The sequence below is a fragment of the Phascolarctos cinereus genome, unplaced genomic scaffold, assembly GCF_003287225.1.
Source record: "Phascolarctos cinereus isolate Bilbo 61053 unplaced genomic scaffold, phaCin_HiC Scaffold_3;HRSCAF=262, whole genome shotgun sequence".
Lineage (NCBI taxonomy): Eukaryota > Metazoa > Chordata > Mammalia > Diprotodontia > Phascolarctidae > Phascolarctos > Phascolarctos cinereus.
In genome coordinates this window covers 140,796,135-141,039,927 of record NW_027555736.1, presented here as the reverse complement: position 1 = coordinate 141,039,927, position 243,793 = coordinate 140,796,135, and the positions used below count along the sequence as shown (strand labels likewise).

General features: G+C 35.9%; 1 protein-coding gene and 1 long non-coding RNA gene across 2 annotated transcripts; both read left to right on the top strand.

The window, feature by feature from the left end:
* The first annotated feature begins 4,642 nt into the window (after positions 1–4,642).
* On the top strand, positions 4,643–177,816 carry VPS13C (vacuolar protein sorting 13 homolog C). The gene is given in 86 exon segments (XM_078151183.1): positions 4,643–4,944; positions 17,188–17,231; positions 20,124–20,166; positions 21,846–21,941; positions 22,407–22,508; positions 29,972–30,081; positions 34,927–34,986; positions 38,965–39,024; positions 39,403–39,483; positions 40,667–40,730; positions 43,743–43,870; positions 44,755–44,861; positions 47,771–47,942; positions 50,351–50,413; positions 51,283–51,418; positions 51,955–52,049; positions 53,075–53,217; positions 54,271–54,463; positions 54,927–55,041; positions 55,532–55,668; positions 57,214–57,337; positions 60,024–60,141; positions 60,690–60,772; positions 60,775–60,824; positions 61,735–61,807; positions 62,767–62,906; positions 63,120–63,273; positions 67,690–67,769; positions 68,705–68,764; positions 70,065–70,125; positions 70,128–70,223; positions 70,717–70,833; positions 70,916–71,019; positions 72,285–72,452; positions 72,905–73,209; positions 74,443–74,590; positions 75,451–75,559; positions 78,377–78,513; positions 81,467–81,623; positions 81,997–82,076; positions 84,815–84,874; positions 85,613–85,775; positions 88,039–88,155; positions 90,163–90,266; positions 91,295–91,462; positions 92,795–93,099; positions 94,944–95,091; positions 95,483–95,639; positions 102,375–102,505; positions 104,311–104,480; positions 106,508–106,755; positions 107,497–107,726; positions 108,805–108,897; positions 111,122–111,487; positions 111,898–111,984; positions 112,816–112,971; positions 113,148–113,412; positions 114,405–114,565; positions 116,943–117,064; positions 117,445–117,739; positions 118,867–119,228; positions 119,230–119,254; positions 125,089–125,193; positions 126,176–126,340; positions 131,456–131,584; positions 131,845–131,978; positions 132,300–132,426; positions 135,077–135,312; positions 136,929–137,070; positions 140,137–140,277; positions 141,812–141,893; positions 142,000–142,069; positions 143,112–143,223; positions 143,385–143,498; positions 146,509–146,648; positions 153,972–154,053; positions 154,670–154,783; positions 155,677–155,752; positions 157,745–157,908; positions 160,504–160,549; positions 161,051–161,174; positions 162,516–162,630; positions 167,276–167,364; positions 173,257–173,380; positions 173,780–173,863; positions 175,647–177,816. Coding segments are annotated over 86 exon segments (11,151 nt in total). The 5' UTR covers positions 4,643–4,844; the 3' UTR covers positions 175,737–177,816.
* A 6,044-nt stretch (positions 177,817–183,860) lies between these two features.
* LOC110195761 (uncharacterized) lies at positions 183,861–186,327 on the top strand. Its single transcript, XR_013485099.1, has 2 exons — positions 183,861–185,076; positions 185,810–186,327. It is a non-coding gene; the product is annotated as an uncharacterized LOC110195761 (long non-coding RNA).
* Positions 186,328–243,793: the final 57,466 nt, after the last annotated feature.

The following is a 243,793-nucleotide window of genomic DNA, read 5'->3' as shown; positions in this document are numbered from 1 at the left end:
CCCAAGAGTTTTAGGTTTAATCCACTGGATCACATTGCCTTCTGCTAGCTATGTAACCCTGGAGAGGTCACTTAACTTCTCTCTATGTCTCAGGTCAGCCTCTCTAAGATGACATCTATCTGTCTACCTCTAAGAGTTAAGAGAATTCTCAATTCAGCTTGTATACCTCAAGGATCTGTGCAACCCCTCTATGACTTAAATAGAGTCTTTGGGAGTTGCAACTGGTGGAATTTCACTACTCTGTAGCCATCCTGGTGATGAACCCAGCTACACTTAGCTGAGCTGGTCCTTAGGCAAGAGACACATACTGATTGTCACTGCGTCCATATCTGATGAAGTCTTGCTAGCCAGGTAAGATCTGAATGAATGAAGCACTTATTAAGCGCTTACAACACGCAAAGTTCTTTGCTTTTGTCCTGGGAGTATGAACAAAAATGAACGACAGTCCCTGCTCTCAAGAAGCTTACATTCTAATGGGGGATATAACATACATCAAAGGTTTGGGTTATAAGTCAGATGGAAACATCCCATGGTCCTTAGAATGCATTAACAAAGCAGCTGTTAATGCTTCTTTTTAAAATGCCCATTTCCACTGATGAAATATGTTTCTCACGTCAAACCATTTGACTGTGCCAGTGATTTTAGTGGGAAGAACTTTCTTTTCTGAGTTTTTCGTAGCTATGGCTGCAGCACTTGCAGGGATACTGGCCAGGTTGCTTGCTTCCCAAGCAAGGGGACCTTGCCATAGGGCTTGCTTCCTAAGATGAGGGAGCTAAGCTGAATACACTGCTATTCCCCAGAGTCTTGGGTTCAGTGTCCTAAGTTGTCTCCATTAGGATCTGAGAGAAGATGGTGCTCAAGATGGTGGTAGTGGGTTGACTTGCCTGGCACATGCTGCCTCCTGCCTCTCCCTCACAATACCTTACCCTGCTTCATTAGCTAGGGGGGCTTGCTTGCTTCGTGTGTGACAGTTGGGTTGGCAGGTGGTAAGGCTGGCTGGCCCCTTCTCTACAGAAATTGCTTCCAGGGATGTTGGCTATGAGATCTGGCTGACACTCTCTTCTTTCTGGATTTTCAAGTCATCACTCTCTCCTGCTTCTCCTCCTACCTCTCTGACCACTCCTCTGATTCCTTTGCTGGATCCTCTTCCAGATCACACTGTAACCGGAGGTGTCCCTCAAGGTTCTGTCCTAGGCTGTCTTTTCTCTTTTCTTTCTATACTACTTCACTTAGTGATGTTATCTACTCCAATGGATTTAATTATCACTTTCTATACTGATGATTCTCAAACCTACCCATCCTGCCCCAAACTCTCTGCTGACTTCCCATCTCAAGTCTCCAACTGCCTTTTGGACATCTCAAACTGGTCATTCAATAGACATCTTAGACTCAGTATGTCTAAAACAGAACTCTTTATCTTCCCTCCTAAACGCTCTCCCTTTCCTACCAACTCTATTACCATAGGGGAAAATATCATCCTCTTAGTCCCTCAGGCACACCACCTAGCAGTCTTCCTGGACGCCTCACTATCTTACCCACCAAATCCAATCTGTCTCCAAGACCTGGTGATTCCTTTGCAACTCTCTTGAATACATCCTCCTTTTTCTTCCGACTTGGCCTCAATTCTAGTGCAGGCCCTTATCACCTCATGCCTGGATTATTGCAATAGCCTGCTGGTAGTTCTGCCAGACTGAAATCTCTCCCTATTCCAATTCATTCTCCATTTAGCAAATAAAGTATATTCCCTAAAGCACAGGTCCTATGATGTTGTTGCCTTACTCAATAAACTCCAGTAGCTTCCTGTTGCCTCCAGGATCAAATATAAAATGCTCTGTTTGACATTCAAGTCCCTTTATAACCTAGCCCCCTCCCACCTTTCCCTCCCACCTTTCCAGTCTTGTTCTATATTACTCCCCAATACATACCCTTTGATCCAGTGACAATGGCCTCCTGTGTGTTTCAGGAACAAGATACCCCATCTCTCATCAATGGGCATTTTCTGTGGCTGTCCCAGGTGCCTGGAATGCTCTCCCTCCTCTACTCCAAATGCTGACCTCCCTGGCTTCTTTTAAGTCCCAACTAAAATTCCATCTTTTATAGAAAGCCTTTCCCAACCCCTCTTGGGCAGAGACTGTCCATTGCCTTTTTATTATTACTATTATTATTATTTTTATCACCAGGACTCAGCACCAGGCCTGGAACATAGTAGATACTTAATAAATGCTTATTGGTTGATCGACTGAAGAGCTTTCAAGAACCTCCATGCCATGGAAAAGCATCAAAGGAAGAATTAAATTTTTTAATATGTGTGCAAGCAAGTCAAGACGAATTTATTATGCCCTTATTATGTGCCATGAAGTGTTGTTAGTACTTGAGATACAAAGAAAGGCAAAAACCTGTCCTTGCTCTCAAGAAGCTCACGGTCTTACAAGGGAAATAACATGCCAACAACTATATAATGATATAAACAGGATAGACTAGAGGTAATTTTTCTTTTTGGAGGTGAGGAATTGGGGTTAAGTGACTTCCTAGGGTCACACAACTAGTATCAAGTGTCTGATCTGAGGCTAGATTTGAACTCAGGTCCTTCTGACTCCAGGGCTGGTGCTCTATCCAATGTGCCACCTAGCTGCCCCTACTAGAGGTAATCAGCTTCAGGCAGAAAGTGGGATTTTAGTTTTTTGCTTTAGAATTTGTTTAGAGCCATTTTTAACAGGTATTTGGATGAGTTTGGAGGACAGCTGAAGCAAGTCACTGCTTTTACACCGCCATCTTGGCTCCGCTTCTTTAGTTTCCACCTGAAGGAAACCAGGGAAGCCAGGAGGCAGAGATAAGGAGGGCAAGAACTCCAAGCATGGGGGACAGTCAGAAAAAAATGCAGGAGTCAAGGAATGGAGTGATATGTGAGGAACAGCAAGAAGGCCAGTGTCATCGGATCACAAAACACTTGGAGACGAGTGAGGTGTAAGAAGACAGGAAAGGTAGGAAGGGGGCACTTTAGAAATATATAAATATTTAAAAATGCAAGACATTATTATAGCACGCAATACCTCTGCCCACCTTTTAGATCCAACCTATCAAGATTACTTCCTGGTGGATACTCCCATTTCTGTATTAAAATCCCTTATTTGGCAAGGAATCTCATACTGTATTGTTATATCTCTTATGTAATTTTACATCATTATATTTTTCCTTGCTTATTTAACTTTTCTGTACTTTATCTGCTTAGTTAGATCATAATGAGCTCTTTAAAGGCAGGGACTGTGTATTCCATGTAATTCTTTATGTCCTAGAGACAGCTAGCATAGTGCTCTGAATAAATATTTGTGAATTGCTGATTGTTAGTATTTGAGACACACTGCTCCACCAGATGTGCACAATCCTAACATTTTCCTTCACTATTGCTAAAGTATTAGCTAAATAATTCTCTTCAAAGAGAGTCTCTGGGAGAGGTTATTATTATTTTTTCTATTCTCTAACTAAAAAGGTACATTTCTTCATGTCTCAAGTAAGGGAATCACTTAACTTCTCATCTGTAAAAGAAGGGGCTTAAACTAGATAGCCTCTAAGGTCCCTTTAACTTCCAAATCTATTATCCAATTTCTGAATGGCTAGTAATCCCTCATCCCCTTTAGTTAGAGGCACTAGTTTAGAGGTGCCTTGAAGTTTAGGATATTGCTTGGAAAATGATATTACTCCATAACACAGGTTTAAGAAGGGAGAACAGTACACCCTAGTCTCACCTCCTCCTCTTCTATATCCCTTATTGAAACAATCAAGAAATGGACCTCATTAAGCCCAGGACTGGTCAGGAGCAGAGCCAGGAAGCAAAATAAAATAATTTTTCATCAGAATTCGTTTTCAAATCCTATTCTGCCTTCTTTTATTTTATGCCACTGCTTTTAATTCTGTTTATGCTTGATTTCCCTTTTAAAAGTTTGGAACATATCCGAAAGACTGAATTAGGTTCAAAACACAGTGAATCCTCAGGCTGACTGTAGCCTAATAAAGTGACTAAGTCACCTGACCAGCAGCTTAAATGGTAACTCGAGCAAGGACTAAAGTAAAAGTTGGTCCTTGGGTGAGTTTCCGTGCATGGAAGAGTCCGGGAGGCAGGACCTCTAGCTCTTTAGCTAAAGCAAGCTTTCTTTCTTTCTTTCTTTCTTTCTTTCTTTCTTTCTTTCTTTCTTTCTTTCTTTCTTTCTTTCTTTCTTTCTCTCTTCTTTCTTTCTTCCTTCCTTCCTTTTTTTCCTGACTATTTCCTGGTTAGTTTCTGCTCCCTCTCTATTATTGGGGAGGGATAAGGGCAGCTTCTGCAAGACCTCCTGGGGCTGGGGTCCTTTTGAAATGGAAGAGACTGGACATGAACTACCTGGTTAGGATTACATAAAAAAAAGCATCTGGACAGGAGAACTGATGCTCAGGAAAAGAAGGCGCGGTCCACAGACTCCGTCACCCTTTACCCAGTTTTAAGAAGAGCTTCCTTTCTTCGCCAGCCGAACTGCTCCGGGCGCTTCCCCGGGGCTGCAGCCCAGACGGTACAATCTGGCGTCCGCAGCAGCAAGCGCGAGCTCGAGGCGGCGGAGCAGCGCGCGTGCGCGCACGTTCCGATCACGCGCTCAGGAGCTCCGAGGGTGGGGAGAGAGGGGGGCGGGGGACGGGGGACGATTCTCAGCTCTTCGCCCGCAGACACCGCCTTTCCCTTTCATCCTCCCCTTAGCGCGGTACCGCTGCAGCGGCTTCTGAAGATCCGCGTTCGGGGTCGGGGCTCTCACCCACTCCTCTCCCCGGCCACCTTCCCTTTCCCTCCCCTCTGACTCTCCTCCCCCACCCCCAGTCAAGCCATGGTGCTGGAGTCGGTGGTCGCGGATCTCCTCAATCGCTTCCTGGGGGACTACGTGGAGAACCTGGACAAGTCCCAGCTGAAGCTGGGCATTTGGGGCGGTAAGCGAACCTCTGGGGGGCGCGGGCCTTCAACTGGGGGCGGCCCTTCCCAGCCTCCCCTCTCCCTTCCCCCATCCTTACTTTCACTGCCGGGAAACTCCGCCCCCGGAGGCGGGCGTGAATCTCCCCTCCCCGCTGCCCCTCTTCCTGGACTTGTGGTCTGGGGAGGCCTGCCCTGGCGGTCCGCTATCTCTGCCCTTGCTCCTGGGCGTGCATCCCTCTGCCAGAGGGGATCTGAACAGGGCGGAGGCCTTGACCTGAGGAGCCTGAGGGCTCCCGAGGGCTGGATGGAGGACCAGCCCTGCCTTGGAGGAGGGGATGGGTGGGCCTAATGCCCCATCTTAAAACCTTTCGCTTTTGAAAAAGTCACGATTTCTCCTGCGTGGCATGACCAAGTGTTTGTGAAAAATAGTGTCAGAGAAAAGGGAATTGCGCAGAAGACCAGCTGATTGGGGGGAGAGACAATAAAAATATAATAAATATACAATAAATATGTAATCCTCGGGCCAGCGTCTTTGTATTAAAAAAAAAAGTATTACTCCATAGCACAGGTTTAAACATTGGTATCATCGTCACTGTCCATCTTCCTTTTTTCTATATTGAGGCATTCAAGAAACTGACAGGATGGAGACATTCAGAGCAGGAAAACAAGAATTTTTTAAAAAAGTCTGTGTGTGTCCACCCCATGCACCTCTTAAAAATTGAAAACTTTAAGCTTCTGAACAATGTTTAAGTTTCTTTATTCCTTTTTCTCTTTCAGAGGGAGGAAATGATAACTGACTGGAGAAGTAGCAGCCAGTATCATTATCCATGAACATTTGGCTGGGTTATTGTGCTAAGCGTTGTGCTTCTGCTTTTAAGCTAGATGGTTTTTAAATTAAAAATCCAGTAGAAATGTGCATTTTAAAGTTTTAAAAGCTTAAAACCAAAAATGGTACCAAACTTTTTGGAAATCAGTTGCTTGTGGCAAGGCATTCAACCTGCCGGGCAGGAGCTCCCCAACTAGCAGAGAAGCTCTTTCTCTAATCTGCCATCAGGGACTCCCAGGTTCCTCCTGTAATCATCCAGGACACATTCATCTTTAGAAATCAGTTGACACTGATTCAGATGAACATGCACATGATAGAAAACATCCAGACAAGTACTCATATGAAAATTATGACGAGGACAAGTGCATTTTGGAGGGAGAAATTAGGAGGAAAAGGAAGTGTGCAACTACCAGGTTCCCAAAAACATTTTTTGTGGTGCCTTAAGTTTTGAGTTGACTGAAAGTGTTGGTATTGGCAGGTCTTATTATCTAGTTAACTATGTGAATGTATTGCTGAGGTATTCTAACATAGTTTCTTCCTTCAGAGAAATCTAGAAGGAGAGGTTAAACAAAGGGAAGTGAGATAGGGAAAGGAAGTATCCCTGGAAAAGGTACTATAGGGTCTGGAAATAAGAAAAGGATTTCAGAAGGCTAAGAAGTGGAGAGAACCTCAGAGATCTGAGTATAGAAGGAAGATGTATGGGAATGAGGTCTGTAAGGAGATAAAGGCAGATTATAGAGACCCTTGAATGTCACCAGGAGCTTCTATAGGAAAGAGGAAGTTGCTATTGATCTTAAAAAAAACACCACAAAAAAACCATTGCTTTTTAAACAAGATTGTCATAAGTAGTGCACTCCTAAACCAAGTCAGTAGTGTGAAGTAGAAATAAGTAGTGTGAAGGATGGAATGGGTTCTCCCTCAATAGAAAGAAGTCTTTAAATAAAGGCTACATAGACCACTTGTAAGCAGGTATAATGTAGAGGTGATCATTGTTTGGGTACAGTAGGGTCTAATGATCTCTGAGGTTCCTTGCCACTCTGATGCTGTCAGTGGAGAGGAGGGAGAAGTGGTGTAGTGGAAAGAGCATAGGATTTAGAGGACCTGATTCAAAGAGAGCATGACTTTGTAATGACCCTGGTCAGCATGACTTTGACTTCCTTCAGCAACTCAAGAGTAGTAGGATGGTAGAGATTATCCAGGATGGAATTAGCAGGGTGGGAGCAGAGGCAGAACAAAGTCAGGGATGAATTGGAGAAAAGAGAGCACATCATGGAAATTTTTTTAAGAATTGAAGGTTCAAGATTATGGAGGGCTGTACATGAAGCAAGGGTGTCAGTGATAGAATGGGGAGACAAGATAGATCATGGGACTGGATGAGGATGAAGAGTAGGTGCAGCAAAAGTGAGGCTTTGATAGAGGTAAAAGGACAGTATCAGTCAGAAGGGTAGGCTCTTGAGGTAAGGATCTTGGAGGTGAAGCAATTTGAGACAAATGCTTGGAATCAGAAGAGACCTGGGTTTGAACTGCAAGTTCATTCGTAGTGTGACCTTGGGCAAATCATTTAACCTCTCTGAGATTGTTTCCGTATTTGTAAAATGGGTATCATAGGATCATATATTTAGAGCTGGTGCTACCTTAGAAGCCATCTTGTATAACCCCCTCATTTTACAGTTGAGGAAATTGTGGCCTAGAGAAGTTATGTAACTTGTCAGAGGTCACACAGGTTAAATTACAGAGATAGGTTTTGAACCCAAGTCATCTGATTCCAAATTCAAAATCTGCTCTATTACCGTACTTGCAATACCTACCTCACAGAGCTTTTTGTAAGGAAAGCTCTTAGTAATTCACAAGCGTTGTAAATAAAGTTGTTGGAAATGGAGGTCTTAGGAATTGAGCAGGTAAGAAATAGCCCCTAGTAATGTTAGAAACTCATCATTGTGACTCTGGAAGTTGGTGAAGTGGATGGTAGGAAGTGGGGGTGAGGAGAAAACAGTCAAATATCAAATTTATTGAGGAAGATCCTGAAAGTGATAAGGATCACAAGAGGTTGATATAATCAGATGTTATGAACATCTACGGTTGTTGAGTTGATGGTCACAAGGCATAGTAAGTCTGCCAGTTTCATTGGGGAGCTAGGAGTTTGGGGATAGGAGAGAAGGCATGGTAAGGGATGATTGGAATATTTTAGGGGAAAGCCAGATTTGCTTATAGCTAGGAGGTAAAAGTAGTCTATGAGCAAGAACCAGAGGATGAAATGAAGTTTGTTAATAATTGAATGGTGAGGTTCCAAAGGTCACAGAAGGGGATGTTATTAGAAAGGCAGTTAGGGCTGAGTTTGGTAGGAATGATGGTGGTGGATGTTAGAGGTAGCCAGGGAAAAAAGGTGATAGTTCTGTATAACGGGGTTTAGGAGAATAAGAGATTGGGGTGATAAATTGGTGGAATTTAGTTGCCATTAGTTTGGGGGTGTATAGAGTGGACAAGTGTTTGTAGAATTAAGCAGCCTTAAAGTACCTATTAAAATACTGGTGTGGTCCAAGGTCTTTTGATTCCCCTGTCAAGTGACACCCATTGTATTTACCAACTATTATTACTACCCCCCTGTCCCTTTTGCTTGTAAGATACATTTGAAAGCTGGCTGTTCTGAAATAAAAATATTTTTCACTATGAAATTGGGAAGTATATTGATTGCCCTGTGATTTAGTCTAAGCCTGACACTGAAATGTCATAATTTTTAACTCCTTTGTGTAGGTTACATGTCACAGAGCTTACATTTTATATAGCTCTTTAAGGGTTACAAAGCCCTTTATATTTGATCCTTACGGGAACCCTGTAAGGTGCATGTGATTGACCCCATTTTGCAAGTAAAGAAAGATAATCCAAAAGGAATAATTTGTCCATGGTGTAAAAGCACGTTAAGTATCAGGAGTGGCTTTAGGTCTCTCCTAATCCAGTGTTCTTTCTACTATAGCTAATTGCCTCATAATGACTGTGAATTCGAGGAAAAGATGTTTCATGCAACTTTCTCCCCTTATGTATTATAACTCCTGTGTCACAAGATCATTTCCTCTTTGTTACTCGGAATATAGTTTTGTTACTAAGCCCTAATCTAAGTTTTTAATACGGATGAAGAAATCAAGCAGTTTGTTCCATGACATATTAGTGAAATCACATGTTAGGGATTTTTTAAGCTTTAGCTTTGGAATAATAAAGCAGTGTTATAGATTATTAGATGAAACTATTCAATAGGGATGTTAAAAAAAATCTTTTTTTGGGTGTAAGAAATTAGAGAAATAAAAAATTTTTAAAAACTGATATTATATCTTTAATTAACTATTATAACAAATTAAGAAAACAACTTTGATTCTTTGTAGAGCTTAAAAGAGAAATGTGTGTTTTTGGCCTGGGGCAGGGTGGGGGGGGGATAATGAAATATCTTACCTGTCTTAAATTAGCCATCTTAGTAAATAAAGTAAAAATGTTATTTAGAAAGAAAAATCTGACCATTTAATTTACTATATGAATATGTAATATATATTTATTTTAAAATAATTTTTTATTAACTTATATCTGAGGTATTCTGAATTTATTTCAACCCACTGCCTCTTGGACATCTTGAATTGGATGGCTTATAGGTATCTCAATCTCAGAATGTCCAGAACAGAAGTTATTATCTTTTCCCCTCCGAACGTCCCCCTTTTGACCACTTTACTGTTACTGTTGAGGGTACTATCTTTTGTGTTGCAATAGCCTGCTGCTAGGTCTTCCTGGCTTAAGTTTCTCCCTAAATCCAGTCTGTCCTCCATTCAGCTGTTAAAGTGATTTTTCTAAAGCACATATCACTCTCATACTCAAGTGTAAGTCCAGTGACTCCCTGTCACCTCTAGGATCAAAACCAAAATCCTCTGTTTGGCATTCAAAGGCCTTCATAATCTAGCCAGGGGTGGGGGAAACTGCAGTCTCAAGACCACACCACATGTGGCCCTCTAGGCCCTTGGATGTCGCCTTTTGACTGAGTCCAAGTTTTACAGAACCAATTTTTTTATTAAGGGGATTTGTTCTATGAAGGGAGGAACTTGAGGACCTAGAGGGCCACTTGTGGCCTCAAGGCCAAAGGTTCCTCACCCCTGAAGCCCCTTCTTAGTCTTTCTCATCTTCTTACACCTTACTCCCAGCCACATACTCTTTGATATAGTGATTTTGGCCCCCTAGCTGATCTATAAACTAGACACTCCATCTCTTGGCTCCAGGCATTTTCTCTGGCTGTCTCCCATGTCTGGATTGTTCTTTCTCCTTATCATTACTTACTGGCTTCCTTTAAGTCTCAACTAAAATCCTATCTTTCACAGGAAGCCTTTCTCAACATCTCTTAATTCTAGTGCCTTCGATCTTTTATTTATTTCTTATTTATTCTGTATATGGCTTGTTTGTATACATCTGTTTGCTTGTTGTCATAGTAAGCTTATGTAAATAAATAAATTCCTGACTGAAGTCAGAATGTTTTGAATAAAATTCTGTCCCTGTAAAACTTAAAGTGCTTTTTGAATTTGAGTTTTTATCTTTCCACATCCTAATTTTTTCCATTACAGATATTTTAGTTAGAGTAATCTAGCTTTGGTATTGCCACTTAACCTTATTTTTCTTTGATGTGTTCACTTATTTCACAGCTGGAAAATTTTTGTGTAAGGTTAACACTACAAAGCTAAGATAGCCTTTATAGAAATATTTTTTAAAAATACAATTACACTGTCAGATCTGATGGCTTGCTTGATATTGATTGTTTTAAAGAGTTTAGAAAAGTGGCTGGTGTTGAACAAGTTGCTGCCCACACAAGTTTGAAGGTTAATCAGGTTTTGTTCAGCTAGTGCCAGGAGAGAAATTGTTCCGCCTTTAGCAATTTGAGGTGTGTCTAGGATATAATTGTTTTCAAGAGTAATACATAGCTCAAAGGGCATTTCAGAAAACAAAGAAGTTGTAATTTGGATTCAGTTGTGTTGGCTTGGATGTGTAATTTAGGTCTTCTATTTTTTAAGACATTTTATGTTGAAACTAAGTGGTGAAAGGCTGTGAATAAGCAATTTTCTTTTTTTTAAAATTTTATTAATTTATTTTGATTTATCAACAATCACTTCCATATTCTTTTGAGTTGAAAATTTTTCTCCCCCTTCCTCCCCCCCCACCTTCCCCAAGACGGCACACAATCTGATATAGGCTTTACATTTACATTCCTATTAAACATATTTTCACATTAGTAAAATTGTAAGTAAAAATTAAAACCAATAGGAGGAACCATCAGAAAGATGAAACAAAGCTCAACAGAAGGTAAAAATAAGTGATAGCGATTCAACTTCCATACTTCTTTCTTTGGATGTGGACAGCATTTTCCATCATGAGGCCTCTGGAGATGTCTTAGATCCTTGTAATGCTGAGAAGGGTTTAGTTTATTTAACAATATTAGTTATCACATAACGTGGCTGTTATTGTGTACAAAGTCCTCTTGGTTCTGTTCATTTCACTCAGCATCAGACCATATAAGTCTTTCCATGTTTTTCTGAAGTCAGCCTGTTCATCATTTCTTATAGCACAATAGTATTCCGTTACATTCATATACCACAACCTGCTCGGCCATTCCCCAGTTGATGGGCATCTTCTCAATTTCCAGTTCTTTGCCCCCACAAAAAGAGCTGCTGTGAATATTTTTGTACATGTGGGACCTTTTCCCATTTGTATGATCTCTTTGGGATATAGCCCTAGAAGTCTGAATAAGCAATTTTCAAATGAAGATTTGCATACTGTTAAAACCATATGAAAGAACTCTCCAGATCACCAGTAGTAAGAAAAGTGGTGTTACTTAATTGCCTTTAGATAGACAGTAAAGGCAATTCCATTAACTTCTTTGCCTCTCCACAATTAACTTGAACCATCCTTCCATTTAGCTGAAATTTTCTTTTGCATTATTTATAGCAGTTATGTTAAATTGATATGATTCAAGCAATACAGTTATTTTGGAAAGCAAGTTGATGCTAATCTCCATTTGCTTGCCCTGCCAACTTTTAAAATTTCACTCAGTGCTATTGAACTAAATCATTTTTCAAACAAGGTGTATGTGGAAGATCCAAGGAACATTTTTGTTCAATTCACCAAACCGTTATTGGTGATTATTGTGTATAAAGGGCAGGTAGGTGGTACAATGGATAGAGCACTGGTCTTGGAATCAGAAAGATGCCTCTTCCAGAGTTCAAATCCTGCCTCAGAAACTTACTAGTTATGTGACCCTGAGCAAGTCACTTAACCTTGTTTGCATCAGTTCCTTATCTGTTAAATGAGCTAGAGAAGGAAATGGCAAACTACTCTAGTATTTTTGCCCAGAAAACCCAAAATGAAACAATTGAAATGAAAATTGCATATGAAGCACCATAATAGGTATAGGCTAAATTAGAGATAATCACCAAGGGAAGGAACTAGGATTAAAAGGGATTAAAAAAGATTTCCTGTAGAAGAAGGGATTTTAGCTGGGACTTAAAAGACTCCAGGAAAACCAGGAGGTATAGATGAGGAGGAAGAGCATGCAGCCATGGGAAGACACCCATTGACGATGCCTGGAGCAAAGATATGGAGTGTCTTGCTTGTGGAACCACCAGGAGGCCAGTGTCACTGGATCAAAGATTATCTGGAGAGTGGGGTAATGGTGTGGTACAACGGATAGAGTGTCAGGCCCAGAGTCAGCTTACTGGCTTCATGATTGTGGACAAGTCATGTAACCTCTGCCTCAGTTTCCTTTTCTGTAAAAAACAAAACAAAACAAACCTACCAGGGATTTTGTTAGGATCAAATGAGATAAGAATTCTGAAGCATTTAGCATAATGCCTGGTGTATAATAGATACTATAGAAATGTTAGCTATTATTATTAGCTATTAAGACTGGTTATTGTTGTTTTTGTTAATCCTTCATGCTTGAAGAGGGCCAATGACATTACAAGGGTAATGTCTTGACTTGCTTGTGAATTGGATTTAAGTGAGGCAGAGCTGTGCAAAGTGGTCAGCCTTTTAACCTTCTAGGTAATAGGGAGCCACTGGAATTTATTGAGTAGGGGAGTTAACTTAGTCTGAGTCTACACTTTGGGAAAATCACTTTGACAGTTGAGTGGAGGATGGACTTGGAGTGGACAGAAATTGTGGCAGGTTGATCAGTCAACCAGTAGGCTATTTTGATAATCCATGAGGGCCTGTATCAAGGTGGTGACAGTGTGGCAGGAGAGAAGGGAGTGTATCTGAGGGATGTAAAGGTAAAATCAGCAGGCTTTGACAACAGATTGGATATGGGGAGTGTGAGAGAATGAGGAGTTGAAGATGATATATAGGTTAGGGGATTGGGAGGTTGGTGATGCCCTTGATAGTAAGAGGGAAGTTTAGAAAGGAGGAGGGTTTTGGGGAAAAGATAACAGTTCAGTTTTGGACATGTTAAGTTCAAAATGTCTACAAGACATCCATATTGAGATGTCCGGTTGGTAATTGGAGATATGAGACTGGAGGCTAACAGAAAATTTAGGGCTACATAAGTGGATTTGACATCCTCATCATTGAGATGATAATTGAACCCATGGGAATTGTTGAGATTACTAAGTGAAATTACTAAGTGAACTAAGAAGGAGAAGAGAGGTGGGTCCAATACTGAGTCCTTTGGGATACCTACATTTAGCAAGTGTGACTTGGATGAAGATCCTATAAAGGAGAGTTGGAAGGTACAGTCAGATAGGTAGGGGAACCATGAGAGAGTAATGTCTCAAAAACCTGGAGAAAAGAATATCAAGGAAAAGAGATTGATCAATAGTGGAAAAGATCAAGGAGGTCAAGAAGATGACAGAGAGGTCAAGAAGGATGAGGAGTTTAAAGAAGGCCAATAGATTTTGCAACTAAGAGATCTTTGTAACTTTGGAGAGAACAGTTTTGGTTGAATGATAAAGTTGGAAGTCAGACTAAAAATTTAAGAAGAAAATGATTAGGAAGACACCTTCTTAGTTTCCAGTTTCTGGTCATCAGGAAGAAAGCTGATATAAGTGTTTTTGTACATATATATCCTTTTCCTCTTTCTTTGATTTCTTTAGTTTAAGGTCTAGTGCCCATACTGCCTTGTCAAAGGGTGTGAACAGTTTTGGTAACTTTCAGGTGTAGAACCAGATTGCTTTCCACAATGGCTGGACCAGTTCACTGTTCCATCAGCATCAATGTACTTGTGTTTTTCACAGCCCCTCTAAAATTTGTCATTATTCTCTTTTTTTGTCTCTGCCAATCTGATATAGGAGTGAGATGGAACTTCAAAGTTGCTTTAATTTACATTTCTCTAATTATTAGTGTTCAGTTTTTATCAAATGGTGAGTCCTTCCACCAGTAATTAAGATCTTTATGTTTTAGCAAATACTATGCTACCATGTTTATTTGCTTCCACATTTTACATACCTAATTTTTTCCACTAGTCAACCTCCTCACCCTGCCCCCCCCTTTAAATCAGTACCAATTTGTTGTAATGCTTATGACTTTGTAGAAAACTTTGAGATATGGCACTGATTAACCTTTTCCTTGCCACTTTTTATCATTATTACCTTTGATATTTTTGATCTTTTATTTCTCCATATGAATTTTGTTATTTATTTTTCTAAATCTATAAAATATTCTTTTGGGATTTAGATAGGTATAGCACTGAATAAGTAAAATAATCTAGGTAATAGTGTCATTTTTATTATATTTGTTCAACTTACCCATGAACAATTAATATTTCTCAAATTATTTATGTGTGTTTATGCAAAGAGAATTTTATAGTTGAGTCACTGAGTCCTTGGGTTAATCTTGACAGATGTACTTCCAGATATTTTATAGCTTCTTTAGTTATTTTGAATGGAATTTTTCTTGCAGGAGTTAGGAGTAGCTAACATAAAGCAAAAATGCTTGTTATCATCACTGTTATTTAAGACAGTGCTAGAAATGCTATTTATAGTAATAAGCCAAGAAAAAGAAACTGAGGAAATAAGTATAGGCAGAGTGAAAACAAAGTGATCACTTTTTGCAAATGATGCTATGGTATGATAATATGTTTACAGAATCCTAAAGAATCAAGTATAATTATTTGAAATAACTAATAACTTAATCAGCATTGCCAGATTTAAAATAAAAGTGTTCCAATATATAACAATTCAGTAGAAGAGCTAAAAAGAAAAAAATTCCATTGAAAATAAATACAGAAGCTATAAAATGCTTTTACATGCATCAGCCAATGTTTACCTAGGGACCACATGAATTTAACTATGTAATCTAATTACATAATTTTACAGATGAAAAATAATTTAACTATATAATTAACTAGGTAATCTAGTTCCATGATTTTACAGATGAGGCCCAGAGAGGTTAAATTGATTTATCTTATGTGACACAGGTAGTTAATGTCCAGAGTTAGGACTGCACATCAGATCTGACCCCTATTCTAGTGCTTTTTCCTTATATTCATAAGTATAGTTTGCAAGCTTTCTTGTGAATTGGTGTTGTTTGATTTACTGTATTTGTGTCCCAGTGGGCCTATCATGGGTGCCTGGGCCATTGTAGGTACTCAAGAAATGTTTTCTGATTGACTGAATCAGGACAAGCTACTTCTTTCTATATAATTTTAGATTAAGATCTAGGTTGTCAGGAGATAGTTGAGTTCTAGGCCAGGTATTGCCATTTAATGATCTGTACTACCTTTTATATGCACTTTTTAAAGAGTCATTTACTTGATTTAGTCTGAAATAGATAACTGAAATTGAAAACATTCTCTATATATTTTTAGGTATTTTGATTAATTTCAAAATGCCTGATTTGGTCTGGTCTCATTTTGTTATTTCATGAATTATTTGTAGTTTTACATTCTGTTATTTAGATGTCATGGAATTGTGCTGGTATTAAGACTAGAGCAAGTTAAGTTTAACTTAACTTTTATTTTAGAATGTACTTGAGTTCCAGGTGTTAATCTAATCTATGGCTGTGCCTTCCTTTTACTTGTGTGAGAACTGATGTCTTCTCCTACATTGCAAATAAAATAACATATAGAATGAATGCAACACTTACTGTTTAGTTAGATAGCATTTATATTTGTTATAGAGGAAATCAACATTTGTTTGCTAGATTATGAGTAGGTGAAAGACATTTCTTTTGTTCCTTTTGTTTTTAGGTTGGGTAAATAGTGAGAGGATTCTACATTTTGTTTAAGAAAAAAAATGTAGTTACATTGACATTATAGTTTCCTTCAATGCATTCCCACTTAGGACCTGCTACTGTTCTGTTATAGGAGTTGAGATTCATAAGAAAATGTACAATTTGGTCATTTTTGGTATAATTTAAGTGACTTGACTAAAGAGCCAAATTAAGTTGCTAATAAGAATATACATTTCAGAAGGTACTCCTGCAAGTCTGTTAAACCAAATTGAATAATCTGAAACATGGTTTTCATCATTTGTAATTCATTTAGACACTGTAATTTAGGATGACAGATTTCTGATTTCCTTTGCCATCTTAAGGTAGTGGACACAACCTTATCAGTGGGAGTTATGATTAGATTCATGGGATCTGAATGTCTCTATATTTGTCTAAGCTGATACCAGAATTTAATCTAAAGATATTTATGACTAGTCCATATGGAAACAAAAATTGGTGCCAATTGTAATTTTCCAGAGAGATTTTAAAAATAGATATAGCAACATCAGTATTTGAAATCAGAGGAAAACAATTTGGTGTGGTTTAACAGATTTTGGAGCACTAAAATTAAGATGTAGATACTCTTGAGTGTGAAAGATATAATTTTAGGGGGAAAAGAGAAGTGATAATTTATATTAACAAGTAATATTTTGTTGTATAAGCTGAAATTGTAAATGAATCCCAAAGGTATCCTTCTGAAGGCCTTGGACTAGATCAAAGGTTCTTAAACTTTTTAAAGTCACAGACTCCTTGGTAGTTTGGTGAAGCACCTGGACACCTTTTCAGAGTAATGCTTTTAAATACATGAAATAAAATATATAAGATTATGAAGGAATGTAATAATGTCATAATACAATTATCAGAATATTTAAAAAAAACATTCACAACCCCCCAGTTTAAGAATCCTGCACTATTTATTTTCTTGGGTCCGTATTAGTTTTTCTTTTCCTTTTAACATTCTTATGTTATAATTGTGCCTAAGCCATTTAGAAGTCTTGGGTTCTGGCTCTCCAGTGAAGGAGATTCCAAATTCTCCCTTAGTATCAAACAACTTAAGTAGTTTGGAATTTTTCCTGTCCTGAGTCCTGAGTTCTGTCCATTCAATACTTTGACACCAACATCACCTCTTAATAATAGTGATGTAAGTTAAAATTGGCTGGTATGCTAACTTTATGCTCTCTTCCCTCTCTCACTTTTTTAATTTGTTTTTTAGGTAATGTGGCCTTAGATAGCCTGCAAATAAAAGAAAATGCTCTGGTAAGTATTTTTGAATTAACCAACTTCTCTTAGTTAAGTTCCTAAAAATAACTCACTAGTTCTTTAAAATAACTTTGTTGCCAGATGCCCAGCTGCACAAAATGAAATTCAAGTTACATTGTTCCATGTCTTTAAAACGGTAGTGTGGTTGGTATAGTGTGGAGGTGTCAGATGCTTCTCACAACATTCCCAGTGTGACCCAAACCAGATTAAAATGTAATTGGGAAATAGTTAACAAAATAAGCAATAATAAAATAAAGCATGTTATGTTTTAAAACAAAGTCAGTATGCAGCCTACAGGGATCCTGTACAGAACAGTGGCTCCGGTTTCTAATTGAGTTTGATACTACTGGTATAGTAGGTAATATGCTCAACTTGGAGTCCGGAAGACCTGGATTCAGATGCTGCCTTCAGTTCTTAATGAGCTTTGTGACTGAGGGTGAGCCATTTAACCTCTAGTTTAACTTTCCTCATCTACAAAATGGGGATTATTGTAATTATAGTGTCTACCTCACAGGAAGATACTTTTTGTGTAAACCAGGCAGGTGAGATAATATATGTAAATCTGTTTGGAGACCTCAAAGAATTAAGTAAAGGCCAGATATTTAAATGTGTTGTAGGGAAATTTTAGGATTGTCACTGGGTTTTCCTTATATGTCAGAGAAGTAGAGAATACTTCTTTCTGTTTCAGTTTGGTTACAGTGAAAAGATAAAATAAGAAAGAAGGCTAAAGTTTAGTGCTGCTGAAACTACATTTGCTTTATTTCTTAATATTCAGTTTAAGTGGTTGTATTTCATGTTGTGTTTTCATGAGTTTGATTTTTGGAAATTAGGAATCAATCCAGATTTAGGTAAAGGACAAAAAGGAGATGATTTATTTACTAGTAAGTTATAGAATGACAAAATAACAGAATTATGGTTATATTTTACCTTTGATTAGTGAGTTTATTGTTTTATTATGATTGTCATGTAAGAAAAATTCTTTCTATGTTGTTACTAAGCTTCTTTCCTATGTCACTGAAAAAACTAAGAGCATTTGAAAGATAATTCTTACTGCATGGATGTATACATGCTTAATTTTTGTTCTAGTTTATTTGAGGATGATTATTGTGCATGGAATTTTACAGTGAATTTTATTAAGGAGAAATCTTTCATAGATAGTAACAATTCAAGTAGTAGAACTTGGCTCCTCAAAGTCAAATTTTTTTTTTGTATATTTCAGTAAGACTTCATTAATCTCACTTATACTAATTCAGAATTAATTATTATTTGGATAAGTGTTGGACTGAAATTTTGTTCCATCTATTTAAAATAATTTAATGAATAAATTAATATAAACAAGATATAGTGAAAAGAATACAGTATCTGGAATCAGAGGACCTGTGTTCAAATTGTGGCACCATGTGATCTTGTACAAGTTACTTGGACCTTTCTCCACTTCTGCTTCCTCATATTTAAAATAGGGGATAATAAATAATAGCTCCTACCTTACAGTGCTGTTATGAGAATCAAATATGCTATACAAATGTCAGCTCTTAGCTATTAGCAAATATTATACCTTGAGTTCTATAAAGAACTCAAAAAGGTATAATATTTGCTAATAGCTAAGATTGAGGGAGAAAGATTTGCTTTTTGGCCGTGTACTTTTTTGCCTTATATGTCATGAAAGTCCTTGAATTTATGTGATTTTTCCTAGATAAGGAGGTGCACACAAAATACACAATATAAATACTAATATATGTGGGGATATGTTTGTATGTATGCTTGTTAATGATAAAGATTCATAGATTCTTTTCTTCAGATAAAATGCTCTCTTCCAAGCTAGGATTTTTTTATTGCCCAAAATACTTTTCTTCCTTCCCTTAAAATGTTCTTAGAATTTTTGAGTAAATTCTTAATTACATAGAGTAATTGAGGAATGGAATGTTCTGACTGGTTGAATGTTTTAATCAACTGTTAGCATAGTAATAAAAGTGTAAGAATATAATAATGTATGCTCCACAATAAAACTATACTTGTATGATATAATTTTTTATTCAGATGGCATTTCAGTGTTTTACAGCGACTTAGGTGATGATTCTGAACGTCATTTCTCATATTAATTATGTTGAAATATCCTGGTTATTTGAATTTCCTGGTATTTTGGATACTAGATAAATTCAAAATTATGTTTGACCAGCATTAGTCACTAAGTTTATGAACAGTATTTGGAATCTTCCATTTCTTTCCAGATTTATTGCATTGCAAAGAAGCGGTGGCCATCTGTTCCATTAAAATTTAATGGATCTCCTTTTCACAATTGGTACAGTTTTCTAAGAGTAGTAAACTTGTAATAGTTTTTCATTTTAGTTAATAAATCAAATGGACAGTTACCAATACATTTTTAATGTTGTAAAGTCTTTTAGAACTTGATCCTTTTAAACAATTATTTTACTTCTTTCTAATCAGCATTTTAGTTGGATTAAAAATAAAATATGTAACATTGCTTCCAGTTCCAAAATTTTCTCTGATTCTAATACTGTGCGTGGAAGACCACATGACGTAGTTGCTACACCTCTTATGCATACTCTCAGTACTGTAGGCACCTCTCTAGGACTAAAACTTGTGGAGAATGTACCAATCTACATTGTTACAGAGAGTTTTCTTACCTGGGAATTCCCTATATCAGTGAAACCATAGGTCCAGTCTCTCTCATAATCAATTCTTAATAATTCTATCCTTATCTAATCTTTATCCTTAATAACTTCTATTTTCATTACCTATAAATATCTCTTGTAATGGATAAAACCTAAACATTTTGGTTTATCTTTTTTATTGTTCATTTAAGTGATTTTTAAACTTTTGAAATTTTGTTTTGTAAAGAAGATTGATCTTATTTTTTTCTTTCTTAAGAGCGAATTGGATGTTCCCTTTAAAGTAAAAGCTGGACAAATAGGTAAGATTTTTAAAGTTCATTTGAACTATTCTCAGACTTTAAGTAAATACTTTTTTCTAGTTCTATACTCCATTCTTTTTAAAAATTTGAACATAATTCTGAAGGGTCCTAGGCAAATTCTAATTATTATTTGAGAAAACAGCATATTTTATTCTTTTTTGGAAATATGTTAGAATAGAATAGGGAAAAATATTTTGCAAAGTGAGAGAAAGTAAACAATTTAAATTTTTTACTGTGATATGCCACAGTAACCTGCCCTCTTATAATTTAATTTTTTTATTTGATCCTATATTTTCAGGAGATATACTTTTTCACTTTTCATAATGAAAAAATAATAGAATTTGAATCTAATATGAGCTGCTGCAGCTTTAAATATAGCCTTTCTTCCTTATTTTCTACTTTTTTTTCAAAAAAGAAAATGTTTTGTTCAGCTTTTTTCACCTCTGTTTTATTGTGTAGCAGTTTTATGTAGAAGAAGAATTTTGGTAAGTTGGCATTACTTTTCCTTGTATGACTTAATTTTTGATAATTCATAAATAAGTTGAAATCTGCATTGAAGGAATCTCCCAATGGTATGTTTAGCCTAAGATTCACAGAATCTTAAAGACTTGGAAGAGACGTCAAAGGCTTTCTAGTCCATCTTGAACCTGAAAAAGATTCTCTTCAATGTCCGATGAAATGTTATTCCTTGAGGGCAGGGACTTTTTTTCCCCCTCTCTCTCTGTATATTCTCAGGACCCAAGCAGAACAAACCTGTTATAAAGATCTTCAGATACTTGAAGAACCCTTTTCATGTCCCCTCCTAAAATTTTTATTCTTCAGATTGAAAATTCTCAGATCTTCCAACTGGTCCTCATATGACATGATATTTTAGTTCACCATTATGGTTAACCTTCTTTGAATTCTCTACAGCTTGTCTTTCCTAAAATTAGGGATGTAGAATTGATGTAACCTTCCATATATGGTCTCAGCATGGTAGTACCATCACCTCCCTTGTTCTCAGCACTGTGCCTCTCAGTGTAGCCCAATATCTCATTAGTTTTCTTTCAGTGCCATTTTGCACTTTGGATTTGTGTTGCATTTCCAGTCTAGTAAAACCCCTAGATCTTTTTCATATCAGCTACTAAATAGCTGTACTCTCTTGTCTTAGAAATAAAGGTTGATTTCTTAATGTAGAATTCTTCAAAGTGTTCCCAATTGCCTTAAATTTTTATTTTCCCTAGAACAGGGATTTTGACCTTTTTTGTGTAATGGGTGCTTTTGGCATCAAGCTTTTTTATCCTTTCTCAGAATAATGTTAAAATGCATAAAATAAGCCTTTGATACAATTTCATTGTGGCGTCTATGTAAACATGCCTTTAGTAATGGTCCTATCACAGCCTTTTTCCAGGAAATTGTATTTTTGACTTTGATAGCCACTTTGCTTCTGATTAGAGATCTATTTTTCTTTTCTTTTTTTTTCCTAAGTGTATAGTGAATCCTTGTCCTTCTTGTACTCTGACACTTAGTGAGACTGATACCCTTTTTCTTGGAGTAAGTTCTATGGGTTTTGGAGATGTTCACTATATTGAGGGCAGCATTGTCAGCAAAAAGAGAGGATCTATTTTCTTTTCAGTGATTTAGAAATGTGTATCATTTCAATAGTTTAAAATTTTAAGGTTGAAATTATTTTCTTTTAGATAAACTTACTTTGAAGATTCCTTGGAAGAATTTGTATGGGGAAGCAGTTGTTGCAACATTAGAAGGATTGTACCTACTTGTTGTCCCTGGAGCTAGTAAGTTATTTTATTGTTTAACTGTTGATTTATATCAGTGAATTAGAAACATTGTTAGTTCTGTAGGATAACTAATAAATAGCAAAATAGAAGATCATACAAAGGAACTAATTACAAATATGATATATTTTTACATTTTACCAGGCAAAACTGTTTCAGTTATTTGTTATAATTATTCTTTGCTAATAAATGTTTTTATTGACTTTCTATTAAGATAAAATAAATAGATTTAACTTAATTTTGTGGAAAAAAGACTTTAAATTTGTATAAATCTCTTTTTGAGTGCTTCTATATAAATTTCTAATTAAAGGCAATAGTTTTTCTTATTTAAGTTTCCTTTCAATGTTTTAATTTTGAAATTTGTCTTTAAAAATTTTCATGTATAATAAATTTATTTCTGTCCTAGAAGTGTTATCGTTTAACTGTGCTGTAAATGTGATGTTAAAATAAATATTATATCTTTAGGTATTAAATATGATGCTGGAAAAGAAGAAAAATACCTGCAGGAAATTAAACAGAGAGATCTATCAAGAATTGAAGAAGCCTTACAAAAAGCTGCTGAGAAAGGTATTTGTGATAACCTGTCCCTTTTGATAAACTCAGGTTTCCTGGAAAAGGGCCATTTTTCTTCTCAATCTTTTGTATCAAAAAGTCATGATAGGTTTCCTTTGAGAATGACCTTAAAAAAAATGATGATATAGCAGCTTGAATTTTTTCGGTATGCTTAAATGTACTTTAAATAGCGTTTTCAAAACTTATTTATATTCTTGCAAGCCTTTTTGTTTTACACAAAAGAATAGCTATGGCTTGTTTGTGTCTAGGTCCCTGAAAATAATGAAATTCAGTTCTTTGCCATGATTCTCTAAGAGAAAATGGGTAATATTAAAACAGCGCTTTTATTTTATTGCAAACATGCTCTCTCTTTGACGTTGTCCTGGATGTTCTTAAACTGTGGGTTCCATTTTTGGCTTTTCATTGCCTTTCCATGAGGTTTTTATTTCTAATCTAGAAAAATTCTGTATGTGGTAAATATTTTCTATTGCTTTGGGGAAGAATAATAAGATTGGAGTGAGAAGAAAATTTTATTTACAGAAGGAAGGCAGCTAGGACTGGTAATAGAGTGAAAGGTTTTTTCTTTCTATGTTTCTAGTTTCAAGTCAAGCCTAAGGTGGTGCTATGTAGCAGTTACTAACATGTGGCATCATTTTTCTATATTTCTGTGTTGGAAGAAGACTTCTTAATTATAGAATGCTAATGTAGTTGCCATACAATTTGGTCTGGAGTTGGTTGTCCTGAATTGAATAAAAGTGTATTTTTTTTGTTAGTGTGATTTCTTTTTTTAGGTCAGGCATAAAGTATATAATTAATGAAATGAAGGAAATCTGCCATGAAATTGAATATGCTTGTTCATTAGGGATATGTGTTCATTATGTCTTTCTCATAGGGTTGGTATGAGGAAAATGTGTTGTAGACCTTGAAAGCACTGTAGAAATGTGACTTGTTATTCTTAGTATTAGCACTTTTGGTGCCAAGTATTTTCTTTTTATAACATGAGCTGGTGAGGCAGCTACATTGCCCAGCTGAAAGATGGCTAGATTTTTAAGTCAGGAAAACCTGAGTCTGTATCCTGCTTAACACTTGCTTAGCTGTTTGACCCTGGGACACAATTGCTTTCAGCTACAGTTTCCTCAAAAGGAAGATCAGGATAGCACCTACTTCACGTGGTTGTTGGAAAGGTCAAATGAGGTAACATGTAAAGTACTTTGTAAGATTTCTGTAGGATAACTAATAAATAGCAAAATAGAAGATCATACAAAGGAACTAATTACAGATATGTTATATTTTTACATTTACATTTTGTGAAAAAATTCATTGATTTATTTCCTTACATTTGATATAGAATATACAGATAGTCGTTGCTTTTTTATTTGCATTCATTCAAAACAGTCTGAGTAACAACTATGCTATATCTTTTTATTTAAAATTTTTGATTAAGATCTTTATTTTTACATGATCTTCATTTCCCAATATAGTCCTCACCCCTCCTGCCCCCAGAGATCCATCCCTTGTAACAAAGAATAAAAAAGAAAGCAAATACCTTTTTTTCATTTTTTTATTAATTTATTTTCATTTATCAACAATCACTTCCATAAGCTTTTGAGTTTTAAATTTTTCTCTCTTTCCTTCCTAACCTCCCTCCCCAAGATGGTGTGCAGTTTGATATAGGCTATACATATATATTCCTATTAGACATATTTTCACATTAATCATGTTGTAAGGAAGAATTAGAACCAATAGAAGGAACCACCAGAAAGAGGAAACAAAACGAAACAGAAGAAAAAAAAAAGAGCAAATGGTATGCTTCTACCTGCATTCAAACTCCATAGTTCTTTCTTTGGATGCATTTTCCATCATGAGACTTTTGGCGATATCTTAGATCCTTGCATTGCTGAGAAGGGCTAAGTCTATCAAAGTTAGTCATCGTACAATGTGGCTGTTAACTGTGTATAATGTTCTGGTTCTGCTAACTTCACTCAACATCAGACCATAGAAGTCTTTACAGGTTTTTGTCAAGTCTGCCTGCTCATCATTTCTTCTAGCACAATAGTATTCCATTGCATTCCTATACCACAACTTATTCAGCCATTTCCTAATTAATGGGCATCTCCTCAATTTCCAATTCTTTGCCACCACAAAAAGAGCTGCTATAAATATTTTTGTACAAGCGGGTCCTTTTCCCATTTGTATGATCTCTTTGGGATATAGCCCTAGAAGTACTATTTCTGGGTCAAAGGGTATGCACATTTTTATAGCCCTCTGGGCATAGTTCCAAATTGCTCTCCAGAATGGTTGGATCATTTCACAACTCCACCAACAATGCATTAGTGTTCCAATTTTCCCACATCTTCTCCCAACATTTATCTTTTTCCTGTTTTGTCATGTTGGCCAATCTGATAGGTGTGATGTGGTACCTCAGAGTTGTTTTGATTTACATTTCTCTAATCAATAGTGATTTAGAGAATTTTTTCATATGACTATAGATGGCTTTAATTTCTTTATCTGAGAACTGCCTGTTCATATTCTTTGACCATTTAATAATTCCCAAATTGATAATTGGGGAATGACTTGTATTATAAAGGGCTTTAAAAGCCAAACAGAAGATTTTGTGTTTGATCCTGGAGGTAGTAGGGAGCCATTAGAGTTGATTAGATTGAGGCTGTGTATGTGACTTGGCCATACCTGAGCTTTTGGAAGATCACTTTGATAGTTGAATGGAGGATGGATTTGAGTGAGGAGAAACTTGAGGCAGGGAGACTACCTAGAAAGTTGTTGCAAAAGCTTAGGTATAAGGTGTTGAGTGCCTGCACCTAGTATGGTGACAGTGTCAGATAAGAGAAAGAGTGATATATGAGAGGTATTATGAAGGTTGAATTGACAGGACCTCAGTAGATTGGATATGGATGGTAGGGGTGGGAAGGTGAGGATAGGGAAGGAGATGAGTGAGACAGAATGAGAGAGAGAGAGGGGGGGAGAGGGGGAGAGGGGGGGGAGAGAGAGAGAGAGAGAGAGAGAGAGAGAGAGAGAGAGAGAGAGAGAGAGAGAGAGAGAGAGAGAGAAAGAGAATAATATCTAGCTTGCAAGCGTTGGCTAAACATACCTAGTTTCTTTAACTGACCCTTATATGCCCTGGACTCAAAGTCTTTTACCATCTTGGTTGCCCTCTGAATACTCCTTACGTTATCAGTGTTCTTTAAACCCTGGCACCCAAAACTGAACACATTACTCTTGGTGAGGCATATGATGCAGTTAGAGTACAATGGAACTAATATCTCCTTATTCCTGGAAGGTATGTCTCTCTTTATTCAGCCCCATATTATGTTATTGTTTTTGGCTACTGTATCACTTAGCTGATTCCGTGGTCCAATATGTTACCTCTTCCTCCTAGTTTTCTGACATCTGCTGATTAGATTACCATACTATCTCTGCCCTTATCTAAACCATTGATAAAACTGTTAAATAGCATAGGGTCAAACATAGCTTCCTGAAATATTCCACTTGGGACCTCTTGTCATATTGATAATGAATTCTGTTCTTTGAGTCCAGCCATCTCTAACCAGTTCAGAGTTCACCTAATCGTATTATTATTTAATCCATGTCTTTTCATCTTTTCCACAATAATTTTATTAGGTACTTTATCAAAAGCTTGGCTAAAGTCTAGGCAAACTGTATTCATATTGTTTATAATTCTGTCAAAAAGTTAATCAAGTTGATCTTTTATTGATGAAGCCCTGATGGCCCTTTGTTGTCACTGTTTTTCTTTCACCAACTATCTTTTTAATGATTGTTTTGTAATGATTTTTATGGACACTGAGAAGAGAAGGGCCCCTTCTTAATCAGAAACAGAAGTGAAAGAGTAGAGAATGGGTGATGTCAGGGGTCTTTGAGATATAGAATAAAGGGGAAAAGAGTGAGTTCATGGTGAATTACATCTCTGTAAAGTATGATTTGAAGTCTTCTACTTAGAGGGATGGCTGAAAATGGTGGTGTGAAGGTTTAGAGAGAAGGGAAGCAATTCTTTTAAAAAAAATCTTATTTTTATTGATATATTTTTATATCACCTTCATTACAGAAAATATCCCCTTCCTTCGCCTTGGTGCAGAGACATGAACATTGCTTATAACAAAAGATTTTAAAAGAGAAAGGGAAAAAAAATACAGTTCAGTAAAACCAACCAACATATGAACCATGTCTGAGAGTATATGCGGTATCCTACACCCATAGTCTCCTGCCTCTAAAAAGAGGGGAAGGAATTGCATTTTCTCGTCTCTTTTCCCAGGCCAAATTTGATCAATATGATTTGTGTAATATTATTAAAAATCCTTGTAGCTTAATCGTTTTTCTTGTTTTTTAAATCTTCCATGTCACAAGTGATAGAATCCTTTTCCTTTCAAGAAATTGCTGTTCTTTTTGGATACTTAAATCTAAATTCCTGTGTAGTGGAATCAAAACTAAATCTATGCCTTGACAGTTTTAGAAAGAAACAAAGTATAAACATAGGGATGTTTGATGAAATCAGTAAAACATTAACCATAGTTGATATGCTGTTTTCTGGGTTTTGCAAATTATACATTATAAAGAATATCTTAACTCCTAAATTGATGAAATAAAATTTATTCACTTTGCATTTAAGTGAGAAAAATAGAACCAGAAGAATATTTTTTTATGAAACATTCTGAACTGAGATTATACGAACTAACCTGTTTATTTAGAAATAGATTAGTTCAGTATACTCTCTTTTCAGTTGTCTTGTTAAATGATACTTGACTGAGTGAATAATGTTTAAGTGTATGTTGTATATTGAATGAAAGGTACATTTCTTCAACAGTTTTGTTATAAATACCTTGCATTTTGGTTATTGCTATCATGGGAATGCAGGTGTACACTCAGGGGAGTTCATATATGGCTTGGAGAACTTTGTTTGCAAGGACATCAAGCCGGGTGGGTATGCATGATTAATTATATTACTTTCTCTAATTACAAAAATAAGCACTTTTTCATGCTTGTGTTTTTGGGTTAAAGCCCATTTTTTTGGAGTTGCACTTCTGAATACTGTGGTAATATAATTTATAATTTCACTGATTTGGGAGTTTGCACTGCTGCTGCAATGTTATTTAAGTTACTTTTGGAGTTTTGAAATATTGGTTTATGGCTTTTCTTATGCTTTGTAGATAGTATTATATTGCTAAGCCATTTTAAATACCGCCCATGAAAGTTTGGTTTCCCACGAAAAGCATGTTGAAGGATGATGATTTGCTTTGCTGAAGGATTCACAATAGTATTCCTTTATATTATAAACTCCCTGGGTGTACTGTAAATTACAGATGACTATATTAACATCTAATTTATGTAGAACTTTTCAGAAATAAGTATGTAAAGTGAGGTACGTCTCTAAGTTTAGTTAAATAACAAGGAAAACTTTGTCTTCATATTCAAATGATATAGCTGAAACTACTGACCTAGCTGGAAATGGTCAACATTTGGTTTCATTGTGATAGATTAAACAGTTTGCACAGCACTTGTCAGTGCATTGAAGAAAATTGCTCTGTGCCATAGGCTTGGGACTAATGTTTCTTCTATCAAATGTGTTTTTTTTTTTTTGGAGGGGGTAGGGGAGATCCAAGCATGATAGATCCTCAACAGTTGGTCTAGATTGCGTAGCTACTATTTTTAATATATTTTAATTTTAATAATAATATAATTTTAATGTTTTTAAGTAATTTGATAACATGAGATTCTACAGTGGTTCAGTATTTACCTACAAAATTTGATAAACTGTGAGCATGTCTAGCCTCCACCAGTGATAGATAATTTTGCCAGATTTTGCTAAGATATAAGCTGAGCTTTGGATCTAGTTAATTCCATGATAACATTTTAATACCTACTAATACTAATAAATAGCATTTGGTAAGTGTTGTTAATACACTGTGACCTGAATAGGCTAATGCAAAGCAAAATCTCATTAATTGAGATTCCACTTATTTTTTTGGGCTCTTTAAAAATAAGCCTTCTTATGTTGAAAATTTTAGGCTGGAGTTACTATTATTGATTGTGAAATGATAGGATAATTTTGCTGAAGGTGACACACTTGAATATTTGGTTAGGTTTAAGAAATAATTCATATTGCATGCTAATTTTATGGCACCATCAAAGGAGTAGATGAATTATAAATTTGCCAATGATTTTAGATTTACATATATTCATATATCCCCTTCATATATGCTGCCTATTCTTTTTCTTATTCAGTAGGTGCAAGAATATGAAGGAGGCAGGCAGAAACCACTGCTGTGGGCAAAAAAGTCCATCTGTATTACTGAACATTTAAAATGTTTTATTCACTAATTTAGTTTTAATGATTGGTGTCTTGGTTTTAAAATATAAGAAAAACTATGCAACACATAACGAGGCAAAACTAAGGTAATAATTTTAAACCTAAAGTAATATTACCTGAGTTCTTCCTTTACATTGTAAAATGTACATCTAAACTATATTAAAGAAATTTGGGGCCAGTATATTATTATAAAAAAAATTTAGTTTACAGTTTCTTTAAGGACTTAATTTTATGTTGTTTTTGTGCTCCATAGATGCTTCCTTCTCATCTGAAGTTAGTAAGGAGTTAATGCTGGTGAACAGTGTAATCAATAATAAATAATGCTGTTAACATTATATTCTTAGGAAATGATGAGAAATTTAATTTTCTTATTGTGCCCCCGTGGCCTCTGCAGCAAACATATATCAGCACCTTTTCCCAAAGGTTCTTCATTGAATCACTAATATGTTAGGTTTTCGAAATATTGCTAACACATTCAAGTTAAAAATGAAGTTGTAAAAAACTGGGAGAATTTTTTGAAGGGCAGTATATGTTTGAATATGTTGCCCAGTTTCGGGTAAATGTGCCTGCTAATTTTGTTTCTAGGTTCAAAGAGATTAGAAGGTTTATAGTGCTTGGTTTCAGAACTTTTATTTGTACATGGAATAGTAGTAGAAGCCTGTTTTGAAAGAGGTAAAATGAGGATAGAGAAGTTTGCCATCAGGAAGAAATCTGTCTTTTCCTCTTGTTTTTCTTTTCTGTCCAATAGTCTAACTTGAATTCTATCCTTTTCTCACAAAAATGCTTCCATTGAGAAGGACGTAAACGTAAAAAGCACAAAAAGTATTTTAAGAAACCTTTTAAAAGTCTTGATCGCTCAAAAGGTAGGTACATGTAGCTTTTTATATTGTTTCAGATATATTATGTGGTTTATTTCTTTGGAGGCATTCACTAAAATGTTATATCATTTAAAAAATAATGTTGAATTTAGGATTGATAATGCCTCTTAAACATGTAACAACAAACAGAAGATAAAAACTGCTAGTGGTGTAAAAATTTTCTCATCAAAATCTATTGACTTTCATGATCATTGTGTATCTGGTATATCAAATCCAAATATCAACTATTTAACTTAATTTAATGTTTCTCTGTTTTCTCATAGATAGGCCAAAGAAGGAAAAAAAGGATACATTTTTGGAAAAGCTGGCAACTCAGGTCATAAAAAATGTACAAGTGAAAATCACAGATATTCATATTAAGTATGAAGATGATGTAAGTCCAGCTTACTGTGCTTTTGATAATAGTTTTAAAATCAACAAATTCATTGGCCCTACAAGTTAATATATATTTTTTACAAGTAGGATTACCAGGATGTGAACATTAAAAAAAACTGTTAGTTTTCTTTATGTAGTCAGCTCTTAATTTATCTATATATGTGTTACATATGGCAAATTTTTATTGGACTGTATTTGACCAAATTTTAATCCCAGACTGGCTTTCTTCTGATACCTTGTACACTTATATTGTCTTCTATCCCCTTGTCATTTGATGAGCACTTAGAGAATGCATCTTGTATCATTAATTTGACTAAGCAAAAGTATGATTATGTGGGTAAATTTGGTATAAAATATTAAATGCTGCACTAAATGCAGGCAGTTATTCTTTTTTTCTGCTCTTGTTGATTTTGTTACTGCTATGTTTCATTTACATAAAAGATCAAAAGCTAGACTTACATAATTTATTACGTGAAAGAAACTGTAAGAGATCCCTTCATCTATTCTTATAATTTTATAAGTGGCACAGAGAAGTTGCACAGCCAATTATTTGTAGAGACATGAATAGAACCTAGGTCTTGTGTCACCTTACAAATATATACCTATGTTTATATACCATGGTTAGTTCAAACAGCCACACTAAAGTACCTTCGGAAATTAAACTGCATAAATGGACTGACTGGTGTGACACCAGTAAGTTTAGATATTTTATTGGTTTATTTTAGTGAATTCAGTAGTTGTGCATTTTGTGCATTTTTTCCCTAGTTCTGATATGCCTCATCATTGAATTTTTCTTAACTTCATACAAAGTTCATGAAATGTGGATGAATGTCTTATTGAAAACAATGAAAACTTTCCTGAAAATTTAATGTAATATTTTTAAACCCACCATGCATTTATACTATTTGTCCAAATTACCTTTGAAGTGAATTTTAGAAAACTTATTTATTTATTTGTTTTGCAGGTATACTTTCCCATTCCCTTTAAGTAGTCCTTACATGGCATATATAGGATTATTTCAAGACCCTTTACCATCCTGGTTGCTCTCCTCTGGGTGTTTTCTACCTCATTGTCTTTCCTAATACCTGGTGCCCAGATTAAACACAGTATTTCTGATGTGGCATGACCAAGGGAGAATACAGCAGAACCGTCACCTCCCTTGTTCTGAATACTGTGCTTTTCTTAATAGCTTAAGTTCACATCATCCGTATGATACTAGACCATATTGATCTTGCAGTCCACTAAAACTACCCAATATTTTTCTAATGAGTTATGTAGCTAAATATCTCTTCTTTGTACTTGTGAAATTGATTTTTGAACCCATCTAGAAACCTTTACTAATCCATATTGAATTTCGTCTTATTAAATTCATTTTAGTTTTTTAGATTTGGTAGGTCTTGCTTCTGTTATCCAATGTAAATATATCCCTTTTAGCATCTGTCATTTGCAAATTTGATATTCATACAAGGTCATTGATTTTTGAAAAAATGTTAAATAGCACAAGCACAATGACTCATTAAATATGAAGCATTCTACTAGTGTTGTCCTTCTGAGATTATATTGAACCCTTAATGATTGATTACCTTTTGTGTTTATTTCTATCCAGTTGTACTATTGCCTAAACTATTTCTTGTCAAGGAGAATAGTATGAGGTATTTTGTCAAATATTTCTCTTAAATGTTAGGTAGATTACATCTATAACAGTCCCCTGTTCTGCTAGACTAGTAACCCTGTCAAAGTAAGCGAGGTTAGTCTATAATGACCTGTTATTGTTGAAACCACACTGACGCTTTGTAATCACTGCTACTTTTTCTGGTTGTTTCAATTTAATTTCCTCTTTGAAAGTATGTTCTAGAATTTTGCCGGGAACTGAAGTCAAACTCATTGTCTTGTATTTGCAGATTCCCATCTCTTTTCTGTAATGCTGTAATAATTTTTTAAAAATCAAGACAGTTTTTCTTTGTAGCTCTAAAGTATGTCTCTCATTCTCCATTCTTATTTAGGAATTGTATCATGAATAAGTAGTTTAGCAGTCACATCTGCCTTTTTTTCCTCTACCTTGTCTAGCAGTCTTATTTCTTTTTTGGTCCACTTTCTCATTAGTATAGCTCCTGCTCCGCTGCCTATTTTTTATTGTCCTTCACTTTAACTTTTAGCACAATTTGAGCTTTAGCACTGTTGATACTTTATTACAGGACAGTGCTATGCTTTTTTGTTAATCTTCCATCACCTACCTGCCTTTGTTTTTGTCTTCTGTACATGTCTTTTAAAAATCTAAGTTGGTTGATGAATTCACTTTGTATCCACATTGATCTCAGTTTCTCCTTTTCTTACTCATCAGTATTATTTCCCTTTGTGTCTTCAGAATTTCATTCTTGGGAAGCTTTCAATCCCATCTAAGATGACTTCTATAGGATTTTAGCCCAGAATCCTACATATCTTTTAACCCTTTGAAATCTCTCCTCTAAAATCTAGGATACATGTCTTACCACTCCTAGATTGCTTCTCTTTGTCACAAACTTTAAGATGGATTGGTTGCTGTTCCCCAGTGTATCCGTTTGCCCACTAACCATTTCCTCCTTGTTGAGGAGAGTCAGATCTAGAAAGCAGTTTTTCTTTGTTCCTTTGCTTTTTGAAGGATGAAATTATCTTTAAGACAAGTCAAGAAATTGTTAGCAGCTCTGCTTTTGGCTGAGAAAATGCTCTGAACAATTAAAAGACCTTTGTCACTTCTTTATTGTGTTTCTGTACCAGGTTTGTTATGTGTTTCTTGAACATTCTTCTGTTTTCTCTTTATGTTCAGATGGTCTATAGTAAACTTAGATGACAGTTTTAACTCTTCCTTCTGTCTCCATTGTTCCTTACCTAAATGTGTTCCCCTTTGATTCTTGTATTTTCTTACGTGAGTATGTCAGTGCTACTCTGCCTAACTTTTAACTATCCTCTTCTTTTTTTGAATAAGGTATAACTTTGATTATAAGTCCCATCAAAACAAATTTCAGTAATACCCAGGATGTCAAATTTTACCCCTTAGGATGTATGTTCCCCTTGCTTATTAGCCATAGTTCATTTATATGTAGTCATCTTTAGCCACTAAGCTTTGTTTCTGGCTCTTGGATTTTTGTATCCTAAGAAATTCTCTCCTTTTTTGTAGTTTTTCTCTTTAGGATTCACTTTGTGAATACATACATGTAGTCATTTTACTTCCTTACTCCTTCCTTTTTAGTTTAAAGCTCTTTTTTATTATATTTACAGTGCTGCAGGGAAATACATTTTTATTCCGATGATATTATCATTTAAAAAAAAATCAAGATATTTGTCTTTGTAGCCCTGAAGCATGTCTCACATTCTCCATGCTTATTTAGGGATCATATCCTAAATAAGTGGTTTAGCAGTCCTATTTGGCATTTTTTCCCCTTGTTTCCTTTGTACCTTGTTAGGTACTTCATCCCCATAATTTCTGTGTTTTAAACCTTCATCCAGAAATTAATTTCTATTCTCAGACACAGTCTTCAAAACCAGTTGTTGACTTCACAAATCATGTATTTTTCTTTCTTTGGCTTCACTTGACAGCAATGGTAGAAACAATAGCTATGCTCCTAAGAGCTTTTATTTCTTGCCAAAGACTTCATATTTAGTAATGTTTTCTGGGTTTAGTTTTGTAGTATAATTTATGTCAGTATGAATTACTGGGAATGGATAGTAATCAACAGAATTAATAAATGTTGGATGGCTTTCTTTCCATTCCTGGTTAAATGCTCTCCTCCCCCACAAAAAAGGCATATCTTTTTATTATTAATGTCAGATTGACAACTGTCTGCCTCATCAGGGAGTCACTAGTCATAAGTATTAGCCTCTTCATCCTTTTATCCTATGTATCCACAACAGGAAGAATCTGCTGGGAAGAAACTTATTTATTACTTAGCTTCAGGTGTTCAGTAGTCTTCCTTCCCTTCCTTCTTTTTGTCACACTCTTCCTCCAACCTCCTAAGAAAACACAAGAATTCCTTTTGCCTCTTCAGATACTTTTTTCTTTTCTTTTCAACCTTAAATACTACCTTTAATTCTCTTTTTTGTTTTAAAGGATTAGATACTTCATTCTCCCTAATAATCTGGAAAGTGGAGAGGAGTTCCTAAAGCCCCTTCACCTTATTTTCTAGAAGAGAAAATAGCTTTCATTTGAGCATAGGTTGCATTAAATGCAGATACAAAAATCTTGTATTAACTGTAATTGTTATCATTGGATTTTTAAATAAAGAAAATTCATAATTTTGTCCTTAGTCCTGTATAAGAAAAAAATTCAGTTTTTCCTGAAATTTACATTTGGAATAAATTAGCATCCTTTATTATTTAGGTCATTATACAATTGGATAACATGTTTCATAATATAGGAAAAAATTTGAAGTACTCAAGCTGTAGAAAGTGTGAAGAAAACTGAGATTTTAGTTGCTTACATAAGTAAACATTCAGAGAGATGTTACCGAGACAAAAATGTAGACAATAAATACCCTTCACCCACCTTAACTGGACCCAGTACTGGACTCACAAACCTGGAGAATTGTGTTTTTTCTTCAGTGCTATTTATAATATCCTACTCTGCACTTTAAAGGATTAAAGTATGGATTCCTCCTGTCTCCTTACCACCTCTAAATTTGTAAAAGGTTGCCCTTTTAGTGATGTCTTTACAGATTTAAGCTTTGACTAGCAGGCTAGTCAGTGTGTGTGTGTGTGTGTGTGTGTGTGTGTGTGTGTGTGTGTGTGTGAAACACACACGCATACACACATTTGTTCTGTTTTGGAGTGTTGTATATTTCATTGCACATTTCATTTTTTTCCCTGATAGGTCACTGATCCAAAGCGACCGCTTTCATTGGGAGTGACATTGGGAGAACTTAGTCTTTTGGTAATGTTGATTTTATGTCAGTAGTTTTTATGGAATGTGTAAAGTATTATTATAAAGACAGAGGATGAATTATTTATAGCACCTGCAGATTACTATGACTATATTTATGTTTGTGACCATTGCCCTTTTACAGTCTGGAGTACTAAATGAAAAGTTTTATCATGTTAATTCTATATTTTTCTGAAGAATTGAGTTGGCTTTTATAAATAGTGCATTTAATAAAAATAAAATTAATAAAATTATCTGTTATCAGTCTAAATTAATAACCAAGCATTTACTGTGTACCTACTATGTATTAGCCACTGTCTTAGGCTCTGGGGATACAAAACCAAATGAAATAGTCCCTCAGGTTCCTTACATTCTATAATCAAAAGCTAATTCTTAAAGTAAAAACTCTTTGTAGCAATGAAGTTTATAACTTTGTGAGTGATTTGGAATCATAGCATAATGCTACATTAAGAATTTCCCTGTTCAGTTTTTGTAGCCTGACTTATTGAGACAATCAAATTATATGCCTTGAGCTGTAGATTATAAAGTATAAGCAAAACCCCCTCAACAACTGCCACCAGTTGAATTGTTTTATAGAAGGTTTATATTGAACTGGTTGACCTGTTAAGGAAAACAAATTTTACCTGATTGGTTCTCAGTTTTAATTAACGTATACAAAAAGTCTCAAACTGTTACCTTTTCTATTTAATAAAGAAGTTGATACATTTATCTGAAAGAAAAAAACCTACTCACTACACAAATGTGGTCTACAGAACCAGTAGATTTTTTGAAGAATAGAAACAACTCCACAAATTCTACAGACATCTTTAAAATAATGGCAGTTATGTACAAATGTCTAAAAATTTGTTAAGTATATTTGTTATGAAGATTCATAAATAGGTAATTTGTGATTCAGAAAGATGTTTATTTGCAGAATAGTGGTCATATTTAATCTCAATTCATAATTCAGGAATTTTATTAAGTGAATGTATTCAATAAATATAATGCTTACTGATGTTGTCTTCCTTCTCAGTTACTTTCCTATTCACTCCCTCAAAATTTGCAGTAGTACATGTTTTCTTTGCAGTACGGTTTTTTCTAGTCTGTAATTGTGAACAGTATCAAGAGGCACGATAAGGGTTCTGAAAGGAACTTATTGTGATTAATTATGTTTATATGTCTTTAACTATTTTTATCTGGCTTCGAGATGCCACCAAGGAAAAATTATCCTCTTAAGGCTGCGGTTGCATTGATTCTAGATTTTTCTGGTTTATCTAGTCACCACAAGAAAAATTTATTTATATAATATTTTGTTTCTACTTATTTGTAAAATATCTCTTAAAAACAATTATATGAATAGATTTGGTAAGTCTTCAATCTTTTTATTTTGTGTTAGAGGTATTTTTTTGTGTAAAGGTCAAAGTTAGGCTTTAAATGTTTCTCATTCAACCTGCAAATTCATACTGTCAAACGTTAGCTAGACCCTTTCACTTGGTCAGCAACCCCTTGCTAATCTCTTCACTGAATTTCATCATACAATGGCTATTTGAAATCTTTTCCCTCCTAGTGAATCTGTCAATCCAATATTTTTGTCGTTTTCATTTTTAGCAGGTGACTTTGCTTCCTGCTTATGTTTCACAGTAGCATTTCTCAGCCCTCACTCATCCTTTCTCCCCTCTCAGAGGAATAACTGTCCATCCTTTACAATGCTAACTACACTACCCTATCTTATTGATTCCTACCTTTTCCCCTCCTTACATCATTATTGCCTTTCACATTTTTAGCCTTTTCATTTCCATGGACTCTTAAAAAGTCTTTGTGTTAAAAAAAAATCACCTTTTTGATCCTCCTACCATTAAACTACCACATTCTCTGATCTCTTTCCCTTTGTTAGCAAGCTTATTGAAAATATGGGCTGTCATACTCATTGACTCCATTTCTTCACTACTAATTCATCTGTTAAACACTTATCTGGATTTTACCCCTACCATGTTACCCAAATTGCTTTCTCCAAGATCACTAGTGACCTCTGTAGCCAAACCCAGTACCTTTTTCTTTTTCGTGTCATCATCCGTGCCTGTCAGCAGCATTTTATACTTTCATATCTTCAAAACTTTTTCACTGGCTTCCATGACTCCAACTTGTCCTGATGTTTTTCTTGTCTCATTCCTCTCTGGGTAAGTAAGGATACTTGGCTTGGCTCTTCCATTATTTCCCCATGTACCTCTCTGTTCTGCAGTTTCCTTTTTTGAAAAAAATGAGAAACTGAGTGCAGCATGAACTATGTAATTGGGAAATATTTAACAAAATAAAAATACAATAAAATATAGATAATATTGATACGTGATTTTCTAAGTTGATAGGCAGCCTGCAGGAAACCTTATGTATGGTTTAGTGGCCCTGTTTGTATTTGAGTTTGAGATACTGAACAACATAATCTCTACTACCCCTTTTTCTAGCTCTGACATTCTCTGATTGTGAAATATTCATGGGGTTTGTACAATCCTTAGTATTCATAGACTTAATCATAAATACTTTTTGGGCATAAGTATATACATATAAATTTTGATTTCGTGAATTATGATAGCAAAGGTAGAATGAGAAGAACAGAGGATCCCTACTTGTGGAGCTTAGGAGTCAGAAGCAATTTTTTTCTTGGGTCACTGATAAAAAAGATCAAATTTAATTTTATTATTTTTTTTGTTCAGAGTACCAGAGTAATTTTATTAATTTGCTTTTTAAATTGAGACAGGAAACATAACACCATTTTAGTTTTATTAATAGTTCATATTATGGCAGAAAATGGGAAGGGAAAGAAGATTTGGAGATAGAAAGAGACAGGTAGGTAGAAGGAAAGAATGAGAGAAATAGAGAAAGACATAGAAGCTTTTAGGAAGGAGAACCTGTATGTGCATAATTCATTTTGCCTAAAAGTGTGGAAACTATTTCTTTCATTGTTGAAACCCTGAGAGTTACACTTTAAAGATATTTTAAACTGTTTTTCTATTACTGAAAAAAAAATCCCAGCAGTCTTGTGACATTTGTTTTACTGAATGTGATTGAATTTATTAGGCACATTTCTGAGAGTTTGATTCTTGTTATTTCAAGATGAGCACCCTTCCAGTCCCTTACCCCAGATTGATCCTCCACTCTTTTTTTTTTCTTCCTAGTTTTTTCCTCTTACCCTTATAAGTCTGTATAGGAAAACAGTATAGCTGTGGTTCATTAGCAGATTTATTTTCTAAACTAGTCTGTATCTTTTTTGAGATATAAAACCCTTTTAATATTGTATTTGAACATATAATATTTTTAGCTATTTGTTTTTACAGATACCCAACCAAATAGTCAAATATTGTTTCCAATAATGTAGTTAGTGACCCATCCATGCCCTCCCATTCTGTGTGACTATATACTCTTTAGATTAAAAAAATTGTCATAATATCATATAAAATGTTTTAATTTCTACTAAAGTTTAGAAGGATAGACATTCTTGGAAAAGACTCATTTTCAGTGGAGAAAAAGCAATAGTTGGCTGTACTCTAAATAGTGGAGTTTCTCATTTTTGTCTTCGTGGAATAATAACTTACTACATTTTAGTTTATTAATGCTAACAACTTTTAAGGCCATATTATATATGTTTTCATATAATCAACTACTATTAAATTTCTTAGTACTGATTAAATCTCCTCTTAGTACTGGCTTTGCAGGCAAAATTAAGTGAAGAAGTAAATCTGATTAAATTTTCCTCTAACAAACATTTAAAAATATTGTGTGGATTGTGAACTGGTTAAAATAACTCAGTTAGATAGAAAATTCAACTATCTCATTTTCACTCTTGGTTTTTTTGTTAAGTGACAATAAAGTTATATTCTTAAGAAAAGAATCAGTATGTCATTTTTTTTCAAGTTCCTTCTTTTTGAGCAAAATATATTGATTTTATGCATTTTGACATTCAGAATATCTGATTTTATCTTGTTTTTCATTCTTTAGACTGCTAATGAAAATTGGACTCCATGTATACTAAATGAAGCTGCAAAGATCATATACAAGGTAATGCATTAGAGATGAATTTTCTCACTTCCTAATATAGGAAAATATATTGTGTCTCTTGACAATACCTTGGTTTAATAGAATGTGCGCTGAACTGAAAGCAGGAAATCTGGGTTCTACTCCTGGCTTTTTCACTCTCTGTATGACGAGATAATCACTTAACTTCTCAGGTAATTTCTCAGTATGTAAAATGTATTTCCTTAATAGCTTCAAAGTTCTGTGCACTTATATTTCCTTTATATGATGTTTTCCATGAAAGTTTTTTAAGTAAGTAGACTGTTTTTGATTTTCTTCCATAGCTTTTTCAAAGATAAGGCAGTTATCAAGGAAAGACAGTGTTCTAATTGGTTGGTGGCATTAATCTTTTTTCTTTTATAGCTTGTACGCCTTGATAGCCTTAGTGCCTATTGGAATGTAAACTGCAGTACGTGTTACCGGGGATCCAAGGAACAGATATTGGTAATTCACTTTATGCATTTATTGTCTAGACGCATACTTGAAAGCTTAAATGTATCAGTAGCTCTCAGATTTCATTGAAGCAGTGTGGATCTTAGAGTCTTTGTTTGGCAACCAAGCCAGCTAAACATATCATCAGGTTGGATTCAGAGTAATAAATTTCTTGGCCTTAGTGTCTCTTGTAGACTCACCGTTCAAAGGGACCATGATCTATATTGGTAGAGAGAGGACTTAGACTCTTGAGACTAAGTTTCATAAATGTCTTTGAAATATTTAGGCCAATTTTGAAAGAAATTTATAAAAAGTATTCATTTTGAAAAGTATTTAATAATAGGATAATTTTTACTTAGAAATACTAACTAAAAAGTAAAGAAACAGCATTGGGTTTTTTATATCATAATTTCTATCTCCCTGTCTGAAAACAATTATTTTAGACAAAAATTATGCTACTTTAGATCTGAGGTTAGATGTCCAACTTTGTTAATGAGGTGCTAGCATTTTTACTGCTGTTTCCATAGTTATTGAGTGAATAATTGAAAAATATAGTTTTATTGAGTACAGATTTTACTTAGAACTATTTATTTAATGGAAAAAGAATGAATAGTACTGTTCACGAATTGGTCTAAATTTTCTTTTACAGATAAGGAAATGACATAGCCTCATTTTTCATATATTAGTGCTCTAAAATTACCCTTTCAGTTCTAAATCTGTGATCCTGTATGTCCTAATTGTAATGGCTGTGAAGTATTATTTTTGAGAACTTAATATGTACTCTCCATCAATGCTTTTAAAATATAGCTCTTTAAATTCAAAGGAAATTCTATTCTATTAGTATTTTAAAATGTGCTCCTAAGTCTTAAAGATAATTTCAGAACTTCTTTATTTTTTGAAACAAAATATAAGTCTGCAGATTCTTTTTGGCATTTATCTCATTGGATTCCAAAAAGTAGATTAAAGTTCTAAATAAAAATTCTAAAATGGGGAATAAGGAGTTATTCGGTCTTCAAGTTTAGAAAAAATTCTGTTTTTATCTTTTTTTCCTTTCATAATATATATTTTACATATATATTTGGCATAGTATATAAGATATGTGTATATCTATATATATCTATACACACACACACACACACACACACACACGCATATATTTCTTTTGCTTGTATTTTTTTGTATTTTTTTTTGTTAGGATCATTTGAAAAGTGGAATCCCTTCCAGTAGTAGTAACAGTGGATCTCCAAACTATCAATATAGTAAGTAATGCTTAAATTAATCTTGTATCTTTGCCAGAGTGTGTCACTTTTTATTTTTCCTATATGTTTTCTAAACATACTTATGGACGATAGTTGAAGTAAAGTGGAGTGAAAAGCTAAGGTTTTTTTTTTTCATATCTTAGCTTTATGAGAATGGATCAGCGTTTGGACATTAAAGTTTTGATTATTTGGATTAGAACTAATTATTAAGGAATAAATCATTTTTTCTGTTAAAAGTTTTTTCTAGATACCTACCAGATAAAACACGCTGTGCTTTCCCTTTTTTTCCTTTAATAAATTTTTTTACTGATCTTTTGCAAAAGGATGTAGATATCACTTCCCAGTGATCACTTCAATTAGATTGACCCACCTAAACAAAACAAACCATTCCATTGGCCATGCATGACATTATGAATTGTAAGCCTTTCTCCGCACTGATAATTTGCCATCTTCCTGCCAACAGGAGGGAGGTATTTTTCACTATCAATTCTGTGGCATTAAGACTTAAATCCTTACTTTCTGTATTAACTGCCTGATCAATCCATTTATATAATGTTATGTTTTCTCCAGATAGTAAATGACACAGCTTCTTCAATACAGCAATTTTTTTTGGTACTTAATAAACATTTAATTGAATTAACCTGAAGAAGTACCCTAGAGACCTGTCGCTTACCAGTAGGAGAGACCTTGAGGATTCATCTGCTCCTTTCTGCCCTCACTTCCCTCATTTCCCTACCTACTCTACAGTCTTGCCCCAAATAACTTACAATGTAGGACTTGAGTATCTTTCATTTGAGTCAGATAGACTGTGATTTAGGACCACCTAGTAGTTGTGAGGCCTCCCTCTTGAAACGAGCTCTGCTTCAGTTCCAGGATTACCTAAATACTGATGCTTTTGTACCCTAAGGGTTCCCTGAATTGGAGAGTAGCAACAAGGCTATGCTAGGTAGTGAGGGCTCCACCTCCAGGCAAAGAGAGGGATTAGTCAAATGGGAACGGAATTGAGCCAGAGTTCCAAGTCTCCATTACTCAAAAGCAGAAGAGAGTTCACCACCATAGAGGAGGCTACTCCCATAATCAGTATGTCTGAGGAATGAGGGCTTCCTGTAAGTCCATCTGACTCTTTGTAAGTCTCTCCTTTTTTGCAGGTGGGTTTTGTCTAGGTTGGGAAAAAGGACAGGAGAATGTGATGAAAGGGAAGCAGATGGGGCAGAGGGCCAAGGATATCTGGAATGGATGATCTGATGATGACATTTTAAGGCTAGTAATCATATTTCAGGAAAAAAACTGGAGGAGAGGGTTATGGTAGCCAATAACTGACTACTACTATAGCCTGTCTCCCAAAAGCTGAACCCCTGCCTAATGTCATTCCCCTGTTTTTTTTCCGCCTTTCTCCATAGAGGGTGTGGAGGTGACAGGGAAAGGGGGTCTGCCTTCAGGCAAAGAAACCAATTCCTACTGCCTGATCCATTCCCAGTTTTTGGAGGGTATTTGGAGGGGGTTCAGTAATCCAATTTTTCCAGACACAGTCTTATTACAGTTGAGCAGGAGAGTAGCCAGACAATCAGGCTTAAATGCACAGGTTCAGGAACTGTAGATTCTGCTAAGAATCCTGAAGGTCTTTAGGACTCTCTTGGTCTCAGGGAGGACCAGAGGCTGGGCCTACGACTTAACACTCTTCTGTACACCCCCCTCCCCACTCCCTAAAAGACTTGAAGCAAAGACCAGATGACCACTTCATAATAGAGAAGATTCTTGTTGGGTTGGACTAGATGATTACTGGTGACATTTTGAAGGTTTTCTGTTCTTAAAAACTAAAAGAGTAGGACTAAAAGTAGACCTTGACAGACTCACTGTCTTTAGTACCATCTCTTTTTAGCTTTGAGAAATAATATCTAACAATATACTGTATTGAATAATTTATCCTTTTGCTTTTCTAAAATGAAAATGCATATGGTTTTCTCAATGTCAAGTTTATCTTTAAAGAGGAAACTGGAAGGATCAGCCTTAAAGAATTGTCAGATTATAAAACTCTGAACTTTATTTCAATTTAACTATATGGTGAATTATATTATGAGTTTTCTACTATGAGTGAAAAATAGCGAGCAAACAATTTTTTAAAAATTAAATTTTATTTTTTTAATTATTGAAATTGTCCTTTTAAAAATTCTATATTTTGATCACTAATGAATTGCTGTTCTGTAGATATGCTGATTGTCAGTTTAACTTTTTGTTTGATTTTAGCAACTTTGGCAAGATACCTGATAGAAGTAGATTGTCAGTAGGATAGGGTATTTAAAATAATGAATTGTGACATATGATTAATTTCTAGACAAGTCAGTAGTTAACATATTTTATAGCAAATCTTTCAGATTCTGTTTTCCATATCAAATTAATTTTTCAAGGATTTCTGTATAACTTAATTTTATTTATGATCCTATTTATGAGTTTTATAGAAGATTGATTTGAATTCTGCTTTATTTATTATTTCCCCTTGGATAGAACTTAACACAATGAATAGTTAAACAGTAAATGGCAAAATGGTAGGTAGCATCAAACAGAAAATTGAATGAGTTAATTATATGTACATATGTTCATATAGTTTCCATTTGGAGCCATTCATATACTCAGATGACTCTCTGATCCCTTCAGTATGTTTATTTCCTCCAGTTATGACCATTGTGGGCCATCTATGCCTACCTATCTTGTGTGACTTTTCCATGTTCTCCTGTAATTTTTTCACAAGGGGTCTACCCAGTGTGCCAGGCATTTGAAGCCACAGAACTCCACAATTATTTTTTCCTTTTCCTGTAGCTTACTACAAAATCATTCGTAGTTGCAGGGTCATATGTAAATAGAGTGGGTACATAGATACTTTTTGAGGATAGTGGTAGTCTATTTTTGTAATTTTCATCTTGGTGTCTAAGTAGCATTTAATTTACCATTTTATTCCATATTATTGTTTCCACTAGCTTATTTACAGTGGTATAAATATCTTATGTGTTATGTAAGTTTTCAGGCCGGTGTCTGCCTCTGCAAAACTCTATATAAATCCTCATGCAGAAACTGAACTCAAAACACCCAAACTTGATTGCAATATAGAAGTACAGAACATTGCTATTGAATTGACCAAGCCCCAGGTAAGAGGTAGTTGGGCATTTCTTTGCTCTTAATCAGTTGTAGAATCCTTACTTCCTATGCCTTCATCTTGAATGTAGCTTCGAATATTTTGAATAGAAATTTTATGTGTTTTCTTATATTTTTAAAAAATGAGACTCAGTAAATTATTATTTATTGTAATCTTTCCTTAAAAGGTAGATCTTGGTAGATCATTAGCAAACTGCATACTCATCTTTTCCTAGTTATTCATGAAAGTTTCTAGGAAATTTTGTTTCATGTATGTTTTGAACCTTTTAGAAGTAGGAGCACTTGTGAAATACTAAATATTGGACCTTTGATGATAGGGAGAGGCCATGCAGGTAGAATTTTTTTGAAGAAGTTCTCCTTGCTTAGAGACCAGCTATTTGTTCTGGATGGGATTATAAGGATAGGTTCTGAGAAATTGAGGAGGAAGCTCTCAGGGACCTAATGAGGAGTTGTAGTTCTGTTCCTATTCCACTAGGCTTCGATGACGCCTACACTTCAGAGGTGTGTGGTTTTACTGGTGGGGGTATTCTCTTCATGCAGATTAAAAAACTCACTGTAAGTCATCTGAAAATTAATCACTTAGCCATCCTTTTGGTGGTGAATTTTTATAAACTTAGCTTGGTGGGTCCTTAGACATCAGGTATGCAATACAATGCTGGACCTCTACCTGCAGCCTTTTTAGTTTGGTGGAACATAGCAGAGTTTGCCTTCTCCCAGCACACCTTTTGAAACCCTGTGTTTACTTGACAGAGGATAGAACCTTAGTGGAGGGTGATGTGCTTATTTGGGAAGTTGGCTTGGCATCTGCAGAATAAAATTTAGTGCTTATCTATAGGTAAATGATCATATAATTACTGTTTTCTTTTTATTTTGATAGTACCTCAGTATGATTGATCTTCTGGAATCAGTGGATTATATGGTTAGGAATGCTCCATACAGGAAATATAGACCTTATTTACCATTACATACCAATGGTCGACAGTGGTAAGTTGGAAGCTTATCCTTTAATTCATTCTAGAAAAAGAAAATTATTATGGTTATCAGGATGTTATAGACATTTAAAATGTATCTATGATCCATTTGTTGTGTACTCTTCCTCCAGTAGTAGGTGAGCATTTTTCAACTTGTAGATCTCAACCTATACACATCTTTTCGTCCTATGTGCCTTTGTCATATCAGCCATAGATCTTCCACAACGGGATCCACCGAGCTTGTTTGGGGCCTTATTCTCAATTTCTTCACGTAGCATGGATACTAATGAAGCATATAGGCAGTGCATATATATGTTATTTAATAGATATATTTAATAAGTTCAGACCAGCTTTCCAACGGTTCTTTTCCCATGAGACCAGTTTAGACTCTTTATTTCTTGTACTTTCCTAATCCTATACCTCTATTTGTGTCAGTTTCTTACTTGAAATGCTGTCTGCCCCGTCTCTTGACCTCCTACTTATCCTTCAGCACCTTCCTCAAATCTTTTGTATTACTTTCTCTTATAACCTCAGGTTAAATCTCTGCACTTCTGAAAAATTTTAGCCCTTTGTACCTCTTTTGGTACTTGTTACATATATAATTAACTGTAATGTACGATTATAAAAGTTATTTTATTTCCTTCCTCTGTAAAAATTCTTGAGGACAGGGACTACATTTTATCTTTCTATTTATAATTATCTATAGATATATTACATAGATATATATCTGTATATGTAGATATGTCTATCTGTCTACCTATCTAGAGAGATAGATAGACATATATATATAAAGTGCTTTTTATATAGTAGATACTGAGTATTTATTATAAATACAATCTAACATACTCTTCTACACAAACTCTTTCCCAGTCCATTTTTTGCACCATTATTATCTATTCGAATCATACCTTAAATAAAAAATGACTTTAGTGACTTTTAATGACTCCTCATTGCCTCCTTTTCCTGGCAATTCAAGGCCTTCCACAAACTGACATTAGTTAGTCTTTGTAGCTTTGTCTTATAGGCTTTTTTCCAGCCAAATTATTTTTCATCCCTCTTGTGTCATTTCCTCTCTTATCTCTGTGCTTTTAATTCAGCAACCATTAAGTGTCTATTATTTCTAAACACAAGATAAAACATAATTATCCCTTCCCTCAAAGGTTATAGAACATGTATAATAATAAGCAAAAGCACCAAAGGAAGTAGGAGGGGATGGGAATAGGGAGTCGGATGATATGGTTAACTGTGGCAGGAGTGGAGACAGATAAAGTCTCTTAGTTGATAAACCTTTATTAAGCACGTAGTTTGTGCCAAGTATAAAGGAAGGGACGAACAATATAGGGTAAGGGAATCAAGAGCAAAAAACAGGATAGAGTCAGATTGGCTAACTATGGGGCACTTGGCACATAATAAATATTTGTAGACTGAGTGGCTTGCCTGTGATTCCTTTTGGCCAAGCTATATTATCGGAAAATAAAAGCAAAAATGGCACCTGCTCTCAAGGAGCTTAATTTCTAATGGGAATTAGGGGAAGCAACCTGTAAATAAGTATATACAGACTAGATGGAAGGTGCTCTGAAAGGGAGAAGCTCTAGTAACTGGAGGAGCTGGGAAAGTCCCTCCTGCAAAAGATGGCATTTGAATTGAATTCTGAAGGAAACCAGGGTCATTAAGAAGGAAAGATGAGGAGAGAGATACTTCCAGTCATGTGAGAAAGCTCATGGGGGGAAACGAGGACTTGTTTGTAGGGATTAGGGAAGGAATAAGATTGGGAGAGAAGAAAGATTAAGGGGACAGGATGATGATGGGCATAATCTGATGGAGTAGATAGTATCATATGGAATCAGGAGTATATGTAGAGGGCCTTGGGAAGTAGAAGGGTAACTTTGTCAGAGACTGTCATGAAGGAGGAAGTAGTAGGGGAATGTCTGAGTGTTTTAGATGAGGAGAGTAGGAAAAGGAGTTCTTAAAAAGGGAAAGAGAAGAATATATGTGAAGATACTGATAAATTTTGAGATGTGGAAGGGAGAATTTGCATCCGGTGTTTTTTTTTTCTCTTAGATCAGGGAGACTTATGTTCTGAATTGGGGGTGGGAATGGGAATTTTTGTGTTCTTTTTTTTAAATTAATTTTTTTAGTGAGCAAACACCCATTGTCTTTCTCTTCCATCTCCCCCCCTACCCCCGCCTCCTCCCTCTCCCCTATATTGGAAAAGAAAGAAAAACAAAACCCTTGTAACAAATATGTGTAGTCAAACAAAACAAATTTCCACTTTGACTTTGTCCAAAAAATATCCCCTCACCCCCCCGCCACATGCTTGTGCACATGCTTGCATGTTTGTGTCTGAGTTTTTGCCTTGAATCCATCACCTCTCCATCAGGAGGTGGATAACATGCTTTTTAAAAAAATTTACTTAAAAAAATTTCAGTTTCAAATTTCCTCCCTCCCTCCCCCTACCTCTTCCTCCATCCTTTGAGAAGGCAAGCAATGTGATTGGGTAGCATGCTTCATCATTAGTTCTCTGGAATTAGAGGGTTATTGGATTTATCAGAGTTCTTAAGTCTCACAGCTTTTTTGTCTTTACAATGTTGTCATTGTATAAATTGTTCTGGTTCTGCTCACTTAATTCTGTATCAGTTATACAAGTCTTCCCAGGTTTTTCTGAAACCAGGAGGAGGGGATTTCAGAATAGGGACTCTGGAAGGTACACTAGAGAGGCAGTAAAAGTTGAAGGAAAGGATTTCTCATAGGAGTGAGGGGTCTACCAAAGTTACATGAAGTGTTTTTACTGTATTTTCTTTAAGCTGAGTGAAATCTAGTAGGTATTTGTAATACTGTTACTGAGGTAAGTTTCATCCAGTTTTTCATGTATTTCCTTTGTAAATCTTCAGATTTTTTTTATGAAAAAAATCTTATTTACAGGTGGAAGTATGCAATTGATGCTATTCTTGAAGTTCACATAAGACGGTATACACGGATGTGGTCTTGGAATAATATAAAAAGGCATAGGCAGTTTCTCAAGCGTTATAAAAACGCGTACAAAAATAAACTAACCCAGAGTAAAATCACAGAAGAAGTACAAAATGAAATTCAGGTATTTCCTACTTATTTGTAATTGGTTTTGTTTTAGAATGTCTTGATTAATGATTAAAGGAAAATGTGGGTTTACTTATGAATCTATTTGACTTCTAAGTCAGAAGCCCCGATTTCTTTTTGTTAATGACTTTGCTCTAAAACCAAATTTTGATGAATGTGAACTTTGTGAATTTTTCAATTATATGTCATTTTAATAGCATATTAATTTTAGCATGTACTGTTTTGTAGAAAAATAACTAATTTTCACATTCACATTTAAATTTTTTTCCATTATTGACTAATAAAAGTAGCAATATAGTAATGATTACATTTAATATTATGTATTTCTTCCAGGAAAGTCAAATGTTTTTTCAGTTTTAAAAATATAGTTCATCAGCATTTTGATATAATAGGTGATATTTTCATAGTTTAGCAGCTTGAAGATAGAAAAACTGAGACACATAATGATTTGCTCAGAGACGTGGAACGTGGACTCCAATCCTCCCAATCCAATCTCCAGTTCTGCCATTGATTCATCATGTGAACTGTGAATTGAATCCTCAGTCTTTTAGACTTTTGAAAAGGGAGAAGAGAGAATATTCACTCTCATGGTATTTTTTGATTCCCTGAATCAATTTATGTTTTTTGCTTATGTCCATGTTCTAATAAACTATCAAAGACATTAAAGTCCATAAAGTTTTGTTTATGAAGGGAATAGAATTAATGATCAATCAAACATCTGCTGTTTTCCTGGTACTGTGTTTGGTTCTTGGAATATAAATATAATGAATGAAACAGTGCTTCTCTTTTGACAGAGGAGTCAACAAGGACATGAAAATTATACATATAAAAATATAATTGGAATAAATACAAATAAAATACAAAGTAGTTTGAGAGGGATGACATCAATTGTCTTGTGGATCAGGAAAGGCTTCATATAGAAAGTGGTGCTTGAGCTGTTTCTTGAAGAAAGAGAAGAAATTGTTTATATCTTTGGAGAGAGCAAATTCAGTATCATGATGAGCTCAGTAGCCAGATGGCAAAGGCCTGAGGAATGAGTAAGAAGAGAGGAAATGGAAGCGGTGAGTGCAAACAGCTTTTTGAAGGAGGTTGGCTGAGAAGGGAGAAGAGATATAGCTAAAGGGGATGACAGCATGAAGTGAAAGTTTTATAAAGATGAGGGAGACTTGGATATGCTTGACGGCAGTAGGGAAGATATAGGGAACTCCCAGTAACTAGGCAGTTGTCAAAGATGACAACAGTGAGGAGGTAGTGGGAATCAGAGTGGAGGGTGGAGAAGAATAATTGAGGTTGCAATCTGCTGGACAAGACAGGATAGCTAAGATCAGTGGGATCAAGGACACATGTAGACCTTGGCAAGGAGAAAGGCTACCTCATTGACGGAGACTAGGGGAAAAGGAGGAGAGAGTAGAGAGTGACATTAAGGGGTTGGGGATAAATCACTGGGGAGAAGAAAGAGCTCACCTTGAATGGCCTTGGTTTGCTTAGTAAAGTAAGAGTCAAATTCCTCAACTGAGAGAGACTTGTGGAAAGAAGAGAAGGTTTGGAAAAGCTTTATGGGAAAAGATAGGCAGTTAAAGAAGAATAAAAGGATTGCATTATATCAGTGAACCTCCAGTAAAAGTTGGATAATGTGGATTTATTATCTGTCCAGTTGGTATAGTTATATACATTCCTCCAGCTCAGTTCATCATTGTGAGTAGTGTAGGAGGGGAAGAACTGGACAAAGCATTTCAGAGTAGAAGTCAGTTTTAGAGTTTAATTGTTTTGCTATAGGATCAAGATAGGAAAGGGAGGGAAATGAAGTCTGAGCCAGGGTAATGGTAAAGAACTGAGAGGTGGAGGGATTGGAGGCCCTCATGAGGATAAGAATGAGTTTGGGAAGAGTATAGTGTAGGGGAAAATGGAATTATGTGATAGGTTATAGCCAGATAGAGGAAGGTCTGAGTTTTTAATTAAGGAAGGGGAATACTTGTGGATAATGGTAGATCCAGTATATGGCTGAGATGGAGTGAAGGAGTAGATCATCAGATTTAAGAAGAACGGTATTTGAGGGACAAAGACAAACCTTACTAGCTACAAGCATGAGTAGATGATATATAAACAAGGCTTCTTTTTGAACATTTGTATTTCCAATTTTGTTCTTAAAGCTTAGTATGATGATAAGACATACAGAGAAATCTTACTTTCAAACTATTTTTAATGAAGTGGTTATCACCTTATAGAGTTTATTTTCCCTCTTTTTAAAGCATTGTTGATCCAAAAGTAGACTTTTATTTTCATGGAGTTTTTGCAGAAGGACAAGAAATTGTTTGGATGAACATAAATCATTTGATTAAAAGCATCTCTTGGGTCTTTTTTTTTTATCATTCATTTACTTAAAAGTCTGTCCTCTTGTTTTATAAGGACTTGGAGAAGACTCTTGATGTTTTCAATATTGTTTTAGCAAGACAACAAGCACAAGTTGAAGTAGGTAACTTTTTCTAGCTTGTTTTATATTTTTAAGCATTTTGTTATCATTATTTAAGCCTAACATCCAGGAATCTAATTTTAATATTTAATGAAGCAACTGAAGCAAACCTATGTCTTATTAACAGTTATACACTGATTTACTTCAGTATAAATAGTTATCAAATTAGACTGATAAAAATGACCATCAAAGTGATTGAGTTGAAAGTTAATTTAGTAAATCTTATTGAGAAATGAGATATTTTACCCCTTTTTTCCATGTCCCTGCATAGTTAGCATAAACAGTTGAGAGGTGTAAATTCTAAGTTGCACAGAGAGATATGTTAGTGTTTTCTTATATAACATTTTGGACAGTAGAAAGAGCACTGGTTATGAAACTAGAGGGTTTGGGTTTGATAAACAGATATGCCACTTTTTAGCCCTATGACCTTGGGCAAGTCATTTAATTTCTCTGGGCCTTAGTTGCCTATTGCTTAAAAAAGGGGGCAATTTGGCACAAATGTTAGTTATAGTACCTTTCAAAATTGAAATATATGAGTTTTTTTGGGTCTACATTTCAGGTTTAATTGGTATAGGAAACTCCTTTTACCAGTGCAGATCAGTAACTTTTTTACAACTTAGTCTTAGAGAGTTAAATGACACTGAAAATTTAAGTGATTTTCCCAGGCTCACGCAACAAAGACTATAAAGTGTTAGTAGGGGTTTTGAATCCAGTTCCTTCTGACTACAGCTCCCAATTCACTACACCTTGTTGCATAGTATTTACTTCCTAGATATGATATGATTTTCTTTTTAGAGTGCCCTTTTTTAAAGAAGTTTTGAATTTAATGAAATTTAAATAAATTAAGAAATCTTTTTTAACTTTTTAGGTGATTCGATCTGGGCAAAAATTGAGAAAAAAATCGACTGATACAGGGGAGAAGCGTAGTGGAGGCTGGTTTAGTGGGTTCTGGGGTAAGAAAGAAACTAAGAAAAAGGATGATGAAGAATCCTTAGTTCCTGAAAGTAAGTTTCAATTCAAATTAATGTACACCTCATTGAGAGAGAAATGTAACACATATTCATTCTTGTCTAAATAATTTAACATAGTTTCCTAAAATAATATGAAATAAAGGTATAATATGATATTTACAAGTGTGGTTTCTGAATAAGATAAAGTGAATAGATTTTTATTTTGATCCTTTATGAAGGGTGTATGTATTGGAAAATAGACAAGAATTTCATAGAAGGGATTGAAAGGGTTGTGTTAAGTAAGCGCTAATGTAACAATAATAATAATAATAACAATATACTAATAACTTACCTGCAAGCATAAAACTTTTACATGCTAAAATAATACATAGTACATAATGTAGTATTGCCTGAATTTCTAACTCTGTCTGTTCTAATACCTATTCAGAGAAATATAGATTAAACTACTTTAACACTTTGGCTGGTTCTTGTAGAGTACTTTAATCAGACTTCTTAATAGATTTTTATCTGTCATACTGAAACTATCTTTCTGTAATAGTTCCCTAAAAAATTTAGAATTTTTATTGTAGCAATTGATGACCTCATGACTCCGGAGGAAAAGGCAAAACTCTTCACTGCCATTGGATATAGTGACAGTACCCACAACTTAACTTTACCTAAGCAGGTAAATATGTTGATAAATTAATATTGTACTTCTTTATTATGTTCTAAGCTTGAAAGGGTTAAAATAGGAACCAATCTGGGAAAAGTGGTTAAAACATTAGAGTTTAAGTTTAGCTTTTATTTCAGTGATACTCAGTTGCTGGAGGCAAAGTGGTAAAAATAGTCGGAATCTTGAGCTTGGAGTAAGGAAAACTTGGGTTCTAATCCTTCCCCTGACAGCTACTAGCTATGTGGCTCTGGATAAGTCACTTATATTCTGTGTGCCAGGAGTTTGCTTATTAGTGTTCTTAACTGTTAAATGTCTGTAATTAGATTTTTGCTTATTAAAATTCTTTCTCTTGCTTAGATTTAGTTATGTTAGCAAATTTAAGAATTATCTGAAAAACGTCATTATAGAGTTGGGATTTTGTTGATACCATGTTATTGTTTCTTTCATGACCCTCCCTAAGTTTGCTTAGTTTATATTCTTATAACGTGAGAAGATATGATTTTTCATTTTGCTGTCTTATGGTGTTCTTTCTTGGCCATAGTACTTGTATTGAGCCATGAGTAGTTTTATATCACCAAGTTATTGTGGGATCAAATGAGATAATACATATAAAATGCTTTGTAAACCTCAAAGCCAGATGTTAACTATTACAATGGAAAGAGCACTGGACTTGAAGTCAGAAAGATTTGAGTTCACATACTACCTGATTATCTGTATTACCTTGCTGGGCACGCAGGTTTTGTGAGCCTTAGTTTGCCTGTTTGTAGAAAGGACTAATGATGCCTGTAGCACCTACTTTATAGTGTTGTGAGGATCACATGAGATAGTCTCTGTAAAATGCTTTGCAAAACTTACTGTTAATATTTTGGCTGTGTTAATTATTATCTAATATATTAATTATAATGTTAAGTATAATAATTATTTAAATTCAATCAATTTAATCCTTGCATATAGTGTATATAGAATAGAGGTTTATTTTGCAAGGGAATAAAAACTACTTAAACTTTATTTTAAAAATATTTTTTTCCTCTGTCTAGTATATTGCCCATGTAATGACACTGAAACTGCTAAGTACATCTATTACAATCAGAGAATACAGAAATGTTCCAGAGATACTTAAAGTACAAATTATTGGCTTAAGCACTCGAGCATCTCAGCGGCCAGGAGCACAGGCGCTTAGGTAAATTAAAAAGAAAAGAATTGAGATTTTTATTTTTTGCGTTATATTAGCTACAAAGGTATATAAATACATACATAGTGCTTGCCCTCGGGGTCCTCGTTCTTATATTAAAAAGACAAAACATGTGGATACTTTAAGATCAGAGAAGCTTAGAGTTGACTGGGACTGAAAAGGTCCAGAGAAAGCATCAAAATTATCTACAAGTTTATGGTGTGCATCAACTATGTCTTAGGCACCCAAGAGAAGTTAGTTTTCTAAGTAAGACATTCTCCAGCCCCTAGAGTTCACAGCTACATATTATATCCCATTATTGTGATTGTATCTTTAAGAGCAAGCAAGCCTCTTTTCTTGTTCCCTCTCTTTGCCCACTTCTACTCCTTTTAAAAAGAAACTGTGGAAGATAATGGGGTATCTTATCTTATGACAGTAGATGCCGAGGGCTTTGCTCACCTTCCTGACATTCCAGAACCAGGAATAAACCAAGAATAGAAAGCTGTAGTCAGTTATTCCCCAGATATGTAGCAAAATAAGGGCCAATAATGAAAGACATTTGAATAATTGAATTAGGTAGCACTGAACTCATGTAAGCACACAAAAAAGTTAATGAACAATACAAATTAAAAAACAATGCTATACAGTATGTCAGAAGGCAGTATATGATTAAGTGCTAAAGGAATGATGCAAACAATAAGTGTTAAATGGGTTAAAAGAAGGAGTGAAAAAAATTTGAAAGTTTTGTGGAAAAATGGGCCCTTCTCCATTTAACTCCTACGGACATGGACAGATCAGAGCAGGGTGAAGGAGATGAGAAAATCTAAACTGTGTTTGGGCAGTGAGTAGACCATTTTGTCCTGGAAGGAAATAATAGAAGTCAAATTTGAAAGGGTATTGTGGTATGAGATTTTGCAGGGCTTACCTGCTAATTTGGATATAGTTCTTTGGCTTTAAAATGCAGTTCTTTCTCTGAAAGAATTTATGTGATTAATTTCTTCCATTGACCACATTAAAGTAAACTTACATTTAATCTTTTTTGTTTATTTAATTGGTTTGTAGGGTAGAAGCAAAATTGGAACATTGGTATGTAACTGGTCTAATGCAGCAAAATGTTGTTCCATCTCTTGTGGCTTCCATTGGGGATACCAGCTCATCACTGCTTAAAGTTGAATTTGAGACCAATCCAGTGGATAGCACTGCTGACCAAACTCTAGTAGTTCAGTCTCAGCCTATAGAGATAATTTATGATGCAGTAAGTACAACAATGGAAAATGTCGAACATTTCCTAATTTCATTTTAGTCTGTTTTGGGCCAGCATCAGGGAGTTTTGCAGGGGTTGTGTGGCTCAGGTTGTGTGTTTGATACCTGTGATTTAGATCACCTTGTAGCTGTGAGGGCCTACAGTTCTGTTTCTGTCTTCCAAGCTGCTACTCTCTTTCCTTTCTATTTAATCCCTATGCAGCTTGCCTCTATCAAATCATCTGCCTTCTCTCAGGCAATTGCCCAGAATCCCTGGCTTTATTCTTTGGGAGGCTTATAAATAACAAATGTAACAAAGAATTAGTTCTGATTTTTGTTCCTAAAATTTAGAGAGAATGTAGTAAAGCAGTATTGCAAGACTGAGGTTATCCTGTAACTGAGCTGAGTCTTGGGATAATGTAGTATAAAAGCAATATTTGTTAAATGGAAAGATTAGTTTAAAAATTATTTTACAGAAAACAATAAATGCAGTGGTAGAATTCTTTCAAGCAAGTAAGAGTTTAGACCTTGAGCAGATAACATCAGCAACATTGATGAAACTGGAAGAAATTAAAGAGAAAACAGCTACAGGTAAATTATTTGAGCATTTTTTTATTCATAATGACAAACCTAGGATTTCTGATACTGACTTTGAAAGTGCAACTGGAAACAGAAAAAAATGCACATGCAACCTAAACTATGATTTTTCAACAGTAATACCAATATTCAGAAAAAAATCTATTTTGAAGCACTTATTGCATTGTCACTTCCTGAGCCCAGTGTAAAACCAAAAATAAGACAGGTCTCCTAGGTCATATTTGTATGTTAGTGATCATGTGACTTTTAATTCTGAAAGTCATAACAATCTCCTTCCCTGGAGTATATTTGGTTGTTCATCTGTCTGAGGTACTCAGAAATGCTTGCTTAGAATTAGTCATGGATTATTTAAAATAGTCAAAATGAGTGTTTTATCTTTGTTTTATGTTCTTTTTTCAATTTGTATTTTTAGTGTTTGTTAATAATTTGTATTTTCTAACTCACCCATTTAATAGATATTTTATTGTCAACTTGTCATCTTTAGGACTTACCCACATTATTGAAACACGGAAAGTTCTTGATTTAAGGATTAATTTGAAACCTTCCTACCTCATAGTACCAAGGACAGGATTCCATCATGAAAATTCAGATATTTTAATTTTGGATTTTGGTACCTTTCAGGTATGTGTATGTGTGTGTGTTTGTGTGTGAGATGTTTAGTTTTCCATGTCCAGTGTTTATTCTCATAAAAACTCATTTCCAGTTTTTAATTTTTTCCTTAAATCATCTTATATTGTCTTAATATGTACTTTGAAACTGTTTTAAAATGATTTTCTTCATCATCATATTATTTTTTTAATATAGCCTGAGAAAAGTTACTGATTTTTTTGTGATTTCAAAATTTTGTGGCATTCATTGTTTGAATTTTTTTAATTGAAGTTAAGGTAAGTTCATGAATATTTGTTAATTGACTAGCATTTGCTAAATAGAGAGAAGGAGCTTTTCCAGTGACTAACTGAAAGCTAAACCTGAAGACGAAGGCTGAGATTTTGAAGAATTGAGCCCTGGATCCCCAGCCCGTTGGCCGTTATGGGCTTAGGAAGAGGAAGGGCAGTAGTATTGAAAGTAAGGCCAAGGTGACCCAACTGCTTTGGTGATACTTGGGGTAAGGAAGAGTAAAACCGAGTTCTAGGCTATTGAACTGCAGCTGCTGCTCCACGTGGTTGCAGGCTCAACGTTTCAGTTCAACATGCATTTAAAACATTTTTTATTGATATTTTATGTTGCCTATCCCTACTCTTCTCTTCTCCCAGAAAGCTTTTTAAAGAAAAAGGAGAAAAAATAAGCAAAACCAATTTAAGATTTTGAAAAAAAACCTGATAATATATGCAGTGTTTCACATCTGTGGATTGTCTGCCTCTGCAAAGAAGTGAGAAGAAGTGTTTTCTCATAGTTCTTCTTTGAGGGCCATGCTTGTTCTTTGTAATTTTTTTGAAATTCATTTTCAGTTATTTGTGGCAGTGGTTCTTTTTCTTTGCATTGTTGTAACTGCAAGCATTTATTAAGCATCTGTTATAGCAAATTATAAGTTCTGGGCCTGAAGTCAGGAAGATCATAGTTCAAATCCAGCTTCAGACACTTACTAGCTGTGTGATCCTGGACACTTAATCTCAGTCTTCCTCAGTTTCCTCATCTGTAAAATGGGTGTCATAATAGCACCTCCCTCTTGGGGTTGTTGTGATGATCAAATGAGATATTAATTATAAAGCACTTAGTATAGTGCTTAGTACATAATAGGCACTTAGTAAATGCTTGTACCTTTCCTTCTTTCCTAGGCACTGGGAATACAAAGAAAAAACGAAACCATTCCTGACATCTTGGCACTTACCTTCTTGGGGGGGGAGGGGCAGGGAAGGGTGCAGCATATAGAATATAGACATGAGTCATTACAAGATATGTGCAAAAGTGATACAAAGTAATTTTGGTAGGGGCCGGAGGGATATAGTTAGGAGACTTGACCGTTGTTCTTCTCAAACCCTCCTGCCTCCCAGGAGAAAACTGAGAACAATGAAATGAATGTGTGTAAGGGCAAGGTCTTAGTGACAGACTACCAGGAATTGTCCTTGTGGTTCAGAGAGAACTATTCAGTTCTTTGCTACTTCATCTAACTCAAAAGTATTTAATGTTTGTGTGGGGGAATAAATTAAATCTTTTTCTTTACTGTAGCTAACCAGCATAGGTCAAGGTGAAAGAAAAACTACCACTTCATCCCTAGAAGAAATAATGGACAAGGCATATGACAAGTTTGATGTTGAGATTAAAAGTGTCCAGTGTCTTTTTGGAAGATCAGGTAAAAATTTCTTGCTATGACTTTGGAATCTAGGAATTCTAATGCTGGTTGCCTTGTCAAATGCATGGACACAAGAACATTATGTATAGGCCTGTTACTTGGTCCTAAGGAGTTTTAGGCAAAGGAGTGAAAATTGTTACAACTACTAGAAATGCAGTTCACACTGTATCCCTCCTTATGTTATCTGAATCTCAGCCCAAACATAATGTGGCTATTCTGATGTGGTCATAATATTTGACAGTGTACAAAGAAAATTAAAATTTTTGTCTCAATAGAACAAAATGTAGCTGAGTTACTTTAACCAAAGCACTAACAGTAACACCTTTGGTGTATTTTATTGCCTTTCACTCAATGCTCTTGCATCATTTATTGAACAAATATTTATTAAGTGTCTGTTTAAGAGTTTATCTGGCATGAACTGTGCTGGTTGCTGGGGATACAGGTCCAAAGAATGAAACAGTCTCTACTTTCATTTGTACTCTTTTCCAGAGATCTTAAAAACTTATGTATCTCATCACTATAGATACAGTCTAAAATTCTCCTAATATTAATTTTCCAATTTGGCAAAACTATAGGTGCTTTTTGTTATCAAAATTAAAATGGTTTGTATAGGCTATTATTTGTTTTCTCCTGGTTAGCGAGCTTGTTTTGAACATTCCTGAATGCACCAAATTGTTGGGAATGCAAAGTAAAAACATATTCCCTGTTCTCATTGAGTTGCATTGTAACATTCTGGCTGCTTAACCAAGGTCACATAGCTGGTAATTACCAGCGCGGAGACTCAGATCACAAAAACACCAGATTTCAGAGTTGGAAGGGACCTCAATGCCCATTTGTTCACCCCATATATGAAAAAGAATCCCCTTTGCAAACACATAGCAAGTGATCATCCAGGGAGGTGCCTCCCAAGGCAGGTGGGCCATCCTACTTTGGGGTAGCTCTAATGTTTAGAATACTGGTTCTTATATCAAGCTTCAGTCAAAGGCCCCTTTGTAATATCTACCCGTTGCTCTGAGTTCTGTCTTCTGGGGCTGAAGGGAACAAGTCTAATCCCACTTTCATGTGACACATAATCGAAAACGGTGATCATGTCTTCCCTGAGTCTTCTTTTTCTTGGCTAGATATCACCAATTCCTTCAACTGGAATTCATGTCATGAGCTTTATACCTTTTACCAGAGGGAGGTTGTCCTCCTCTGGGTGTTCTTTAGCTCATCTTTATCCTTCCTAAAATGTATTGCCTAGAACTGAATACGTATGTGGCCTGTTTTGGTCAGAGTATTCCTTGATGTGATATTGCTTTTATTGCTACCTAATGTTACATTAGCTTTCTTGGCTGCCATTTCACACTGAGAAACTTGTAGTTCTTTGTTAGACAAACTGCTGTCTTGCTGTACCTTCATCTTGGATTCGTGAAGTTGATTTTTTGAACCTATGCAAGACTTTAATTCTTTTTCACTTTTTTCATGTTATTAGATCCAGCCTTGTGTTCTGTCCTATCATTGTTGTTGACACTTAACTATTATTTCCCTCCTCAACTTTTTATTATCTGGAGATTTGGTAAGGATACGCACTAAGACTTTATCCAACTCCTGATAAAAATGTTAAATGGGATAGAGCTAAGCACAGATCCTCAGGGTACTCCACTAGAGATCTCCTTCCAGGTTGACATTGAACTAGTATTTAATGCTCTTCAGTCACATAAATCTCTTTCTTTTCTGTAAGAATACATGAAAGACTATTAAATGCTTTGATTAAATGGGGATAAACCTAACTTTACTGATTACCAAATCCAGTGTTTTTGGTTCTGTACTATGCTGTCTCTCAATTACCTTGCTTTTTTTTTCTTTTTTTAAGTTTTATTAGTGCCTTTTGTTTTTCGTGCCTGTAAATTCCTGATATACCCCTTTCTCATAGAATACTTACTTGAAATGGAAAAAAAAAGTTAACCAAAATTAACCGTAGCTGTATCTAACAGTGTATGTAACATTCTACACCCATAGTCCCCTACCTCTCTATTGATACAGTGGGGGAAGAGGGAGATGAAGATTGTCTTGTCATCTTTCAGGGCCAGGATTGTCATTGCATTTAATCTGAGGTTATCTGTTTTATTGTCATTTTCAATATATTTTTGCAGTGATGGAGTATTTTGTTCTTTTGATCCTGCTTTTTTTGTATCAATTCAGTTAAATGAATATCAATATCAAGTAAGTGAAACCTTCCCAAATTTCACGGAAATCCTCATAATTCTCTGTTTTTTCTAGCACAATATAGCATTTCATTATGTTTGTGTACCACAATTTGTGCAGCTGTTTTCCAATTGATAGGTTCTTACTTTGTTTCTAGTTTTCTGCTACCACAGAAAATACTGCTATACATATTTTGGTATATATTTTTTCACTCCTTTTCTTTCTACTCCTATAATTTGCTAACAAATTTTGAGACTAAAATGGGTCTTATTAGCCTAGAAATCTTTATTTGCTTTGAAAGTGTGTGGCCCATACTGCCACTGTCCAAATAAATACAGTTCTGTATGAATTGGTAAGCTCACATCTTTACCTTCACCATCTATTAATCTATTTTAATTCTTTTCAGGTAACATCTAGATTTTTACTGAATGTCCATAATAAGAAAAAAAAGTTTTAGATAATTTCTTTCTTAATTTTTTGATAATTTTTTTTTATAAAGGGGAAGATTGGAAAAAAGCCCGATTTCAGCACCCATCATCTTTGCATATATTACAGCCTATGGATATCCATGTTGAGTTGGCTAAGGCTATGGTGGAAAAAGACATTAGAATGGCCAGGTAATATATCTTTGTTATGTGAATTTCTTTCTTTTGTCAGAGAAATTTAACTGCTTCAGTTACTTGATTTTAATAAACAAAGGTAAGTTTCTTTAGGTGATAGCTCAGTGATTTCTTATCTCTTACTTAAAGTGATAATATTTTATAGTGTAAGTGTGTGATTTGACATAGCTCTTACTTTAGGGCTGTATAAGGATTTATAGTCTTTAAATGTTGACTATTTTGTGTGTGTGTGTTTTCAAGCAGAACTGGGAGACCCTCCTCATTAGTAAATGTAAATGTAAATAATGTAAACATAAAGTAAAATGTAAAATTTGAATAATCTATAGAATCAGTATAAAATTAACTGAATGTTTTTTATTACTGAAAGGAATTTAAAAAGTAAAATTGCATTTTTAGTTTAGGTAAATTATCCTATGATACTGTGCTAGCATGTATTCTTATAGCTAGATTAATACACTCCTAGATTGATACATATGATTGTAGGATGGGAAATAATTACAAAGACATGCTTGGAAAAATAAACTAGCTTTAAATTTCATTTTCAGATTTAAAGTTTCAGGTGGCCTTCCTTTGATGCATGTGAGACTATCTGACCAAAAGATAAAAAATGTACTGGATTTGGTTCACAGCATCCCCTGCCAACAAGATCAAATGTGCCATCTCCAGAGAGAAAGGTAAATGCACTTGGGAAACATTTTAAATTTATTATTTTTGGTAGTTTTTTTCACATTTTTGCAACTTGTTTTGACTTTTTAATTTTTCTTTAAATCACTTTCATCTCATGTGGGGATTTTTGGAGCTTTATATTTATGTTTGATGTTTATTTTGCCAGTACTTGATAAAATTGCAGCATTGAATAATTAAAACTTGGAACTCACTTTTGTAATTGATTCAGTATACTAGTGGGGTAGTACATTTATGGTGAGCCAGGCGTGTGAGGGGAATATAGCAGCCAACATAAGAGCAATTTCCCCAAATGTTATGGTACTTCATCAGTACATCCAGGCATAGAATTCTCTGTGGTATACTGCAGCTTGTTTGTGATATACCTTATAATATGGAAAGATTGAAAGTTCTTGACCTCTCTTCTTTGAACTTGCCTGCAGAACATGAAGTAAGAGTTGAAGTATCACTTACTATAGATTGGAATTGTTAGACTATTAACTTTCTATATAGTGCCATTTTAAAGAGAAATGAAATAGTTTTGCACAGGTAATGGTTGTTATCTTTTATTACCTTTGTGGTTGTGCTTGCCATGACATTTGACCATAAACAATTATTTTTATATGTATGTACAGATGTATGCATGTAACACACATATATTTAGCATCTTTTAAGTGTTTATGGTAGTCTAATATTGGAAAATTATAGCTTAATATAAAAGAAAAATTAATCGTGTATCTGACGTGATAGATGAAAAGATATATGTGTCTATATAAAATGACTCTTGTGAATTTAATCCTGAATAATTCAGTAAACATTTATTAAGTATCCAAATTGTGCTCGACCAGGACACTACAAAGATAAATAGTTCTTGTCTTCAAAAGCTTACCTTTTATTTTTACTTGTCCATTCTTTGCTAGGTAGCAGCTATTCCCATTATTTCTGATGGGGACAAAAAGACTACTTACCACTTCACTGCTGCTAGAAGAAGTAGAGTCAGGTAAGGAAATACAAATTATTGAGTGTGCTTTTTAAAAATTCTATAGACTCGTGCTAGAAAAATTCAGATGTACAGAAATAATAAAAAATTCTGTAGCAAGTTACTGACATCATGGTGCAGTACAAAGATCTTGGCTGTCAGGATGCTTTGGTTTTAGCCACTGCTAAATCATAGGTAGCTGTGTGAACTAGGCAAGCCACTGAGTATCTTATCTGAGATAAAAAAAAAATCTTAGTTTCTTTATTTGTAAGTTGTGGAGTTAACTAGATAATGTTACAGAACCTTAAATTCTGTGATTCTAAATAATAGGAATAAGTAGTTTTGTTTAAAAAAAGCCCCCAACAACTTCTTAAATTGACCGGTATTTATAACTAAGAAATTAAAAAAAAAAAGAAATAGGAAAACAGTGGTGGTGCTATCCATGGTGTTGAAAGGAAATAGTATTCTTTCAGGAAAGCTATTTTAGGAATATGGCCTTTTTTTGTATTTGCAAGTGTATGAGGGGAAAAACATAACAATAGCAGCATCAGCAACAATAGCTAGCATTTTTGTAACCCTTTCCGGTTTGAAAATACTTTACAAATTTTATCTCATTCGATCTTCACAGCAATCCTAGGGGATAGGTACTATTATTATTCCCATTTTGCAGGTGAGGAAATGGAGGAAGACAGAGGCTAAATGACTTGCCCATGGTCACATAATAAGTATCTGAGTGAGGATTTGAACTCAGATTTTCCTGACTTCAAGTCCAACAACACTTTATCTGTTGGACCCCTTGGCTGTCATAACAAAAAATTGAGTCATTTTTTGGGACTTAAACATTAAGACTAATGTGATCCTGATATTAAGATTTTTTTAGATTAAATAATGTTTTAATGATGTTTGATTTAAATTTTGAATATTTATATGTAATTTTCGACAATGGTATTTCAGGTTAAATAAATGTTTCTTTCCTTTAGAGTCTGATGATGAGTATTTTGATGCTGAAGATGGAGCACAGCAGACTGATAGAAGTGTTAAAGGATCTGAGATAAGTAAAGTCACAGAACCCCCAAATGAAGAGCTCATTGATCTTCAGCTCAAATTTGAAATTAAAGAGGTACATATTAATCACTTACCTTAGGAACATCTGCATGTATGGTATTATCCTTATAAACTGTCTGATATTAGTCCCCTTTTTTGCTACAGAAAAGGAATGCAAGCTCAAATATATTTATTCCCTTCCCTCCAAATTATGAAAATGAGGTATTCAATTTTGAAATGTGGGTTTAACTTCTACCAACTTTCTTTACTGCCCTACCTACTTTCTTAGGTGATTTTGGAACTTACTAAGCAACAGGAAAAAGAAGAAACAATTCTTGTGTTTAATATAGTACAGCTGGGAACAGAAGCTACTGTTAGACCATTTGACATGGTTGTAGTATCTTATTTGAAGAAAATAAGCTTGGATTACCATGAAATTCAAGGTAATATTTACAAAAACCAAAATAGGGGATTGTTTTATGTTGCTTAATTAGAACTCATTGTACTTTAAGCCTTGGAAAATTAATTATTCTAGCTTTTTGCTAGATTAAATATAGACAAATGCTGATTCTTAGACCATTGGTTTTTGTTTTTGTCTGAGTTGAAACTAGATATCATCTTCAGGTTAGGAATAAAGTGACCTTTTAATGCAAGATGTAACCCCATCAGTTATAAGTTGGAAGACAAGACCACTAAAAATAAATTTTATTGATATATTTTGTTTTTATATCTGCTACATCTTACTGTATACTCTTACCACTTTCAAAAGCAGTCCTTATTTTAGAAAAGAATGAGAAAGAGGAAAAAAAGCATTCAGAAAACCTAACATTCTGAAAATTTTCTAACATGTGCAGTGTTCTATACCTATCACCTCTTAACTACTTCAGAGAAGGAGGAATGCTCCCTCATATCTGCTTTGGGGCCAAGTTTGGCCATTATAACTTGGCAACGTTCACTTTTTTGTCTTGTTTTTCTGTTTACATTGTTGTCATTGTTTAGATAGCTTTCTTAGTTATGCTTACTTCATTTCTTACCAGTGAATGTAATGCTTTCCTTCTTGTACTGTATTAATCATATTTATTTTTTCTTAATTTTTCTTAAAATTTACATCATATAGTGTGTTTAGTAATTTTCCAGTTGATGAACATCTACTTTGCTTTCAGTTATTTACTACTACAAAAAAGAGTTGCTATAAGTATTTTGATATGTATGGGGCTTTTTTTTTTGTCATTGACTTCCTTGGAAAATATCCCTAGCAGTGGAATCTCTGGATCAAAGGGTATGGACATTTTAGTCACTACAAAAAGACTATTTAAATAAGAATTTTCTAGGTAAGTCTTCTTTGAATGGAGGACATTGTGTGAGAAGTTATGAGGAAATTGAAGTACATGAGAGATTGGAGCAATATCTAATAGTTTGTTAGCTGTTTGATAGTAGTAACTCTGGTTTTTTAGAAGAGCCTCTGTACTTTCAGCCACTGTTTTGTGAAGGTATAAATGGCATTTTAAGACCTGCTGAAAGCAGAACATGAAGTTTGCTTTCCTTATGTCTGCTTTCCCCTCAAGTTCCCTATAGCTGTTTATTCCTCAGACTAATTGTGAAGACACTAATTATGGTGAAGGGAAACAGTGTTAGAGTGGAAAGAGTGATGGATTTAGGAAGGTTCTTGGTTTGATCACTGCCTTAGACATTTACTGGGTCTGTGATCCTGTGCAAGTCACTTAACCTTTCTCCTCTTCACTTCTCCACCTCCCCATCTGCAAAATGGGGGTGATAATACCTCCAGTACTTACCTTAGCTTGTAAGGAATAAATGAAATAACACATGTAAAAATCTTAAAAGAGCTATGTAAATGTCAGCTTCTTTTACTATAGCCCGCAAGATTGACATTCATAGATTTTAATTCTAGAATGCAGGCATAGGCCTGCATTGCACATTTTGTGTACTCAGGGTATTTTATTTTTTAATTATTTTCAAAAGGCAAAAATTTATTGAATATTAAATCATGAAAGACAATTTTTATTTGTCACACTGAGGACCTAAACCAAACTTAATTAAAAAAAAATCTTAAGGACAATATAAACTTTGCAAATGGCTCCTTTTAATCATATTCTTCCCTTTAATCTAAGATTACTGAACAACTTTTTGAGCCTGTTTTCTCATCTAAAAAAGCATCTTCCAACTGGATCCTGCTTCCCTAGCCCTCTGCTTGGCACAGAGGGTCTGATGAAATGTATCTTCTGAAAATATAAAATTTGTCTTTTTTGCCTTACTTGCTTTTGTCCAGTGGCAGCCTTAGAGACATTTACCATGGGCTGAGTCGTGGACAACAAAAGGACCAGAGAGTTGAAGAGGAAAAGATATTTTGGTTTATTTTTCCCTGGCTTAAGAGAACATCTGGTTAGAGATCCCAGGCAGGAACAAGGTGCCCCTGGGGGTGAGAAAGAGGAGGGCCAAAAAAAAAAAAAGGAGGGCAAATAATTTGTCCCCAAAAGTATCTTGGTTTCACTGAGCAGAAGTACTGTGGGGTCAGGGACTGTAGTGCCATCAAGTGAATCTGGATGAGTGCTCTGGAAGAGACAGCCAAATATTTCAGCATCCTTTCTCTTCCTCCTCTGTCACTAGAGCCTCATAGGAGTGGTGGTGGTAGCTCCTGTGGCAGCTGGGGTTCTTTGACATGGAGAGAGCTGCTTCTGCCCCTCATAGACTCCAGATATTTGTATGGTATTCTTGACTAAATCCAGAATGCTCTGTGTGTGGGCCTGTAGTTGAAGGGGCCATGGAGAACCCTGTACTCCATTCTACAGGTGATAAAGTCTGTCTCAGATGAAATGTCATTTGGAAGATCACATGAGACCGTAGTAGGTTCAGGACTGGAGCCACAGTCACCCGACTTCTTCTCCAGGGTGCTTTCTGGGCTAGATAGCTTCTTTCCATAGATGAAAGTAGAGTATTAAAAAAAAAACACCCAGAAAAGTGGCATGATCTTTGGGTGAGAATAATAAGTCAAGTAAACTAGCATTTATCAAGTGCCTGCTAAGCTCCAGTCTTGCTAAGTGCTGGGGGTACAAAGAAAGGTAAAAACCAGTGCATATTCTCAAGGAACTCACAGTCTAATGTAGGAAACAGCATGCAAACAACTATGTACAGAAAAGACACCCATAGATTAGGGGGAGCAATGTTATAGGGAAGGCCCTAATATTGAGGATGACTGGAAAAGGTTCTTGCAAAAGGTGAGACCTAGCTAGGACTTGAAAGAAGCCAAGGAAGCTGGAGTGAGAGGGTTCCATACCTGATGGAAAGCCAGTAAAATTTCTTAGGAGGTAGAGTGTTATATGTAAGGGGCAGCAGGGAAGCTAATGTCATTGGATCACTGAGTACTTAGAGAGAAGTAAGGTATGTGAAGACTTGAAAGACAAAAAGAGTAAAGATGAAGAGCTTTAAAAATCAAACAAAGGATTTTATTTTTAATCCTCAGGGTGATGGGGAGCCACTGGAGTTGATTAAATAAAGGAGTGATATGGTCAGACCTGTAATTTAGGAAGATTTGACACCTGAGAGAGGGGTGGGTTGAAGTATGGAGGGACTAGAAACAGGGAGACCAGCAGAGTATTGTGATGGTTCAGGCATGAAGTGATGAGGACCTACGCTAGGGTGATGGAAGTGTTGTAGTAGAGCAGGCATATGTGAGAGATTTTATGAAGGTAGAAACAACAGGACTTGACTGTTGATTGGATATGGTAGGGGCGGGAGAGGTGTGTGTAGGAGAAGAAGGAGTTGAAGTTGACACCTAGGTTGCAAACTTGAGTGACTAGAAATAAATAGAGAAGTTAGGAAGAGGGGAAGATTTTTGGGGAAAGATTGTGAGTTCAGTTTTAGACATGTTGAGTTTAAGATGTCTATGGGACATCCAGTTTGAGATGTCTAATAGGCATTTGGAGACATGAGACTGAATGTCAGGGGTTTGAAAAGTAAATCTGAAAGATCTCTGCATAGAGATGGTAATTTAAATCATGGGAGCTGATGAGACTATCAAATGAAATAGTATAGAGAGAGGAGAAGAGGGCTCAGGACAGATGTGAATAAAGATTCAGCAAAGGAGACAGAAGGAGCAGTCAGGTGGTAGGAGGAGAACCAGGAGGGAGCAGTGTCACAAAAACTTAGAGAGAAGAGAGTATCAAGAAAACAAGGTCATTGACAGTGTCAGGGGCAGCAGGAAGACCAAAAAAAAAAGTGAGAATTAAGAAAAGGCCATTAGATTTGGCAATTAAGAGGACATTGGTAACAGTGAGAATGGTTAACCACAAAAGGGAGGAGAGATAGAAGATGGTAGCTGGTGGGGATGGATGGATCAAGGGGAATTTTTTGAGGATGGAAGAGACACGAACGTATTTGTAGGTAGTAGGGAAGTGAGCCTTGGCAAGAAGGACCTCCTCTTTTCCTGTGAAAAGGGTATAGAACAAGGTAGTGTCAGAATGTGAGGTGAGGAATAGGGAAGAAGAAGGAGCTCTCTGTTAGTGACTTCAATTTTTTTCAGTTAAATGTGAGGCATGGTTCTCACTTGAGGTTGGGGAGAGGAGGAACTGGGGAAGGTTTGATGAGGGATAAAAAAGTTTGGAAAAACTGCTTTTGGGAGTGGGATAGTGGATCAGTTAGGAAGGTGTAAAAGGATTGCCTTATCGTAATGAGGGCTCAGTTCAGATTGTGTAAGAAACTTGCAGTAGATCTAGTCAAGCTTTTCTTAAGTTGTCAGAGATAGATAAAGATTTCAAATTTAACCCTTCAAATGATCTCTTTAAAAGGAAAATCTTATCCTAAATTTTCAGCTATAAACAAGCAGTTTACTTTTCTCCTTCCAGGGACCAGAAAGAAACCACTTCATCTGATTAGTTCTTCTGACAAATCTGGGTTAGATCTTTTAAAGGTGGAATATATCAAGGTATGAGTCTTTATATCATATTTCACGTATATCTGTAGGAAAGAGGGGAGAGTGGGTTGCCAGAAGACTTTGAAAAGGGCATCATTAGTTTTCAAAATAGATCCTACCCTCTCCCCAACTCTGCATTCCATTCACTTCACATTTATATAGGCCAAAGACAGACACACACTCTCACTCTGTCTCTCTGTCTCTCTCTCTCTCTCTCTCTCTCTCTCTCTCTCATAGCACCATACCCATTAGACTGATGGAACAACTCCTGAAATACATTGGCTTACTCTTCCTGTAGTGTACTCATCGGCCTCCTTGTGCTTTACCTTCTCATACTTTTTGTGTTTGCACCTGAACATTCTGTTGGCCATTTAGAGATAACTATAATTCTGCAGCTGAGAAAGTGACCTTAGGTGGTTGCTTCTCTGGTTATGCTTTTTCTTTTAAGACCCTAAAGGGCATGTTCTTCCAACTTGTAAAGGAGACTAGAGCTACTCACATATTTATTGCTAAATAAACATTTTAAACTTATTTCTATACTTAGATCTGTGACTCCTTCTGACAATATACTTCTTTTCCATGTCTTTCTATAACTTCTCCTTAACCCTCCCTGAGGGTACTTAAGGCCTTCCTTATTTGACATTTTGAGGCTACCAGTGTAGCCTGTGGGTTGTCCATTCGTTGTCCCTCATTTTGTGTTCAGGATTGACCCACTTCTTTCTGGAGTCACATTTTGCGTTAGCAGTATTCTTCCTGCCGTTTATAGTATAGAAGTCATTTTGTTAATGTGTTGCAGTCAGCTTACAATAATCTTCCTTGTCTTCGGGTCACCAGCTATATTTTGTGCACAACTTAGGCTTAACTGATATTAGCTATAAAGTTTTATTAAGAAGGTTGTTTGGATTTAACTGCATTTCTTTTATTAGAACTTTTAATTTCTCTTTTAGGCTGACAAGAATGGACCTAGTTTTCAAACTACTTTTGAAAACACTGAGCAGACATTTAAGGTAAATGAAAATTATATTAAATGAAAACATCTTACTGAAGAGAGGTTATTACTTAAAGCCCTTTTATAACTTATATTGATTTATCTTGACTAAGTTTAGAAGGAAATAAGGGATCCCAAGAGGCAAAGATGAGGAGAGAGTACACAGCAATCGATTACCAAGTGCTTATTGAGTTACTACTGTGTGCCAGACATTTGGGATACAAAATTAAAAATTAAATAATCCCTCATCTCAAAGAGATTACGTTTTACTGGGTGAGACAACATGTGCGTGCGTGCGCGCGCGTGTGTGTGTGTGTGTGTGTGTGTGTGTGTGTGTGTGTGTGTGTTATATTTAAAAAAAATGCAAGGTAATTGGGAGTAGACACTAGAAACTGGGCTGTCAGGAAAAATTTTTTAGAAGGTGATGCTTCCAGCCAAGTCTTAAAGGAGATGAAATATTCTAAGAGGTGGAGGTAAGAAGAGAGAGCATTCTAGGCTTGAGAAACAGCAGTCTGTGCCAAGGCACAGGGAGCTGTGAATTTTAGATTACTTGCTTGAGGAGTAAAGGAGTTAGTATTAGGTTCAGAAACGACTATTTTCATTGTCCATTAAGTATATAAATTCATCAGAATGATTCTATAAAATTTAAATAGCATATTCTTTAAGTGCCTTAGTACCTTAAAAAATCAATATTCTTTCCACTTCTTTCTTGCTTGTCTTTGTTCAGTTTAATGTCTTCCATTTGTTCAAGCTTTTTAAACAACACATTGGAAGGGATTCAGATTTATAAGATTTATGTAGTCACTTGATAAAATATTTTATAAGTTTTGAATTTTTCTTCTCATGAGCTTTTTACTTTTCTTTTAATTATTCAGCTATTTTTGTCAGACCACTTAGCAACTGAGAACTCTTATATATGCTTTTATGTTGTCATTCACATGAATTATTTTTGCAAATCCAGTGTTTTACTGATTGTTGTTTTGTTGTTGAGTCATTTAATCATGTCCAATACTCAGGGTATCATAGACTTCAATTTTTAACTTTATTTCTTGTATGACCATAATAGAAAACTCCCTAAGCAAGAAATAGTTTATGTTGTGAAGATTAGGATTACGAACAGAAAGGAATTAAAAAACTATTGGGTAAAGAAGCTATTGAGGTGCTTTAATTTTCTGACTTCCTCTTGAAGGCTTTTGTTATCTTGTGAAAAAGCTCAAGCTGCATTTACATAATTATACACCCCTATTCTGTAGGGATGAATGGTGTACATTCCTTTTATCACTGAAGGGTTAATTTTCTTTTTTTTTTCTTAAAAAAAGGTGGCCTTTTCGTCTTTAAATCTCTTACTGCAAACACAAGCCCTTCTCTCTTCTATTAGTTACTAACCACTGTTATCCCATCAGAGGGCCAAACTATTGCTGAGAGAGAGTCACAGCTTCATAGTGAAAAGCAACTAAAAAATATTAATCTGAAAAAAGGTATGATGAACACTTATTATCTCTAAATAAGATAATTAAAGAGTTATTCCCTAAATTTGGAATTCCTTCTAGATCTCTGGTAGGTTTTTCTAATGTTTTAAAGTTAGAGTTCATTCTTAGAGATCTTAAAAGAATTTGGCAGCATTATTTTAACAAAATTTCGGTTCAACATTTTGTGTTTCAGGGAACAATTAATGCTTTTGACTGAACTAAAAATATTTTCTGCTTCAGTTATGAATGTATATCTTAAGGGTTAACAAAAAGACAACATTTTCAATACTGACTGCTTACTACGATATTCGATTATGAAGGTTAATTGAATCTTAAAGAATGAAGTCAGTTATATTATGCTTACTTTTTACTAACCCAGAGTTAGATTTGAGAAAGGGGGAAAAAATCACCTTAAATATGTATTTTTTACTTATTTTAAAAAATCCAAAGATTTTTAGATTATTAAAAGTCATTCAGAAATATATATATTTTTAATTTTCAGTGACTGCACCCTCCAAAGGCAACGACATATTTAATTTCAAGCTGTTTGCAAAATTGAATGCTTTTTGTGTCACTGTTTGTGATGAAAAACACAATATTGCTGAAATAAAGATTCAAGGTAAAAATATCAGCTAAATTCAGTATTTGCGAAGGGACAGTTATTTTTCAGTAGCAGTATAAAAGTATGATTTATTTTTCAGGCCTTGATTCCTCTCTTTCTCTTCAATCAAAAAAACAGTCACTTTTTGCACGACTAGAGAATATAATCGTCACAGATGTTGATGCAGATACAGTTCATAAACAGGTATATGAGCTTAAATAAATATTTAATATTTTTATGATTGAATAGGTGTTTTTCTTGTTATTATAAGATGTGAGTTGAGTTCAGGGTCTTTTACCTGTGTGACCAGGGGCAACCTCTCTGAACCTTACTTTCCTCATCCTTGGAAAATGGAGCTAGTAATTTTACTGCCTACCTAGGAGGGTTGTGAAGAAAGCACTGTAAAAAGCATAAGTATAAGTTTATGATGATAATAAGAATAAAGTTCTATAAAAATGCAGGTATTTTGTTTGTGACTTGTCAACTAGAATAGGATCACAGCTGGAAGAGAGGGATTGTAGAGATCCTCTTGTCCAGCTCCCTTATTTCAGAGGGGTAGAAATTGAGACCCAAAAGTTTGAAGTGACAGAATCTCATAGGTAGCCAGAACGAGTGGCGATCAGAACTAAGGACCTCTGGCACTCAATGTAGCTCCCTAGAGCATGGACATATCAGACGCAGAATCAGTGAATCAAGTATTTATTAAGCATCTACTATATTCCAGGCACTGGAGATGGGAAAATATAAATAATGAATCAGTCCTGACTCACTGGAGCTTGACCTCTGACTTAGGCCCATCCTACAGTCATAGCCTCTCCCCCATGTACAAATGTATTGGCTCCTGGGAATGAGGCCAGGTGGTCAGGAAGCATGTACTGTATGAAGTAGGGACACACAGCTACCTTTGATACTATCCCTAAAGGAAGGGCAATAAAGAAAGCCCGTAAATGCCACAAATGGTGAACACAGTCTAGGATCCCCATCTGCCAGCATTGTGTAGCCCAGTCACCCCTGCTTGCCTCACTTGACTCCATTGTTACTGTTTCTTACCCTCAGACTTTTTGCTGTTTGTAAATATCTGTAGCCAGTCTCCCAGTAATATGCCATAGTCTTCCTTTTGCCTGCTAACGTACGTCATAGGCAGAAATTTTCTTCTCAGCTGTTCTGTAGTCCTAGCTAGCACAATGAAAGCCTCCTAGTAAAGCCTGCAGTGCATTGTAAATGGCATTAGGTTCTGTTCTGCCTCCTCACTTGCTGTACTTTTCTCACTATATTAACATTCTGTAGCAACACGTCATACATAATATCATGGGAAGCACCAAGGTATAAGATGATTGGCTTTGGACTCAGGAAAGATGAGGAGTCAAATGCTGGCTCTGATACACATCAAGTGCAAGTTACTTTGCTTCTCCAGCCCTTTTGTGTAAAATGAGAACAATAATATATGCAGTGGTTTTTTTTTTTTCCAGGCTGTCTCAATAATGGGCAGTGAAGTCTTCCGTTTTAATTTGGATTTGTATCCTGATGCTACTGAAGGAGATGCTTATTCTGACATGTCTAAAGTGGATAGTGTAGTGTCACTGAATGTGGGATGTATTCAGATAGTCTATCTTCATAAATTCCTCATCTCTTTCCTGGTAAGGATGTTATTTGTATCTTTCATTTTCAAGTTGGCAATGTTTGCATGCTCAGACACTGAAAATTCTAGATTCTTGGAGGTTTTGTGCTAGATATATTCCATTGCTGATAGTATTTGTGTTTTAATGTGTTGCTATTCCTATGTTCAGGTAACTGAGTTCTGTGAGTCATTTAGCCATTTGGGCTATGATTGGTAAACTCCAGCTAAAACCTAGTGAAGTGAAGGTTGTTAATTCAGACGCTATTAAGGCAGTTTTGGCCTGTTCCATGGCCACAGAGTTCTGACCCTGTCAGGAGTCTCATAGATAGATGCCATCATTCAGCAGAAACACAAGTGCATAAAAAATGTTTATTTTATAAACTAAAACCAACTTTAAATGCCTGTTGACACAGTAAAATCTGAAGGCCATCTTAGATCTGACATTCTTATTTATGTTCTTTATTTGAATAGAATTTCTTGAACAATTTTCATATGGCCAAAGAAGCACTGAGCGCTGCCACCGCCCAAGCTGCAGAAAAGGCTGCCACGAGTGTGAAAGATCTTGCCCAGAGGAGTTTTCGTGTTTCTATCAGTATTGACTTGAAGGCACCGGTTATAGTCATTCCACAGTCTTCCATTTCCTCTAATGCAGTGGTGGTTGATCTTGGCTTGATCAGAATAAAAAACAAGTTTAGTCAGGTGTCTGGTGAAGGCTGCTTACTCCCTCCAGTAATTGACAAAATGGTTGTGCAGCTAACAGAGCTTAAACTTTCTAGGTATGATCTTTTAGTATTTATTAATTTATGTCTTTTACCAGTGCCTTTTCACAAAATTTCATGATACCAGTTTACTGTATTGGAACTTGTTTTAATTTAAATTATATGTCTGAAAGCACATTTAGTAAGACCCTATCCAGGAGAAAGAATTACTGAAATACCAAGAGATGTCTTTGTAAAATAATTCCACTGCATTAATCCTGAAGAAAGCTTTTTGTGGATCTATTTTAGCTTGAAAGACCACTATGTATATAATATGTAAAATACAGAGTATATTAGTTCAATTATGTTCTTGGATAAAACTCATAAACTTTGATAAAACTCATTAATAGATATTTAGTATTATTTGATGAATCAGTGAAAAATATTTAGTAAGCACTTACCTGTGTGCAACATACTGTGCTAAGTACCGAATATGTAAACACAAAAGTGAGAAAGTCCTTTTCCTGTAGGAGTTTCCTTCTAAGAGGAGGAGGCAGTGTATAGTGGGGGAGTGGTGGCTAGGGTAGTGTGTTTAAGTCTGGGATGTCACAGGCATAGTGAATGGACCCTTATAGAGTTGTTTTCTGGAAGCAGTGGTAATATTGTTTTGATGATGATTCCCAGAGCAAGAGGTGTGAGAAGTAGCAGAGGAGGAACTGTTGAGATGGGGAAGAAGGCAAGATGTTTGGCAAGAAGACAACCAGGATAGATGACTAGATAAGATATGAAGGCATGTGTTCTGATCTGCGTCAGGCTAGATATTGTGGACTGTAATCATGCACATGTCTCTGATGATTTTTGTAAATTCTGTAATTCTAATAAATTTGGCCCTTTAATGAACATTAATTACCTCATTACTTAATTCCTTTGAATAATTTCTTAATAGATTGAGTTTTGAAAGTCCAAAAAATGCAATGCTGGTAATGTGTTCAGTATTTCAAGTCAAAATGTTAATCATTTTTGAGACAATGATTTTGACTTTTCTTTAGTGAAGGTAGCTACTGGACATGGACTCAAAAGTCTTGTGTTCTAGTCTTGGCTCCTTCATATCTGCCTGAGGATGTCATTAAATTACTGATCTTTAGTTTTCTTGCCTGTAAAATGAGGATTGTAAATCTTATACCACCCACTTCTAGGTTTTTTTGTGCAGAGTGCTTTGAAAAAAAGCTTTATAAATGTGAACTATTATTAGTGGAATGTCATGATTGGTCATTATCAGTTTCAGGTTTTTATACTTTGATATTTCATTAGAACAGTGATTGAGCCAGGTGTCTCTCATCCTGATATTCAACTACTGCACCCTATTAATTTGAATATTTTGGTGAATCGGAATTTAGCTGCAGCTTGGTATCACAAAATTCCTATAATGGAAATTACAGGGCATCTTGATACAATGAATGTAAGTATAAATATGTATTTGTATATATATTTTCTCTTTTGAAATTTGTAGAATATGGAGAATTGTTTATTATGTTTATGAATGCTAATTATATTTATTCATTGGCTTGAAAAAATTCACAGAAAAATATTTGGCAGGTTGTCCAAAGATAGAATTCTTCAGATTTTGAGTGGGTCTAAATTTTTAAGTATTACTTCTTTCTTATTGTTTTTTAGAAGTATACTTTATTAGGTATATTTTGTACACACGTGCATACCCACACAGAGATGGAAAAATACATTTAAGGAAATCTGAGTAATAAAAGGAAAACAAAGTATTTTAACACAGTTGGATAACCATTTGTACTACACTGGAACGATAATTATTTAGACAATGGAGTTTTATCCATTTAAAGAAATATGTCCTTTTCTGTTTGTTTTAAAGTTAGCTTGATGCTTGCATGATTACTCTTCCAGTAGGGGTAAAATAATTTTGTTTATATCTATATCTGTATCTATCTAATCTATCTATCTGTCTGTCTATTTTTTTATGTGCTCACCAGTCTTAAGTAAAATTTTCATATGGAACAGTGGTGAAATACTTGAACCTGGGTTGATATGTTTTGCTTAGTTAGTGCTATGATAACCTTACCCTTTGATCTAGATTAATACACATCTAATGAATTCTTTAATGTAGGCTTATTGTAATAAATATGTGTATTGTATGTGTGTGTGTGTATATATATCTATATCTATCTATATCTATATATATATACATGTGTGTGTGTGTGTGTGTATATATATATATATATATATATATATATATATATATATGTATTTATATGTATTCACTATGCTTCTGAAAGTGTTATTACCTTACAGGTTGGCCTAAATCAGGATGATTTGAGTCTTCTGCTGAGAGTATTAGAAGAAAATCTTGGGGAGGCTTCTGCAGGGCCGGGTAAAATAGAACCAAGAATACAAGAGAAAAGTAAGAGACCAGTTAATATAGAAATAACATTCTTCTTCTCCCACCTTGACCCACCCCCCACATTCATAATGGTGATTATAACCATATTCCTGTTTATTTATTGAAAGAAAGTGTGAATAATTAAAATAATACTAATAATAGCTGGTATTTACATAAAACTTAAAGGTTTACAAAGTGGTTTTATATATATTATCTCATTTGATTTTCACAACAACCCTGTGAAATAGGTATTATTATTATTATTATTATCCCCATTTTGCCTGTAAAGACACTAAAGCTCAGATTAAATGCTTTGCCCAACCTTACAAAGTAAGTGTCTGAGGTAGAATGCTAACTTAAATTATCCTGAAAACAAGTCTGTCACTCTACCAACTGTACCATAGTTACTTCTTAAGAAAGATTACTAGATATGCTACTCAAACAGACTCAGTCAGTGAGGCAACTATAGGATCTTGAACCTAGGACACCTTAGTCACTGTTTCTGTTTGTTTCTACATCTGTGCAATGAGGAAAATACCTGTTAGCCTCTCTTACTGGATTTTGAGAGGTTTAATTTTCAATATATGTAAAAAAGGGTTTTTTGGCTGTGAAGTTAAATACAAATATTAGTTGTAGTTTTTCCACATACAAAGATGATATTACTTGTCAAAAATTTAATTTTCAAATGGAAGCTGTTAATTTTAGTAATTAACTCTTTGCCAAGAGGAATTATACACCAGAGGTAGATGAATTCTAGCTGAATCTACTGGAGAAGGAAGTGAGAGATATGACAGAGAAAAAGCCTTATGATGAATAAAAGCTGGAGAATGTTAAATCTTAACATATTCATTCAGCACCAGCGCTGTAGGTCCCACTTTCCCCAGAGATGCATAAACTAGGCCAAAGGTTTGTGCCTGGTACCTGCTTAGGGATTTCCCACCTCAATCAGAAACTCTGTCACCATATTCTCTTTTTCTCCACCTCCTTTTTTTACTTTAACATATCTCCAATCTAGTTGCTGTTACCAGCAGCCTTTGATTCTGTTTACCCACATTCGTGTGTGTGTGTGTGTGTGTGTGTGTGTGTGTGTGTGTGTGTGTGTGTGTGTGTGTGTGTGCACGCGCGCTACTATCTGCCCTGGCACAACCAAAACTCAGCTTGTCCTTTTCTAACCCTACAAAAAATGATAGAAGCTGATTTAGCCCAACCAGAGAAACAAAGAATGAGAGTCATAGAAAGAACTGTGGCAGAAGGGCAGTGTTAGTGACTTCACTCAGTCTGAAACAAAAAGGATTGAAATCCAACTGGCCCAGTCAGTCCTGTTTTTCTGGAAGCTACTAAGGGCAAGTACTAGGTCCATTGAACAATCCTCCAAAGTATGAGGAGGCTTAGAAAGATTTGCAGTCTGTGCGGGAATGTACCCACCTTAAGAGGAAGAAATACAAAGGGAAAAAAGGTTAAAACACAAAATTTTTCCAGAGGAAAAAAAATCCAATGAAAAATCTAGCACATAGGAAGATAGACATCAACAGGGAAGTTACTAAATCCTCAAAGAGATTACAGGGTTCTCTTTACAAGCACTACAAATATAAAAGAAATTGAACCAATGCCTGATGAACAGCAGAACCTGTGGAACTAATAATAAGATATTCCAGAATGGTTTGAAAGAGAAATTTTAGATGGGAATACATGTCAGAACTTTTAATATTCTTAGCAGAAATAATTATCAGATTGAAAACTTGCCATGATGGCAAGTTTTCCAAAGAATAAAAAGATAGTAGATTTGGAATAGGGATAATTTGCAGGATGAGACAAAGTACTAAAATTGAATTTGGAGGAATGAAAGATCTGGAATATCAAGGAAAATGATGGACATAGTAATGAATAGCAGTCCTATGGAGAAGGGACTCACCAGTCTCTGTTGTCACTACCACCACCATCTATCAACCAGTTGCCATGTAAGCCAGCCTCACGAGAAGTAGCCAGGCATCTTGAGGAAGAGATAGGAAGTGGCATGTGCCACTTAGATCAAATTGATGACACCTCCTCTGATATTACATTCTCTTCAGACACCATTATAGACAATCTATGACCCAAATTCCCTAAACTTCCAGAGTAGCAGTCCATCCCACTCATACCACCAACCCTGTTTTTAGTTCACCAACTACTCCTACCAGATGCCACTAAGCCATCCTAGCTGAAGCAATAAGAGGGAGAGAGACAGACAGGCAGCAACATGTACCAAGTGGATCAAACTTGACTTCCACTTCTCAGACCCTGGTGGAGGCAGCCTGGGACTCAAATCCCTGAATCTGAAGCTTGGGCAATAGAATCAAATTCTTCCCACCCCAACTCACACCCCACTCCTGAACACTGGTCCTGTCTTATATGTTTCTGTTTAAATTCTTTGTCATAAAGATAGTTCTTTTGGAAGGAACATATGCACAGACAGTGAGGAAATGCAGGTGATATTAAAACAAAAGATATCAATAGAAATTTATGTAAAATATGTTTCACTTACAGTAATCATTTTTAATTAAGTCAGTTTTGTAAGATGTTGGTACACAATTTCAAATAAATTAAAGTTCCTCATCAAGTAAAAGTTGATGTAAATGTGTAGGGGAATTTGCACAGTGTCTACCTATGATGATGTGATATTTCAAGAAACTGAAATATGAGGAGATAACTAATACTACTTTTATTTTTAAAGGATATTTAATTGGGATCTAGGCATTAATGTTTTAGCTTGTAATTGGAAAAATAACTGTTTTTTTTTTAAATTCTGTGGCTATTTTAGGACAGAAATAATTTTTGTTCCTCTTTTGTGAATTTATTTAGGTAAAATTAAAGAACCTTTTGAGAAGTTCACATCACAACAGGGTTTACATATGTCACAAGAAATTCTGCCTATTGGAGTTGATGAAATTGTGCCAGAAGATGTCACTAATGTGCTGCTAAAATTTGAAATTAAAGAGGTGTGTGTGGGTATTTATAGCTACTTTTTGAGTGAGGATAGTTGAAAGCTTGGAATTGCTTTTAGAAATTTGGAATTATGCAACTCTTTGGAAGTAAAAATATCCTCATTACTAATTTTAGTCTCCTGAAACTCCTATGCTTCAATGGATTTGTATATTCCCTTCAGTGATGCAGATCACAATCCTTTCATGACTTCTTATCTTGTGGGGCTCTTGTCTATGTCTTCCCATATATCTTCTTAGGGAGGGGTCCCCTGCCATTCTTGATCATGTGACATTGTGGAGATGCCCTGTCCATTTGTCACCTCTCACTCTTACCCTAAGACTAGCACCCCTTTTTGTGCAGACAGACATCTGTCTGGGGGGCATCATCTTTTTTGCTTCTTTTCCTGTATAGTTCTTTGCTGGTAATGTGCTGTAGCCTGAAGTAAGCCATCTGCTTCTTATCTTGAGAAGTGTGTACAGTAGGTTGTCTTTGTCTCAGTTATGTTTTTAAATCCTTATGCTGGGAATGCTTATCAAGTTTTGGCCATATTTAAGGAATATATCTCAGAGGGAAAATTTTAGCATGAACTACCACTTCATTTGTAAAAAGTAAGATGAGACTTGGAATATGCACTGGCTTAGACTTTTTTTTTAACAGGAATAAGGCATGTAAGGGAAACAGGAAATAAAAATTAAATTAAAGGACTTTTTTTTGAGAAACCCTTAGGATTAGGGAGAACAATATTGTAGAGTATAGAAGATGTCTAGCCTTTTGACCCTACAAATTCCTAGAGCAGTAGTAATGGATTTCCCCTACCCTCTTATTTTTCTTTATCAACATATACTTTTAGTAGAGATCTTGCTTTAATCTAGTTGTGAGATGTATATCTATATCAAGAAGAATTTTGTAAGAGAGTAAGTGACTTTGTTTACTTATTTATTTATTTTGCTTTTTGCTGAGGCAGTCGGGGGTTAAGTGACTTGCCCAAGGTCACACAGCTAGTAAGTGTCATGTGTCTGAGACCGGATTTGAACTCAGGTCCTTCTGACTCCAAGGCTAGAGCTCTATCTACTTCACCACCTAGCTGCCCCAAGAGTAAGCTACTTTGGTGAATTAAGAGCTTCTAGCACATATAAGTAATTGTATAATACAGCATGATATCTATCTGTACCTGTCATTTGTACCATAACAACTATTGATTTAAAACACTGAATAATATTTGAATTGATAATACCTTATTCTGTCATGTCAGGAGAATGTGGACATTTATATTTATAAAAATATTTTTATTTTCTTCCATTTTGACTGTTTTTCATGTTTGTCTTTGTTTTCCAGAAGTGGTTTTCTTTATCTATATTTAGTAGTTATTTCTACTTATCATTTGATTTTTTGGTGTGATTCATGAAACCTTAGTAATATAGTCCTTTTTGGAAAATTTGACACACTAATTTGCGTCCTACTTCTTTTTAATTATTGGAAACTTGATTACTAGGTTAAGGGCATTTTAACCCTCAAAGAATTGGATAATGAAATTGGATTTACTAAGATATAAATAATCCTATTTCCTAATTATATATTCTTCATAGATATCCTTATTGTCACTCTAGGCAATTTTCATATCATTTGCTAAAAAGAAGATATAATACAAGATGCAGGCAAAACTCTGATGTGCTGATTTAGAAGGAAAAAGACCTTGCTTTTGGTTACTATGCTGTTTACTACCTTTATGACCTCATTGGTAATGGAAGTGCATTTAAATAGTAAAATCAGACATTTTCCACTTTATGTGGATTCTTCTGAAAATTTTTTTTTCTCTTATTAGCTAATTAGATTTTTCCCTTCAGCAGAATTTTAAACTTACATGTAGGAACCAGTCCATTTGTAAATGGGTAGATACTTGAAAACAGTGGCCCCAAAATGTAAAGTCTGACCTGAGGAACCATTAGTTAACGAGCATTTGTTAAGTGCCTGCTGTGTGCCAGGCATTGTGTGCTGGATGCTGAAAAGTCAAAAAAAAATTATAAAAATTCTCACATTTTTGTCGGTATCTTTTTTTTTTAAACATTCTATTTCCAAATATATCTATCTTACCTCATCTTTTAATGGAACTATCCCTAGGAACAAAAGAAAAAATGGAAAAATAGAAAGGGAAGATTAAAAAAAAGGAGTTTATCAAAAGCAATCAATGCACCAACTAAGTTTGACAGTATATTCAGTGTTCCCCATCCCTCTTAGTCATTATAATTACTCAGTATTCATTTTTGTTGTTGTTCATACCATTTTGTTATTAGAGTCATTGTGTATATTATTTTTCTGGTTGTACTTACTTTACTTTGCATGTGTTCATTTGTGTCCAATACCCTGGAGATCTTTCTCTAAGTCTGTTAAGATTATGTAACTATTAATTTTTTCTCCTTGCTACATGACTAGCTCACAACTTATAAATTTTTTTTCAGCCTATGAAATCTTAACACTCCATTTAGAAAAAGGTCTTTAAGTGCTTTTCATATGTTATTTGGGCTGTTTGTTCTTTTCCTGATCTTGGACAAATTATGATGTGCCATGATTTCCTCATCTGTGACAATAATCCTTAAAGGTTTATTGTAGGCCTAGATACTGTTGGTTCAATAACAACTTTATTCCCTGAGGTTTAGTGTAGGAAGAATAGTGAAAGTAGCAAAGGACATAACTTTTACTTGATCTAAAATCTCAATTTTTAGATTTCACTCTTTTTTTTCTACTAAGTCTTGAAAATTATAGTTGTACAGCTATAATGCTCCAAAGATCTCAGTGATTTTATGTACCTTTGAGTGTGCCTAATTTATTCTGACAGTAATTTAGATGTAGAATAATTGAATTTCTTATAACATGCTGTCACTTTTTGGTTCTTTTACCTTGAGAGGTTTTAAATGTTATCTTGTGTAAGAATAGTAGAATCAATTAAATATATGGTATCCATTTTATTAGGTTCTGGTGACATTGGTGAAAAAATCAGAAAAAAACCCAAAGCCTTTACACGAACTAAATGTGTTACAGCTTGGAGTAGAAGCTAGAGTTAAAACCCATGACATGACTGCTAAGATGTATCTAAAAAAAGTTAACATGAAATCTCATGATTTCACAGGTAAGTGTAAAATGCAGGCTTAATGAAAGATGTTTATAGCAGAAAGAGGTCTTTGTTCTTTCTCATCATGCTAAGGAACTACAGAGTGGTAGTCTAAAACATTTCATGTAGTAGTTTTTAGTAAATAAAATTTCATTTTCACATTATTTAACAGAAAACTTTGTTAATTTTTTAAAGCATAATTATAATAAGTAAAATAGAGGCTAGTATCATCTGTTTTGTAAGTTTACATTTTTATGCATTAGGACTTATTAAAATGGAGCAGTTGCTGTATTATGTCTTGACAATGAAGTTTTAGAATAGTTGTCATTGGGTACTGTTTTAGTGACTTTTTAGTATGTTAATTTCTCAGTAAAGTTTGTCTTTCTTATAGATTCTAAAGGAGAACCACTTTATATCATTAACTCTTGTAATGTAACTGATGAACCACTTCTAAAAATGGAATTCACAAAGGTATTGTTATTTGATTTCTAGAATTCTTTGCTATTTGTACATCTAGAGTAATGTTATCTATTTTGACTTTTTCTTCCTCTTCTGTACTTGATATTTCGAAAAAATCTATAATGGTTTGATTATGGAAAATTATTCAAGCTTGTGTGTCCTGGTCTGCTACTACCCTTGGATTCTATTCAGGTTTAAGACTTTCAATTCCATTTATTAGAGATTTGCCAGTTCAAAGTTAAATAGAAGTTTAGATCCATTTAGTGCAATCTAGATTTTACATTACTCCTTTCAATTATTTCTGCTTTTCCTAAAAATTTACTATTAAAGTGAAACTTCATGTATTTGTGAGAGAAGTAGATAAAGATAGGGAGTAAGAAGAAATTTAATTGCAAGTAGTTGAATAGCTGGTATCTATATTTAGCATTTTATTTCAGTTTTAGAGCTTAAAATGACTGTTTTGGGAAAAGAAGCTATTAGCACAAACTGTCACAGAATGGTAGGATCATAGAGTTAGAGCTGAAAAGGCTCTTTAAGAGGCCCATAGCCCCTCTCCCCTTATTTTACAGATATGGAAACTGAATCATAAGGCGATTAAAGCTTGCCCAGGGTCACTCAGCTAGTAAGCTTTTGAGGTAGGATTTAGACCCAGGTGTTCATGACTCTTAGCCTAGTACTCAGTCTATTACCAACCTAACTGCTTATAACTGTGCATCATCATTATTTTTTGGTTGATATTAACCTGGATGCCTAGTCATCTCTGTTCCTTCCTGACACCACAAATCCAGTTACCAGATCTGCCCTGACAAACCTTGAATCATCTTTCGCTTCCTCTATATTTATACTGTTACCCTCCAAGTGAAGGCCTCTCTTAGCTCTCATCTAGGATACTGTAACCTTCTAATTGATCTCTTTGTTCACAATATTTCCTCCTCCAAATGCAGTCTTTACATAACTACTAAAATAGTCTTCTAAAGCAAGGTCCAAGTGTGTTACTATCCTATTAAATTTTTTTTTACGTAATCAGAGTGTTAGAGGTAAAAGACCCTTTAGAGGTTTTATTTTTATTTTTGCTTTTGTTTTTAGCTCAGCATTCTTAATTTATAAGTATAAATTTGTAAGTATTTATAAGTATTTTATAAATAAGGAATCTGAAATTTAGAGAAGTTTAGTAACTTGCATATACCAGTTAGTAGCAGAGACTGGATTATAAGCCAGGTCTAAAGATTCTAAATACAGTGCTTTTTTTTGTCTTCCTAAACTAAAGGATAAATTAATGAATTCCTTATCCTGTCATCAAAGAGCCAAGACCCTTTACAGTCTGCCTCCAACCTGCATTACTGGTCTTATTTTATACTATGCCCTTCAATACTGTGTTCCAGCCAGACTGAACTGAACTGTTGGTGTTCTGTAGTTCTGTACTGCCACTTTGCATTTACCCAGAAGCTGCAATGTCCAGGCTTTCACATCTCTGCTTCCTGAAATTCTTCTCTGCGTTAAGAGCTAGTTTGGGTTCTGCTTCATCCATGAAGTTTTCTGTGATCAGCAGCTTATACCCTCTTCTGTCTCTCCCCCTGCCCCCATAAAAGTTCTTCTTTCTTTATGTTTGCCTTCTATTTCCATATATTATTTTGTCCAGATTTCTCTTTTGCCCTTATATTTTCCTTTGCAACATGTTTTAGAAAGGATCATAGATTTTGAGCTGAGAGGAACCTTGTTCCTGTCAAAGCTTCTTTCCTTTGCTGTGTCAAATTGTTTCTTGAGGACAGTGACTGATTATTTATCTTTCTTGCATAGGGCCTAGAACAGAGGTGCTTAATAAAGTTGGAGCAAAATATAACCTCATTGCTTTAAATTAAGGGAGCTAAAAGGGAGATAGGAACAGAAGAATAAGAGATGAGGAAGTAAAGATTATTACATTAGAGTTAAAAGACTGAGTCCTGACTAATTCAATTTCTTTTTTCTCAACTAGTAGCAAGCAGACTTTGGATTTAAATTATAACTGTGATACTGCTATGTGGCCTTAGTCAAGTCACTTCTCTGAGATTCAGTTTCATTATCTGTAAAATGAGGCAATTAATCTAGATAACCTGAAAGTCTATTCCAACTCAGGCTGTTGGATTCTTTTCATTTTAACCTTTCATATTCTCTAGCGGTGGCAAAAAAATATACTGCAAGAAATCTTTTCCAGTAGCAACTTTTGCTTTTAAAAGCAGAAACAGTAATTATATACACAGAAAAATTTTCCCCCTTACGTTTTCTTTTCATAATGTAGCAGAGGAAATGTGAGGGGAGAAAATAATCAAGTAAATGTGGTACATTTAGAATATGCTGTCTTGGGGCAGCTAGGTAGCGCAGTGGATAAAGTTCCAGCCTTGGAGTCAGGAAAACCTTAGTTCAAATCTGACCTCAGACACCTGACACGTACTAGCTGTGTGATCGTGGGCAAGTCACTTAACCCAAGTTGCCTCGCAAAAAAAAAAAACCAAAGCCAAAAAAACCCCAAAAGAGCAACAACAACAACAACAACAACAAAAAGAATGTGTTGTCTTAGATTTTGTCATACATTCAAAGTGCTATATCGTGTGGAAACATTTTTATACTGTGGATATAAATGTACTGAGCTTTATTAGAAACGTGCAGGGTTTCAAAATTAAGCTTGTAACCCTATGAATAAGTCAAGAAAATAAATTCAGTGTGTATGTTTTTAATGTTTGTATTCAAGTGTTCTAATCTTGTTTTACTTACAGGCAGACAGTGATGGACCAGAATTTAAAACTGTTCATAATAATACCAAACAAACAGTAAAGGTAATTACTTTGTGGTTTGTTCTCAGGAGTTAAATGTGGGGGTAATCATTTAATCTAGTTACAGTGGCTGTCTCAGATTTTGAGGATCTTAACATCACCATAAGCAGAGCACAATAGTAGCATTCTCTCTGGTAGCTATATAAAATAGAAATAAAGGTCTTATAGGAAGAAAACTTAATTTCCCAGAAGTAATTTGATTCACTGAGGTCAGTTGTGAATTGACTCAATGCTTGTTGAGCAAGCAAATAATGTGTTACCTTAGAAGTGCCTTTAAAAATCTTGGGCCGCTATATTTTTTGGCTTAATAGGATGTTGGCTAAAATTTTTGGTTAGCATTAATGTAGGAATTTGTACAGGAATATTTTTTTAAATCGATGACAATTTCTGATGGCTTTAGATTCAGAGTGAATTTTAGTTTGTAAAAGATTTTAACCTGTCACAATTGAATACATTGCCTACAACATATTTCAGCATTCAGTGAAGTTTTTGTCTGAAATGTGACCTGATGTCTTGTCAAAGTGCCTACATCTTTGAGTAAACTAATAGGTTTGTGAAGCTTTGAAAAACCAGAGATAAAAAAATTATTCTTATGCTTAGTAAGAATAATCGTGGAGACAGCTTTCTCTAATCCTCACTGGTATTTTGAGGTATTCTGTATGATTAACCTAAGCAAAAAATTTTTGATTCTGTTTTTTTGTGATTTCTAAAATTAGTCTCTTCTATTGTTTCTTGACTTAGGTATCATTTTCATCATTGGATTTAGTCCTCCATTTGGAATCTTTGCTATCCATCATGGACTTTATGTCCTCAGCTGTTCCATCCCATGGTCTTCCCTCTAATCAGAAGGGATATGAGCTGAAACTGCCAATAGAGGAAGCTAAAAGCACCGCTGTCAAAGCTGGTATTATTTTGTCAATAACTGTCTTTTAATCAAAACTAGAATAATCATATGGAAAAACTTTTTTAATTTGCAAAAGAAAATTATTATACAAGTCCAATAAGTTACATCTACAAAGGCAGATTGGGTCATCTATAAAAGAAAAAGCAAATGTAATCCTTACTTTGATAATAAGGTACTTTAGTGAGTGGTCTTCAGTCACCATTTAGTTTCGTCCTCTAATTCTCATCTCTCACACCCATGTCTAATCAGTGGTCAAGTCCTGTCATTTCTGCACCCTTAACATCTCTTGTATATTCCCTCTTCTTTCCTATGGCACTATCCCCTTATCACCTCATGCATGGACTATTAAAATATCCTGATGGTGGATCTCCCTGTATCAAGTCTCTCCCCATTCTAGTGTATTCTCCACTTAGCTGTCATATGAATCTTCCTGAAGCACAGATCTGGCGTCATCACCTCCCATCCATTGAATTCCATTGACTTCCTGTTACCTTCCGGATCAAATAAAAAAGTCCTCTGTTTGACTTTTCAGTAATCTTCTTCATAATCTTCATAGTCCTTCATAATCTGGTTCCTTTCTTTCTTTTTAATCTTCTTACACCTTACACCCCTTCACATACTCTGTAATCCAGTGACAATAGCCTTCTTTTCTCTTTCTTGTGCAAGACATTCCATTTTGTGACTGAACATTTTCACTTGCTGTCTCCCATCTCTCGAACTCTCTCCCTCCTCATTTTTTCTTCCTAACATCTGTGGCTTCCTTCAAGTTTTTTCCTTCAAAGTCCCATTTTCTGTAAGAATCCTTTCCCAGTCCTTAATTTTAGTGATTTCTCTCTGAAATTAACTGCAATTTTTTGTCTTGTTTGCATATAATTGTTTGCATGTTGTGGCTCCTTGAGAACATATAGTATCTTTTACCTTTCTTTTTATCTCTAGCACTTAGCACAATGCCTGCCACATAGTAGATACTTAATGAATGCCAATTGACCAGCTGGATAGAGGGATTGAAGGAGGAGATAAGCCAAAAATGATTTTAGTTTACAAGTCTCATTATTTCCTTCATGCAATATTCAGTGATCATTTCTACTAATATGTTCAGTTGTGTTGGATGCTGGGGGAATTACAAAGAAGAACATAACAGTCCTAAATAAGTGAACTATCTAGTAGGAAGAAGCCAGATGAAAATTAGAATAAAAGTACATAAGGAAAATATAAAATGCTATGTTATTACATGAGAGATCATTTTCAGTTGCTACAGTTAGGGAATGCTAATTCCACTGGGTTTTCTTAATACTTGGTAAAGCTTCTTAGCGCTATCTTATACAAGAATATGTGCTGTGTTTCATTTTGTTCTTCCCTATCAGTCACCAAGCATTTACTAAGCACCTTCTATATGCCTAGCACTGTGCTAAGTTCTCATATACAGAGATAATTAGTTTCTCGTGACTTTAATATCATTTTTGTGAAGTAAGCTAAAAATTAGAATATAGATTTTGCATTAAATTATTGGTAGATGTTGATCACATTTCCATATAAATAGGGACAATAAATCGGTTGAATTCCATTATAGACATGTTTTTTCCTATGACATACTAATCAAATAATTGTACTTCTGAGGTATAGAGATAGCATGATATAGTAGCATCAGGGTGGTGAAAGAGCACTGGATTTTGGAGTCAGAGATCTGGAACTCAGGTCTTCGCCCTGAGCTTATTAGCTGTGTGATTTTGGGCAAGACTCAGGAAAATGTAATCTTAGGGGGAAATAATTTTTGTCCTTAAGACCTGGTACATAGTAGATGCTTTACAAAATTTTGTTGAATTGCTTTGAAGCCACTTAACCTTTCTGAAACTTAATAAAATGGGGATAATAATAACAATTATACCACCACATAGGCATGTTGTGAAGAAGCATTTTGCAGATCTTAAAATGCTATGTAAATGAGCTGTTGTTATTTATTGTTGGTTTTCCTCTTAATGCAGAGTTTTCCTTCTTAGTTTTAACCTAATATTTGAAAATTAATTTCAATTCAATTAACATTAATTAAATGCTTAATTAGGAATTGCTTTTGCTTTGTTATGTTCAGAGTACTGAGATAGACAAAAATGAAACTGGTCTTGACTTCAAGGACCTTATTTTCATTTCACTGTTTTGATTATTCATGGCACTAAAGATACTTATTATTCCACTTAGTTTGAGATTACATTTCTTTGTCACATCATAATTATAATTTGCTAATCTTGATGTTTTGGTAACTTTTCAGTATCTGACACCATTTCCCATCAAGATGTTTTTGATCTGAAAGTCACTGCAGAGCTGAATGCATTTAATATCTTTATCTGTGATCAGAAGTGTAACATTGCAGATATTAGAGTACAAGGCAAGTAATTACACCAGTCATCTTACTTTGATCTGAGATGTAATCTTCTAGTTTTAAAAATGTATGTAAGAAGTTTTATTTTGAAATCTGATGGCTGTTACTTTGCTTATAAGTTAACAGTGTGGTGGATGTGTTGTGAGTAGTTAACGAATTACTTTTAAAATTTTTTCACATATATACGTTGTAATTTTTGAAATAGATTTATTTAGGGTGACAAGTAATATGAGAATTTTTTCCTAGTTATTTCAAATAGTTTTCCAACGAAGCAGTGAAATTATACAGATATTCTAGTTACATTTTTAAGACTGACTAATATAATTTTAAAACAACAACTTGTGCCATTTTTATAGCTTACAGTTTGTCAGGCAGAGGTCATAGCATTATCTTCTTTCCTTTTTGAGACATCTTGAATTGGAGCAGAAGTATTATATTCAGTACAAAACATAACTTCTAAAAATTCTGTGCTTTTTAAGTTGTTAGTATATGTCAACTCTGGAAGGATTTCTAAAGCCTTATTGATGGCTCTAATAGAAATCATGTTTTTATGATAATATTTACATACTCTTGAGCATAACCATTCACATGTATTATTGTATTGAGCAGTTTGAGAAGTAGTTTGTTTTGTGTAAATATAGACAGGAGTGATTTACTGCTTCATAAATGTAAAACCTATTAGTAGATTTATAATGTGTGAAGATGGTCATATTTTTCAGTATGTATGTTTTTTCTTGCTCTGTCCAGGAAGCTGTAGATCATCTTTATGAGAATTCTTTTTCAGAGACCTGTTTGATGATATCCTTGTTGTAGACTTAGTGCAGGATCAGAGAAAATAAGTATAGCTAAAGAAAACATCTCTTGATTAAAATGTCTGGAAGTCAAATATAGCTTGTATATAGCCTAATAAATATTTGAAAGTCTGTCAAGTATAACAGTTTGCTGAGGCAATCACATACTTAGGATATTTTTGTATATTTACATTAAGATTTGTGAGCATAGTTGTCTTTTGTAATTTGGTGGCTTTTACTTTGACTCTCATCTTTAATTTACCACTGTGGTTTAAAGGCTCTGTAGCTGTTTTAAATTCAGATGGTGCTATTTGTCCTAATATGTCAAGCAATAAGGGGAGATTTTCTGTTTTTGGAAAAGGATTTTCATTATTAAGAGTATGATGGCAAAAAATGTCAGTGACTACATAAAGGTTTTCGTGGGGCCATAGATCTGAGTCATGCTTAGAAAGGGCCTTGAAGGCTGTCTCACTGAGTCCTTTCATTTTACAGATGAAGACCCCAAGGCTCAGACAGTTAAATTGTTTTACCACAGTGACACAGGGAATAAGTGTCAGAGGCAGGATTTTAATGGAGGCCCTCGAACTTTAGAATTAGCATTTCCCCCCATAGTACTACTACTGCATTCCCTAGTATGATAAAATAAATTCTTAATAGTGGACTGGCTAATGTTTAGTATTCATCCTAATGGAACATGCAAGGAAATATTTATTTTCAGTTAGAAGTAATTTAAAATTATGAGGTCAGTTATGAAAGCCAGTCAGCGAATTTTTTTCTAGCGTTCAGTTTTCATTGAACATTAACCACCTCATTAGGCTAGTGTTAAACATTAATTCTTCATTATCTATAATAGACCAATCAATCAGTCAATCAAGAAACATTTATTAAGCCCCTTCTATGTGCTGGGCATTGTGCTAAGCACTGGGAATACAAAAAAAAAGCTAGACAGTCCTTGCCCTCTAGGAACTTAGAATCTAATGGAACAAACCTTTATCACATTATTAACCTGATTGTCTACAGCATTCTAGAGATACTTGCTAATACATTTCACATATCTATTTAAGATTGAAGATATTCTTTCACCTTAGTGGTAGTATGATTACTTAAAGTTGGTTTATTAAAAAAATTATTCTCCTAAGAAAGAGAATTGTTTTTATTATGCTATATCTTAATAAGATAATGCTTTACTTAAATATTGTAAGGAACTAATTGTTTCCAACAGGAATGGATGCATCTATTTCTGTGCAGTCGAAGGAGACAGAAGTTTTTGCCAGACTCAAAGATATCATAGTTACAAATGCTGATCCAGTGTCCATTCACAAAAAGGTGATTTTTAAAAAATATATAAATTTCAAGATTAAAATTTATTCTTTGTAATTTGGGTTAGGGAAACAACTTAATAAGAAACAATATATGAAAGCAACTTGTGACTAGGTAAATAACTGAAATGTTCCACAGATAGAAAGAACTATTTAACAATTTTATTTTATTTTTTTCTTTGACAATTTTATTTTTAAAAAGTCATTTGGTTGATATAACCATATGTATATGTATGTATGTATGTATGTATGGATGGATGGATGATGTATGGATGTGTGTATAACTAAGTGGCACAGTGGTTAGAGTGCCAGGCCTAGAGTCAGGAAGAATAATCTTCCTGAGTTCAAATCTGTCCTCAAACACTTGCTAGCTGTGTGACTCGGGACAAGTCACTTTACCCTGTTTGCCTCAGTTTCCTCATCTGTAAAATGAGCTGGAGAAGAAAATGGCAAACCACTCCAGCATCTTTACCAAGACAGCCCCAAATGGGGTCAGGAAGAATCGACACTACTGAAAAATGATTGAACAACAACAAAATGTAAGTATGTATGTATGTATCTTTCAGTCTGTCTGTCTTCATCTTTACAGATGATGAAACCAAGCCTCAGCCCAGTTAAATGGTTTGATCATGGTGACACAGAAAGTAAGTGTTAGAGGCAAGATTTGAATTGAGGCCCTTGTATATTAGAGTTAGCACTTTCCCTCACAGTACTGCCACTGCCGTCCCTCATATGATAAAAATAAATCCTTAACAGGGGACTGGCTAATGTTCAGTATTTAGCCTAATGTAAAATGCAGCGAAGTGTGTGTGTGTGTGTATGTGTGTGTATCTCCCAAATGTCATACGCTCTTTTTCTCTTTTCTCTATTTTTATTAATATCTCGATTAAAAATAAAATGTTAGTTGTCTCATTTGTCTTCTGTCTTCTCCTGATTTATAAAATTTGCCATTATAAGAGAATCATACTCCTATTAGAGGAATAAAGCTCACAAGACTAAACTGATATAATAACACAATTAATGTCATACTTCCAGGCTGTCTCTATAGTGGGAGATGAGGTCTTTAGGTTCCAAATGATTCTTTATCCAGATGCCACAGAGGGAAAAGCCTATACTGATATGTCTAAAGTAGATGGTAAACTAAGTCTTAAAGTGGGCTGCATCCAAATTGTTTATCTTCATAAATTCTTCATGTCTCTTCTGGTAAGTTTCTTTTCAATTCACAGTTTTTTTTGGGGGGGGAGGAAGGATATCTAAACAACTTTCGTGAGCAGGTTGGAACCCTAGGTAGTCAAAAAAGACCTGTATTTAACGTTGTTAAGCCCCACTTACGAAGCATGCTGGCTATCAGTGCCCCACGCATGCCTGTAAGAAAATAAGTTATAGAGCTTGCACCATCCTATATTGGTAGAGGGCGATTCCTCATTTGGAGTTCCTTGTAGTTATGAAATCTCAGTTTTGGTCTAGACAAAGAGACAAATATATGAGACTTTTCCTTGGTATATTGCAGGTATTAGCAGGTAATATATATTAGAATTAGTGAATTGTCATTCTAACTTTGGTCCATAAGTTTCTGTAAGAACTGGAGTTTTTTATTTTGCATATTGCTTTTTGGGGAAGTTTGTTTAGTTTCTAAGAATCACCTTTTTTTCCTTTTTAAAGATAACTAACTGCCTTATTTTTTCATTAAAATTTAAGTGGAAGGAACATGTGAAATTTTCTTGCATTCTATCTTAAAACAGGTTCAGATTCCTCAAATGTTGATTAGGTGCCTACCCTGTGTGAGGCATTTTACCAGGCTCTGGGGATATAGCATTAGATTTGACACAGAGCCTGTTTTCAAGGAGCTTTTGTAATTTCATGTGTGCCAAATACATAAAAATTGGTGATTAAAAAGGAGACTGAAATAAGTTTAAGGAGGGGTCCAGGCAAAGTGTCTGTCATTAGATATTTGAGGAGGAAGAGGACACTTTCATATCAAGGGAGATCCAAGAATAGTTCCATGGAGGAGATGGCCCCTGAGTTGAACCTTGAAGGATGGGAGAAAGATGAACAAATAGAATGGGAGGTGAAGAGTCCGTTAAAGGCATTATTCCAGTTGTTTATGTAGCTGCTTACTAAAAATGAAAAATATTCAGTGCCAGGGATTCCCATTCTCTAGAATCACATTTCAGTGATTCAGGAAGGATAGCTATGGTCCAGATCCATGATTAAATGGATATAAGGAACTTCTAGTCAACTCCTTTGACCAAATATCAGTACCTACCTCATCAACAACTTAAAAGTATGAGGAGGGACAGCTTCCATATATCTGTTTTAAAAAAAAGTTGTAACCTGCTAGAGCCACTTTTTTCCTGAGGAGGCTTTATTTCCTTCTCTATTCTCTACCTTTTTTTATTTTGATTTTTTAAAAAATCACTAAATTCATCAGTAGTTAATATTTGTTCTTTATATTATGCACATTGTTCATTTCTTCACTTTTTGTATAATGTGCTTGTTTTTCACTCTCTGAGATGATACTTGTTCTTCCAACAGAGCTTCCTCAACAATTTCCAGAAAGCTAAAGAGGCTGTGAGTACTGCCACAGCCCAAGCTGCAGAGAAGGCTGCTTCCAGCGTAAAAGATTTCGCTCAAAAGAGTTTCCGTCTTTCCATGGACATCAACCTGAAAGCACCAGTTATTATTATCCCTCAGTCTTCAGTATCCTCTAATGCTGTTTTAGCAGATCTAGGTTTAATCAGAGTTGAAAACAAATTTAACTTGGTCCCCATGGAGCTGCGTTCTCTTCCTCCAGTCATTGACAAAATGGATATACAGCTCACTCAGTTGAAGTTATCAAGGTATAAATACAATTTTTCCCCATGTAATTGAATTATGTATTACTTGATGAAATGTGATCTAGAATTTTATTTGGGTAAGATATTGCAACAATTTATTTATCCTTTTTTGTCTTACCACGGAATCATTTGGTGTGCTTTAATAACTTTCTTGTCATTGTATTTAGTCAAATTAATTGCATTCTTCAGACATTTAATATATAATACACTGATACGTACAAGGACACATAAGATATAATTCTTTTCGTCATAGAATTTACAGTCTGGTAGAAGGAATTAGGCATCAATACTTCAGGGTCTCTGATTTCATGGCTGGGTACTCCTTTCCCTGATAGAGATCAGAACCTCTATGACTTAATCTTTAAGAGTTACTATGACTAAAAAATTCATCATGTTATGGCCACTGACGTACAGTCTACCAAGTAATTCTTAGTCACTTTCCACCTTTGTATGGGCTCTACTGGCATAGCCTTGCAGAACCTAGCATCACTTCTGTTCCACACTATAGCAAGGAATAGGTCATAATCACAAATAAATATAGGACAAAAATAGAGTGTGAAAAAACATAAAAGGTTGAAAAAAGCTATAGCAGTTCAAAAGAGTTTCTAGAATTTGCATCCAGGTTTTTCCAGTGTTTGAAACTTGCCCATTAAAATAATACCTTTATTAAAAATCGCTAAAAATAATAGTTGTGCCCCATTATATTGGGTCAATCAGAAGACAACTTTCAGTCAGGATCAGTGCATAGAATTGTACAAATGTTATGGAGAAACTCAATTCAGTGATTATGCCTACAAGGTTATTTAGTCATAGGGTGGTAGGTTTGGAATTGGAAAGGACCTTAGAGGTCAGTTAAACTTTCTTGTTGCACAGATGAGGAAACTGAGGCCTCGAGAGGTTAAGTGACTTGCCTACCGAGCAAATAAAAAGAGCCAGAATGTGAACGTTTTTCTTTTGATCCCAAATGTATTTCTTCCACAGTGACTAACCCAAATTAAAGAGTTCTTTGCTCAGAAGATACTTGCTTATTTTAATCCTTCAGGCCACTGAACACTCCACAGAATTGATCTCCACAATTTTAGACCTTTTTTAAAGGAAAACTGATCTTAGGTTAATTTTTCTGTTTTAGATAGCTTTTGATGGTAGTATATTAACCAACAATGAGTTAAAACCCTTAAAAGAGTTTTAATTTCTTGTTTCTAATCCTTTTAAATTGAGAGTATATTCTAGAAATGGCTAAAGTATTGCTGAAAATATAGATTAGTTTGTTAGCTCTGTGGAGTGGTATGAACATTTTTGTTTGGGGAGGAGGCTAGGTTAAAATAAAAATGTGGTGCCAGTTGTTACTGTTGCGCCATAGCTAACAGAAGTAAGACAGGTAATGTAGCATTACTTACTGTGCATGACAAGTCTTTAAGTTTGATGTTGTTTCTAGTATTCTGTTCATGGAATAGATTGTGGATTAACTTTCTCTGTCCTTCAGTTTCAGCAGCGGTTTTCTACATTGATAACATCTTTTCTGTGACATTGCTTCCTTTTACTATTAGGTTTTTCAAGTCATATGTTTATACATTGATAAGGATAAAAAACCTAGTACCCATATCTTAGGATATTTATGGTTGCGGAATCTACATTAATGTTAACATGGTTGTCTTTTGAAAAATAAAGCTAATCAACTTGTAGAGTCAGAAAACTTACTCTTTCCATTTGATGATAAGTATTGTAGTCTATAAGAATACAAATATTAATCTGTGTTCATGAACAAATAATAGTAAAACTGTTGTCCACTATAACCAATAATTTCATGTAACTGTTTCATAGTTCTAAAAATGTTGTTCTCTTATCAGAACTATTTTGCAGGTTGGATCTCCAATACCTGACATTGAAATTTTACAACCAGTGAATATGTGTTGGTCCATCCAACGAAATTTAGCAGCAGAGTGGTATACACAAATTCCAGGGATGAAAATAAAAGGAAACCTGAAACCAATGCAGGCAAGTATAGGGAAAAAATAATATGGAAATCAGCACATATAATTTTGTGTTTAAAATTGTGTAACTGTCATGGTGACATATCTTCAAAGTGGTGATGTCTGAAAAGGGCTTAATAACTATAAATGATGGCATATTATTTTTCCACAATTTCCCATTTTCTCTTGTTGCAATATATTTAAGTACTGTGATTAAGAAAACAAAGAAGTCTTCTTTGAATACTGCTAGATTGTTTTAAAAACATAATTTGTAATCCTCTTTGTCTACTGCTGATCTTTCTCTTTTTCATATGCAAACAGCTGATGATTTAATAACTTTGTTAATAAAAGATTTTTTATTTTATAATTTTGTGGTTCTAATTATCTTTTACACATAAGTTGTTGGTGATTTTTAGATTGCACTCAGTGAAGAAGATTTAACTATCCTAATGAAAATTTTAATGGAAAATCTTGGAGAGGGATCTTTACAGCCGAGTTCTATACAACCAGTTCCTCAAGAGGGTACAAGAGTGAAAATGGGAAAATCTCAGGATGATTCTGATCATGTGAGAGGTAAAAAGTAAAGATTTTTGCTAAAGTTAATGACCAATTTTTTAAATTAAGTTTTAAAAATTTAGTAGCATTGTTTCTATAGTTTCCAATTTATTTTAAGTTCAATGTGTTTAGTTACCAAGAAGAGAAAAAAAAGTACAAATAAAGGAAGAAAGAAAGATCTTAGTCACATGTACTTAGATGATGAACTGACCAAAAGAGTGTGATATAAGAAAGTGACACTTCATTTATGTGATGTCATTGGGGAAAATAAAGTATTTTTTTCTGATAATTAGTGCTTATTATATTGAGCATGCATCATTTTCTTATTGATCAAGTTTGTTGGAAATCTTGTATCGTATTCCTGTTTTTTTAAACAGATTGTGCAGAGTATAGTTGAACTCTTTCTTCATGGTTCAGGAATTACTTGCAAGATGGTATTATAGATAGGGTGCTGAATTTCGAGTCAGCAAGATCTGGCTTCAGATCTTTCCTTTAACATATAATAACTTTGTGACCTAGGACAAGTCACTTAATTTCTGTGACCCTTGGTTTCCTTGTCTGTTAAGTTAGGGGGTTGTATTGGGTGGCCTCTTAGATACCCGCTGGCTCTTTTTTTAAAAATTATAAACTTAAATGTTAAGCTTAAATATATAATAAGGAAAGAAAAAAGCATGTCATATGCACAGCAGAATGTGGGAGAGATTCAGAATATATAGCAATAACTTTCTCTTTCAAGAGAGCCTATATATTAAATACAGCATGTTATGTTGAAAGCTGTCCATCTTTGCTTCCTTGTAGGCTTTCTGTTGTTCCCTGCTATGTACTTTTTACTTTGGTCTTTTTCTCCCCTTACCCGCTCCCCTCCCCCCCCGCCGCTACAATTAAATGTGGATTTATTTATATATAGATATTGATATATACACATAATACATACATACATACGTACATACATACATACATACATACATATGCATGTAAACATATACTTTCCCTAAGAGATTCTACTCCTAATCTTTGTTTTTATGTTTGTGCATATCTTTTTCCCCTATATTTCCTAACTCCTCTTCTTTACTTCTACCCACTACCTTGCCCTTCTGTTACTTAACCTATCCCACCTCTAGTAATCCCTCCCTCATCCTCCCATTCTGAGGAATCTAAACACCCTTTTTTATACCCCTTTGACCTATTTCCTCACCCTCTCCTCTAAAAATCCCTTTCTTATCCTCTCCAAAATCCCTCCCTTATCCTCCCATTCCCATTGATCTAAACACTCTTCTATATGCCCGCCTTTTAACCTGTTCCCTCACCTTTCTCTCTAAAGATCCTGCCTTTATCCACTCTCCCCTCCCTATCCTCTTAGAGTTTTATTTCTTTCTAAATTTAGAAGACTTTTCTATTCTATATATATTTTTTCCTCTTGAATCCATATCTGATGAAAGTAGGTTTCCAGAACTAACAGCCCCCTTCCCCCATCTAATTCCTCTGTATTGGTTCTTCCTCTCACATCTCATTTGAACTGTTTTACTTTCTGAAGTCATATCATACTCAGGTCTACCCCAATCTTTCTAATACGCTACCTAATTACTAATAACAGTCTTACAGGTTTTACATTTTACTTACAAAAAAGAGTAAACAGTCTATCTTTACTGAGTCCCTTGTAATTGGTCATTGGTATGTTCTTTATATCTTTCTTGGCTCTTGTATGTCAAATCTATTAAGTTTAAGGGTTTTTTTTTTTAATGAAGTCTTGAAAGTCTGACAGTTCATTAAATGTCCATTTTTTTCCCCATTCAGAATTATGCTTAGCTTTACTGAGTATGATATTTTGGGCTGGAAGCCCAGTTTTTTGTTCTTCTATATATAGTGTTCCAAGACCTGTGGTCTTTTAGTATTGCCACTGCCAGGTTTTGTGTGATTCTAATTGTGGTACTGCTATATGTGAATTGCTTTTTTATCATTGCTTGTAATATTTTGTCCTTGAACTCGGGATTTCAGAATTTGACTAATGTGCCTGTGAGTTTTCCTCATAGGATCTCTTTCAGGTGGTAATCAGTGGATTTTTTCTGTTTCTACTTTCCTCTCTTGTTCTGATGCTTCAGGACAGTTTTCTTTAATTATTTCTTATATTATTGTATCAAGATTCTTTTTTTGATTATAGCTTTCAGGTAGTCCGATTATTCTTATGTTTTCTCTTCTTGATCTGTTCTCCAGTTCAGTTGTTTTTCTTTTTCTTTGCTTTTTTTAAATTAATTAATTTTTAGTTTTCAACATTCATTTCTACAAGATTTTGAGTTCCAAGTTTTCTCCCCATCTCACCTTCCCTCCACCCCAAGATGGCGTGCATTCTGAATAACCCTTCCCCTCATCTGCCCTCTGTTCTATCCCTCCTGCCCCCTTCTCTTATTCCCTTCCCCTTCCATTTTCCTGTAGGTCAGGATAGATTTCTATATCCCATTGCCTGTATATCTTATTGCCCAGTTACATGTAAAAGTAATTTTTGACATTTGTTCTTATAGCTTTGGGTTCCAAATTCTCTCCTTTCCTCCCTCCCCACCCACCCTCATTGAGATGGCAAGCAACTTGATACAGGTTATACATGTGTAGTCATGCAAAACACTTCCATGGTAGTCATATTGTGAAAAAACAACTATATTTCCCTTCATCCTATCCCACCTCCTGTTTATTCTGTTCTTTCTTTTGACCTTGTCCTACCTCAGAAGTGTTTGCTGCTGATTACCCCCTCCCCCAATCTGCCCTCCCTTCTGTCATTCTGCCTCCTGTTTTATCCCCTTCCCCTCTATTTTCCTGTGGGGTAAGATAGATTTCCATACCCAATTGAGTGTGTATGTTATTCCCTCCTTAAGCCAAATCCAATGAGAATAAGATTTACTCATTCCTTCTCACCTTCCCCCACTTCCCCTCCACTGTAAAAGCTTTTTCTTGTCTGTTTTATGTGAGATAATTTACCACATTCTACCTCACCCTTTCTCCTCTCAGTATAGTCTTCTCTCATCCCTCAAATTATCTTCAACTCACCCTGTGCCCTCTGTCTATCTATCTATCCACATATTTTTTTTCCTTCTAACTACCCTGATACTGACAAAGGTCTCATGAGTTACAAGTAACATTTTTCCATGTAGGAACGTAAGCAGTTCAACTTTAATAAGTCCCTTATGATTTCTCTTTCCTATTTACCTTTTCATGCTTCTCTTGAATCTTGTATTTGAAAGTCAAATTTTCTATTCAGCTCTGGTCTTTTCATCAATAATGCTTGAAACTCCTCTATTTCACTGAATGACCATTTTTTCTCCTGAAGGATTATACTCAGTTTTGCTGGGTAGGTGATTCTTGGTTGTAATCCTATCTCCTTTGCCCTCCGGAATATTATATTCCATGCCCTGTGGTCCTGTAATGTAGAAGCTGCTAAATCTTGTGTTATCCTGATTGTGTTTCACAATACTTGAATTGTTTCTTTCTGGCAGCTTGCAATATTTTCTCCTTGACTTGGGAACTCTGGAATTTGGCTATAATATTCCTAGGAGTTTTCATTTGGGGATCTTTTCAGGAGGTGATGTGGATTCTTTCATTTCTATTTACTCTGGTTCTAGAATATCAGGGCAGTTTTCCTTGATAATTTCTTGAAAGATGATGTCTAGGCTCTTTTTTTGATCATGGCTTTCAGATAGTCCAATAATTTTTAAATTCTCTCTCCTGGATCTATTTTCCAGGTCATTTGTTTTTCCAGTGAGATATTTCACATTGTCTTCTATTTTTTCATTTTTTTGGATTTGTTTTACAGTGTCTTGATTTTTCATAAAGTCACCAGCTTCTAATTGCTCCATTCTAATTTTTAAGGAAGTATTTTCTTCAGTGAAATTTTGGACTTCCTTTTCCATCTGTCCAATTCTGCTTTTTAAGGCATTCTTCTCCTTATTGACTTTTTGGACCTCTTTTACCATTTGGGTTAGGCTATTTTTTTAAGGTGTTATTTTCTTCAGTATTTTTTGGGGTCTCCTTTAGCAAGCTGTTGACTTATTTTTCATGATTTTCTTGTATCACTCTCAGTTTTTCCTCTACTTCTCTTACTTGCTTCTCAAAATCCTTTTTTGAGCTCTTCCATGGCCTAGGACTGATTCATATTTTTCTTGGAGGCTTTGGATATAGGAGCTTTGACTTTGTTGTCTTCTTTGGTTGCATGTTTTGATCTTCTTTGTCATCAAAGTAAGATTCCATGGTCTGACTTTTTTTGTGCAGTTTACTCATGATCACAGCCAATTATTTGCCTTTTAAACTCTTTGTTAAGGTAGGGGTCTGCTTCCAGTGTGGAGAATGTATTATTCCAAGCTTTGGGGGGTTTGTGCAGCTGTTTTCAGAGATACTTCTTCTGCACTCACCTGATATTTGCTGGTTCCTTCTCATCCCAGCTGGGACTCCACAGCACAGCTGGATCTGGCATTCCTTGTCAGCAGAGGTTCCCCAGGTCTTCTGTAGCTCAGATGCCCAACTCTCCTCACTGTCCTGGGGATAAATGTTCTGTGGCTGAGGCCGAAGCAACCTTCCAACCCAGCTAACCCCAGGGCTTGCCACTTGTTGTTTAAGCTGTCCCTATCTTGGAGGTGTTTACCCTTTAAAGGGACAAAACCTCATCTTGGGATTTTCTTCAGATCTTCTGTGATTGTTCAGGAGGACCTCCTGTTCTGCCCCCCACTTTTATTTATCTTCACTGCTCTATGTTCGCCCTGAAGTTCTATTTTCTTGAGGAAAATCTTGAGAACTTGAAATTTTCTGACCTGCTTCACCATCTTTCCAGAATCCTCTCTCCCTCCAGCTCTTAATTTGTGATACTATGTATGCTCTTAACAAGTCTTCTTGCCTCCACCTTCCATAACCCACCTTCTAACTGACCTCTCTTCCCTTCTTTCTCTCTACTCTGTCTTAGTAACTTCATCAGGTAGATGCCTCACAAATCTGTTTGTCTAGCCCTAGTCTCTCTCCTGAGCTTCAGCCCCACATAATTGTCTGTTGATCATTTCAAATTAGAAGTGCTGCAGATATCTTAAATTCAACACCTCCAGAATAGAACTCATTATCTTTTCATTCATGTTCATGCATGGCATTCTGTTTCCTGTCTTTGTGCCTTTTCAGTTACCTTTCTCTTTGCCCCAGATGCACTCTCTCCTCACTGTTGTCTCAGAATTCCTCTCTTTTTCTATGCTACAGTTCATGTACCACTTTCTGCATTAAGCCATTTTTGTCTTCCTCCCCAGCCCCACAATTGCTAGTGCTCTCTATACTGGACTGTTTTGTATTCACTTGTATTTTTTTTTCTGTTTATATTTCTTTTGAATAAACTTACACAGTTATCCAAAGGTCTTAGAGAAGTTTTATGCTATTAAAATGATATATACTGTTCTTCCCAATTAGTATGTAAGCTCCTTGAGTAGGTTTTCATTCTTTGTATTTATTTCCCCAGCACCTAGTATAGTTCCTGGCACATAGTAAACACTTAATAAATTTGAAAGATCTTCAGAGAAAGTAGTTTCATGATTTTGTTTGATGATTTGTGCTGCTGTATAACAACAATTCAATCTTCTTTATATTTAATCCCTCAGTACTGCAAATTATTACCTTGTTTGGTCTGAATTGCCAACTTGAATTCAGTCTGTATTGCCAAATAAAGAGAAAGCTAATTTGGCTGGATTACCAAGTTTAGGAAGGGAAATAATATATAGTAATGTAAAAGGAGGCTGGAAAGACAGGTTGGGACCATATGGTGAAGGGCTTTAAATGCCAAAAAAAAAGTTAATAGTGTATTGTAGAAGTAAGAGGAGCTACTGGAGTTTAGGAAGTAGGGGAATGCCTTGGTCCTATTTGCACTTGTAGAAAATCACTTTGCCAGTAGCGTGGAAGATGGACTGGCTTGGGGAGAAACTTGAGGCGGGGAGACCATTGCAGTAATCCAGAACAAAGGTGATGAAGGCTTGAACTAAGTTGGTGGATGTGTGAGTAGAGTGAAAGGGTCAAATATGAGAGATGTTGAGGAAGTAGGAACAGCAAGATTTGGCAACTCATTGTATGTACGATGTGAAGAAGAGTAAGGAATTAAGGAAAGTGCCAGCATTCACAAACTTGGAAGATATAAAGAATGATAGTGATTTTGGCAGTTATAGGGAAATTTGGAAGAAGAGTAGAAAGATAATGAGGCTATTGCAATAATCTAGGCAGATTGCAATGAATGACTGTAATAGAGGGATGCTGGTGGAAGTGGTTGGGAAAGTAAATATAAAAAATGTTTTGGAGGTAGGATCAAGAATATGATTTAGTTGTAGTTCCACCTAAAGGAGGATACTACTAGATGATCTCTTGAAGTCTTTAAATTCTATGTATATATGTGAAAGTGTCAATAGAAAATGCATACTAACAGTCCTTTCAAAATAATACCGCCTTCTTTTGATTAAAACCTATAAAGTACATAAAGGAGCCATTATAATCCCCTTTTTACAAATAGAGAAACTGCTATTACAAAGGTATTAAAGACTTGGTCAAGGTCAACAGAAGTTGTGCCCTTTATAGCAAGAGACAGATTTTGTCAATGCTACTTTGCTGAATACTAGATTAATTTGGAAAAGATCCCGTTTTCCATCAAGTCTCTTAACATATAGAACTTCAAAAAATATTTTGGTAATGAAAAGTCAAGTCCCTAAATTTTCCTGTATTTGTAAATTTAAAAAAAATGTTTAAAATTTTTTTCAGGTTCAGTATTGCATACCCCTGAACAAGATATGACAGACTTGAAGTCTTCTGACAATCAAAATGTCACTCTCCAATTTGATTTTCACTTTGAGTCTCTTTCACTTGTCCTCTACAACAATGATATAAATCAGGTATGCTGCGGTAAATTTTCACAGTAGCAATTGTGGTTAAACAAAGTAGAATACATGTATACTCCTAAACAGATTCTGACATTGTATAACCAAAGAATAATTTCTAAAATACCATTGGAATAATTGTGCCTAAGTATAAAAAGCACTCATATATTTGTTGATTATATGAATGAATGAGTAGCATTGTGAATACTTAAAGAAAAGCAAACCACTAGGTTTTACTGCCTTTGATAAAGGCCTCATTTCTCAAATATATAGAAAACTGAGCCAAATTTTACATTCCTTTATTGATAAATGGTCAAAGGATATGAATAGACAGTTTTCAGATGAAGAAATCAAAGTTATCTGTAGTCATATAAAAATGCTCTAGATAACTGTTGATTAGAGAACTGCAAATTAAAATGACTCTGAAGTACTACCTATCAGATTAGCTAATATGAGAGAAAAGGAAAATGACAGATGTTGGAAGGGATGTAGAAAAATTGGGATACTAATGCACTTGCTGTTGGAAAGTTTGTTAACTGATCCAGTGTTTTTGGAGAGCAATTTGGAACTATGCTCTAATGGCTATAAAACTGTACAAACCCTTTACCTCAGGAATGTCATTACTAGGTCTGTATCCCAAAGAAAGCAAAGAAAAAAGAAAAGGCCCTATATGTACAAAAATATTTGTTGTACCTCTTTTTGTATTTGAAAAGAATTGGAAGTTGAGGGGATGCCCATCAATTGGGAAATGGCTGAACAAGTTGTGGTATATGATTGTAATGGTATATAATTGTGCTATGAGAAATTATGAGCAAGATGTTTTCAAAAAAATTTGGGAAGATTTATATTAACTGATGCAAAATTAAGTGAGCAGAACCAGGAGAAGATTGTACATAGTAACAGCAGTATTATAAGACTATCAACTATGAATGACTTAACTATTCTGATCAGTACAATGATTTATGACAATTCTGTAGAATTTATAATGAAAAACATTATCCATTTCCAGAGAAAGAACTGATGGAGTCTGAATGCAGGTCGAAACATACTTTTAAAAACTTATGCTATTTTTTTTTTTTTGGTTTGTGTTTTCTTTTGTAACATGGTACATATATAATGTATAATAAAATTGCTTGCCTTCTCAATGAGGAGGGAAGGAGGGGAGAGAGAATTTGGAAGTTAAAATTTTAAAAATTGAAAGTTAAAGAAAATTTTTTACATATAATTGAGAAATATTTAATGAAGTAATTGAAAATCTTTTGGGGGAAAAAGAAAAAAAAACACTAGGTCTGCAAAGTTCTGTTTTGTGTGCCAAATTTGCAAATATCTTTTCACTAGTTGATCTTTATCTGTTTCCACAATTATAGTGGCTTATAGTCTAGTAGACAGTTTCACACATTAACAGATATGTGTTAATACTGAAGGATAAGACTACTGCCTACACAGTGGTATGTGAAGCTCCAGAATAGGCAGGGTAATTATCAACCAGGGAGTTTCAGAAGGGTCTCATGAAAGAGGGAAATTTAAGCTGGTCATTGAAGGTTGCATAGGAATTTAATGGATGGAACAAAGAGAGAGGAAGAATATCTTGGCATATGGAATAGTATGAGGAAAAGCACAGAGATTAGAAAGCACATGTTGACCAAAAAGAAAACTAGGTGCTTCAGGAGTGACTTCTGGCAAAGACTCAATGTACAGTTGTTTGATATCATGTCAAAAGTTGTCAAGCCATGTAAGTGTCCCATAGAGCTCTGTAGTTCTGTGATATTATTTAATTACCATTCAATTTTATTATCTTTCTCTTCAAAAATGTGCCATAGGGTTCCACACTTTCATTTCACAGTGACTATTTACGTCTTGGTGAACTCAGGCTACATCTTATGACTTCAGCAGGAAAGATGTTCAAGGATGGTTCATCAAATATCTGCCTTAAACTTCAGACTTGTACACTTGATGATCTCAGAGAAGGTGTTGAGAAAGTTACATCAAGGTTTGTTAATGCTCTGTTTTGGATGAAATGCATATTTTAGATTGAAAAATGTGCTTGATTTGCAAAAATTGGCTGAGCATCATATAGTCACGCTTTTCATGGCAGATATGAAATAGTAGTACTGACATATTGTACTTTAAATTTAAACTGGCAAAATGGATCATTTTCTTTTAAGGGAAACTTTAATGATAAAATACATGAAAACTTTCAGAGTAGAAATAAAGATAAATGAAATAATTATTTGGAAGAAGATGATGCTCTGGTAAACTAGTGACAGGATTAAGGATTAGAACAATGATTTCACTGTTCTAGGAGGCTTCTGGGTGAGGAAACATTTTCTACCAATACAGGTTGGCACTTTCTTTGCACTTTATGTTTTCAGAGAATTTCCTCAGTCACTAAGAGGTTAAGTGACTTGGTGGGATCACACAGCCAGTATGTGTCTGAGGTTGAAATTGAACCCAGGCCTTCCTGGCTTTAAAGCTGGATACTTCTTTTGATAAACTGTTTTCTCTGACTTGTTCACAGTAAACACAAATCCATCTTCCTTATTAGGGGTTATGCTTCCCTTGCTTAACTCTTATTTTTTTTCTTTTGAGAAAGATCCTTTGTGGTCTCCACAAATAGGAATTGCGTGCCATTGGAATGTCTTTCGTTAACCTATAATGAGAATTTTAAGCAAACTTAAAGAACCTTTTATTTTAGTACCGTTCTTAAGCTTTCCGCCAGTTCATAACTAAAGAGCACCTACTTTTGTTTATTTGTGGGGGAAAAAAGGTTAATAATACCCTGTTTAACTTTGAAATTCATTGAATACATCCTATGCATGTATCCTCTCCATATGTATTTAATGAATACCTTTGGATTTAACTAATATTTTTCAATCAGCTTTTAACCTTTTCCCACTTCTTTTCAGAGTGGGGGGCTGTTGATACATAGAATATTAGACTTTTGTGACATGTTGATTAGTTATGTTGAACTGTTTTTCTTCCTCTTTTTTTTCATTCTGTATTATAAGAAATGACTCTCTTTGAAAGAGAATAGGAAAAGACTCAATGAGAAATGTAGAAAGTATAAAAGCAAAAGATATCAATGAAAGCTTATTTTTTAAAAGTAAGTTTAATTAGTTATATTGATGTTTATTATTGTTTCTAATGGGCAGCTAGGTGGTGAAGTAGATAGAATGCTGGACCTGGAGTCAGGAATACTCATCTTCCTGAGTTCAAATCTGGCCTCAGATACTTACTAGCTGGGTGACCCTGGGCAAGTCGCTTTATCCTGTTTGCCTCAGTTTCCTCATCTGTAATGTGAATTGGAGAAGGAAATGGCAAACCACTCCAGTATCTTTGCCAAGAAAACCCCACATGGGATATTAAAGAATCAGACATGACTGAAAAATGACTAAACTGAATTATTTATGATGCGTAATTTTTAAAAGAATAAAAAGCAGGTTTTAGCATCATCCTTTTAGTCTGCAAGTGCTATGCCATTTACATTTGCCATCATCCTTCCCTAAGGAGCTCTTATCTTATTGGTGACACACTTCTTTTGATCTAATCAAAATGTGTAATGCCTACCACTAGTCCAGTTGTCCATAAGAAACATTTAGTAAATATTTGATGAATTGAACTAAATTAAATTATTGGCCCTTCAGGTTGTAAAGGAAGGTGACAAGATCAAAGCCTCAAAGAAAGTTTTGTTCCTTAAAGTAAGATAAGGGAATTTCAGTCTTATAAAGTTAATGGGACCAGATTGTGTTGTTCTTTAAAATGACTGAGTTTCTTCAACAGATGCTGTTTGTGAACTTATTACATTGTAATTAAAATAGTCTATAATTGCTTAATAACATGGATCAAACTGTAGTGATTAGTGGGACATATGTTGGCTGATTATTTAACTAGCTTCCATTTCACTCTGATCTGAACTAAATTTTGACAAGTTGAATGAAAGATGGAAAACTAGTCATTTAGAAATGACTATATAGAAATAGAAATATACTAACATCTTTAATCTTAACATTTTTTCAGAATGATTGACAAGAAGAATGGTCAAGATGAAAGTTCAATGATTGACATAAATTACAAGCAAGACAGAAATGGAAGTCAAATAGATGCTGTTCTTGACAAACTGTTTATATGTGCCAGTGTTGAATTTCTAATGACAGTGGCAGACTTTTTTATCAAAGCTGTTCCCCAAAGTTCAACAGCTGCAAATGAAAAAACAACACAGATTTCATTAAGACAAACTACTTCAGCAAAAATCAAACCAGAGAGAGGTTGGTAGAACTTTTTTCTATTAGAAAAAGGGATTTTTTTGCATACAGATTAGAGTTTAAAATGTGAGCCTATAATTTCAAAAAGATTTACTAATTAGAAACTCCTTAATGGAGCTGTATAGTAGAAAGAGTTACAGGACTGAGATTTCAGGAGATCTGTGTTGACAAGTCTGAGACCTCAGTAGGCCTCAGTTTCCTCATCTGTAAAGTAAGGGGATCTGGCTAGGCTATTTCCAAAGTCTTTCTTGTTCTGATAGCTACATCTATGGTTTTGAAATTTTGTTATATCTCAAGACAATAAAATCTTTACATCTCATCAAACTTTTAAAGTCACTTACCGGGTAATTGATTTTCCCAGATAAACTGTTTCTCTAGGCTTATCCATTTCTTTAAATAGCTACAGAAATATTAAACACTAAAAAAACTGTCATCTGCAGTTTATATATTTTTATTGGCAAATTTTGTGTATAGTAGACTTAAAAGTCCACAGAAAAGTAAAATTAAACAAGTATCAACTGATAACATCAAAGATTTTCTTTGTGTCCCTTACTTTTCTATCCCCAGGTGTTTGAACATGCCAATAATTATGTCAGGAACTTGAAAGAAAGATTTTTCAGTGTACTTAATCTTTCTGTGAATAGTTGGTAACTGTACAGTACTCTATTTACATAACAGCATTATTGTGATGAGATTCTGTCAACTTTTTTGTGTCAGGCATTGTTTCTTGTTTTTTTTCCTCAGAAAGTTCTGGAAGGCCAAATATGACTTTAAAGGCAAAGATAACAGATCCAGAAGTGGTATTTGTTGCCAGTTTGGCAAAGGCTGATGCCCCTGCTTTGACAGCATCTTTTAAATGTGATCTTTTTTTATCATCTTCGAAACTTGAACAGAAGATGATAGCATCTGTAAAAGACCTGAAAGTGTTGGCCTGCCCTTTTCTCAGAGAAAAAGGAACAAAAAATGTTACTACGGTAAGAATCACTTCTGATTCTAATTTTCAGGTTAGAGAACTGCAGAAATGAATGATTAAAATTAGCAGACAGTAATTGTTGTGTTGAATGGGAATTGAGTTTTAGCAAGAATCAGTATTATTTTTTCAACAGTCTAAATTTATGGATTAGGAAAGAAATTTTACTACCACTTGGCATAATTTGTAACATGTCATTACTAAAAGTTTATTTTATATCCCTGGAAAACATGACTTAAACTAGTTGTCAATTACTGCTCTAGTTACTTGGCATGCTTAATATATAACTATTTGAAAGGAGAATTATAAAATTGTGATGTTAAAACTGTAATAATTTTTTGATGTGTATACTGATTTGTGAAAAGGAATATAGTTCTCAACTTACTTTAAGAAACTAGACTATTAATTTATGACTCTGTGTGTTTTAGGTAACAATAGTCTAAAAAGAATAATTTCATTTTATTGAGACAGAAAATGCTTGCTTTTTAACCATTGAATTGATAGCATAAGTAAAAATTGTTAGATAAAGGTTATACTTTTTTTTCCTGATCTGGCTACGTTATTAGCTTTTGAACTTTCCCTGTGGTATAATATAATCAAGTTTAATTAATGTCTTCAGTACATTATTTATGGAGTTTGAAAAATGATAAACATATTCCAGTGAGAGCTTTCTGTTAAATTAATATTTTTGAATAACTTGTAAATTTTCTATTTAGCTATTCTAATAAGCCTTTGAAGTATTAAAATCATACCATGAAGAGAATGTATGTTTAGGGGCCAGGGCGTAGGGGGTTGGTTGACACATTCTTCTGTCATTGACTAAGGATTTGGTGTAAATTAATGTAATAGAAGAGTTTTAAGTCTGTACTGGTATAAATTTAAGTTTAACATATTTGCCATAAATGAGAAAAAGTTTGTCCTAAAGGAATTTAGCTGATATGAAAAAAAATGTGTTTTTCATTTACTGTGAAGCATTTACTTAACATCTTGAGTTCTGAAAAGCACTGTACTAGTATATGTACATTTAGCTATACAGTGATTACATAATTGCTAAAGTATGAATTCCGTTTCTTTTGATTTAGGTTTTACAGCCTTGCTCTTTACTTATGGAAAAACATGAGCATGTTTCAGGAGAACAAAATATAGATATTCTAGTTGAAGAATTTATAATTAAGGTTGGTACTGGTGAGAACTAAGTTTTGTCTCCCAAACAAGATTATAGATTCCCAAAGGTTAGAGACCACATGTTTTGTTTTTTTATTTGATTCAAAACCTAATGTATAGGTACCTGATAAATATTTTTTCATTTGAATTAAATTGTTGTTCCAAGTAATAAAATATTCTGTTCTTTTTCCCTTTAAAGATCACAATATAGTTTCTTCAGAAAATCTGTAATATTCAGCTTTCTGTTTGTGGCAGTAGTTATGGTGGTGGTAGGGAGTAGGATTATATATTTATTTGTGGTAATCTACCTTTATTAAGAAGTAGTATATTGAATACTTACTTTGTGAAAGAGGTTGATCTATTTTGTAAAAAATCTTTCAGCATGATTCTAAATGAGCTGATGGATAATTGAGCTCCAGCATCCACAAAAATGTTAAGGAGAGGATTATCAGTGCATTGAGGGCAAGAATTTTGTCTTATTTACTTTGTATGCCCTTGAGGGCCAAGTGCAAAGTAAAGTAGAATACTAGTATTTTCAGAGGTTCAAAGTACATTAATGTATGTCAGAAATGAGGGAAAAGTCACATCTGATTGGAAAGTAAGAGAAAACTTTACAGAGGGTACTTCATTTGAACTTGGCCTGGAATGTTGAGTAGGATTTAGAAGGATAGGATGTGGGAGAAAGCCTCTCAACTCAGAGGAAGAGAAGCACAAAAGGAGCAAAAAAAAAAAAGCAATATGTTTAGGGTATAGTTAGTAGGCCAATTTGCCTGATATAAATATATAAAAGGGGAGTGAAGATGACAAAACTGCAAAAGCAGATCATATTGTGAAGGACTTTGAATACCAGTTTGCATCTTTTCTGTGAACACTAGGGAGACATTGAAGACTTTTGAGAAGGGGAATAATATGATTAATCTTCCTAAAACATAACTTTAATATGGCAGTAATATTTAGGAGAGCTAGAGAATATGAAAGAAGAAAAAAGTTACTACTTTCGAGGTAGACAGTGGGAAAGGGGTGGGAGTTTAGTGAAAGAGATATTGTGGAGGAGTTGGCAAATGATTGGATGGGGAATGGACATGTCTCCCATTGTGGGCCTGAGTAGAATGGGCTAGATTCCTGTAGGGGGGAGGATTTGAGCTGAGCTCTAAAAAGTAGGATTTGTTTAGGGGTTAAGAGAACAAGGAACAGTGAGAGCAAAGGTGTAGAGATTGGCAGACTCAGGTCACATTTGGCATTTAAGAACATCCACAGCTTTCACTGGAATGAAAGGGTTATGAAGGCAATTAGTTTAAGATTGGATTTTTCGCACATAAAGGAGAACAAATGAAGATATTTTAATTGGGGAAAGGGAATATTCCATAATCAGAGTGCTTTGAGAAGGATTAATCTGGTGGTAGGGTTTAAAATTATTTTGAGAAGATGGTAAGATTTTGCAAAGTACAGGAATGAGACAATAAGGGTATGAACTGGGGTAGGGATGGAAATGTAAATCATATGCCAAAAGAAGAAGGAATTAGGTCTGGTTTAGCTCAAGAACTCTTTCTCATCTCTTACCAGTCCCACTGCCATCCCTTAAGAAGCCAAAGTCACAAATAACAGATGAACATTCCTGTGCATGTATTGACTCCACATACAAATAAAATAATAATAGTAATTACAGATATTTGTATAGACCTTTAAAAGTGGCAAAGTGCTGTTTTGAGCATCACAAAAACCTTGTGAGATAGGTATTAGAAGTCAGTCAGCAGACAATTATCAAGCATGTACAAATATAAAAGTAAGAGTCTCTGCTGTAAAATAGCTTCATTTTTGTTAGGAGGCTACAATATGTTTAGAAATATGAAAAAACAGGGTTTGTACAAAATAGAGAATAATTAGTAGGAGGTGCAGTAACAACTAGGGTAATCAGGAATCATCCCTGTTTTATAGCTGAGTAAATGAAAATGTAGAAAGGTTAAGTGACTTACTCAGAGGTGGCACTAGAAGTTGAAGAATTTCTGATTTCCACCTTATATTTCTAAGGTGAGTTCAATGCAAACATAATGAACTGAGAAGTTGCATAGAGCAAGTGAAGTAATGCGTTCTTGCATGAAATGCAACTTTGTTTCTTTTCTTTTTAATTTCACATAAAATTTGAGGATTTAATTTTTTTGACAAATTCTTTTTCTTTATTATGCTATTGTCATATGGGGCAGCTTTTAATTTATTTCTTGTGCTTTTTTTTTTAAGGTTTCACCAATAATTCTCAATACTGTAATGACAATCATGGCTGCTATGTCACAAAAGAAAATAGATGATGATTCAAAAAGTACATCAGACAGTACCGAAAACCTCTGGGTCATCAAATCTATTGATGATTGTAATGCTTGGTTTCTTGGAGTCGACATGGCAGCAGAAGTAACGGAAACATTCAGAGATCTTGAACAACCGTTGATAAAGGAGAATTTTGTTATGATTGTAAAATCTGTTCAAGTCACCTTTGAATGTGGCTTGGGGCATCGGACTATACCATTGTTATTGATAGAGTCTACATTTTCAGGAACTTTTAAAAACTGGTCTTCTCTCATGGCTGCTACTGCTGACATGACCCTTGAGGTACTGCCAACACATTGTCAACTTCCAGTGCAAATTTATTGCAGTAGTAATACCAAAATCCTACTGTTAAAGTAATATGTTTTCTTTAGTAGTCCTTCACATTTCTATTTACGAATCTCTAATAAATTACATTGTTCAGTGCAATTTATAGAATGTTTATTGTTTCATTTTCTAAAACAGGTCATTTAAAAAAATGAACCATTTAGTATAGGAATAGACTAGAAGGAAAGGGGGTTAGGGAATCCTCTTTGGGTACATTTATGCAATTACATGAATAATTTAAAATGACCATTGATATATACTATTAGCCAGTAGGACTTTTATCTCCTTGCTGAAGAATGCTGAAGAGCATTCAGTAGTTGAAATGAAAACACTTTTCTTGTTTGAAATTAAATTCTGTTTTTTTCCAGGTTCATTATTATAATGAAATACATGCTGTCTGGGAACCTTTGATTGAGAGAGTGGAAGGGAACAGACAATGGAATTTAAAGCTTGAAGTAAGGAATCATGATGTATTTTTTGTGCCAATCTTTAAAAAGTCTGAATGTGTTCATCAGGATATTCTACTGTATGAACTATATTCAGTTATCACTTAAAAGCACTTAGAGAAAATTTTAACACAAATCCCAGATCCTTTTTTATTGCTATGATTATAGCCTCTGTTGCAGTATTAACTAATTTTCATAATATGCATAGGTGAGGCAGCATGTCTTCAAAAGTTGTGTATTGAAATTGATTTTTAGAGGCTAAAGTTTAACCCCTTGATTTATTTTCTTCTTCATTAAAGGGAGGTGAATATTATATCTATCTCTCTTTGGTATTGAATAGCTATCAATAATTGTGAAATACTTTTTGAGCCTTTTAAAAATTTTTCATAATAAACTGCTGGAAACTGATGACTAATGTGAAAATTATAATTATAACTGGTAAAATTATAGGAAAAGTAGAAATATACTTCAGGTTAGTACATTCTTAAAAAATCATTTTGGACCTTTGAGTTACCTTGCCCTGTTGTCTTTTAGATTGCTCATTAAGACATTATTACCAATTAGTCAGGTAACACTAGGTTAAAATAATTGTGCTCTAGGGAGTGTGTAAGAGAAGTAGTTTAGCTGACTTTGAAAAAATAATAACCCTGGTGCTTCCATGACAAATTATGGAAGGTTTCCTTTTTTATTAACTGTATGCTAAAAGAAGGCTGATTTGTGCCAATACAGAAATACAATATTTGTACAGTATTTTGTCAAAGAATAAGTATACTTAATTATATTAAAAATGCCTTGAATTTATGAGACTGCAATAGTTATTATTTTTATTTTCCCTTACAGTTGAGGAATAACCCAGTCCAGGATAAAAGTCTGATGCCAGGAGATGATTTTATTTTTCTTCCTGAACCACAAACAGCAATTCACATTTCTTCAAGAGATACAATGAATATAACAATATCTAAATGCTGCCTCACAGTTTTCAACAACTTATCAAAGGTATATACCTTATACCCATTTGTTTAAAATGTAAATTATTTCAAAAGTATGAATATGTAAAAAGATTGTCATACTTTTTCCTTAGCTAAATTAGCTTTTGTTGCTGAATATAATGTAAAAGATTGTGTATTGTATGTTGTTCAGACTTGTACTAATATATTTTTTTTCAATTTCAGGCATTTTCAGAGGGAACTGCATCCACTTTTGATTATTCTTTAAAAGATAGGGCCCCCTTCACAGTGAAGAATGCAATAGGTGTTCCTATTAAGGTGCAACCTAATTCTAATCTCCGAGCGGTGGGCTCAAGTGTAACAGGTGATATTTATGATGTTGACGTTGATCAGATTTTGGAGCTGGAGTATTCCACTTCAGAACCCTTACATCGAGGGAAACTATCTGTATTGAGCCGTCAAGAAAGCTCTCTCTTCACTCTGACTTTTGGTATGTTATGTTTATTTGATTGCAAAGTTATCTTTTGTTTTAATTAATGTAGATGGGTGATAGCTAAACTGTAATGCTAATAAATTTTTTTTTTGATATTACTTGTTCTAGGCTTTAAGATCCTTTGAAATTGAGACTGATACTTTTAGTTTACTCCAGTCTTCCAACTTTGCTTTCTTGTACTTCAGAAAGTTCAGTATTAGATCTCAGAAGTACTTTTTGTTTGTAGAATCAAATTCTAGCAGATGTTAGAGTAAGTCATCATAACTAAGCACAGCTTGTTGGCATCACCTCAAAACAGTGAAAACAGTACCAAAATAACTCATCAACAAAACTGATGGGAAAGTAATACCAACATTTTATCTCACTCTGTTGTCATATGGAACATAATAACATTTTTCCCCTTTCAGGACAGGAGTAGGGGATAGAATCCTAGACTTGTAGTTAGGAAGACCTGGGTTCAAATCCTATCTCAGACACTTAATAACTTTTGTGATTTTGGGCAAATCTGAGTCCATGAACCTTTCTGAACCTCAGCTTCCTCATCTGTTAAAATATAGATAATAATGTGCTTATTTTATAGAATTATGAGGGTGAGATGTGGTAAGATGAAAAGTGCTTTTAAAATATTAAAGCACTATAAATTTGAGCTATTCTTAAAATCAGATGGTTATAATTATTAGTGAAAAGTTCTTCCTTGATCTTTTTATAAAATTAAGAGCTACAGCTAACATTTTGAGGATTATGACAGTATGACATTATAACATTATGAGGATTATTATAATGAAAAAGGTTTAGGATCATTAAATAGCTATGAATTGACTACTTTTTATCTAGTTTCTGGGTCCTAGAAACATACATGATGAAGTACATTTCTACAGGAATTTAATGTTTTGAGATTTAATTTTGTTCCTTCACTGAAATTATGATCAATTTTGATTTGCCTTTTTTTTTTCCATTTTACTTATGTAAATCTTCATTATTTATATTAGTGCCTTATGGATACACAGAAATAGCAAGTATTCCTATCACACGACCTGGGCGAAGATTATATAATGTACGGAATCCCTGTATGAATTTTTCTGACTCTGCTTTGGTACAGATTGATGCAACAGAAGGGAATAAAGTGATTACCCTTCGGTCTTCTTTGCAGGTGAGACTTTAAAGAGATTTTTCTTTATTCCAATTTGCTGGTGCCTTTCTTTTACAACTGTGTTGTATTTTTGTGAATATGATTATTCTGTATATACTAATACCTATACACACTATATCCCTTAATACAATGTCCGCTTCTTGAAATTAAGGATTGTTTCATATTTTTTATTTGTATTTCCAGTGCCTAGCATAGTACTGGATCCATAGTAGGTACTTAATAAATGCTTGTTGATTGATTGATTAGTCTGTGCTCCTTTAGCTTGACATTTATTTCCCTTTATTAAATATTTATAGCAAACTTTATAGTTAAAACTTCACTAAGTCAACATTAGTTTATTTTTATTTATTACTTTTTTTGGTGAGGCAGTTGGGGTTAGTGACTTGCCCAGAGTCACACAGCTAGTAAGTGTTATGTGTCTGAGGCCAGATTTGAGCCTACATCTCCTGACTCCAGGGTTAGTGCTGTATCCACTATGCCACCTAGTTGCCCTAGTTTATTTTTTAAGCAGGCATTTTGAAGCAGTTTTTATTCTCTAGGCACCTTGCTTTTCTATGTTCTTTATTTAAAATATCTATTAATATAACTGTTAATTTTAAAGGTCACTTTAAGGCCCTTTATGTTTTAGAATTTAATGTGTTCTTATTATACAGTAAAACTCAAAAACTGAGTAGTATTTTTAGTGGATGTTGGTACACAAGTAGTAGTACAGAATTTCATTTTGTTTGTATTCAGATTTTGAGTACATTGTTCAAGAAATTAAAAGAGAATATTGGAAAGAAATCACTCAAAAAGTTTTTGCATTTTTTTTGGACATCTTTTATCTTGTTTTGAAGTACTTCTGTGACAAGATAATGGCTTCTAATTTCTTACTTTTGGGAAAACTTAAAAAAATTTTTTTTTGCCACCTCACCTTCTTTCCCAAACTATCCATGGTATTCATTATGCATTATCATAAGTAAGCATTTTGAGGCAGTTAAATAGTGCAGTCGATAGAGCACCGGCCCTAAAGTCAGGAGGACCTGAGTTCAAATTCGGCCTCAGACCAAACACTTGACACTTACTAGCTGTGTGACCCTGGGCAAGTCACTTAACCTCAATTGCACCCCCCCCTCCAAAAAAATTAAGCATTTCCTTTTGAGAAGATGTAAAGTAATGATACATGATGTGTCATCTTAGAATACAAATGTACTGGTTATACTACTTCCTTTTTTAGAAATCTGGGCAACAGTCCTGTCTCTTCTTCCTCTTCTCATTCTCTACTGTTCATCATCCTTCCCAAGCCTTTAATTATCAGTGTCCCCCAAAGCTCTTTCTTTGTCTCTCTCTCTCTTTTTTCTCTTTTTCAGCTTTTTCTTAGTGATCTCATCCCTTTTCAGGGCTTTGTAATACATATCCAACTCTGAGATCTCCCCTGAGCTCAAGTTCCACATCTCCTTTCTAGGCATAAGCCCCATTTCTGGAATGCTTTCCCTCCTCTGCTCTGCCTACTGATATCCCTGGCTTCCATTAAGTCCTAATTACCTTTACTGGAATCCTTCCTCAACACTTCTAAATTCTAGTGCCTTCCCTCTGTTAATTATTACCTATTTATCCTGTATATAGTTTGCTTTGTATGTATTATTTGCTTGTTGTCTTCTCCATTAGATTGTAAGCTTCTTGAGGACAGGGATTGTCTTTTACCTTTTTTGTATCCTCAGTGTTTAGCATAGTGCCTGACATATAATAGGAACTTAATAAATGTTGATTGATTGATCTGTAACTGTGTATATACATCTTTACCTCTAACACTTCAAACAGCATATCCAAAATCTTCCTTGAACACTGGTTCATCTTCCCATCTATTCTGTTTCTTTTGATAACAATGTCATCATCCTGGTGGCCCAGGCAGTGCTCAGTGGCATGTTTCTCTTTTCTCTTCTTCACTACCCCAATTCCATCCAATAATTTGCTAAATCCTATTAATTTTGTTTTTGCACTCACATTCATACCCTTTTTCTCCACTCTCACTGCAACCACTCTAGTTATGACTCTCAATAACTCTTTCCTGAGTAGTTTTAGTAAATTCCTAACCAACAGAAAGGGAGAAAAAGCCTATAAAGATATTGGGAACAAGGAACTATTTTTCTCAAATATTAATGACTACTTAAAAATGAATAAATACTGGAAAGGTAAGACAGACCATTCTTAAGCACTTTCAGAGATATTTTGAATAGTCTAATAATTTTCACCTCCTTTGTATTAATATTTTCAGTTTCAAGAAAATGTTCTCTTTTTTTCAGTAAAAGTTCTTGGAGGCAACAGTAATTAGAGACAAATTGAATTTGGGGAATGACATTTCATTTAATATGTATATATGTATCTTTTTGTTTCATAGATCAAGAACCATTTCTCTATTCCATTTACCATCTATAAATTTGTCAAGACTGCTAAGTTACTGGAACCCATTGGAACAGCCAAACCTGAAGAGGAATTCCATGTTCCATTAGATTCATACAGGTAGGTTATTTCTTAATATATAGAAGTTTAAAATATTATGTTTTGAACTTCATAATTTTTAGGTTAATTTCTTCTGACTAGAAATGCTGCTCCAAAATTTGACTTTATATTAAGAGTTAATGAGCTTTAAATAAAGTTTATTCTCCTTGGAGAAATGAATTATTGGTATATACCTATTATTGTTTATTTTATTTTCCAGATTAAAATAATTAATATATGTTTGGCACTGAAGTTATTTTCTAGATCTCTTTTTAAGACTTGTTTTCATTGATTGTGCATTTATTTGCATCTCATTTTACATAATTACTAATGTTTTAGAAGATACATCTTTTGTTTCTGATTTCTTTAAAAAAATTTTTCCCCTCTTTACTTTTCTGTAGATGTCAATTGTTTATTCAGCCAGCTGGAATCTTGAAGGGTCAATTTAAAGAGTCAACAACCTGTATTTCTTGGAAGGAGGAGCTTCATAGAAGCAATGAAGTCAGGTGCATTCTGCAGTGCCCATCAATTGAAATCAACTTCCTACCACTGATAGTAAACACAGTTGCTGTTCCTGATGAATTAAGTTATATTTCTACTCATGGGGAAGATTGGGATCCAGCATACATTATTCATCTTTATCCATCCCTAGTTTTGAGGAATTTACTTCCATATTCTTTAAGATATTTACTTGAGGTATGATTCTTATATGTTGTTTGGCTAATATTGTTACATGAAGATGAAGTCAGTTTTAAATATCAGCAGTGTATGAGGTGACATTAACATAGGTTAATAATATAGGATAATTATCAATCTATCTATCTCTGTTGCTCTATTTCTACTTAGCTATCTACTTATCTACATACTTATCTACATACATACATACACACATACATACATACATACATACATAAAATAATGCAACCAAATGTGTTTATTTATTGAAGACTTTTCAGGAGTTACTGCTATGCATATCAGTCTGTTACTGCTACTAACTTGATTTGACACATCTCTAGTTCCATACTTCTTCAGTTACTCATGGCCCTCTTTCCTTGATTTTTTTCTTAGCAGAATGGAAGAGAATGATCTCTCCATATCATTTGTCTATATATATGTGTACATGTATATGTAGGCAGCCATGTGTTGTAGTAGATAAAACAGGAAGCTTGGAATTAGGAAGACCTGAATTCGAATCCACCCTCAGATACGTAATAGCTTTGTGACCTTAGGCAAGTCACTTAACCTCTTTCTGCCTTGGTTTCCTCAACTGTAAAATGGGGATGATAATAATAGCACCAGTGTTGTGGTGAGGATCAAATGAGACAATCTTTGTAAAGCACTTAGCACAATGTCTCGAACATAATAGACACTATGTAAATGTTAGCAGCTATTATTTTTATTGTTGTTCTTATATGTACATATGAATGTTTACATATATGTTTATATAAGCATAAAACATATACAATTCATTATCCTGTGGCCTTGTTTTTTATTGCATTTTAAGTTTTAAAGCACTATCTTATTTGTTATCTCATTTTGTCCTTGATATAATACAGCAAAGTTAATAGAGTTACTATTATAATTCCTCTTTGGCAGAACAGGAAACTCGGGTATTGTTAAATAAAATGACAGGTTTTGAGTCATACATCTCCTGTAGTTAGTGATAGAAAGAGATTTACAACTTAACCACCCTATTCTCAGCTCTTTGTTCTTTCTGTTTGCTTATTACTCTTGTTTTTCACCTTTATCAAAATAACTGCAGATCAGTAATCCTTGGTATGTAATGCTGCTGTGTTTATTAGCCAAAACTGTTTTCTTTTTAGGGAACTGCAGATACTCATGAACTGTCAGAAGGTAGCACTGCTGATGTTCTTTATTCAAGAATAAATGGAGAAATAATGGAATTAGTCTTGATGAAATACCAGGGCAAAAACTGGAATGGACATTTTCGTATACAAAATGCACTGCCTGAATTCTTTCTTGTGTGTTTTACATCGGACTCCGCAGAAGTTATGACAGTAGACCTATCAATACATGTTAGGAGAATTGGCAGCCGTATGATATTGTCTGTCTTTAGTCCCTATTGGCTCATCAATAAAACTTCTCGTGTCCTCCAGTATCGTGCAGAGGATATCCATGTGAAGCATCCAGCTGACTATAGGGACATTATTTTATTCTCTTTCAAGAAAGAACATCTTTAGTAAAAATAAGGTATGTGTTCATTGATGTTAGAGATTATAATAATTACATTCTCAGTTGTAACATAGAGACTTTGAGAATTGCTTAGCCTCCTAATCATATGCTTACCTGTTGGCTCTGTGCCACAGTGGGAATTAGGGCTAGAATATGTCTCTGAGACATATGTTATTGAGTACCGTGGTCAGAATTGGTGGGCTGTGGAGGAAGCTGGTTTTTTTCACCATCCCACAGAACTTTCTGTGTTGAAGGTCATCAGAAGTGCAAGATTCTTAATCCCATGTAGCTAGGTGGTGGTAAATTCATCCTATGAACTGGTTAGATTTTGCCACAGGACCTGGAATATTTTGCATTGCATTTTGAAATGGAAATTAGTGTCACAATGGGTTGTGAGCAAGGTAGTAAGACAGATCCTTAGCCTGGGACAAAGAACAGCAGCTAATTAAGGGACTTTAAAACAGGCATCTGCCATCTAGCAAGAAAGTTACGGGTTAAGGTCACATATTGATTAATAAGTGATAATATTAGTTAATAAATGACATGATAAGCACAGGTTCCAGATGACACATCCATAGAATCACAAAATTTTAAAATAAGAAAGGACTTCAAAAGCCATCTGGCCCAAAAAGAATCCCCCCTCTGTATTATACCTGATAACTCCTCCTCCTGGCTTAAAGAGCTCTAATGATGGGGACATCGCTTCTTTCTGAGGCAGCCCATTTCGATTTTGGATGATTCTAAGTGTTAAGAAGCTTTTCCTTACAATCAAACCTCTATATCTTCTAGCATTGTTCTTAGTTAGGTGAATAAAAAAAATATTCCTTAAGCACTTACAGTGTGCCAGGCACTGGGCTAAGCACTGTGCTTACAAATACAAAAAGAAGACAATACCTGCCCTCTCAAAGCTTCTATCCTATTAGAGGGAGGTAGCTCATAGGGGAGTGGTAGTCTGTGACGAGTATTTTGATTTAAGAAGTCGCAAGAATGAGGACAGGAATTGTCATAGGACAATTATGATAGTGCTAATTTGATTATTATTCCTAGAGCAAGAAGTGAAAAAAGGGAAGGAATGTTTATGGGAGAGATGAAGAGGTAGAATATATGCTCAGAGGGTGTGGCTAGATGATGGTTGCAGTGTAGTGAAGTGGGTCTTGAGTGTTTGCTGTAGATGGTAAACTCTCATCCGTTGGGCTAAGGCCAAGCAGAACAAGTCTGTTCCCTTTTTCATAGGACAGCCTTTCCAATACTTGAAAAGAGTTTTCGTATCTCCCATAAGTCTTCTCTTTCCTAGTCCCTTCATTTTATCCATGTGAAAGATGATCTCAAGGCCCTGGCTAAGTAGGCATTCATAAGTTTCTCAGATTCTCAAAATGTGGCACCTGTAACTAAATATAATGTTCCAAATATGAACTTGCCAGGGCTGAATACAGGTTGATAGTCACCTCTCTAGTCTGTACTTTTCTTATAATACAATTTAAGATTTCATTAACTTTTTGGCTGCCATATCATAATGTCAATTGAGATTGAGCTTGTAGCCTACTAAAACCCTCATCTTTTTTCAAACTTTTATCTAGTTATATCATCCCATATTGTATTAGTGAACTTGAGTTTTTGAGCCAAGTCTTAAGACTACAGCTGTCCTTATTAAATTTAATCTCATTGGTTTTGGCAGAATGATATAGTCAGTCAACATCTTTTTGGATTCTGATTCTCTTATCCAATGCATTAATTATGCATTTTAGGTTTGTGTCATCTGCACATTTGATAAGCATACTTCCCATTCCTTTATCTAAGCCATTATTTGAAATGTTAAACAGCAGAGAGCTAATTATAGATTTTTGTGTACTCCCTTTGCAACTTCCTTCCAAGTAGACATCAGACCATCAATGAATATTCTTTGGATCTAGCCATTCAACCAGTTCCAAATCCATTTAACTACTATAATCCACATCTTTCTATCTTGTTCACAAGAACAAGTTGGGTGCTTTTAAAAGACCTTGGTCAACCACCTAAAATTTAGTGTAGGACCTCTCTCCAGGAGCTATTCCTCTGCCCCCAGACTTGGCATGTAGAAGTCCAAAAATGGGGTCCTGGTGGCATGATTACTGCTCTTACATGTTCTAAGGGTAGTCTGAGGATCTAAATTTTTCTTTTTCTTTATTGCTATATTTTTTTTCACTCAGCAAAAATCTGCCATGTCTCCTTTTCATTCCAAGCTTTCTCCCGCCAACCCCTGGTACAAACGTGCATAGTCAAGTAAAACATATTTCCACGTTGACCATGTCCAAAAAAATACATTTCATTTTTCACTCTGAGTTTGTCATGTTTTTGTCAGCAGGTGGGTAGCATATTTGATCATTAGCCCTCTGAATCTTTGTTGGACATAGGCTGATCATAGTCTCTGATTCTTTGAAAGTTGTTTGTCTTTACCATATTGTGTCATTGTATAAATTGTTCTCCTGGTTCTGTTCACTTCACTCTGCATCATTTCATACATGTCTTCCCGAGTTTCTCTGGAAATAATTTTCACAGTTTCTTTTATAGCACAATGTATATACCAAAACTTGCTTAATTATTCCTCAATTTATGGGTATCACCTCAAATTTCTAGTCTTTGCCACGTCCAAAAAGAGCTATGAATATTTATATGTATCTTTAGAGTCTGTTTTGATTAGGATTAAGCCCGTCATTAATCTACCCTTCCTCTAATTCCCCCTTCTCCCTTTTCCTCCTATCCTTTTGAATGAAAACTATTTTTGTATCCGTGTGTGTGTGTGTGTGTGTGTGTGTGTGTGTGTGTGTGTGTGTGTGTGTGTGTTCTTCCTTCCTTTGGACATTTTAGACGAGAGTGAGGCTCCTGTCAGCCACTACCTTCCCTGCCACCCTCTTGTTTATATTGTCTACATTATGTGAGATAATTTTCCCTAAACTTACTTTCTCTTCCCTCCATTCCTGGACCTACCTCCCAGGATATTCCTGTTCTCCTCTTTTTTCATTCTCCTTTTAAGATCATAAAGATGTAGTAGAACTAGTCCTAGACTTCATCTAATTGGACTTTCTCTCTAATCCCAATAATAGGGTTCAGAATGGAGACATGTATCATCTCCCCATATTTGAATGTCAAAATTTAGTCCCTTATGATTGTTCTTTTGTGTTTACCTTTTTGTGTTTCTCTTGACTATTTTATTTTATGTTTGTTTTTAAAATGTGTTTCTTGTAAGGACTTTATTTTTTTTTTATCTAGTCTGTTACTCTATTTTTATTGGATTAGTTAATTGATTCACATTTAAAGTCACAAAAATTAGGTATATATTTTCTTCATCTGTTTCTTTGTTTTTTTTAAGTCATTATTTCCCCCTCTTTTGCTGTAAACACAGTATTATGTCTTCAGTTATTTTATTTTAATTTTCTTTTAAGATGGCCTGGTTTCCACTCACTTTCTTCCTCTAATCTGATTCCATCTTTTTGTTTGTTACCTCTTTCCCTTTAGGGCTTTGCTTATTTGTTTCTCTCTCCTGCTTTTGTCTGGTTATATTTTTTCCTCCTCTTTTTTCCTCTCAGTCAAGTAGATTCTTCCTTCCTTTCCTTCCCTTCAGTTAGTACATTGGTTTTTTAAAAAAAACTTTATTTTTTGTACCCCTTCCCAAAAAGGATTTCTTTCATTCTCTTCATTGTCCATCTTCTCTTTCTGTTTCCTCTAGACCCTCATTCTTGGATTCATGACCCTTATAATCATCTGGTCTCTCTCTTATCTGTATTCTTTATACAATCAAAGCTTCCAGGGTATTCAGTCTAGGCTCTGCCCTCTGGCTGCTTACTGCCACTTCTCTGTGGGGCTTACGTTATGGATTCCCCTTTTCCATTGTGCCTCCCTCTCTAATTGACATTTTTTCCCTACTTTTGCCTGGAAATCTTATTGTGTCCATACTCTACCACTCCTCCTAGTGCCAGTTGCCACTAGGGGTTCCAGCTCCCCCTTTCCCTGGCAAGTAGATTTTTCAGGCACCAAGTCCTCCATGTCTTATCCAGTGTAAGGGCCTCATTTCCCTTCATCCATAGGAGTGTTCTTCAGTGGAACCCCTTTATAACTCCCAAGTGAGGCTTCCTTCCTTCTCATCTCCTTATTTAATCTTTCCACCCTCCATCTCACCCACTCCACTGTAGATTCTTCTCTTTCATAGATCACAGGGGTCACCTTATCCTTATTGTTAGTCCTAGATTTGACCCAGGCACATCACTCAGTCTTCTCTATCTCCCTCTTCCCCCTGTCCCTTTAATGTACCCTCTTGTGCTGTAATGTAGTCCCACAACAGAAGCATTCACCTGTAGGCAGGATGTCTCCAGGTTCTGTCCATAAAGCCCCTTGTCCACCTTTTCACTGTTAATTCTACCAAATTTCCACCTTCACCCCTGCCTCCTTCTGGACTTTTAGAAAGAAGTCTCTTACTGGTCTTTCTGTTGTTACTCTGTTGCTTCTGCATTTATTCACTCCTGTAGTTCTGTTTATTGGAGTGTTCAGAAAGCAAATAATTTCTTCAGTTCTGTTTTTCTTTCTAAAATATGTTTCAGACTCTTCTTCGTTACTGAATGTTCATGTCTTGTCCTCTATGGTTAAGCTTAGACTTGCAGTATAGATTGCCCTGGGCTGCATCCTGAGTTCCAGTTCTTATCAGCACACACATTCCATTCCCTGTTTCTTTTTTCTAATGGATGAGGAATAGTCTTGCATTATTTGAATGTCCCTTCCTTTGTATTTGATAGTCTTTCTCCTGATTGCTTGAAGAACTTATTGCTTCTGAACTGAATTGTTAAATTTAACTTGTGTCTTGGAGTTTCCAGCCTTAGGTTTTTTGGTTTTGTTTTTGCTGGAGGCCATCTATGAATTCTTTCCATTGAGATTTCATTTACTGTGTTCAGAAGTTCTGCACAGTTCTTTTTTATTATATCCTTCATTATGGTGTTGATTCATTTATATTTTTGGTTTTTTGGGGGATTTTTCTTGTTTTCTTCTAGGTTGTCCTTTATTTCTTTGTATTTGCATTCCCTATCTGTTGTTCTTTCTTTTATTTCTTTGGTGAGGCTTGCCTTTGGAGATTCAAGTTTTTCTATTCCGTTCATTATTTTTGCTGTGCAGGTCATAAATTCTGCTCTCATAATTCTCATTTCTCTTTTAAACCACTTGGAACAACATGTTGTTGTTCCATGCTCTCCATGAGTTCCATAGAGTCTTCTGTCTCATCAAATATTGAATCATTTCCCTTCATTGTGCACTTTTCACTAAGGTCTAGTTTCGTTTACTACATCTGAAAGCTATTTTCAAGGTCTTTGAGATTTCTTTTTTCTGAAATCTTTGGTAATTTCAGCTTCTCCCTCCCCCCCCCTTACCCCGCCTTTATTTTCTTTATCACTCGCTTCCTGACTCCTTCCACTCTGTGGTTTCCTTGGCAGCTTCATCTCAGATTCCTTCCACACGGGGAAATTCAGTTCACCAACCTTGGTTTCTATGTCAACTGACTTTAGATGTGCTTACATGGCACTTAAGTTTTGCAAAAAACTTTACATACTTTGGCTTTATCCTCACGCCAGCCTTGTAAGTTGGTTCTACATATAGGTATTATTTACAAATGAGGAAAATGAAGTTTAGAAGTTTTCTATTATTTGTACAAGTTGGAGAATTTCCCAGGGATTAATTTTATTTGACATTGTTGTTTATTTTTTAATTTTGGCTTAGGTCCATAGATTCACTGTATTCTAGGGTAACAAGAAGAAATGCTTAACAATATTTCACCAACTAAAATTGATACAATGTCAACCAATTTTAAATAATATGGTATATATTCTCTGGTGCAGGTTCAATTAAGAATTTCAACTAGTGCTTGGTCTAGTAGTTTCTCACTGGACACAGTAGGAAGCTATGGTTGTGTAAAATGCCCTGCCAATAATATGGAATATCTGGTAAGATGCTGCTTGTTTATTAATCTTATCTTGTGTTCATATTTGCCACAGTAATAGTAACCCAAGCTGTCCCTGACAATATTTGATATTTTATATCAAGTAAATAATATACAGCTATGATATATTAGTAAATTATAATATAATAAATGATAGAATATACAGATATTTTATATCAAGTAAACTTGATATCTTGAGAATCAGAAATCTAGTACTTTATGTGAATTGCCCTAATCTCTGGATGTCTTTGCCTCTTAAAATTTAAGTTATTGCCTTCATTGGTCAATTTTCAGGGTGTTGTGTGATTGGACTGTTAAGTTCTTTTGCCTTTTTAAAATGATTTTTTTTTAATATCTGAATTCCTTGAATTTTTTCCTATAGTAATATGGGGGTTAGAAAAAGAAAACACCATCTTTAATATTTATTAAATTTATTCCCAAAGTTGGCTGTATATACAAAATGTATCAGTTGAAGCTCTAGCAACTGTTTTGATATTGTATTGGAATTACTTAATGATAATATATATTATTGTGTGTCATGGATTTTACAAATAGTTGAACAATTCTCTGTATTTGAAAATTAAAGGAGTAATAGAAAAGTTCAATACAGTTATTTTCATCTATACATATACTCATTGTTAATGCATTAATGAAATTAAAAGTGTTTTTTGAATTGATTACCAATGGTGTCAAAGGGAAAGGACAATATTTCGGATCTTCTTTTTTTTTTGTTTGTTTAGGCAAAATAAATACTTTATTTTAATTTTTTTTTAAGAAATCAGCCTGTGTGATAATTATTTTGGATCTCTTGAAAGGTCATTAATTGCAGAAAAATGCTTAATTTAAAAACAATTGCAGCATTAAAATGGTAATAGGTCATGAACATTTTGAAGTCTTTATTTGAATTCTAAAGATGCCTTTTTTTGTTCATGTTTGGCTAAAATAGGTAGGGTGAAGTATGATACTAATTTATTTTCCCTCCTTAGGTTGGAGTTAGCATCAAAATGAGCAGTTTTAATCTTACGAGGATAGTTACTCTGACTCCTTTCTTTACCATTGCCAATAAGTCTTCAATGGAATTAGAAGTTGGAGAAATTGCACTTGATGGCTCATTACCAACAAATAAATGGAACTATGTTGCCTCTTCTGAGGTAAAGTATTTCATTAATATTATTGTAAATTATTTTCTAATAAATAATGGTGTATATGTAGGAAATACCTTTCTCTTTGGCCTTCTGAGGGCCACAATGACACTCTTTTACCAGATTTCTATATACAGTCCATCACTTTGAAAAGCCTTTTTCCCTTTCATATTATAACTGTGTATATTCAGAGGTGAGACATGTTGATAACATTCACTCACAACATAATTTAACCAGATATTTAAAGAACAAGTATATTTTGCTCAATAGATGAAATGGAAAAAGTGGTGTCTGCATTCATATTAAGGAAATGAGACTTACACCCATGAAACACCTCAACAGTACAGTACTATATAAGAAGTATTAAGATGTGAGGTATAAATGATCAAAGCTTTTTAGATCCTCTTATTTTATGGAGAAGGACGCTGAAACTCTGAGAAGTAAAAGTGTTGGGGTGATTGGGTGCTTATGCTTAGTGCTTATGTTTGGGTGCTTGTACTTGGATCCCAGTTTCTCCCTAGCCTCAGAAACACTGTCCCTTGATAAATCATTTAAGATCAGTTGAGCCCCAATAAGGGCCCAAAGCCTAAATTAATCTTTTTCTCTCTGAGTGAACTAAAAACACCCCTTCCTGTGTCAGCAAATTCCAGGACCAGATGGAGCTGATCAGTATTCTTCCTGTTTGTTATCACTGGGCCCAGGATGACTGGGACCAGATACTCTCTTGAATAATGGGATTTTTCTTGTCTTGAGTTTCAATTGAGAACTGACCGCTCCTTAACCACTCCCTAATCCCGCCCTGAATCACCTAGTTAGCATATTTGACACATGTTTTATTACATTTTATCCTATATAAACTTTACCTGTACCTCTCTAAGGTTGCAGGTTCCTTTAAGAATCCTTGCCTGCTGAAAAGCGTAACAATAAACTTTGCCACCTTGGCTTAAGATTGCTTGAGTTTGTGAATTCATTCCAGACAACCCGTTTTGTACTTTGGTTTTTTTGAGGGGTCCCAACCTCTCTACCCTCATCAAAGGGACTCACCAAGAATAAGAAAGTACAGGGGAATTCAAAGAAGGAAAAAAATCACTGTGGGCTGGAATGTCTGGAGGAACAGAGACCTTAACCTGAACCTAGAAGGAGGAGAGGAAGATTTGGAGATAAAAGGACCAGTTTGTGTTGTTTGCATTTTAGGAAAGATAATATAGCTAAGAATTAGCATAGAAGTTGGTGTTTCAGAAAAAGATAAGTGAACATTTAGAAACAGGTTCATGTACATCCAATATCATTTATTTCAGTGTAAAATAAAACAAAAGTAGTTGCTAAGTCAGGCTTTTTAATTTTTAAATTAAATTTTTATTTTTAGTTCCAAATTCTCTACCTCCCCATATTCCTCCTACCCTTTGAGAAGGCAAGAAATATGCTACCCATTATATGTATGAAACCATACAAAACATTTTTCACATTAGCCATATTCAGGAGAAAAAAGAAAGAAAGAGAAAAAAATGTACTTTTGAGTTCATCAGTTCTCTGTCTAAAGGTGGATAACATTCACAAGTCCTTGGAATTGTTGTAGATTGTATTGATCAGAGTCGCTAAGTCTTTCACAGTTGATTGTCTTTATGATATTGTTCTTACTATGTTCATTGTTCTCCTGGTTCTGCTCACTTCATTTTATTTCAGGTCATATAAGTTTTTTCCCAGCTTTCTCTGAAACTATCCCCTTCGTTCTTTTTTTTTTTTCCTGGTTGGGCATTGGGGGTTAAGTGACTTGCCCAGGGTCACACTGCTAGTAAGTGTTATGTGTCTGAGGCCGGATTTGAACTCACATCCTCCTGAGTACAGGACTGGTGTTCTATCCACTAAAATGTATCTTTGTTGTCGTTTGGTTTTAGTTGTGTTAGACTTTCTATTACTCCATTTAGGGTTTTTTTTTGGGGGGATTAGGCAATGGGGTTAGGTGATTTGCCTAGGGTCACAGAGCTAGTAAGTGTTATATATCTGAGGCTGGATTTGAACCCAGGTCCTCCTGAATCTAGGGCCAGTGCTCTATCTACCATCCACGTAGCTGCCCTTCATTATTTCTTAAAGGACTGTAGTATTCCATCCCATTCATATACCATAACTTGTTCAGCTGTTCCCCAATTGATGGGCATCTCCTTAGTTTCCAGTTCTTTGCCCACAAAAAAAATCTGCTATAAATATCTGTGTACCTATAGGACTTTCTTCTTTTCCTTTGATTGCTTTGGGGTATGGACTTAGTAGTGCTATTGCTTATTTCTGGGTGAAAGGATATGCACAATTTTATAGTCCTTTGATTGTAGTTTTAAAGTGCTTAAACTTTTTGTTTTTGGTTAGGTAATGGGGATTAAGTGACTTGCGCAGGGTCACACAGCTAGTAAGTGTCAAGTTTCTGAGGCTGGATTTGAACTCAGGTCTTCCTGATTCCAAGGCCGGTGCTCTATCCACTGCGCCACCTAGCTTCCCCATTAAACTTATTTTTAAAACAAGTATTTTCCATGAGCTAAAAATCAAATAGGCATTCCTTATCCATTTATAATTTTCTATGTGGATTGTTTGGCCAGTTTCTCTTGATTGGTCTGGAAAATGAAGAGTATATTTTTATGCAAATAAAATCAGATTTAAATAATTGGAGGACTATTAATTGTTAATGAGTGGGCAGGGCCAATCTAATAAGAATGACAATTTTACCTAAACTAATTATATATTCAATGCCATCCCAATTAAATTACCAAAAATTATTTTACTGAATTAAAAAAAACCCCAAAAACCCCAATAACAATTCATTTGGAAGAACAAAAAGTTAAGAATATCAAAGGAACTGTTGAAAAAATAGAAATTAATGAGGTTTAACAGTACCAGATCTAAAACTATATTATAAGGTAGTATTTATCAAAACTATCTGGATGAATAAGTTGTGATATATTATTGTGATAGAATACTACTGTGATATAAGAAATGATGAGCTCAGTGATCTTAGAAAAACATGGAAAGACTTGAACGAAATAATGAGAGTGAAACGAGTAGAACCAAGAGAACATTGTATTCAGTAACAGCAAGATTGTTTTAACTTTGAGCGATTAAGTCATTTCAACTATTCTAAATACCCATAAAAGTCACATGAAGAAAGAAGCTATCTGTCTCCAGAGAAATAACTGATAAATAAAAGTATATGTCGAATAAAGTTGCATGTATATACCTATTTATGACTAATGGTAGCCATCTTTAGGGTATGGGGAGGGGGAGGGAGGCAAGAAAAAAAGAAATTTATATGAAACTTGATTATATATTTAAAACAAATAGCAAATTGTGTACAGTAGATTTGCAATTTCATGTGCAGTTGTCTTTTTTATTATACTATGTTATGGAAATTTTTGTTTTTATTCCATAAATTAAAAATTAAATTAAAAAAGTATATTTTTGGGGGAAAGATGAGTTCTATTTGGGACATGTTGAGTTTGAGATGCCTCTGGGACATACAGTTTGTGAGATGTTCAATAGACATTTGGTGATGTAGCTGGAACGTAGGAGAGGCACTATGGTGGGATATAAAGATCTAGGAATCAGCTGGAGTGAGATGATGAGATCACTAAGTGACATAGAATAGACAGAAAAGAGAAGAGGGTCAGTGACAGTACCTTGGGGACATCCAGATTTAGTGGGCATGGCATGAATGAAGATTTAGCAAAAGATGCTGACAAGTAAATAGGTAGGAGAAGTAGATGGAAGAGAAAGTCTAGGAAGAGAACAGGATCAATAGTGTCAGATGCTTCAGAGAGTTCAAAATAGATGAGCATTAAAATAAAGACATAACATTTTCAATTAAAATATGATTGATAACTTTGGAGAAAGAAATTTCTTTTTTCCCCTCACTTAGTAGTATTTTATTTTTTCCACTAATATGTAAAGATAGTTTTCAATATTCACTTTTATAGGATTTTGAGTTCCACTTTTTTTTCTCCCTCCCTGTCTCCTTGATCTCCTCCTTAAGACAACAAGCAATCTGATATAGGTTATAGGTGTACAGTCATATTAAACTTATTTCCGCATTAGTCATGTTGTGAAAGAAGATTCAGAACATAGGGGAAAAACCATGAGAAAGGAAAAAAAAGTGAAAATAGCATGCTTTGATTTGCATTCAGACTCCATAGTTCTTTCTGTGGATGTGGATAGCATCTTCCATCCTGACTCTTTTGGAATTGTCTTGATCATTGCATTGCTGAGAAGAGCTGTCAAAGTTGACCATCACACAGTGTTGCTGTTACTGTATACAATGTGGAGAAAGAATTTTCATTTAAACCAAGAGGTTGGAAGCCAGATTTTGGAGGGTTTAGAGAAGAAAGTGAGAGGAGAAATAAAGGTATCAAATGTAGACAGCTTTCTTTAGGTGTTTAAGAAAGGGAGGAGAGATCTCAAATGATAGCTAGTAGGGTGCTGGTTATTTTGATCAAATGAGGGTTTTTTTAAGGTTGTGTAGATACATGGGTATATTTGCACACAGTGGGGAAGGAGCTAGTAGATAGAGATTGAAGATAAGGGAGACAGTAGTGATAATAGTAGAGTGATCTGCTGAAGATGAAAATCAAGTTACTGTACAGAGAGGTTGGCCTTGGCAAAGGAGATAAGATAAATCAGCTTTAGAACTTCAGGGACTATCTAATGTAATACAAGAACTCCCTCTACATTACCACCCTAAAAGTAGTTATCATGCCTTTTCCTTGGAGCAGAGGTTCTTCACCTTTTTTGTGTGTCATGAACCTCTTTGGCAGTCTGGTAAAAAGTATGGACTACTTTTCAGAATCATGTTTTTAAATGAATAAAAAACATAGATAGAAGTACATAAAAGTACAAAGGAAATAAATTATATTAAAATACATTTATCAACATATTTTTAAAAATTCATGGATCCCAGATTAGGAATCCCTGGCTTAAAGATTTATAATGTAGTCAAATTCATTACCTTCTGAGACATCTACTTCTACTTTGGGACAGTTGTAATTGTTGGGACATTTTTCTAAATCCCAAATCTTGGGAAACTAACATAGCTTCTTTAAGACTAAACTGTTGGGTGAGCAGATTAATAGGCACCTTTTCTATTTTCAGTGTCTTCCATTTTGGCCTGAAAATTTGTCAGGCAAACTCTGTGTTCGTGTGGTGGGCTGTGAAGGATCCTCTAAGCCATTCTTTTACAATCAACAAGACAATGGCACTTTATTGAGCTTAGAAGAACTGGTAAGTTTTGACCTTTTGTCAGACTGTCTTCGTTTTTAAAATTCTTTCAAGATAATCCAGTGTGTTAACTTTTAAAAATTTACTGGTATTCAGTTTAAGAAAATCTCATTGAATAGTGTTGTTTAAGTTAGAATCTGGCAAGTATTTGAGAAAAAGAAGTTTTTATTTTGAAGCAAATGATACAAGTTTTTCCTTGAAAATTTTTTTTGAGTTTAAATATTAATTTTCAACATTTCTCATGCTTTTCTTCCCTGTAATAGAATGGAAGTATCTTGGTAGATGTAAACATTGCTGAGCATTCAACTGTGATAACCTTCTCTGATTACCATGAAGGATCAGCACCTGCTCTGATCATTAACCATACCTCATGGGATATTCTTCAGTATAAACAGAGGTATGAAAAGTGTTAATAGGAAATATAGATTTCTTATTGATATAATCTATATTTCCTTTTGCAAACTAATGCCTGTTCACTCAAATGCATCTCTTCCTGTTCTTTCATTATCTATTAAGTGCACCTTGTGAGAATATTACATTTCTTGTAATATTTGATATAAACTTGCATGATAGCACTTAGTGATATAATAGGAGTTATTAACAAAGCCTTGAAATATGGAATTACTTGTAGTTAAAATTAATAGTATACATTTTACATGTTTCTCCATTTTCATTTTATCATTTTTCCTTTTTCTCTACTCTGTCATTTTTACTTTAGTGGATTACACGAAGAAATGGTCTTACTACCAAGACAAGTGCGTCTCTTTGCTTGGGCAGATCCTACTAGTACCAAAAAACTAACATGGAGATATGCAGAAAATGTGGGAGAACATGATCTGTTGAAGGTATAGCTTAAAAAAAATGTCTGCTATAAAATATAACCATTTTTGGATTTGAGGAAATTAGGGTGACTGCACAAAGGTCTTTCTTGCCATATGATACTATGTGAATACTTTGGTTTATATGAAGGATATTTCCATTTGGATTAAAACTATACATTTGAAACTGAAGATAAAAAATTAGTTTAGCCCTTTAGTCTCGTGTCTGCAGTTTAAGAGAAATTTGGGCTAGAGTGGCATGTTAGAGATATTTTTAAGACTAAGTGAAAAGAAAATTTGGTTAAATAGAAAGGTGTGTGATATAAGCATATTCTTAAGACTCCTTCCTTTCTTTTCCATGCAAGAGATACTTTTTTCTTAAAAGGTGTTGAAACTGCCTTCAAAATTAAATTGTCTTAAGGGGCTAAGGCTCAGGCTGTTGAGTGATACAGTGACCAACACCAACACAGGAGAACTATTCTTAGCTGAATCAAGACTGTATCGTGGATGAATATCTCTTTTGTATTCTGTCTTTCACCTCCAATGGCTAAATAAATCTCCTTTTGTTAATTATTAGGCAGACTACAAGTGTCTTATTTCATTTCTGGTTTCAATTTAGGGGTGCTAACTTGAGTCAGACCTTGCCCACACACAATCAGGGTTTCTTTGGCTCTGAAGTTCACAGGATCAAAACAGCCTAGGTTTGGTACTTTAAAGGTCATCTGGTTCAATGTTCTTGTTGTACAGATGAGAAAACTAAGGCCTAAGGAGGTTGAGTGACTTCTCTGAGTTTACATAGGTGATAAGTGGCTGAGGATTTGAACCTAGGCCCCCCTGCACTATGTTGCCTGTTTGGTGGATTTAAAAAAATTTTTTTTTGATTCTTTAGTAGTCAGAGCTGTACATCTCTTAATAGTTTGTGTTTGACACCTCCATAAAGATAAATGTCAGAAGTTTTTCATGGATTTCTCAAGTTAATAGAAACCTTAAAAGTTAAGTCATTGTTCAGCCTTTCAGCTAATACAGGAATCCCATCTACAAAATCTTTGAAAATTTGTCATCTAATTTATGTTTAAGTGTTTTCAGTAATGAGAATGAGTGTTCCTACTTTGGTAGGTAGCCCATTCCTTTGCTAGACATCTGTTATTGAAATATTTTTTTCCACCTCATATGCTGACCTGTGGAGCGGTAGTTAATTTCTGTCACACACAGCAGCCCTTCAGATAGTTGAAGAGAGTTATCATGTCTCTTCCCAGTATTTCTTTTCTTCTAATGGCCAAGAAGCAGGTAGGTGCTATAGTGGATAAAGTACTAGGCCCAGAGTCTGAAGGGCCTGAATTGAAATCTAGCCTTAGACACTTAACTAGCTTTGTGAACCTGGTCAAGTCACTTACCTCTGCCTCTGTAAAATGGGAATAATGATAGTACCTATTTCCCAGGATTGTTATGTAAGGATCAAATGAAGTTATATTTGTAAAGCACTAAGTACAATACCTGGCATGTAGTAGGCACTTAATAAATGCTTATTCCCTTCCCCTCAGGCTAAAAATCCCAATTCCTTCAATATTTCTACCTTCTTATGTTTCATATCCCTTACCATTATGATTTCCCTCTTCTGCCATTTACTCTAGTTTGTTAAGGTATTTCTTAAAATGTACCTAGAATTGAATACATTTGATATGTGGACTCCTGTGTGTCTTAATTTCCTTGTTATATACTACTCAACAAATAAAGTACTATGTTTTAAACTTTATTTTGAAACTTACACAAAAACTAAAACAAAATTTCTATGCATAGCAGTAGGAGGTTTTTAAATAAGTTATTAGGTCAAGCTTATCATCAAAGACCATTTACATGGCAGTATGCTTAAAAGAAATATGGTGGTTTTGATTGATTGCACTGTCATATAAATGAACCATAATAGATTAGAATGAAGTTATTTTTGAAATTGTTTCTTATATTGATTTCTCAGCATATTTCCCACCATTACCTTAGGTCTATAAATATCACAGTAAGAACAAGGTACAAAATCCTTTGTCATAGGTGCTGTTGTGAGCTGTCCACATCAGTTACTGCTCCTCATTTTACTACTTTACTGCTTTTACTACTAAGTACCTAGGTGACTTTGTTAAAGTTTCCTCCACTGTAAAGGGGAGACAATATTCCTTTTCTCCTCAGTTTCACTTGGTTTTTATGAGGCTAAAAAAGAGATGATGAACATGAAAGTACTTTGATAAGTAAAATGCTATTCCTATAGAGTGGTATTTTATAGGAAATCTACTAGTATAATTTTTAAAAGCAATGTAGCTTTGTTTAATTTATTCCATTATTGATAATGGAAACTTTCTGTAGTGATACAATTGTTATACATTGGAAAGAGTGCAGTACTTGGGGTCAAGAGATAATCAGGTTCAAATCCTGCTTCTTAAATTAACTAGTTATGTGATTGTCAAGTGACTTACCTTCTCAGCCACTGTTTGCTAATCTGCAAGATGTGGATAATAATATTTACTGCCCTGGATGGTTGTGATGATCTAATGAAGTAATACATATAAAGTTGCTTAATAAACATTAAAGTACTATACTAATGTCAGTTATTATTGTTGCTTCTCAATTACTTTAGTCATTATATATTAAATACATATATTTTTCAATGAATTTTTTCCTGTTATCTTAGGATGAGTGTGGACAGTTTCCATATGATGCAAATATTCAGATACACTGGGTATCATTCCTGGATGGACGCCAAAGAGTACTGCTTTTTACTGATGATGTTGCATTGGTTTCCAAAGCACGTCAAGCAGAAGAAATGGAGCAGGCTGATCAAGAAATAAATGTATCACTTCATAGTCTTGGACTTTCACTAGTTAACAATGAAAATAAGCAGGAAATCTCTTATATTGGGATAACTAGGTATGGAAGGAAGAAAAAAATTATTAAAAGTTGTTGAGTTGGAAGTATTTAACATAATCTGACAGTTATGTTTAGAGACAATTTTTTCTGAATTTTAAATCCCTTAACCTATAATCCTTGAGAGATTTGTGAGTGATGGTATAAGTTACTTCTTTTAGATCTCTAAATCAGTAGCTACACATAGAAAATAAGGATTGGGACATAGGGACTAAACTTGAGATTTCATGGCATAGAGAACTGCTAGGTGAAGAGACTCCTGGTACCAGTCAAGACAGCATGAGTTACTAAAAGCACCAAGAGGCACAGTTCTGTGACCAGGGTTACATGGCAGTATGTCTTAGAGTGTTACTTGAACCCAAGTCCTCCAAGTTCTTAGCCCAACTTTACATTGTGTCAAGTTCCCTCTCACACCAAAAAAATGGTATTGTTTATTTTTTAAACCTTCTTGAATTCAGTAAACTATTTTAGGAATGAGTTGCTATTTGAAAAACATAAAGATATAATCAACCATACTGATGTGTTTACTGGATATATTAAGATACTTTATATAATTGCATGAGTTTGGACCTTACAAAAGTGAAAGTCCTGTTCATGCCATAAATTTAATAAAGATTTTACTTTTAAAGCTCCTTTTTTTTCCCTGCTCAGTACTTTTGTAGAAACTCAGTTTGAAATGACTGCCAATGTGAGTTCTATGTAAAGAATTACCTTTTGATCTTATGTAAGAAAATAGGCAGGATGGAAAGGCAATATTTTTAAAATTGATTTTCATATATTCTGTGTAACCATCTTTCCTTATTCTTAAAATAAAGAAAAATAAACTGTTAGTTCATTGTATCATTTTTTTCTCATCATATCATTTAAATCCTGTCTTCATTGAATGTTGTTCCCTAAGTAGTCTCAGAGCCTTGTTAGCTCTACAAGTAATACAAAATATTTAGATACCTACCAGTTATATAAGTAAAAACTTATTTTTTCTTATGTGTCAAGTCAGCATCCCGTATTAAATATTTAGCAAATGTTTTAGTACAGAAGTTCTTAAGCTGCAATCTGTAAATTTTTTTCAGTATTTTGTTAACTATATTTCTGTATAATAGGTTTCCCTAAAATACCCTATGCATATTTGAAAATATTTTTCTAAGAAATGTCTATAGGCTTTATAAGACTGCTATAACACCTTAAAAAGTCTAAGTACCCCTGTTTTAGAGGAACTTTTGTTTTTTTGTATCCTTTGAAAAATATTGTTAATTATGTTAAAATGTACTTTATCTCAATATTTATTGAAATCTCTGAAATGTATATATTCTTTTTAAAAATTTTTTTAAATTTAATTTTTTATTATTTTTTTGATGAGGCAGTAGGGGTTAAGTGACTTGGCCAGAGTCACGCTGCTAGTAAGTGTTATGTTTCTGAGGCCAGATTTGAACTCAGGTTCTCCTGACTCCAGGGACCGTGCTCTATCCACTGTCCCACGTAGCTGCCCTGAAATGTATATATTCTTGAGAATAAATTGCTATCACAATATTCTAGAGATGGATGAAAATTTTGTGTAAATGTTTTTAGCATATTTAGATATGTATGTTATTAAAGTAAATTTTATTATTGAATTATTCTAGCTCTGGTGTTGTTTGGGAGATGAAACCAAAACGGAAGTGGAAACCTTTCAGTCAAAAGCAAATAATTATTTTGGAACAGGCCTATCAGAAGTATCTTCGGTCAAATGAGCATGAATGGATTAAACTAGATGGCAATCTTGAGGTATAGTTAATTTTATTTTGTGATATTAATGTCAAACAAAATTATGCATATGCTATTTTTCAGTAGGGTTGATAAGAATCAAAATATCACTAAGAAAGATTCAAATAATTATGAATTACAATGCTTGACATATGTGCAATGAAACAATTTCATTCAAAAATTTACAAATACTGTATTTTTTTTTCCTTTTAAGTTATTTTAGCTGTTACAGTGTTCTTTTATGTTATGTTTTCGTGGGAGATTTTCAAGAATTTTTAAGAAGATTTTAATGGCACAATAAGAGAGAGCACTTAATCTGACATCAAAAGACTTGAGTCCAGATATTGGCCCTGCCATTTAACTATTTTGGGCAAGTCACCTGACAACTGGTAGTCAGTTTCTTCAACTGTAAAATGAGGGGCTTGTACAAAATGACTTAAAATCCTTTCTGAATTGAAAAGCGTGTGATTCTAGAAATTGAAATTAGTTGTGGTATACTTAAGTGCTACATGTGTCAACTAAAGTAAAAGCAGTGGCTCATCTGAACTATTGTTATTAATCCTTAATCTTTGAAGAGGGACAAATGACATCACAAGGTGATGTCTTGACTTGTGTAAGAACTGGATTAAAATGAGGCAGAGTTGCACAGAGTCATCAGCCTCACTCTCTCTTCCTGGGTCATAGAAGTCAAGTAACGGGACAAAAGTTAAGGTGACCATGGCATCTTTGGTGCCTGACCAAGCTCTAAGCACCTCACAGCACCTGTTTCAGCTGCTTTCATGGCTGTTGGAACAAATTCTTCTCATCTACCTATTCTGCCAGGAAAAGTCTTCACATGCTTGTAGAAATACTCCAAACTCATGGATGGGTTTGAGGCTTATCAGTTACTCTTAACCTGGTTTATTCCATTTGCTGAGACGATTTACCAGGGTGTGGTCACTGTATATACTACAGCTTCTTGGAGCCACAGGTGAGAGTTTAGGCCTTTATCACCTCTTCCTGGGCTACTGTAATAGCTTCCTAATTTGTCTCCTTGCCTCAGATTTCTCCCTTGTCCAATCTATCATGGCTGCTATAAAGATATTCCTAAAGCACAAGTCTGACCAGGTTATTTCCCTATTCATTGAGCTCTAGTGGTTCCTAAATGCCTCTACTATCAAGTACAAAAGTTTGGCATTTAAGATCCTTCATGAGCTAATTCCAACATACCTTTCCATCATCACTCCTTTTTATACACACTATATTCTGGCCAAACTGACTTTCTTCCTATATCTTGCACATGGCATTCCATTTTCTGATTCTGTACCTTTGCAAGGGTTGTATTCTATGCTGAAATGTACTGTCTCCTCACCTTCACCTCTTAGTCTCAGTTTCTAATGGATAGATCAGATACAGCTTTGTTATATAGGATAAAAGACACAAACACACGCTCATTAGCCATCCAACATTATTTAGTATTGTTGTTGGTTAGTCCTTTTTCAGGTGTGTCTGATTCTTTGTGATCCCATTTGGGGTTTTCTTGGCAAAGATACTGGAGTGGTTTGCTATTTCCTTCTCCATCCCATTTCATAGGTGAGGAAACTGAGGCCAACATGGTTAAGTGTCACACTGGGTCACACAGCTAGTAAGTATCTGAGGCCATATTTGAACTCATATTTGAGTCTTCCTGATTCTAGGACTGGTACTCTATCCACTGTTCCACTTAGCCCCTTTTATTCGGAGGCAGCCAGGTGGCTCAGTGGATAGAGTGCTGGGCCTGGAGTCAGAAAGACTCTTTGGTACATGAAAAGTGTTGTGACGTAGAGAAGTAGTGTTTACATGATCTATTGCCATTTGATTAGAGAAATCCTTAACTACATGAACACAGTTTTTGACTTATTCCTAGATTGAAGTTTCGGTTTCTGCTGTAACTGAAAGTAAGAATTCAGGTCAGGCAAGCAAATTTTAGCCCTTCTAGAGCTTTTGCCAAAGCTCAGTCAAGGTACCTCTTCCCTCTCTCTGCTCTCTCTTTTGACATACTCATCTATACCTAAGTTTTCAATTCTTGTATTTTTTCAGATAATTCTCTGTTTTCATGTTTTCCTAAAGGTCCAATTTCTACTTCCTCAGCCTTGTCAAAACCTTTTGTTTGGCTCCCTAATTTGTGCTTATGACATTGTGCTTTTAAATATACTTAATTGTATATGCGCTCACTCCTCTCTTGTAAGACTGATTATTAGCTCCTTGAGGAGATACACTAAATTTTTTTTATTCTCAACATGAAACTGTTCTATATATAGTAGAACTTAATTGTTGTTGTTTATTCATTTCAGTCCTATCTGATTCTTCATGACCCTCTTTGAGGTTTTCTTGGCAAAGATACTGGAGAGGTTTGCCATTTCCTTCTCCAGCTCATTTTACAGATAGGAAACTGAGGCAGACAAGATTAAATAACTTGCCCAGGGTCACACATCTAGTAAGTGTCTGAGGCTAGATTTGAACTTAGGGAGATAAGTCTTCCTGACTCCAGGTATGGCATTCTATCCATTGTGCCACCTAGCTGCCCCAGGTACTTAGTGTTGGTTGAACTAATTTTTTTTAACTAGTTGGAAAATTGAATAAATACCTGTATGGTTAATTCAATAGAAACAGTAAAAATAAAGTGTATATAAGATTTGAACATCAGGAGAATTGGTTTCTCTTGATATAGCTTGTTGCTGTGTTTAAGTGCTTTCCTTAAGTGAATAGGCTGCCAGTTGTCTCTCCCTTGTGTTTAATAGAAAAATACCATACTTTTAAAAAATCAAGTCTTTGACCTTAAGGTCAACATGGATGGAGAGCAATAACAACAAAAATATTTTAAAAAAACATTTTAAATGATTACCACAGTTTTGATGAGATAAGGGCTATATATGTGTATGTATGTATATACATATATGTTTATATTTTTCCCATTGATTAAAAAAAATACTAAGTATCCTATGTTATAATGGTGCTGTATGTTCCTTAAATGGTGCTTTTGCCCTTACTATAGGAGATTTTATGTAAATCCAGTACTTGTAGCTCAAAAATATCATTCAGATATTGATAAACTTTTTTCCATTTTAGGTTAATTTTAGTAAATCCCCAATGGAAATGCGAGTCCCAATCCGGTGTAGTATTAAGCGAGACTTCTTATCAGGTATCCATGTGGAATTTAAGCAGTCTCCTCACCAAAGAAGTCTACGGGCTCAGTTGTACTGGATTCAGGTAATATTTTTTTATTTTCAGTTTCAAAGTCGTTAGTCAAATTTTAAGGATGAGATTATAAATTTTAACTTGTATGATTGTGTGTCTACATTTTTTCAAGTTTTTCAATGTTGTTAGAGAACTCTTTCTAGTAGGTATAGAAATGTATTTTATCTATTTACCTCCTGACTGATACATATTAATGCAGAAGAACTGGAATTCTTCATTTTGGCCAGACTTTCCAGTTTGCCAGAAAGAATATGTTTTATGTGATAATATAAAATATGTTGAGTTTGAAATCTCTAGTAAATGATTTTAGAATAAGACATTTTAATATTTTCTTAATCACTTATAAGAAGGGATCAGACTTTTTGAAAACACACTCTGTTTAAGTCCTGTTTTTTTTTTAGCACTTTATTTTAAAAACAATGGCAACTCTTTGACATGTGAAAGTATTCCCAGACAGAGAGGCAGCATTCTTATGACTCACTACCCTTTTCTCAGGGAAATCCTTAGTTATGTGTACAGTTTATGACTTTTTCCTAGGTTGAATAAGTTGAGTTTCCACTGTCCATTTGTTTTTAACTTATAATGAGAGATTTTCATTATTTTCTCTGGATGTAAGTCAGTTTTTTCCTTGATGCTCCTTGTTTAATGTGACATGCAATTTCTAGTGTAACACAATAAATTAATTACTGTTAGAATGGCCATGTGGTATATAGCTACAAAGATTTGTATTAATGCCTTTGTGTGTGAATCCTGACATTGCTTGTGTAGTGGCATATATTTTTTCTGTGTCCTTTTTGTAATCTCTCTTTTGCTCAAGTTATTAACTTAGGTATCACATCTATGTTACTTTGTATTTGTCACAGTGTCACAGTATGAATGTATAAACTTTAGGATGGTATAATTTGTGACTTGTTTTAAAACAATGTCTTCATTTTAGTGTATCTTGAACTCAAGAATTAAACTGTTTCATATACAGCAAAATATTTGTAGTAGCGCTTTTCATGTTAGCAAAGAAATGGAAAAAAGAAAATGCCCATTGATTGGGAAATAGCTAAACAAATTTTGGTACAGAAATGTCAGTTAATATTGCTGCATTATAAAAGATTAAATATAAAGAATATGTAGAAGAATGATATATGATCAGATATGGTATATAAATAAACGGAACTTGGAAACAGGATACACAATGATAAGAATAATGTAAAAAGAAAGAAAAAAATTGAAATACTATAATTATAATTACCAAGCTTACCCCTCAGTAGGGTATGAGAAAATGCACCTCTGTGGGTAAATATGGGTGTAGTGAATTACATATCTTTCAGAATTGGTTGATTTTCCAGAACTTCATTTTTTTGCCTCCTCTTCCTTTGTTATTATGTGGGATGTTTCTCTAGTTAGGGGAGAGAGAAAAAAGATTATATTGGAAAATAAAGGTATTATAAAAGTAGAAAATAAGAATAAAAAAATTATTAAGATAAAATGAAAGCAGAAAATTCCTTAAGGATTTTTAAAATTTGAATCCTCTTTGTCTTTCCTTTTCTTTTAGGTTGATAACCAGTTACCAGGTTCAATGTTCCCAGTTGCATTTCATCCTGTAGCCCCTCCAAAGTCCATTGCTTTGGATTCAGGTAGAGAAAAAGTAAAAGTTAATCTGAAGCATATCTGTTTATCCAAGGTAATAAATATTAACTTTTTTGTATAGAGACCAATTATTTTCTCTTTTTTACCTTTCAGAGCCCCGGCCATTTATTGATATTAGCATCATCACAAGATTTAATGAGTATAGTAAAGTACTGCAATTCAAGTAAGTAAAGTCAGGAAGTTTTAGCATATGTCTCCACTTGTATTGCTATTGATATTCTGATAAAGTCAAGATAAACTTCTTGAGGAACTGATTTGTAATATAAAGTCTTTTTTTTCCTGTTTGAGTGTGATAATCTACTTTATGATGATGATGATGATGATGATGATGATTTTTTGTTTTGGACCTCTGCTTTCATTGATACACGAAACTTGGAGTGTGGAAACTCTATAGTGAAACAGACTGGCACCTTGTCTGTACTTTATAATTTTAGAGTGTTGCTTTGAGCACTGAAAGGTGCATTGACTTTTCCATGTTCATAGAGCTACTCTATGCCAGAGGCAGGGCTTTAACCTAATACTCCCAAAAGCTGGCCATCTCTCGTTTCCTCTTCCTTGTGAGCAAGGGCCCAGACCCTTTATGCTTCCTTCATCATTCCTTGGACTTTACTGTCATGTGGGTATCTTCTCTCTACTCACCTCTCTTTTTATATGTTGTCTTCCTTTATTAGAATGTAAATTCCTTAAGGACGAGAGCTGTCTTTATTTTTGTTTATATTTGTATTCTTAGTGAGAAATGAGTTGTCAGCCATCTAGGTCTGATTTTTATAATGAATTGAGTAATGGTGTAAGTATTTAAACTGTAGTACTAATGATAGTTTTCTAATGGATCATTCCACATGCGCATGGACCCCATTAACCTTCTAATAAAATAGCCTTTAGTGGATGAAGTAGCAGCCTTTTGCTGTGGCCTTTGGCCAGAAACAAGAAATCATTGACCTAGGACTGATAAGTCACCTTCCTTATTGAGGTTTCATTTTCTTCGGGTAGAGATGAGATCTACATCTAGAGATGTAACTAGTACCTGCCTTACAGGACTGTTGTGAAAATCAAATGAGGGAATGGAGTAAAGCTTGTTATGATCCAGTAGTGTTAGTTTGTGGTTCTAGTCATTCTCTTTAATTATTGCTGAAAATATGGTAGTACAATTATTGTGTATATAGGAAAAGTTATTATTTACCTTTAATATCTATTATTTTTTCTAGGTATTTTATGGTTCTCATCCAAGAAATGGCTTTAAAAATTGACCAAGGATTCTTAGGTGCAATTCTTGCGTTCTTCACACCAGCCACTGACCCTGAAGCTGAAAGGAGAAGGGTAAATCATACTTTTTCATTGAGAGTCTCATTGAGTTTCGCTTTTGTCTCTTAGAAAAACATGGAGTGTTAAGTAATTAAAAATATATGTTTTTATTGAATGGATTTTTTAAAAAAGAAAATATAATTAAGAATTTCTGTTAATGATTTCATTTCTTCTAGACTAAATTAATCCAGCAAGATATTGATGCTCTGAACACTGAATTAATGGAAACATCCATGACAGACATATCAAGTCTCAGTTTCTTTGAACATTTCCATATTTCTCCCATTAAGGTATGCTATAACTATTTTGGGAATGTGGGAAGCAAATTATTAGATAACAAGTATTCATTTTGAAATTTGGGAAAAATGTATTAGGTGGAGATTTTATTTCAAGGACTTAGAGTGGGTTTGTCTGATAAAGGAAAATATGTAATAGTGTGTTTAATATGGACATGATCCAGTGTCCCACAAAGAAACTACTAGTGTATGTTCTTCAGTTCTAAATTAACAACCCACTTTAGTTCATTGACTAGTTAAAGAACTCTCTGACATAAACTATTCCTAATTAAGCATGGTAGTGTCAACCAACATTTAATGGATCAACAGTGCCTAAGTAAACAGAAAGTCTCATTATTATGTGAAAATGCTGAAGTTGGTATTATATACTGTTGCTATGTTTTTCCCTCTCAAAAACTTTGTTAGAGCGCAGTGAAAGGAAAATGGGATCCTTTTAATTTCCCTAAATTTGAACTTGTGCTCCCCCTTGCTTTTCTCCTTTTCATTTTGTTGAAGCAAAGAAATGGAAACACAGTAGGTACCTATTAATTGGGGAATAGTTCAATAAATTATGGCATATAAATTTGTATGTAGATTACTAATAGAATATTATTGTGATGTAATAAATGACAAAAGGAATGGTTGCAAAAAACCCTCTAAGACTTGCATCAATTGATGTAGTCAGGTGTTAAGAACTAGGAGAACGCAATGACCACTATAATGTACAGGGAAACAAGTTTTGACTTAAGAATTCTGATCAGTGCAGTGACCAGTTATGATTCAGAAAATTAATGATGAAGCATGCCTCTAATTTCCTGACTAACAGGTGATGGACTAAAGATAATGGACAAGACATACACATTTTCAGACATGACCAGCTAAATTAAAATGGCCAAACCAGTTGGTATGGAGCTATATACTCGCTGACTAAATGCAGGATCTTAACACTTTTTTTAAAGGATAATCTATTATTCCTCTAGCCTACTACATGTTTACTCATGTAAACATGAGTTTACAGTGTCAGAGTAGGTAATCATAAGATATATTTCTCTAAGTAGGCTGAAAAGATGCTTTTCCAGTCAGCTGATTCCCATCTGATTGTAACTGCATTGTTTCTATTTGTGCAAAAGCTCTTCTATTTGTATAAATGTCCATTTTATCTTTTATGGTCATCTGTGTGTGTGTGTGTGTGTGTGTGTGTGTGTGTGTTCACAAACTCTTTCCCACCCAGCATTTACTTTCAATAATACTGAATTATTGAAGTAGCAATTAGTAACATCTCAATAGTTATAATTTGGTACCAATGTGTTATCACAGGATTTGTAGAATTTTTTTAAGATGACCTAAAAATTAGGTATAAAGTTGAATAAAGATTATTGACAAGAAATTGACCTGAACATTTCCTGGTTTGGGCTTCTTTTATAATTTTTACTGCCATACCATTTGATAACATGCCATAATGTACCCAAAAATATTTATGCTAACACACTGTGAAAAGACTTTAAATGCTTTGAACTATAAAACAGAGATTGAAAGTCCGTTAGGAATTTCTTACTTTTTTATTTTTATGTCATTAAGAAGACATTTGAGGTTATATCCCAAATGTATATCTATATCTATATCTATATCTATATCTATATCTATATCTATATCTATATCTATATCTATATAATCTATATATATATACATATATAGATATATATATATATATGTATGTATATATACTGCTTCATATGAACAGATTATTTCCATCTCCTGACTTTATAACTTTGCATAGACTGTTCCCTATCCTTCAAATGTTTTTCCTTTTTTATTTCTGCCTCATAGATTCCATAGATTTGATGGCATATTTAAGACCTTTCCTGATCCTCTCCTTCTGCCCCCTAAATGATGTGTACCTCTCTCCAACCTTGGGGAAATTAGTTTGTTATTTCCTCTTTATATATGTTGTATTTACTTACTTGGGTATATCTTATTTTCCCACGGTAGTAGCATCTAGCATAACCTGTAGTGGTTGCTCAATAAATGCTAAATGAGTGAATGGATATTTAGATTTTGATCAAAAACTTGATTGTAATTTTCTTAAGATATATATGTGTGGAGACATTCCAAATTCATTAAAAGGAACCATGCAGAATTTGGGACTCTTTCACTATATTGAACAGAGATCTGATCATCTTTAAAAAAATAGAAAAAAAATCAGTGGTATGGACTGTTTATGACCTATCTATCAAAGTGTCCATTATTACTAATAATAACAACAATAATAGCTAGGATTTATAAGGTGCTTAAAAGTTTGTGAAACTACTTACACAGATTATCTCATTTTATCCTCACCACAACTGAGAGGTAGGTGCTATTATTATCATCCCCATTTTACAGGTCAGAAAATTGAGGCAGACGGAGGTGAAATAACTCACCCAAGGTCACATAGCTAGTAAACATCTGAGGCCATATTTGAACTTGGGTCAAATATTCCATTCACTGTGCCACCTAGCTGCTTTTATTGTATCAGTAATTCAATTTTGATAATATAATTGTATTAATAATTTTTTGAGAAGTCATAGAGAGCAGAGGAGGCATCATCAGAGTTGAACACATGCCCAATTTTTCTAAAAAGGGGATTGCCAGTGTATTCAACAGTGTACATTACAACAAATAGATGTCTAATTAATTGGGTAAAAATGAAGCATTAGCCAGACATGGGTGACTTTGTAGCTGATTCACCATGTTATTTTAGTTAATTTAATATTTGTTTGTCTTATATTCTTAGCCACCTTATAATGAAAAAATACATGTATTAGTAAAATATTAGAACTCTCAACAGTTTTTAGATAAATCAGTTTGAAGTTTTATGTTTCAAGTGAATTACTAAGCAATTTGTAGATTAATAATTCTTGTTGGTGTACTATGGAGCAAATTTTTCTTTGAAAGAAATACAAGGTGGTTATATGTATAAGTTGTTTCATATGAGGAATCTAATAGGTTTTTTTGGATACCATGATTAAATATCATTTTCTTTTAGTTACATTTAAGCCTTTCTTTGGGTTCTGGTGGTGAAGAATCAGACAAAGAAAAAGAGGAAATGATTGCACTTCATTCTGTCAATTTGCTGTTGAAAAGCATAGGTGCTACACTGACTGATGTGGATGACCTCATATTCAAGTAAGCATTATTCTCAAATAAACTGAGAACTCAGAAGGATACATTTTACTGGTTTATCTTTTTAATGATTAATTTTCATTTATCTGTACCATTCAGAGCACAAACTGATAACTTGGAAAAATGTTAACTGTTGTTACTCATACATAAGCATTTCATTCCCATTGTCATCATACTCTTATTTAAGCTGATTTTACTTTCACAGAAAAGGTATGTGGTGGTTGAGAATAGTGACCTTATATTCATTAATTGTTTTGCTACTTGGGTAGCATCATATCTTATTCTAGAAGTTAACTGACATCATTCTCACTAACAAATTATAAGCCATAGACTATGTTTAAAGTGTTGAAAATTAGGTTTGAGAGAAATGATTATTTCTCTCTTATTAATAACCAATTATTGAATTAGGCTAATGTTTTTCCCCTTTTCTGTTTCTTCTTTCAGAAATCAGCCCCTGTAGATTTAGGCAGGTTACTTTGAAGTGCAGGGCTGATAATGAAAGAGAAGGAAAGCTCAGATCTGTTCAAAAGGTAAAGAAGTTTAGGTGAATTGATGGATTCTAGCCCACTGAGTTTTACCCAGACAGGTCTGGGGAAAAAGTGGATTCTCCCTTTTGTCTAGATTACCCTAGAGGGGGTAATATTGATATAGATAAATCTCTTTGATCAGGACTGAGTGATCAGAGTCATGTGGCTCCCAGATCTCATTAGAATAAGCCCATCTAATTATAATATTCATTCTCACATTACTTGTTAACCAGTCAGAGTTGATTACCACCCTCAGGAGAACCTACTCTTCCAAGGGCATATGTGGTCCAGTGGGTTCCATGACAAGTCTTTGCCATTTGAGAGTGTCACTGACCCCTTTTATTAATTATCATTAGCATGACTAATAAAATGGTTAATTACCCAGAAACTATGTCTGTCAAACTTTATATGTCACAGGTTGTAGAAATTCACCAAGGTCTATTTAGTAAAAGGAACTATAATGTATACAGTACATGAACTATATCTTAAATACACTTTACTTCAACAAAAACTATATTAGGTGCTATGGATGTGAAAGTGAAAGAAAATGAAACAATCCCTGCTGGCAAAGAACCTTATAATTTAGTATAGAAATCAAGCCATTAACACAAGTAACTGTAATGTAATTTCATAGGAAAAGAGAGTAGTATGAGAAAGAAGTAGCATAGTATAGTAGAAAGAGGAATGAAGGCAAATCCTACCAAGAACAAATTACATAATCTTTTTTGAGCCTCAGTTTCTAAATCTGCAAAATGGGGATAATAATATTGCCTCGTGGGATTAATGAATGAATGAATGGAAAAGCATTTATTAAGGACTTACTGTATGCCAAATACTTAGACACTGCTAATCACTGGGGATACTCATAAACATACAAACATACTACACATACATACATACATACCAAACATACACATAGATTTATCTCTTATTTCAGCCAGTCACCAAGTCCTGGTGAGTCTTCCACCATCATGTTCCTCAGATTTGTCCATCTCTCTCTACCTTTGTCTTTACATTTCTTCTGCCCCTCGTTAGGCCTGGAAGTTCATGACTGGAAGTCTGCAGCTTCTTGCTATTCTTTTGGCCTGTGATTTTTATCCCAAACAATCCTGCATTAAACTCTTTGTACAATCTTCCTTAAACGTCATGTTTATTATTTCTTTCCTGCCCAGCTTTACCTGCTAAATTCTTTACCTGTCCTTCAAACCCAACTCCAGTTCTTCTGTTACAAGAAAGTTTTTGTTGATATCTCATGTTAGTGGTAAGATGCTTTCAGACCCCACAAAGCATTTAGTTTTACACCTCTAGAGCATTTTGTTCATATTGTTTACTATAGTTATTTGTGTTAGCCTCATCTGCCTACTAGAATGTAAGTTTCTTGAGGCCAAGGGCAGTGTCTTCGTGATAGATTTAGAGTCTAAGGATCTGATCCTAATTTAGACTCTGCTATTTAATAAGCTGTGTAATCTTGGTAATTTTGCTTTATTTTGATGCCTCATGCATCTTCCTGTTACTAACAGACTTAACTCATAGACTGGTTATAACTTATGATGGTGGTGGTATTTCTGTACCAGGATGGTTCCTATAATAATGAAATACCAGATTCTTTTTTATATTCCAGTATCCAACATCATATCATGTCATATCATGTCATGTTATATTAATATAGTATTTATATTGCATCACATTATCATGTCCTGGTACATGCCATCACGCATCATGCTGCACATCACATGTCGTTGTATATCATGTCACGTGTAGCTGCATGTTAGTGCTAGGCCATAGGTTGTGTCAGGCAGCTGGTCACTAGAAAGGGAAAAGGAAGGTAGAGTAGAAGACAAGGGAGAAGAGAGAAAGGGAAAGGAAAGAAGAGGAAAGAGGAAATGAGAGGGGAGAGACTAAAGGAAAGGAGGATGGGGAGAAGGGAGAGGATTAAAGAGAAAAAAGAGGGAAGAGAGAAAGGAGAGATGGGGAAGAGAGGGAAGAAAGGAGAAAGGAGAGAAGAGATGGGAAAGGGAGATAAGAGGCAGGGATATAAGGAGAGAGAGGAAGAGTGAGGAGAAGGAAAAGGAAGAAATAAAGAAGTAAGGGGAGGGATGTGGAAGTGAAAGGTAAAACATCTGACAGACAGACAGACAGAGAGGGACGGAGAACAAAATTATGTCTTGGCAAAACTATTGAACAAAAACATTCCTTTGCATTTAAATGAGCTTATTAGGAGAATTAAATGCCATCCTGTGGCTAGAGTACTAGATTGAGATGACTCAAGAGACCTAGATCCCTTTGCTAGCCCTGTCACTCATTCTCTGTGAAACAGGCAGCTTGTCTCATGAGAAATGTAAAATAGGCTATATTGCACTCTAAGCTTCCTAATGTGAATTTTTTTAATATTGAGGAGGGAGCAGGGGTTACAATCTTTTGCTTTCTAGTAGTATTCTTCAGTTTGCAAAAGGATTCACTATAAGATTTTTATAAGCAGCAAGCTGCCTGCATTTCGAATAATATTCAATTTACAAAAATTACATCCACACATAACTTTATTCTCTAACTGCATTGCACACCACTTCAGGACAGGGGATTTATTCCTTTTTGTGTCTTCAGTGCAGCTGTCCCTGACAACTAGGCTTTCAATTAATGCTTTAGCTAGATGTCAGTCCATTGGAAGAGTAATTTTATTGTTTCTGTCGTCATGCATTCTAGGCTCACATCATCATAGGTTTATTTCAGTATATTGACACATAACAGTAGAAAGAAGGCACTTTCTCATAGCAGTAACAGTAGTTTTAACAACACCAATGTTTTAATAGCTTTTCATCATTTATTACTGGAGGGTCAGAATCATGACATCATTTTAGAGAAAAATGTTCTTTTTAATCTGGAAAATCAAAAAGTAGCCTTCTTCTTGGCCCTGCGAGCTCTTTCTTGCTGTGTATTGTGTACTGGTACTTTTAAGGTACCCCAAAATTATCTGGCACATAGTTCACACTTAGTAAATATTGATTGTCCCTAAATGATTGTTTTCCACTTCCTTTTCATTTATCCTACATGGTAAACAATGGACAGTAGTAAACAAAATGAAGCAGTAGGGTCCGGAGAGTATAGTGTGATCTAGGAGCATTCCAGGCAGATGAATTCTAAGTAAATCTGAAAAGTGGTTTCTTACATTCCATATGGGTGCATCTAGCAGTCAGGGGGTGCTAGGACTGACACTCCTGCCAAGGCTCATTCAGGACCTCTTTATGGGGGTACTGAGGCAAAAGATGTGCCAACATTGAAAATTCCTGGAGTGGGGTAAATACAGGTGTTCTAGGCATGTCCACAAAGCCACTTTTCAGATTGTTAGCATGACTGGAATGCTGGGCTGAACTGGTGAATAAGCAGATAGATGTTAGTTACTCTGTTACACACACACTCTTTTTGTAAGCGTAACTATTCCTTCTCTTTAACTGGTATTGCTGTTCAGTCATTTTAATCGTGTCTGACTCTTCGTGGTTCCATTTGGGGTTTTCTTGGCAAAGATGCTGCCATTTCTTTTTCAAGCTCATTTTACAGATGAGGAAACTGAAGTAAACAGGGTTAAGTGATTTGCCCAGGGTCACCCAGCTAGTAAGTGTCAGAGGTCAGATCTAAACTCAGGAGGATGAGTCTTCCTTATTCCAGGCCCTCTGTCTACTGCACCTCCTAGCTTCTCCCTGGCCACTCTCTTGGCTCTTCCCCTCTGGGTTTCCTTTCAAATCAGACCTCCTGGGGGGGAAAAATCTGAGTTTATGCTCAACCACTACTACTGATTTATTGATCAGCCATTCTCAAAGCGTCTTCCTCAGACCTCTTCATATCCCCAAGACCCTTTCAGTGTATCCAAAAGATAACAGTTATTTGCATAATAGAATTAAGATGTTAAAATACTTTTCCCTTCTCCAATTATATATTTCCATGAAGCTGGATCTCCTTCATTTTCTTCAACCAAAACAACATATTCCAACAGACTGAGAACAGAAGCATACATAAGAATTCATCTGTCTTCAATTAAACCAGACACCAAAGAGATTTGCAAAAATATGTAAAACAATACTACTCTCCTTAGTGAAATGTTTTTGTTTTGAAATATGTGGTTATTTTTCATTTAAGATATATTATCTATGTTAACATGTAATGGATTTATTGTTATTATTTCAGAACAAAATAATAAATACATTTTGTGAAAATGTGTTTTCCCCAGTTACATGTTAAAACAATTTTTAACATTTTTTTAAGTTTTGAGTTCCAAATTCTGTCCCTCTCTCCCTCCCCTACCCACCCCTGAGATGGTAAATAATCAGATATAGGTTATACATATGCAATCATGTAAAACCAGGATGGTTCCTATAATAATGAAATACCAGATTCTTTTTTATATTCCAGTATCCAACATCATATCATGTCATGTTATATTAATATAGTATTTATATTGCATCACATTATCATGTCATGGTACATGCCATCACGCATCATGTTGCACATCACATGTCGTATATCATGTCACGTGTAGCTGCATGTTAGTGCTAGGCCATAGTGCCATCACATGTTATATCATGTGTTGTCACATGTCATGCTGTGGGATACCTATGCCAAGTAATGTCCTGTTTCTGTCTGCCACGTGTCATCACATGTAATATGCCACCATGTGTAATGCCATACTACATGTATCATGTCATGTGCCACATGCTGTCATGTCATCACAGTCATGTCACATGCTCAATCACATACCATATCATATGTCATTTTATATTATTATGTTATTTATATTGCATCATATTACTCTGATTCTCTGCCCAGTGCTTTTTCTAATACCCTTTCCTTTGATCCTATTATTCATATATATTTTGTTTGCTCAGGTGGACTATCTCATGTCATGCCATATGGCATTATATTTCACAGTGTAATCACATGTTGCTGCATGTGGTCATAATTCTGTTGAATAGCATGCAGCATGCCGTATCACATACATCAATACATCATGTCATGTGTCACATCATGTATCATGTTGTGTGGCATATTATATCGCATGTTAAAGTATACAAAAATCTTCAAAAACTTGTTTGTGTGATATATAGACAACCCCTGCCCCCAGGAAACTTACATTCTAATATGGGGAGATGAGAATACAAGGCATATAGGCTAGAGGTGTGGAGGAGGGGATATTTTGGTTCGTAAAGTTAAGAGGCTGCTGAGTGAAGCCTTAGCAGTGTAGAATGATGCACCCTTTCTGAAAACAGTTACAGAATTGACTTGATTATGGTTCCAGAACTGAAAGTGGACTGGGCTGGGGGGGTAGGGGATGAAGGGCCTAGTTGTCAGGAATTCTGGGAATGAAATGAAGCCTGGATAAAGCTGATCCTAGTTATGGTGGGTGATTGAGACAACCACTAATGAGCAGACAGTTATTCCCCAAGGCAGGAGTTCCAGTCATGAAAGGGTTAAGGCTTTCATGGTTATTTTCTGCTTCAGAGCTGTAGTGACTGGTAGGATGTCTGGGGGTTGTTGTTGAAGTGCTTAGGAAACCTTTAAAAAATAAATACGGTTGTTGTTAATGAGAATTTCTAGAGGAATTGATTACTTCTCACTTGGATGTAGGAGGATGTAGATATTTTCTTTGCTCTGGACTTAGAAGGTAAGCAGGATTTCCAGAAGGCAAACATGAGAGAAATTTTTCAGACATGGAAGATGAAGCAGACAAATGCATAAAGACAGGAGAACAGGTGTTAATCTTACGACAGTGAATGCTGCAGTTTGGTGCTTCTTAAACTGTGGTATGCGGTCTTGACCCACAGTTTAAGAAGCCTTGTGAGAGCTAGGGCATAAAATGCATGAAAGTGAATAGTATAAAGCCCAGAAAAGATCACTTTGGAGCCAAATGAGGGAGAGAATTTGAATGTCAGGCAGAGGCGTCTGTGTTTCAGTAGAAGATATTGAAAGTTTTTGAATGAGGAAATGACATGATCATTCATTAGGATGACTATTTTGGCAGCAGTGTAAAGGAAGATTAGAGAAATAAGAGAGGATAGGTAGAAAGGACCAGTTAGGAACCAGTTAGGTGACTATTGTGGTGGTCTAAGGCCTTAATTTTCTTACTTCCTTATCTGTAAACTCCCCTTGCTCACCCAGTGAATAAGTGGTAGATGCCAGATCTCCTGTCCCCCACTTCATTGTTATTCCTACCAATTGGACATAATTTTAATTCTGTATTTCTTTAAAAAGTATGGTTATATCACTTTCTAGCAAATACAGCAACTTAAACTAGGGTCAGAGAATTTCCTGAAAGTCCTTTATAGAAGATAAGAATGGTTTGTAATTAGCAGATCAGTTGTTTTCATGTAAGTTAGCACTTACATGATTGAGTGCTTGTAAATATTTTCTTAAGAGCTTCTGCTTTCTATGAAGAAAGGGTTCCTTAAACAGAGATAAATTTTAACCTAGTTTCTCCTTAAATTATCTTAAATGCTAATTAGTATGGTTAAGATGAGATTTTCCTATAGAGTTTGGTTCAGTATCTGTTTATTAATGAAGATAAATATCCTCAGGCTATAGTGCTTCTCAGGCTGTAGATCAGATTTTATTAGTCCTAAATTTTTTATAAGAATGAAATACTAAAAAGGTAATTTGGAGAAATCCATAAATGTATACAGTGGGAAATTGTCAAATTTGTATGGCCATTCTGCAAAGCTAATTATTAAAATATTTAAGTAGTCAAGATTCCAGTTGTATTTAAATTAAGTATCAGTTACTAAGAATGACAGTTTCTCTGTGTACTTTTTTTCAGACTTGCATACTATGAGGTTCAGTATCAGTTCTACAAGAGAGATCAGCTCATGTGGAGTGTTGTCAGGCACTACAGTGAACAGGTAATTTCTGACTCAAGAGAACAGCAAATGTACCCATTTTCATTTGTCCTGTAGGCCAGGTGACTACCTAATTATTTACTTGGTACTTTGCTTGAATAATAAATTACTCATGTAATTTTTTTTTCAATAAAATGTTACTTCAGGATATTTGTTTTGTTGTAGTTAGAAGTTGGGTACCCCTCAGGCTCTGAAGGCTCTTGGGAATCAAAGAGTAAAGCCTCCTGGGAATAGTTTGAACCTGAAAAGAATCTAGCCCCATAAGTTATATGAGGGGAATCCTATAACTCAATACCAAAAAAAAGACTGAAGCATACGTAGAGTATTCTGGTCTTAAGTTTGTGCTCAGGAATACATATTAACTACTTAGAGCTTCTTGGGTACTATTTCTGTACTGTATGCAACATTTGTTATGTACTATATGTAACATACTGTATGTTTCATTTACTTGTGGTACTGCCATTCTACTTCTTCTTTGCTCTGATTTGCAAATATCGCCCATCTTACTTTTCCATTCAACTGAAATATTTGGCTTACCTACTACTGTTGTTTTTAAAAGTGTGTAACATGAACAAATAACTGCATGGTCCATATTGACTCTTTTTTTTTTATTCTTTAGTTTTTGAAACAGATGTATGTCCTTGTATTGGGCTTAGATGTACTTGGAAATCCATTTGGATTAATTAGAGGTCTGTCTGAAGGTGTTGAAGCACTCTTCTATGAACCTTTTCAGGTATTTCATTCTATTTGTTTTGACCCCAGGCATAGTAAAATTGAGTTTCTACTTTACCTTTTTCTCAAACCAAAATAGGACTTTTAAGTTTGACTGAATTAATGAAGCACTCAAAGGGTTAATTTATTTTGACAGGTTTAAATTTCCTTTCAGCATTACCTGGGCTCTTTAAAGGAGCTAGTAGTACATACCTTTAGGGTAGGTATTCTTAACTCCTTTTGTGATATGCTTCTCTTTGTCAGTGTGGTGAAATCTATGTATCTCCTCCAGGATTAAGGTTTTGAAATGTATGAAATAAAAAACATAGAATTAGAAAGGAATCTAGTGATATTGAAATACAGTTGTCAAACTATTAAAACACCGAGTTCATGTGAATGAACTGTAGGCTAAGAACCCCTTTCTAAGGATTGTAAGCAAGCATAGAATTAGAGAAGATTAATTGGAAAAAATGAGTTTCTGACATGTCAGATTTGAGTTCACCCTCTGAGTCTTGATGTCAGCACTGTGTTGCCTCGGTATTGAAAAGTCTAACTTCAAATGGCTGTTTCAGGCAAGAACTGTATCTCCAGGGCTTTCTTCCTTGGGCTGTGCTTAAAGTATGTGATGTTAAAGCCTTTGACTCTGTTGTTTGACATTTTTAGTTCTTTCACAGAATTTGACAAAATTCTTTTAGAGATAAGGATGGCACAACTATAACATACACTCAGTAGATTTACTTCTATGAGCGGAAATATAGGTGAGAAGAATGTTAAAACATAGCATTAGATGGAATTTTCAAGATTTTTTTTGAAGGTTATCTCTGGAAAAATATGTATGTTTTTATTAGTCCTAAAAGTATGAATAGAGGCTGTTTAATCAAAGCGTGAGACATTAAAATTTAATTTTTTAATCAGGGAGCTGTTCAAGGCCCTGAAGAATTTGCTGAGGGGTTAGTAATTGGAGTAAGAAGTCTCTTTGGACATACTGTAGGTATGTGTCATTTCATTTATTCATTATAGTCACTAAATGATATTTTATGATAAATTTTTCATATTTAATCAAACTGAGGTCTCTTTTCTACTAGCATCTCTTGGTAAAAAATACTTATCCTCTTGCCTTTACCTGAAAGATAATTTTAAGATAGCAGTGGTTCTTCCTATCACTCAGCTGTCCTGAGTTGACCAGCAAGATAGTCAAATAGTTGCTTAATATAAACTTTTCTAAATCAAACCTCAAAATAAGTGAATTATATTAATTAACTAAATTAATTTATGCAAAGTGACTTTTAAACCTTAAAGCACTACATAAATGCTAGCTTTTAGTAGTAATTTTACTGTTATCATGATTATGATTATTATCTACCAGGAATAAAGTAATTTCAGCTGAATCAACAAGATAATCAGATATAACACCTTATGCAAAGTTAAAAATCTGTTAATAAATACTTAGAGCTTTCATCCATCATTCCTACCCCCAACCAACTCCAAGCTCCTATCTCATGGCAGTGACCTTGCCCAGGCATGCTCAGCCTTTCAGGAAATGACAGACACTGGTTTTGCCCAGACACTTGAAGGAAAGTGGGGAGAGAAGAAGAAGAACATAGAACTAAAGGTCCTTGAGGGCAGGGACTGTTTCTTGTTGAGTCAGGGTGAGGAGAGCCTTTTGGGATAAATGAGCATCATACATAACAGGATAAGAGCTTAATTATGCTTTTTAAGTGTGAATTGAATAAACAGTTTGATAAAAACCAAAGAATGGCAGAATAGATAAGAAAACTATATCTAACAATCTGTTATACACAGTAAATAAATGTAAAAAAATAAAACCAGGAGTTCATGGGGATGACAAAGAAAATCTACAACTGAGCCAAACTGTTGGAGAATTTTGAGCTGAAAGAACTATGGCATCTTCTGAATGGAATCATTAAAAAAAAATGCCTGTTGTCAGTGTCACATGGTACTTTAATTAAAAAAAAAGAAGAAATATTACAAGGCCAGAGAAATTATAAGTGAAAGTTAAAAAGCAGAAATACTAAACATGTTCTTTGTACATCTAACCGTGTACAAATCATGACAGTAAAAATTAATAACTAATAGGGTAAACAAGCAAAAGACACATGCATAATTGGGGACAGTGATGACATCCTGAATAATAAATGGGTTAAAGAACAAAGCAACAGCTAAAAACTTTATTCAAGAATGGTAAAGATAGATAAACTATGGAAATTTCTAGGGTGTAGCTAAAATAATTTTCAGAGGAAAAATATCTGATGGTACATATTACAAAAAATTAAATATGAAATTTAAAAAAATCAGAAAGTAAATCTAAAATAAGGCTAATAGAAATCTTGAAAATTAGAGGAGATGGCAGCTAGGTAGCACAATGGATAGAGCACCAGCCCTAAAGTCAGGAGGACCTGAGTTCAAATCCGGCCTCAGACCAAACACTTGACACTTACTAGCTGTGTGACCCTGGGCAAGTCACTTAACCCTAATTGCCTAATAAATGAATAAATAAATAAGGATTAGAGGAGAAAATAGATAAAATGAAAGATAAAAAACTATAGAATAATCAAAACTAAAATCTGTTTTTTTGAAGATTAACAAAATGGATAAATTTTTAGCTAAAATGATTAAAAAAGAACAGGACAAAAATAAAATTACCAAAACAAAGATGAACAAAATGAAATCGCAACAGAGAAGAAATAAAAAAAATTATCAGTAACTATGTTGCACAGTTATATGCCAGAAAAACTGAGAATTTAAAAATAATGAGGATTATCTGCAAAAAATATTTTAGATTATTTTTCTTCCTAATAAATTCCAAATGGATTAATTAATTTTGCATATTGCTAAATATGAAATAATTACATTTTCATATTAGATATCATATATTACCATGTAAGGAACTATGACTTCTTTTGTGTGTGTGATTCAAAAAAAAAAACAAAACCAAAACAACTTTTCATTATGTTTATGCTAGGAGGAGCAGCAGGAGTTGTGTCCCGAATAACAGGTTCTGTTGGGAAAGGTTTGGCTGCAATTACAATGGACAAGGAATATCAGCAAAAACGACGAGAAGAGATGGGCCGTCAGCCCAAAGATTTTGGAGACAGCTTGGCCAAAGGAGGAAAGGGCTTCCTGAGGGTATTATTTTCATTTTGGATCAATATTGAACTTGCTTCATGATAGTTATTTAATAATGTGACGACAACAGGAGACATCTACATTTTGTGTATGTGTTAATAAATTAAACTAGAGTTTGTGTTGGGAAATGATGAGGCTGAACTTGCCACAGTACTTGTATTGTATACTCTACCTTTGTTAGTTGCTTTTTTCTCTCAGTGAGGACTGGGTGTTTATATCCTTTAACCAGGCTTTGCTAAAATAATTAAATTTTAGAGTCAAGGCTGAGTGCATAGCCATAACCAGTATACTTTTTGCTTTATTTTTAGTTCATGTTTCATTGATTCACTTAGGTTCAGACTAAGTGTGTGGTTTGTAACAATTTTACTTTAACAGTTTTTATAGAGTGGAAGGACTTCATGAAAACCAAGTTTATTTTCAGTTGATGCATGAAATTGTATTGATGGGGAAGGGCTAGGTATAGAATCACATAAAGCCTGGGGTTTATATAACAGCTTTGATGTTTGCTGGTTTGATCTTGGGCCAGTCATGTGCCCCCTCTAATCCTCACTTTCTTCTCTGTAAAATGGGAATGTTATAATATTCATAGTTTTTTTTTTATGAGAAGCAAGCACTTACAGCACTTTGTAAACTTTGGTGTAACTCAGATGTCAGCTGTGGTGACTGAAGCACTAGCACAGAAGTGAGCGATTACGCTTATTAGGGTTGGTTCCAAAGTACAGAATTAGGACTACTGTTGCAGCTCAAGATGAGGGAAATATTTTAACTTTTACATCTGTCCCCAAATAGATAAGGCTGCTTCAGAAATTAATGAGTGATTTCAGCTCTTTTCACTAAATCATTATATTTAGATGACAGTGCTGTGGCAGATACAATTGTGATGATGATGGTGGTGGTGATTTCATGTCTGGCAGTTGTCACTCTTCATGATACTACCACATACTAAATAGAAAAGAAATAGTGATCAAGTGGATAGTAAGTAGTCTGTCTTTTGCAAACATAAAACCCATACAAAGACGAGCTCCAAATAGGTATATATCTTAGATAGAAAAGGTCACATCATGTACAAATTGGAGAAACAGGCAAAAATTACCTATTAGTTCTATGAATAAGAGAAAAGTCAATTATCAAATAAGGATTAGAGAGGATCACAGAAGGTAAAATTGATAATTTAATTACATAAAATGAAAAAGTTTTTACATAAGCAAATATAATAAAGCTAAGGTAAAAAGAGAAACAACTGGGAAAATCTTTGCAGCAAATGTTTCTGATAAAGGTCTCCTTTTCAAAAGATATAAGGGAACTGATTCAAATTCATAAGACAAAACCATTCCCCAGTTGATAAATAGTCTAAGGATATGAACAGACAATTCTCAAGGAAAGAAACTCAGACTATCTATAGCTACATGAGAAAAAACTCCAAATCACTAATTGGAGAAATGCAAATTAAAGCAATTCTGAGATTCTATCTCATACTCCTCAGAGTGGCAAAGAGGACAAAAAAAGAAAAATAAACATTGGAGGGTCTGTGAGAAAATATTGGTAGACTCGCGAATGATTGCAACTATTCTGGAAGGTAATTTGGAATTACATACAAACGTTACTAAGGAGTACGTGCCATTTGACCCTAGGCCTATCCCCAAAAGAGACCAAGAAAGAAAAAAAAATTCTTTTGCACAAAAATATTTATAGAAACTCTTTTTATGGTGAGAAAGAACCCTGAAAAGTAAGGGGATGTTTATCAGTTGAGGCATGGCTAAATAAGCTGTGGTATATGAATGTGATGAAGTACTTTTATGCTGTGAAAAATGAGGAAAATAGATATCAAAAAGACATAGAAAGACTTATGTGAATTGATGTAGAATGACATAAGTAGAACTGGTACAGTTTATAGTATTGTATTGTATTATGAAAAGAGAATTGTTTTGAAGACTTTCCTAACCTAATGAAGAATGAAATGAGTAAAACCAGGAGAGTAGTTTAGACAATGACAATACTATAAAAACAACTTGGAAAGCTATAAGAATTATAATTAGTACAGTGGCCATTCATGATTCCAGAGGACTAGTTCCAAAGCATGATGACACATAATTATTATGGAGAAGTGATGGATTTAAGGTTCAAAATGACAAACATGCACATATCATATGTTATATATAATATATAATATAGTCACAGTCATTAGGGTATTTGTTTTGCTTGATATAAGAAATTTATTTTTTCTCTTGTTTTCAATGGAAAGCAGTATGGAGTAAAAATAGATTTGTTAATTTTTTATAAAAATAGAGAGATGGAGGGTGCAGTAGATATGAAATGGTGCATGTACTTTCAGACAAGATTGCTGTGTTATTAGTTTTACTTAACTGTTTTACTTTATTATGAGACCTCTCACAAAGTTTGATATTAGACATTAAATGTCAAAGATCTTATTTTTATGAGGAATATACTCTGTAACACCAAGTAACTGTCTTTAAATGTTAGCAGTTATATCCAAATAATATCCGTTAATAAAATGTATACTTAAAAATGAATTTAATATGGCGGGAGAGACCTCTAGTGGTCATTTAAAGTTAAGACAACTGATTTCTCTTTCAGGGAGTTGTAGGTGGTGTGACTGGAATAATTACCAAGCCTGTGGAAGGTAGGATGAAAATGTTTCTTTAATGAACCATGTTTCAAAACACCTTTGTGTGCTATGAGCAAAACAAATTTCACTTAGACATGATCTGGATTGAATTGACTGAACACTAGTCCCAAACTGAGAATATTTTGAATATTATTCTCATGCCATGAGCTAGAAATTCTGTGAGCACACATGTAGTTGATTCTAATTATATGTTTTGTTACTACTTCAGTTACTGAAATAAGTATGATAATGCATAGGATTTTGATAATTCTCTTCCTCTGGCTCATCTATTCCTATTTCTGGGGGGTCTTCTTACACTTTAAACTCTAAGCTGGACTCTTAGATTGAATAATGCAACTAAATTTATATCTCAGAAAGGTCATTTCTAAAAGTTTGCTTTACTAATCAGTTCATTATTTTATTCTGCATTTTGTGGTACAGAGTTGTGTTTTATTTTTTAACTAGTCAAGAACTCAGTAATTCAAATGGATCTTATTATCTTCTGTTTATCTGAAGGAGCCAAAAAGGAAGGAGCAGCTGGATTCTTTAAAGGAATTGGAAAAGGGCTTGTAGGTGCTGTTGCTCGTCCAACTGGTGGCATCATTGATATGGCCAGCAGTACCTTCCAAGGAATTCAGAGGTAAAAAAAAATGTTTTCAAGGAGAATGTGATTCTTAATAAGGTTTTTAAAATGACCGATTGTACGTAATTATATGAACAAAGGTCATGTAGACCAAAAAACTTACTTTATATGGGCTTATGTGTTTAAAAATGAAGCAGAGAAGACTGAAGCAATGAACCACTTCTTTTTTTCAGATGTGTAGTTATTAGCCAGTAGGGATACAGATAAATAAAGCCCTGAATTTACCAGTATCCAGTTTACCAGCATATAGAAAACTTTAGCTTTTATAACACGTAACTAAACATATTAACAAACACGATTTTTATACTGATATTTGAACATTTTAATATGTGTGAGAAAATGCAGATTAAAACTGTGATAGTACTTTTGGTGGAGGTGCTGGCTGGACTTCTGATTTCATCAGTGTAGGGAACTCTTTCATAAGGAAAATCTTTTTACCAGTGCAGGTCTGGTTGATTTTGCAACCTACAGTCTTAGAGTTAACCCGAGCACTGAGCGTTGGGTAATATGCCCAGGGTTACCCAGGTAGCAGGTGTCAAAGGACTTGAATCCACATCTTCCAACTACAAGTCCAGCTGTCCGTTCACTATGCCACACTACCTATCATGGTAGTTCATAAAGGTAGAATAGTGTTACAATAACTTATCTGTTCTGTTTCTTTGCAGTAACAGATTTTAGTACACCATTCTGAGTTCAGAGTGAGGTATTTTAGGTACTTTTGATTTATTTTTATCGTGGTAATTAAAGGGGAACCACCAAGTTTTGTTATAGCCGGTAGCAATACAAACTAAATGAAAAATTCAATAAAAATAATCTTTTAGGAGAGAATATTTGTAATGCTCAGTAACTAGTTCATGTGTTTTGTTTTTTTCTTCTGTATTGTTTCTGGAATGATATTTTTATTGGTCTATTGGAAGTACATGATTTTCAAGTTTTTTTTTTTAATATGCTAGAATCTCTATATATTCTTTATTCTGTCCTTTCTGGTCATCTTCTCTGTCATACTTTGTTCATTCCCTTTTAAAGCTGCTGTTATCTTTTCATTTAATTTCTAAAGACTGTTGAGGTTGAGATTAGAGTAGGATATTAATCAGCTCTGTAGGATCATTGAATCATAGGTTTAGAGCTGAAAGAGGCCATTGAGTCCATCCCCATCGTGGGACAGCTGAGCCAGAGAGTCAGTCAGTCAGCAAGCATTTTCTAAGTGCTTATTAGGCATCAGGCAGTGTGACTTGCCCAGGTCGCAGAGCTAGTGTCTGTGGGATATGAATGTTAGTCTCTCAGGCTCCAAATTCATTACACCAAATTTGTTTTATTATTGCTTCTTTGTTCATATAGGGCAGCAGAATCAACTGAAGATGTGTGTAGTCTCCGCCCTCCTCGCCTGATCCATGAAGATGGGATCATAAGACCATATGACAGAAGTGAATCTGAGGGTCATGATTTATTTGAGGTAATTGTTATGCTTTTTGGTCATGCAGAAGTTATGTTTATATTTTTAGATTTCAAGAAAGTTTTGTGTTGTACCACACACATTCTTTGCGTTGTCCTTGTAGTTGCCCCCTGATTATTGGATTTCTTTGGGGATTGATTTCACACAACACTATGAATGGGAGGTATAGGTAGTTGTCTACTTGGAAAAACGCAACTTGGACAGGGAAAAATAGGAGTATTGAATGAAGCCTCGAGATAGGAAACACGTTTAGGGTGGGCAGGCTATTTAGTTACTGAGTGTTCATGTGTGTTTCATGCTTTTTAGGTATTATATTCTTATACTTTACCTGGGCATTTTAGATTTCACAGCTTTTCTTTATAGCAAAATGATTTGGATTTTTTATATAAATATAAATTCACTCAGGTAGGATGATATAGATGAAAGATAATATAACATAAAAATTTTTTGATCCTTAGAACATATTTTAAACTATTTTTCTGACTTTCAAGCTTTGTCTTTATTATGTGTTAAGTATGACTGTCTTGCAATCTACCCTTTTCCTCTCCCCCAAAATAGGAGAAATTGATTGCTAACAATTTTGTCCTCAAAATAAAGTGAATCTGTAATGTTATTAGCCTTTAGTTTTTTTTTATTGTTACTGTGCTTTTATTTTTTTGCATGCTTCTAACTTTATTTTCTATCTTTCTTTTTTCTGCCTACACAGCAAGAACTGGAAATAGAGGAGTAAATATTTCCCATACTACTACTTGGTCTCATCCTTTAAAAATACTGTGGTATTAATTTCCTGCCTTTGGAGTATTTAGATTGAGGGTCAATTTCAATGAAATGTTCTTTAGACCCTTAATTTTTGTTGAGGTTTTAAATATAAGTCAAGAGGCATTTATGCACCAAATCCAAAATGTTTGCACTCCTGGTATTCCTTTGTTATGAATGGCAACACTAAGAAATGGTTTTGAAATGCAGAATGATGCAGTAAAATAATTCATATTTAATTAGGTAGAGAAAAGCCTTATTGAGGTTCCAAAATGACGTGCTTTTGCTTTTCAAGTTTAGAATTTTCAGCTTTTCTAATACTCTAATGCTTCAGTATAGAAAATACAAATCACTAGAATCATTATTTTGTTTCTTTTAACTCTGAGGTCCTAACACTTTCATTACACAGCTTTTATTTCCCAGAATGCCCTAGGTTTTGTTGAGCTATAGGTATGTCATCTTGGGCACCTGTTTTGATAATGACCAACTGGTGAATTACAGATCAGTTTGTACTGAGGATTTAAAACAGTTAGCTAAGAGATAGAGTAAACATTGATCTAGTCACATTCTGCCTTGTTTACTTCACAGTGGTCCTTTTTATAAATGTAAATAAATATCTCTTCGCCTTTTTTGCACAGAAGCTTTTTCAAAATGGACTCAATTTGGCACAGAATATTTATCTCAGAATCATTGGTTTTGACTACCATAACGGCAACATAATATTCCACTTAAGTAAATTATTTAAGTAGCACCTCTATATACACAATTATCTATGTTTTACAAACCAACCATGAGCTTTTAAGACCTGTTTAATTTTAGAGAAATTTATTCTCTTGCCTCACATGCAACTGCTAATAATTTATGAAATAATATACCTCTATGAAAATTAACATCCAAGAATCAGGGAAATCTGGTGGTATTTTTCCTAACATTCATCTGATATGATCTAGTCCAATATATGATTTTTGTTAGAGGAGAAGTTGTTGGCTTTGAGCCACGTAGAGTTGCTGTAATGCTGCAATTTTCTAAATACAATGTCACTCTCCAGAAAATGAGACAGTGTCTCCTCCAGCCTCTATGGTGTTTTCCCACGTTAAAAAATTAGACTGAAATTTTAAATGAACATTGATATGAAATGTGGTACTTCTCTGTAGGATGAGTATTGGGATCTCAAATCTTGACTTGGATTATGTGTTTTTTAAAAGATTGTTACCCAGAGAGGAAATAAAAGGCTCTTTTAGATGCTTAGGGCTTGGGAAACAGCTCTGTATATGTATATTCATATAGTTTTCTATGAAAATGATGGATGCAAATTAGAGCTGTAGTCTAAAATCATCCATAAATTGCCCATTTTAAGGTAAAATGAATGTTTTCTTTTCTAAGGTGTTCTGAGATTTTAATGGAACTTAACTTTAGAAGTTCCTTTACCTATATGTGTTTTACCATAATGTTTATTTAATACTTTAAGTAATCTTTATATTAATACATATTATCCAGTGTTTCCCTTCTTTATGTGAGTGATAATAACTATATAATTCAGAGGCATTTTTTTAAGTTCTAGGTAAATAAATATGTATTCCTAATTGATTATCAGTGGGCTTGTTACTTTTATTAATTAATAATACTGCTGTTATTCTAAAGCCTAGAATACTACAAGGTCCTTTATATAATGTAAACAGAAAGAGGACTTGATAACTTCATAATATGGTTGTTCAAGTTTGTGCTGTAGGGAAACTAGAATTTTCTCCCTTGTTCATACTATAATAGTCAGTCAAGTGGCAAGTATTTATAGAGTGCCTACCTATATATCCTAAGCTGTAGTAAGCACTGAAGGGGATACAAAAGAAGTACTGCACATGATCTCTGCCCTCAGGGAATTTATGGTATATTATGCACGCGTGCGCGCGCACGCACACACACACACACACATACATATAACATAAACATAACATGAATGAAACAACTAAAGTACAAATAAGTTCTTAACAGTATGGTACTAACCATAAGTTCAGTAGGTAAGCTACTAGCCATTTATTAGATATTTCTCATGATTTTCATGTTTTTTTTTCTTCGCAATATTATTTTTGCTTAGTGTGAATGATTGTGGATTTTCTCACATTGATGGGTGTTAAATCTTGTTACATATTTTAATCCAATTTGAATAGGACAAATTCCTCCAAACTACTCTCTACCCTCCTGGAATGGAAGTAAGACAAGTTCTGGATATTATTATTTTAGCAGTTGATCTAGTCTCTAACTCACTAGCTATTCATGGACAACATGCCTAAATAACTTCATTTGAAATATCTAAATGCTGTAGTTTTTTTTTTTGGTTGAATTTCCTTTTTCACTTAACAGCCAAATAATTTCTTTCTCTCATCTTTCCTCTCTCCTTCCCCTTTACTTGAAAAGAAAAAAGGAAAGCAAAAACCACTTGTAATAAACATATATAATCAAGCAATAAATTCTCACATTGACTTGTGGAATTTATTAAAACAAAAAAAAACCTGCTTTCTGTTTTGAATACAATGTCACATACTTCAAAATTATACTTAAAAGTTTCTTGTTAAGCTAAACTATCAATGTAAAAGTTGGACCAGTAAGCGAATATTTACATATACAAGTTAGAAAATGGTCAGAATTTAATACACATTTTGATTTGAATGTAACATATTAAATTTGTATTTCAAAGCTGAAATTCAAACCTAGATAATTGCAATAACTTCTCTAGTTAGAAAAATTAGCACAAATATAAAATGATTTTATCCAAGAGTTGGTATTCAAGTAAATTCCTTATATAGACTATTGATCTGACAATTCTACCCCGATTTGAGACCCATTCTGAGAAATAAGACTTCACTTTCTCTCTGAAAATGGATCTCCCTCTTTCCTGGCTGGAGTTTTGGATTGCCTAAGGATGAGCTTGGACCAGGCATCTGAAGAATTGAAATTTAGAAAATGACATAAGAACAGAATAATTTTGCTGCGTGTTTATATAGTGTTTCTATGATATTTAACTTGTGCTACTTGTGTACAAATTGTTAAACTGTTATTTGCTAGTTAACTACGAATTCTGTGTATTTTGAAATCAATTACCTCATGTTATTTTCATAATACACGTACAAATACTGATTAATAACCTCAGTGATAACTTGATTATTGAAATGCCCAGTTTGTCAGTTTTAATGTGACTGTGCACATACTATATGTAACATTGACCTTGAAAGAGTCTAGAAGAATATGTTTCTAGTGTATTTATTATTTATATTTGGATTATCTTATGTTTATATTTGTTTTTAGCAAAAATTAATGGTAACTGTTTTAAAATGTTAGAAATTCTATGTTCTCATTAATATTGTTATTGTACTTTTTATCTGAAATAAAACTTAATAGGTGAATATAATCCTGCCTATGTATAATCTACAAATGTATCTGTTATTATATAGTTATATTAAATTAATAATATATGTTGCCTTTTTTGCATTACAGGGGGAAAACAGCCCCCTATACAGCCATTGCCTTGTTTGTAAATATAATGTTGTAATGCTGCCTTTTCACATGTTTGATATTATATAATTTGGGTTTAATTAACCCTTTAAAAACAGTTTTATCATTTGTTAAAGCTGAACAAAATGTATTTAATTGAAATAGTGCTAATAAACCTTTAGTAATATTTATTTGTATAGGCAATAAGGAAAATTGATTGGAGAAGAACATGAGAGGAATTTTTTTCTAGCTTCCTATACCAATATTAGAAATTTAGATTCCATTTGTAGGAATCGATATTTCAAATCTAGAACTCTCACTGTAATCAGTGAATCTGCTTTCCAGTATTGGAGATGACTACAAATATGTGATTCTAGTGTTTGAGTCTTTTTTTCTTTTTCAGAATCACATAAAAAAGCTGGATGGTGAAACCTATCAGTACCACTGTGCCATTCCTGGATGGAAAAATGCAAATCTTGTGGTTACAAATAGGTAAATTACGTGGCATTTTTCTAATGAAACTTAACATGTATATAAAAAGGAAAATTTTGGGAGGATAACTAGTGAACTTTAAAATTTAAATAGAATTTAAATAAATTAAAATATAAATAAATCAATAATTTAATAAATTAAAATATTGAACAGTAATTTAGATTCAAGTTAAATTAATAATTGATTGATTGATTTAATCAATAATTGTCACCTTTAGAGATCATTTAATCCAACCTCATAATTTTACTGAAAAAGAAACTGAAGTTTAGACAAATTGAATGATTTATCCAAGGTATCACAACTAATCAGTAGAACTGGTTCTTAAACTTAGGTCTCTTAACTTTCAGCATTCATAAAGAGAGTGGTAATAATATCACATTTAAATGTAAAGTTATATTTAGAGTACCTGGTGTTCTCTTTTACAGGCTAGTTCTGTTTCTATTTATTTGTGCCTTAGAGTCTATTGAATCTTTGTGAGACAGATTTCCATTTTTCTGAAATAAATGCACAGAAATATTCCTTTTTTTCTCCTAGGGATTAATCCCAGTATCCAACTTTGGAGGATTCTTTCTAAACAATGTATTTCAAGTTTTCTAGATAACATAGTTCTATAGGCTCAAAGTAGAGAATGGGTGTGGAAGGCAAAATTTGCATTAAATTACAGCTACCACTTTTGATGAATGCTTGGTGAGAATTTCTAAACTTACCAGCTTTTTCTTAGGTTCATTTTGTCCCGCAGTCCTTTAGTGATTCTTGCGTTCTTCTGTATTTGTACCATTGAAAGTTCACATCAAGCATTACTTCCTACACAAGGCATTTCTTGAGCTCCCCAGTTGTTACATGCCTTCTAACCCCTAGAATTACTTTGTAGTTCCTTTCTATTTGTTTTTCTGTGTCTATGTTATTTCTCTCTATTGGAAGTAAGCTCCTTGAGGGCAGGGACTTTTCATTTTTTTCTTTCTATCAAAGTACAACTCCTGGAACATACAATATGCCTTTAATGAATGACCATTTAATTGAATTGAATTGATGAATACCTTGACATATTCTCCTTACTGGGTTGAAAAATTAATAGAAATCATCATTTTCTTTGAAATTAAGGCTTCAAAGGAATTTCCTACTTTATACATTTTTATTTTTTATTTGTATTTTTTGTTTAAAAAACAAAACCTTCAAATAAAAAAGATCCACATTAATTGTAAAGTCTATTATTTAGACTAGTTTTTAAAAAGTGTATAAACTAACAAGATAACAAAAACATTTTGTTTGTTACTTTGCTCCTTTTAAAACATCATCTCCTTTTCTGTTTATGGAATTATAGTCAGCATACATATTAGTTTTATTCTGCTTTTTTTAAAAGTCTGAATTCCTATATGTCTTTCCATATTTCTTTATCTTTAAATAGATTATAGCTAGTATTCATAAAGCACTTTATAGTGTGTGAAGCATTTTTACAAGTTACCTCATTCTATCCTCGTACAACGACCCCATTAGGTCTGTGCTGTTATTGTCCTCATTTTTACAGCTGAGAAGACCGAGGCACAAAGAGATGAAGTAACTTACCTACAGTACACACCACCTGCCTGCCTATGATCTACTTTATATATATAATTTCATATGGCACAATGTTCCGTTATGTTTCTATGCCACAACCAGCATGGGTATCACCTTTTTTTCTCCCACTAATTCTCTTGATATTCTTGACCTTTTGTTTTTCCAGATGAATTTTGTTTTTGTTTCTTCTAGCTCTATAAAATAATTCTTTGGTAGTTTGATTGGTATGACACAGAATACGTAAGTTACTTCAGGTAGAATTGTCCTTTTTATTGTATTGGCTCAGCCTACTCATGAGTAATTAATATTTTTCCACTTTATTTGTATGAAAAGTGTTTTGTAATTGTGTTCATACAGCTCCTGGGTGTGACCTGGTACGTAGACTCCCAAGTGTTTTATATTGTCTGCAGTTATTTTAAATGGAATTTCAGTTTCTCTTTTTGCTGGGTTTTGTTGGTAATATATATAGAAATGCTGATGATTTGTGTGGGTTTATTTTATATTCTGCAACTTTGCTAAAGTTGTTCATTGTTTCAACTAGTTTTTTTGGTTGATTCTCTAAGATGCCATCATATCATCTGGAGAGAATGATGGTTTTATTTCCTCGTTGCCTTTATTATTCCTTCAATTTGTTTTTCTTTTCTTATTGCTAGAGCTAGCGTCTGTAGTGTAATGTTGAATAATAGTGGTGACAATGGCCATCCTTTCACCCTTTATCTTACTGAGTAGGCTACTAGTTTATTTCTATTATAGATGAAGCTTGCTCTGGGTTTTAGATGGATATTGCCTATCATTTTAAAAGAGTGGCACAGTGGACATGGTACCCAGCATGAAGTCAGGAAGATCTGAGTCAGGAAGTTCAAACTGAGTTCAAATCCAGCCTCAGACACTTACTAGCTGTGTGACCCTGGGCAACTCGATTTTTCCCTCGGTTTTCTCATCTGTAAAATGAGCTGGAGAAGGGAGTGGCACACCATTTCAGTATCTTTGCCAAGAAAACTCCAAATGGGATCACGAAGAGTCAGACGTGACTGAAATGACTAAACAGCAATAAAAATCATTTTAAGAAAAGCTCATTAATTCCTAGTTTATAGTTTTAAAAATTACATTCATTTTTTTTAATTTTGAGTTCCACATTCTCTCCTTTTCTCTGGTTCCCTCTCAGCTTATTGAGAAGACAATAAATACGATACCCATTATATATGTGATGTAATGGAAGACATTCCCATGTTAGCCATTTTGAAAGAAAAATAAGGGAAGTGAAAAAATATGCATGTCTGCATGCAGAGTTCATCAGTTCTCTGTCTTGAGGTGGATGACATTCTTCATCATGAGTCTTTTGGAGCTGTCATAGATCATTATATTGATTAGAGTAGCTAAATCTTTTGCAGTTGATCATCATTACAATATTGTTGTTACTGTGTACAATGTTATTTTGGTTCTGCTCACTTCACTTGTCTCTTCAGGTTTTTATGGAACCATTCTGCTCATTATTTCTTTTAGCACAATAATATTCCATCACAATCACATACCACAACTTGGTCAGCCATTTCCCAACTGATGAGAATCCCCTCTGTTTCCAATTCTTTGCAGGCACAAAAAGAGCTACTCTAAATTTTAATTTTTAAAACATGAGTCCTTTCTCTTTTTCTTTGATCTCTGTGGGATATGGACTTAGTAGTGGTATTGCTGAGTTAAAGGGTATGCATAGTTTTATAGCGCTTTGGGCATAGTTCCAAATTGTTCTCCAGATTGGTTGGACCAATTTAAAACTCCACCAGCAGTGCATTATTATACCTGTTTTTCCACAATGCCTCTGGTGTATCATTTCCCTTTTCTGTCATGTTAGCTTTCTGATAGGTGTGAGGTGGTGCCTCAGAGTTGTTTTAATTTTTCTCTGCATTTAATTTGCATTTTTCTAATTTAATGTAATTGCATGTCTGTAATTATTAATGACTTAAGACATTTTTTCATATAATTATTGATAGCTTTGATTTCTTTTTTTTGAAAACTGCCCAATCGTATACTTTGACCATTTATCAGTTAGGGAATGGCTCCTATTTTTGTAAATTTGTTTTAGTTCCCTATATATTTGAAAAATGATGCCTTTTTTATCATGGAAACTTGCAGAAAATTCCCTTTCCCTTCCCTCCCCTCCTCTTCTGCCCCCCCCCCACACCCCGGTTCCTGCTTTCCTTCTAATTTTGGCTGCATTGGTTTTGTTTGTACAAAGACTTTTTAATTTAATGTAATCAAAATTATTTATTATACCTTTGGTGATCTTCTTTATCTCTTGTTTGGTCAGAAACTTTTCCTTTATTCATAGATCAGACAGGTAATTTTTCCCTAATTTGCTTATAATATCACCCTTTATGTTTAAAGCATGTGCCTATTTTGACCTTATCTTGATATATGATGTGAGATGTTGATTGATGCCTACTTTCTGCCAGACTGTTTTCCAAGTTTCCCCAGCAGTTTTTTTGTCAGATAGTGAATTTTTGCCCCACAAGCTTGGATTTTGGGATTTATCAAATGCTAGATTATTATGGCCATTTGCTTTTGTATATTGCGTACCTAACCTATTCTGCTGACCCATCACTCTGTTTCTTAGCTAGTACCATATTGTTTTGAAGATTACCTCTTTGTAGTATACAAAGTACTTTGGTACTTGTAGGCTACCTTCCTTCGCATTTTTTTCATTGATTGTTTTTATTATTGATATGGTCAGGTATGCTTATAGAGTTCTGAATAACGAACCAGCTCTGCATTCCTGGTATAAATTCCACTTGGTCATAGTACCAGTATATCTTTTGATATATTGCTGTTGTCTCCTTGCTAGTATTTTATTTAAAATTTTTGCCCCAGTATTCATTAGGGAAATTGGTCTATAGTTTTCTTTCACAGTTTTTGCTCTCCTTGGTTTAGGTATTAAAATTATGTATGTCATAAAAGGGATTTATAAGATTCCTTCTTTACCTGTTTTTTTTTTCCCAGATAGATTATATAGTATTAGAATTAATTTTTTAATGTTTGATAGAATTTGATAGGTGGCTCACTGGTTAGAGCACCAAACCTGGAGTTAGGAAGACCTAAGTACTCTGCCCTGAGACTGTGACCTGGAAGTGGGTATGGACAGTGGAGTAACCAAGTAGTGCCTGGTCCTGTGCCCAGTGCTAGTTTAGGCATTCTCTCAGATCTCTTTCTGACCAGTTGCCAAATTCCCTGACCTTTTCTGGGCTGAGAGTTCCTAGTATTGCTGTCACTGCTGTCATAGCTACCTTCAAGGCCACAACTGGTGTTGCCCCTGCATGCAGTTGAGGCCAGAGTCTGGAGGTCAGTGTCACAGATCTCTCCTTCCAACCTCCTAAGTTTTCTTGGGCTGGAAAAATATCTTACTTTGACTTTTCTTTTTTCGGTTGTGCTGCTCCACAATTCGATTTGAGGTGTTAATTTGGAAGTTATTTGGAGGGGAATATTGGAAGAGCTAGCTTTAGTGCTTCCTGTACTCCACCATCTTGACTTCATCTCTTGCTGTATGATCTTGAGTGAGTCCCTTAATCTCTCTGAACTTCGGTTTCTTCATCTTTAAAATGAGGACAATTGACTAATTAGTCTCTGACACCTTCTGGCTCTATATGTTTGATCTTATGTCTGTCTTCCCAAGCAGTTAATCTGAACTATATAATGAGAAACCAGTGGACTTACTCAAGTGCACTGTTATATCTTTATTTCTGGTGAGCAAATGAGCTACTCTTCTATAATAGGTTTTGTTTTGTTGTAGTAAGTGTTAAGGCATCCAAATATGATCATAGTGAGCTATAAATAAACCCTTTGACATTTAACATTTGTGACATCTTACATGTTCTTTCTTGACTAGAAGGTATACTCCTTTATAAATGAATACTATTAGAAAACAGGTAAGGAATTTTTACCAGGTAAACAATTTTCAGAGGCTTCTGCCCATCTGGTTTCTCCAGCCAGAGTGTGGCCAGTGTGACATATATACCTATTCCTCAGCATAAGGCCTCAGCATAAGGCAGCTGTAACTGGAAACTCCTTTTGTCTCAAATGACATACCTGTTAATTTTAGTGTAGTTTCATGAAATATTGCACCTTTCCAAATACTGCAAAATTGGCAAGGGGTAAACTTTGAAAGTGTTAGGTTCTTTTTAATCTTAGTTTCCTAAACCAATATGCATATCACTTTTCTTTAATCTGAACTGCAGTATACATTTTAGTGGGCAATGATCAGTTGAGCATCCTATTTTTCAGCATAGCTCATGTGAGGAAAAGATTAGCTCTGTTAATCACTTTTTTCCTACTTATCTTTATGAATAGGCGAGTGCTTTTCATAAAGGAAGTGGAGATTTTAGGCCACATGTCCACAGAATGGCAACACCCATTTGAAGATTTTGTATCACCTCCAACTGTTGATGAAAATCTTCTAAAAATCTCAGTTAAGGTAAGGAAGCATTGTAATGGGGGAGGAGACAGTACAGAAAACAAAGTTGAAAAATAGGTGAGTGAAGGGGGAAAGGTACCTGGTCTGGGGATGAATTGGAGAGTTCCAGAGAAGCTGATGGAAAAAACTGGTATGGGCCTTCTCTTAAAATAGAGGCCCTAGAGCTGAAGGCTGTAGTCGTAGGGTCCAGCCAGAGGAACAAGGGTGCTGACAAGAGGTGAGGACCAGGAAGATTCAATCTTGCAAAATAATGAAATTTCCAATAATGAGTGTCCTGGGGAATGAAGGCATAATAGAAAGTAGAGTTGGCATTTAAGTATCCATTTAAAAGCTGTGGGATGTCTTTTGTTTTGTTGTGCCTAGCTAGAACTGTTTCTGTTCTATCTTCTTTTGAAACAGGATCATGGGTTGTTCTACAAAAAAGACAATGTCAATCAAGTTTGTCTACGAAAAGTTTATCTGCAAGATCCAACAATAGCAATGGTAAATCATTTAAAGATTTTATAAGTGAAAAGGAAAGAGAAGAACTCTATTAGCATTGGACAATTAGTGACTTTTATTCTTTCAACTTGTAGGAACAGTCATCCCTTCTGTTAGAATTTTGGTAGGTAAATTCAGAATTATCCTGCATGGCTTTTTGCCAACTAGACTTGGAACTCACCCAGAAGAAAAGGTTTAGAAATGATTTCAAGAGTGCAAGTGAGGCACTCTTTGCTATTCCTCTACTTTCTAGCTTGCCCTTCAGTTCAGACTCTGACTTCCAGCAATATTGCTTGGGGATGAGTCATCCTAAATTTTCTTCAGCCTGTATAATGCTCATCATTTGCACTATAATTATTGATGGTAATGCTGAGCATATGTCAGACAACTAAGAAATGTTTGTTGTATCAATGTATGATCATGTCCTGAGTATTATATAGGAACCCAGAGTTGTTTAAGACAAAGTTCCTGTCCTTTAAGTGACACTAAAATTTGGCCTTGAGAGGACAGATGAAATGCATAGAATGGGGAAAATGCTAGAGTCAGAGGATTTTCCACATCTCTTTGTCTCTGTCTTCATTGTCTTAGCCTGCTCACAGGGGCCCAAATTTTATGATTGCCATGGTAACATTGACTAATTTGAAGAACAAGGTTATATGTTAAAAGAGCATTGTTACAAATGGAAAGGAGCATATCTTAAAATTTTATGTACATTACTTTTTGATCTCCACATATTTAAAATGTATTTAAAAATCAGAAGATGTTATTATAGGTCAGGATTTTCTTTTCTCCAGAAATTAACATTTTTGAATGGAATTGAGACCTACCTCTTTAAAGAAAGGAGTGCATTCTATTTCTACTGTAACAAATTCTAACAAGTATGAGAGATAGATGTTATGAAAAACAATTTAAAGTGATAGTTCTGAAGTTCCTTCTGAAGCTGTTCTCCACTGCTGATTGCAGAAATTGGTTTGGTTGTCAACATTATCTCTAAGTAAAGGTGGAGAAAAAAAAGAAATAACCCATGAGAGTGGTATAGTGTGGTATCTTCATTCCACAACCATCTTCTGGCTTTCTTTCTTTTCTCACCATCCACTTCCTTTATTAATTGATACCACAGAAAGTATAAAACAATGCTTCCTTGGTCCGCTACAGTTACATAATCTCAACTGGGCCCCCACTGTCATAAAGCAATCACTCTATTCTTCTCTAGCCAGACTCACTGCTGCAGCTATTCCAGACCTTTTTTTTCCCTCAAGCCTCCCACAGCTTCTTCTTTCCCTCTTGCAGCTGAAGATTTCACCTCACACTTCACTGAAAAACTGAGGCTGTATACTACAGCTTCTTTTCCATATCTCCTCATCTCACATGTCCCTGATATGATATCCCCACTACATTCTTCATTCCAGTCTTTGCTGAAGAGGTGGCTGTTTCCCTAACCAAGGCTACTCCTCTACATATAACCTTAATCTATATCCTCTACAATTGCTCCCCACTAGTATTCTCTCTCTCCTTCTAATTTCTCCCGGTCTACTTGTTACTTCCCTGCTCCCTAAAAACAAGCCCAAATTTCCCTTATCCTTAAAAGACTTTCACTAGGTCCTACCATACTCACTATTGCCCTTTGGAGGATAAATATCCATGTGGTAGGTGAAAGTTGGTTGAAACTTTATCAGATATAACATGGCCAATTTCTCCTGTTTATTCTCTTCTCCTTCATTTCCTCCAAAATTTATTTCTACAATTTAATGATTATTTTTCTAATTCATAATATTCTATTTTACAGAGAGCATGTAATGCCATTGAGGATGCCCAGTCAACAAGACAACAGCAAAAGCTAGTGAAGCAATCATCATTGAAAGTAGTTAGGCAATAAATGCTACCTTAATTATTCTACCAGATATTGGGTTGATGCTGTTCTTCCATTGTATGATCATCTTGTTGGAAATGAATTAGATGTTATGGCTGTCTAGTCGAGAAGTCAGAACTTCCATCATGTTCTAGAAGAATGTAACCAAGATAATCTTTCATTTAAGAAACCTACTGACTGAACTTGCCAGAGTATTCTTTTTTTTCCTCAAGTGCTAAATTAATTTTTAAGCAGTTACATGATACATATGTACTTCTTTATTGAGTAGCACATTGAATACCTTTAGATGAGCCTTACTTTAAAATTTTTCGAATTTGGAGTGGGAAGAATAAATTCGAATTAACAAGGAACAAAAGGCCTGGTTGTAAATTGGAATCCTGAGACATGAGGAAGAGAACTTAATAATGATCATTGCTTTCTTTAGTGGTTTTTAAGCAACAGATAAACGTTTGACACTCCCAAGTTTTATTTAGCTATTCTAAATAATTGAATTAGAGATAAATTTAAAATAAATCATGTAATTGTGAACAAAAAAAAATCTATGAAATGAAAAAAAAGACAAGAATTTTTTTCCCATTTCCTAATGAAATCACACTTTTTACCCATGTTTTTCCTTTGACATTATTTTTTTCTCATTATATTATAATATAATGAATCTGGGATAGGTTGCATTATTTAATTCTACAGTGCTCTATATTCTCTTTTCCATGTTGAATATAATTCATACATTGAGGGAAACTTTGTATGCTTGTCCCAGAAAAAGTGATTTTGCAGGTATTGGTATATGAAAATATTGCACTTTAATTTGTTTTAGGGCTTAGAGGTATGAAATGTTTTTATATAATACATTGAATATCTAGTGGTATCCCAAAGAGTATCATTTAAAAAATCATAAAGGATTTTAAGGCAGTCAAAAAAACGAACATTTATTTATCACATGTGAACAGAAATATTTTTGAAATGCTGATTAAAAGGAACTATTAAATCCCTACAATTCATATGTGTAAGTTAAAACAAACCAAACTGGCAGGAGATTATCAGAAAGAAAAATATTCTTTGAAGAAGTAATCTTGTTATTACAACATTCTTTTATTTAAGCTTGATCTGGCTAAAGTTCACTGTTAATGCACCATCTATTAAACCTTCCAAAAAAAGAAGCAATTGAGCTTTCTTAATTTAATTGGAATAAAACTATTGCGTTTTAAAGAGTTTATTATCAGTCATCTGTCTCATAAAATAATGAAATAAAATTGAACTTTGGTTCAATAATGCACAAATTTGATAATGTTTTATTTTTGTTTACATTAGGAATGGAGATCTTAAATTTTGCATTGTCCTGTCACCAAGTAGGTTTTATATGGATCACTTCTCTAGTACCATTCATGTATGTCCTCAAAAATTGAGGTTAACCACTATTCATTTCTGAAACAAAAAGTAATAGATACCTTTATTTTATGTTCCCATAGCTGCCTTTTTGTCATCATCTTTTTTTCCTGTTAAAAAAATCATCATTTATAAAATTTGCTTCTTTGAACAAATTTTCTGTACTAATGAATAATGATAGTTTTTAAAAAGGCATAAAGAAACATTGCAAAAAAGTATGCTACCAATCTTTTTCTTTAAAACTTTCTTATGGGGGCAGCTAGGTGGCACAGTGGATAGAGTGCCAGTCCTGAAGTCAGAAGGACCTGAGTTCAAATCCAGTCTCAGACCAGACACTTGACACTTACTAGCTGTGTGATCCTGGGCAAGTCACTTAACCTCAATTGTCTCCAAAAAAAAAAAAAGAAAAAATGTTTCTTAATCATGACTTTGAGATACCATTATTATTTTATCCATAGGAAAGTCATATTTCTTAGGAATAGCTCATTTTTGAGCCATTGAACTAAAGGTTTATTCTAAAATGGCATGGCTATCTTCTTAAACTATGCAGAAGTGACGTTTGAAATTTATCAAACTCACCAGTATTCTTAATCCTTCATTTCATCATTAATCAGAATGTTTTGCTCTGCTTTTTTTGTGTGTGTTACATTGACCGTCAGTGATTGTACGTAAACTTTTTCAAAGAAATAAACTACTTGATGTATTTACTGGTGATGTTATTTACGGACGTGGTTCAGTGCTATCTAAAAGCATCTATTAGTTCCTCACTATATGCAAGGACCTATTTTAGGTGCTAAGGATACAAAGACAAAATAATAAATAGCCCCTGCCTTCGTGTAGCTTACATTCTGCTGAGATGAATGAAATAGTTATTTTTTAGTTTTGTCTGATGTTCAGCTTCAGTAGGCTTACATCATGAGTCAATTGTTTCATCCTTCTTCTCTTCACTTATAAATTTAGTCACATCTCTTCCTTTGTAAAATATACAGTTTTATTTTCAAACAGAGCCTTTTCACCCTCTCATAACACCCACACACATACCTTGAGAAAGCGAGAAAAACAAAATCTCAATTATAAGCATGTATAATCGTCAAAGTTTTGCATTGGCCATGTCTTAAAAAAGTCTCAATCTGCATTCTTGAGTTCATCATTTCTCTCTCAGGAAGTAGGCAGCATGTTTCCTCCTGAGTCCTCAGGAACTGTGGCTGCTTATTTTGTTGATCAGAGTTGGGTTTTTTTTTTGCTTTTTGTAATTGTCTGAGCTCCACCTTCCCAACTCTTCCCTACCTCTCATTGAGAACATAAAAACCTATTACTCACATATATACTATTCAGAATAAATTTGTACATTGTCCATATCCTAAAAAAAAAAAGTGTCATTCTTCTGTGTCCTTTACCTCTATCAGGACATGGAAAAAACGTGTTTCATCATTTGTCTCCTGGAATGTTGGTTGGTCATGACACCAATAAGAATTCAGCACAATAGTATTCCCTCACATTTACATACTGTAGCTTGTTTATTCACTTCTTTATGGGGACCCTCCTCAGATTCTTATCCTTTGCCACCTCAAAAAGAGCTATCAATATTTTTGTACATGCTTTGAGTTTGTTTTGCTTACGGCCAGTCTTTTCCTTAATCTGTCCTCCCTCTCACACCCCTTTCCCTCTTCTTCCTTTTCTCTCCTATTTCCCTGCTGAGTGAAATATGTTTCTGTACTCACCTCTTGAGAGTGAGGTTCTAATGTCAGTCATTTCCTTCACTCCCTCCTCATTTATGTAGACATCTACTTATGTACCCTAGTTACATGAGATGATTTTCCCTAATCTTTCTTTCCCTCCCAGAGCTCCACTCCCTTTCTAGTTTATTCCTTTTCCCCCTCTTTCTGTTCTTAAGACATGACAGAACCACTTCATGGCCTTATCTAATTAGATTCACTCTATGAACCTTAATGATTGTAGGGATCAGAGGGCACACATATGTCATCTCCCCATTTTTGAATGTAAGTAATTTATTCTCCCTTAGTCTTTTATCACTTCTTAATAAGGGGTGAAAGGATGTTCATTATCACCATTATTATTCAATATTATACAAGAGATGCTAGCTCTAGAAATAAGAAAGAAGGAATAAATATAGGCAGTGAAGAAACAACACTCATTCTCTACAGATGATATAATGGCATCTTAATGAACCCTAAAGAATCAACTAAAAGAAAAACTAGTTGAAATAATGAACAACTTTAGCAAAGTTGCAGAATGTCAAATAAATCCACATAAGTCATCAGCATTTCTATATGTTACCAACAAAACCCAGCAAAAAGAGATAGAGAAATTCTGTTTAAAATAACTGTAGACAATATAAAATACTTGGGAGTATATGTACCAGGACATAACCAGGAACTATATGAACCCAATTACAAACACTTCACACCAGTAAAAATAGATATAAACACTGGAAAAATATCAATTGCTCATGGGTACGCTGAGCCAATATGATAAAAATGACAATTTACATAATTTACTTATTCAGTGCCATACTAATCAATCTACAAAATAATTATTTTGTATCTCTCTTAACTCCTGTGTTTGTACTTTAAAGTTTCTACACACTTCTGGTCTCTATCAGGAATGCTTGTTAGTCTTCTATTTCATTAAAGGTGTGTTTTTTCCTCAGTTTTGCTGGGTCCGTTATTCTTGGCTATAAGCCCATACCTTTTGACTTCTGGAATATTCCAATTTCTCTGCCCCTTTACAGTGATGACTGCTAAGCCACTGATTATGGCTCCTCAGTACTTGAATTCTTTCTGGATGCTTACAGTATTTTTTCTTTAACCTGGAAGCTCTGGACTTGGACAATGATGTTCCCTGGAGGTTTTGTCTTGGGGTTTCTTTCAGGAGATGATTGGTTGATTCTTTCAATTTCCACTTTGCCTTTTGGGTCTAAAGGATATGGACATTTTTCAGATTTTTTGAAATACAATATCTAGGCTTTTTTTTTGTCATAGATAGTTCAATGATTCTTAAGTTTTTTTCTCCTCAATCTCTTTTTCAGGTCAGTGTTGTTATTGATTTTTGTGTGGGATATCTTACATTTTCATCCATTTTTTCAGCCTTTTGACTTTGTTCTAATATTTCTTGTTGACTTACAGAGTCATTGACTTCTATTTGGTCCATTCTGACTTTTAGGCAATTTGTTTCTTGGACAAGGTTTTGTACCTCTTGTGCTAACCCTTTCCAATTCTTTTTCCCATTATTTCTCATTTCTGTTCCAGTTTTTTCCTCAAGTACTCATTCCATTTATAAAAACATTTTAACTCTTGCCTACAGGAGTTCTAGCTGAGTTTGTGCTCAATATCTATATGTATTTTGTAGTTACTCTCTTCTGTGCTTGTGTCTTGACTGTCTGCCACTGTAGTACCTCATTACGGTGGGGTTCTTTCATTTTTCTTTGTGTGTTCTACTTTCTGACTTTGGACTTGATGTTAAAGCTGGGCTCTGTGGCACTTCTGGAGGGAAGGTCTGGGCTGGTCCCATTGCCGTTTTCTTGGGGTATGGAGTGTTGTATTATACTGGGATCTTAGCGACAGGCTGGGGACCTGCAAGCTTTCACTGCTCCCAAAGTGGGTGATTGGGTAAAGTGTAATCGCTCACTCTAATCTGAGCTCTTCAAGTTCCTGACCTGAGTTTCTGTCTGAGCAAGAGTGGACTGCTCCGGCACTCAGCCCCTATCAACCTACTGGAAAGTTTCTTTGTCTTAGAGTGGCAGAATCGTAGTCTCCCCTTTGGCCTGGGATTTCTGCCTTTGTTATTTCTCTACAGGCTGGGCTAGAAGTTTGAAGGGAGACCCTTTGACCTGAGGTCTGAGCCACACTACTGCTGCTGCTACTCTTCTGAACTTCCTATTTACTTAGTACACTGCCCAGCTTCTCCTCTCTACCTAGGAATGCCCCTGCAAACGGGAATTACTTTGCCCAGGATATGCCATCAGGAACTTACTAGTGGGTGACAAAATTTGTCAGTTGGCACCTGTTTCCATCGCAGTACCCCCCCTGTGGGTCTGATAGTGTCCTCTTATGGGTCTGGGAACTCCTCTTGCTCTATTGCACAACTTCTCCTGCAACTCTGTGTGCAGCATACTCCTGGGCTGATCCAGGCTCCAGTGCTCCAGGCCTTCCTGTCTGTTTCCCTACTTACCTGGGCTAGACAAAGGACTCATTTTAACCTTTTCTGTTTTTCTCCACTAGGATTCAGTCTGATGCATTTTCTGGGTATATTAGGAAGAGTTTGTGGAGACGAGCTCCACTACCTTGCTTCCTTTCCCTCTGTCATCTTGGTTTTGCCTCCTTTAGCCATGCCTCTTCCAACTCTCAACAGCAAGAAATCAAATTGTTAGGAAGAAATAGATGCTAGTGGGGCAGCTAGGTGGCACCGTGGATAGAGCACTGGCCTTGGATTCAAGAGGACCTGAGTTCATATCCAGCCTTAGACGCATAATACTTACTAGCTATGTGACCCTGGGCAGGTCACTTAATCCCACTGCCTAGCCAAGAAGGAAAGAAAGAAAGAAAGAGATGCTATACAGTAGCTTTTCATATTGAGGATACTGAGATGTCTCCACCAGATTGATATAAGCTCCCCCCATCTTCCCTACCCCAACTGTTCTAGAAACCCATCTAAAAGAGAAAGAAGGAATCACCTCTGTCTTATCCTCTTCCACCTGCTAGGCAGCGATAATCCTGGGTCTGATAGGTAATTTTTTAATATCCCATCTTTGCCTGTCATTTACTGGCCAGTGACTTAACCTCTCAGAGCCTCAGAAAGCATGATGTAAAGGAAAGGCCAGATATGTAGTTCAAATCTTGGACCTGTCACTTCCGCCTTTGTGAACTTGATTTAATGTCTTAAGTTGTCCTCCCTTGTAAAATGAGGGAACCTTCTATCTCCAGATCCTATTATTCCTCTTCTCTAAAAGGAGGCTAATACTTGAGCTATCTGCCTCCCATAGTGATCATAGATAAATACTTGTTAAACCACAAAGTGCAATATAATCATCGTTAGTAGTAGTTGTAATATTCCCTTTAACAACAGAGTTGCTACTGCTTCTAGATCCTGGACAACAACCCAGCAAAAGAGTAGAAGAGGGAAGCTGTCCCTTTCTCTGCCCCCCACCCCAGAAAAGCCTTTTATTTAATTGCTCTCGTACCTAGATTTTACGTGTTTGCTTTAACAGTTTTGATATTGACTTATTCCCTAAAGTAGCCGTTATTTATAAAACTTAGTTAAATCCCCTTAATTAGTATAAGGCTCCATGTCTCAGCAAAGAGTCTGGTTGCATTTTACTTTAAAATACTCTAAAAATCCTCAATTTGATAAAGGCATTATGAATCTTAGAAAAGTTATCAACCCTATGCACATTACAGGAGAATAACAGCAAAAACAGTGCAGTTCTTCTCTCTACTCTCCGATCTATGCCAATGTTTATTTTACAGTTATGCCAGTAGATAGTTGTTTTGATAAAATGTTCAAAATAATTGATGTCTACATATAGTCAACTGGAATGTTGCCACATCATTATACACAATCAAATTTTATGACAGCTCTGGGGAGAAAACAGTTTTAGAAATCTAATGATGATTTCTAGCTTCCGTATCATGGGTAAGGGAATTCATCTGTTGGTGGATGTTTTAAATTTGACCTCTAGGTGGAGCATGATTAGAACATGGCCATTGTGTGGATTCATTTTGCTTGACTATACTTGTTACGTAGGACTTTTTTTTTTTTTAAATGGAAAGGGAGCATGAGGAGAAGAGTTACTAATAATGATGGAGGGGAAAAGAGCGATTGAAACATTTTTGATAAAGCATATGTAGAAGATAACATAAGGACGTTCAGATGAAATCACAGACGAGCAGGACAGTTTTGAAAGTAACGTATTACATTTCTTATGTACATTTTTTAAAAAAATGCAAGTGATTTGAAATAAAGATTCTTCATATACAGTCTTTGCTTGTGTTTGCTGTGTATGTGGATATGTTATTTTTAGTGTTTCAGAATAAAAAGCACATTTTTTTAAACTAGAAGAGAAAGAATAAGACTTAAAACAACAAGGCATTCTCAAGTTATTTAGCCCAATCTCCTTTAAAATTCTGTTCCCCCCCTCACCTTTTGCTGTGTCTTTCCAAGACAGAAATGCTGATGGATGAACTCTATAGTCTGTGCAACTACATATTATAGATTGAAAAATAGTCATTCTTCATTCACTTAATTTTTCTTGTGTAGATTGTTAAACCAAACTTTTGAGAGGGTGTAGAGGCTTTGAAATGCTGTTGTGGTTTGATACAGTGAACACAATCGCATTTACAATGCGAATATCTGAAGGTCCTCAAATTTACTGGATCCCTCTTCAACTTTGACTCTATGCTCTATCTCAATCATGACCATGACAAACATTTTTAGGGGACATTTGTCTCTCATATGAGGAGGCTCACTTGATTCTTATTAATAATTATTAAAAGGATTCAAACAAGGTTATTTCTTTTGTTCCATCTTTCATGAATTCTCATATAATTTTGTCATTCAGGCAAGGCACTTTGATGGCAGAGGGCCTTTAAGGCAGCATTTTGCTCTTCTGAATAAAATGTTGGATTTTAAAATCATCATAAAATAACTCCAAGTGTTGTTGCTCTACTCTTTGATACTAAAATGAGTTTGTTAAGAAAATCCTTACAGATTTTTTTCCATCTTTCATTTATTTGTTGTTTTCTAGTTTCATGCTTAAGTGTTCCCTGGATGACTATTCAATTGAGTCTGTCACCAAGTTTTCTTTAAACTGATTTTTCCTTCCAATTCTTTTTGTTGTTTTATTAGGTGATATTGCTTATATTCTTTCACCAGTCTTTTGTTTTTTATTGTCTTTTTTTATTCTTTTTTTGGTTTTGTTTTTAGTTCTAGATTCTTACCTACATGTCCTACCCATTGAGAAGGTAAGAAATTTTTTAAAAAGCCCATTACACATATGAAATCATACAAACCAAATTTCCATATTAACTACATTCTGAAAAGGGGAGTGGGGTAAGAAAAACAGAGAAAAAACAAACCATACCTCAATCTGTATTCTATCAGAAGGTGGATAGCATTTTTCCTTATGAGTCCTTTGGAACAGTGGTGGGCCATTCCATAGATCAGTTATTAAATGTTTCGCAGTTGATTATCTTTACAATATTGCCGTTTCTGTGAAGCTTGTTTTCCTGGTTCCTGCACCCTTCATTTTACATCAGTTCCTGTAAGTTTACCCAGGTTTTTCTGAAACTGTCCCCTTCATCATTTCTTATAAGAGGATAGGATTCTATCACAATTATATACCACAACTGGTTCAGCTATTCCCCAATTGATGGGCACTGTGACCCAGAACTAGATAATGGGATAACAGCTGCCACATGTCATCTGGTCCTACTGCTAGTACAGAGGTCTCCTGATATCTCTTTCTGCCCAGGTGTTTACTATCACTGGGTGCTAATGTTTAAGGACTTGTTTGTATGGCTGAGTTCTTTTTGCTGTTTGTTGTTGTTGCTGTTGTTTTTGCTCATTTTCCCAACCTATTTCTTGACTCTGAATATTATGTTGGAGTTAGCCTCTTCACCTGGGGGTTTGGAGGGTGGTCACTGTTTCAAGCTAAGGCTTTTTTGCCTTGCTATTTTCACAGCCAGGTTCTGGGGGTCTGTAAATTTTTGGTGCTTCCAAAGTGATGTGATCTGGGGGGAGAGGTGTGGTTACTGCCCTCCTGGTCTGAGCTCCGGTTCTTACTCAGGAAGGGTCTCTGCTCCATTGGGATACCATATTCTGTCTACCTTGGTACTGCAACCAGTAACTATGGCCTCCGTTTCCTTGTGACTCCAATGCTCCTCTCTACCCTGTAACTGAGATCCTGGGAATAGATCACCTGCTCCCTTTCAACCTCACATGTGAGGTAAGTGCTGTTATCATTCCTATTTTACAGATAAGTAAACTGAGGCAGACAGCAGTTAAGTAACTTGCCCAGGGTCACATAGCTAGAAAGTATTTGAACTCAAGTCCAGCTGACTCCAAGTCTAGCACCCTATAATCATTATAATCCTTAACCTTTCAAGTGAAGATTTGTCAGACTGTTACCATAGGAGTGAGGACCTCAGAGTACACAAGACCTGGCTTAGGATCCTGCCTCACGTCCTTTAGCTGCGTGACCCTGGAGAAGTCATATAATTTCTTTCAGCCTCACTTTCCTCATCTGTATAAAAAGAAGGTTGGACCTGATGGCATCCTAGGTTTCTTCCGGCTCAATAATAAACTATGATGCTATGCTGCCAAGGTTACCAAAAGCCAGCTGTGCTCTGAAAGCAGTCACTGTTTATTTTTCTATGCTGCCATGCTAAGGTGTGCACAGGTGCAGAAAGCTGACTTACTTGTTTGTTTCTTAAGGTAGGGTCTAGAATACTTGCAAGCATCAGCAAATTTCTTTTTAAACCTTAGACTTTTGGACCTCATATTGAGAACACATGAGTCTGGATTTTCTGAGAGTGAATAAATTGCACATGATGCATTTTACATGTAAAAGACTATGCCTTGTCCATGTGGTTAAAGTCTGGGGACCTGGGAGAGATCCCTTTAAAAAAAAGCCCCACAGTGAGGGAGTAAACTCTGACATGTCTGTTCTTCCATTCCAGATGGTGAATGGACTCCACTGAATCCTCTGTGTTTTGTAGAGGCCATAAAGACTGATTAACCATGACTCAGATGAGGGAAAAAGAATATACTGCTGGTGCTACCTTAAATTGATGACCCGGTCAATTAATGTTAAATTACAATGTAGCTCATGGAGAAAGACTTGTAATGCTTATTTCATGTCAAATAGATTCATCCTAATTAATGTTATGACTGTGACTTTTGGGGGAAATTAATCATTTCTTATTTCATCCTTTATTTCAGGGGTGCTTGTAGCACAGAAAATTTCCATATTTTTGACAATTTTTCATAAGGTAACATGTAGATAAACATACTGAAATGGTTCCTAGAGTAGTCCATGAATCCAGGTAGTTGTAGGGAATCTAATGCTTTTTTTTACTCTTTGTGAAATAACTGGCTGTTTTGCAGATCCATTTCCTATGTTACACAAACAAAGAAAATCTTGGTTTGATCCAGTCTTGATTCTGGAGAACATATAATAAAACATCCATCACTCCTATTGGTTGTTGTTGTGTTTGTCCTTCGTTCTCAAAGAGGATCATGACATCAGGGAGGTGATGACATGCCTTGCAGTTGACTTTGATTTGAGTGAGGGAGGGCTGTGCAAGGTCACCAGCCTCACTTTCTCCTCCAGAGCCTTCTGGGTCCAGTGGCCAGATATTCATTAGGACAACTGGAGAAGGCCATCAATGCAATGGAAGACCCTGACCCTTTTAAGCTAAGGTCTTTTCAGGTTCTCACTTCCAGTGAGGTAACACCCATTCAGTGAATAGGCCTCTTTAAGGAGTGAGTCAAGGGATGGCCTCTTTAATTAAAAAAAAAAATCAAGCCAGGAGGGGAAAACCTTCAGGGTTACTTGCCAAAAGAGAAACAGTTAATATTTACATTTACTCTGAGCAAGGAGGGCCCAAAAAAGAACAATGAAGTGGTGCTTGGCCAGGGACCTATTGTTGTCCGACTGGGTCTCCTGTTGGTAGAGAAGTGGGAGACTACATGTTGTATATGCTGTCCCAAAGCACATCACTTTGCCAGTTAGTTTTGCTTGATTGTTTTATTACGAGAGAGGGTTCATTGAGGTGGGGAGAGCATATCAGGAAATGACTTTGATAAAAGAAGCTCTCAAAGGTATCAATTTAAAAAGGGGATAAATCTGACAATTCATTTGTTTGTGCCATCTCCCTCATCTCTATAAAACTATGGCACTTAGCAGGTTTTATTCCTCATTTTATCTCTCCCTGTTTACTAGGTCTTTTATTAGACCCTTTCTTCCCTGCCTTCTTGGATTCCCACCCTGAATTTTTGTGGATTGGGAATTGGACATATCATTGTAGCATGAGTGTTCCACTTAGGCCCTTTCTTTCCACCAAAATTGTGACTGGATTTGTCACTTAATCCTATCTTTATCCATTAGGCATTAGCCTCTTCTTCTTTTATTAGTTTATTTTTAATTTTCAACAATCACTTCCATACGCTTTTGAGTTTTAAATTTTCTCCCCCTCTCTTTCCTCTTCCCTCCCCAAGACAGCATGCAATCTGATATAGGCTCTACATATACATTCCTATTAAGTATATTTTCACATTAGTCATGTTTTAAGGAAGAATTAGAACCAATTGGAAGAAACCACAAGAAAGAGGAAACAAAACAAAGCAGAAGAAAAAAAAAAGAGCAAACAGTATGCTTTGATCTGCATTCAAACTCCATAGTTCTTCTCTGGATGTGGATAGCATTTTCCATCATGAGATTTTTGGAGATCCCTGCATTGCTGAGAAGGGCCAAGTCTATCAAAGATGATCATCACACAACGTGATTGTTACTGTGTAGAATGTTCTCCTGGTTCTGCTCACTTCACTCAGCATCACTTCATGTAAATCTTTCCTGGTTTTTCTGAAGTCTGCCTGCTCATCACTCCTTATAGCACAATAGTATTCCATTACATTCATATACCACAACTTGTTCAGCATTCCCCAATGGATGGACATCCCTCAATTTCCAATTCTTGGCCACCATAGAAAGAGCTGCTATAAATATTTTTGTGCATGTGGGTCCTTTTCCTATCTTTATGATCTCTTTGGGACACAGCCCTAGAAGTTAGGCATTAGCTTCTTTCTTTTCCCTTGACATTCTCTGCTTTGGTGATCTCATTAGCTCCCACAGGTTCAATTAGACTCTCATATCAGGAAAGAGAAAGGAATAAGCATTTACAGAGCGCCAACTAGGTTCCGGGGACTGTGCTAAGCGCTTTACAAATATTATCTCATTTGCTCCTCACAACAACCCTGAGAGGTAGATGCTGTTATTATCCATACTTTACAGTTGAAGATACCAAAGCAAAGAGCAGGTAAGTGACTTGCCTAGGGTTATATAGCTAGTAAATGAGGCTGGATTTGAACTCAAGTCTTCCTGACTCCAGGCACAGTGTTCTACCCTCTGTATTACTTAGTGGCCTCAACTACCCATCTGACATTTCAAACTAGATGCCCTGAAAGCACCTCAAATTTGACGTATTAAAATGGAGCTTGTTGTATTTTTCCCTAAACACATCCTTACTCCAAATTTTCTCATTTATTTTGCTGGCTCTACCATCCTTCTAGTCACCCGGGTTTTCTACCAGGAAATCATGCTTAACTGTTCATTCTCTCAACTCTCATAACCAATCTTTTGTCAGCTCTAGCCAATCCTACAACATCTCTTGCATCCATTTTTTTTTTGCTTACATTGTATATACCCCAGGTTGAGCCTTCATTGCCTTTCATCTAGATTTACACTAGATTCTAAATTGGTCTGCCTAATTCCAATCCCTCCTCTCTCTACTTCATCTACTACACAGCTGTCAAATTGCTATTCTTATAGTATAGATCTGTTTCACCCACAACTCAAAAAAAAAGTTTTAATGATTCTCTATTGCCTCAAGAATAAAATATCACATCTCTAGTCTATATTTTAAAGCCCTCCAATACAATATGGTTTCAAATTACCTTTCCAGGCCGACTTCACATTACTCCCGCTCTGTGGCTCTTTTTTTCCATTGTAGTCAAAGGGGGCTGCCAGCCCTACGCATGACCTTCTGTTTCTCATCTCTGTTCTTTTACCCAAATGGTCCTTCATGTCTGGGATGCACTCTCTCTTCACAGTCAGTTCGTAGAATTCCTAGTTGTCTTTGAAGACTTACTTAGGTTCCATATCCTATATGACACCTCAAAAAATGACTTCATATTACTTTGCAAACACTTCATATATTTTAAGACTTTATTTATTTTTATGTATTTATTCATGTATGTATGTACATATGTATGTATGTATGTATGTATGTATGTATGTGTAGCCCCTAGTAAATTGTCAGATTCTTGATGGCAAGATCTATTTTCCTTCTCATCTTTGTATGCCTAGTGCCTTATATATGAGTCACTTAATAAGTGCTTATTGAATTGAATGTCTTCATACTCAGTGCATCTAACTTTTCTTCTCCCTCAAGTAAGTCCAGGTTGGCTGAAAACCTTTCTGATATTTGCTGATGGCATTCATAATTTTGATTTCTCTTTTTGCTTCTTATGAAAAACATGTTCATGTTTTCAGTCAGCAAGCATTCAATAGACGGCTACTGTATGCCAGACACTGTGTGAGGATCCAGAGACAGACAAAGCTGTTCCCGCATTCTGGGAGGTTACGTGCCTTTTTTCTAACATTTCCGCAGCGCTTGGGTCTGTTTCTCTTTTCCAAATTTCTCCATGGCAGGTGTTCAGTCGCCGGCTTCTGTTGAATCTTCTGCGTGGGCTGGCTAGGGCTGACCATCCCTAAGAAGCAATTCGCTGGCTGGTTGCTGTGAACTCTGTGTTGAGAAGGGCGATGCAAAAGGCACGAGTGCTTGGTGCGAGCAGAAAAGCTCATTTCAGCCTCTGACTCAATCGCTTTGGGGACAGAAGTCTGAAGAAGTCGCGTCCCTGGCTTTTAGCACAGTGCTGGCCACTTACTCGGTTCTTGTTGACTCTCTGACTGAGGTTCAGTGACTTTGGGTGCTGGACCTATGATGGAAGAAGTACGGCTGCACGCTTGTGTTTTTGGAGCTCAAGACCCTAAGGGAGATGATGGCTTCTCCCTCTGACATACGAGAATGACATAGATTAAGGCCCTAAATGTGCCTAGAAAGAAACACTAGTCAGTGCCAATGCACAAGAAAGAATGCGGTACGCAGTAGGCACTTCATAAATGTTTCTTGATTGGTTAATTGGTACAGCGTAAAGAGTGACCAGAGGACTTGGGTTCGAATCATGACTCTGACACTTTTTTCCTGTCTGATCTTGGGCAAATCATTTAACTTCCCTGGCTTCAGTTTCAAGTCGATCAGCATTTATTAAGCACTTACTATGTTCCAGCATTGTGCTAAAGCTCTGAGAGTACAAATATGAGTAAAATGAAAAATATTCTGTTTTTCAAATTATGATTTTTCTCTCTGTTCTTCTATACAACACCTTTTCCTATTAAAAACACTAGAGAGCATAGGAATAAATGGAGTCTTCCTTAAAATAATAAATAGCATCTACCTAAAACCTTCAGCAACTGTGTTCCTTCAGTTATTTTAGCTTAATCTTTTTTTTAAGGTGGGCCTATTTCCACTGACTCCCTTCCCTCACCTTCCTTGTCCCACCTCCCATTAGTTAACCATCTGGCTATTTAATTCTTCGCCTCTTTTCCTCCCTCTCTTTTAGTCAAATAGATACCCTCTTTCTCTCCTCTCTTCAACCAGTCCTATTTATTAGCTTTAAAAATGTCATTCTTTGTGCCCCTTTCTAGAGGGGATTTCTTTCAGTCCCTCTCTCCATTATCTAGACCCTTCTTCTTTCCTGTATGACCTCTGTAATGATTTAGTCCCTCACTATTCTCTGCATTCCTCATGGAATCAGAACTTCCAAGGTGTACAGTCTAAATTCTTCCTTCAAGGCACTTTCTGCCACTTCCTTGTACAGCTTGCCCTGTGGATTCGCCTTTTCCATTGTGACTCCCAGAAAAATGCCAATTCTTTCAGGTGACAGGACACTGCCCCATGGTAGGGCCTCCCTTTCCCACCCCATCCCTGGTTATGTAGCCCACTACTGATCTTTACCCTCCCCCAGTTCCCTTCTTTCTCCATTTGACTCAATAGCTCCTCCCTGGGTCTATGGCCTTCTAGTTTCCCAGGGGCCAGTTACCTCCAGGAGTTCCAGATCTCCTCCTCCTTAGTGCCAGATCCCCCAGACAACACCTGGCACAAGATCACCATCTCCTTTACAGAACATCTCTCTTCACCTGTAGAAACATTTATCAGTAGCCCCTTCCTACTACCAAAGGTAGGCTTTCTCTGCCCCCTTTTTAATTCTTTCCGCCTTCCGCCTCACCCATTCCCTTTTGGGATCCTCTCTTTTTGAAATACCAGAGGTCACCTTCCCCTCATTGCTGGCCCTTGCTTTGACTTGTGTGTATCACACATAGTTCCACCCATCTACTCCCCTCCCCTTTTCATGCACCCTCCCATTATGTAATGCAGTTCCACTGAAACCAAACAAAAACCCCCCGAATTGATTCACCTACTGGCAGCCGTCACAAAGTTCTGCCCATAATGGCCCAGTCCCGCCTCTCCTCTGTTATCTCCACCTGACTTCCACCTTCCCTTTGGTCTCCTTGTCTACATGCAAAAAGAAGTCTCTTAATAGTCTCTGCTGTTTTGTTGCTGTGGCTGTCCTTGGCTAGTGCATTCATTCACCCTTCCAGCATTTCTGTTGTCTAGTCTGTTTGAGAAGATCTCTTCAAGGGTGGCTTTTGTTCTAAGAATGTCTCAAATGCCTCTTTATTATTGAACACCCATCTTTTTTCATTTATGGCTAAACCCAGATTTGCAGAGTAGGTCACACTGGGCTGCATCCTGAGCTACATTGTGCAACAGAACACATTATTTCATTCCCTCTTACATATTTTGATGGGTGCAGAATGGTTTGTGTTATTCCATTCCTTTGTGTTTGAAAGTCTTCCTCCTGGTCACTTGCAGAACTTATTTTTAATTGAATTGTTAAATTTAACACTATGTGTATTGGAGTTTGCAGCCTTAGATTTTTTTTTCCCTGGAGGCAATCTATGAATTCTTTCGATTGGCATTTCATTTTCTGTGTTCAGAAGTTCTGAGAAGAGATGGGAAGAAAATTTGGAACTCAAAATCTTATGGAAGTGAATGTTGGAAACTAAAAATAAATACATTTTAAAAAAGTTCTGAGAATTTTTCTCGTATTATTTCTTTCATTATAGTGTTCAGGTTTTTCGACTCGTCAGAAATTTATACTTTAAAGGTGGAAGACAAAGAGAGCTGATATGGGGAGAGGTAGCTGCCCTGGGGCCATGATAGCAAAATCTAGACGGTGAAAGATGGTGGTTTCGGCTTCTGCTCAAAATGAAAGTTCTGGAAGGAAATCACCAATGGGAGATAGAGACTACAGGGCAGAGGCAGAAGGTAGCTGAAACATGGTGACGGAGTCGACTAAGAGAGTCGGACCGAGATGATCTGTAGATTCCCTTCTATCTCTAAATCTAAGATACTAGAATTCTAAAGGTGAAGCCATACTGTTGCTTTGGAAAACAGATTATTCACTTTGTTCTTAAGGGTGCATTCTAGCCTGTCTCAGCACTTGATGGTCCTTTTCCAATTCATTCATAAGTTGGTGGGGTCAACCTTATGACTAAACTGAACAAATAGCTTTCTCTATGGTGTGATATGAAGGGTGTCATGATCCCTTGCTTGAAAGAAAATGTATGTGTATACAGACACACATGCACACACACACACACATTTACAAGTGTGCATATTGTTATTGTTGTTGTTCATTGCTTCCATCATGTCTGACTCTTTGTGACCCCATTTGGAATTTTCTTGGCAAGGATATGGGAGTAGTTTGCCATGTCCTTCAGCAGCTCATTTTACAGAGGAGGAAACTGAGGCAAACAGGGTTAAGTGACTTGCCCAGGGTCACACAGCTAGTAAGTATCTGAGGCTGGATTTGAATTGAGGTCTTTCTGACTTCAGGCCCAGTGCCCTATCCACTGTACCACCTAGCTGCTTCTACGTGCGTACATATGTGCATATATTGTGCATATGTATGTTTATATATATATGTATGCACATATGCATATTTCTCCCTTGCTAGGTTACCATTATGGAGTGCAGAAGAAAGAGCTACACATTTGGAGACAGAAAATCTTAAAGGTTTATATCCTTTCCCTAATACTTATTTGCTGTGTGACTTTGGGCAAACTGCTTAGTCTTCTGGGGCCTCAGTTTCCTCATCTGTAGAAAGAGGTGATTGGACTAGCTGACTTCTCAGATCCCTTAGTTCTAAATCTATGATCCTATGAAACTGATGCTTGAAATTCCCACTGTGTAGAGTCATTCTTTTGGGTTAAGAAATAATCACCAGAAGGCCCCTGTCAAGCCAGGAGAGCTCATTAACACATTTGCATAGATTTGTTTATTAGATTAACTAGATGTCACCACCTTTGTATCCAAAAAGCAAGTGTAAAGTCATGAGGAGATAAGATGGAAAGCTGGCAGGAATGTTTTGTGGGTAGTGAGAAGATAAATGAAATGGACCATGGCCTTGGTTAGGGTGTTAGAGAGGAAGGACTGAGGCAGTATGATGCTCCTGGAATGGCAGCAGATGAGAATTACGGGGTCGATACCAAACTTCTATTAACATATAATTTTTATCTAGGGCCAAATGTAATACACACACATATGTGTTTGTATACAAACACACATATAGACATACTACAGTATGTACATTTTATATATGTTGCATGATATACAGCACATATATCTTACATTATACACATATATACACACATACATGTACACACATACACATGTGTGTATATACAGTGCACACTGTGTACAGACATGTGTGTATACTCACATATATATATATAGGAATAATGTGTTCTGTTGCACAATACATATATATGTATATATGGGAGAGTGAGTGAGTGCCACTGTAACTTGTCATAGGGTACCACTACCCTACACTAGAGGTCACATCTCTCTGAGAGTGCTCAGTATTCTCTTTTCTACATTTATACTCACCTTCTGATAAGTTGGAGAATCAAGTGGAGGAGGAAATGTGGCATTTGGGGGTGTGACAGCAGAGAAAGAGGTATTCTATTGCCTCTTGCCATGAGCAACGCCATTTTAGAATAGGCTTCCTCTCTAGTGTTAAATGAGTAGTCATTTCTTATCTTGCCTTCCTTTACCTGAGTTGTACAAAGACAACCATAAGACACATAAAGCCTCTCTCCACTTCCATGAAATAACAAACTGTCCCGAATCTAGTGACTTGCCTAGTTGTAAATCCAGAATAACTATGCGTTCTCTGTATAAAGTCAGTTTTGCTATAATGCTTGTTTTGTTCCAACATGATTGATGCATCAGGGAACAATTTGAGCATAATACAAATTTGGCATTTACTTATTTGTGATTTCATCTGCAAGAAAAAGCAAGAATGCATAAAACAGCACCATTTCACAGTAATTCACAGTCTGCAACCCTTCCAATAGCCACTTCCATAGGAACTTTGTGGACTTTTTAAAGATAAAATGCCACATGTATTGTATGTCTCCTGGTGCAGTAGAACTACCAGGTAGGGGGGGCCACTCTGTGCTCAACTTCCCTCTTGGCTGGGGTGGTGGGGGTAGGGGAGGCCCTCCCTCCCCATCCCTGAACCTCCATGCTGCCCTCTCACCAGTATCCATTGACCAAACTTGCCCTTTGGGAATTGGGGTGCAGGCCACTCAGTATCCTGAGGCTGCCCTTCCACCGCTATTTAGTGTAGTAGTCAGATATGTCTTAATCATTTAAAGTGCATAAAACCATGCTAACATTCTAATTAGTTCCCTGTTTTTTTTGGTTGTTGTTGTTGTTGTGTGTGTGTGTGTGTGTGTGTGTGTGTGTGTGTGTGTGTGTGATTCCATGATGTTTTTGAGTCCATTTTCTCCATAAAGCTCATGGCTTTTATTGCAAGATTTTACAGTGTAGTGATTTTTAGAAATACATATGTAAAGTTAAAGCAGAACTGACTGTACCATAAGTATTATGAGAAATAGAGCATATTAAAAAACCTACAACCCTCCCCAAGACACACTTTTCTGTGTGATAATTGATGCTTCTCTTTGCCATGAATTGTAACTTAACGTACAAAATAGACTTTTTACTGACTAGTATTCTAAATTGTAATTCAGTTTAGAAAATGAAATGTGCCACTTACCTCCTAATAGAGAAGTGGTGAATATCAGATACAGAAAGAGATGGCTAATGCAGAAATTTGTTTTGCTTGACTTTGTATTGAGAGATTTTTAAAAAATTGCTTAATTTGGGAGAGGGTTAATGGGAAGAACATTAATTTTTAAAATGCTGGTAACTCGATAAAAAAGAATGATTGACTCTAATTATGAGCATTAAATTAATTGAAAATAATTTACTCAAATGTAAATAATTGTAAAGCAAGCTTAGTGTTGATATTCATCATTATTTATAAAATATTATTTCAAATAAAAAGGAGAATGAGGGGGGGAAAAATAAGTTGCAACAAAGTTAGTTTTCTTGGGATGACAGGTGTCTTTGGTGTGGGCTACGCTTATTTTTGTGACTAAAAATATAATGAAGATTTTTAAAGTTCATTTTCTTTCTTGTTATTCATACTTTGTATATCTTTGCTAATATCTTGGGAAATATCTTGGCAACTTCTCAAAGTTACTTCAGCTTTACATCTAGAATTGCTATTGTCCTTTATCTTACTCAGTTTCTTGTGGATGGCATGTGAAAATTGTATTCTATTAGTCACCAAGTCTTGCCAATTTTCTTTGAAATGTCTATTAAGAAGACTAATACAAAATATCTGCGTGTTTAAAGGGAGATGGAATCTTCACACAACCTGCAAAAGACAACGAACAGAAACACTGAAGAGAAGAGATATGACTTAAAACCTATCCAAGAAAATAAGAACAGGGGGCAGGTAAGTGGCACAGTAGATAGAGCACCAGGCCTGGTGTCAGGAGGACCTGAATTCAAATCCTGCATCAGACACGTAACACTTACTAGTTGTGTGATCCTGAGCAAGTCACTTAACCCCAACTGCCTCACCAAAAAAAAAAAAAAGAGAGAGAGAGAGAACAAAGGCAATAAAATGAGCAATGTTGATACAATGTTTAAAAATACTGCAGAATTATTGAATCAGCTAAAACATCAGGAATAATGGAAATGGTAAAATGCACATCCGTCAGAAATGATTTCAGCTAGATAAATGCTACATTTAAAGAAATGAAATTCAAATTAGCATTGCTAAGGAGATTATAAAACCAAATGACTACCCAATCTGTTCTTTTTTCTCTATTCCTAATACCACCCTACTCTAGGACCACATTATTTCAAGTATGGATTGTTCTGATAACCAGAATCCTTGACTCCACCTACTATCCTTCTAATCCAACCAACTGCCAAACTAATCTTCCTTAAAGGTGGCTTTTTATTTTCCCCCCACTTAGTAGTATTTTATTTTTTTCCAATTACATGTAAAGATCGTTTTCAACATTCATTTTTGTAAGATTTTGAGTTCCAAATTTTTCTTCCTCCTTCTGTCCCCTTCCTCCCCCTCAAGACAACAAGCAACCTGATACAGGTTATACGTGTACGATCATGTTAAACATATTTCCACATTAGTTTTGCTGTGAAAGAAGAATCAGAACAAAAGAGAAAAGCCACAAGAAAAAATAACACCAAAAACAAGGGGAAAATAGTATGCTTCACTCTGCATTCAGATTCCATCATAGTTCTTTTCATGGATGTGGATAGCATGCTCCATCACAAGTCTTTTGGAATTGCCTTGGATCATTGCGTTGCTGAGAAGTCATTCATAGTTGATCATAGAACAATGTTGCTGATACTGTGTACAATGTTTTCCTGGCTCTGCTCATTTTCCTTTGCATCAATTTGTAGAAGACTTTCCAGGTTTTTCTGAAATCTGCTTGTTCATCATTTCTTATTGCACAATAGTATTCCATTAAATTCGTATACCACAGTTTGTTCAGACATTCCCCGATCAATGGGCATTCCCTCAGTTCACAATATCTTGCCACCATGAAAAGGGCTGCTATGAATATTTTTGTACATGTAGGTTCCTTTCCCTTTTTTATGATCTCTTTGAGATACAGGCCTAGTAGTGATCAAAGGGGATGTACAGTTTGGTTGCCCTTTGGGCACAGTTCCAAATTGTTCTTCAGAATGGTTGGATCAGTTCACAACTCCAACAACAGTGCCTTAGTGTCCCAATTTTCCCACATCTTCTCCAACATTTATTATTTTCCTTTTTTTGTCATATTAGCCGATTACAGTAATTAGTCAATTACAGTACGTTACAGTTATTTTAAATGGAATTTCTCTTTCTTTATGAATTGGTCATATAAAGAAATGCTGATGAGTCATGTGGGTTTATCTTATATCCTACAACTCTCTAAAATTGTTAATTATTTCAAGTAGTTTTTTAGTTGGTTCTCTAGGGTTCTTTAAGTATATCAATATATCATCTGCAAAGAGTTATGATTTTGTTTCCTCATTACCTATTCTAATTTCTTCTATTTCCTTGTCTTCTCTTATTGCTATAGCTAACATTTCTAGTACTACATTGAATAATAGTGGTGATAATGAGCATCCTTGCTTCACCCTTGATCTTATTGGGAGGGCTTCTAGCTTATCCCCATTGTAGATAATGCTTGCTGATGGTTTTAGGTAGATACTGCTTATTATTTTAAGGAATGCTACCTTTATTCCTTTGCCGCTATTGTTTTTAATAAGAATGGGTGCTTTATTTTGTCAAAAGCCTTTTCTGATTCTATTGAGATAATCATGTGGTTTCTGTTGATTTTGTTATTGATATAGTTAATTATGTTGCTAGTTTTCTGAATGTTGAACCAATCCTGTATTCCTGGTATAAATCTCATCTGGTCATAGTGCATAAACCTTGTTATATATTGCTGTAATCACCTTGCTAATGTTTTGTTTAAAATTTTTTGCATTGATATTCATTAAGGAAATTGGTCTATAATTTTCTTTCTCTGTTTTAGTTCTTCCTGGTTTAAGTATCAGCACCATGTTTGTGTCATAAAAGGAGTTTGGTAGAACTCTTTCTTCACCTATTTTTCCAAATAGTTTATATAGTTTTGAAATTAGTTGTTCTTTAAGTGTTTGGTAGAATTCACTTGTGAACCCATCTGGCTCTGGGGATTTTTTCCTTAGGGAGTTCATTAGTGGCTTGTTCAATTTCTTTTTCCAAGATGGGGTTATTTAGACATTCTTTTTCCTGATCTGTTAATTTGGATAATTTACATTTTCACAAATATTCATCAATTTTCACAAATATTCATCAATTTCTCTCAGATTGTCAGATTTATTGGCATATAACTGGGCAAAATATTTCCTAATGATTGCTTTAATTTTTTTTTCATTGGTGGTGCTTTCACACTTTTCATTTTTAATTCTGGATATTTGGCTTTCTTCTTTCTTTTTTTTAACCAAATAAACCAATGGTTTATCTGTCTTATATATTTTTTTCTTCATAAAACCAGCTTCTAGATTTATTTATTAGTTCAATATATTTTTTTTAACTTTTAGTCTTATTAACCTCACTTTTGATTTTCAGGATTTCCAATTTTGTGCTCAATTACAGATTTTTAATTTTTAATTTTTCAGCTTTTTAAGTTGTATGCCCAATTCATTGATCTGTTCTTTTTCTATTTTGTTGATGTAAGAATTTAGAGAAATAAATTTACCCCTAAGTACTACTTTGGCTGGATCCCATAAATTTTGAAATGTTGTCTTATTGTTGTCATTCTCTTTAATGAAATGATTGATTGTTTCTATGGTTTGTCCTTTCATCTGCTTATTCTTTAGGATTCATTTATTTAGTTTCCAATTATTTTTAAATCTATCTTTCTTCTGACCTTTGTTGTAATTTTATTGCATTATGATCCAAAAAGAATACATTTAATATTTCTGCCTTTCTACATTTGATTTTGAGGGTTTTATGCCCTAATATGTGGCCAATTTGTGTAGGTGCCATGTGCTGCTGAAGAAAAGATATATTCCTTTTTGTTCCCATTCAGTTTTCTCCAAAGATGTCATATCTAACTTTTCTAGTATTTCTATTTACTTCTTTAGTTTCTTTCTTGTCTATTTTTTTGGTTGGATTTATCACCTTCTGAAAGGGGACAATTGAGGTCCCCCACCAGTAGAGTTTTGTTGTCTATTTCTTCCTGTAATTCACTTAACTTCTCCTTTAAGAATTTGGATGCTATATTACTTGGTGCATATATGTTTAGTATTGATACTGTTTCATTGTCTATGGTACCTTTTAGCAAAACATAGTTTCCTTCCTTCTCTTTTTAAATTAGGTCTATTTTTACTTTTACTTTGTCTGAGGTAAGGATTGCTACCCCTATTTTTTTTTTCTGCTTCAGCTGAAGCATAATAGATTATACTCCAGCCCCTTTTCTTTACTCTGTGAGTGTCTCTTTGCTTCAAGTGTGTTTCTTGTAAACAACATATTGCAGGATTCTGGTTTTTTGATCCACTCTGCTATCTGCTTCCATTTTATGGTAGAGTTCATTCCATTCACATTCACAGTTGTGATTACTAATTGTGTACTTCACTCCATCCTATTTTTCCTCCTGTTTGTCCTCTCTCTCCTTTCAACTTCTCCTCCTCAACAAAGTTTTGCTTCTGTCTACCACCTCCCCTGGCCTGCCCTCCCTTTTTTTAGTCCCCTCACCCCACCCCGCTTAATTAGTCTCCTCCCCCACTTCCCTGTCAAGTAAGATAGATTTCTATATTCAATTGATTGTCTATATTATTCACTCTTTGAGCCAGTACTGATGAGAGTAAGGTTCAAGAGATGTCTCATCTTCCCTCTTTCATGCCTCTTCATGTGAAATAATTTACCCCATTCTACCTCTCCCTTCCTTCTACAACCAGTGTACTCTTTCTCATCTCTTGATTATTTTTTATGTCATTCCCTCAAATTCACCTTATACCTGTATCCTCTGTCTATGTATATTCCTTCTAGCTGTCCTATTAATGATACAATTTTTAGGAATTGCAGGTATCATCTTCCCATGTGAGGATGTAAACAGTTTAGCTCTATTGAATTCCTTATGCTTTCTTTTCCCTTTTTACCTGTTTATGCTTCTCCTGGGTCTTGATATTGGAGATCAGATTTTTGGTTTAATTCTGGTCTTCTCCTTATGGAAGCTTGAAGTCCTTCTATTTCATTGAATGACCATTTTCCCCTTGATTTATTATGTTTAATTTTACTGAGTAAGTGATTCTTGGTTGCAGTCCTAGCTCCTTTGCCTTCCAGAATATCATGTTCCACTACCTTTGGTCCTTTAATGTTGCATCTTCTTAGATCCTGATTGTGGCTCCCTGGTATTTGAATTCTTTCTGGCCACTTGCTGTACTTCTTTCCTTGACCTGATGGTTTTTCCCATGAGGCATTTTACATTTTTTCTATTTTTCATTCTTTTGAATTTGTTTGATTGATTCTCAATGTCTCATAGAGTCATTAGCTTCCACTTGCCCAATTTTAACTTTTAAGAAGTTGTTTTCCTCAGTTAGCTTTTGTGCTTTCTTTTCTATTTGGCCCATTGTACCTTTTAAGGAGTTATTTTCTTCAGTGGATTTTTGTATCTCCTTTTCCATTTGGCTAATTACACTTTTTAAGCAGATGCTTTCTTTTTACAAGCTGTTGACTCTTTTCCCCATAATTCTCTTGCACCACTCTCATTTCTTTTCCCAATTTTTCTTGTACTTCTCTTGCATAATTTTTAAGCTCCTTTTTGAGCTCTTCCATGAGTTCTTTCTGGGCTTGAGACCACTTCCCATTTTTCTTTGGGGTTTTGCTCATATGCATTTTTACGTTGTTGTTCTCTTCTGAGTTTTTGACTTGATCTTCCCTGTCACCCTAATAACTTTTCTGTTCTTTTCATTGTTGTTGTTTGCTCATCTTTTTTGGCCTTTTTCTTTTCTTTTAAATTTGAGGTCTGTACCCAGGGTAGAAGGGGCACTATCTCAGGCTTCTTGTGCTAGGGACTGCAGGCCCTGATTGTTCACTTGGTCCTACACTGATGTTGCCTGCTGGGGACTCTTGTGTGCTGCCCTGTGGGGTTGGGGTGGGGATTGGCTGGCCCTGCTGGAGGCCAGAGGAGTCTGGCAGCTTACCTGGTGCTTAGCTAGGGTCCTAGTGCTGGGGTCTGGCATGTGCTGAGGCTGGTGTTTCTGTGTTTCCCTGGGGATATGCTGAAGCATGTGGTGGTCTCTCTGTTAGTGGCTGCCTGTTTGTCCAGGGCTATGCTGAAGCACCCGGCTGTTCTCAGTGCTGGAGTCTGCCCAGTCCTCTGGCTATGCTGAGGCACATGGGAGGTCCTGGTACTGTTGTTTACTTGTTACACTGCACTGGGGCTTGGAATCTCCCACTAGTTTGCTGAGGTGGGGCTTGCTGCTGGCTTGCTGGGCTTGCTGGGACATTTCCTTTCCTGGACTGTTCTTCCCTTTTACTCGAGTGAGATAGACCTTTCCTGCCAATCTTCCAAGTTTCTTGGGTTCAAAGAGTGTTTCACTTCATCTTTTTGCTGGTTCTGCTGTTCCAGGTTTTGTTCAGGGGCACTATTTTATGTTTTTTTGGAGGTGAATATGAAGAGTTACAGTGATTTACTACTTACTCTGCCATAAAGATGTCTTTTTATCATAGAATGCTAGAATCTTAGAGTTGGAAGGGACTTTAGAGGTTATCTAGCCCAACCTCTTACCCAAGGCAGGAATTCTTTCTATAACCTTTCTGACAGAATATTCTTTAACAGGTGGAAAAGTATTTCATCTTATAATTGACATGTCCCATAGCTAATCCAGTCTACTTTGGGCAAAACCTTTCCATATTTCCTCATTTCCTTTCACATAAAATGAAAACCTCTCTGCCTAAGGTTCTGAAGAGTTGATTTCATCAAGAATAGGTTGTGTCAGACTAACCTATTTCCGTTTTGCACGGGATTACTAAACTACTAAATGACAAGAAGACTATAGATATAATTTACCTAGCTTTTAGCAAAGCTTTTTTTTTTAAATAAAGTTGTTGTTTCACTTGTGTACAAGTCTTTGTGACTGCATTTGGGGTGTTCTTGGGAAATATACTGGAGTGGTTTGCAATTCCTTTTCCAGCTCATTTTACAGATGAGGAACTGAGGCAAACAGGGTTAAGTGACTTGCCCAGGGTCACACAGCTAGTAAGTGTCTGAGGCTGGATTTGAACTCACAAAGATGATTTTTTCTGATTCCAAGCCCAGTGCTCTAGCCGCTGTGCCACTTAGCTGCCTTTGATAAAGTATCTCATGTTATTTTTGGGGAAAAGATGTAGCAAGGTAGACTGGATGATGGTGTAATTAGACAGATTCTAGACTGGTTAGATGGCTGCACTAAAAGAGTAGTTTTTAATGCTTCAATATCAACATGGCAGGAGGTCTCCATTGGAGCATTTCAGGGAATTGAGCTTGGCCTTCTGTTGTTTAACATTTTAATCAATGACTGGGATAAAGGCATGGATGGCACGCTCATCAAATTTGCAGATGACACAAAGCTAACACACTGAATAATAAAGTCAGGATCCAAAAATATTTTTGACAGGCTGGAGTATTGAGCTGAATCTAATAAGATGAAATTCAGTAGGGTACAAATAATCAACTTCAAAAGTACAAGATAGGGGAGACAGTTAGACAGTAAGTGTTCTGAAAAAGATCTGAGGTAGGTTTTTTTGTTTTTATTCTTTTTTAGCGAACCGTAAGCTCAAAATGATTCAGCAGGGTGATGGGACAACCAAAAAGACAGAAGCAATCGTGAACTGTGTTAAGAAAAGAATAACTTCTGGGAATAGGGAGGTGATAATCACAATGTAGGATGGATCCAATGAGGATTGGATTTCATTTAGGGTACTGTGGTCAGTTATGAGTGCCACAGATAGGCTGAAGAGCAACCAAAGGAGAGAAACCAGCATGGTGATAAGTCTGCAGTCTATGTTCTATCAGGAATAGTTGAAGGAGCTAGAGATATTTACCCTGGAGAAGACTCAGGGGTTACATCATAGCTATCTTCAAGCTTGTCAAAAACTTAGATTTGTTCTGTTTGGCCTCAGAGGAAAGAACCAGGAGTAATAGGTGGAAGTTATAAAGTGACAAAAGCAGGTTTGATGCCAAGAAAACTGTCTTTCAATTAGAGCTATCCCAAAATGCAATAGACTGCCTTAGGAAGCAATGGGTTCACCCTCACTGGATATTATTTTGGGAATTTCTTTCCTATGTAGAAATTCATATGTGGAATTTTTTTCATATGTAGCCTTCATGACTGACATCACTTCCAACTCTCAAAATCCGTTATTCTTTGATTCTCTAGGGGTAAGGAACCTGCAGCCTGGAGGCTACATGTGGCCTTCTAGGTCCTCAAGTGCAGCCTTTTGACTGAGTCCAGGTTTTACAGAACAAATCCTTTTATTAAGGGGATTTGTTCTGTGAAGTTTGGATTGAGTCAAACGGCTGCACTTGAGGACCTAGAAGGCCACATGTGGACTCGAGGCTGCAGGTTCCCCACCCCGTCAGTCTAATCTGATTTTGCCCTTCTTTTTCAATAGTATTTTCCACTTCTTCCTATTATTCCCCAAATACACCCTCCACCATACTAAAAACACTCACCAAACTGCCCCATGAATGTGCCGTGCCCATTTCTGCCTCTGTGCCTTTGTTAACAATGTCTCTTTTTTTCCTTTTTCTCTCCCTCTGTGATGTCTTGCCTACCTACTCCACCCCTGCCTGTCCAAATGCTAATTATCCTTCCATGTTGAAATTATCTATCTTGTTGATATTGCAATGGGCTGGTGATTTCATGAGCTCCTAGGGAACTACTAGGAAGTCAACTCTTTACCAATGCAAATTGGAATCTGCTGAGCAATTTACAAGCTTAGAATCTCCCAAGGAACTGAGTGGTGACTTGGCCAGGGTCACCCAGCCAGTATGTGTCAGAGGTGGGTCAGCAATGAGAGAATTGCTGCTTGGCCCTGGCAGAAAAGCTCATCTCATTTTCTGGATCAGTCATTCTTAGGTGAACCAAGGTCTTCCTGACTCTGAGGCCAGTTTCCGATCCACCCTGCCACTCTGACTTTCATTTTTTTCTATGGAAAATTGAGAGTTTGTTGCCGAGAACTTTTTTTTTTAGCTTAAAGGAGGATATACGTTGTTGGAAATCCAATTGTGTGAAGGAGAAATTGAGGATGCAATTAAAAAGTCATTTAATACTATTGTTGGCAAGGGGAGGGGAAAAAGAACAATCAAACTTCCAAGCCGCCTCTGGAAAATGCTGTTATGAACCAGTCCTACATGTGGAAACCATTTTCTTAACTCTTATAACAGCTGGTAAAAAGAAAAAAAAACCCATCTAATCTATTTGTACATGCCTCACTAAATCAGAATCCTTCTGAAGTGAGTCAGGTTTGCAGCCGTGTTTCCTGGTAGCCAGTGGGACCCAAAACTTTGCCAGTGAAAATTCTCTACTTGGAGTTATGTCACCTCAGAATACCTTCAGGATCTCCTCTAGTATTCAGGGAAAACACTCTATCTTGTCACTGACACTTCCCATAGTTTATCTAGTCTGCTACCTTCCTCTAGGGCCTATAATGACTCACCAACTTTCCTTATTTTCAAAAATGTGTGCCTCCCACTATGAGGCAGCCTTTTCTTGTCTCTTAATGTGCTTCATCTACCTTTGGAGGCTGGTGGCCTGCCAAAAGCCCTCAACAACTAAAGGCAAGGACTGGTCAAGGTCTCTACTCTATACTTAGTAGTTTATGGAAACTCAGAATTCCCACCCTAACAACAATCAGGACTATTCTCAATCCAATGGTTCTGACATCTTTTTAGATTCCTACTGTCCCTCATGGTCCAGCACAAATCCTACCTTTTTCGTGAAACCTTCCTGACTACTCCAGCCCACATTTAGGATTATGGGATTTGGAATGAACTTCAGAGTTCAAATAGTTCAATAATCTCATTTTACAGATGAGGAAACTGAGTCATACACAGATTTTTTTTCCCCCCGACTCCACATTCAGTTCTTTATGATGTATTTTTCTCTTTCTTCTCTGAACTCCTATTACATTTTTAGTCTTTGCCAAACACTTATTCTCTGACTTTTATGATTTATGTGAGTTCTTTTCTACTCATCTTCTTGAAGGTAAGGGCCATGTCTTATAATTTACTTTGTACCCTTAGAGTATTTAGCATCACACTTGAAACAGTTCAAACTCAGTAATGGCCTTTTGATTAATTTATTGAATGCAGTTGATTGGTGCATTAGTGGGAAGAGTACTAAAAAGTTTCAGGACTCTTTTTCCCATATTAAAAATTAATATAATACTTTATCATAACAAATTCAGATGATGATTTCTAAAGAACTAGGATCAATGAATGAAAGTTGAAAAGAGACATATTTAGGCTTGATGTAAGGAAATCTAATAATTTTTTTTTGAGAAAGGAGGAAGAAGATCTGTGATTTTTCATTTTTGTGGGGAATTCCATGGAGTAGAAAATCTCTCCACTGAATCAGATCAACTCATATGTAATAGCTTTTAGAATGTCGGGGTTAAGAGGAGGGAATTTAGAGAGGTATTGAAAGATTGAAATAGTTACACAGCCAGTATGTATCAAGACTTCAGGTCTCCTAAATGCAAGACCAGTCCTTTATCCGTGTCTCACTCAGCTGATAAGAACTTGAGGTTGGATTTCAGTTAGGTCTTTTTGATTTCAGATGCAACATTATGCACTAAGTCACTCAGCTACCTCTAATATGAGGAATGAACTTTATAGTTTCTCCAGCCAACTGCACAGCCTAGTAAGAACAATAACCATTTTTCATCCACTCAGCTTTTCTTGTGTGGATAGTTAAGTCAAACTCTTAATTAAATGTTATTTTACTTTCAACCAAAGATCTAGGATTCTGCTCTCCAGATTGGTGACTGCCCTCTCCCAGACCACTATTTCATGAAATCTCCAGCCTGGTTTCCCTTCATTACCTCCTCCAGTCACTTCCTCTGAAACATCCTTGCTCTCCATTTTGCCGCTTCGTATCCTTTCTTCCCTGCCCCAACCTCTTCCAGTTCTGGAACTATGGACCGTGATCACTGAATTATGCTGACATTCCTGTATGGGAAGTGTCAATCACCACCCCTGCAACTTTCAAGACCAAAGTGCCCCTTTTTGGCCAACACTTCATCATATGTGTTGTTTATCCTGCTATCATGGAAGCTCCTTGAAAACAAATCTGGTTGGTGCAGTGGATAGAGCATTGGGCCTGGTGTCAGGATGGACTTGAGTTCAAATGTGACCTCAGACACTTATTAGCTGTGTGACCCTGAGAAAATCACTTAACCTTTGTTTGCTTCAATTTCCTCATCTGTAAAATGGGGATAATAACAGCATCTACTTCCCTGGGATTGTTAGAAGGATCAAATGAGATAATAATTATAAAACTTAGCACAGTGCCTGGTAACATTGTAGGTGTTTAATAAGTGTTTATTGATTTTTATTTGTACCTGTAGCTCTCAGCATAGTGCTTGACACATATTAAGCACCTAATAAATAAATGCAGTTTCAATCATTCATTGAACTTATCCTATTCATCTCCCCCAGTCCCCAAGGGAATGTAAGCTCTTTGAGGGAAGGGACTATGCCATCCTCATTGCCTAAGGGGCCCTGTGATGCCTTCAGCATATTAGACTCTGAACAATATGTGTTGAAATAGCTTGGTTTGAAGTATCTTATTACATTCTTTTAAAAATTACCCTGCTCCGTCCTTTGCAGCAGACATTGGCTCATAAATTACAATCCTCATGGCGTTTCCCTTGTCTGTTCATCATGAGCAAATATCTGCACAGTGAAATGGCCAAGTATCCCCTGAAATGATGCTGTAATTGCTCTTGGATGTGCAATAAACCCAACGTCAACAACTCCTTTATTTGCCTCTCTGAGAATTAGATGTCATTCTTCCACATGTGTGCTATGCTATTAGGTCTTTTGGCTTCATTTACAGCCATGGCATCTATATGGATGTGGCTTAGTTTCTCCCATAATGGACCAACTCAATAGTTGTTTAACAGAGTTTTCACATGTAGAATAACAGAATCAAGTGAATGTTTGTAGATGTTCTTAAAACTGTGTGGTTCTGAGAATCTTTTCTGATACTCTGCCCTAGTCACTGGAGAGGGTGAAAAGGGCTGAGGAAGGAGGGCTTCTGGGAATGATGATCCCATTGTATTTTTATCTGTTATCTTATTTACCTGCAAGATGCTCAGCAAGTCGTTTAACCTCTCCTGGCCTCAATTAATTTCTGAATCTTTAAATGAAAGCATTGGACTCGACTACTTCTAAGGCTCCTTCCAACTCTATGCCTCTGACCAGTTTATTTAATAACACAAGTTTTGTCATAAATATTTGTTAGTTCATGAATCTTCCACCCATCAACTTAGACTGTCCAACTCTCTGGAAGAGTTCAAAATGGTTGGCAATTGTAGGGGGAGGGTAGGATTTAAAAATAAGAAAAAGTATAACAGTTCTTAGGAAGTTATTGTTACTGACCCATTTTCATTGAGATGTGTGCTTTGAGCTCTTTTTCCTTTATTATTTATTTATTTTCCTGGTGGTGCTGAGAGACCATACTTTCTCCCAGGGCCTCCTTTTAAACAATGGCTTGCAATGATAATAGAACTACCTGGGTTAGAGGGTGGGGAACAAAGCTTTTGTACTTATGAAATTAACCAGAATGGAACCTTCAACTTCAGTCTCATTAACACCAACGGGAGCCAATTGAACTAACCAGTCCTAGGCCAGATGGAAGAAATCTCCAAGGACGAGTTTCTAAGACATAATTTCATTGTATAATTTTCACTGCTCTTGAAATTTTGAAGATGGACAAAGCTTCCCTGCTGTTATTTTCCAGCAGAGTGATAAATAAATTTATGTATTAATATATTCATAATTATTATTAATCTAAACACTGGAATTGTACATTTTAGAATTAAATTATGAACCACAGTCTTATTAATGCAAAAAGAGAAATGGATGGGCAAGTTGATGGATTTTGTTACCTTTTATAAATGCTGAATTGGCTCCTCGAATTAAAAATGATCATATGTATCTCTTGAAAAGATATTTACACTGACAGCTTAAAATGCTAACTAAATTCCTTCCATATCGACCAGCTAGGCCTGTAAAACTGGAGAATTTCATTTTAGAGAAGGTGAAGTTGAAGATTAATTAATCATTTGAAATTATTTCTTTAATTATTCATTACTTTTAGTAAGTTCTTCAAAGGGGCCCAAAGTTGTTTTTAGTGTGCTTCTATTTGTGCTTTCATAGTCTGTTATTTGTAAGCACCAATTGGGTAAATTTGTGCTCTGATTCTTTTAGAAAGTGCTTGCTACTGTTTTGTATACATTTTGATTTTACTTTTCAAGGTTCAAAATATATATTCATGTGAGCTCGGATTGGAAACATTCTGTAAAAAGAATGGTTCTTTTAAAAAGGCATCTCTGTGCACTGAATGCTTACAGTACATCTTCCTTTTAACCAATTCCTTTAGTCTGGCCTTTCAGAGCTGAATTTTTAGTTTTTCCATTTGGTCTGCATCATCTTATTTAGATGGTTTTTAGAAATTGTCTGTTTTTATTACAATTTATAAAATTCAGATGTCCAAGAACTAATAGTATCTTGTTCTTCAAATTTGCCTGGTTGGCTTTTTTTTTTGTGCCCGCAATTCTCAGTTAATACTCAAATCTAAAGAGGCAATGTGGAATAATTCTCTCACAGACATTAGCTTTGTGACCCTAGACACATTTCTTAACATCTGAATGACTTAACAAACTCCCTATGATTTATCTGGTAAGCCAGAGGAAGAAGTGCACTCTGCATTGGTGGAGGGGGTTCCCATACTGGGAATCCCCATTGGTAAAACAAATCACAAATCCTTTGCATATTTGTAAAGGGATAAACAGGGGAACCCTTGATCTATTTGATGAATTCCCCAGTGAACTTGATGAGATTATTGAAAGTGGATTTTTTTTTTATCCAAGGCATGGAGATAAGTGGGCAACCTAGCCTTTTGTTGAGAGGTTAAAAAGAATTCCTCTGATTGGTCCTTGCTGGCAAGGGCTGCCTTTGAGATGGTGACTGGGTTGAGACGGTGGCAGGGTTTTGTCTATAAGAGTGAGCTGTGAAATGGCTCATCTTTTTTTCCCTTGTATTTCCTTTCCCTTGGACTACTTTACCAGAATACCTTAAATGTATGTGGTGTGTGTGTGTGTGTGTGTGTATGTGTGTGTGTGTGTGTGTGGTAGGCAGTGATTTATCCAGGGATGGGCTGGAGCCAGCTCCTTAGGAGTCTGGAACAGATTGTTAAATTTTCAATGTGAGCATTTACACCTCAGAAATTGTCAAACTCTACAAATCAGTGCCTGATTTATTGTTGGGATTGGGATGACTTAAGAAAGTGATGGGGAAAATGTTAATAATGCAGATTAAATTTGTGTGTTGTATGTGCATTTCCCCCCCAGATAGCCAGCTGTTAAACATTTATTGGCAGTCTCCTGGATTTATCTCTCCACCTTTTCAGGAGCAGAAAACGTTGATTTGCAAGAGTAGCATATAACAAACGATCTGTGCTTTTTTAGATGAGTCTGAGAGGGGAGTTTCTGGACCCCCGGTCTTTCTGTTGCCCCCTTTTTTTTGTGTGTGTATAGATCAGAGACTACACACCTGAGAATGGACCTTTCCAGTCTTGGAGAGCACCTTAAGGATAATCCTGGGTTTGGGGCTCTTAAGTTCTAGAGTTATAAAGATTTCAAAAGCTCCTGAGTTTGAGAGTAGGGTCCTCAATTCCTAGTAAGAGATTTTATTTACCAGCCTTTGGTTTGGAGAAGGAAAAGGACCATACTGTAGCTTAAGGACTAAATTCCCATCATAGAAAGGGGGGAACTATATCTCACTGTAATAATTGCTCCATGATAATCGTGTCTTTTTTAAGATGGTGTCAGATAAAAGGTGAATGGAAAATATTTGTTTAGCAGTACCACATTGTGTCTTTACTAGCTGGAAGGGAGTCTAATATTTCAGTGTTTTATGTATTTTATTTGTTCATGAATCCTTTACATTTTATACATTTTCTGTGGTGGTTGACATAAAGGTTGTCCCATACCAGATACTCCATGTTTTACAATAAGAGCCTGTGTATTGCACATCTGATATACTGCATACCTCAATATGTACATTGAGTCCTTGTATGGGAGTTGTGGAGACCCTGTTACTTCCTTTGGGGAGAACCCAGACACAATCCATATTATCCTTATTCAGATTTCCTTTTCACTGTGTGCCTCTGAGCCAGAGGGACAATAACCTCTTTGGGATCACATGCATGTCCCTGTGAGCCCAGAGTCCTTGGGGAGCCCTGAAGCATAGGTGAGATATTCACATATAGCCAGGAGGCAGCTAAAGAAGTCCCAAGTTCAAATCTGATGGCAGGCACTTCCTAGCTGTGTGACTCTGAGCAAGTCACTTAACCTCTGCCTCAGTTTCTTCAGTTGTAAAATGAAGATAATAGCAGCACCTGCCTCTCAGAGTTGTGAAGATCACACGAGATAATATTTGCAAAGTTCTTGCACATAGTAGGTGCTACATAAATGTTTATTTCCTTCCCTCTACCTCTACCATGATCATTTTTGTGATATGTCAGCATCTAGAACCTGGAAAAACTCCGTGAAATTTCTGTTCTTCGTGATTTGAAATCAGTTTGAATTAAATCACTTTACCCTTTCTGGATCTTCTAGCCTGCCTCATCAGGTTGGAACCCCTTTCCAACTTTAAATCCTGGGTTCCTTTGAATAATTAAGAATATTAGTAACCATCATTTAATTAATTTAAAATTAGTACTTTTCTGAGAAGTTTTGATATATGTTAAAGTGTTAAGTCCCTCCCCTACCTCTCACCCCACTGGAGTTAAGACCACATGTCTAGAAAATATGACTAAATGTAACTGCTTGATTACTATTGGAGTTTAGTTCATAGGAATGTGGGTGTTTCCCATGAAGTGGATTTTCACACATCTGCTCTTATTAGTTAAGAGACTAACGAAAAGGGCAAGTCCTTTGTACATAAAATTATACAATTTAAAAGGAAAAATAACAATAGCTAATATTTTATATAGCAGTTGCGTCTAGTATTGTGCCATTGTTACCTCAGTTTGATCCTTACAACACTTCTGGGAAGTAGGTGCTATTATTATCTCCATTTTACAGAGGAGGAAACTGAGGCCAACAGAAGTTAAGCAATGTGTCCAGGATGGCATATCTAGTAAGTGTTTGAGGCTGGAATAATGACTATTTTTCTTAGTTTTCAGACCTCCTCTTTGAAGAGTTGTTACAAAGGTTTATTGCTTAGAACTTGAAGCCTCCCTCCACTGCCAGAGCTGTGTGTAAAAGAAATCAGGAGAGGAAATGCTTCCCAAACCCCAAACTTTATTTTTCCTGGAAATGGAGAGAGCCACCTGGCTAACAGTTCAGAAAAAAATATTCAGGTTTACTGGTTTGTTATGAATTAAAGGTTATTCCTTGGATTAAAAGAGGTGCCGGATCTCAAAAGTCCATGTATAAGTATATGTGTCCTATCTACAAGCTGCTGTGGAAGGACTGAACCTGGAAAACTAACTTCTCTGCCCACGTTTGTTTGGTTCCTTCATTTTCCCTATCTGTGCCAGGCGTCCTTTGCAAATGTTCCACTAGAGGGCGACCATCCACCAACCATGCTTGCTCCCAGTCCTCTGAGAGGCTGGAGAGCATAAATAGGCCAATGGCTCTTCCTATGACATCCTGGCTCTCAGCTACCAAACAGAAAGAAGTTTAGACTCTGGGTCTCAGGACACAGGGCTAGGTTCCGGAAAGTCTGGCATAGGTCCTACCCAGCTTGATTCTAGGTCTGGCCTGAATTTTTCAAGAACCGTTGTAGGTCAAACTGGAGGGCTTTTAGAATAAGACTGAAGGGACTCAGAGGCCTTCCATGGGTATCTCAACTTCGGAAGGGCATAGACCAGGGGGGTTCATAACCTGGAGTACTCCCCACCCTCTCTTAAAGAATCTGTGGATAGATTTTGGGGGTCCACGAACTAAGACAGGGAAATATTTACATTTTCATTCATTCTAACTGAAATTTGGCATTTCTTTCAATTATTCAAAAAACATTACTCTGAGACAGGGTCCTTAGGCTTCACCAGACTGCCCAAATGAAACACAGCTCAAAAAAGAGGAACCCCTTTGCTCAGACTAAACCAAGAGTTGGCAAAATTCAGCTGCTGCCTGATTTTCTGTGGCCCTCTGAGCTAAGAATGATTTTTACATTTTAAAATACAATAAAACTTTATTTAAAAAAACATAAAAACCATTCTTAGCTCAGAGGCTACAGACAAAGCCTGCGGGTCAACCACTGGACTCAACACTTCGGTGTTCTTCAGTGCTTAGTTCTGCCACGCCACTAATTCCGCTTCCCCAGATTACCATTCATTTCAATGAGACTTTATTAGTCAGGGCAGCAGCATAGCTCAGTGAAGTGGTCTCCAGTGTGGGCTAGGGGACCCCCTAGGGGGCAAGGAATGAAGTTTTGGGGGCTATGGCTTGACCCCAACGAGTGTGTGATCAGTTGCTTGGTGGAAAGATGATTCCCATTCTACCCGTTCCCACATCGTTGTCAATCATGGTCTTGTGTGGATGCAACAAGGCTACTCCTAGCAATATCTTTCTATTCTGCCCCCTCCTGCTGCTGTCCTCCTTTGGGTGGGAATCCCTCAGGGTGGTTAGAAGCTGACTAAACTATGGAAGAGTTATGTAGGAGAAATTTCCTGCTCTGCCTCAACCCCCTGGCCCTTTGATTATCTCATGGCTGCCATAGACATCCCTCAGTGGGGGATTCTTCCCTCTTGAACAGAGATATGTGAATACCTCCTCTCCTCCCCGCCTCCCCATTTACTTTGCATTTTTGCGTGGGAAAGAGTAACACAGAATGAGTAGTCAGGGATGAGTGTGAGATTATATTATCCTTCCCTCCAAATACATCTCTCTTCTGAACCTCCCTATTTTTAGCAAGGGTACCACCATCCTTCCAGTCTCCCTGGTTTTCAACCTCCTTGTTATCCGGCAAATCTTCATTCATATGAAATCGTTCCCTTCATATTCGCCAACTATCTCTTAATTGCCAGATCTGATTGCTTTGTTCTTAATCCTCATCCTTCATGACCTTCCTTGTCACCTTTGACACTGCTGACCATCCTCATCTCTTGGATGTTTACTTTGTCCTCTCTGGGTTGTGATGACACTGATTTCTCTTCATTCTCCTTGTACCTCTTTTGATTGCGGCTTCTCACTAACCTTGCTGGTTGGATCGTCATCCATATCCATCCTCCTACTGTGAGTATTTGCTCAAGGCTCTGTCCTTCTCTTTACCCCACACACTAAGGTTGTGGCTTCATCAGCACCCCTGGGTTTAATTATCGCCCCTATGCAAAGGACTCACAGATGAATGTATCCGAAGCTCATCTTTCTCCTGTACTCCAGTCTTAACATTACTGAATGCCTAGTGGGCATTTTAAACTTGATGCCCTGTAGCCTTCTCAAACTTAATATGTTTAAAACTAAACTCATTGTGTTTATGTCCAAATCCATCCCTCTTCCAAATATTCCTAATTATTCTGAGGGTACCACCATCCTTCCTGTCACTCATGTTTGCAACTTTGAAGTTATCCTTGACTCTCTATTTTCCTTTACTCTACGTGTTTAATTAGGTTGTCATATTTAGTTGGTTGTACTTCAACAACATTCCATGTATCCCTCCCCTTCTTTCTAATCACACAGCCACCATCTTCATTTCTTTAATTATGGAAAGCCTAGCTTCTGTTGTTTCAGATGTGTGCTGTGATCTGAAATATAATGGACCTCAAGGCACAGCTAATTTATATACACACACAGAGGTATATGTGTGTATGTATGTGTGTGTGTGTGTGTGTGTGTGTGTGTGTGTGTGTGTGTATATATATGAGACAGAGAGAGACAGAGAGACAGAGACAGAGACAGAGAGAGACAGAGAGTAGGTGCTTACTAAATGTTTGTTGAATTGACTTTCAATTGCCAAAGCTCGGGCAATTCAGTGTTGCCCCAGCAGATCTCCCTCTCATCACTTTCCTAGCCTCCCTTTTTAAGTTCTATGTATGCTCAATTCCACCTCTCTCTTGTCTTTCCCTGTACATCATCAGTTCCTGCCTCTACTATTTAAGCAATTGTCCATATGGATGCTACAAGTTCTTCTACTTTTAAGGAGGAAGTCAGCCTTGGTAGTAACTTCCTTGTTTTCACCACCAGAATTACCAAGATCATCACCATCGAAGATATTGTTATCATCAATATCAATCAACTCAACAAAGGTTAAATAAACACATATTTTATGCTCATAGCTGTGTGTTTATGAGGGGAGGGGTGTTTCCCCAAAGGAAGCAGGAGCCATAGACTCTGCCTGCAAAGAGATTTTGTTGCAGTTAAGATGATAAGAATGAAGGCAGTGTGTTAAAAAGGAAAGATCTCTGGCTCTGGAGTCAGGAGGCATTCAAGAATGGAAAAATAGAAGGAGCAAAAGCCCAGAGAAAAATAAGGACAGAGTTTTACTTGGTGGATTCTCAGGAAATGCTTGTTGAGTTGATCACAGTCATCACTATCATCGTCATCAACCATCCACACCACTGTCATCACCATCATTGTCATCATTATCATCATCACCATCAAAATGTGAAATTGGAAACATGAGAATTCTATGGTTTTTCTCTATTGCAATAGTGTAAGTCAGCAGAGATCACTTGTGTTTTAATAATATTTGCCATAGTAGGAATTTGAGTTAGGCATTAAGGGAAATCTAGATGACTACTTGACTTATAAGATATTTTAGTGCTTATTGCCAGACAGAGATGCATAAAAGTGTCAGATCTAGATGATTTTAAGGAGACATTTATCTTTGAAAATAGTCCTTATTGGAGACAGAGGGATGGATAACATAAGTTCCTGCTTTTGTTTTCAGTGATACGATTGCACCAAAATAAAATAATTATTGCCTTAATTCAAAAGAATATTTAAACAAATTGTATAAAAATGGGCCACTTTCAAGTTAATTAGTAATTACAGATGAGCTTCTAAGACACAACCATTCATATTGATTATTTTAAAAATGTACATGCCGTAAAACCCCATTGTATGAAGGGATAGAGTCTGTCTGAGCTAAAAAAAAATAATGCTATTTTGTTTTTGGCCACTGGGTGGAAGAATGACTCAAGGTTCCTATTTGGTCATTTTTTTTCTTTTTTCTGTTTCTTTGTACAGATGGGTTAAACATAGTCGAAGTGAAAAGAGAGAACAATTAAGAGTTTGGTAAGATGAACAAAGACTTAGATTTTATAGGGAAATATTGAAAAATGGAGCAAAAAGGATTTTTGTCCCCTGAATGCCTACTGATGTTTCAGGCAGGGGAGCAGTGGAGATGAATTCTGGGGAAGATAAAGAACTAACAGCAGAAAGAATACCCCTTTTAAAATATGTGGTGGTTTCAGTTAAACCTATGACTATTCCATTCATTGACCTGCTCACCACAAAGTGGAAAATGCTTAACATGACCTGTGCACGTGAGCTCAAAATAATACAGACCTGATCTTTTGGCATATTCAAGTTATATATCCATCCTGGATCCTCTCTGCCAGAATTATTATGTTTTTCTCTTTCTTTTGGATTGTTCCTACTGGACCTGAACCTTTCTGGATTTTTCTGCTTTCCATTCTCCTACTCCTTTATTTTCCCTTCTTCTCAAATAACTCATTCATGCAGTTTTGCTTGTCTATATTTTAGAAGGAGTAAGTCTAGCCTTATGGGTGTAACACAGCTCCACAGATTATGCCAATAACTGGTCTTCAACAAATATGAACTGACTATGCAATGGGTAATAAAACTCTCCTGGACTCTTTTGGGTAGCAAGAACTATGTCAGGCTTGAATGCATATCTTGAATATCTGGTAGATTTTCTCAGAGGCAAACACTCTACGTGGAAAGGGCAGGAATGGAGAGTAGGAGTGGGGAATATTTAGCTGGATTCAAATATCAGGTTTCTAATTTGCTTTTTTAAAAATAGTATTACTTGTAAAGTCCTTCAGAGCTTTGGGGTTCTAAGCTTCTTTATCCTTTTAAATGAAATGGTGCAGAATTCATGTATTGTCATCTAAAGAAATGATTGAATATTAAAAACAAGATTTAGATTTAATCCAAGGAAGAAACGGCTTTCAGTCACTTTCCAAAGCATCCCAGGGCAAGGGTTCTCTACCTTTTTGTGAGAAGGAGTTACTTTATACTTCCTCCCAAACCTTAAGATTATGAAGGGTAATGGTGAGTGAGAAAAGAAGGTGCTGACCATGATGTCCTTATGTGGAGTATAATAAGCTTAAAAACATACTGACAGATTACAGTTAACCAGTTAGGTACTCACATGTAGAAGATTCCTGTCTGCAGGCCTGGAGTTGGGATGACCTGAGTTTAAATATGGCCTCAGACACTAATTGTGTAACCTTGGACATGTTACTTAACCTCTACCTCAGTTTTCTTATCTGTAAAATGGGGATATTAATAGCACCTACCTCCCAGAGCTGTTATAAGGATCAAATAAGATAATAATTGTAAAACGCTTAGCACAGTTCCTGGCACATAGTAAGCATTATATAAATGTTAGTTATTATTACCATCATCATCCCTTTCTTTTACTTCTTGGTCACCCACAACCTATAGTGGGTCATGTGATTGTAAGAGCCAAGCATAAGATGTCTGTAAACTCCTTTATTTTGTGTGTTCCAGAATTAGTGTCTTTTGGCTAATCAAATATTTTGGTTAATTGAATGCATAGCATATATTGATAACTAATATTAAAAGAATTAAGATTTTAAAAACATATTCTTAACACTAACAAGATATGTCCTGCTTCTGACATATAGGGCTGTGTGACCCTGGGCAAGTCACTTCTCAGTCAGGGCTCTAGGCAACTTCCTAAAACTACAAGTTACCAGATGACAATAAAATCATAAGTCAAGTCCCTATTCCTTATCATATTTTTAACACTAACTCTATACTGAAGAGAGTAATGTGCATAGTGTGGGCACTTAATAAATGTTAGCTATGTCGATTCATGGGTTTCCATAGTTGAAATGTACCTTCAAGATCATTTATTCCAACTCCATTTACAGAGGTGGAAACTAAGATTTATAGGGACTTGTTAAAGGTCACATAGTCAGTCAATAAACATTTACTAAGTACCTACTATGGGCCAGACACTGGCATTAGGTATAAAAAGAAAGGTGAAAGACAATGCCTGCTCTCTAGGAGTTCACAGTCGAGTAGGGGAGAGAAATAGCAAACAATTATGAACAAAGAAGACAGACACAAGATAAACTGGATCTAATTACGTAGAGAAGGCAATAGAACTAATGTACACTAGGACCTTCTGTAGAAGATGGGATTTTAGCTGGAACTTGAAGGAAGCCAGGAAAGCCAGGAGGCAGAGATGAGGAGGGAGTGCATTCCAGGCAGTGAAGATGCCTGGGAGTGTCTTGTGTGAGGAATCGCCAGGAGGTCAAGGTGGCAGGATAGTAGACTATGGGGGGCGGTGGGGTGTGAGAGAGTATAAGAAGACTGGAAACATAGGAAGGGGCTGGTCATGGAGGATTTAAAAGCATGCATAGCTACTTTGCAGCAGGGCTAGACTTAAACCTAGATTTTCTGCTCCAATGCTACCGTAAAAACGGCCAGTCTGGGTTTTAGTGGGGGTACAATGTGCTATGAATATTTGTTGTACATGCGAGATCTTTTCCTATTTCTTTGATCTTTTTTAGGTATACGCCTAGCAGTTGTAGAGGTGGGTCAAGGGATATACACTATTTAGTAATTTTTTGTATATAATTTCAAATTGCTTTCCAGAATGGTTGTACCCATTCACAGGTCCACCCGTCCATCCCTATGTGCTTGTTTTTCCACAACGCCTCTAACATTGATCATTTTGTGCTTTTTGTAATCTTTGCTACTCTTATGGATATGAGATAGAAATCCCAGAATTGCTGTAATTGTATTTCTCTAGTTAGTAATAATTTGGAGCTTTTTTTTCATATGGGTGTAGATAGTTTCTCCTCTTGAGAACAGTTGGTCATATACTTAGACCGTTTATTAGTTGGGGAATGACTGTTATTCTAATAAATTTGAATCAGCCCCTTAGAAGAGGGATCTTTATCAGAGAAACCTGATGTAAAGATTCCCTACCTCATTAATTATTTCCTGTTCAATCTTAGCTTTATTGGATTTATTTGTATGAAAACTTAAAAATTTTATGTAATCAGAATTATCTATTATATCTTCTGGAATCCATTCTAACATTTGGTCATGAACAGAGATTTGGTAGCTAATTTTCCCCCATGTTTCTCTAATTTACTTATATGTAGGTCACATATGTATTTGGAATCCATCTTAGTTTAAGTCTAAATCTTGGTGTTAGTCTAAACCAAATTTCTTCTTTCATTCTGTTGGAGAGTACTTCATCCTCCCTAATATTCTGGAGAACAGAGAGGCATTCTTTCAGCTCCTTCACCTTCTCCTCTAGAATAGACACTAATTTGTTCTTCATGCACACATACTTCTTGAAACTCAAATGTGGTGCAACCTCTGCTGGCTGTGGGAACTGTTTTCTTACCCTCCATACCTACTGAAAGTAAGGCCTCATTTTGTTTGCTATGGTTGTTTGCTGTTGGTGATTCTTGCTGAGAACTCCATTTTTAACAGCAGCCTTCAATACCTAAGCCAAAGAAATGATTTGTCTGGGAATTTCAGGGACTGTGTCATGACCAATCTGGAATTATCTTGGGGCAAAACATCCCTTTATCCCTTATAAAGAACAAATTACAACTCTCAGCCAGGAGATTTCAACAACTAGTATGTGTTGTTCCTTCTGGGACTGGTGACAAGATTTCTCCCGCTTGTTAGTGCTTATGAATCTTCTTTAATTTTCCAAAAAGTGAAGGATGCTGTTGCATCTTCAGAAGGTCTGGATTGTGGAGGAAGTGTGGTGTGGTGGGAAAAAAAAATAAAAACAAACCAAGATGGCTTTGGTTCTATCTAGTTCTGACTCTGCCTTTAACCTGGGCATATTACATTATCGCTCTGGGTATCAGTTTCCTCATTGATAAAACAAGTGTATTGCGCTAGGTGATATCCAAGGTCTCTTCCAGCTCTCAAGATACATCGTAGAAGAAACTCCTTCCCATTTGAACTTCATTGGTCAGACCTTTCTTTTTACTTCCTTGGATTATTTCTTTCATTCTTCCTAGGCACCCTTCATCTTTTTTATTTTGATGGATTGTTAGTCCTTGAGTGACAGGTAAGAACACTAAATTTTAAAAGGTCTGTCTGTAGCAGGGTGAGAATCTCCAGCATACACACACACACACACACACACACACACGCACACACACACACACACCCACACACCCACACACCCACACCCACACCCACACCCACACACCCCACACACCATCTCTTCCCCTCCCCAACATTTTTATACAAGTGAAATCAGGTAAAATTAGATATTAATGGCAACCTGGAAGGGAGAAGAAATCACAAAAGGAAAGTCTGAGGGGTATGTTGAAAAGGGATGAGAAATCTCACTCAGGGTAGTGAGGTTTTATCTTTTTACTCTAAGCAGGAACTGGTCAAACCATGTCCTCTTCTTTCTCCTCCTACCTCCCTGAGTCACTGCTCAGCTGCCACAGTGGTGTGAAGCCCCACAAAATGTGGGGGAGCCAATCACCCTAATTCACTGTACCCTATGGATGGATGTGACCCTGAAACTTAATGGTATTCAGCCAGAGTGAAGGTGTGTTCCCTTCTGAAAGAAAGCTGGAGACAGGTTCTGAATTTGGTACTGAAAGGCTATACTGTCTATAGATGATTTGTTATCACTGAACATTTATTGAGTGTCTGCAAGGTGATTGAGAAAGATAAGTAACTAGTGAAATTAGACTAAGTTTGAAATGGCCTTGTGCCCCTAGAACTTGAACATAGGCCAAGCTCTTGTTTCTGTGTTTCACAGGAATGACCTTAAATATTATATCATTTACTGCCTCAGAGATCAAACATAGCCTATAGATTTCCTTTTGAATAAGACATTGGTACTCATCTCACTCCTTTGGGCAAAGATAGAATAATAATTATTCTCTTCTTGAAAAGGAGACTCATGGAGGAGAGTGGAGTAGGGGGTGGGGAATGACTTGCCCAAGGTAAGACAGGAATCAGTAGTAAAAACAAGAATATAATCAGCCTGTGATGCTGAACCCAAATGTGTGAAGATGACTAACCTCGAAGCAAAATTATGAAGTAGGCAAAGCTGGCATTGGATGGCTTCTGTGTCTCTGCTTGGATCCTTTATTTTTCTGCTTGGGGTTGCCTTCTCTCTCAGGCATTCCATGCTTTCATTCTGTTCCCTCCCTTCTGCCAAAACTTGTTCCCAGGGAAGGATCTAAAACTCACTTACAACAAGGAGCATATGATTGAGGACAGCTCAAAGTGTTCTACCCTTTCAGGGACTTTTGCCTTTCAATAGGTTAAAAATGTCTTAAAGGACAAGAAACCCTGATAAAGAGGTACCCCAAGAAGTGAGTGAAATATTTCGTACTATTGCTATAAAGGGTCTTTGGGGTGAAATATGCTTGATATTTAGGCAGGAGTAAATGCGTAGTTGAATAGTAAAGTTTAGGAGCCAGGGGAAGGAAGCAGTCAGATATATTTAACAATAGAATTCAAAGGAGTTACTTGACTTGAATCACTATATTATTAGGTAGCAGTGGATAGAGATTTGGGCCTGGAGTTAGGAAGATCTGAGTTCAAATTGAGCCTCAGATAATTACTAGCTATGCTATCCCAGCCAAGTCACTTAGCCTCTGTCTGCCTCAGTTTCCTCAACTGTAAAATGAGGTTAATAATAGTGCCTGCTTTCTAGGATTGTTGCAAGTATCACATGAGGTAATATTTGTATGTGCTTGGCACATAGCAGGTTCTATAGAAATGCTTGTATACTTCCTTCTGTTAAACTGGACATTTTGCATAGCATTTTGAGAGAGGTTCAGAGGCCCTTAAAATATTCCATAGCTCAGCTAGAAACACAGAAAATGTATATACCAGAGAAATTGTACCAGTGGTTTTGGTTTACGAGTTATGCTCGTCTTCCTGTGGTAGCTGATTGCCAAACATGCCTATTAGGTCTTTTTGCTAGAAGAGGTGAAAGGGCCTGAGGATTGCTTCTCTGTTTTCTAGCATTTAAAAAGATACATAATTCCTAGAATGGAAAAAAATAATCCAAGAAAAACATTTTTGAGAGTGAAGAGAGAAATAAAAGCAAATGTGAGGATGTGCATGTGTGTGTGTGTGTGTGTGTGTGTGTGTGTGTGTGTGTGTGATAAATAAAGGCTGTCCTGTGTGTGATGTATATTGTTTTCTTGAGTGCTTACAAGGTATCTGGACTCTTTTAAGTATATTATGGAGAGCTAACATTATGTGTTGAGACATTTCCCCTAGGAAATTGTGCGGGGGCAAAATGAACCAAAGTGATATGACTGGGGGTACCCAGGATTGAGTACAGTCTGTGTGAACCCAAGGTTAAGGATGCTGGGCCACGGATTACATCAGGAAAAGATCGCTGATAACCTTTTTTTTTCTTTTGCGGGAAAAGCAGGGTTTTTTCGGCACCTTGGAACAGCAAGGAGGAGTCACAGATCCTAATAGGTTTGAGGGATTCCTATTATTCTTTGGAAGAGGAGATGTATAGTGGTGGCAGATATCTCCTTACTGAGGACTGAGAAGGTAATTCTCAATATACATTTCAAATGGTTAATTAGAAAGCATGCTGCCTTCCCAGAGTATATGTAAATGATGTGACAGTCCTTCAAAACCTGCTAAATGCAGTGACTCATATCTGCTTTTGGTAATATGTATGGTAATAAATTATGGCTCCAGAAGGAATCTGGACTGCAGCTTCAGTGATTACTACATCTTGTATGGGAAACTAAGACACTTGAGGATAGTTTCATCCCTTCTTCCAGTTGAAGCCCTAGACTATGGAAGATGACCGTGGGAAAAGGCTTCGTGAAGTATATTAAAAACAGTATTTGATTTGCTATGTTACTGCTTGTGATACTAAAATGCTGAGCTCCTGTCCAAGGAGAGAATGCTTCTTACAAACAAAAGGGAGAGTGTGCTAGGGAAGAGGGTTGTCAACTTGATCACAATTCTTTGATGGTAGAGAGGGAAAATTCCCAAATAAAACAATAAAAAGGTACTATTGGAGGACAATAACAATGTTCAATAATTCAAAGGAAAAAGTATTGGTAAGAAGATTAGGGGATTCTATATACCAATGCACAGTTTATGTCTAATAAACAAAGTGAACTTGCAATTAAAAAATAAGGCAATAAACAGTCTCATTAGGGTAGCTAGGTGGCACAGTGAATAGAGCACCAGCATTGGAGTCAGGAGGACCTGAGTTCAAATCCGGCCTCAGATGTAACACTTACTGGCTGTGTGATCCTGGGCAAATCACTAAACCCCAACTGCCTTGCAAAAAAAATAAAATGAAATTAACAGTCTCATTGTGGCTTGATGGGATCAGACTTGTGATCAAAATATGTCAATACAACATAATACCTTTAAAAAAATAAAAGTCTTATAGAAAGGGTAGCACTATATAAACAAAACCGAAATATACTTGTTTGGAAATGAATAAACCTGACGTGGTAACGTGGATTAGGATAAAAAAGAAAGAGAAACAGAAATGATACTATTGTAAGCATATATCACAGACCACTTGGCCAGAAGGAAGATGTAGATAATACTTGCCAAATACAGAGCAAAAGTGTTATGAAACTGGCATACAGGCAATTTGTAGTAATTGTAAAGGACTTCGACTATTCAGACATTTTATGGAAGTCTTAGTCCATTAAAAGGAGAGGATCTGGAAAATTTTTGACTTAATAGTTTCCTTTAATACAAGGCAAAGAAAGTAGTGTACTACTGATATTCAGGACCTAATTTCTACCAATAAGAAAGAACTGGTTGGGGTTAGGAAAGGTATATTATATCATGTCAGAGTTCAAAATGGTGAAGGAATGGAATTCTAATCATAATTAGTCATGTATTCTATATATTAGGGAAGCAGATTTTTTAAAAATCCGAGAGGAGAAAGACATAATCTAATGTGATATATAGATGTTTTATGTAGAAAATATTATAGTGAGGATTTATATGTAAATAGTATATATTAATATTTGTATATTAATGTGATACATGTCTATATAATATGTATATATAGAATATACACTATGTTTAATATATTACACAAGGCCTTATATGCAGGTTATCTTATTTATATTGTTATATATATATTTTCTTTATAACACCTACACATAATGTTATATATAAAACATCTCTACATTAGATTGTGTCTGTTTTCTCTCTGATTTGGAAAAAAAATCTGATTCCTTAATGTCTAGACCCTATGTGACTAGCAATGTTTAGAATATGTATATGTTAATTTGTCTTGGATATTGAATCCTTGTCAGAGAAATTTGATGCAAAGATTTTTTTCCCATTTGACCACTTCCCTTCTTAACGTAGGTACATTAATTTTGTTTGAGCAGAAGTCCTCCATTTTTGGTAGTCAAAGAATATTTATCTTTTCTAATTTTTGCTATCCCTTATTACAACTTCACCAACAATGCATTAGACATCTTTACATTCTTAAAATTAAGGATCTCCTAAGAATTTTTGTTTATGTGTCATATTTATTTATATTTACTATATAAGAAATTAAAACATCTTAGTATTATTATAAAAATGGTTTGATTTTGTTGGCCCCCTGAAATGGTTTTGAGAACTCCCGGGGGTCCTGGGACAGCTAGGTGGTACAGTGGATAGAGTGCCAGGCCCTGAAGTCAGGAAGACATCATCTCAAATCTGGCCTCAGACACTTACTAGCTGTGTGACCACGGACAAGTCACTTAACTCCTCCTCAGTTTCCTCATCTGTAAAATAGGCCGGAGAAGGAAATGGCAAACGACTCCAGTATCTTTGCTAAGAAAACCCAAAATGAGGTCACAGAGTTGGACACAACGGAAACGACTGAACAACGACAACAAAACAAAGGGGGTCTTTGGACCCTCTGAAAACTGCTGAGCTAGGAAGAACCGCCAGAGGAGGGCAACCAGAAGGATGATAGGTATCCAAATCACACTATGTGAGGACTGGTTGAGGGACCTGGAGATATTTTTGTTATTATTATTATTATTATTATTATTTTACTTTACATAGTGTAGAATTTCTTGGCTTTAGATGGTGAAGGGACGCAGGTTTGGATATGACTACTCACTTTCCATTTTGCTATAATCTCCAGACCCAGACAAATTATTTCCCAGAGTACTCAAAAACTTGCAGATAACTATCACGGAAATACTGTTGGTAATTTTAGATAAGTCATGGGAGGGCCAAAAAGAACTATGAATTTAATCATGGAGATTAGAGTAAGGGAATAATGTCTCCATTTTGAAAAAGGAGGAGAAAACCCCCAATATCTTAGAGATCAGGAGTTAATAAGCTTACAATACATACCTAACAAAATCTATAACATTGTTAAGCAAATGGTCTATGTACTCTTTGACAATAAAGCTGTGATCAGCAAGTGCTAGCCTGGATTCACTAAGAACACGTCATGTCTAACTAATCTCATTTCCTTTTTTGATAACATTGCTAGACTAAGAGAACGCCATAGATACAGTGTATGTGGATTTCAGCAATTCATTTAAAAAGTGTCTCGTGGTATCTTCATAGACAAGATGCAGAAATGTGAGCTGGAAAATCACATGGCCATGTGTATTCATAGTTATTTGAGCTAGAAGAGGTATCAATCAATACAGTAGGAGTATTGATTAATGGATTGATGTCAACTTGGAAGGAAGACTCTAACGGAAGGCTGCCGGGCTCTATATTATTTGACATTTTTATCAACATCTTGGATGAAGACAGAGAATGCATGTTTATTAAATTTGTAGATGATACAAAATTGGGAAGGAAAGCTAATATGGGTTGACAGGATTAAGATCTAAAAAGACTTCAATAGGTAGAAGCAATGGAATAATTCAAACAAGATGAAATTGTACAATTCTTACACATCTTTTAAGGCCTAGCTCAAATATCCCCTCCTTTGGTGAGCAGAAGGATTCTTTTCCCCCCACTCTGAATTCCAATAATAGACACTAAAAACACCTGGAGATAGAGGTTTTTACAGACTCACCTCGGCTTCCCTGTTTCTCCATAGGCCATTTGTGGGTCACATTAAGGGGATTCCTAAAGTGGGAGAGCTTTTGGACAACTGGATGCATGGTAAAATCCACTCCAATTCTTAGATTCTATCATTCAGAGAATGAAGCTGTAATTGAAGATAAGCAGGAAGGGGACAAAGAGCTCTTTTTGCCACCTCTGAAATCACACAACATTGCTAGGTGCCTACTCCCAATTTATATATCTTTGGATCAATTTTAATGGAATTTGGGAGCAAATTTTAGTGCATTTCCTTGATTGTACTGGCTCCCACTGAGCTATTGGAGATTAAAATAGTTATGTATCTCAAAACAGAGACTGAGTTTACAAGTGCCCCTCTCAAGCAAAAATGTTGGTGACAAACACATTGGGAAAGCTATTGCAGTGAGAAGTTAAGCAGCTAGATTTATTTCTATATTTTGCAATCAAGGTGTCTTTAGCTCCTCTTTATAAACTGTTGGAGTTCAGTCTGAATCTTGTCATAGGTATCTGATTGTCACTACTTGCTACTGAACAATGAACCCAGCTCATTATTTTGCTGCAGTTGACTTGAAATCCCAAATCAGTTGTGCATCAAATATGCAATCCTGAATTTGATACCTTGTTTCAAAAGTGCAGTAATATTTTAAAAAATGACAACATCGTGCCTAATTATGAAATTCTGTCTTTGCTGCTCAGGCTAGATTATCTTGGATATGGGATTGTCTTTTTTTTTAAGGTTTAAAATACAGTACTATCACTTTAAAAATACTTGGGAAGAGTATGTTTCATGAGTGAATTGCTTTGGTGCTTTTGCCCAAAGTGTGGAAACACTTGGAGGGAAAAAGATAAATTAGCATAAATACTTGAGGTATTAGGAAATATATCTTCTCTCATTTCCTGATAATATCTTCTTGTTGCTAGAACCTTAGTGCAAGCCATCACAGAGGCTGGGGAAATGGCAGCCAGGCCCTTCCTCTCTTCTGCCATTAATGATCATAACTTGTTTCTCTAGTCACATATTTTAAGAGTAAAAAGGGCTGTTGGGAAATACAATTCGGTTCTTCTTGGCATAAATCAAAGGAATTCTGAAGACTTGGGTGGGAGGAGAAGGAAAGCAAAGAAGTTGAGTTCAGAAGGTTCCCTAAAAATCTAACATTTCCTTGAACCACTAAGAAAAACCTTCAAAGGAGAAGGTAGTGGCTCAATTTAATTCAATTCACCTTCTGAAAGTCTTTCCCATTTTATACTCCTAAAATATCTAACTACAAATGTCAGCTATTATGATGTTCAATCAATCAATAAGCATTTATTAAGCACCAATTATGTTCAGTTAGGCTCTGGGAATACAAAAACAAAAAATGAAACTCCCTATTCTCAAAGAACTCATTCTGTGAAGGAGAACAACACGTACTCATTTAAGTAGAGACAGTATATGTGTATATACAAATATATATATATATATATATATATATATATATATATATACATACATACATACATACATAGTAAATGCGTGATAATTTCAGTGGGGAGGCATTAGTAGCTGGGATAATCAGTAAAGTCCTCATGCAGGATGTGATATTTGAGCTGAACTTTGAAAGAAGCTAGAGATTCTAAACCATAACAGTCAGGAAGGCATAAATTCCATGCCTGGCCAAAGGCATGGAGATGAAAGATGACATGTTGAATATGAGGTTCCAAGCTAGTAAGAAGTCTAATTTGGCTGGGCCATAGAATTCTTGAAAGGAAGTAATATGTAATAAGACCAGAAAGGTAGATTAGAGCCAGTTTGTGCCGGGCATTAAATACCAAATAGGAGATTTCATACTGATGCTAAGAGGAGGATGGACTACCTGAATTATAGCTCTATGAGTCTTTCATTTGTCTCCTTTGTAGGGGTCAGGTTGATCAGAGGGCTTGTGGAATGACTCCACTTGCACGTGGAAGCTATCGCCCTACTATTAATACTGAGGAAGGAATACAAACAGGCCCTCGAATAGGTGGTCGACCCTCTGCCCAGAGGTCAATTGTTTATTTTCCCAGTACATGGTGGGTTTGCACTTTTCACATAAGGAATGAAACAGCCCTATATTGTTCCCAGTAGAAGCAAGCCTAGGGGAATTGTCCTAACCAGACATTGGCCAAGAGTCAAATAATGTCCCTCCACCCATCCTGGAAGCAGCTTCTCTCTTGAACAATATATTAAACTTAGATCTCAGATCACTCACGATGCCCGTATGGAGACATCTAATGGAAATGGGATTAAGTCAAACAAATGTTCAGTAAAGAATGCTGATAACCGAATAAAGGCTTGTGATAGGGTGATAGGGTGTCACCTCATCTGTATGTGTTGATACTTTCCAGAGAACTTTGGTGCATGTGTGTCACAAAGACCTCTTCACATTGGTGAGTTATGAATATGCAGGAAAGATGGCATGAGACCACTCTGTGTCTCTGAACTGAGGCCAGTCTAATTCCTAGGACTCTAGTCAGTGTTGGTTTTCCTGCATTTTCAGCAGCCCCAGAAATAGATTTCACTTCATATGAAATGCAAAGCACTGCAGAGTACAAACCTTGCCCTGGTCTCTGATCTAGACCAGTTTTCTCAAACCTAGTGTTCATGTATATGTGTGTGTATATATAATATATATGTATTTTTTCCTTCAAAACTGTGCCTTGCCGAAGCCCACAAATGGAGATCATAGGATAAGCAGATGCATAATATATTACCCAAAATATTCCACCAGGCGTCTTCCATTACAGGTCAGAGAGACTTGCAAATGGAGGCTTCCAGGTCAATGCATTTCCATCTGAGAGAAATTCTCCTTCACAATTAAGAATGTGTCAGTATTTCCATTACAAAACCCCAGTGTTAAAAAACTCTCTGAAGTGACACTTCCTTTAAAAATTCTGAGTCTTAGAGCCAGTCTTTCCTTTTCTCCCTTCCTTTCCTCTGTTTCTGTCTTTTCTCTTTTTCTGTCTCTTTCTGTCTCTGTCTCTTTCTCTGTCTCTGAACAATTATGGTAAGACATTGTTTCCTTGTGAAAATTAGAACAAGAGAAACTCATGGTAATTTAGGAATGCTGGCTGTTTTTCTTTCTTCAGGCATCAGTAGGGTTGGATGTAAATGACTTTATGAAATAGGTGCTCCCAGTCTTGGGTACTCTTTCCCAGCATCTCCACATTGCCTCCTGGCTGTCCAGAGTTGCCCCTCCTCCTGTCCCTTCCCAGCAACCCCTGTCTTTCCCAGCCAAGCCCTGCGCTCTAAAATTTTCCCTCTTCTCCTTTATCATCCACATTAGCCTGACCTCTTTCCCACTCCCCCAAGGCCTAGACTAAGGATTATATAAAAACTTTGGAGACAGTAGATGTAGGCAAAAGAGAACTGGACTCTAGTAAGCCCAGCTCTTGGATTAATCCTGTAATAATGATCAAACTATTTCTTCTCTGTGAACTTCAGTTTCCTCATCTGTAAAATGGGGATATGTGCTACATATGTCAGAATGTGGTGAAGAAAGTGCTTTGTAACCTATAAAACTATATCAAACTGGGCTTCTTCATGCCTGGGAGTTAACTGATGAGTGGAGAGAGAGACACAGAGAGAGAGACAGGGAGAGACAGACAGAGACAGAAAGAGACAGAGAGAGACAGAGAGAGACAGGGAGAGACAGAGAGAGAGACAGAGAGAGACAGAGAGAGAGACACAGAGACACAGACAGAGAGACAGACAGAGAGACAGAGACAGAGAGACAGAAAGACAGAGACCAAGAGAGAGACAGAGAGCTAGAGACAGAGGGACAGACAGAGATAGAGACAGAGAGGGAGAGAGGGACAAAGAGACAGAGAGATAGAGAAGGGGAGGGTGTTCCAGGGGTAGATCCTAGGGTGAGCAATAGTTCTAAAAGTAGTAACTTCTGTTTAGGGGACAATGAGTTGACCAAGCTGGTTGGAGTGGAGGGTTTATTTAGGAGAGTATTGATAAGTTTGGAAAGATAGGTTTAGGCCTGATTTGTGAAAAGCTTGACTGCCAGAGTCAAGAGTAGGTGAAGGGGAGTTACTGATGGTTTTTGGGCAGGGGAATGCAATGATATGTTTTAGGAAGATGGATTTGGCAGTAGTGTGTAGGATAGATCAGAAGGGATTGGTTGTTACCTTTACCTGTGAGCAAATCTAAGCATCAATCGGGACATAAGGAGCAGGACCAAATGAGTAGAGAGAAAAGAGGAAAAGGGAAGTGTAGATAAGGTGGGGAAGGTAGGGGCAAAGCATAAACACAATGGATAGGAGTTAGGAATTCTTTCATTATTTGGTTGGAAGAGAAGTAGGATGGAGCAGTAGAGTCAGATCTTGGTTCTAACATTAATTGTGGGCAAATCATTGAACCTCACTGAGCCTCTTTCTGCACTTGAAGAGGGGGAATAGGGATGGAGGCTGGACTTAGGATTTCCAAGAAACTCCCTTTCCCAAGGTAAGTTATACCTTTTCTACAACTTCCAGTCTTAAAGAGATGTCTGTGGCAGAGGTGTCAAACGTATGTGACAGGTATTTGTAGTTCCCATCTGATTTTAATGTGTCAGTGTATTAATAAAAAAGAAACTTAGATGTATAGTTTTCTAAGTCAATTTGAGGCCTCTTTCTCTCTGAGTTTGACACACCCCTAAGCATGAAGTGACTTGCTCAAGGAGGTCACATAGCCAACATGTGTTGGAAGTATAACTCACCGGCTCTTCACGGCTCTAAAGCCAGCACTCTATCCAGTGGCCAATGAGGATAAGGTAGAGTTATTTTGAGGTTCCAATGAGATAATGAATGTCAGAGTCTTTGTAAACTTTAAAGTTACATAAATGTCTGTCATTATTATTATGGATGACTTTGAGTAGGTCACTTCCCTAGAACTCATTTCCATATCTGTAAAATGAATGAAATTGAATTAGATGGAAGCAGACTGGTACAATTGAAAAGAGCACTGCCTCTGGAGTGAGATGACCTGAGTTCAAATCCTCCCTCTGATGTTACTACCTGTGTGACCATGAGCAAGTCACTGAATTATCCTGGGCATCAGTTTCCTCTTCTCTAAAACTGAGTGATGGGGGTTTGAACTAGGGCCCTTTTCAACTCTTGCTCTATGATGCTATGACCTCCTGGATCCTGCCTAGTTATAAAGTATGATTCTGTGATTTCTCCCACTGCCCTCCCCCTCCACATTTTCTGCACATTCCTTGTAGAAGACCCCCCCAACCCCCAAATTTCTAGTTTCCAAACATCTGAGATTTGGAGGGTGGTTAGGCCAGAGATGACTCTTGGAAACAAATGTAGTTGCTTCATTTCTGGCTTTAATTGGACACTTGGACAGAGACTGAAGGTTTTGACTACATCTAGGTATATACAGGACGGATGCTTACCCTAGATGCCATCAGAGTTCTTAACTTCCAGATAATTAGGCCCCAAGGGACAGGCTATATTTCCCCTCTGGTTTCCATCAGATGCAAGTTTCTTCATTTCCTGTCCTATGCTATTAGAAACTGTTAGGGTCTATTAGACATCTACCATTTCCTATTCTGTAACTGATTGCATATCACTAATGGGGCTGATGGGGAAGAGGGAGAATCTTGCGACTTTCTCCAGCATCTACAGTGACACTTTGGCACTATTTAGGTACCTCCCTTTCCTTCTTCCCCTTCCACCCCGAGAATTAATAGGATCTGCCATACCATGCTATTTGGCACAGCCCAAACTAAACAATAACTGTACATTAAAAAGGCTTCGTGTCCTGTTACAGGAATTTCAAGCATTCATGAGCATGCTGAGAGAAGATTTATTTTGGGCATTGGGGATCTTTCCGCAGTGCCCCTAAAATCACAGAATTTACACAGGTAACTACTCCTTCCATACCTATGGCTCGTTCTGTCCCAGAGAGGCAGGGGTAGTAGAGAATTTCCCCCAGCGTGCTCCTAAATTCACTCTAACCCTAGAACCCAGCTGCCTCCCAAGAGATTGTCTGAACTTCTCCAGGGTAGGGCCAGGGCCCTTACTTCACTTCTCAGTAGTCATTACTTTAGAGGTGATGTCATTTGGCTTCAGATATAATTGGTGAAGAGACATCCTAGTGCCTCCAACAACCTATCAACTATTTCTTCAGGTACTGGTATTGTGCTAAGAATTGGGGATACAAAGACAAAACAGTTCTTGGCCTCAACATTCTAACGAGGGAGACCATGTTGGGGGAAGGCTTCCCCAGGAATAGTCACTGTGGTGCTCTCAGGGAAAAGATGGAACATGAAGAAACTGCCTCAGGAAATCTCTTGGAGATCCCTAGTAAAAGGCAATGTAAGTCACAGAATGAAATCAGCATTTTTTTAAAGAGCCCTCAGCTCTGCCCTCCCCCCATCCACCCTCCCTTCCCAGGAAGCTATAGGTGAATTTTATCGGAGACCAATGCAAAAACATCCAGGAAAAAAGCAGAGTAAAAACTTTGCCTCATCATTATTTTTTACCACATCCATCTAAGTTATTTTTACCTGTTGACTCCTGTTCTCCAACAACAAGGACAAACATTCTGTTCCTCCCCTACATGCTACTTGATTCCCATTTCCAATATTAATTCCCTCCATGATTCTCTTTTCTAGAAGATGAAAACAAGTGTTTACTTGATTATAAATAATGACACAGTACACGGGCTCGAACTAAAAGAGCAGGACATCCAGGCTCAATGTTGTCTTATTATTTATTGTGCCATCAGCACAGCTCCTCGATTGAGTCCCAGCCTTAAATCAAGGAGCCCATCTTGGAACTTAATGTAAAAGAAAACAATTTGTACAAAAAGCCTCCCCCTCCACTCGCTGGCCTGGCTTGTTGAGCAGTGAGAGGATGGAGGCTTGACATAAAAAGGTATATGCTGAATAAATCCACCTGGTTGCTAATAATACAATGATGTGGTGGAACGTCGCAAGAGAATACCAATTGCTACCCTTGGCAGATCTGTATGCAGTGGAGATTGGGGCCAGCCTCCTTTGTCTAATAAGAAACATATCATTTGGTGCCTGCAGCCAGAGGGACTTCAGGACATTTAAAACTTTGTTCAATCTTTGGGGAAATTGAAAGAAATGTGGGGATGAAACAAGTGATGTCTGATCTTTAGGACTGGCTGAAATGGTTTTAAAATGGACCCAAGGGGAGCTGTCCCTGAGGGAAAGACGACTGCAGACCTATGTGTTTAAAGGGATGCTTAACATTTTCTAGGTTCAAAAGGCTGGAAGGTTTGGGAGTATTTGTTTGCTAGCTGGTTGAAAAGGTCAGAACCAAGTAAAGGAAGAACATCTCAGTAAAAACATGTTTAACCTTTAAGCTCCAGACATGTTAATATTGGAAAACCCCATCTAATCTGGGTTCAGATGAAGTGGAGGAAATGAGCAACAGAGGAGGGTTAAAGTTGAAAAAAAGACCTGCAGAAGAACCCCAGTGGATAGAGTGCTGGATATTGGCATCAGAGGTTGTGGGTTCAGATCTTGGCTCTACCATTACTGCCTTAAAATGTCACCATTTTTGTTGATCAGTTGTGTCTGACTCTTTGTGACCCCATTTGGAGTTTTCTTGGTATGGATACTGGAGTGGTTTGCCCTTTTCTTCTCCAGCTCATTTTACAAATGAGGAAACTGAGGCAAACAGGGTTAAGTGACTTGCTCAGGGTCACACAGTTAGGAAGTGTCTGAGACCAGATTTGAACTCAGGAAGATGAGTCTTCCTGACTCCAGGCCCAGTGCCCTATCCACTGTGCCACTTAGGTGCCCATTTATGTCACCATGGGGAAATTGTTTTTTTTTACCTCCCTGCCCTTCTCTGTAAAATGAGGGAATTGGACTAGTTGATATCTAAGGTCTTTTCCAGTTCTAAAGCTCATTGAGTCATTCAAGTAACTCAACCCAACAAGCATTTATAAAACACCTACTGTGTGCTAGGTGCTGGGGATACAGAGAGAAAATCAAATTTCGTTCTCTCTCCTCCATCCTCCTATACCAGCCCCACAGCACAGGACCTCATTCTCTACTTTACTGGAAAAAAATAGATCATAGATTTGAGAGTGGGAAGAGACCATAGGGATCATTAAGTCAAATTCTCACATTTTACAAAGGATGAAACCAAGGCTCAGGGAGTGGTTTATCCTGAGTCATACAACTATTAAGGGTCTGAGGTGAAATTTGAACCCAGGTCTTCCTGTCTGCCAACTGTAGAGTGGCTTTCTATTGAGTTTCCTCTTCCTTTGTTTTTCATATCACAAAACTCTCCTCATCGCTCAATCTCTCTTGCTTCCCTCCAGTCTCTCTAGTAGAGATGGCTCCTCTCCATGCCAAAACCAACTCTTTTACCGGTGCTCCTTGCCTGGGGACTTGCCACTTGAACCATCTCTTCTCCATTCACCTCCCAGGCTCCAATTTCAATCTTTCTCATCCACTGGTTTCTTCAGTAGCCTACAAATAGGTTCAGGTCTTCCTTATTCTTGGAAAAGCCTCCCCTTGACCCTGTCGCCCTTTGAAGCTGAAGTCTCTTCTCCCAAACAACTAGATGATGTGATTGATGCTTGTTTCTTTCATTTCCTCCCCTTCCACTCATTTCTCAAACCCAGTAATCCCAACTGCTCAATCTAATTGCCTTCTTTTAAAAAAAAGTTCTTATCCTATTTGACCTCTTTGTGGCTTTCAATACAGTTTCTTTTCTGGGATGTTCCACTTTCCTTTCACTCCTGTGACATTAGTCCTTCCTGGTTCTACTCCTACCAACCTAACCATTCCTTCTCCGTCCCCTTTGTTGGGTTATCATCCTTTTCACTCACCAAGATGGCTCCTCCAAGGCTCTGTGCTGGTCTCTCTTCTTTTGTGTCTTGGTGATCTCATCAGCACCTAGAGGGAACTTATTTCATACTCTTCCCCTTCCCAGATGACCTTGCATCCAGACTTACCAGATGCTCTCTGAATTGAATCTCTTACCTCTTCTTTTGCACAAGCTGTTCCCCTCGTAGAATTCACTCCTTTCTAGTCTCTGCCTCTTATTCAAGGATTATTTCAGGTGCTACCCTTCACATCAATGTCCCCAGTTATTAGTTCTCTCTCTTGACTCAAACTCTTTTATTTAGGGTAGCTAGGTGCCACAGTGGATAGAACACTGGGCCTTGAGTTAGGAAGAGCTGGGTTCAAATCCTACCTCTGATATTTACTTGCTGTGTGACCCTAGCAAGTGACTTAACATCTGTCTGTTTCAGTTTCTTCATCTCTAAAATGGGGATGATAGTAACAGTACCTACCTCTCAAAGTTGTTGTGAGGATAAAAAGTGATAATATTTGCGAAGCACTTTGCAAAACCTAAAGAATGATGTAAATGCTAGCTATTATTATTATTTGCTTATTTGTATGTTATCATGTCTTACAGAATGGTATCTGCTTCAGGGTAAAGATAATTTGTTATTTCTTGTGTCCTCAGCTCCTAACAGTGACTTAATAGATGTTTGGCAAATTGATAAATATTGAGCACCTACTCTGTTCAAAGAACCCTTCTATATGCTGAAGCAGAGTACAAAGATGAATAAAATGCTATAGAAACTTGCAATCTAGACCTGTAAGTCACTCCCCTTATCTTCTGTGCCTCCCTATGGCCTATTGAATAAATTCCAAATTCCTGTGCGGGGCATGTAAGACCATGCACAGATTGAGATTAGCCTAACTTTCCAGCTTTCTCTTATCTTACCCCTTCCCTCAAGAACTCCATGCTCAAGTCAAACCGAATAACCTTCTACCACATAAATATGCAGTGTGTCCTGATGTGTCCACACATGGCTACATTAATACTGTTCTTTATATGAAGAACTAGCATATGTACAGCACTTTAAGGTCTGCAAAGTACTTTGCAGCTGTTAACTCATTTGAGCCTCACAGCAACACTACGAAGTAGGTGCTGTTATTATCCCCATTTTATAGATGAGGAAAGTGAAGCACAGAGAGGTAAATGACTTGCCTGGAGTCACACAGCTAGAAATATCCAAGGTAGGAGTCAAACCCAGGTCTGTCTGACTCCAAGTATGCCACTCCATCTACCTAGCTTCTTTCTTTGCCTATTGAGTTTCTCTCTGTTCCATAAAACTGAACTCAAATACTTTCTCTTCAACAAAGCCTTTCTCTGGTATTCCTGTTAGGTGATGACCTTTCTCTTGCACCTCTCTAATGCATGTATTCTTTTTTTTCCCTTTTCTTTTTTTGGAGGCAGTTGGGGGTAAGTGATTTGCCCAGGTCACATAGTTAGTAAGTGTTTGAGGCTGGATTTGAACTCAGGTGCTCCTGACTACAGGGTCAAAGCTCTATCCACTGTGCCATCTGTTACTGCTACCTGTGTGTGTCTCATCCCTTATAGAGACTATAAGTTCCACAGGGACATGGATCATGACAAGCTTATAGTAGGGCCTTAATAATAGAGTGCTTAACTTGGAATCAAGAAGACCTGAACTCAATTCCTGCCTCAGAGACATACTAGCTGTGTGACTTTGGGTACAGATGAGGAAACTAAATCTTCATCTGTAAAATAGGGATAAGAGCGCCTACTTCACAGAATTGTTTTAAGTATCAAAGGAGATGACAGATGTAAAGCACTTTGCAAACCTCAAAGCAAAATAAAATGCTAGCTTTTACTACTACTACTACTTCGAAGACTACTATGACTACTACTACTACTACTACTACTACTACACTACTACTACTACTACTACTACTACTACTACTTCTACTACTGCTACTACCTTTACTTTACTATTACTACTACTATTGAAAGAATGAATGGACATGGCCAATGTAAATATAATTCAAGGTAGTAGATGATAAATAGCAAATGAGTGGTATTGTAATATAGGATTTAAGAAAAGAGAAGAATCATTTCTAGTTGGAATGCTCATGCTTGGCTTCATGGAGGAGGTGAGATGTAAGTTTAACAGGTAGGTAAAATTTCAGTGGGGCAGCTAGGTAGCTCAAACTAGGTGGGTAGAACACTGGGTCTGGAGTCAGGGAGACCCAAGTTCAAATGTAAACTCAGATATTCACTAGCTATGTGACCTAGGGCAAGTCACTTAAAGTCTGTTTGCCTTAATCCCCTGGAGAAGGAAATTGCAAATCACTCCAGGATCTTTGCCAGGAAAACCTCATGGACAGTATGGCCCACTGGGTCGTGAAGAATTGGTTGTGACTGACTGACTGAATGACAAGGATTTCAGTAGGCTGGAGAACACTCTAAGCAGGAGGAATAGCAGGCATAAAGCTGCTCAGGGAACAATAGACCAGCTCAGCTAAAGTTAGGGATTCACTGGTGGGATCTCACATCATGAGGTGCCAAGGGCTGGAAAAGTAGATATAGGCCAGGTTGTGAAGGACCTTGAGCGCCTCATGAAAGTAAGAAAGAGCTGGTAGTATAGAGAATTCCTAAGCCTCCAGCTCAAAGTGAGGACACACAATCCAGTGCCTGTCAAAGGAGAATCATTTTACTGGGGCATGTTAGCAGTCAGCCAAGATGGTGGCTGAAAAATGCCAGACGGTGATGAACAACCCCTGGTTGACTTATTAAGCTCCAAAGTTTTAATGAAAGAGCCACAATTACAGAGCTCTCTGCCTTTGGCACTCCAGTATCCATCTCAATTCCCCTTTCTTTCCAGAGAGACAGTGATTAAGGATTCATTCTGCACATGAAACAAGTGATCAATGGCGGCTGGCATTCGCCATTGTTTTTCTTTCTCTTGATCAGTATACAATGTATCTTGGGGAGCAGCAGTGCCTGAGAAAAATGAGTTTGCCAGACACAGTTCTATTTTGATTTAGACCACAAATTTCACTTTTTACATTGATAACATGAGGATGAGTTCCATTTCCTGAGTTCCGGAATCTGAGAATAACTAGATCTCTATTGATAGTCAAAGAGAAAAATTTACAAAAAAAGACTGTGACCTTTCATCTTAGGAATTGTGTGTTGGTGGAGGGGGGATATACCACCCAATTTTTGTGGTCTTAGTTGGATAGATGACAATTGAGACAAGCTGATGTGGCTGTTTTCTTCGCATCATTATTGTTCTTTTTAGGGAATAGGAGGAAGGGGCACCAGCTGATTCCAATAGGGGCCAGGGAGGGCGGCAGGCTCCAAGAGAATTATAATACACTTACCCTGTTTCCCCAGCGAATAAAATGGCATATTATTGAAGCTATGTCAAGCACATGATTGTTAAACCCAGGCAAGGCAAGGGAAAAAAGCATTTCTTAGATCCAGGGCAGTTAGGTGGTACTGGGTGGGTGCTGGGCGGATGCTGGGCGGATGCTGGGCCTGGAGTTTAAATTTGGCCTTAGATACTTACTAGCTGTGTGACCCTGGGCAAATCACTTAACCCTGTTTGCTTCAGTTTCCTCATCTGTAAAATGAGCTGGAGAAGGAAATGCAAACCACTCCAGTAGCTTTGTAAGGAAAATTCCAAATGCAGTGACAAAAAGTGAGACCCAAGTGAAAAACAACAACAATATATGCCAGGCATTATGCTTTACGATAATTTCTCATTTGAACCCAGAAGTGGTCACTAAACGTAGGGCTAATCCTAGGCAAAATGCTAGCGTTTATCTTTGGAGTCTTTTTGCCTCCGTTTCTGTCCCTCTATCCATAGGAGTAGGGAAGAGCTCTTGCTCTGTAGTTAGAGGACCCAGGTTCAAATGCTGACTTTGTCACTTAGCCCTACTGTAATACAAGTGAGCTAGCCAACAGCAAGGATTTATTATGTCTGCTTTGTGCTAGGCACAGTGCTAGGTGCTGCGGCAGGGGGGATACAGATAGAAAGCATGAGACAATCTGTTCTGAAGCTCTCTTAGCTCCGGTTTCTTCATCTGTAAAATTAGGGGTTTGGATTAGATGACATTTGAATTCCGTTCTGGCTCAAAGTCGATGATACTGTGGTCTCTTGGCACTGGCTTTAGATTTGCCTTCAGCTTCCCAAACTGCACCCTCACCCATCCACCCACCCAAATGTTTAATCCAGTAGGTTTCATGCCTCCAAAATGGTCTGACCCTTTCCCCTGTGTTTCTCTCCTCTCTCCCAATCAAGATTCCCTTCCCCTCAGGCAACTGTCTCACATATAGGATGTCAAGAGAAAACCAATCTGATGAAAGGCATGACCTTCTTTCCTTTCAAGGATGGCCTCAATGTTCATTTTAACTTGATTTCACCTATAGGAAGTGCAGACAGAAGTGGAGGGGAAGAGGTAGTACACAACTAGTTTTTCCCAGGGTCCCCAAACCCTTAGTGATAGCCCTATAATAAGTATTCCTGATATTCTCAAAGCACTTTTAGAATCTGATTTCGGTTCATAGAATTTGATAGTTGGGAAAAAAATAGAAGTGGTCTAGTCCTCCATTCTCATGATACAGAAAATGAAATGAGACTAGGCAGAAGAAAGACTAGAACCAACATTGTATTGGAAAGAGTTCTGGATTTGAAATCAGAGAACCTATGGTAAGCAGTGGGGATAGGAATATAAGCCAGCAAAACAGTCCTTGCTTTCAAAGAGCTTACATTCTAATAGGAGAAGACAATATCTGGATGGAAGCTAGAGTTGTAAGAGGACCAGCAGAGGGTCTGTGAATAGCAACATGGTCTGGAAGTGGCATGGTGACTCAGCTGCAGACAAGATAAGGTTAATTCTCACCTATTAAAGCCCAGAGTCCCAGGGGAGGGAGTCCAAGTAATCTATTCCAGGACTCTTTCTGCTCTTTCCTGTTGCCTCTAATTCTTCTTCATTATTAACTTTGGAGAAGTCTCTGCATGCCTCAGTTTCCTCACCTGTCAAACAGAGATAATACTAATGCTGGTCCTACTCAACTCACAGGATTGTTGGGGAGGCCACACATGTAAAAGTGCTTCTAGGTAGTTAGAGTCTTCTTTTTGTGTTTATTTCTTAATCCCCTTTCTTTCACATGGGAAAATGCAGAAAAATAACCAAGGCAACTGTTTTGCCTTTTGACTGAATTAAAAGAATGAACAGGTGTTGTTTATCCTGGGGAAGAAAATACTTAAGTGGGCGTGAGAGCCAGCTACTAGTATTTGAAGGGCTGTCACCTGGAAGAGGAATTTGATTTGTTATATCAGGCCCCGGGGAAGCAGGATGAGGAGTAGTGGATGGGAGTTCAAAAGGTGCAATGATGAAAACTATTCAATAGGGAATATGGAATAGGGAAGTGGCTTGCCCCACACTTGATGACTTCAAGCAAAGGCTGGAAGCCTGCTTATCAGGTATGTTGCAAAGAGATCCTTTTTCAGGTCTGGGTTGGTCTGGGTGGCCTCTCCAGCCCCTTCCATCTCAGAGATGCTGTTATTCTATGTTACTTAGCAGTGGCTACAAATAACAGATAAGGTACTGATAAGTTCAGAGGAAATAATTGAAATGGTCCCGTAAGCATACAAGTTAGTGATTGTCTATATGTGACTTCATATGTGTGTTAGATAACAGCATAAAGGACTCATGTTTTCTATCCCAACTATCTTTCTCTAGCATTGTAGCTCATGGTAACTAGTAGGATTTTCATTATATTGTAGGTGTGAGAGCAAGGGTGCTGATTTGAGCAGGAGTGTTCTCTGAGCAAGGCTTTGCTGAGATATGGCTCTGTTAGTACTTTCACTGAAACCTCCTAGCTGATTTTTGGCTTTCAACGCATTTGTCTGTGGTTCTCTTACTTATGCATGAACTTCTGATCATTCTCCTTGAAAAATCAAATTGAATATCACACACTGTTATTGGCAGCGGGATATTACTTTTTTTTTCTTTTTGTATCTTTTGCCAGTTAATTACCTAAATGTTAGATGAGTCAGAGGAGGAGGGGGAAGGAAGGCCAGAGAAAGAAATCTTAGCACTAAGTCATCAAAGGCAGGAGGTACTGATGGAGTGCCTGCCAGGAGCAGACTGGTTAGATAATGTGCATTCAGAATTATGGAAAATCATTCAAGGACTAGACTTTTGGCTGGACTGTGGCCCCTTTCCCATCTAAATCAAGGGTTCTTACCTGGGTTCCATGGGTAGATTTCAGGGTAATCATGAGCTTGAGTGGGAAAAAATTACAATTTCCTTCAATGTAATTGAATTCCTTTGTAATCCTATGTATTTTATTTTACTTATTGAAAAAAACGTCATTCTGAGAAAGGGTCCATAGACTTCACTAGACTGCCAGAGAGAAGCACGACATGAAAGACTAAAGACCCCTCCTCTAAATAGAGATGAACCTCCTTTTGGATGGGTTTGTTCCTTTTGAACACTTGATTTAAACAATTTTCTCCCAGGTCTTGGCTCTGGGCAACTAGGGAGAAGGTTAATTTACAGTAAAGGTAGAGTTGAGTTACAGTGAGTGGGTCCTCTGAAGGCAGCTGAGAGCCAGGGAAGGGATTATTTCATTATCTATCTTTGTATTGCCAACATTTAGAAGTCTCTGGAATAAGTAGGTGCTTAATAAATGCTCCTTGATTGATTACTTTGTAACTTGAGATGGGGACCCAGTCCTCAGAACATGCAGAGGGAGATTGTCTGCTAATTAACCAATTTGTGTGTGGGGTGGAGGCAGCTAGGTGGCACACTGGATAGAGTGTCGGGCTTGGAGTAAGGAAGCCTCAGCTTTCTGAGTTTAAATCTGTCCTCAAACATGTACTAACTGTGTGACCCTGGGCAAGTCACTTAAGCCTGTTTGCCTTAGTTTCCTCAACTGTCAAGTGACCTGGAGAAAGAAATGGCAAACCACTTTAGTGTCTTTGCCAAGAAAACCCCAAATGAGATTGGGTAATGAGTTTGCTTTTTGGAAGTATGTGATTATGTGTTATGGCAGGGCCCTGACCTCAATTTAGAACATGTGTAGGTATTCTATGACTGTTTCCTTTCAGATTAATATGTAATGAATATAAAAAAAAGCCTTTTAACTGGCTTCTGAACCAGAAATGAATGCATATACAAAAGACTCCAATGAAAAGACTTGTGCTCTGTCTCCCTGTGTCTGTCTGTCTCCCTGTGTCTGTCTTCCCTGTGTCTCCCTGTGTCTCTCTCTGTCTCTCTTTGTCTCTGTGTCTCTTTGTCTCTCTTTGTCTCTCTATGTCTCTTTGTCTGTCTCTCTGTGTCTCTGTGTCTCTGTGTCTCTGTGTCTCTGTGTCTCTGTGTCTCTGTGTCTCTGTGTCTCTGTGTCTCTGTGTCTCTGTGTCTCTGTGTCTCTATGTCTCTATGTCTCTGTGTCTCTGTGTGTCTCTTTGTCTGTCTCTGTCTCTTCCTAGTGGCCATCAAGTCAAGAACTTCTGTGGATTACTAGGTTGGGGGTGCCTTAGGCCCTTTACTCCTCACCCTGAGCCACCATGGAGCTCTGAACACATGGCTTTTCTGTCTCTGTTGTGTTTTATTCTTTCCTGCTCTTAGGTGAATGTGTATGAGAGTGAATGAACTAGGCTATAACCTTCTGAGCAAGGAGAGGTCAGAAATATAGCAGCTGAGCCATGTTAAATGACAGAATTCTGGACCGATTTCTCTCCAGTGATAGGACAAATATTCACCAGCATTTCCCTCAGAGAACTTCCTTCTCTTTATCTAAAACCTGGGGAAAGCTTTGTTCCCTAAGCCTTAAGAATTAGCTTTCCCTAAAATGAGACAAGAATATTCCCTGATTGATCCCGATTTGTTTGATGTGTCTTCGTGGTCACCTAAAGTCCTATAGAAGTCCTAGGAGATTTCTGGAGACCACTATAGCTACCATGTCTTTTACTGGCCTCCTGATCTGAGAGGGTCTGTGTCCGGAGAGTAGGGGGTGTGTTACCACCAGAGAAACTTAGTGCCACTCTACCTGGTGGCATTCTTGTTCTGTAAGAGCAAACGGTTGTGTTCAATGACTTACGTGCCTCTTTTGTCTGAAGATTAAATCTGAATAGTGAGTACTGGCATTCTAGCTGCCTCTGAAATCTCCTAACTCACCTATGCCGGTTGGGTTCCCAGAGCACAACTGGTTATATCTCTCCTTTAGAATTCTAGAGGTACCCTTGAGTTTACCTCTGTGGGGTTAATTAAGCACCTGCTAAGTGGCAGGCATTGTGCTAAGTGTTGGGGATTTAAAAAAAAAAAGGCAAAAGGCAGTCCCTACCCTCAAGGAGCTTGCAATCTAAAGAGAGACGAAACAAGCAAACAAACACATACAAATATCGTATATAGAAGATAAATGGGAAATAATTAACATAGAGAAGGCACTAGAAATAAGGGGCTGGGGCAAAGCTTACTACAGAAGAAAGGATTTGAATTGGGACTTGAAGGAAGGCAGGGAGCCCTGAAGCCATCTTAAGCCTTCCTTCTTCTCATGTTCTCCTCAGTATGTTATCTCCTCCTCACATGTTATCCTCAGTGATTAGTGCCCCCAACATAATTTAAACAGTTGATATCTTCTTAATATCACCAATAAGCAATTAATATCAATTAGCTTTTATACAGGGATATTTACTGGGAAGATATGGCACAACCCAAAGTACAAAAACATCCCCTAAATCAGGGCATTCTTTCTTCTCTTCTTAGTCCTGGGTTGAGTAAGCTCCAACTTAAAGTAGTAGCCACCAGCAAGCTCCCTTCTGGGTGCTGCATAGCTGATGAGTGGCTCACTTCCCAGCTTGCAGGATATACTATCTTAGCTGCCAGGTCCATCACTTCTGGGCTGAGGGGAGCAGGTAGCTTTTCAGGGCTAAATCCTTCTGTGCTTGTTTAGCCCTTAGCACAGTACCTGACACATAGTGGGCACTTAATAATTGCTAGTGGACTCACCGATGAATCTATTTTTCCATGCTCACGTGGTTGTTGTCTCATCTATCACGTCTTTGACACTCACTCTTTTGTATGCATCTTCAATTCTAGTGCAGCAGCCAATTGAAACTTTTCTTTACCATGCAGAAACTATATAGGAGACAGTCACGGATTACCTCTCTCTGCTCTGAATCGGGGACAGGGCTCTTCCATTACAAATCGTGATATACTTCCAGATTCAGGCTTGCCAAACCTGTGTCGGGAATTGGCAGAAGGCAAAGCATACTTTGAGGACTGGATCCCAGTTGTCCAGTCTCCCCATTACAGAGTGATTGACAGACCAGTAGGGAGCTCTTAAAGACTGGGCCCAGCAGTAGGGATCAAAAGGCCACAGAAAATTTGAAGCGGAAGGGACCTTAATCATCTTGTTCAATCTTCTCACTCTATTGATGAGGCAATTGAGTCCCAGAGAGAGACCCAACACTTATGATTTCTACTTCAAGATCTCTAAGGTCCCTCTAGCTCTAAATAAATGATCCTAAGGTCACAAAGGAAGTTAGTACAGGGGGGGATAGAAGCAAG